The sequence below is a fragment of the Carassius gibelio genome, chromosome B17 (assembly GCF_023724105.1).
Source record: "Carassius gibelio isolate Cgi1373 ecotype wild population from Czech Republic chromosome B17, carGib1.2-hapl.c, whole genome shotgun sequence".
Classification (NCBI taxonomy): domain Eukaryota; kingdom Metazoa; phylum Chordata; class Actinopteri; order Cypriniformes; family Cyprinidae; genus Carassius; species Carassius gibelio.
This window is the reverse complement of record NC_068412.1, coordinates 14,545,608-14,833,965: the sequence shown is the minus strand read 5'-3', so window position 1 is coordinate 14,833,965 and position 288,358 is coordinate 14,545,608. Positions and strand designations below refer to the sequence as shown.

The window sequence follows — 288,358 nt, the reverse complement described above, 5'->3', positions numbered from 1 at the left end:
TCCTTTTTAAGCACAATTACCCTTTTTAGACTGAGAAGACGCTGGACACCCTGTTTTACTCGCTCTCTCTCTCTCTCTCTCTCTCTGTGTGTGTGTGAACCTCAGTGCCCTGCTGACACAGGGAAGCCTAGGCTTTGGCTGTCTGGGTCTTAATCCAGAAATGGGGATTGATTGCTCTGCCAGCCCAGACACTGATTCAACACACAGGAAGCTGGATCCACAGAAAAAAAAGAGTGGCAAAAATAGAATAATGTTTTACAATTTTATAAATAATGGCATAAACAAAATAGTGAGTGAGCATATTGTCAATCTGGTAAGATGCAACTATAAGGTAGTCAAATATTAGTTTATTCACCCCAAAACAAGCATTTCAGTCATCCTGACAACAGCAACGCTGGCTCAACCAATGGCATGACCTTGGAAATGGGGCTATCTGCTTGTTTGGCCCATGGCAGATGGGTGGTTGGGAGAACTGTTTTAAAACAGTCATAATTTTAGTTTTTTTCCTGTCATTTTTATTTTTATGAATGTTTCTTTCGTGCATAACATTTCACTTGGATGTGTGGCAGGGATATGAAGAAGAAAAGATATGCTACTTCTTCCATTACTTCGCGACTCTAGTTCAGTACATGCAAAGATAAGGCACCATAATTTTAACCTTACAGCACATTACAGAAACTCAAACACATCTGTCAACACTCCCACTCATTGACTGTAATGCTTTCAGTCAGACCCATGCATGTGTGCACATTAACCAAGAGGTCAAGAGCCAAGCCTCCAAGTCCCCAGCCACCACCACTTACTGTAATGCAATCGACCGCAGGATATACGGCCCTGCTTGCAAATTAAAAGGGAATTAATTCCCCAAGTTCTCACCTCTCCTCTGGACCAGATAGACTTCTGCCTTCACAGGAAGAGGAAGAAGGGAGACGTGTCCATAACCTCCACCCTATCCCAATCTAAAGGGCTTGAAGTGCAGCATCATAAAGAAATCAATAGGCATGAATTGCCCCAATGACTGGAAGCCTACAAATGTACCTCTCCTCCATTGCTTAAATCTTCAGCTGACGTTTTACATTACTGTGCAAGTGGAAGAAAAACACACTCAGAACTTGTAAAAATGACCTGTTTAAGCAAAAATAAACACGCTTAATGAATTTATTTGAGCTCCAAGCACTAAAAGAATCATTCTCTGTCATCTACAACTAGCTCAGCCTTTTTTTTTTTTTTTGTCAAATCTTATAATTGCTTCCAATTGACCTATTCTGCTTTCGGCGGATTTTGAAATGAATTGCCGCAACAGCATCCATCTAATTTTTTAAGAGCAGGAGTTTTTTTCCCCCTTTTTCAGCGGGGAGTGAGAAATATGTAGCCAAAACTCTTTATTTCCACAAAGAGATAAATGGAAGGGTTTAGAGACTAAAGCATATATAACGGTTAAAAAGTCACTTTTTCCCTGAAGCTCTACATAAATCACAAGAGTAGTCAATATTTAATAATGCTAGCCTCGGTCCACAGTCCCTTGATCACCCCTGTCATGTGTAATAGCCCCCACTCTGATTTTTTTTGACATAAAAGCTTGGCTTTACTGCAATACTAACATGTAGAGGGGTCATTACTGATCGACATTTCCCTTAATCTGTGATAGCCAGCCACCCGCCAATAAATTCTTCAGCAATCCACTGGGAGAAATCGCTTAAACTTCTTCTCTCCTGGCACAAAAGACAGAGAGCGAGAGAGTGAGACGCCTGTGGATCTGACCCTGCTAGCCTGGCGCGAACAAACCCTCCCTTCTCGAACAACACACTCCACGATAATACAAAAATAAACAGTGCTGAACCCTCTGGAGCCAATGATATAATCAAAGAAGCCAAGAAAAAGCATAAAAATACTGCTTTACACTCAGCGTAAGCTATCATCTCCATCAGAGGTAGCGTTGTGAAAATAGTAACAACAAATGCGCGCGTGGCAAGGCAAAGAGAAAACAGGAGTTTGGTTGGAAGAGTCCACTGGCAGTGATCTTGCTCTCTCAAATCAATCCCCCTGCACATCATAATCTTGCTCTTTCTGCTCAGAAGAATACTTCAAAGCTCTTGCTCTATGAGAGGGGAGACGTGGCTGCCTTTGTGAGAGGTCACTTCCATCTGCTTGTACTAGGAGATTACAATCTTGAGTCCGTAAGCTGCTCTTCCTGCTTGTCAGATAGCTACTTTTAAGTCTGGATGGGCTGCACACTACCTCAGATTGGCCTGCAAGCTGAGAGGATCCACAGCAAACCGCTGGTATATTAAGTTACAGATTCAGCAGTATACAACTCAAGGATACAATGAAAGAAAACTACGGGTGAATGGCAATGGTTAATTATTCATATGAGACGCAGAAGTTGACAAAGTAAGGCCATCAAAGTTAGCATCTATTTAAGTATAATATACAATTTAAAAGTAGCTTGTTTGAAAATGTCTTCATACTTTATGTGTCATTGACCAATAATTTCTTTACAATATTTTGTTCTCAGAGTTTAATTAATTGTGCCCGATCATAAAACTCTGCATTAAAGTAATAGTTTAAACCAAAATGAAAATGCTGCCATCATTTACTCACCCTCATGTTGTTTCAAACCTATATACGTTTCTTTCTTATGCTGAACACAAAAGAAGACATTTTGAAGAATTTTGAAGAACCAAACAGTTATTGGTCCCCAGTGACTTCCATTGTAGGGAAAGAAATACTGTGGAAGTCAATGGGGACCATCAGCTGTTTGTTTACCAGCATTCTTCAAAATATCTTCTTTTCTGTTCAACCTAAGAAAGAAATGCATAAAGGATTGAAATGACATGAATTTTCATTTTCATCATCATCATCATCATCAATAATAAAAAAATAGTAATTATAATACAAAAAAAGAAAAAAAGAAAAAACAATCATATCGGCAAACACATTGTCTTGGTCAGTTCTAAACCACTGTGACCTCAAAATGAGTTTAAATAAAAAATCTATGTAATTCAATAGAAATATTGGTAGCACTTTATTTTACAGTATTGTTCCTCATGTACAGACTATGTAGTTATTATAGTAATTACAATAACTATGTAATAACTAGGTACTAACCCTGAACCTACCCCTAAACCTAACCCTACCCCATGTAGTTACCTTGTGTTACCAGAACTTTCTTAGATTAATACACTGTAAGTACACTATAAGTACATGTTAGTACATGTACTGTAAAATAAAGTGCAACCGAAATATTCATAATAATAATACATTTACCTTCAACCTGAGAGTAGCAAACGTCTGGTATATAAAGTTACTTTTTCAGCAATATATAAGTCAATGACACAAAGAAAAAAAAAACAACAGCTGACAAATTTGATTCTTATTTATCCATACTAACAGCAGAAGTGTATACACAGTAAGGCCTGCGTCCATCAAAGTGGCCGGCTGATTGCTTTGTAAGTGATCTCTCGCAAATATTAACGATCAGGTGAGCTCAGCTTAATTAGACGCTGACAGAGTAATGTGGCGGGCTGAGAATCAACCCCTGTTTTGTTTAGTTTTTTCACAAACAAGCACATTATGGCATATAATCTGCTGATGGTGGATGATTATGCGGTATAAAAATGTCAATGTATTAATTTAGGTAGGCGATAGTGAAACACACATACTGTAACATGCACACACAGGTCTGTTGGCAGGATTAAATGTGTAGAATCTGTAAGCTGTACAGATGAACTCTTGATTAATGGAGAGAGACAATCTATTCTATTGGCCTGGCAGACAAAAAGAAGTGCTGACACATAGAGGTGCAGGTCAGTCTTTTCATCTGAGACTGGCTGGACTTTGACCATGAATACACAGAGATTTGGATGCCTACCAGCAGGATATGTGAAAGAAAGAACAGGGGACGCAGGGTTCAGCATTACACTCAATTCATTCACATTCTGAGAGTATGTGAATGCAAATTGAATCTTAAAAATAGGTAAAATCAGCCCTATGGAGCAATAAAGGAAAAAGGTTTAGTCTTGTGCTCTTATTTATATATATATATACTGCCATTCAAAAGTATGTGGTTAGTATGATTTAAATAAAATGCATTACTTGCATGAGCACCAGGGCACAATAATACTAACCATTAGATAATGGTCCCATTAAACTATATATCCAATAACACAGACATTAAGGATTCATGTTCAGTTGTACTGTACAATGTTACTGCACACTTGTAATGTGTTTGATAAGCATCGTATCTGCATTTCCGTACCTCCATAGAACCTAAGTGATTCATGAGCTTGACAGATTCACAAAGAGTGTGTTTGCACCCTCACCCTCTCATTACGGCCAATGTTTAACCAGCATAAGGGAAGCTCCAGCAGAGATCAGGGCGGCAAGCAGTAGGAGATTCCTTTTGAGTGTGCCATTACGCTTTTTAACAAACCTGTCCGCTCTCATCCCGTGAAGAACGAGAGGAGAAGATCGCGGGTGTCCTCCCACAGCCCTTCTGGCCCGTGATAGCACCCAGCAGCCAGCCTGAGCAAAATGGAGGCCGACAACAATTCATTTAAGCCTATTACCGCGCAAGCAGGGTGTGCTAAGGTTCGCTGACCTTTCAGCGTTTTTGTTTGTAAACAAACAAAGGGAAAACAGTAGAAGTCAATACACACAGCAGAGGCAGCATACAGGGAGCATGCAGGGAGGCAGTGTTGCGTTTACTCGAAGGAACTGAGGTGGGGGTGTGGAGGGGTGAAGGGAGCAGTTAAGTTTGATTTACCTGGCCCGGTGAAGAGGACTGTGTAGGTCAGGTTGCCGCTGGGTTTAGCTGGGGCCTCCCACTTGGCTCGCACTGAATGTGGAGTCTCGCTGAGGACATACAGGGTCACGTGACCATTGGGGAGCATCTCTGAAGTCCTGCCTTCAACCTGAGAACAGAAAAGAAAGGTCATGTCTGCTTAAAAGTAGAATTAAGCATTTAGGTTTAATCAAAGTCAGCATTAAATCTAAACGATCCAAGGATGTTTTAAGTATTTCAAGGATTTTTATTGTCATCACAAAACATGACACACAAGCTTTTTTGACACATGAGAAATTAAGCACTGATATCCAGTTAAAACCACTCACACACGAATACACTTGCGATACCCAGTCATATATTCACACACAGACACACACACACACAGACACACAAACACACACACAGACACACAGACACACAGACACACACACACACACACACACACATATATATATAAAACACTAGAACTTGAAGATTAGCAGCATAGCAATATAAAGCAACATAGCTTAAGAACATTTAAGTCAATTTAGTAAAAATATTATATCTATGAAATGCATTATTATGAAGTGACCCAATTACTTTCTGTTCACCATTGGATTTTAGTCAAAAATAGTTTGTATTTGTTGTAATTAGATCTCTGTATGAAATAATTTTGTTTTTCTACTGACATTACAATAGTATATGTGAAACAAAAAACAAAACAAAATGGGTTTTTAAAATATTGTAATTGTAAAAAACAAACAAACAAAAAAATTCACAATACTTTAGTAAAATAAATTGTTCAAAGGTTTGGGATCAGAAACAGAAACATTTTTAGTTGTTTATTAATTTTAAAAAAAGTATTCAGCAAAGACACATTAAATTAATCAAAAATAACAACAGAGACCTTTACATTGTACATTTTAAATTTACTTTATATTTCCCAACATAATCCCAAAAAAATTGAAAAAGTTTATTTTAAATGTTAATAATATTTTACTTTTGTGATCATAAAATAATATATATATAAATAACTGTACATCTGATCAAGTGCAGCCTTAATAAGCAAAAGACGCATTTAAAAATCATTTTAAAAAGTCTTGACCCATAACTTAAATAGTAGTGCAGGTTGAAGCCACAATTCACACCGTCTTAACTGAGATTTTATATCAAACTCACTTAAAACCCATACTTTGAGGCAGCATTACGAGATATTATTTAAAAAAAAAACTAAAAAAAAAAACTGAACAAATAAAAAAATTCACAGCCGACTCTTTTTTTTTCTCCACCATCTGTCCACTAAATGATCGTGTACTTCTTACCCTGACACCACAGCTATCAACCTCTCGCTGCTTGCTCCAACTTTTGCTGTGTCTGCAGAACTGGCCATTTGACTAAATATTGCACACATATTGGAAAAATGCCCAAATATGGCCCATCAAAGCAGTAACCAGCCCAGAGTGGCATTTATACCAAATGTCAAGCGTGAGCAGAAGGTGCTTTATTGAACAGAGTGAATCGATCACCTTTATGATGTTGAGCTGCCATCTGACATGCAGAGGAGGCATTAACATAATGTAAATGTGGTGGACTCTCACCAGGAGCCGCGCAGGCCTGCACACGGAAGCTGTGGAAGCTCCACGGGGACAGATCACCGACCTCCAAGCCCATAAGGGACAAATTCTGCACCAGAATGCCATCCATCCAAAGACCAAAGCTGCTAATCACACCTGTGAGGAGGAAATTAATACACTTTTGGCATATGGATGTTAGCTGTGCGATTGCGTACATGGGAATACAGGTTGTGCTATATGTAAACCTCGCGTATAATCGAGAATGCAACAGATGTCCCTAAAGTACCAAAATATTTTATTATGGTATTATTTGACTATAGTAAAACATACATAACCTTTAAGGACATAACCTAAACATCAACCAAAATAAAATAAAAAGAAAGTCATTAATAGCTAAGAATCAAAAAAGAACACGCAGCATTCACTGTTCTTCTGTTTTGAAGGCTAAAATTCACCCTCCATCACGAACCCTTATTTCAAGACACGTTTTTATACCCAAATACTGTTTGCTCCACTGATTTCCTCACATGCCCTGATGTAAACTGGCCATTTTGTTTAAAGCCCTCTGTTAAAGCCGACCATTAGGGAAAGAGTGCTGTAAAACATGTAAACACAGCCGTATACTGCTTCTGCTCTCTTTATAGCTGTTCACGGGACACACCCCTCAAGATGGACCAGTCCGTTAAAAGGTTCAAGAAGGACAACTCAGTCTGGCCCAGTGCACAGTGAAATAATATGAACAATTACACTGAGCTTTAAATAAGCCTAAAAATGCACAAATATATTTATTTAATGTATTATCTGAAAAAAAAAAAAAACTTAATATTTGTGCATTTATTAACATTTTAATTTGTAACCATTTTATAATAATACACTGAGTAGGCCTTAAGATGGAAAAAACATTAAATAATAAAAGCTGTGTGTTTTCTATAATCATTGATAAAAGGATAAAAATATAGATATTTTTAAACAGCATGCCATTAAAATATATATTTTAACATTTAGCATTTAACATTCAGAAAAGATAAAAGTTTTTGCTTAAAAAAAATATATTTTTAAATTATAATATAATATAATTATTACAGGAATATTTATTATAACATTTATCATTTATTGTACTATTTATTAATTATGTATAGCAATTTAATAATAATCGGCAATATTTTTTTATAATTAAATAATCAATATTTTGGATTAATAAACAAAAATAGTAAATAATTTATTTAAAACTGTTTTTCTTTACACAAAACAACCTAATTTATATAAATTATTATAAATACACACTTATTTAATACTTCTAAATAGAGTAGGTGTTAACTGCATGGCTATTCATGTTCACCAAAATGCAAAAAGTGAAGGACTGAAATACAGAAGCACTTCTCCTAATCTGCATCTGCTCTTAAACGCAGGGGCCATCCGGTGCTCAGACTGAGTGAATGAACCTGCTGCTGCGCCCCTGCCATCCCCTGCTAAAGCTGCAGTTCACAGCATCAGTCAAAAGGGAGCACTTTTCATCCACTTAAAACACAGCACCCTCCTTTCCTCTGTTTCACTCTCTCTCGCTCTCTCACACGCTCCTAGTCACACCGGCACACAAAGTGCTCTTCTTTTCCTGTCCCCTTCTCTATGTGCTAACCCATCATTAAACATGAAGCACCCTTAACTAAACGGCCATTTGGAATATGAATTCACCTTTGCCGGGCACTAGTTTTAACCCCACTCACCGTTGGGCTTGCGAGGGGGGGTCCAGGACACATTGAGGGAATGTGGGGAGAGTGACAGGATGTTGGGGGAAGGCACTTCCTCCAGTGAACTCTCCTCAGTGTGGGTGACGCTGGGGTCACTGAGGATGCAAACTTTAAGTGGCATCATCAGTCAAACATAAAACAGAAGCTTTAAAATGATTTCAAAAGAAAAGAGCTCTGAATATTTCTCTATTCCTTGCAAGTGTAGTTTTTTTTTTTTAATTTGGTTAATCAGATGATGAATTAGAAGACTGTAGTAATCTCAGCTCCATTTAGCACATTTATAAAGGTGAATTCTGAGATATTCCCTTAAAATCAGCCCTAAAAAATGTGAAAAGAATTCAGCGGATCCAGTGTAGTCTTGCTAACTATGAATTAATACTAAATGCTACATAAATAAACAAGCAAAATGTATTTTAATATTCTTTATTTTAATATTTATATTTAATATTTAATATATTAATACTTTTTTGAATAAATACCCAGCATTTTCTTTTCTTTTCTTTCTTTCTTTCTTTTTTTTAAAGCACAGGAAATATGAAAAAGGTAGCCTACTTCAAAATGACTTATATACTGTGAAATAATTTTAGATAATTTATTAATTAAACAGACAAACTGAAAAATTTAGCAGAACCACATTGAGGTAGAGTATAAAAATAATAATTAAAACAAAATAAAAAACTACGGAGCCCCACACGTCATGCAAGGAAAAATGAATACTTCATATTTACTATTTCATTCCCTCAATTAGCTAAATTGTTCTCAAAATTTTACAAATTCGTTTTCTCAATTTAAATCGATGGAATGAATTAGTAAATTGTATGGACAATTTATAAATCGAGGGAACGAAATAGTAAATCGTGTGCATGATTTATCCTACCTTTTCCCCTATATAATAATAAAAATAATATAATAATAAAAAACTGGTGGTATTCTGTAATAATTTAATGATTATTATTTTCTGTGGCATATAAATAGTACATTAATCACTTTTTCAAAATATTTTTATATGATTTTAAAAATTATATTTATATAAAATTTAAATAATATGAGTTTTCAAAACAAATAATAACTTTAATAAAATAATAATACATTTTCTTTAAAGGTCTGAATCAGTTAGTAATGGAAGTTTAAAGTTTGTGTGCTGAAATGACAAACACTGGTTTAAAGCCTCATTCTAATAAATTTACTAAAGGACAAAATTAACTGAAAGCCACAATGACATGATATTCTTCTTCTCTCCTTTAGATGAATTTGTGGTAAAAGAGTGAGCAGGAACGCACTGCTATCTGAAACAGGTAGGTTGATCCAGGGACGAGGTTCCGCACTGTACACTCTAAAAACTGCTGGGTTAAAAAATAACCCAACCTTAACCACGCTGCTGGGTCACTATTGGACAGAACACACGCTGGGTTGGTTTGACCCAAGTGCTGGGTTTTACCGTTTAACCCATATTACTGGGTCATTCATTTGACCCAACCAGTGGGTAAAATTAACCCTCTTGCTGGGTTAAGTCAAACAAATAGTTTAGTCAAATAAATAGTTATTATTTAATAATAAATAGATTATTTCCTGTCTCACTGCCTTTATACATTAGTTACAAATATATTTTATTTTACTAATGTAAAATAATTATTGTCTCTGTAATACAATAAACCAGAGAGGCCATGTATATGTGATTTCAATCTCATTTAATTTAAAACATATTATTTCTTTAAAAGCAATACATTTCTTTAATACTTTGTTTGTATACAATATTGAATACATTCTTTACCCCCCCCCCCCATCCCAACCCCCACCCACACACCCTCTGACATTCACCCTTCCCCACAGACTTTATAACAAATGTAAATCTGTCCAAATATTCAGGCATTAAAAGTCATTAAACAACTAATTTGAACTCTCATACGATTACAATTTAATTTATTAAGATGTGTTGATTTAAGAACAGCAACAAAATACATTTTAAAATCATCTACATATCATGTGGGCCTGAAACCACTGCTGTCCTCAAAAACTTTACAGAGGACGACTCTTTTCCTTCAATTTGATATACAGCATGCTGGAGAAACTCCCAGGTGGGGAGACACTGCTTGGTGTACTGAACATCAAAAACAAAAAAAGCTTTAAAGCAAAGATCAACCACCTCCAACAAAGACTCAGTTTCAATGGCGTGGCCTGGAATAATGGCAAAGGTCTGTGATGTCCCCCTTGTCTCATCACTGAGGCACAGAATGTGCAGCAATGCTCCGGTCATCTCATGGTTTAAATATTCAACCATGTTGGTCCCAACCTGTTGATTACACACAATAACTTAGAGTGCTGCAATATAACTGACATGCTAGTCAAGCTTTTTTGGTGGAAATATAAAAAAAATGTATTGCAAACATTCCCAAATATGACAAAATGTGTATTTACATATTCTTCTAACAAGTCCATTGTTAGAAGAAAAATCCAGAAATGTTTTCTTCAAAAAACATAATTTCTCTCGCACTGAGGAAAGAAAGACATGGATATCTTGAATGGCATTGGGGTGAGTAAATTATTAGGACATTTTCATTTTGGGGAGAACTAATCCTTTAAGGTGACTGGGACACTGGGAAAAGACACTGATCTTTCATGTACTTGCTCAATAACAGATTTTTGTAAAAATTTGTATCCAAAAAAAGTTACGAATTGCAGCTTTCCTTAACTTTTGTTGGGTAAAGCTGCAGTCCATAACTTTTGGTGCTCTAGCGGTTAATAAACAGAACTGCATGTGTTTTGCGGAAGAACCGGAGTTACTCTTTTTATGTCTATGATGAGTCACACAGGTACTGTGCTCCTCCGCCAGTCTAAAATAGTCTGAATATAAAGACTTATTACATAGGTGTACCGTTAGTGATTCAGGATAAGACAAAAACACGATTTGGAAAATGGATTCATGATGTACTCACTCATTATATACTATTTGTAAATTTTGAACACACACAAAAAAAAAGGTTATGGACTGCAGCTTTCAAAATTATAAATATTGTAAACTATCAATATTGTAACCCTGAATTACTTTCATAGTTATCAAGGATATCAAACAGTGCAAACGTCCACCCTTATTGAAGTAGAAACACTAAAGCAAAACTTACAGGTTGCATGTCAATAAATGACTTCTGGGCCTCCTCTGTGGTGGGTCTGAAGACCTTTCCTCCTCTCCTTTAGATGGATGGGGGAAGCAGAGTTGGCAGGACCTTCAAAGCTGTCTCCTCTTTAGCAGCTAAACAATTTGACCAAAATACATAAAAGTTGCATTAATATTTATATAGTATGCTGTATATAACAATTCATATTTCTAAAGTAGCATTTCTGACTTTTCTTAACACTGATTATCTCTTCATCACAGAACCTGTTAGTGGGTGGGATATATTAGGCAGCAAGTGAACATTCTGTCCTCAAAGTTGATGTGTTGGAAAGAGGAAAAATGGGTAAGTGTAAGGATTTGAGCGAGTTTGACAAGGGCCAAATCGTGATGGCTAGAACGAATGGGTCAGAGCATCTCCAAAACTCCAGCACTTGAGGGGTGTTCCTGGTCAGCAGTGGTCAGTATCTATCAAAAGTGGTCCAAGGAATGTATGTGTAACATAATATATGTTTGTGTATATTATGGGTGCTAAATATAACATACACACACATATATTATTTTAACACAGACTTTTATGTTAGATGCAATTAATAGATTTTACAGCCCTATAACCAAGAGTGTTGATTCGATAGCCTTTTATATATAAAAAAGTCTTATATATGGTGTTCATTGGAAAGCTTGCTTTTAAAAAGAATTCGAAACAAGCAAGCGATATTTAAGCTTTTTTAATTTAATTTTATCATTGTAAAATGACTGACTGACTAAGAATACCCACATCAAGTTTCTAAATTTATGGGGACTATTTAGAATTTTTGTGCTAAATATAGGCTATGAATGATATAAGTTTGAAACTGCAACAGTGGTGGTAGACAGAGAAGTAGAGGAGACGTAACAGCAAGGATCCTATTGAAGACTACATGGTGAATAAAAAAAAGACATTGTTTTTAGAGCTACTTCATGGAAGGCTGAAATGCTTTAGGTAGGTGAACAAAAACAAAATTATGACAAAATTATAACATTATAAGAAATAGCTTACCTGGTGTCATGTCACCCAGTACTGAGGGCAGTTTACCCTCTCGCTGGGCATATGGAAGAATTCTTTCACTTATCGTGGTCCAGTTTTCAAACAGTTTCCTCGCTGCATTAGGATACAGGATACAGAAATCTTGTAAATCTGATACATTTTGAAAACATAGAAAACACATGTAACTAGAACAATACGGTTAAAAAAATTTGCTTGCAAAAAGTACCTGTTAGGAAAGAACAAAGTACTAAAAGATGTTAATTTGACAGATTATCAGTTAGAAATTAAAGGAAAAACCAACATAAAATGTCTTAAGTAAAGTAAAGTAAAGTAAAGTAGTCACTATCATTGTATCCCTGATTGAATGGGATTTGAAAAACATATTTCAAAACATTTTCAGGGTGATACAAGACCACTCCACGGGTTTATTTTGTGATATCAACCAGCTGGATATATATTATTAAATTACTCTAAATTGCAACAACTAGGGCTGCACAATATTGAAGAAAAATATGATATGCAATAACTTACAGCTAAATGTGGTAAGATTTAAATTATATTAGCCTAAACACTTAAAATTATATTACCAACATACATGTTTCACATTATTTCTGGGAAGAGAAAGCAGCACAGCCATTTTTTACTGTTGCAGTACATAAAAGCAAACCTGACAAAGCTAACGTTACCTGTAAAGTATTTAAATCATGCAGTTATTGCAAACCATTGCAATATGCATATTGTGATATGCTCATTTGCAATGCTCCAATAATTTTTATATATTTTGCAGCCCTAGACTCAACATTGTCCAATAAAAACCAACTTACCTTTAAATGTGTCTATAAGATTTTCAAGCTGCCATTCAGACAATTTTCCTCTCACAAACGTGTCCATGAGTGGCAGCAGTCACTAAAATGAAATTTGAAAGTAAGTTAAATTAGAATTTCACATAGCCTAACTGCTGAATTTAGGCAGTTTCCATTCATTATTTTGACATTAACTTTCAAATTCTCTAAGTAACTTGCATGACACTGTTTTCAACTGAAAATGGAAAACTTTTTATGCGTTTTGGCTGTTCATTTACACGACAACAGTGTGTTTTGGTCCTGGAATTTTGAGTTTAAACTTAAACTTTTGAAACCGGATTTCAAAGTGCAAAGTTTTGAAAACGATGCCTTTACTCAGTAACGTTACTGTCTCTCTCCATGTCAACAAAAACTGTCAGCGCATAATTATCTGATAATTATGTGTTCACATGGGCAGTTTCTTGACTAGGTGACATCGCCAACTACTGACCTGGCATGCATACAGCCTTTTAAATCATTTTCGCAGATCCGTGTAAAAGGGGATCGTTTTTAAAACGTTGACGTCTGCTTTTAATACATCGTTGCCCTCTAAACATTTCTGACATTTCGGCCCACGGTCATATCCGTTTTTAAATCGGTGTCATCTATTAGTTTATAATACTTTATTCAGAGCAGTGCCATGACAAGTATAAAAGCAAAGCTGTAAAGGATAAACTCACCGTGTTTTAATGGCATCCGCAGTAAAAAAAAAAAAAAAAAAAAAAAAAAAAAAAAAAAAACCTGTATATAAGTTAACTCCTAGATCTATTTTTCCACAGCTCATATGGACTGGGGAGTTTTATTGAATTTTCTCAGACAGATATTTTTGAGTGTTTCAGCAGAAAACAGTAAATAGCAGTACAACTTGCTTTTAGAGATGCATGTCTATTCGTCACAGCCTCCCGTGTGATGGCAAAGATGGCGCTGTTATGAATATCGTAAAAAAACATTATTTGGCCTCAGAAATTCTTCGCGCACACTCGGCCGATGACCACTGTCTTAATAACGTTACTAAATGATAGTCTTAGCACCTAAAATCTTAACAACTTGCAATTTGTTTTCAGGGCGAGAAAACGCTTAACATGAAATCGATTTATTTCTCCTTTCCTCTGACGCTGTTTGTAAAGATTGCACGTCATTCATATAAACCTTTTTTTTGTTTTTTGCCAAAAACGATTCTGGTTCAGAGTCCGAAAGAGACTTTACAGAAGACACACGCAGACTGTGCTGGAACTTACCTCAGTTGCTTTTTCTGACGAGTATTTCTAAAATACAGCAGACTTTCCACACACAACTCACTCGCTTATGTCGCTGTTTCCCGCCGATTTACGTGCGAGCCCTGTGAGGGACTAACTTACTGCGCTTGTAGGCCTATGGATTTCATACAACAGGCTTTCCTCACTTTTAAATACGCAACGTCCACAATGAATACGATAATAATTACGTGATTAATTTACAATTTAAACAGCATATTTCAAAAAGGCTGCATATATAGGCTAGCTGGTTTACAACTAAGGATTTAAGGATGCTGCATTTTGTCAAAAAAATCTAACCGGCTATCAGTGTCTATTTAATGTTTCACAGAATAAATACGTTACCCCTCACACTTCCATATCAAAGACTGTATGTTGAACAGTGAAATTAGCTTGCTGTTACCACAACTTATTAAAAATATAGGTAAACAATCATATTAACTTACCATAAAACACTGCCCGCTCCGAGTGCGTGCCTCCTCCTGTCAGAAGTGAAGAATCCAGAAAGTTCCGCAAAGAATGAAAAAGTAATAAACCAGTTGCTGGGTCAAAATAACCCAACCAACTGTTTATTTGTGAATGACCCCGTTACAAATCATTTTACCCAGCATGAGCAACCCAATAATGTGTTTACAGTACCCCAAACAACCCAACTTTTTGACCCAGCACAATCAACCCAACAATTTGTTTACAGAAACAACCCAGCATTTTTTTGAGTGTATAATCCTCAAAAAGTTCAGAGCTGTTATAGATGACGGCCGGCTCTTCTCCTAAGGCAGACTGGTGCAGCGTGTAGAACTCCAGCAGTTCGTTCACCTCCACTGGAGCAGCCCACCTGAAGAACACCAGAGACAAAACACTGAGTCTGATATCCTGTCACATGACCCCTTGTACTTCCCCTATGAGAGCTGCATGTAGGCCCAGCAGCAACAGCAGTGGCAGGTAAACCAGTGGACCACCCAGAACCTGGACAGAGTCTAATAAGCCTGATCATGATAACTCTGTCCGAGGATGTGCGGACAGAAATAGGAAAGCCTGGTGGGTGAGCGTTTCACTTTCTAGCTTGACTTTCTAATGGCTAAATTTAGAAAAGAGGACAATGCTATCTACTGAGGGATCTATCTGAAAGAATCACACAGGACGACTGAGAGGAGAAAAGAAACTGAAACTTAAAGAGAAAGAGTTCTTCATCCTTGTGTGTATTTTGCTGTTTCAGATGCATTTTCTGATTTGGAGATTATTAAAGTACAATTTTGTAAATATTCTTCTTTTAGGTGACAGGGCGGACACGTATACATTTATTTGACATTACTAGCCCTTGACATTACTAGTAACTATAGATATTTCTAAAAACATCTTTTCAATTAGTGGTTTACTTCATGAAATCAAGATGACATTGTTGACATTTTATGACACTCTTAACAAAACAGTGGTTAAAAAAAGAGACAATTAATAATTTAATTCATTTTGAAGAGTTCACTTCTAGACAAAGATGATTACATCTTATTATTATTATTTTTTTCTAGTTTTTTTTTTTTTACTTTATATTAATTTAAAATAGAAAAATATGGAAAGGTTAGTAGGACGGCAACAACCTATTGTCAGCTTTAAACTTTTATATGACACATTGCCAACTAGAATCTAAACAAACATAAAAAATAAAGACAATATACTAGCATTTTATTTCTATGCATTTCACATTAATTCATATATAAATAGAAATTAGAAACACAAGACAAGGACAGATCCAACAAAAAGAAAAACAACAAGGGCAAAACACGTTCCTTGATTTGCATTGGTGTTTTGAGTAAAATGCCTATATTAACACAGTAAAAGTGTTTATTGTTATGACAATTTTTTTGTCGCACATATATGAGGAACACAAATAGCACCCATTTTGTAAAATGACCCGTATATCTCTGTCAGAATTGAGTGGCACTTCTGTCTGAATCCTCAAACTAAGAGGTGAGTGTCTAGAGGAGACAATGTCCCTGTTGAAGGTAATGGTGTCAAGACTGAGACATGGGTTTAAATCATCTTTGTTGTTTTAAGAGGGAAATAGGACAGAAACCTCCTGTGTGATGAGAGGAATCATCAAGCGTCTAAGTGCAATGAGTTTGACCTGATGATACTCCAACCCTCTTTGTTTCCTTAATTTAGTACAAAGCTCACAAGGGCCTCCTGGTCCACATGGAGCAAACACACCTGCAGGTGACCGTATTCATTATTGTGATTCATTTAGTTTAGGCATAAATTCAACTGCATTTTAAATGGCAAACGACAACGGCCATTAAGACATTTCATTGCATAATTGATAAGCAGTTGGATATAGTATTAAAAACATGGCATTTTAAGCAATTATAATACATGATAAAGCAAAACATTATTTTTGAGCAAACTATAATACAAAAAATACACATCATCACATGGTGTATGTGTATTTCTTTAAATTCTGAATAATAATAATCAAAAAAATTTTTTTTAATTTTTTGTTGACACATTATTGTGCATTATTTATTTTATATTGTATACATGCACTATATAAAATATATAATTATTCCTGTTCTATATATATATATATATATAGCTATGAATCTAAAATGTCTTTGCCATTCAGTTACTACGCCAACACAAAGAAGTTTGGTTAATTTTGGTTTTAAAATAAACTCTTCTTCTGTAAAGGTAGTGAGAAGTTAACGTCTTCCTGAGAGCATTATTCACATTTATACAAGGTGCTGTATATTTCACGCAGCGTTTCTGCTGATATTCTATTTGTGTATATCCTGCAGTCCAGGGCCTCGCAACCTTTCTCACAGGCAAATCGCCACACAACAAAAGAGTATTGAACACATATGATCCTTCACCCTCTCCTATTACGATTCTGCTAACAAGGCAATACCTTTCAAAGGCACTGTATCCACAATTAGACCCTGAGAGAAAAAAGGAGAGAGATATCATCTGTAATGTCAAATTACAATGCTGCCTTTCTCCCTCCTCCCCAACCTCTCTCTCTCTCTCTCTCTTGCTCTCATTCTCCCTCTATCATCATTGCAGCTTCTCGTCCTATTCAAATTGAAATATCCAATGGAAATAAAGCAATAACCATTTCCCCCTCTCGGCGGATGAAGACAATAAATAAGGTGAGTTTCCCTCTGAGGCGCTGCCGTCAGGATAGAGCAGACACATAATGAAGTTATGAAAATCGGTGATGAGACAAATTGGGTCATATACATCTTTTTAGTAAATGGCTTACAGAGATCACAAGCTCTCCACTGCCATTAATACAGAGGTAGCAGGAGAATAAAAAGAAAGGGCTTGTATTTTTTTTTCCTTCTTCAGTGCCTGAAACGAGCATAATTGAATGAAGGCTGTTGAGGTGGGCTGCTACACTGCTGAAGACGAGAGAGAGAGAGAGAGAGAGAGAGAGAGAGAGAGAGAGAGAGAGAGAGAGAGAGGTGGGGGGATGTTGTGGATCCAAGGGGTCAAGGTTTTGGTGGTTAGCTCGGCCCCCATCAACCCCTGCTGGAAGATACTTTTACTACACCATGACAAAAAACCCATCTTTCTCCACTGAAAACCATTCAAAAGTATTCTGATGAGATATATTAAAATAAATAAATAAAATATAGCGATTGAAATGATCTTAAATGATTTTGAAAGAACAAAGGCTGCATTCATTTACTAAAAATACAGTAAAACCAGTAATATTTTGAAATATTACAATTTTAAATAAATGTTTTCTATTTTAATATATTCTAAATTGTAAGTTATTCCTGTGATGGCTAAGCTATATGTCATTCTAATTAATTTAACAATTAATGAACCTAATTAATCAACTAAGTATTCAAATATTTATTATTATCAATGTAGAAAACAGCTGAGCTGTCTAAACAAACAAAAAAACTAACAAAAACACATTTCTTTGATACTAATTTGTTACTTTTTTAACATTACAAATGCATTTACAACCCCTTTTATAAATTTTTAATGCATGGTTGCTGAATAAAAGCAATTTTTAAAAAAAAAATCTTAACCCTAAACTTTCAAACAGTATTGTACATAAATAATATTTTTTTTATGTATTTATTTAAAGATATGTATTTCAGTATATTATTTGTAAACAGCAATTATTTAATTAAATTATATAATGAATTATATACATTATATATTTACATTATATACACATACATTTTATATCATAATATATTCTAGTAGAAGTTTTACCAGTTCCCAGTTCATTTTGAAGCCCCAGATTCTTTATAAAAGCATGACTTCACAGCTCAGGATAGTTGCTAGTAAAGGGTTTGGGACGGCCAATCACAACTGTCATGACATCATTTGCCATATTTACTGCTCAGTTTATTAGTCAAAACATCCTGAGCACCGTTAAACAAAGATGGCAGATTTTAAATTGCATGCTTTCGGGCAGACAACCGAGCGAATGCCATTGAGATGAATGGGAATGCTAAGGGATAGCTCTCTCTCTCCAGATATTACAGGCCTCCTCGATCGGCCCGGTAAAGGTGGAGCGGTGTGAGTAATTTAATCGCTGCTTTCTGATGGCAGTGAACTGGAGGTGGATTTTGCCACGGTGTAGGTGACAGCTCAAATATATATTCTCCTCGTGGCCCTTTCCTTCTCGCTCTCTCCCCACCTGTGATCATTCAGTAAAGTGATGACATTTTCTTTCTGATGGGAAATGCGCCGGAGCGCTTCTGTCATCTCTCTTGGCCTAAAACAAAGTGTACATAAGTTCAGTTTCCCCATTGCCCCTTACTCCCTTTCAGTTCTCTCTTGCTCTTCTTCTATTCTCTCCTCGTCCCCTCGTGTTGTTGTGTGGCATGGTGCCCTCTCCAGATAGTTCTTAAGTGATGGCGATGGGGCAGCTGAAGATGAACCTCTAAAGGCTTTCACATAGATTGCTATAGGCCCAGGGTGCACATTGCTGGGAAGAATCTTGTGCGGACTCTTTTTTTCCCCCTCTTCTCTCACTAAGTCAAGCAACGGGGGTCAAATGCTGGAGGAAATTCTGCATGTTAAACAAGCCGAAAGAAGGTCGGACTCTGTGTTTTCATATAGTTCAATGAGACAGTCCAGCGTGGGTGCAGGAGTTGAGCATTAGCCCCTAAATCAAGGCCTGCTCCATTGCTCCATTCCCCTGGTTGCTCAACTGCAGCCAGAGGACACGCAAAGACAATAAGGACAAACAGCCAATGGCATGACTGGCGGAAGGGGCGTACTTTATGATTATATGGAAAACACTCAGTTGATTAATGCACCCACACTGTGAAGGGACAGCTTCTCAAATTTGACATACGGGTTGGTCAGATAAATCGCTTAAGTGTGAGATTTTTGTGGTGTGGACTTTTTTTTTTAAACAGGGGTTACATTGTATGCTCAGAGGGTTAGGATTTGACACGCGGGGCTTAGTTTTAGTATAACGGTAAAGAATAACAAGACCTTAGATGTGTTTCGTCCTCTCACAGGGAGCAAATGGCTGTCACCTCATTAGCATATCTCTCTGATAAAACATTGTCATATTAAAGGTGAGAACGACTACCTTCACTCCCGTTCATGCCTCGTTAGTGTGCATGTGTGCGGGACATCCAAGGACGGACCTTGTGAGGGTGGAAAACAGCCTAAAAACTACTAAAACACATGCCCTAAAAATGCTTAAAAAATATGATAGATACAAAATAGTCCTTTCTCAGAGAAATATTATTCTGTCTTAAGTTTAGTAAAATGGGTTTAATGTGGTGGTAGAGTTAATCTGTTTGTTACTTTTAACTTTTTTTTAAATGTGTATTAATTAATTTAAGGGTTGATAAGATGTTTTAGACTAGTACTGTAGTTTTCACAAGATGACCCAAATGAATTTAAATAAATAAAATGCAGAAATAAACTTGACAGCCAGTGAATGCCATGCTTTTTTATACAGAAGGATATCGGGTTTGATATTTTGCTAACTTTTTATATGTTCCACGGAGAAACAAATTCATACAAAACAATCAAACAAAAGTATTTAGGAACAAGAATATGGACAACGTGTTTAATGCAAATTATCTGCAGAATGTGCTACAGATTTTCAAATTTTAAAACATAAATTAAAAACTATTTTAAATACCTTATTTTAAATAATTTTGAAACTTAATTATCAATGGTAAATTAACTTAACGGTATGATTTTAAAATCAAATTTAGGACTTTATAAGCTGCACAAGTAAAAATAATACCATAACAGCGAGATAAGGCAATGGCTATGGTAACATATTGGAATGACTGAAAAAAAGAGTATGATTTACATTTCAGATACGGGTTTTCACACACAAAAAAAAGTTTTATAAAATGATAAAAAACTTTACATTTCAGCCTTTAAACCATTTTTAAGAAAAATGATGAGTCAAAACGACCAATTATTATATTAATTTAAACACTTATTATCAATCAGTTAGATTAGTTAGTAACATTAAAATATTTCTTAGTATTTAAGTTGTTTAGATTTTTTATTAATGCATTAGCATTAGCTTCTTGTTGATCCACCAGTTCACATTTACAACTGTTTGTTTGCTGGGTGAAAATATGGGCCGATTTTCACTCTGGTCTGAACAAAAACAGCCTGCAGATGGCACTTACAGAATGGCAGAAATATAGAGTTTCCCATTCAAACTCCCTATAATCAATAACGCTCTGCAATGCAGCAGATGTGATATTTACCAAACTATTAGAACCTAACAGTCCTTTTAAAATAACCTTCAATTGTAATCAAAGTATGATTTCATTATCTTTAGTTGGCATGTGTATTCTAGTCAGATTTTTTGTCACTTTGTATTGGTCACAAACCTAAAGAGATCAACCACTTCATGTAATTTCAATATGACCTGCAAGATGTGATCTAATCTTTCATACTGAAGTATTTTTACATGTTTGGGTTCTTTATGTTGTTGTGATGATCAGCAAGCTCCTGGCACTCACTTCCTCACACATAGCAGCCCCTGCTTCCACATGGCTGGAATCATTTGATTTGTACTGGGAAACCAGAGTCGCAAACACTGCCTGAGAGTGGTGCGTTTCAAAGGTTTCTCTTGACGGGAAGGAGGATCTCTCCTTGAAGCGCCTGAAAGGAGTTTACTGTCAAGGAAGGAGGAATAAAAAAGGTGTGATATTCCAAAATCACAGCAGGGGCAGCTTGGAAGCTGAGCTAAGATATCCTGAAAGAAATTGGAATCCCCGGGTTTGAGCGTGGCGGGGTGAAGGGGAGGGGACGGCAGCCGCAGCAATGCAGCGCTCCATAGCTTCTTATCACATCAGACCTCTGCCTTTACAACGACCCACAATAAATACGGGATACCCCACCGAGCCGACTGAAAATAACATCCTGCTGCAATGTGTCTTACTAGAAATGCCCTTAAAGCCTTCAGTAAATTTTTTGCTTTGGCTTGGGGTTGTAATACATATGTAGTCAGGCATATCTTTAGCCATTCAGGAGAGAAGCTCAGGCCGATCAAAAGGAAGGAGATGTAAACGGAGACCCCTGTGCGGTGCCTCTGAAGGCTTTATGGCTCTTTACACAGACTCAATGTGATATGCGCTCAGGTATTTCTCTCTGAGCGTGGACTGAGGACATTGACTTCAGCGTGACCTTTGTTTATGTGGGTTTGCACTGGACCAGCAGAAACAAGACAAGGTTGAGTGAAAAAAGAGCTCACATCGTGACAATATCAGCATCGGTTAGGTGCTGCTATAAAAGGATATTCGGATACATGGACGCCCCAATGATTACACTCAGGCAAGCTGTAATTTTCAATCTGGATGTGGAATAAGACCCTGCTCTCACTGATTTGTTGGTACCATTATAAAACATTTTTTTTTATTTTACTTGAAAAACAAGCTGATTATAATTTTGAAGCCATGAGATGTTTGGTTTTGATCACTCTTTTTAAATAAGAAAATCTTGAATCTATACCAGATCTTTAGAAATATGCTCTGGTTAAGCTCAGATAATTGTGCTTTTTAAAAAAAAAAATATATTATTTGCACCTACGTCTTTATAATATTTACATAATATATTTTAATAATTTTATCACATTTTAATTAGATTTTTCTGTAATTTTAACAAGATGGAATTTTTTTTATTGGAATTTACCAATAAGTAAAATACATTATTAAATAAAATAAAAAAATATATAGTTGTAAATAAAACAGTAAGTATGTTTTATAAGACAATAGTGTATATTTTTTCTACTTCAAAATTTATTTCTTTGCATTTATTCTTAAAACTGACTAACTAGCAATATCTGTGTGAAAATTGTTTATACACCATTTGTCTTTATTATTATTATTATCATTATTTAATTTTATTTTTATTTTTTTACCAAAAATATGTCACTTCCTAAATGATAATGCCATTAAGGCAACATTACAAAACAATAAAAAAATACTTTTATTCTATTGCAAAATATTTATATTTCAGAGAAAAACTGTGCTTTTGAACTTTCTATTCATCAAATCATCATGAAAAAAGAAATGTATCTTGGTGTATCTATATGTATCAATAATATCACAACTGTTTCCATTATTGATAAGAAATGTTATATTTTATTTTAAGGTCTCGTTGTTACAGTTCTAACTACTGTATACAATTAAGTACTGAGTAATATCATTTAACAACATGTACATACTATAAGGTCTTGAGTGTACTTTGTTGAGCACCAAATCATGACATAAAAATTTTAGTTTTGACCTCAAAAGAATAAATTACCTTCAAGATATATTAAAATAGAAAACAGCTTTTTATAATTAATAAATACCTGTATATAAGGAAAAATAAAGGAAACTATGTATTTGTAAAAGTCATGAGATTTTATACATGCTTAAGGATTCCTTTCAATCCTGTATGTGTGTGTGTGTGTGTGTGTGTGTGTGTGTGTGTGTGTGTGTGTGTGAGGGGAGGAGGGGGCTGACATTCTGAATGATTCATCTCAGTGAGAATATACCTGTCTTGAGTATAAATTGGCCTTTTGGGGGCTCCATATCATTTAGGCATGCTTTTCACCCCGGGTCAAACGGCGGCTGGAGCATTGGAGCCTTTTAATAAAACATCTCACAATGTTCGTGCATTACCGCCAAGAGCAGGGGCTGCTGCTACTCGCAAAAACAGCACACAGGGAATAGAATAAAGAAAACAAACAACAAACAATGGCTGGTTGTTGGCCCTGTCTCCACTGGCAAGATGAAATACAGTAATACAAGTGACACTCTTAAGAGCCGAGCATCTGCTCCACCTATTCACTGCAGGATTTGATTAAATCAAGAGGAACATGGACAGCCATTCCCCTTGTTCATATCTGGCCCATGCATCCACCATGTGCTCTGAATGCTTTTTTCTTCTTACTTTCATAAAAAGGTAGCTTGTGACTTCTGCATTGCATTTTTTTTTACATTTCTGTTCTATTTTCTTTTATTTCTAATCACAACTGGTAAACTAAAAAGAAAATCTTTCGAGCTGCTTAAAGGGGACATATTACAGGGATAAAGGATACACTTTTTTTCTGTCCTTACGAGACATTTTTATAAGCAAACTAACCCCCCCCCCCCAAAAAAAAAAAAAAAAATTCTAAAGTCACCTAGTGAACAAGAGTGAACTAAGCCAGTACACAGAGGTTATCCCGTCATAAGAGAGGTCACTGATATATACTGTAGATGTCCTAATGATACAGCACTAAACAACCTGTTCAGTTCTAGGGGTGAAAAAAAAAAAACAATGGACTGGTTGTGTAAAATGTTTTTGGCTAAATATACCTTTAACATGGACTACAGGGGGTATAAATAACACAAAAGAGTCTTCTTTGAAAAGGCTAATGCTAATCAACCTCTTGTTTTAGTTTTCATTTTAAATTATTCCATTTGATCTGTAAACATGGATAATATAAACCAGTAAGAGCATTTCCTGGAAAAAGGGTTCTGCTGTGGAATTTAATGTTATGGCACAAATGCTGTTTCTATAGTTTAGCTTGTACTGAACCCAGAACATTTCTTTAATGAACGAGTAAAGGTCACAGATCAAGTCAATGAATATGTGACCCTGACTGGACACTTTCCATTCAAGCAATAGATACCAGGTATTGCTTACCTGTGATATTGAAGCTGGTCATGTTGCCTTGGTACACAACAGTATTGTCTTTGTAGAGTGTGTATCTGGTGATGATGCCATTGGGTTTGAGTGGAGGGTCCCAGTGGACAAACTTCATCATGCATCAATTTAATCATTTATCAATCATACATCATACATACAAGCTCTGAAATTACACTAAAACTTGAAAATCTTTTATTATAATGATAATGATAATTATTATTAATTAAACAGGTCAAATTACAAATAATTATAATGTAAAAAAATTCATATGATTTAATGCTTATATGTTCAGTTTTTTAGAAATTTTTAAAGAAAACAATAAAATAAAAATATATTTAAGGTTCTACACCATTTCAGGTCACTAATCAAATGAAACATTTGTGAGTGGCTAAGACTGCCTGAATGAGCAATTTAGGTCAAATGTGTCCTGATCAAGAGTACCTCAAGAATGAAGTTGCTTCTGTAAGTGATATTAAAACAATGTTAAAATTGTCCCTCATGGAGAATCAATACTGTAATTTGGGTTAGTAATCAAGTCCACATCAGATCGATTTTTTCACTCCGCGATGACCCATAATGTCACACTATCCTTTAAACAAGGCTATTTAGTCCAACTTAGATTAAAACGCTGTCTACATTTTTCAACCTCTGTACTCACTGCAAAAAGAGAGAAATCTGAAAATATCGGCCGAAAAACGAGCTCATTTCATTTTGGGACCAGCTCTATTTCTACAATCAGACAGAGAAAATAATTGCTGCTGACAATTAATCTGTCTTTATTCTTGGCGTTTCATGTAGGAAAAAGGCTCTCAGGCAATAGACATGACACTTTTTTCCTCACTGACTGAGAAAGAAGGTTCTTTGTCTTGCCTGTGCGGTCAGACAGATGTGAAGGCAGTAAAGAATGAGCCTGAAAGAGTTGAAAGAAAGCGAGAGGAATGATGTTTGCTGCGGTGCGCTCACGCCACAGGAGCGAGCCTCGTCGGATTGAATGAGAACGGTGGAAATTGGCTCCACAATCAATTCTTTTTAGCCCAAACTGTCTTTAGATTTACTTCTCTGCTTGAGTGAAATGAAGAAGCTTTCATTAATCTTTCAGATGCCTTATATTAAGACAAGGCTCTCGCATGAACAATGTAACAGCAATTAAAAAGCCCATAAATCTGCATTACAGCTATTAAAGATGCATGTCATTAAAGGGGAAAGAGTTCAATCCCGCACTTACCCCTGTTCCTAAAACCACTCTCTCCAAAATCAGGAATAAGAACGAGACGGGGAAATAAAAAAATAAATAAGACGGAGCAATTATAGCCTGGCATTGCACTTTGTCATCAAATTAGTTTGAAGTTTTCAAGCAAATGGCTCGGCACTATTTGAGCCCCTCTCGTCACTTTTATTATTCATCAAAGAAATGTGGGAGTCAGGACCTTCTAAATGACTTTACCCTCTTGTGGAGTGCTGAAGCCGGCGACGAGCGGGCTCTCTCTGCACCCGGCCTGAGTGCACACCGTTAGGGCAATACTGTAGCTGCTAAAAGGAGCCAAGCCACTTAAAGTGACTGCGAAAGAAGAGAGGAAGTGAGCGTTTCAGAGAGCAAGAGGCAAATGTCATTCTTTTCTCTTCCATATTTCAAAAAGTGGGCCTCCCCAACTCCGCTTCCTAAAAGACTTAATGCAATGGCTTTTCAAACGCAGCATAATATAACCATCACTTCTGATAATAGGTCTGGATTTAAAAAGGTCTTTATTATCAAACAGTAATATCTCCTATTAATCAGATGGATGGAAAGTGATACGGCCTTGCTATTCAGGATATAGGACACTAATGATGTTATTTAATGGATAAAGTGGTTGATGCTATTTAAAGGGGGTTTCTTTCACGCTATGAAAGTTACTATCCTGCCCTGCTGTGATCAATACGCCTCTGACTTTAATTCCTTGCTCGGGACTTTTACCCATTAGTGATTGTTTTTGAAGACGTTAACGACGTGGCCTCAGTTCAGTAATGTTTGTTCTCAGCTGGTCTGTTTTGATAAGGTCACATACATCCAATCAAATTATATTCTTAGATATATTCACCTACCATTTGGAAGTTAGTCAAATAAGTCTAAATTAGTCATTTTCAACAAACACCCTACCAAAAGTAAACAGCATATTAACAATGAGAAAAACATGTTTTATGTCAAACACAATTAGCTTTGCACTTTGAAATGCTAGTTACAGAGCTCTGAAATGTTAGTTTTTATTTAGGAACCAAACATTCAGACTATAAATATTGAAAAAAATAACCGTTCTGTGATCATTTATAAATCAGAAGAGACGACCTCAGCAAGTGGTGCTTTTAATTCATCTGTAGACTTTAAAATGGGATTTATTTTTTTTAATTTGTCATCCAAAATAAAGGCAGGATCCTTTAATGGAGTGTATGAGTGAATCTTTGGCTAGCTTCCACTGTATCCATGTAGCAGACAGATCTTGGAAGAGTTGGAAGGTAAACATCCCAGCCGAGCTATAATTGGTCAGGTAGTGTAACTTTTTTTTTTTGTCAGACGTCTTTTAATTCAATTAAGAGCCTGACCCGCTCTCCTCTCGTTACCCACTCATTTGCTTTCGGAGTTTTTATCTGCCCGTGTAATTCTGCTTTTGGTGTCATGGCTATCATAAATTAGTGCGGCTTAGGCTTGCGCAGGTTGAAGCGTGCCAAGAACAAGGCAAAAAAAAGGTCTTCTTGTTACGCTTTGCCCGGAGACAGAGTATAGCCACAGTGATTGGTCATCTGAGAACGTAATCGTTGTTTCAAGATCCTCATTTGTTCTTTGAAGTAATTTCAAGTAACCGAGCAGATTTTCAGTCTATAAACTTGCAATGTCACATAGGGAACACTGCCATGACTACAGACCGTCTGGAGCATTAATGCATTTCGCTTTTAAAGGGACAGTTCATCAAAACAACAAGAAATGTGGTATTTATACACCCTCATCATTACAAACTTTTATGACTTTATACCATCCAAAAAAACACAAACAAATCACGTTTAGCAAACTTCTCTCTTCTATACTGTTCCTATACAGGGACTGTCATGGTCCAATAAGAACAAAAAAGTGGTCCATAAAACTTGCACACTCTATTCTGAGTCTTCTGAAGCCTTTATTGATGACTTTATTAAGAATTAACCTGATAACTTAATGTTAAGTATGTTTTTCAAGCTACTAAAATGGCCCTGGGGTCTCTGAGACCCCAAACGGAACATGGGGGTTAAAAGGTGTCATAGTCAAGCTCCAGGCAGACGGCGGGGCCCTTACCTGTCAGGTGCTGAGAGTGGGGGAAGGTAGCGCTGATAGGGGGTGAGGAGGGACGGTCCCGGCTGTACGCTTTCAGTACGTACTTCTCAATTACACCTCTGACCTCCGCCAGCTCCTCCCAGCTCACCTCCACACTGGAACCATTTACACTCCCAATTCTGGAGGGAGGCAGCACACTTTGTGGAACTGTACAGGAAATAATAGGTGAGAGAGACACGTGGAGAAGCAAAGCAGGAGAAAGAGAGGAAGAGAGAGAGAGAGAGAGAGAGAGAGAGAGAGAGAGAGAGAGAGAGCAAAGTAAGGGGGAGGAGAGGAACGAGAGTGTGAGAATCCAATTGGGAAGGCGAGAAAGTGTGTGTCAGGCTAAAGAAAAGCAGCACACACATTCCTCACTTTTAATAGACACAGTAAATCATATCTAACCATTAGCATAAATACAATTTATTAGAGTTGTAACTTTTTCAGCACTGATTTAATATGACTGTACATCCAGCGTTCATTCTGGGCTATATTTCACGCCCATCAAGCGACGGCTTGCTTTCTCTCCAGGATTCGCATTTTAGGGGGCATAAATAAAACAGTCAAACATATGCAGAAATGCAACAAGCATCATTTATGATGTGTCACAGACTACAGAATCTCTTTAACATTCGTTTATACAGTCAAAACAAGCCAGTCAGCAGACGTATGTGATGTATCCACCACTGGATCACTGGTCTGACCTATAATGCAGTGTATACACATATAAGTAGGAAGTCTATATTAATCAACTACGAATGACCTATAGCTATTTTTGATCACTGGTTTAGCAAACTTATTCCTGATGGATCAAATGAAGTCCCGTTTTCTATTTTTCATTCAGCATCTTTAATATGAACCAGAAAATGCATCAGTTTACATTAATAAAATGGGTCGGAACAGGCAATTTACATCGTAGTAACTTTCAAATATGTCATTTAAAAATACACATTTATAACCATTAAAATGAAGCCGTATTTCATAGCCCAATGTAGCTTGCAAAGTCTACTTGTGTGTGTGCTTAATTGATAGGCACAGTTAAATTCAATTAAATATTTAACCATTATTTGACATATCTAAACCTCTTTGTCTCAATAAGGACACCACCACCACCACCATCTCCTTCTCTCTCTCTCTCTCTCTCTGTCTCTCCCAGACAGCATCTTCATCTGTAATAAGGCAGTGTGTGTGATGCACGCTCTCACAGAGAGCTTCAAGATAAGCTATCTTCAAGCACATCTCATCTCCTTGACTGCTACATATATTGTGGAGATAAGAATAAAATGGGTTGGCCTGAAAACTATGACACAAACAAATATCAGTATGGAGCCTGTAGTGCTGGCTAAGTGCAGGCCTTTTTTGTCTCAAGAGTGTGTGCTCAGTATAAATGACTGTAAATTACAAATAGTAGCCAGAGTACACTGTATTTTTTGGCAACATAAACTGTACTTCATGTATTTAGCTAATAAGATTACTGTAAATCACCACTCAAAAGTCTGTGGTCACGCGATTTCTTTATGTTTCTGTAAGAAACCAAGGCTGCAAATACTGTATTTGATTAAAATTACAGTAAAAAAACAGTAATATTGTCAAACATTATTTTTGCTCTTTTCAAATGTAATTTATTCCTGTGATTGCTCAAATTTCAGTATCATTAATCTAGTCTTCAGTGTCACATGACCCTTTAGAAAGCATTATAATATGCTGATTTGGATTTATTATTAATGTTGATTATATGTATATACATTTTATCCTTATTAAGGCAAGTGCATGCATCAGCCTATAGGATTTTTCCAGTAAGATCCCAAGCCTAACTGCTGATATTTGATGGCCAGTTGCCACCTGTCCTACCAGTCTCTCTGCTGCGCATCCACTGCCACAGCCCTCTTTCTCCTGATGCCATCACTTGAACAAATACTCTGTACACAAAGTGAAAAAACAATTTAAAAATAAATTTGCTTTCTCCATACTATTCAGTATACCATTCATGTTCATGTATTGACAATTTGAGTTACTTCCCTGAAAGTATCCCTCAGTGATGCATAACCCTGCTCACAGTAACCCACAAACTGTTTCTCTCTCCATCTCCATCACTCACAAGAGAGGTACCTCAGCTATATTTGTCCGTGCACATTAGCTAAGGTGCAGTTCTCAACAGTTTTGCAGTATTGCTGATGAAGGGGACAGCAGTAGCTGTTTTAGATATGACCTCTCCGCGCCCCTTGTGTCGTGTCTTCGCCCATTGCTGGGCTGGACATATTATGTTGTTCTTCTGTTTGGTCTTTACAATAATAAACCCCAAGCAGAAAGGACAAATCAGGCCAAACAATCGCCTGACACAGGGACAAGGCAGACACACAAGGCCAAAATAGCTGCAGGTCACTGAAGCTTGGCTACCGTGCTGGTGGGGATGTGCTTGAGAAAAGGGGTTGGATGCTGCTTTTACCCGTGAAGGGCTGCAGTGTCAGGTCCTCTGCGCTCCTGTCTTTGTCCATGTACACCAGAATGGAGTCGTTTCCCCTGCAGTTAACGCTGGTGTCAGCTGACAGGCATCCATCCAGATTGACTCTGACAGCACTGCTGGACACGGCCGCCAAGCTTACGACAGGCCCGCGTGCGAATCTAACATCCCTGATGCAGCCGCCAAAACCTGCAGCGCAGCACAGATGAGGATGAAAGAGAGACAAAGACAGAAGGAGAGACAAAGGGGAGAAACAGAAAGATGTTCAAGTCACATTCTGAACTTTCTGGATTCATCTGAAACAACAAAAACTGTTCGTAAACACCAGACAGATCGCGTACATGAGAATTTGTATCAGTTATATCATTTTAAAACACCATTCTAGAGACATGGATATTGTCAATCAAAACTTTTAGAGATAACCTTAGACAACGCAGAGATTACCAGCATCTTGTCTAAAAATGGTGAAGCTCTCTGGAATCCCTCCTATGAAAACAGTTCCCCTGAAAATGTGCCAATGCTAAATCAATACAATAATGTTCTTCTGAGACTGTTCCTGGCTGGTCTAATAATCACAGCAGGGCCCAGCAATATTTTAACAACTTTATTGCTGTACTCCAATGGTTTCAGTTGGTGCTCGAGTCCAGATAAAGTCATTTTACTCTAAAAGAGTGAATGAGATAAAGCATTCCTCCCTCTGGTGGGAAAAATCCCCTGAGACCGCTTTGAGACAGGAAGCAGGAGACTCCGTTTCACACCTCCAGCCTTAATTGAAATGTAAGTTCAGGAAAGGAGAGGCTTCTTTGGCCTAATTACTCTAATCACACAATGAATGGCAATGATTAACCTTGATAATTCCTTTGCTAGAAATCTGTTCAAGTGGGGGGCTTTACAGGCACTGAATAACCGAACAGGACAGAACTGAGGGTACGGGGCTCGCCTATGAATATCATATGTGTGTGCATCGTTACCGCTGTATTGACTGTCAACAATGATTGTTCCCACGGCCTGTTTCCTGGTAGCGATCAGATGGTGCCACTGGTTGTCATTATAGCATCTACCTCCATCGTTGGGAGGGCTGAGGGCCACGGATGAGGCCTAGCATCAAACACTGAGGGTTAATCACTCGCTCATCATGAACACAACGCACACACTGCACAAATGATTGCTCATCAGCAGTTTTCCCCTCCCTTAGAGCTTAGGAGGTACATAAACTAATGTAGAGTAAACACTTTCAATATAAACAGGGTGCAGAAATGCAATTTGATCTTGAATGTAAAGAATGAAAAATTATTCAAAATATAAAGAAATTCAAATAACTAAGTTTTTTAGCTAGAAAATAAGTTTGCAGGAAAAACTTTGAATGGTTGGCACACCCTTGTTAGAAGGTTATAAAACGTTCACAAATCATTGAAACAAATAACAGACAGACAGACAGACAGACAGACAGAATGATAGTTATATCATGACAGCTCTTGGAAGATTTTAGCATGGTAATGGATAAACCAATATTAATATATTTGGTATTGGCAGAATAGATCTCCTATGCTGTTGAATTTGTGCTGCTGTTGGTTATTGCTGTTGTTGTAGATTATGCAAAGCAAGTACAGGAACTTGCTACTGCCAATATGCCAATATGGTGCCAGGAGTATTTAAGACATACTGCTGCTGCACAATAAATAAATAAATAAATAAATAAATAAATAAATAAATAAATACATTAAAAAATAAATAAAAATAAATAAATAAAATAAAATAAAAAAAAAATAAAAAAAAAATAAAAAAAAATAAAAATAACCTTTAGCATATCTATACAGGTGGAGCTGGGGAAGGTGGAGGGTATCAGATGAACTTTTGCCAAGCAGTTTAACGCTGTGAATATTACCAGTTTGTGAACAACAGATAGACAGAATGATAGATAGATAGAAATATGGAACTATATCTAGACAGAAAGGCAGACAGACAGACAGAATAACAGATAGAATGAACGACAGACAGAAAAATAAATAGAACCACAGACAGAAATATAAATAGAACTACAGACAGAGACTGACTTTTTGGATTAAGGTTTGAAAACATTTATTAGAATGAGTAATGAAGAATCTGTAAATTACACTTCCTGTCATACCAATTCAAATCCAAATTCAACTCCCTGTGTGCTGTGGTCACTTCCGTTCAAATTCTTAACGGTGAGCCAATTGTTGAATTCTGAATTTTGCACAACCAACATAGTATTGAATTCATAGAAATCCTTCCTTTGACCATTTACACTGCAATATCTGAGTTCATAGAGGAGAAGTTGGAGAGTTGGAAAAACTAGCAGCAGAATCCCTCTTGGCACAGAACTCAAGCCACTGAGGAATTCTGCCCGGAGATAGGACATTCCCCAAAAGCAGTAAATTTCATGGGCTGGCACCATCAACATAAGATGGGGTTATTGTCCTGCTAAAATATGACATCATTCAGGTTCATACACTTAACAGCCTGACTGAGTGCTCTGCAGTGAAAGCACCGAGACACAAAGTATCGCATCTCCTCTTTGTGATGAAGATTTAATGATCAAATCAATATGTGTGTGGATGCTGAGGGAAGTCAGCCCTGTGATAGCTATGCTTACTGCAGAGAGAGAGAGAGAGGGAGAAGAAGAAACAGCTTTAGGGAGAAGTCAGGACAGACACAACACTGCATTCCTATCCCTCCTCCCTTTGAAAGTATTCAGTGGGGCTTCTTTACGATGGAAGATCAATTCTGTCACAACAACTAAAAGCCTTCCTGAATAAAATCATCTGCCAGCAGTTTAACAGCTAACTTTAATTATGCAAGCCCAAAATGTGTTTACTGAAATAATTTGTTTATTTTAGATGTCTGGAAACAAACAAACAAACAAAAAAATCAGTCTTGTTCAGTGAGAGGCAGACCTGTCAACGACATCACGATCTGAACATCTGATGCAATGTATTCGAGTTTCAGTCACGTGCCGTAACCATCAGCTAGGGAGTCCTATAATGACTGAACCCTAAACGATCAGTCACAGCATTCATCAATTTCAAGAAAACATTGGAGCAATGCTAGAGGATATTTACACCACAATTCATCTACTTGCATAAATTAATTGCTAATTGCACTCATGAATTATCAATTAGGTCTTGTTTCAAGGGATTTTTTTTTTTTATAAACATAAAAAATACTGATATATGCTCAAAGAAACCGCTCAGCTAAAACTGAAATACAGTTTTCAATTATTAACCCTCCTGTATTTTGTCCTTCACTTCTCTCTTCTATGCAGTACAAAAAGAGACAAATGGATGTGCTCGTCATTTTCTTCCATGTAAGTGAATAGAATTTGGCCTCAAACTTGCCTTAAAAGTAGCATTGAAGTCCATACTACCCATAGAAAGTGTAAAATTTTATATGAAAAAAAGGCATATAATAGTTTTGTTTTAGAAAAACACCAAACCATAAGCCATTATTCACTGAAAATCTTCTTTAGCAGTCTGGAAACCATTAGGATTGATTAATTGAAACCACAAGTTGAACTAAAAGAATCTGTTGAGCAAATAAGTCAGACCATTTTTTTTGGAACCAAAACAGTGATTCAACAGAATTATCCAACTAATTTATATTATTCTATCAAATAAGTGTTTTTCAACCTTTTTAACTCAAGGGCCAACACATACAGGCTAAGATACTTTCTTTAGTTTTTCTGCTGTAATTTTCCAAAATTCTTATTCTGTTTGGTTTTCATTCAAACATGCATTGGAGAGGAAAAATAATTATTTCAATTTCTTTCTTTTTTTTTTTCTTTTTTTTAATCCTATGGCCCCCTTGGAAAATTTGAAACCTCTGAAACCTCTCAGTGGGCCCTAAAACCAAATTCACAACTTCAAAGAATATAAACAATTAAACACAAAAATGATTCTGGTGATCATTTTAAAGATACTGAAAATACTATCTTTAACTATAAAAACTAATGGTCAATGGAATACAGTTGAGAATTGTGAAAAGAATTTACGCACTGACTCTCCAAAGGGTTCATTAAAGATCTGTTCAACAAAAGTCCTATGGAAGCTGCTATAGGTTTTGGTGATGTAGTGTGTGCCATTAACATAGTGAGCAGCGTACTCTTGCTTAATAGCCCTTGAGTTTGTTTAAGATGAAATGGGCGCTGTCCATGCTACTAATGCAACTAATCATGCCCATGGGCCTTGGATAGACCTTCTCTCCTCACTGTATGACTGGAAACCACTCATCACTCGCTTATCTCTGAGACTCCGATGAGGAGACATTTGGAAAAAAACAGCATCATTTGTGACAGCCTTTACAGGAACTAAATACACTTTCATGAGACAGTGTTTCATAAAATGCTCATTAATTTCATCATTAGAAAGAGTGTGTGGGGAAGCATACCAGTTCCCTGTGTCACGCTCAATTAGCATCCCATGGTGCTAATCCCATTAGAATTGTTGAATTCGTTAATGGGGGAACTAATGGGCATGCTATCAGGGGACATTAATTGGGCATGACACCACTTTTAGTTATAATTATCAAACTACCCCGACAAAATGTGTTTACGAATGCAAAACCAGCAATATTCGGCAATGGCACTTATTGGTGGGGAGAGTTTCTCGGTGGTCTCCTGGACACTAATGTGAAATCATCTTTCATGATTGCTTTCATCATCAGAGGAATAGACTCAACCCCACATGCTAGTGCTGCAGAGTGCATAATTAGCATGCTATTGCTATTACCACCCAATGTCTGCGGGTAACGAGTTAATTGGTCTCAAACACTCTTTTAGCTGAAGTTTTTAGCACAGAAGAACTTGATAGTTCATCCGTCAAAATGCAACAAAAAACTAATTTCTGTCTAAACCAGGAATTAAAGTAGAAATTCTGGTTGTTCATCTTTTTTTTTTTTTTTTTTACATTATCTCTAGGGATGGGTAAATCAATACTGCAGTTTGATATATTGATACTCACAAGCTACTTATAGCAGTATAAAAGTATAACAGTTTTCACAAAAAACTACTTATTTGGTATCAATGCCTTGCCATATTTAGTGGACTTGTGTCAAGTGACCGTTAGAAGCTTGACACGAGAGATGACGATAAATGATAAATTATTATTTAATCAAAATAGGGGATTTTTTTTTACACCTATTGGTACAAAGATTTTTTTGATGCTTTGTGATATAAATTATTTAATACTGGCAAGTATTTATCAGGTAGATGTAATAATCTTTTTTTTTTTTATTATTGCCTATTACCTATTTATTACTATTTATTTTTTATTACCTATTACCATCTAAGAAATTATCAGAATCTGTTTCAGTATTGTTAAAACTGTAACAAATTGTATCAGAATTATATTGATGTTTGGTAAAGTCAATAAATAAATGTCAGTATTCAATTTAAATTAAACATTAAAAACTAAAAACAGTAATTGTACTGTAAATGATACAATATATCAACATTTCAGTGTACTGTACAGTACAAGAAATATTTGCTAAAAATTGCCAAAGACTACTTTTAAATTATTAGTGTCTATAAACATTGAGTGAAAATGTAAACTAAATGTAAAAAATGAACATGAGCATGCACTATTCAATATCGTTAAATGTCAGCCGACAAACAATATGGTACTGATATATAATACATGCCTGATGTAGAGGTTGGGATCTATTACATTTGAAGGTTTAAAGCCTTTTTTAGTATAAACACACAGCGGTCCATGACCATGATGTAACTGAGGGTCAGCGAGGAAGTATGGACGGCCGTTGCGTATTTGCAGAGCAACATACTCCTCCTGTTCTCCAGGGGAAACCACAAACAGCAATAGTCCCTCCTCGACGCATGTCCGAAAACACAGCTGCAGGCCTGGAGAGACAGTCAATGCATAATGCATATTAATCAACAGTTTGATCAAAATATTGTACAGAAAACATCGTAAAGCTTCATGAAAGCATGTCAAAATGCATGAACACACACACACAAAACAAACATTTAGAAGGAAGTAAAAGCAAATGACAAAATAAAAATACCGAGACGTGTGAGAAACTGAGCTGTAAGGAGCCAGCGTGAATGTGTATGAGTGTGTAATGCCTGTGAGAACAAAACATTGAACAGTGCCTGAATGGTCCCACAGTGCCTGAGCAGATCTGCCCTCCAAAGACTTTATCCTAACCAAAAAAAAAAAAAAAAATCCCACAGAACTGTTCTTAGTAAAACCTTCCACCATCTGACCTAAAATCAGACGTGAAAAACACCTTTGAAGTGATATCCCTCTTCAATATAAGTTCATTAATATGTTGAAGACTGCGAGTACAAACCTACTCGAATACAGACTGCTTAGATAAAAAGATTCCACTTAATCTATCTTTGAATCTCTTGTGGATTGAAGGGGTTGTAAGTCTGGTTGACCTCATGTAGAGCAGCAAGATGTTTCTTCAGGCTTCAGATCTATACAACTGATACAGGGATTATATCATCTGAATACCAACCCTACACGACTCGCTCTATATGTGGATTTAACTGATAAAACTATTATACATTGCATTTCACAGGACAGATGAAATGATTAAATTGACAATATAAAGAAAATGTTGCAAAATATTTCAACTTCAAATAAATGCTGGTATTTGTATGTTCTATTCGAAAAGGAATTCTGAAAAAAAAAAACATTTATAATAATATTCACACAAGTCACAAAAAGTCACATAAAATGCGAACATATATGGTTGCATATATGTGATGGGTGCATGCATATACATAAAATAAAAATAAATATATTTAAAAACTCTGATTAAAAATGTATTTGAAATTTGAATGTGTGAAGTATTATGCATATTTAACATGACATATGGTTGACTTTATTGTGAGGTTAGAACACCTTAATCCAGCGCTTAAGAAGGTGTTCTGTATAGAACACAGAGAGATCTTTTCTCATGTTGACCAGACAGTCTCAGGCCTGTGGAGGGTGGTGGGGGAGAACCTGAATCAGAAGTTGTAGGTTCAGCAGAGCAGATCTCTCTGGGGTGATCAGCTATTTTTTGACAAGTGCTTCACATCCATCAGAACGGCTGGTCCATTACAGAATAGGGAACGTGGAGGCTAAAGGGACATCTTCGGGATTTGAGATCCCAGTGGAGCAGCGTGGTGCTGTACACACTGACAGGCCTGTCCAGAAAAGCTGTGGTCAGAGGTCTCTCAGGTGCAGGGTCGGTCTGAGCAGGCTGATGAGGAATGAGATTCACCTCTGTGGGTCTCAAGACTAGCACTAAGACATGGGAAAGATGTGAAGCACTTTTACACAGGGACTGCATCAGCACTTTAGGACATGGTTCTCAGAGTAATGCACCCGCCAAATATGGAGAGAGACTAAAAGAAATAGGTATATACGTGTGTATATACCTATTTCACACACGCACACATGCACACACGCACACGCACACACGCACACACACACACACACACACACACACACACACACACACACACATATATACATATACAGTCAAATTATTCCAGATTTTTTCCAAATTCTACAAGTTTAATTAAAACATGAATATGAAAGTATGAAGCAAGCATATACAGTTTGTGATCCTGTACCACAAATTTATATTTACACATCATCTGAAAGCTGAATAAATAAGATTTCCATTAATTTATGGTTTGTTAGGATAGGAACATATTTGGGCGAGATACAACTATTTGAAAATCTGGAATATGAGAGTGCAAAAAAATAAATAAAAAATCTTCTAAATAGTGAGAAAATCAAATAAAGTTGTCCAAATTAGTTCTTAGCAATGCATATTACTTATAAAAGAATAGGTTTTGGTATATTTACGGTATGAAGTTTACAAAATGTCTTCACGGAACACAATCTTTACTCAATATCCTAATGATTTTTGACATAAAAGAAAAATGTATCATTTTGACCCATACAATGCTTTTATTGGCTATTGCTATAAATATACCCCAGCGACTTAAGACTGGTTTTGTGGTCCAGAGTCACATATCTGCCAGTTGGTGGATAATGGAAATTGATGGCAAACATGTTCATCCCAAAATATTTTTCTCTGCCAAAAAACATCATATCAGCTTTAAGTAAAACAAACAGGGCTATTTGGATTTAATCTGCTTAGTACATAACCTGAATAACTTCAGTCATGTTAGTATTATTGCGGCATTAATCAAGTTGTTGCGTATTAATGAGTTTTCAGGAAATGCTAATTACTGTCATAGATTCTGCAGCACCCCATTAAATATACAAATTACAGAATTAAAGAGCCAGAGCTTTTCATGATTAATCTTTAAATGGGGAAAAACTAATGATGTCTGTACAAAGTTTCCCTCTACTTTCCACTGACTGAGGCCGTTTGACAATAAATCAAATTAATTAAGGAAAATAATTTGTATCATTTAACATTTTGTGCTACAATAGCATGTAGTCTTTGAAAATTGCTTCATTCTCATGTATTACTGCCTCCCATTTTGGGAAACAGTGCATTTATTCAATTCCACTCATTGCTTATACGAAAATATATAATAGACTTGAAGGGAAATAAATAAAAAAGCCTGAAATACTATATATTACAAATAATAACAAATAAAATGAGACATTAGATCAACTATTCTGATAGGTTTTCACTGTTACTTTAAAGCGCACACATTTTATATGAACAGAAAAAAGAACACGACTGCTGTTATTTCAATGACAATCAAAACTCAAGTCAATTCACCTCAACTATATTGCAGTATTAATCAAATTTTTACTTAGATTTGTTGGGACTTGCATCCTTTAACAAAGTCATTTCAAGAACAAGATTAGATGACCATTGATTTTGCTTAATTTATTGCTTTGGCTACATTTCAATAATATACAAAGTATTTGTCCCTGAGCAGGCTATTTGTTCATCGCTTTTTGCTGTTGTCATTACACCTCATTTCAGCCATTGAGCTTTTCATTCCGATTTATCCAGCTCTCGAAGTTCAATAAAACAAGCAGCTTGTTTTCAGCAGGGAAATCCTTGTGTGCATCACAGAAATCAACAACACAAACATTCAGCCCATTTAGTATCTGCATTTGCAATAACATTGGAAATAAAATCAAATGAACCAAAGGTGTGAAAAGCATAAAAAGAAAAGGCGGCTAAAAGGGGTGTTGTCGTTCTGGTTTGTTCTTTGGGTTCTCTCATTAGTTGGTGGCCATTTATAATCCCAGCAGGCCCAAGGACGAGCTCACCACTTTGACTGCAGCCATTGATCAATTAGGGAGTGAGCCGAACTCAACTCAGGGCTTGATTTATAAAGATTTATCCGTTTGTCATTATTTAAGGAAAAAAACTGGAAATTGCAGTGCTAAATGTTAATAGAGTTAGAGGGGGAAATGGCCATTCATTTCCTGAAATTGCAAGGTCACAAAGGGTCACCCATTTATATGCACGCTCCTTAAGGAGGCAATTTAATGTCCCCGACTTCTTAGGGAGGATCTACTAATTGCCTCGTTTTAATATAAATAAAGTCAGATTTCCCAGATATCTTAGAGCATGTGTCCAACAAAAAAGGGCTCGCGACATGACATGGTTTCATGTTCGTTTGTGGATTATGCAGCACAGAGAAGCTGGAAAATGAAGAAGAGAAAATGGCATGAACCTCTCTGAAGGCAAGAGGGCCTCACTGTGCCGTAAAGCACTTCTCCACCATGCATTCTCACCTGTGAATCACTTTTCATCCTAAAAATGTATCACATTGCACACAAAAAGACCCCTAAACTTTATCCTCTCATCACTCAGAGGAGGTCATCTGATGTTTGCCTCCTCTGTCACATCACACTGACCAATCTGATAACTTAAAGTGACGCCTTCCAAGCTTTTAACGCAATTAAAGCGCAAGTAATCTAAACAAATAGCAAGCTGAAGGATTTTTGCATTAGTAGATGAACCGGAACCTGTATTCATTTGGAACTCAATTCCCCAATTATGCTTGTAAACAAAAGTATAATTGCCCTTTGTCTAATCATGGAAGTCATTAATATATCAGTATGGAGAAGAGTGAGGAATGGAGTGAGAGATGAATAAAGAGTGTTTAGGGCAGAGCGATGGGGTTGGAGCAGCCCACATCAACATTTGAAAATGCTTTAGGAGTGGAGTGAAAAGTTAGTTGGGAACCAACTCAAATCAATAGAAATGTCTAGAGAGTTTACATTTACTCTTGATGCTAATAATTGTTCTTGAACTTTTAAACTACTTAACTGCTCATTAGCACCAGTCTGAAACACAGTTGTTAGAATGCAAATTAAGGCACTTGTACATGTCCACATTACAATAGACACACATACATGTGATTGTACTCTATTTGTCCCAGGAAACCTCATGTTGCATTAACAGTGACGACAATTACAAAGACACCAGTAATCTAATTCTTTATCTTATTCTGAATAAAACAATATTATGATTAAGGTGTTTACATGAGTTGCTTTTAGAACATTCCTTTCAAGTTTCCGTTTTACATGTTATAGTACACAAATCGGTTAAATGTTTTTTTTTTTTTTTTTTTTTTTTTTTTTTGGCGATTTTGCCTTTTATTTAATAGGACAGTAGTTAGACAGGAAGTGAAGTGGGAGAGAGAGATGGGGGTTGATTGGGAAAAGTCCACAAGCCAGGACTCGAAATTGGGAAGCCTGCAGCGCTACAGTGATACATCTTAATGCTATGCTCACGAGCTGTTTAATTTTATGAAAGCTTCATTTGCAGTTAATTATTTGTCATGCTATACCTGCAAAGATGATGCCATTGTTGAAGCCATGCAAACTTTGTTTGCAGTCAAACGGTTGACCACTGCGTGTTTGTATCCTGTTGCAAAATGCTGTGAAAAGTCCTACATGGCGGTAATAGTGTGATTAAAGTAATATGTCTATATTGATAAAGATAACTGTCTATACTGCATTTCAATAACGCGACTGAAAAAGGAATACACCACATGTCTTAATTCTATTTAAGTTTACTTTGAGTATGACTTTAGCCAGATTAAGGTAATAAAAAAATCTCTGTTTACATGGTAAATTCTTAATCAGAGTATAGTCTTAATCATGTTAAAATCTGAATATTGTTGTAAACATACTCAGTTTAGCAATCAATATTCATTGAATGTGTTTCTGTCAGCTGATCATATTCAATAATAATTTTTAAATTCAACAAGAATTTACATGATATTTGACAATTTGTATAATTTCCAAATCACATCAACAAAATCACATTTACCTTTTTTTGGTGTAATTTTGACTTTGAAACACAGTAATTTCAACAGGAATCGATGTGGACCAAAACTTTCCCACGTAGATTTCACATCAGGATAGTTTACCGTGTTGTGATTCAGCTGTGTGAGATTTGCATTGCTACTCTATTTACAATCAACATTTTTTGCTCTCTAAATTTTGCTAATGCAACCTTAAGAAGATTGCTTTTATTCTGCATTTAGTTTTGTACCAATCAGAATACATGTTTGATGGTTGTGTCCTCAGCATCAATATTTGCTCTCTAAAATCAATATGAAATAAAAAATTTCCCTATTTACATGAATTAAAAATTACTGGTCTCATACTGAATCAGTGCATGCGTGATTACGTTTTCTTGTAATCTTTGATCGATCAGTGAAACAACTCTCCTTTTATGTAAATAAAATGGGTACTGATCTGCATTTCATAATCAATTGTGCATTTCTAGGCACATAAAGCATCGATGAGACCCCATATCTGTGAAGTCAGTGTTGACAGGTGAAGTAGAGCAGGGAAATCTGAAGTAGCCACTCCCTGTGATGCGTCTCCCCCTTATAACCTGAACGTGAGCATCAGACAAAGACACATCTGTCCGTTCCACATGGTACAGAGGTGGAGGCCCATTGAGCTCGGCCTGGGGCATCCCAGGAAATCTTCATCTCAGTCATATTCAGCGACTTTAATGCACGGGCCCTCAGACCTTCTGGAGCTATCATAACAGAAAAGAGGAAAGGATGGAGAGATATGAGAATGAAAAAAGAGATGTGCATTTATAGCCATCGCTCAGATTCATGCATGCTGCTGTAATGATCTAATGGGGCTCTCATGTAGGCTGAGAGGAGGTAAATTACCTCGGCCTGACACATCCTCTGTGCATTTAGCCCACTCTGCCTGTCAGGCCGTCCACACCAGCAGCGCTAATAAAAACCCTCCATAGGGAATGGACGTGTTGTCTTCCAAGGCCCATCACGGCACACAAGTCATAAATTACACTCAATCAATAGCACTTGAGTCTATATAATTGAAACTCTGATATCATTTCAAATCCCTCCCGCTGATTTAATAGGATTTGTGTGAAGTCTCGCTGGACATTTATCGTTTTTGCCTTAAAACATAAGGCAGTAAAAATGAAGTGTGACTGACGTGGCTTCACGTGCCCTTAAGTACTACAAAGGAAGTGATTATTCATGAAGAGTCTGCAGGTGGTGGAAACTCATTAAAGGGCCAGTTCACCCAAAAATGACGATTCTGATATAATTTACAGCAGCAGCAATTTGTGAATGAATTCTTCTTTTTAGTAGCATATTTTTAATGAATCAGTTGATCCCGTCAGAAAACTGGTCATAATATTTAAAAAAGCCCAGGCTATTCTTCAAAACATTTACATTAAAAATAGTCATAAAGATTTGGAATGATATGAGGGTGAATAAATTATAAGATAATTGATTTTTTTCCCCAGTAAAACTCTTGACAAAAACATTTTTTTCCCCCTAATGTACATGTATTACAGACAAAACGTAAACAACACAGTAGTGCAGCTTGTTTAAGCAATTCATTTTTTCTTTTACAAACCAGCACATTTCATGTTTTGACATGGCTCACGAGCTCAGCATAAAGGTTAATATTGTCTTCATCATATTAATGACCAAGTCAGACAGACATGTCTAGCACCAATTATAGCCCGGCCTGAGTGTTTGCCGTATTTATATAGCCTGATATTTTCCGTGGAACTATAATACTTATTTCTGTAACAGGAAAAGTATTGATTTATGCATAATTGTCTAACCCTCTCGAGTGGGGGAAATATATGCACGCCGTATTTCGAGTCAATGCGATGTGTACAGGCGGGGTACACTTGTTCTGCTTGTCTTTATGGATGTAATATACATAAAACATTGCCATCAACTCTTGATTAGCTGTTCACATTTCAACAAGATCAATAACGGCAGTGTGCTTCCTTTTTAAAATGCTACAGGCTTATGTCCTCATCATAAAGGGTATGTGCGCTCAAAAGAGAATTATGGTACCTTTTACATAAAAAAAGGAAAAGCCTTTTGGAGGGATTAATGGATACTTGTTAAACATTTTTGAGCAGTACAGTATAATCCAAAATAATAAACACAAACACACAGTATATTCAATAAGAAAATGTATTTTAAATTGTAATAATATTTCACAATATTAATGTTGTTACTGTATTACTGATCAAATAAATGCAGACTTTGGAAGCATAAGAGTTTTTTTTAAACAAACAAACAAAAAACACCTTACAGTTCCCTCTCTTTTTAATGGTAGTGTACATAAGAAAATTGTCTTAAAATGAATCTTGCATCTGACAGGGCTATAAATTGTGGGTTTAATGCATTTGAACCAATCACGGGGGCTTGCCAACCAACAATTAAATGGATTGTGCACAATGATTTTGAATAGTTACTCTCTTGCTATGCATGCAGAAATTTATTTGATCTGTGTCACATTCTGCCATGATGATTAATGTAATTTTCATTGATTTATATGGAACCAAAACCTTGACCGCAACCAGGAACAAAATCTCAAATATTGTGTTTGCTAAAATCTTTCCGGTCTGTTCAATGAAACCTGACATTGCAGTGCATATTAGTAAAGATAAATAAAAAAAATAAATGCCTTAGGGAATGTAAATTAAAAGACAAATCTGACTCATGTAGTTCAAATTATTGGAAACAAACTGTTTATCTCCACCACTGTGTTCTATAGCTATGAGAACCATTAATCTACAGCTTAACCGTTCTGCTATGGAGATATGAATAACGTAAGTGTCTCTGCTCATTTCAGTGGTGTGCTATTTAAAGCAATTTGATGTCATTCCACTCGGAGAAAGCAGATGCTGACTTCTTGGTTTGAACAGATGGTAATTCTGTCTAATAGTGCATTGATGTAATAGTGATGTGCATTGTGTATACAGACAGTCATAAAACGGAGGTAAGGCTCAAATAAATTGCAATCATCAACATTAAATCCTGGCAGAGAAGTGGGTGAAAACAAGGCTTGAGGGAGACATAGTCTTGAGTGGTCCAGACAACAGGTTGTGTTGGGTTAGTCAGCGTGCTGTTTGCTCAGACATATGGGAGGTTTGTGAGGATGTTAAGAGCAGCTTGTGTGGGAGCAGAATATTAATCAATTAGAGACATGACAAACTAATCTTCAGTTGTTGTAAAATGACTCAAAAAGACTCAAAAAGAAACAAGAATCAAGAAGCAAATACTCATGTATGTCCTCAACTACCGACACCCTATGTGCTGATGAAAAAAAAAAATACCTTCAGTAATAACCCTATAAACAGAAGCAAAGCGTTAAAAGTCTCCAGCCATATGGAAGAGCCGATGACATCGGCAGCTCCATCGGCAGCAGCATATTGGGCTGACCATATGTTACAGCGGTGCTGCGAGCCTGACTGATTCATGCCCATCACATTCCACTGTATCAATTAAAGGCCCTTGAAGGCTGCATGATTTGTGCCTCTGTTATTAAACCCTGCTAATTCATCCTACTTACATATTCCTTATAAATCTCCGGGAGTGTGTGGTGATTCATGGCAATCGGGAAGAGCGCTACGGCACATTTTTCTCCTTGTAATTAACAGTGAATTGTTTTTACTGCCGCACAATGAATTTCTCGGCTTGGGCCGCAAATGAAGTAGTAAGAAGCGGAGTGTAGAATCTTGACTGAGGGGTTGGTTTAACTCATTAAGCAGTCACGTGAGCCGATGTGTAAATGGCAAAATAAAGGCAAAGGGAAAAAACGGAAGGGGGAAATGAGGCTGGTCATTGTCAAGAAGTACATTGCCTTCCTTTACAATTAATAAAAGGACAAATCTGGAAAGGTTAAGATGCGAACACATATATGGGGTAAGATGGACCGGTTTCATGTGCGTTGCGTAACACAGGGTTTTAACTACCAATTGCAAGACTTTGCCTAATCTTTTATCCATGTGTTATGCTGGGGGATCACACATCTACTATTTATGAATTTACAAAATTATCAATGTTCAGTTTATACCACATAAATAATTTCAGAACATACAGTATGCAGTTAATTGTAATACTGATAAGTGTTTGAGCTTAAGAACGGATTTAAAACATGAATCAAATAATGTCACAATCAAAAAAAGAATTCTATTTTATATGTATATGCGTAAGAAATAAAATACAGTAGGGGTTGTACCGACTAATCGATTAGTCAACTTAAATGCCCTGCCATGATGCTATAACAGGGGTAGGCAATGTCGGTCCTGGAATGCCGATATCCTGTAGAATTTAGCTTTTTTATGATTTTATGATGTTGTCATACAATAATAAATAGATTATACATCATAAGTCTTGACAGGCAACGCTGCACTATATGAATCGGCTCACTTCTGTTCTGCACTTTCGTCAAAAGGTTACGAACTCAGTGTGCTGGACTCGAGGAAAGAGAGGACAAATGCCTGTTCAGGGCTTCAGGTGCAGGTCAGTTTCATCTGTAAATATGCTAAGGAGTTTTGTCTTTATTAAACTAGTTGACTATTAAACTGCTAGCACCTTTCAGGCTAATTATCATCATGCAGAATACTGTACTAAAGGACATCATTATCAACTGGAAAGTTACATTAATACATTTAGCAGACAGATATTCAAATAGATTTGTTTTATAGGAAGGAATGGAGCTTTAGCAGACAGCAACACAAAAATATCACAGCCTAATAATGCAATGGTGTGTTCAATATTAGGATTTAAAAAAAAAAGAACAGATATTGTACTGATTTTGACATTAGGCACTTTAGAAAATGTGTTTTGATATATTTGTATGAAATATAGGTTTGTTAAATCTTGGGTATTTAAGTAATTTTAAGATAACATTCTGTGATAACAAATTGCAGTGAGGTTGTCGTTTTGCAACAAGGTGGACACAGTTCTAATCCTAACAGTAGACCTGCTGGTGAAGAAGTGACAGGTACAAGAACAAAAGGAGAGACAAAGATATTGGGGAAAATGAAGAAAAGGAAAAGCAGTCTTCTGTCTGGCCAATGTCTCTAGAGTGTTTGGCATACCTCGTTCCACTCTCACCACATTGCCCTCCGAGTCGCTGAGGAGGTGGTGGCCATTCGCCAACCAGAGATTCTTTTCCTGAAGACCCCAGAACACTAGGAAGCAAGGCTGGGCTCAAAATGTATGTTTGTTTTTTTAAGCTATGTTGAAAATAGTTGTAAAAAGTTCTTTCAGTAATGTATAGAACAATTAGTTTTAATGTGTAAAAATAAATAAATAAATTATTACAGGACAGAAAAATAAATAAATGTATAGAAGAATGTTTTGTAAAAAAAATATGAGATGTATTAAAAAAAATTACATTGTACATAATTATGTGAATATGCAAAAATAAAATGCAAAATGTAAATAAAGCACTCAGGGTCATTTACATATAAATTACACTAAAAGGTTGTTTCATTTAATTTTTTTCCACTGTTTTCTCTTGCCTATCAGAGAATGGCTAGTAATTTCTTTGTTAAGCATTCTCTCCCTGCTCTTCTGGGCTCTTCTCTCCTCTATCTCTCTCTGGAGTTTGATGTTGCTCCCTGAGCAGCTCCACCAGCTCACCACTCACTCCCTCACCTGTTCCAGGACACTTACAATCAACAACAACAGCACATTGAATTTCAGCAAAAAATATGTCTGTTAACTTGATTACTTACTATTTTTAAAATTTTCCCTAGCAGGCTAATTTTCTCCAGATTAGTCCTAAAACAAGAGAAAATGGAAACACTTCCAAAGACAGATTTACAATCTTAACGTTAGAAAATACGACACAGCTGTCACACACCTGGACTCATTTAGTGTGTTTTGCCCGTGACCCAGTTTGTGTCTTCGGTGTTTAGTTTGATTAGTTCCCAGGTGTGTCTATTATCTTCCTCATGTGTTCCATGTCCCTGTTAATTTAGTTATTCCATCCACCTGTGTTTCCCCATTATCCTTTGTACTTAAGCCTTGTCCTTTCAGTTCTGTTTTGTCGGGTCTTCACTTGCTACTTACGTGTGTCTACCTCTGTGCTCCATGTTGGATATCCCCTGTGTTGGATATATTAAAAACCTTATTCCGTTTATCCTCGACTCCGTATTCCTTCAGGCAGCGTAAAAACCGTGACAGAAGACCCGACCAGAAAGAGAAAGTAGAAAACTGCGTCTTTCCCTCCGTTTTGCTTCCGTTTTTTCTCAGTCTTTTTGTTTTGTAGTGTTTCTATGGATCCCCTCTATCGTCCCGAATTCCTCATCCTCCTGCTGAAGCAGGAAGGACGTTCTCTCGAGGACCATACCAGACAGTTTCTCCTATTAGCTAATGCCACCAGCTACCCGGACGACGCGCTCTGCACCTTCTACAACACCAGCCTGAATTCCAAATGCAGAGCGTTGTCGTCCGAAGATGGTCCTCGAGAGGATTTCGCCGCATTCGTGGAGTGGACTCTGGCGAGAAATGGCTCATCTTTCACCATCTGCCCCATAGAGGATCTCGCCAGTCCCACTCCCGACCCAGAGACCAGCCAGCCACCATCACGCCGCACGGAGCCAGAGCCCACCGCAGCCGCAGAGCCCGAGCCATCCACTGACAGGGAGCCGGATCTCGAGAGCGCGACTGACCAGGTGTGTGAGCCGGCAACACCGTGCATCGTGGGAGTCCTCGTGGAGATCGAGGGCGTGGAGGAAAGCCCTGCCCACACTCCTGCGACTGAGGGTGAGCTGTATGCAGTCTCTGAAGATCATATGGAGCAAGTTCTGGATCTGATGGACTGGTCTATGGAGGTAATCCCTAATTTTCCTGTTTCCCTGCTGGTTCCGTCCAGCCCTGATTCCCCTGTATACCCTCTCAGTCTCCCACTCCTACCTCCTCCAGTCATTTCCTCTGCTCCATTTCCGCTGGTTCCGCCCAGCCCTGAGTTTTCTGTTTCTCCGCTGGTTCCGCCCAGCCCTGAGTTTTCTGTTTCTCCGCTGGTTCCGCCCAGCCCTGAGTTTCCTGTGTCTCCGCTGGTTCCGCCCAGCCCTGAGTTTCCTGTGTCTCCGCTGGTTCCGCCCAGCCCTGAGTTTCCTGTGTCTCCGCTGGTTCCGCCCAGCCCTGAATCTTCTGTTTCTCCGCTGGTTCCGCCCAGCCCTGAATTTTCTGTTTCTCCGCTGGTTCCGCCCAGCTCTGAATTTTTTGTTTCTCCGCTGGTTCCGCCCAGCTCTGAATCTTCTGTTTCTCCGCTGGTTCCGCCCAGCTCTGAATCTTCTGTTTCTCCGCTGGTTCCGCCCAGCTCTGAATCTTCTGTGTCTCCGCTGGTTCCGCCCAGCTCTGAATCTTCTGTGTCTCCGCTGGTTCTGCCCAGCCATGAATCTTCTGTGTCTCCGCTGGTTCCGCCCAGCCCTGAACCTTCTGTGTCTCCTGTATTCCCTCCCAGCCTCCCTCTCCCGCCTCCTCCCAAACCTGCTGGTCCCTCTACTCCTTCGCTGGTTCCATCCAGTCCTGATCCTCCTGTCCTTCCTCCCATCCTTCTCCTCTCTCCTCCTCCTAGACCAGCCAGTTCCTCGTCATCCCTGCTGGTGCCAGTCAGTCCCGCAGCTCACCCTCAGTCCGCGCCATCGGGGCGCGGTGGTTCGCCGCTGGACTGCCAGTCTCCAGCTCCGCCGTGGCGTGTTAAGGCCCTGTCTCCGCCTCCAGCCTCCGAGCCCTGGACTCCTCCTCGGTCCTTCGACCCAGCGGCTCCGCCTTGGCTCTTAGCTCCCTCGTCTCCACCGTGGCCTGTCATCCCACCTGCTCCACCGGGCTCCCTCGTCCCTCCGGCTCCACCTTGGTCAGTCGTCGACCATCCGCCGCCTCGGGACTCCACTCCTCTGGTTCCACCTCGTCACTCCATCCCTCCGGCTCTGTCAGGCTCCTCCTTCCCTCCGGTTCCACCTCCATCCTCGGTCACTCCGGCTCCACAGCGGTCTGCCGGGACCCCGCCTCCACCTTGGTCGCCTGAGCCTTCAGCTCCACCTAGGCCCTCCGGATCCTCGTCGTCACCCTGGCTCTGCGGCTGTGCTGCTCCATCTTGGGCTCCTCACCCACCGGTGCAGTCTCCGCCTGTCGGCCCCCTGGTGTCGTCGACCCTTCCTTCACCATGGCTCCTCCCGCCGTCGACTCCACCTTGGATCTCAGTCCTGGCTGGTCTCTGGTGGACCATCTGGCTCCTCCTGCTCCTGTCTCCTCCCTGGCTCCTTCCTCCGTCTCCTCCCTGGCTCCTCCTTCTGTGGTCCCTGTCTGCTGGCCCCCTCCTGGGAGTCCGTCCTCCACCGGAACCTCCTCCCAAGTTCCCACCCACGCCTCCCCCTGTTGTTTCTACGGTGCGAGGACGCACCTACCGGGAGGGGGGAGTACTGTCACACACCTGGACTCATTTAGTGTGTTTTGCCCGTGACCCAGTTTGTGTCTTCGGTGTTTAGTTTGATTAGTTCCCAGGTGTGTCTATCTTCCTCATGTGTTCCATGTCCCTGTTAATTTAGTTATTCCATCCACCTGTGTTTCCCCATTATCCTTTGTACTTAAGCCTTGTCCTTTCAGTTCTGTTTTGTCGGGTCTTCACTTGCTACTTACGTGTGTCTACCTCTGTGCTCCATGTTGGATATCCCCTGTGTTGGATATATTAAAAACCTTATTCCGTTTATCCTCGACTCCGTATTCCTTCAGGCAGCGTAAAATCCGTGACAACAGCAGATCATGCATACAAAATACTGAAGTGCTAAAGTTTGGTTAAAAAATTTGTAGAAATATCTTGCATAACAGCACTACAAAACCACAACAAAGGGAAACACTATTGCCTTATATAGTGGTTGTCTTATGGGCTTTGTTTAAAAAACAATAACCGGCTTTTAACACTTGTTTCACTAGGTATTTGAGTAAATGAAAACAATACTTCCATTTCAATGTGAAGTCTCCTACAGAACTGTAATCCTTCATGTTCTTTTCAATATAAATTTCATCTATATTAGGGTAGTGTAGGTTGCGAAGTGTCCATCAGATGTACACTTCATTTTCCCGGGAAACGGAGGGTGCATTTGAAGTCTCTTTCGAATTATGGAAGCCTTCCTTGTGCCGCAGTGATGCAATCAGCCTTGGAATGCGGTCTTCGGAGGGTGCATTCTGAATTGGGAGAGCTTACGTTTTGATGCCGTGATGCAATCGCACTTCAAATACACACTTCTGAGTCCATACACTTCAGTTTGGGACACAGATTTAGGCTTCATACAGTAGTGCGTACATCACATGTAGATGGCGAGCACACAGAATCATTCAGCGTGGAAATGCATTGTCAACACTTCTGTGATTTCTCAGAAAAGTAGCTTAGAAAGTGAAAAGTTCTAGCATATATTTCTTAATTAAATCCCATAGCTTCACTACTAGTAGAGTAGAGTTCGCTGCAAGGTAGAATTTATTCACACACACAATAGCTCTCTCACTAATGCATTCATATAAATGTAATCTTTACTGTACTACTTTATCTGTATCTGATTTTGAACAAGCAGAAATCTGTGAGAAATATAATGACCCAAAGACAAAAGAACTGATAAAAATGAGCTGTTATAGGAGCACTAGCCATGTGGGCAGTGCTGTGTCCTATGCCATCTACCATCAGGTGTTTGAGTCTCAGCTCCAGGTTGAGGCTTATTTGTTTATTAATGATGTTATCAGCGACTAGTCGACTATCATCACATAAAAGTCTACTTTAAACATTAAAAGTTGTTCAACCCCTAATATATAGTTACCATATAAAAGGTGGCAGCAAAAGTGAGAGAGTAAAAAAGAGAGTGAGAGAGAGAGAGAGACAGCAGAAAAGCCTGATAAAAATGAAATGGTGTTCTTGATGACACACTTTCTGAAATTGCGCAAGGAATGAACCTCTCTTCCTCTGACTGCTTTGACTATTCAAAATTCATCAATTTTAGAGTATGAAAATAATATAGATAACCTGAGAGTGAATCTAAAATAGCTTTAGTTTGTATTCCTTTGAGATAAAAGACTTCCTCTCTCGATTGAGGGCAGGGCAGACCATATGTGCTCCAGTTCACCGATGGGTTTACGTACACAATTAAAGGTGGTCTTGCCCAGCCTTCACCGAGGGAGACCTATTCAACAAACTGACTATGAGCAATGACAGACACTTTCCATTAAAGGGACTTCATTAATATTAACATAAGAATTAACACCTATTCTGGTTTTGCTCCTTTCAACGTCAACATATATCAGTGCTCACACGTAATTGGATGTTGAGTGCCCACAAACGCATACTGGATGTGTACTCCATTATAAACCGTGAATTTTTCAAAGTAGAACAGTTGGGATTGGTTCTTATATCAGGGATGATGCAGCATTGCTAAAAGATAATTTTAAACCAGTCGCTAAAGAACTTAAATGAGAATGAATTGAATCTGCAGCAAATATTCAGAAAATTAAAAAAATAACATCAAAGGCTGCTAGTAAGGTACACTGGATGTACAAACCAGATTCCAAAAAAGTTGGGACAATGTACAAATTTTGAGTAAAAAAGTAATGGAATCATTTACAAACCTCATAAACTTATAGTTTATTCACAATAAAATATAGATAACATATCAAATGTTGAAAGTGAGACATTTTGAAATGTCATGCCAAATATTGGCTCATTTTGGATTTCATGAGAGCTACACATTCCAAAAAAGTTGGGACAGGTAGCAATAAGAAGCCAAAAAAGTTAAATGTACATGTAAGGAACAGCTGGAGGACCAATTTGCAACTTATTAGGTCAAATGGCAACATGATTGGGAATAAAAACAGCATATGCTCCCATCCAGACGTCGTCTCTTTCAGGGAAGACCTTGCATTTTCCAACATGACAATGGCAGACCACATACTGCATCAATTACAACATCATGGCTGGGTAGAAGGAGGATCTGGGTACTGAAATGGCCAGCCTGCAGTCCAGATCTTTCAGCCATAGAAAACATTTGGCGCATCATAAAGAGGAAAATGTGACAAAGACCTAAAACAGTTGAGCAACTAGAAGCCTGTATTAGACAAGAATGGGACAACATTCCTATTCCTAAACTTGAGCAAATTGTCTCCTCAGTCCCCAGATGTTTGCAGACTGTTATAAAAGAAGAGGGGATGCCACACAGTGGTAAACTTGACCTTGTCCCAACTTTTTTGATATGTGTTGATGCCATGAAATTTAAAATCAACTTATTTTTCCCTTAAAATTATACATTTTCTCAGTTTAAACATTTGATATGTCATGTTGTATTCTAAATAAAATATTGAAATTTAAACCTCCACATCATTGCATTGTGTTTTTATACACAATTTGTACGGTGTCCCAATTTTGTTGGAATCGGGTTTGTAGATTCTAGGAATGGTACTAACTGGGGGGAGGGGGGCAAGTCCGGCCTGACGCAGATGGACCGCTCACACATCCCTGTCTGTTGCACACAGGAACTGTAAAATTGTGCCTACATGCAATATTTCAGCAACTGATCACATCAACGGGAGTTAACATGGTGCACATGTAGACACACAGCACAAAGATCACACCTTCAGAGCTTTCAATACCTGCCTGACCTGACATAGTTATAAAAAAAACATCATATCTGCAGGTTACTGATTGAAAACACCATCAATGCTAACATACACTTATCAAACTAATTAAGATCTAAGATAATGAAATCCAATTAAAAAGAGGATTGTTCAGGAAAGTAATCTCAAAAAACATCCTTGAAACATTTTCCACGAAGACAGGAAAGGTGATCCTTATGGAAAACAGTTCTTTAAATACAGACTAACATGCGGAAGACGGCACTCCTTTAACCTTTAAAGGTTTGCTACCCGAACGAAGACAAAAAAAAAAAAAAAGATTCACATGAGTAATAGAGGAGACCTTTTTGGACAGTTCAGCCCACGCCACATGCATACTGGGACACAAGGTACAGGCTATGGATATATAAAAATAGACAGAAATGAAGGTTGCTGGGGATAAATGGAAACTTGCAGCTTTCTTTATCAATACAGCAATACATATCAATGGATATCAACACATAAAACTGGAGCAATATGAAGTGTTCTGTGTGGTAAAGTATAGCTTCAAAGCAGTGTGCCAACACATCAGTATATTCTGGCAATGACCCTTTTATATATATAAAAAGTTGAATGTGCTGAAATGGATACCTGTGTTACTATAGGTGGAGCATATGGGTTGGACATTTGTTCTTGGTGAAGGTTGACTCTGTACTCAGTCACTTCGCCCCTGACGTCTTTGTCCTGTGGCGTCTCCCAGCTCACTCTGAGTGAGGACGAGGACACAGGGGACACACGAGGAGAGGGCAGGTACTCTGGCACTGTGGAGCAGCACAAAAAATTCAAAACAATAAAACCTTTTCTTACCAGCATTTTTGTCTTGCTATCCAGCAAATGAATTAGCTTGAGATGAAAATTTAGCGTTTTTATTTGTCAGTTTACATGTTTGCTTTGTTTGTAGAGAATACTGCAATCACGTTTCTTAATTTAGTTATTTTTATCATTTTAAGCATAAACCTAACAAAATGTAACAAACACAAATAAATAAGACTTGCTGGATAGGGTAAAAAAGTATATATATTGATTGAAAATAATGGGAAAATAATAAACAAACAAACAAATTAATACTGGGAAAACACTGACAACGTTTTATCCCATTCCTCCATTTGGGAAGCGTTTTTATTTGTTAAAACTGGCAAACTGATTCCGCTCTACACTGTTTAAACCTGACGTATTTCTAACAGCTGTTGGGTTATCCTTTTAACACAACCTTTGACAAGGAAATCCGCATCTCGTCAAAAACAAAAACATAGTGAGAAATAAAAATAGTAAAGTACACCTCCTTCCAAGTGTCAAAATCTAGAGAGGAAGTTGACAGAAACACTGCATGGAACTTCAGCTGTCTTCTTTTGAAATAAAATAGAAATAATGGAAGGGCTCCTTCCTGTGATGCACTTGTGGTGAAAATGTATCCCACATAAACAATCCCTCACATGTTTATGCTAATTCCCAGCTTCCGTTTTTCAGGAACTGTCATTCTATGCCGTAACACTAGCCACCGATTCTTTCTCTGCTTAATAAGCATCTCCTCAAAATCAATTCTCCAGGGCTTCCATCTAAATAAAGACAGAAGATGCAGGATTTTCTCTGCGGAATGGAGCCGTGTTTGTGGCCTATGAAATGCAATACTTGTTTATTTCAAACGGTTTTGAGTGTTGTTCAAGATAATTTGTTTCATAATCTCTTCGGATATTAAACAAAATGAAAGGAGCCATCCAAAACCAAAACGTAATACACAGTTTCATACAATTGTATAGTTATAATCACCACAGTTAAGTAAAAAACAACTTTAAATGGCTTTGTTTGATAGCACAAAGTGCGTTCGACTGACCTCCAACTGCAGTTCGCCCCATGGCCCACTCTGACAGGGTACTGCCGGCAATGTTTACTGTGAGAACTCTGAAGTGGTAGGTGGAAAAGGGTTCTAGATTGGACACAACTGCACTGCTCTCAGGCGGGTTTAGAGCATTCTCACTGGCCGAACTCATCGACAGCCGTGGGTTCAGCCAGCCACTACTGAGGAAAACCCTTTGCTCTAGACCATAACTGGTGGCGTTTCTCTGCGACTTATTCACCAGATGCATAAAAAGCTCATACCTGATAATAACACCTGGAGAGAGAAAGAAAGAGATGCATGAAACATACATAGGCCAGTACCTTCTTCCACAATCTCTTATTAAGCCTCAGACAGAAGCAGATGATATTGAGATGTAAAACTGGCCATTGACAATACACAATTACAGCTGCTGCATGAAATTATGTAGAAAAGAGAGGCAGACAGAGAGAATCAGATAGGCACAATTAAACGGAGAGGAAATTCATTGAGAGAATCCTCTAAGGGCACTTTATAATGGTCCGTGTTAATGAGCTAATTTGGCAAAAAGCATGATAACTGGCATTAAAAGTCATTGATATACAGAGGGCTATTTTGCGACGCTTTCAATGGCGCGAGGCACAATACATAATTGTATGCAGCAATCAACTGTTTTAAATGTGAAATGTTTCTTTGCGGCGCGCAGTCCCATCAGTTTATATTGCGAAATGAAGCATGGGCTGAGCCTTAATCAAGCCTCTTGGTTGTAGATTAAAGTTCGTAAGGAATTAATTTTCATCCCGGCTGAGATCAAATGGCATCTCTATAATAGTATTTCTCATTATTGTAATGATGTAGCTGGAGACGGCTAAAAAGGAAGCTACGGCAGAGTGGAAGAGCAATTCAGCTCTGCCGTATGCATTTAAGAATTACTGTTAAATGAAATCATGTCTAACAATATTACTACTCGCTATAAATAAAACAGGAGAGAGACATTTGGGGTCTGATCTGAATGTTTAAATGAAAAAGACATTACGTTCAACAAGTTTAACATCTAGTACTGTTTCAGTCTGGGGTTAGGAAGTCAAAAGCTGATTATTTTAATTTATTTAATTTCTTTCAGCATATTAGATCTGGTGGAAGACAAAAACAGATACAGAATGGGGGTAAAAAAAATACCATAAAAACATATGTAACAATCTGGGCTAGTGATCGTTTTAACAACAAGAACATAACATGTTCTCTATGAATATTTAAAATGGTTTGTATATGACATTCTCAACCAGGAGGCTGGGGCCCACTGGGGGGCCTCATCAAACAAGGGAGCCGCAGGATGAATTAAAACGATTTAATTAAAATATATAGGACCCCAAAATATTTGTGCTTCATTTATTAATATAGTGATTCATTCCGGTTTCAAAAAAGTTTGAAAACAAGCAGCTTTGTCATAATTACAGCAGCACATACTGAAATATTACAAATATTATTATAGCTTACATGAGGGGCCCACAGATGTTGTTTTGGACATTGGGGGCCTTCAAGACAAAAAGGTTTAGAACCGCTGTACATATGCTTGTTTTAACGTGGGCCGCATATTTTTCAAAGTGCCCCAGTAAAAAATGATCTAAAACAGTAAGAAATGCTCTAAGTGTGTCAATACCATTAGGTAACACTGGAGGTTCCCAGTCCACTTTGAGTTGAGAGGACCCTAAGGTAGTGATTGTTGGGTGCTGCTGAGGAGGTCTCTGAGGGGTAAGTATGATCAGACTCTCGCTGCGAGTGCAGCCTCCGTTAGTGCAAGCCTGCAGACTGAAGATGTATCGAGTAAAGGGTTGCAGATCCTCAGCGGTAGCCTCTGTTTGAAGTCCTGTGTAGTGGATCCTCTCTTCTCCGGTCAGATCATGTATCGAACTCAGGTTAAAGCTGTCCACTGGATCAGTGGTGTTCAAAGGCTTCGTACAGTTAAAGGAGGCACTGGTGGGCCCACAAGGGTTGATTGGAGTTCTTCTTGCTCAGGTTCAGCAGACAGAGTGCGTAAGCTGAGCGTGGCACTGCTGGTGTTAGCACGGATATTACTGGTGATGAGCTGGTAAGAGTATGCCGTGTAAGGAGACAAATAAGCACCCGTGTAATGCATAGTTACTGCGTGAAAAAGAGAACAAGGAAGCTGTCAAACTAATTGTAGTACTGAAAACAATGTGTTAATTGTCAATTAATTAATAAATAACATTTAAAAGTTGGGGGTCAAAAAGATAAAAAAAAAAAGAAAAAAGAAAAAAAAGCCTCTAATGCTCACCAAAGCTGCATTTATTTGATTAAAAAATACAGTAAAAATAGTAATATTGAGAAATATTACAATTAAAAATATCTGTTTTCTATCTGTTTTTTTAAATTGATCTGCTTTTGAACGCTATTGTACGTGAGTGTTGAAAAAAAAACAATTTTAAACCTTTTTAATGCACATGTGCCATGTTCTTAGAATTGTCCTCTTTGTTTTCATGTTTATTATTATATCATTTAATTGTTATTATTTTATTCAAGTTTCAATTGAATTACATTTTTAAAATGTCATGAGGTGTCATCAAGTATTAAATAATAATATATATATATATTTTTTTTTAACAAATATAATTTATAATTCATAAAAATCATTATGTTTTTGGGGAGTCGTACCAACATTTTGCAGCTTGAACTAATCTTAGATTGTCATAAAAAGGTAAAATCGACACGGCCATGAGTGTCTGCAAGCGGTCTTTTCTATGATATAATTGAAATCTTTCAATACTATTGTGTCACAATTGTTTAGGACATATAGCAGGGTTCAAATATCATTTCATTCCAGAACACAATCATATTTTATATATTCAGACAAATACATTTGACACTAACATAATGTGTGCTGGCTGCGGCTGATGTGGATGATCTCTAAATCTGGAAGCACTGTGTACATCAGTTCATTGCTGCTGGGGGAGCCAGGGGCTCTCCAGCTCAGCTCTATAGCCTTGGAGTTCAGAGCCTGGCCGAGGGGAGAAGACTGCTGCTGGAGATCTGAACAGGACTGGGAAAGTGTATGCCGATACATATTGGTGATAAATCTGCATTGTGAAATAGAACTAAAGAAGTGGAAGACACAAGGTTAAAGCACCAAAGCCGCTAGCTAACAGGCAAAATGGACTATCAATATAGTAGAGCAACAATCATTTGTTACATGTAAAAATGCTAACTTAATAAAAACACTGTATGGAGAGGCACATTAGGGCTTTAAGAGTCTCCGTAAGGTTAAGTGCTGTATGCTCCAAACACATACAGACCCATAAACAGGTCACCTTACAGTATACACCCTTAATGTTTTCTAATGTAGATATGCACTGAACCTAGGAATGGCATACGATCATGAGAGATATATATATATCTATATTAAATAGAAATGTTCAGCTAAAACATAAGGATGCAACATGATTAAATCTGAGTGTCAGCTCCTGGGCAAGTATTTTGAATAAAGTATGTAATAAATTCCACAGTCCAACGTTAATACCACAGCAATTGAGTGACGGCAGTGAGTTCTGACCTTAGGTATGCCCCTCTTGCATTAAACTTACAAAGCAATTTGATTATATTGGGGAAATCTGCATTTAAATTACAGTCACTACAATAAAGAAACTCTGTGATGTGATCTATAAGAGGCATTTTCCTGTTTTTGAGCCAAATGGAGTGTTGAGCCAAAGGATTTTAAAATGTAACTACTAAAGCAGGGACTTTAGTTCAAATAAAGCTCCTTAAAAATAATATGGTTTTATATTTCTTTTATATGTTAAAATATTTCCTACTGAAACCATAGGCTGGAGTATATCAAAGGGCTTGTCCTTTTATTAGCTGATAGCCTTCCATGAATGCCAAATTTCGATATCATAGGATAATGCTGATTAGAAATAAATGTTATATGTAAATGTTAAATGTTATCTGTATATGTTATTTAATGTTAAAAACATTATCAATGATGAAAAGTCAGGGTCATTTAAATGTATTTGTAATGCTCTATGTATCATTATGCTTATATTCACATAGATAAATATTTTATTTTTTATTCATCATTGTTATTGTTAACTAAAACTATAAAAAAGTAATACATTTTTTTACGAGAATAACAAACGTTGCCTTGGCAAATAAGTTAAATAAAATAAACTTAGGTTTCAGTGATAAAATTACTAATATTGAAGTACTAAGAAAGAAAAATATTTTAAAGAATAAAAATTTAATAAAAAAAAAAAAATATATAAAAAAATACTTAAAAAATAAAATTGAAAACTTAAATGCTGTAATAAAAAAAAAAGCTAAATCAAAATATATGAAATAACGCAGCTATTAATTCATATTTAAAGTATTGATTCAGATCTTTAATGCAGCCCACCATGTGTCCACATAGATGTCACATTTATCTCCAGTAACATAAGGCCTGCGCATACACTGCCCTGTCTGGGGGTGGCACGTGCCATTGAATCCCCCGACAGGATAACATCCACACGGCTCACACCTAGACACACGGAGATCACAAGAGACACAAAAACCATTTTCATAAGATAAAAAACAGTATCACTTCTTGTGACATTGTCCATGTCTATAGAGGACATGAAATCAGGTAATTAACCAAGAGTAACAAGTCCAGCTCTATTTACAAAAAAACTGTGATACTCTCTCCGGCTAGCTGAGATGAAGAGTTGCAAAAAGTGAATGTGTGCGTGTTAGTGCGTGTGTTACTGTGAGGGGGTGGGGGGGGTGCACTTTGACTAAATGGAGGCATTCACAGATGCACCTGTCAGTGACACTTCTGAGAGGGGTGTAGGGGATGGAGGAGGAAATGCCCTGAGGGGCTAGCAGCGGGTGATGTGGGGGCCAAGCGCCTGACACCCTCGAAAGCAGCTGATAAAAGCCACAGACTCTTAATGAGCTGAAAATTTGTTCTGTCAACTACAGGGGCATTTTGGGCTAAACCACCCGTTTCCCAATGTGGTTCGACCTTGACTCCTCGGAAAGAGACGGTGAACTTTTTTTCTCTTCGTCATGCAAAAACGAAGCTAATTGAGGTATCAAATTCTGTGATCAGAACCAATATTGCGAAGTTCCACATGCTTACATTCTCCATATTTGAAATACACTTATAGCTTGCAGCTATCAAAGTAAATGACTCCAGATTGCGCCTCAACGTTTGTCTGGAACAGGTGTTGCAAGTGGAGCTGGAAAGTTTGCAGTCAAGGAATTAAGCAAGTTTGACTAGCAACAGGAGAAAACAGTGAGCAGATATGACCTACACTTCTGTAAAATAAAACTTGCTTTTCCCCGCCAAGGTTAAATGATTAGCCAAGCACCACTTTCCATGTAGCCTATGCCTGTCATTTGCTGTGATGGCTAATCTTCCCTAACCATATTGTGGGTTTTTAACTACCTCTATTAGGTGGTCTGCAGCGAACAACCCAATATAAGAAAACAAAATAAGATGCATCGTCTTATTGATTCCAGGGCGGACAAATGAGTTTATAATATTTAGATAAAGAAATCTTTATTGTGTAGGATCTCCTGATGCAGTTCAAGCTTCCCCTCTAATCAGTTTAAATAGTTCATTTTTCATCCTTACCAGGCGAACGAGTGCAGCTGGATGGATTGCGTATGCAGTGATCTGTCACGACTCGTATGGATTAACAATTTGTGATGTCCGGTAGCCCTGTTGTTGATGCATCGAAAACACGCGCCCATGCTATTTGCATCTCACCAGCCAACAATTAATGTTCTCCCTGCCTACTGCGCATCCCAAAATCATATTTTTTATTTTGAGGGGAAAAGCGCTTAAAAGATAAACGATGGTTGATATGGGAAGCGTTGACGATGTCTCCCGCTGTTCCTTTTATTCACCCAGCGTGGCTGGAGTAGTTAAATATCTCCTGCAAGCCTTCAGGAAGGTCATTCAATGAGACTTCAACCAAACCAAGACTTAAATATAACAATCATCAAAAGAAAGTCTGCCGTGTGTAGGAAATGGAGAAAGAAAAAAAAAAAAGAAGAAGAAAAATAATTTTCCAATTCACTGACTCTCGAGAATGCCAAGTTTTCCATCCCCAACTTAGGCCATATGTTCAAGCTGGGGAGCTGCTTTGGAGTATATCATTAAGACAGCTAACATATGATGTATTTACAACCTAATTGATGTATCCAACAAATCAACTATGCAGAGAGTGTTAAAATGCAGCCTCGTTTAGAGGCGGGAGACTTTAATGGTTAATTTGACCTTTGCTGGCTCTGTCTGAACCCGTGGGCCAGTAAGCAGCTAACTGGCTCAGATCGCTATGAAAAGTGATGTGCATGATTTCTAAATGGGCTTTATTCACTAGCGTTCAGTCTCAGTGATGAGAGGGAGGTCTGGAGTCATTTTCGACAATGATTTACACTGTTCTTTTTTACTTGAAGATATATCTTGCTGCATGGTAATAAATGAAAACGTCTTTCTAGAACATGACCGAAATAAAGGTGTTGGACCATGGCACTGACCTGCCATCACTTGGATTAAAGCCAAAGAAGAGATCCTGGCACTGGTCGCATCTGCAACCGGTCAGTGATGGGTGAGCACACACACATTGCCCAGAGTGGGAAGCACACACCTGCCCCACAGCTCCGACCGAGTGACATTCACACACTTCACACTCGCTGAGCCCCTCCTCAGACAGGAAGAAACCTGCATGATGCGGAAAAACACAAACAGACTCTTACGCATATTTTATTGTGAGATCACAGTTACTTCCTCTTTTTCTATCATCATGAAATAAATAAAAAAAATTGAAGAAAAAAATTCCATGTTAAATGTTGTTGTAGGAGGCCTCTAATACAGAAAGAAATGTGTTTTTATATTTTTGACTTTTAAGTCAGTTTTTAGGGAAATGTAATATTGCAACGTTGGGCTCTTTGGGCAGCATTTCAGTGATTTTACTCACTGTCTGAACAAATGTGAGAACATCTAAAGGTTCATTTTGCAAGGTGAAATGCTTCTGTAACCCCATTGCAATAGTCTATATATGTATACACACTAATAATTACACGATACTGATAAATTACATCATAGTTTTATGAAAAATAAACATTTATTGCAAACAAACATATTCTGATTATATTTACAAACCTGATGAACTGAATGAAAGCTTTAAAATATTCTTCCTGACTTGACTTTAAAACTTTCTTCTCTTGTATCACAGTCCATCTCAAAGTCACTCTTTCTATTATGGACAGCATCAGTGATATCATAGACATATGATGAGATGGTCTTTCTTGGCTGGTGACATTCTGAAAATGAAAAAAAAAAATACATGATTATTTTCCAGGCTAAAACTATCAGTGCAAATTGATCACAAACATACTTACACATTTTAAAGAATTCCCCCATTTACAGAATTAACCTATTCCACAGACTTCACACAATACTGTTTGATAGCTTAATGCCCCCTTTACTTATCATGCTAAAAGCCCCCCATTCCAAAACATTATCACTCTCATTTTCTCTCATGCAGCAAGCAGATATTTGGGTAAACAAGCAAAGGACCATTTAAATACATTGTATAACAGATAGTTTCAAATATTGCTACACAAATACTTAAAAAAATCTAAACTAAATATAATAAAATCTTGACTGCATATCAAAATGGTAACAAAAAAGATATCTAAGCTTGTGAATTATCAAAAACAGTATGTTTATGAGTATTTTTTTTCACATGGAACAGATGCGAAGTACAATTCATCCGTGTAATGTGTAAGGTGCACAGGCAAATGTTGCTACCCCTTTAACACACTTGGCAAAATTACAACACTGACATAAGCTCAAAATCTAAAATGATCAATGCATTGAACAAAACCTTAATATCAACATGATCAACACATATTAATGATAATATTTTAAAAATAAATAGATAATATAACTTTTTACTTACTTGAATGTAGATTTATCCAGTCCAGTAAAACAAGATTATGTGCTTTATGGGAAGTTTGCAGGTTGTGAAAGTTTATGACCAGGTAAATAGGCCTATTGTTAAAAAAAAAAAAAAAAAAAAAAAAAAAAAATCAAATATCCAATAGCATTGCATGGTTGAAGAATAGGACCCATATGAGCTTTACAGGGAAAATAATAACTTTAGCATAGCTTTCAAAATAATTATTACATAAATAAAAAAATACACTTAAATGTGAACTGAATGTAATTTTTATGAACACTTAATTTCATGTTATTTACATATGAAATAAAATGTTTTTTAGTTAAAATATTTGCAGTTTGTTGAACTTATACGTTTTTTTGACCAACCTAAATATGACTTACAGTAAATACATCTTAGTATGTAACTTCAAAATGACCTTTATTGTCTTGAAATATATACATTTGTGTATACAATGTATTTGTAATTTCAAATTTTTAATGATGAAATTGTAATTTCATACTTTTAAGATATATTAACTATAATTTTAACATCATAGTTATTCAAAACAATTAAGTGCTATCAATTACATTCCTCGATGAAAACACAAAGATATATAGATCTATAGATATAGATATATAAATGAAAGTCAGTGGAGTCCAATGTTATTTTGAACCCTACTGACTTTCATCACATGGACAAATTCTTTCAGCAGTTCCATAGTTCTAAGGAAGTCTTTCCATTTTGGAATGATATGAGGGTGAAGAAATGATAACAGAAACTTCATGTTTGGGTGAACTGTCCTCATTACGAAAAAACACCTGCTCAGATATTCTGCATATAATCTCCTTTTGGCCTTCACAGAAAAGTCAAGTAGGTATTAATTTTTGAGTGAAATGTTCCTTTAAGATTGTCGTAGTCTACTTTCTGTCTATATCTTCTTAAGAATAAAGTATGAGTTGAATCTCAAGGGCTCCGTCAAGCACCTGCACGCATCAATCAGACAGGGGGCGCTGAGTTTGAGATGTTTCAATCACAGGCTGCTTCCCCTCCGGTGAAATACGACAGAGTGGCTCCGTGAGGGGAGCCGGGGGAGGGCCTGCAGAAACACAGTCATCAGTCCCCCACCCTCCTCCAAATGGATCTCCCCCCGATCCCTGTGCTTTCAATTTACTCCTGCCAGTCCTACTCTCCGTACACATGCTTTATGTGCCGGCATGGGCGGCCGAGGCTCTGGTGAGCAGCAGGTACGCCTGCATTAATTCATCATGTGTGGAGGGGCACAAGCTAGGGGAGGGCTGGCCGTACATCCTTGTCTGGTTATCGTGCGAGCTCAGCGCCCTCATATCATATGCATAGGCTCATTGGAGAATGTTGGGAAGCATGGTTCCCTTGCTGGAAAAAATAGCCTAGATCAGATGCAAGTTTAAAAAAAGGTTGTGGGGCATTTTCATAATGGTTTGACTGGTTACCTAACATGGCTAACTTTGAAAAAGAAATGTGCTTAGCTGTTCTGAATACACACTTGTAGTGTACTTCAGATCTTAAAAATATATTTACCAAAACATTTACTATTAATAATGAAATAAAAGGCCACTTAAGTGTACCTAAAGACAGTAAACTTTCATACTTTCACACACTTAAAAAATGCTTTGTAATATATAAAATTAAAAAGCATTGTTTTATTAAGATTTTGTTTTGCTTTAAAGTAAACGTATTTTGATGCTGACTAACATTAAACATCAAATATTTTATTACAATTGTAAAAGTTATATAGTTGTAAAAGTTATATAATTGTAAAAGTTATATAGTTATAGTTAATATAGTATAGTGGTAGCACTTTATTTTACAGTCCTGTTCCTCATGTACATACTATGTACTTATTATAGTAATTACAATAACTATGTAATAACTAGGTACTAACCCTGAACCTACCCCTAAACCTAACCCTACCCCATGTAGTTACCTTGTGTTACCAGAACTTTCTTAGATAAATACACTGTAAGTACACTATAAGTACATGTAAGTACACATACTGTAAAATAAAGTGCAACCAGTATTGTTATATAGTTAATATGTTCTACCTTTACTACACTGCAACTTAATTACAAATGCATGTGTCTATTTCTGTTGACATATTCTGTGTTGAAATAGGAAGTGTATGCGGGACATATAGAGTCCTAAAACCCATTAATAAGTTTTAATTTTTGCTTTCATTTTCCTGAAGTCAACAGGTTTTTGGTTATAATGCCTGAAATAAGGTCTTGGTTTAACAGAAGCTTAAGATATTTTCACATTTTATTCTACAAAATAAAATACATTAGTAATACCCACAGGGGCTACAGAGGCTGCTGGGGCTTTAACTTATACTTTCTAACTTGTAGATTTTAAATACAAGTTAGATGTTGAAGTCATGCAACCGAGGTGTAATTCATTTATAGACTAAATTTAGCTTTCTACTTCTGGTAATTGAACTTAGACATCAAAAATACATTTGTCATCGCTGCAGCACTTCATTGAAGGGTTTGTCCTGTATTATGTCTTTATGAATGCAATGGCAAAAATGGAATAAATAACAAAAGTCATATGATCATAGAAAGAAGCTATACAAGCCATTTAAGGTTAATACTAGACAAAAAATGTAAAACACATATTCAAGTGATACTTTATAAATACATCAATTAAACACATCTATGAATAAAATAGTTGTCTATTTATGTTAAAAACAGTACAGTTGAAAAATAATAATAATAAAAAAAAATGTTTAAGAGTGATTGCATGAAATGGAAGGCATAATTGTTGTGGTTCACCTATTAATAATTAAATATGATTTAATAAATAAATATGAGTCTTGTATACCCTAAACATCACTTAATGTAGTAAACAACTTGATCATAATTAGATTTTAAATTATTATTAATAATAATAAAAACACACATTCTTCTTATACTAGGTTTTATTTAATGTAGATTATATCTATGACATTCATTCAATCATTTCTAAATTACCCTACCCTATACAGTAGAAGACTACACAGACTAATATGCACAACATTTCAAATTTAAATAATGTGGTCTTTAAACTGGTCTAAACTATTCTAAGTTATTTTGGTAGCACTTTATTTTACAGTCCTGTTCCTCATGTACATACTATGTACTTATTATAGTAATTACAATAACTATGCAGTAACTCGGTACTAACCCTGAACCTACCCCTAAACCTACCCCTACCCCATGTAGTTACCTTGTGTTACCAGAACTTTCTTAGATAAATACACTGTAAGTACACTATAAGTACATGTTAGTACACGTACTGTAAAATAAAGTGCAACCGTTATTTTTGAGACTTTTCTAACTAATCTAAGTACTCCAAAGGAGAAGTAGCTTTTTGGAAATGAAAGACTGCTTGGTGTGCAAATGTGCTAGTTGGTTTTACAGTAAACACTGAGGGTTAATCTCCATTACGAAGACAAAGGGACCAACTGTTACAGCTGGTCTAGCCATATTGACCCTTGAGCCCCTGGCATTGCACTTCTAGCACTTACTATCCTGCAAAGAATAAGGGAAGTGCAAACATTTCCACCCCCTGAAGAGCACTTGAGTCATGAGGCCAGCGCTGACCAAACAGCCAATGAGGGGTTGTTTGAGGGTACATGAGGAATGGCCTGTAGCTATGCTAGCTAAACGCCATCGGCCAAAGTGACTGCCAAACACACTCAATTCCCAGGCACAATCTAGGGAAAAAGGAATAGCAAAACAATGCAGCAGCTTGCAGAGCCAAGAACAAAATGCGAGGGAGTCATTAGTTAAGAAAAAAAGAGAGTGCTTTGTAATTCAAAAGATGTTTACGCAGATACTTCAAATGCGATGCGCAATGGCTAGAAATCACGGTAAACAACAAAAGCGATGACCTCACTAGCATTGCCAGCACAGTATAATGAGCACCTAAAATGGTAAATACACACATAGTAAGATATTCAAATCAGACTGAAAGCACCAACCTGGTTTACAGGTTCCACAGTCTCTGCTATAGCGTGTGGGTAGGCAGACGCATTGACCACTAACAGGGTTGTACACGGTTGCAGGCACGGTGCCAATGTGGTCACAGTGACATGGTTGATGTCCATGCGTGGTGTTGGCAAAACTCAAGTTGTAGGTGTGAGAGGTGCATCGATTAAACTGCAGTCCCTCAAAGTTGTCTTTACATATGCATTGGCCCATGGTCTTGTCGCAAATGCCAGAGCCGTTCACCGTGCTCCTGAGCTCACACCGGCAAGGTAGCCGGTGTGGTATTGTGGTATCCATCCCAGCACACGTCACACCGCCGGCCCTCTGTGTGAGGTTTGCACTTACACTGTCCAGTAACAGATCGCAGGGCAGGCAGAGTCCAATGCCGTACAGACTGTAGAAGTGAGGGATGCAGGTGTCACAGAGGAAGCCTTTGCTTTTACACTGGCTGGGTAAAGGATTACAGAACTGGTGTAGAGAACCTCATGGGTCGCAGCAACAGGGGAAGCAGCCTTCAGGATCTGTGCAATTGAGGAATTTGAAGCCGTAGTTACAACGGTCACAGGTTGGACCTAAGTATAAAAAGAGGAGACTACTCTCAGTGCTATTCTCAACCAGAACCCCAGGAGGTACGTAAAGGGATGGGTTAACCCAAAAATGAAAATTAACTCATCCCCATCCGTTTTTATTTCTAAGATATTTATGTTGAACATAAAAGATGATATTTTGAAGAATGCTGGTAAACAAACAGTTGTTGGACCCCATTGACTTCCACAGTATTTATTTTTCTCCTCTATGGAAGTCAATAGGGACCAACAACTGTTTGGTTCTTCAAAATTCTTCAAAATATCTTGTGTTTCCAACACAAGATACTTAAACAGGCTTGGAACGACATGAAGGTGAGTAAATGATTCTTTTTGGGTGAACTATTCCTTTAAATATAATTCCAAACAAACTTCGGTATATAGCACTTTATTTTACAGTCCTGTTCCTCATGTACATACTATGTACTTATTATAGTAATTACAATAACTATGTAATAACTAGGTAATAACCCTGAACCTGCCCCTAAACCCTAACCCTACTCCATGTAGTTACCTTGTATTACCAGAACTTTCTTAGATAAATACACTGTAAGTACACTACAAGTACATGTTAGTACACGTACTGTAAAATAAAGTGCAACCCAAACTTCCATAACATTCCATATCCGAAAAAGAAAACATGATGTGAAAATGTGTAAGTCAATTTATGTGGACATAACAAGAAAGTATGGGCATACGTGTTTTCTTTCTTTTTGCAGACTGCAGCATTTCATTTATCTTCGTTCCTCTATAGTTTTTCAAATTCACCTTTATCCACAAACCACCAACCTCAACATCTGAAATTATTTGGTCTTGGCCTTTACATAATAACCTACATTTCACTGTAGTACATAGTAAACAAATAAATAAATCAGTGAAATATTACAAAAGGAATAAAACACGAAATTGGTAATGCCATCATTAAGTGAGCCCCTTTCCCAATGATGAATGACTCACCTCGGGCATAACATTTAATTTCACTAAAAGGAAAATAAATAAATTAAGAGACCCAAGAAAGGCAATGGAAGGGAAAAAAGTAAAAATAACTATGAGCCTAAAAAAGAATTACAGCTCGTTTGGAGACCCTAAAAGTGGTCTACATGGAATCAAATCATATCAAGTTTTTTAAAATGTGTGTGGTGCTTATTTGAATACGCCATACATATTCCTGACAGGTAATCTATTCCTAATGTTGCTGAGCAGAGCCTACAGGGCAAACCGTTTACAGCCATAAGTACTGAGAACTCCACTCTCCTCCACTGCTGTGTATTCTACTACACAGCTCCACTTTAATGAATTTAGATATTAATATATTGCTCCCTACCCACAGTTAAACCTCATTACAACATTATGTTAAATGCACAATGTGACACAGATGAATACCCCAATAATATCACGCCAAAGGTGCCGTAATTTGTCATTGTGTGCATGGCTTGTGGATGTTGGAAAATTTGTGTAACTCTCAAAACGTTATGGTAACTGCGCACCATTCAACTGTGAATATAATAATAAATTAATTACTAAATCTAACAACAAAGTGCAGGTGAAAATAAGCAAGTAAATCATTAAGCTTAAGATATTATTATTGCTAGACTGAAGCGTATTTGGTTTTAACCAGTATGATTTTATATATGTGCATTTGACTGCCCACTGGTGCACCCATTGAGTGGGACGTGTACCAGCGTAGCCCACATTTTATCAGTAATGCTTTTCTGCATAATATTCTCATACATCAACATTTTAAAGCACATTGTGTATGCAGAATACTTTGGACGCTTGATAAATTTTGTCCTTATGAAGCTGCGGCTGGCCTCAAACGTGCTGGAGGTAATAAATTGCCTTAATCAAATCTAATTTCTGAAAAATACCTGTGGGAACTACAAACAAAGAAGCAGGTCTTGTAAGAAGCGTGAAAAATAGGGAAGACAGGGGCAGTTTATTATAATCAACTTGGCATTGAATTACAAAATTAAAATGAGGTGGCCCTTGATATCCTGGCTTAGCAATACACATGATCTTCTAAGTAACTCTCCTTTGCATTTCATAAGAAAACAGTTCAAAGGTACAAAGAAGAAGAAAAAAATGGAAAAGATTTATCGCAAAGGACCTGGAATGCCTGGAAAGCTGGAAGAAAAATCATTTTGGCTGCTGCTCACAATAAATGTGTAAAAAAAAAAAAAAATACAGTGCTTTACCAAAAAAAAAAAAAAAAAAAAAAGATGCCTGATGGTAAACAATTTAATCATGCCCTTTACATATGCAGCAGAGCAGAGTGATCTCTGTGATATGTATATATATATATATATTTTTTTTTTTTTTTTACAAAAGTGTCCTACCTCAGGACCATTTACAATTAATTTGATTAAGAAACAATAGTTATAAACTTTAAGGAATAGTTTCAGTCATTTACTCACCCTCATGTTGTTTGAAACCTGTATGCATTTCTTTCTTATGTTTAACAGAAAAGAAGATATTTTGAAGAATTCTGGTAATCAAACAGCTCATGGTCACCACAGACTTCCATAGTATTTTTTTCCCCTTTACTATGAAAGTCAATGGGGACCAACAACTGTTTGGTTCTTCAAAATTGTTCAAAATATCAAACAACTCACTCATTCAGGTTTGGAACGACATGAGGGTGAGTAAATGATGAAAACATTTTGAATTCAGGGTGAACAATTCCGTTAAAAAAGTTAAAAGCAAGGTTCATTTACTTTTTTATAGATTTTAAGATAAAATCCTAATGATGGTTAAAATGAAGATCATGGCAGTTACGTCAAATATTTATTGATTACAGCCATACTCATTTGTCTGTTTATGTATTTAGTTTTTGCCCTGTACAGCTTATCAGTGTTGTGGGAATTAACAGAGAGAAACAGAGTGAAAGGTTGAGAGACAGAAACAAGACGTTGGAGAGAGAGGAAGAGAAGGATGGGAGAAGAGAGCAAAAGAACGATGGAGGGCGCAACGCTGCTTGATACGTACCGATTACGTTTGCCTTGCACTGGCATTGACCTGAGTCCTGGTGACAGGTAATATCTGGCTGCACGGTCCCGACGGTATTGCAGTTACAGGCACGGCAGCCGTCAGCCAGCGCCGACTGCAGCTTGTAGAATCCGTGTTGGCACTGATTGCACTGTCTGCCAGACACATGTCGCTTGCACTTACACTGCCCCCCGATCTGTGGAGGAAGGAAAGCGTCACGTGACCGTGCTCCAATTAGTCAAGTTGAGCAGGCCAGTGTGAGCGTGTGTGAGTCATGGATGGGCAGCTCTGCTCTGTCTCTACCCCCACCCTGATGATCCCCACTGGGCTGCTGGGATGCGTTTTATCTCCATTACAGAGAACGGAGTGGTTTGGGATGGGGGGAAGAGGTCACAACACCTGAGCTCAAAAGATACCATTGTGCAGAGGGCCACATGGCTTAACAAAACAGGTCTCTTCTTTGGGATGGATTGAAGTACCCACTGTTTTTTCAGATGAAAAGAGGGTGTATTTGATACCACTGACATGAATTGCTTCAGTGGTCCTTGTGGTTAAGTTATACATGTTAGAGACTAGATGATTCAAAACCCTTGAAGCTTAAAGGGAGAGTCCATCCAAAAATGGTTCTTCCAAATCAAAAATGGTTTCTTCCAAATCTGCACAAGTTTTATTTCTTTTTTCCCCTTTCTGCTGAACACTTTCTGTTCCCCACGACATTAGTATTTTCCTTAATGTGGGAGTCAATGGCTACCAGCAGCTGTTTGGTTATCAACATTCTTAAAAATATATTTGGTATTCAGCAGATAAAAAAATAAAAAAATAAATCATACAAGTTTAGAACATCTTAAAGGAGCTGTATGTAAGAAATCTATTTCAATTAATCATTAAATGGCCCTGATGTGTCACAAGACATTAAGAAATCATGTTCATTTCAAATACTTATATCACTGACATACAGTAGTCCGGCCAGGATATTGTCATTTAAAAAGTGGACTTGCAGCCCTCAACTGATGTTGAAGTTGTCATTTTGTGTTTTGGCCTGACGCGCCTCCCTCCACCTATCTACCAATCACGAAGTCAGTAGTGTTTCGGGATCTGTGTTGCCAGCTTTGCTGTAACCTACCCTAACTCCAGTTGGATAAAAATGTCTAATGTTACTAAATCAAAAAGACCTCGTTATAATTCAGAAATTTGTCATGACAAAGTCCCAAATAAAACCAGAATTTGTATTGGAGATGCTTTTGAAAGATGGAGACGGCTGAAAACGGAGAAGAATTTGAACACAGACGCCAACGTTGCTAATATTCTCCTGGACAGGTAAGATTCACCCATGCTTGGCTAACTTGTACTTGATGTCAATGGACATTTCATATATTCATGACAGCCAAACAAAGTTATGCATGTATGTGCAAAGTAACATAACGTTAGCTCACATGGACGTATGCTAACATTAGCAATGCATTACAGGAGCCCGTTTCTCTGTCATTATGCTGAGACACTGAGGAAAACAACATTAGCACGCCCATTATGGGAATTTGAAATTGAGACAGTAGCCTAAAGTTACCTCAGTAAAAATGATTCATCATTTGTTCTTCACGTATATCGTGGACTAAGTTACACATGCTGCAAGTTGACCTATATGACCAGGCTAAGTAAAAAAATACAGCTGGCCACCATCAGCTAAATGAATAGCTGTATCTTTGATACTGGTTACACATAGAGACATAGGGTTGTGCTTGTATCCTGCAGTGTGTAATATACTACTAATAAATTCTATTATTTTAATATAATATAATATAATATAATATAATATAATATAATATAATATAATATAATATAATATAATATAATATAATAGCTGAAGTAGTAGTACATTAGTAGTAGTACATTAAAAAAAGGAAAAATATTCCATTTAGTCTAACTAAATGTTATCACTATTATTGATATTTAAATTTTTTCCTTAAGTTTAAAGCCTGCTGGAATATTTAGAGTTTTCTTTATCTATTATATAATAGAGTTAATATAACATTTACTGCAAAAAAAGAAAAAAAAAAAAAAGAAAAGAAAAATGCATTGCTTATTGGAAGAGGAAAAATATACATGCATCATAAAAATACTCTTAAATCTTGAATCATCAATAATGGTAATAAAATAAAACAAGACATATGCTACATAAATTCCTACCATGAGTTTAGAATACTCAATCCCTAACCAGCACCAAACAGAAATGGCCCAACTAACAGTGTAAAGTCATTACCATATGTGAGGAAATAATCATTCTGATCATTTAAATAAGGTAACAATCTAACATGGGGCTGACCCCGCCATTGATTCTGAATTTGTCATGCAGTATATCTATCGACATGGATCCGTTCCTCCAAAATGGCTTTCATGATGCTAAGATAAAGGAAAAGGTGGGGGAGAATTCTCCCGAGAGAGGCTCTCATGACGACACTTTTACATACTCCCTACTGATCAAACCACTGATAAATGCTGTTGTGAATATTAAAGTCCTCAGCCAATACATCAATGCACCCCCCTCGAGAGGGACTGGCCAATATTGTTATCTGAATCTACAATTCTCAGGTCCGTCACAAAGCCGGGGACCAAAGCCTCAGATGTCTTCCTTTGCATATGCAGAGCTACTGTTGCACCTCGAAATTTGGAAATGTGTCTTAACTCTCAAATATCAGACAGAGACAAGACGCAAAAAACTGTTGTAGAAATCATTGTTAAATGAATCAAAATATGTAATATGCAAAAATGCAAAGAGCAGGAGACATTGTGTTTGGTAGGGGTTCATTATCTGCTGTGCTATCTATGGGTTTTTATTTATGGGAAATGCATACCCATGTATTCGTGTGCATGTTTACACTTACTGGCTCACACTCTGAACTGCCATTGACGGTCCAAGCACTGTGGCACTCACATGCTTTGCACATGTCCTTGGCACACAGGAGTGCACCCACCTCCCTGTAGAACAGACTCCGACACCGTTCACAGTTCCTGCCTTTAAAACCCAAAGAGAGTGAGTCTGCTAGTGCTTGTAGAAGAAAACGGGTAGGGGGAGGGGGGAAATTGATGTCAACCTATTAAAATTCAATCATATCATAGGACTATGATTTCAAATTAAAAAACTGCAGTCTTGGGAGAGGTCCGGCGAGAGATGTGTAATTTTCTAAGGTGTCCATTTTAATGTCCTCTTTCATCCCTACCTGCCACTGTGCCTGATGCCCAGCATATGAAACAATGAACCTGTTAGCATGGCCTGATTTACTTCATTAAATGTCCATCTGTTTTCACTCTGATGCATTATTTCGATTTTTTCTTCTCTGCTTTTTGATGCTTTCATTATAGCACTACTATTTTTCCAGCTGTTGTAATGAAAAAGATCTGGGTTTCTGTTATGTACAGCATATTGGAACAATACAAAATTATTTTATAAAACATATGACAGAAATAGCTTGACAAATATGGGTTTTTCAATTGACTGGCGTATCTAGAGAGCAGTATGACACTATATTTGAGATAATATAGACATTTATTTATATATTTTTTCACAATATTTACTAATTTAATTTATATATATTACACACACAAACACACACACACACACACACATATATATTAGAGGTGTCCCTGACTAATGATTATCATAGTTGAATTGTAATTTTTGAATCTTGCTGATAGTCGACTGATAGTCGAATCATTTTTTGGGGCGGAGGGACAATACATCGTCTATTCCTCTAATGAAGACCCTCTTCGGTGGTGGTACGGGATGTCCAGGCGCTTTCCAAAATTCTATAGGCTTGTTTTTCATTATCTCTGCGTGCCTGAGACTTCGACATTGTAGAAGCAGGAAGAGGCGTTGCGGTAACACTGGCATTGGCACCATTTGTAACTGTACCTGATCTCCAGGTTTTTCAGTGAAAAGAGGAAAGCAGCGTTCACACTGTTGGAAATAGTGAGAGATCAGAGCACATCTACATACATCATCTACATATCAACAATATTCAGATTGCACCTCAAGGTTCAATGATAAAGTCACACAAATAAAACAATATTTCCATATGTACAAGACAGAGCAAACATTTTATTTTATTATTATTTAGTATTAGATAACAGCCATTACAAATTACTGAGAACATGGGAGGCATCAAATGAAATTATTAAACATGTATTTTAAAAAGCAAAGGATTCCCCAGCGACTGCTCAGGCTTGCTGTGTCAGGCTGCTGTTTGGGCAGCTGTAGTGGGCTGAGAGCCTGGAGGGAATTGCAAATTCAGCAGGCTGGATGCTGGAAGAGCCAGACACAGGCAACCCGCCACTACGGCCTCTATGCCAATAAGGGGTCTGACAACATGCTACAGGGATTTACATTTTTTTGCAGAATGTAGTTTCAGAGAGTGCAATTATAAGTGCAACAACTTTGCAATACTAACCCATTAATTACCCTAAAAAAACAAAAAACAAAGGTAGATGTAAAAAAAAAAAACAGTTCCAAACAATGTATTTGTTCATCCAAAGTTGATCAATATGGAAAATGCAAGTAAGTAGACTAATTTCAAACTATAAAACTAAAAGTCCAGGACAGAGATCAGCACATGCAAGTATTGTGTGTTTTGCATTCGTCTCCAGTGCAAGAGGTGGAGAGGAGCCGGGTTCCAGTGGGGAAAGAGCCTTCATCCCGTGTGAAAGGCCTCTGTGAATGGCATGGCTAATTTCACGCTCCCTCGGAAAGGTCTGCGAGTGGCTGCACCAGTAGCGAGCCTACAGTTAACCTTCAGCCTGTTTGAAAACACAAAGTTTGTAGCAATGAATTGCCATCATTTATAGTCACTATAGAAAAGACCAAAGGGATCACACTGAGGCTGGTTACAAAATTTTACATCAGTAAATATAGCGAAAGGGGCACTAATAATTCATAATGCTGAAATGATTATAAATATGTCTAATATTTAGAGTGACTAAGTTTAATTTTGCAGAGAATATTCAGCCCCACAATTGGTGATACACCAGTTAACTAAATTAGAAGCTATAAAACAAAACCACAAAAATATTATCGATAAATGCATTTGTTTTATTGTAAAACATATTACTTGTGTCTTCACGAGAGTACCATGACACATGGACTATTTTAATTTTGTCCTTACTACCTTTCTGTGCCTTGAACCGTGGTACTGTAGTTGCGAATTACCGATTTCATCAAAAATACTGCATCTTAATTTGTGTTCTGAAGAGTGGTCTCATGGGTTTGGAACCACATGAGGATTAGGAATTAATGACAAAAATATTATTTTTGGGTTATATCCTTTTAACCATCCAAGTTATTCGCTAAAATTAATTCTACATATAAACAGTGAACTTTTTAGAAGATAATCGTAGCAATTAATCTGTTAATATCGTCACAACTTTTACCTAGCTAGTACACTCCTCAGTTGTCTAGAAGACACACCCTTACACAGAGACAGAAGATGAAGATTGGTTAATAGACATTGTCTGAATGGCTTCTTTGGGCTGAAAGCTGTGGGATGTGGCTGAGGCATCGACAAAGACACATCAAAATGTTCTCTGTGGAACGTGAATAACACAAATGTCCCATGTCACACACATGTGACCTCCAACACTGCTGTTCACACTCAGTGACAATCAGTTCCCTCCATGTGCACTGAAGACGAGAAATGACACACCTTCACTGGCTCAGACTGGAATATTACGAGGAAGCAAACATTAGTAAGGCCAGCCTAGATCTGTGTCTCAGAGCTAGTCAGCAAACACTGAAGACAGCTCCGGGGCAGGCGCCAGTCCCTCCTCAAAGCAAGGTGTTTGGGTCTAGGGGTGTTTAGGTCAGTGAGACAACTTATATTTATCATATTTACACACACACACTTTTCAGCATCTACGTGTTAGATGTGGCCCTTGTTTGTTTCAGTGAAAACAACAACAGTAGCAGCAGTAGAGAGAGTGTGTCGTGTCTGGTCCTGAATAATGCATGACGCATCTGGTGAATAATTTAAATCACCAAACATCAGGTTTAAAAGTTTAATCCTGGGACTTGCTCCCAATGTTCAGAATTATATGCAGCGATCTGGACAGTGCAGATTCTCAAAAGGATGAACAGCGAAGAGAGGTTTAGATCAGAAAGGATCGAAGAAGATGGAGAATACTGAAAAGACTACTGGAGTTTATTTTGCCAAAAGTATATCTTCAAATACAGGAAGTTTAAAACCAACTTCATTTTACAGTAGCGTGACAGTTTCTGTTGTCAAACAATGTGGCTTGTTTTGCCAATAACAGACTGTCTAACGCAATCAAATGTAATATATTTGCTTTTAATGTCACACTGTATTGCGCACACAGCTTCACTGAAGCTATAAATCAAACACTCTTTCCTAAATGGTCTTTCTTCTCAAATGTAGTGTCAAATGGTTACATTTTTTCAAGTAATTCAGTTCATCCTAAATTGTCCCATTTACTGAATAAGTTTGTCCTAAATGTTCGTCTTCATCATATGTAGGATTGTCTCATTTTAGTGAATCGGTTTGCCAAAAAAGGCCCTTTCTCTAGAAATCTGATTCATTCTAGTGAACTGATTCATTCGATTGAATTGGTTCACCTAAATATGGTGTGAAGGTTTGATACATTATAGTGAATCATTTTGGACTCTTTCTCACAAAGCTCTCTCATATGTAGCTTTGAACAGTTTATTCGAATGGTTCATTTAAATTTTTATAAAGTATATACATTTTAAAAAGCCCTTTTGTGGCTTTTAATTTTTCTCTCTGAAATTCTGAGTGGCTTGGCAAACTACAGTTTTAAAGTAGCTTCCCAACATTGGCATTCTTGAAAAGTGTGAGTATTGGAGCCTTATGTCATCAGAGCTTTCCCTGAGATATAATTACCTTTGCTGGACTCATCATCAAGACACCCAGGGGCTGATGGGACAGGACGATTAGAGCCCTGCTGCCCACAAAACCACTTCCTTCTCTTCTTCCCTTTTCTTTTTTCTACTACTTCTAGCTCTTTTCATCAGGAAACTGGAGATGTGCATGAATGATCTTTCCGTCTCTTGTTTTCCTCTTCCTTTTCCTCCTCTCTCATTGCTTTTTTTCCCCTCTGTCATTCCATTAAGGCCTATTTTTGAGTGTGCTGTTCATTAAAGAGGACTCTTGCACGTCATTAAAGGGAAGTGGTTAATTAAAAGGGGGCCTCCCCTGCGGCACTCACATTAGCTCCATGTGTGTGGCTCTCTGGGAAGCAGGCGGAGCAGTAGGGACTCACACTAGTGTCACAGCTGTATGCATGGCCATGGCACTTACACCTAAGGGGACAAAGACACACAATTAGAAGCCACATCCTTCTGGAGAACCTTCATCGTTGTTCTTCTCATACATCTAATAGAACTGGTTCCCAATATAAAGCTGGAATCTGGATTTACATTAATACAGATCGAAGAATCTCGAAGGACAGGATGTGATGATAATGCAGATGTTGATATGATTTGATAACTTTTCACTGGGATGTATGAAATAATTGTACTTCCATAATGTGACACATTTCTACATGAAATGGGATATTTTCATTTTTACAAGTTACATTTAACGGATTAAATGCAATACGAAAAAAATAAATAAAAACTGTATACCGGAAAATGTTTTTAGGAACTGATTGGCTGAAAAATAAAAAGGCTTAGTTATGTCAGCAGTAAGATTTTTTTTTTTTTTTTATCACATTATATTATATTGGAATATATTACTAAATTGGAATAACATGCAATAGCTATTTTAGGCCACATAAAAAAAAACTGTGCTGTAACTTTATGTTTACGTAATTTGTCTGATGTCAAATCAGTTTCAGGAAGTGTCACTTTTAAATAATTTTTATATATGTATATATTATTATTATAATGGTACTACTTTATTTTACAGTCCTGTTTTTCATGTACGTACTATTTACTTATTATAGTAATTTCAATAACTATGTAACAACTTGGTACTAACCCTGAACCTACCCTAAACTTAACCCTACCCCATGTAGTTACCTTCTATTACCAGAACTTTCTTAGATTAATACACTGTAAGTACACTATAAGTACATGTAAGTACACGTACTGTAAAACAAAGTGCATCCATATATATATATATATATATATATATATATATATATATATATATATATATATATATATATATATATATATATATATATATATAATTTCTATAGTTAATTTAAAATGTATTGTTTTCTTTTCCATTTTAAGGCCACTTGGAAATACGTAGCAGGTTTTAAAAAATCAACAGGGTCAGCTACATCAATGGCACCTGACAAAATCTTCTACTTCCCTTTCTACATTCTCTAGATCTCTCTATCGGTCTTTCATTCCTCCATTCTCTCTGTGCATGGCTAATAGGACGTTCGCATTCAACATTTATAAATGCCAGTGGAAATATCAACGGCATGTCGTAATGTACAACAGCAGACCTGACAGGTCTCCATCAGACGGAACACGCACCTGGAGGTCACCGCTTTAATTATTCATTCTCAAGGGCCCTTATTCGGCATTATCATCCACCCATCTTTACACGGCTCCTTCTAAAAGCAGCACCCTTCACCTCCGTTACTCAAACAAACAACTTAACAAGCAAACAAGAGAGGAGGAGAGTAGAAAAGAAAGAGGGCTGTCGTTATTGCTGGAGGTTATTACCGTATGAGCGTAAAGCAGACGCTAATGCTCCCAGACACAGCTTGACACCCTGTCAGAGTAGCTCAAAGGCTGAATTTACGCACATTTTAGTCCCCAAACACACATACATCGTCTCCTCAGCCTCTTGCGGGTTTGAACTGTCAGTCTCCCTAAGGGGGTGAATCCACTTCTGTTTACTCTCTGCCTTTGTTTCCCCAGCAAAGCTGTTGCGATGTCTCAGAGAGCGAAAGAGAGCCGTACAGGAAAAAAAAAGAGAGAGAGAAAAGGCGGGGAGGACGGGGGACACCTCTGAATGTCAGAGGATGATGAGATTTCACAGTCTCTAAATCTCGATTTCGTCTGTGCCAGTTTAACTAGCTCTTAATTAAAGCTGCCTTCTCTCGCTCACTCAGAAACACTCGCACTGCGAGCCAAGTTACAGCTGCATGCATAATGACATAATTACCATAGTCGTAAGAACAGTGGCTGTTTAATGTCTGAAGGTATACATGGGTATAACACCATGTCTCGACTTCTGAAGAGACAAAAGAACATTTTCGACATTCTTGGGAGATGTGGAAGAACATTTCAGACAGAGAGAGAAAAGAGAGAAAGAACACAAGTTCTGAAGTTTTCCTGCCAGTGATTTCCAAATGTGGCATCCACACTGTAATTACAAGACCATTAACGGGAAGACAAATCTGTGTTAAACATGTCATTAACCTCTGTGGCTAATAACAGACATGTCATCGATCCCCCAGTTGTGTCAAACTAGAAAACAACATTTGCCGCCCATCTCCACTTGGTCTTGAACCGAAAAAGTCGGTTTCATCAAAGTCTGAATTATCCTGCCTTATCTGCCCACTGATTTTCTCATCAAACACAGAAATCCAATCAAATTTAAAAAGTCCATACATTTCTGTCAAATTTTATTACTGGGAACAGTAATCATGGGGCAAAAATGGGAGATTGTGTCTCGTGAAAGTTGATTGGGGTTGACTGGTGTCAGGGTGCTGTTGATTTCGAATCTGCCACCAATGGTGATCTCGTCCACAGCGTAGTAGTGATGATGGAAAGGAACCATGGGATCTTACAGTATACTGGCCATGGAGCTTGATTCTTACATGTGTGGTTCTGGCAAATTCCTGCAGGGCGGCGCTGTTGTAAAAGTCCTTGTAGTCCGGTCGCAGGTTTGACTCAGCTGTCAGCACGCTGAAGGGGATATTTCCACGAGAGAGAGAGGTATGTTGCTGATCCAAAAGATAGACAATAAATAAATAAATAAATAAAAACACAAAGAGTATTCAGGTTGCCTTGGAAGAAGTGGTTCTCAACCAGAGGGCAGAGATCAACAAGGTGGACTCAGCACACTTCCAAAGAAACCACATTTTTTAAAAATGGCTAATAGAATTATTCTAATTTGTTCCTTCAATATTGGAAAACTTGGATACTGTACATGAGGGAATTTTTAAAGTGCATTTTCCAATGTCCGTTGCTGATAGCCTTGTGGGCAGCATGCCAACATACATTGCCATTGCACTATGGATGTCCAGAGTTCGAATCCCGACTTGAAATTGGTATTTGTGATTGAAAATAATAATAATAATAATAATAATAATAAACCTTATCCTGTAACATCATTGGTCACAAAAAGTATAAAACCTGAAATACATTTAGTTCTTATAAATGTCTTAAATCATGTCATTATTTCATATATTTCGCATTGGAAGAAAATTAGTCATCTGACATATTTTGAAAATCCAAAAGAATGAGTAAATGATGACAGTATCTTAATTTTTGGGTGAACTACCCTTTTAAAGTGTTGCAAGCATACAATGTACCCTATATTATATTACTGACAAAAAAAATGAAAGAGAAAAAGGAATACTATTCCTGCATCTTAAGCTTTGAGCGTGTGAGTGATTGAAAGAGACCGAGATTTTCAAGTTTTGACATAGCAGGGTAACACGCTGTCAGGTTGAAAATGAAACATGTCACTAGCTACTGAAATGAACAAACATCAAAGAAATTGGAAAAGCAAAGGCCTTTTCTTTGCATTTTAGAACTACTGAGAAGAAATTTCACTAATACAGGTTTAAAATACAGTTTAGTGATATGGGGTTTGAAAGGGAGATTTCTCAGAGGGCAAGAATAAATGGGGTGAATGAGAGAGTTCTCGAGGTCTTTCCAGGGGGCAGGACAGGTATAGCCCCTATTGCATTATTCACTCTCAAGAAAGATCCACAGCGCACTTATGCACGTTTCAGCCCTAATGCCGGTAGACTTATCCAGGACAAACCTGTGTGAAGACGTCTTTTGTCCCCATCTCTACCTGTGCTCTCTTTCTATCTCTTTCCCCACTTGCTATGATGTGACTTGTCTGAAGAGTCTAAGTTCAGACCCTTATCCCACTAGGTCGAAGCTTTTGTTTGTAAACTAAAATACTCAGACAGGTAAAGTGTTGAAACATCTGGCCAGTATTGCACTCATCCAAGCAGGACCAAACTTAGCAGGATGTATAACTAGTATTTAAAACATATTCATCATGACCCAACTTAAATGTAGTATGATGTTATGTAGATCATTGATTCTCATCCTTTATGATTGTTATGAACAGAAACTGTGATTATTCAGATTAAATTAACTATGATTCATTTTGTGTTTCAAAAACATTAAAGAACTGTTTTAGAAATAAATAAATAAATAAATAAATAAATAAATAAATAAATAAATAAATTATATATTTATATTAGGGATGTAACGGTACATGTATTCGTACCGGACCATTTCAGTACAGGGCTTTCGGTACGGTGCACGTGTGTACCGAATGACCGAATGCAATATTTTGTGTGGGGAACATAGGTACATTTTCGTGTGTTTCTACACGAACATTCTTCAGCGCAAATCCCGCCCTGCAGCTGATTCTGAAGTTTTCAAAAGGCATCACGCAAGTGTTAACAATGAACATCACTACAACTAGGAACAAAAACACAGCTCCCGTCAGCATTTAAACAGACCTTTAGACCCCTAGTGGGCCCTGGCCCCTGGTTGAGAACCACTAGTGTAGATATGTATTTACACATTTAAACAATGTACTTCAATGTGGGTCCTTGAAATAACTGTAGGTAGAATTATGACTCAAAGAAAAATGTAGCATTTAAACATAACTGCCTTTCACTAATTCTTTTGTGAGGGATAATTATACATGTTTAATGTGTCCCGTCAAATAAAAAAAAAGACACATGAACTGTAGTTTATCATCATAAACAGTTACGATAACCCTCTCAGCCTAAACCCATTAAAATAACTGTCCTCATTTTCTCTTTCGTATGCATGTGAAACCAGGTGCTTGTGTGGTCCATAACAGCTAAGTATCTCTGCTGTCTTGATTGTGGCCAAGGACAGCAGAGATCAGATCTGAGCAGACTGGACTGCAGCCAAGAGCAGCATTTTCCTCCCCATTCTCCTCCTAGATCCTCCAAAACCTCACTAAACGACAATCCGCTGCTTTTATCAAAGTAAGAACTTGTCTCAGCCCACTTTGATACAGCTTACCTGGCAGGAATCATTAGTTCAAGGACTGTTATCAGAGTCAGAAGAGCCTGTGGATGGACTAACAGACATATAAAGCACGCGCGTGTGTATACACTACCTGGGCAACTGTAGACAGTTTACAGAATGAGGATGATACAAAGGCCCGTTATCCTCCATCCCAAAGTAGCTGCAGTTCTTGGCCAAAAACTGCCAGTCCTTCCATTCTGAGCTCCTGATTGTCTTTGAATGCGGACCGCTTCAGGCTGAGCATTGAAGAACTGGAGTATCACGTAGAAAACCTGTAAAGGAAGCATGCAAAATTGACAGAAGGTGAAATATGCATGAAATACTAAACAGCAATGGATTATCTATTATCTGCACAGCAACAGTCAATGCTCCGCTGCCTCCTAAAGCACGCCGGCGCTTTGAAGAACAGCTTGAAGCGCTGCTTTACTCTTCACTCTCTCCCTCTGTGGCTTCATTTTGAGGAGTTTGTCGAGAAACTGGTTGCAGCTTTGACTAAGTGGACACTTCAAAGTCTGTGTGGTGGTGTGTTTTATCTGGTATTGAGAGGAGAGACTGAGGCAGAGCTGCATAAATCCTCTACTTCTCTACGGCTGGACTCTCTGCTCGGCTTGGATTAGCCACATGGATGACTGGGCTACTCACTCAGACATACACAAAAGAGTTTAGGTTGGCTTTAGTGTAGTCAAATGGAAAAGACACAACCCAGTTTCTAGATTTTAGAAATAGCCACACAAATAGAGAATATCAGGTTGGAGCTTAATTTAAACCAGTGGCTCTCAACCAAGAGGCTAGGACCCAAATGGAGCCTTTGCAACCTTTCTAAGGGCCCCCAATAAATCTTAAAATGTTTTTGTAGTAACATAATCATAATTAAAATGCCATGAGGATATTAAGTTCTAAATGAGGTACTACTGTCTCAGACAAAGTGGGGCCTTGCAGTAAAAATAGTTAAAGGGGTCATGAACTGAGAAACTAAAATTCCCTTGATCTTTTGACATATACAGTGAGAGATCATTGTACTATAAAAACATACTATTAGCTTTAGAACTCAAAGGTTTCTTGTTAGTCTGAAAAAAAATAAAATAAAAATAAAATATATATATATATATATATATATATATATATTGAAGCCAGTCTGTGAAAATGACAGCTTGTGGAATGTACCACTCTATAATGTAATAGTGTGGCTAAACACAGCGGGATTTATTTTTATAAAATGTTTTAACTAAATGTCGCAACACACAAGTGTGAGTAACTGTTTTTATTACATGCTCACTATTGCTTTGTCTGTTATTACAAATCATTTTATGGGTACTGAGTATTCGTATGGGTTTTTAACCCAGATCACAGCAGCATCCATCTATGAGAAACGCCTATTCAAACAGATCATTCAGATAAGGGGGTTAAAAACAGGACTAAAAAATTATAATAAAAATAGCCTATTACTTTTATATCATGATGTTTTGTTATATAATAATCTTAATAACATAAGGGAACAATCCAAAATTATAAAAAGGCAGTTCTTGACCCCTTTAATAATCACTGCTTTAAACAATATAATGTCTTGATTCTCCTTAAACTAAACTTTTGTGAAGCTAAATTAAAAACCCTTACTGGTGGGTATGTACCCGGTACTGTCCATTCTCCAGATCTATAGTGATAGTTATTCCTTTGTCCAGCAGTTCTAAAGTGGGAAAGATGGAGGAGATCCAGGTGGTTCTGTTGTCATTGTGACTGATGTAATGCAGTGGGTGGGAGTCCTGGTTGAGACTTTGTTATGGGTGGTATCATTAGCTGCATTGGGAATGCAGTACCTCTCCACTAGGGGGTGCACTCTGGGGTGACTAGCAGGGCAGCGACATGTTGAATGTAGGTGAAGGAAATGTCTGGTGTACACCTCTTCAATCTCTCTGAAATATAAATATGCATGATTTAAAAAAGTTTGCATCTGTGTTTTTACACTGGTTTTGCTTCAGGCCCCAGATTATACAATATATAGCACATCTTTATAAAAACTACTTCTTCAGCTACATCGAATGTTAATGCCCTGTGACCTTATACTTACCTGTTGGTTAATGTCTTTGGATAAAATCTAAAATCCTGCATCCTTCCAATGAATTGATTTGACCCTGGGGAGAAAAAGAAAGGAAAGTCAATGGGCTCTATTGAAGACGGTCTACAGGATCCATAGCATCTAGTGGATTACCTTATCTATGTCTTTATTTGAGTTAAAGAGACACTTGCTGCATGGTAGGATCTATTATGCTTATTTACAGTTCTCTGTGAGCATTAATCCCACCGGCTGGATGGGCGGCATAGATCCAAGCCTAAACGTGCAGATCCATCCACATCAACAGATAAGATATAATCACTTCTGTTCTAATAACCGGCTCTGATTGAGATGTCATATATGGATGTTTGCCCTGAAATCTTTTCATCTTTGTGTGCTGAGTATGTTTTATACGAGATATTGTTGTATTTATATAGAGTATTTCATTCATAAAAGAGGGGTTTGTATGCATATACAAGATATAACAGGCCAAAGAAAAAATTAACATGCATACATAATGATAATCGCATTTCTTACAGACAAAGAGATTCAAAAGAATAAATGAAAAAAAAAAAAAAAAAAAAATTAGAAATGCTGAAAATAAATTATTTGAAATTAGTATTTTTATGCTCTAGTCAAACATTTCAAATGGTTTGTCTGAACCTGCCTTTGACTTCAAATCTTAGGAATTCCCTCTATGCTTTGTCCACATGAGTTTTATATGAATCAAGCAAGCATTTCAGACCCCTGGGCTCTGGATGTAGAGTTAGAAATGTGTGCAAAATGGATTACACAGACTGCTACTTTCATGTGAAGCTGTTGTGGGTGTACATGTTTGACAGTAAATGAGGCATGTTCTATTTGAAAAGTGTGTAGAGTACAGTGGATTGCTTCCTTGTAATTCTGTGCCATTTAGGAAATGAGAGAAACAAGCAGCACTGGTAACCAATCTACTGTGTCCTCTGTGAGATCTCGGCAGAATTATTGTCATTTTTGCAAAAAAAAAAAAACAAAACAGTAATGTTGAGCTAAGATTAAAATTAAAAGCAGAGTGAACTTAAATAAACTTTAGCAAGTCTATGCTATTTGTGGATGTGTATTCAAAACGTGTTTGTGTGATTGTGTGTATTTCATTCCCTGGGGGTATTACAGAAATCCCATCTCATCTCATTTATGAGGAGATTATTTGTTGCCATATGGTCACCCTTGACCTATATAAACTCCAACTATGATTAGTTGCAGGCTTATGAATATTTTTATAATGGAAAAATGTAACATGTCTGCAAATTAGTGTGTCCTTTTCTACACTCAATTTGAGTGATAAGAAACTGTGTGACTGAGGAGAAACACTGTTAGATGAAGATAGCTGCAGCTTTGAAAAAAATAAATAAGCGTAGTCAAATCAAATATATACAATATAAAAAAAAAACAGCATAATAAAAACTGAAACAGCAACGCAGGAGTACAGAAATCATTACCGTTAGACCATCTACCAATCCACAGAGAACCCTCTGAGGTCATGTCATCAACTGGTCCTGCCAAGGTTTGAGTGCCCAAAGCTGTGCCATCATCCTCTTGACCACATGTTCAAGAACAAGCTCACACTTGTGTCATGTGCCTTAGGATTCATTAGAAATTAGACAAATGAGACACAAAATGCATGGTTCAATCAATTTCTACTATATATATGGGTGTGGTCCTGGTCAAGACAATCTCCTGAACTCCAAACTGGATGTCAGAATGGGAAACTGGATGTCAGAATGGGATGTCTGAGTATTTCACAATCTGCTCAGTTACTGGGATTTTCACGCACAACCATTTCTAGGGTTTACAAAGAATGGTGTGAAAAGGGAAAAACATCCAGTATGCGGCAGTCCTATGGGCGAAAATGCCTTGTTGATGCTAGAGGTCAGAGGAGAATGGGCCGACTGATTCAAGCTGATAAAAGAGCAACTTTAACTGAAATAACCACTCGTTACAACCGAGGTATGCAGCAAACCATTTGTGAAGCCACAACACGCACAACCTTGAGGTGGATGGGCTACAACAGCAGAAGACCCCACCGGCCACCACTCAACTCCACTACAAATAGGAAAAAGAGGCTATAATTTGGATGAGCTCACCAAAATTTGACAGTTGAAGACTGTAAAAATGTTGCCTGGTCTGATGAGTCTCGATTTCTGTTGAGACATTCAGATGGTAGAGTCAGAACTTGGCGTAAACAGAATGAGAACATGGATCCATCATGCCTTGTTACCACTGTGCAGGCTGCTCGTGGTGGTGGTGTAATGGTGTAATGGTGTGGGGGATGTTTTCTTGGCACACTTAGTGCCCCTTAGTGGCAATGGGCATTGTTTAAATGCGATATATAGGTGCATTTCAATAATTTCGAATGCTGTGCAAAAGTAATTAAACTCAGATTGTGAAACTGATGTAAAGTATTAAATAAATTCAATGCACAAAGACTGAAGTAGTTTAAAGGGTTAGTTCACCCAAAAATTTAAATTATGTCATTAATAACTCACCCTCATGTCGTTCCAAACCCCTGAGACCTCCGTTCATCTTCGGAACAAAGTTGAAGATATTTTAGATTTAGTCCGAGAGCTCTCATCAAAGTAGTCCATGTGACATCAGAGGGTCAGTTAGAATTTTTTTTAAGCAAAATACCAAAAACGACGACTATATTCAGCATTGTCTTCTCTTCCGGGTCTCTTGTGATATTCCAAAACACTGCAGTATAGTGATATCCGGTTCGTGAACGAATCATGTAGCTGGATCTTCTTGAACCAGTTCACCAAATCGAACTGAATCGTTTGAAATGGTTCGTGTCTCCAATAAGCATTAATCCACAAATGACTTAAGCTGTTAACTTATTTAATGTGGTTGACACTCCCTCTGAGTTTAAATAAACCAAAATCCCGGAGTTTACTCAAACAGAACACTGACTGAACTGCTGTGAAGAGAGAACTGAAGATGAACACTGAGCCGAGCCAGATAACGAATAAAAGATTGACTCGTTCTAAAGGTATATATATATATATATATATATATATATAAAAAATTGTTGGCCTTATTTAATGGAGGTGATCAGTTTGTGGCACTGCAGAGGTGGTATGGAAGCCCAGGTTTCTTTGACAATGCCCTTCAGCTTTAGCCTGACTAAGTCAGACTTCCTACTTCCGCTCAATTTCATTTCGCTTCTGTACTCAGTCTGATACAGCGTCAGAGCTTTCTGTTTGCCACCGGTCTGGAAACAGCCGGGCCAATCAACGAACAGAGGGCGGGCTGAGAGCCGTGACGTAGATGCGTAGATTAAATTCGCATAATCTGCAAAAGTCGTTTACAGCCATGTTCACTCCGGTATTTCGCTCGCATCATCATGTGTTTACAACAGGTTTACAGTGGAAGTTCAATCATAGATTTGAGTTCGATGCATGATGTCTGTGCTTCGATGCGGCTGTGCAGGCGCATAACATACGTCATAACTAAATGTATCTGATTGGCTTACGGTAACCAATGATTTTAAGATTCAGACAAGCGCCCCCTAGCGAGAGAGAAAACACTTCTCTATTATGCCATTCCAGACTCTGTCTACGAAGCAAAGTGAAGTAGCAGGGTCTGGTATTACCAGGCTACTTCAGCTCATCTGCATTTTTATTTTTTATTTTTTTAATTTTCTTGTTTCTCATTTTCCTCTTGACAATACACCATATATTATCTCTATGGGGTTCAGGTCTAGTGAGTTTGCTGGCCAATCAAGCACACCAACACCATGATCTTGTAACCAACTTTTGGTGCTTTTGGCAGTGTAGGTTGGTGCCAGATCCTGCTGGAAAATGAAATCAGCATCTTCAAAAAGCTGGTCAGCAGAAGGAAGCATGAAGTGCTCCAAAATTTCTTGGTAAACGGGTGCAGTAACTTTGTTTACAAAAAACACAATGGACCAACACTAGCAGATGACATTGCACCCCAAATCATCACAGACTGTGGTAACTCAACACTGGACTTCAATCAACTTCTCCACCCTTCCTCCAGACTCCAGAACCTTGGTTTCCAAATGAAATACAAAACTTGATCTCATCTGAAAAGAGGACTTTGGACCACTGGGCAACAGTCCATTTCTTCTCCTCCTTCTCCTTTGTTTTGAGTCGATTAGCTGATTGCCATGTCACCATATTCTAATTTGTTGAGGATTTTATTTGTGTCGTGAAGAGTATTTCCATATCAGTAAGGTTCCCGGATGTCATGTAGGCAGCAAGACAACAGACCTAATATTTCTGTTTTCTTTGGCTGATGATTGTGGGTATTTTTCTCAGATAACACCCCTTCATCACATTCATATTTGCATGCTTTTTCACAGTCTCATTTAAAAAAGGTGCATGGAAATAAATAAACAAAGAAATCCATAAGGATGAAGGCAACGCTAGACTGGAGGATCCTTAAGCTTCTCTCTTTCATGGCCGCTGATTGAAGACTGAAGAGAGGCTATTCTTGAAATCTCTAACCAGCCAATGACTTGCTGCTGAGATCTGAAGCAACGTCACAGTGATGTAAATGAATCCTGAAGTGCTTCATCCCATTTACCAGCCCAGCAGATTCTTGAAAGCGCTCTGGTGCTCCTATTGTTGCTTTCCTAGCATTTATTTCCTCTCCTCCTTCCATTCTAGTAACTGTTGCTTTGGGACAATAATATGGAGGTATTTGTTTTTCAACTGCATCATCAAGCCTTTCTGTACCATCAAATTTGTTGAAATTAATACAACAAAGTGTTTCAGACATGTGATGTCCAAGGCAGCAAATAGAAAAAAAGATTAAATTCAAGTTCAATTGATACTTTTAACTATTAATCAGGCACTAACAATACATCTCATTATGCAGTGAAATATCAACCATAAATATGTGATTGCAATTGATCTGCTTGTACAATCTTGATTTGGTTACAACTTCATTCACTCCAGCAGGAAACTGGACTATTTTATTGAGGAAGGAAGAACTGTCATTCTTCTGGTCAAATTTCTTAACGGAAGTTTTAAGTAATTACTATGCGCATTGCTTTAGCTATAGTTTAAATTATGTTTATTAAAGTATTCCGCATATGATTTTTGGATATGTTTTTGTTATTTGATTCCACCACTATATGTTATTTGATACACACCATTTATTTGATACAATATTTGACACAGTTAGCATTTTTTAACTTCTGGTTCCATTCATCCAAGTCAGTGGGCTTTTTGAACTTTTTTTTAGGCATCTGGTTAAATGCTTAAAATGCCTAAAATAAGGTCTGCGGTTAACAGAAGCTCAGTGTGTTTTTGTGTTTTTCAACAACATAAAATACACCAGTAATTCCACACTCGTTTCAAGACTTTATGCGTCTTGAAAAAGGCAGTTGCTAGAAAGTAGTTAAATGGGGCTACAGAGGTTGTCTGCATTAAGCATTATTACGCAAAACTCATCTCCAAAGTTATAGCCCCATTGTGTTTATGCTCACACTATTCCAAACTATTATTTTTCAAACATTCCAACTTTTAGATTAAAAAAAAAAAAAATTATGAGTTGTTGGAAGGTTAGTGGTGGTATTAGTTTGTCTTTTATTTGTAAAGATTATCTTCGTGAACAAAATGTAAGAATCATAAACTTTTGTTGGTCACAGAGCTTATCTCTTCAATAATCCAGGCAATGGCAAAATCTTATTGGCTTTTAATGGAGGGAACCAGGGTAATGCTAATTTATGGGCTAGCCGACAAAATTACATAATCACTGATGCTGCAAAAAATCTGATCTATCTTTGAAATTTTTTGATCAAAATGTGTACAAACTGAAATATGTGAATATGGTAATCATAAGCTACATACAGTACAATAAAGCTGTTACTGCCTAATTCCTTTTTGAGTGTATCATTTATCAACATGTGTTTTATCATGTTTTTAAGATGGGGGGAAATAAATGTTGGCTGATTTGAACTGCTTGTGTCCTAAGTGCATCACTTGGCTAGCTCATATTGTGTTAGAATGCAAGTGTGTGTTTGTAGTGTGGGACTGGTCTGACTTGGTCTGGAATGCTGCCTTATGAGATCAAACCAGTGTGGAGCAGATTAATAACTGACCGTTCTGTGGAGCTCTAAGTAACGTACTAATCAGCAGGTGCTGACATCTTGAAAGCTCCTCTCCATTTTCAAATTGCAAAAGGAACATTTCATCTGCACGGGGATTTACCAGAATGTGAAACAAATTTATGCCATTATTCATATAACAATGGCCATTAAGCAAAGGTTCAACTAACAGTAGAAACTCCTAGTAAAAACAAACAATAATTTGTTCCTGAAGTATTGCAACTTTAAAGGAACTATGTGGAGGTTTTTCAGTTGTACATGTATGAGCCAACCATGGTGTAAAAAGAAGAATGACACCTCGACTGTCCACCACGGTTGCCTCTATCAGCCTCTAGGCTCAATTGTGTGTGGAGGAGTCGGGCCCGAATTGGCGCGAAAATTCACAAAATGTGTTGTCAAGCGCTTTCTCATCTACTTGGGCTCACAACCGTACGGCACGCCAATAGTAATTGTACTGCATTTAAAAATAAGCATAACATCTTCAACTCAGTTATTTAGCGTCACTCTACAATAGTCAAAATAAGAGGTCTGTGAGTGGTGGGAGTGTGTGTGTTACAGTGTTAAAATACTTTTAGAAGTAGATTTTAGTTGATAATATAAAGTAGCACTGCAACATTCTACTAAAATATGGTCTGTCAAACAATAACCTTACTATACTATACTAAGTACTATACTATACTAAGTACTATAACTTTTCTTACCTCAAACATGCTGATGAATCTCGATGAGCCTGATGAATCTCGATGAGTGGTTGCTGCGGCAACCCTGGTTGATGTGGTCGTGCTCGTACGCACTGAGAACGAGCATGAGACTGGCTGCAGTTCCTCTAACGGCCACTGGTGTCAGTAACGGTTAGAAATTTCAGAACCTACGCAATGCTCCTTTAAATAAATTCATATTTTGGAAATGGTGGAAAGGGTACAACAAATTTTTTACCTTAAATCAGCGAGAAATATCATTGTTTTGAAAGGGTTAGCTTGTTTTGAAAGGGTTTAGCACTTAAGACAATTTTCACTGAAATCCTGAGAAGGAAACAGATTACTACACTTTACATTAGACTCAACAGCAAATTCGCAGCCTATAAAATCCCAAAATGGTCAGGGAAAAACTAAATTACGGCTATGTTTGTAAAAGAAACCTCTGGGGGAAAAAATGAATGAACTAATAAAATATGACCTCTTTAAACTGAAGCAGACCCTCTGACATGAGATTTATGAAATACTTAAAACCCTTCTCGGGTGTTAAAGGAAGACAATTTAGCCTGCGATTCTGTTCTAAGAAAACAACAGTGCACAATCTTTCTAAAATCTAACTGGGGGCTTTTTATATCAACGATTTCATAATTCACACCAAAAACAATGTTGTGATCTTTGGGCTTGGACCATAAAGCAGGGGCAGATACAAGCTTAACCTGAAGACAAGTCGTCTGCAGCAGCGTGAGTGACAAACCATTCCATGATAAAGCCCTTTCCATTTCGGCACTGGAGGAGCTGTCAGGGCCTCTAGAAATATTCCACTCTGGATGAGGGTATCAGCGGGAGCAATCCTCCTCTTTTAACGCTGATACCTGCCGGAGCCCTGCCCTTCTATCTGTGAACACACACTCTCTCCCGCCACCTCATACACACTCACACATACATAACCGCAAACACGTGAGATGTTTTATTTATGGCTTATAGCTAGGCCTCACTGCGATTCTTATCATTTAAATGAAGCAAAAAGGTTTTTCCTATTTGTAATTTGTTACATTATCATGTGTTTCATAATGCACTCAGAGGCCAGTGTGGTGTTGTGAAATATAACCATCACCGACAGGAAGTTTGCAGTGCTGCTATTGACGCCTGGGCCTCCCTTCACTGTCCACCATTACAGTGCGAAGAAAACTGATGAAAAGCCAATTTCCCCTTTATCACATTAACGCAGCCATGAGAGAGAAACATTTGTTCTACTCAAGTACACTAAAGATACAATTACCAATCTCACATATACATGTTTTATATCAGCCTTCTTCCTCCTGTTGTGAGGATGGCAACAATATATTAAGACTAGCATGACAGTTTATTTAAGAAAAGAAAATTGTCTCTGTGGAGCTGGAGAAGTCAGAAATATATAAGGCAATGTGTCAGTGCTTTTAATAAAGGTAATAACTCTTGAGAGGCTGTGCTTTACACAGAAAGCATATCTTGAGTTTTTTTTTTTTTTTTCACTGTTTACGGTGTCTGAACAGAACTGGATTTATTTTTACTAACTAGTTTCTCAATACAATGTAATATCACTATAGTTTCTACAGTTATGGTGATGTGTCAGTAAAAAATGAGCATCCTTGCATAAAGAAAAAGCTTGCTTATGATGCTGAAGACCCTGTGACATCCAAGCAGACGATAAGGGGTGTTTTTGTACCTTAAAAATCCGGCTAGACATTTCTAAATAAATATTTATGCTCAAGCAGTGTGCACTACAGAACAGCGAGCGCAATGGGTATGATTGTAACGTTGACATTTTAAACTGGGAAGTTAGCAAATGTTCATAAACCCCAGTGTCTGTAAGCATATGGAATAATTTTTTTTTTTTTTTTTTTTTTTTTACAGCATCATTAATGGTCTTTATGCTGGGGTAATTGCTGATGCAGGAATATTTAGATATATGGTGAATTACAATCTTTTTACATCAAGATAATGATTTCAAGTGGACTGTTTCTTGAAAACATGACATTTACAAGCAATTTACAAGTGCAAATGTTCCTAATTGATCCGGCTGTCATTAAGGATATTAATCAAGCATGCTCTCTCACCAGTGAGCGAGGAAGGTGAATTCAGTGGCGCTTCAATGCAAGAATGGAATGATTTTCTTGTTCTTTCCCTTTTTTCTCTCTTGTTTCTGATTTTGAAAGTGCTGTAAAAACAAGGAGAGCTACATCTATGGCTCATCTATGGATGAAAATGCTTAAACCCTTTGTGGAGCCTTAAAATAAGGCGAGAGTTAAGACAACCCACCCCCATACATACACACAAAGGTAACTAAAGTATTCACTCAAAAGGTTTGCCAATACTATCTTTATAGAATAATTAATTTTTATATTATATAATTATTAAAATAATATCCATAAAAATATAATAAAATTAAAAAATAAAGGTAATATCAGCATTCACTCCAAGAGGTTAATAATTCTAGAATTTGTTAAAAGAAGAAATTAGGTCACATAAAATTTCTTATATAATGTAAAAATCATTAAGCATTGTAGTTATTCAAAATCATGAGATGTTTAAGCAGTTAAAATGTTGATATAACCTTTATGGAATTGAAAATCAGACCAAGTAAGTGAGCACATATATCATGCACTTGCAAGATTACAAGTCTCGAACAACCATCAAAGTGAAATAACCTATCCCACATTTCATGTAGGCTCTCATTATTTATTACCGCCAAAGATGAAATATATAATTGAGCCAATATAGTGCACATGCAATGTTTTCTGTTTGATGAATTGCCGTTTATTTAGAAATGCCAGAAATGTTTTACATACCGGCACGTTTTAGCACCTGACTTATTGCCGTCGGGCTTTATTTATGTAGTGCGCTGAGTGCTGGTGTGTTCATATGACTTTGCTGTACACTTTTACAGATTGTTGATGCGGGGGCAGCGTGCCATGAGCTACCCATCCATCTCCTGACAGGCCTCAGATCCAGGACTGTACACTTCATTTTTTCCTCTACCCATCCCACGCCTTTCACTAGCAATAAACACATGCTAACTAGGCAGAAGGGCAGCGGCAGCTAAACAAAGGAGACATAATCAGCTCCTCCACATCTGCAAAGAGCTGCGACCCCGCAGCTATGACAGATTACAGGACTCCGTTGCAGCCACACAATGCATTTGATCTGTCTGATCAGCGCGGACGATTTCCGGGATGGTTCTCGCCCCGTGGCCGTATGCCCGTCTGTCATTGTTACTCACGCCCGGTCTGAGAGACATAATATACAGTGAAATTGCTCATATCGACTTATGGCCATTACCAGTTTCGCAAGTAGCTCTGCCACTCAGCATTGCCCCGTTTGATTTATATCCATCTGCCGCTGATCTTCTCTGACTTTAATCTGAATAAAGACTCCAGAGAAAACTTGCCAAGGAAAGCCCATCTCTGGGCAAACGTTTAATTCCGTCTGACATTGATGTGCTGAAACACATATAAACGACTCGATGGACCAGATTAAACAATGCTCTGTACGTCATAGCTGAGGGTTCTCAAAAGGCCGGCATATTTTCATCTTGATACAACACGTAATTTAAAACCAGTATATTCACAAGTACTGCAAGACCATGTCCTGTGGAAGTCAACTCCAAGAGCTTAAAGCTGCAAAGACTCTAATTTCCTGTCAACACTTTGGGGTGATTTATTCGCCACTCATGGCCTCCGGTGCCCGTGGACAGTGAGCTGGGGAAAGGTGGAAGCTCTCCTTGCCTCCATCCACCTTGTTTCACCTTCACTTGCGCTGCCAATCAGTCTCCATCACTCTGGGTGGCATGAGAAGCTCTGAAAGGTCAGCTGACCCGCTGCCAGCTCCCCTGCCAGAGCCAGAGGGCAGCCTGATAGCAGCGCTGATGTCTCCTCTGCTAGAGATTTACTCCTGTGCTTCGGCAAAGCTGATTCACAGCACACCTTTATCTACAAAGATTAACATCTGTTTGACATTCTTGATATTTGAAATTAGAATTTGAAATGTATACTGTTTATGTAAAAAGCAGTGAACAATAGACGTGATTCTATTTGCAATTGCAGCTTAAAACAACTGGAAGTGAGGACTTGCAGTCTATTTGTGTTAAAAACTGTATTACTAAACATATACTGTGAAAGCGAGCTGCCTACAGGCTTTTATTATCCTGCATGATCTTTTTTTTTTTTCTCACACAAATAGTTTGACTCCAGGCAGCCAGCTACCCTTCGCCAACCCCAGCAACCCACCCCAGTTTTAGTGGTCCTTTGGCTCAAGGGGCCCTGGGCCATGGGCTGGCTGGCCTACTTATCTTTGGGTGGGGTGAAGATCACGCAGGGTGATGAGGCATGTGCACATTCAGGGTTAAGAGTTTGAGACTCGGCAGCTCTTGGCCAAAACAAATGTCCCTGGAGAACGAGCGTCTGCCACAGTGCAAGCCTCTGCGATCGAAATGGCACGGCCAAGGCCTAGACCCTTGTGGAAGCTCTAATTGTGCGTGAAAATTTTCATTAACTTGTGGGATTCTCACGAACTCTGAAGAGCCAAAGACAACATATAAACAGCCACAAGAGCGGAGTTTCAGATCGCTTCCCACAGGAGCTTCAGTGTTATAAACAATGATAATAAGAGGATAATGCTGAGTAAATGAAAGTAATTTAGATATGATTTTGCTACTTTCTTGCCTATTTCTGCTCTTTCAATTAATATTGTGCCAAATTATTTTAAGCAGAATTAACGAGTGCATGTCTCAGAGCAACTTTGAAATGAATAAAGATCTGTTCGGATTTTAAAAGTCATGTCCATCGATGAAATGATTCAGTGAATCACTCATAAGTCACTTGTTCGGCTTGTGAATGAATCAATGTTCATTTTCAAAATAATGAGTTAATTTAACAAGCACCCTCAGCCAAACAAATTCATGTATCAGAACTAACTATTGTATAAATACATGTTCAAGATTTTATGGTTCTACTCATTAGATTAAACTGCATGAAAACACATTGTCATTTCAGAAAATCTCAACATCACAGCAGCTTTTTAAACCCTGCTGTGTCTGTGGCATGGACTCCACAAAAGGGAAAAGCTGTAGATGTGATAATGTCCACTTCACTAGCGAAGAACTGCATCAAAAGACTCCCGACCTTTATATGCGAGAACAAGAAGTTTTAAACATTCAGAAGAGCGTGTTTTGTCACGACAGCCACCTGACACCCATTGATATGATAATTCAAATTTACGATGAGGAGCGGCTGTAATCACTGTTCCTCCTTGGCATTTCCATTTTCAACTTTTCCTCTTCGGCGACCCTTTTTATGTGTCGAGACCTGTCGAGGCTCGTCAGCTACGCTGTGTTACGTTCACGGTTTTGAACTGACATGCAAAGAGAGACAAAAAGAACACTTGTACTTTCCCTCCCTGCCGAGTTTTATGCCATTCAATAATAGCTTGATCTCAATTACAGCCCGCAACTTCAGAGAGACAAATTACCCACAATAAGCAGCGCAACAAACAACTGACAGGAGCCCACTGTCGCTCCTCATCGTCATCCGAGCGGGCAGCATAAAAGGCATTTCACTCTTCTCTAGCTTCTCCTCCTCTGTTGCTCTCAATCTCCTTTTAAAGTAATGACTACGGACAAGCACCTACAGATCAACTCCTCTTTTCTTTTTCCCTGAAGCCTTTCTAAATGCTGTAATGTTGTATTCCGTTTGAGTGTTGCTTTTTTCCTCTGCTCTCTTTATCTTAGAGTTTCTTTTGACTGTAGAGGTTTCCTCAACAGGCAGCAGGAAGACAGCTACCTGACAGGGTGCTTAATTATTTGGCGGCCTGCATTTGACAAAACTATACTGGCAATCAGAGGCGGAGTTAAAGACAACAAAAAAATCCCAAACTGACCCTAAGGAATGGAAAAGTAATGTGAAAATGATTATAGTAAAAAAAAAAAAAAAGGAGGATCCATATAATAAAATTAATTAATCCTAATTTAAATGATCACAGATATTTTATAGTGCCTTAACTTATTCAATTAATTAATAAAAATACAATTAATAAAGTTAGAATTTTTTATTTTGGGAGCACCTTCACATTTTCACTAGGCTGCAATAAGTGTTGAAAGAAATACATTTTATTTTGGTGTTGATAATTCAAGTTGGCCAAATAAGACAAAAGGTTTTGGGAAACACTAGACTATCACTGAGGTTGACAAGTTTATACTGATTTTTTGGTACTTTGTAATGAATTTACAGACTTCTCAGAAATGGATTTCTTAGCATATAACCCTTAGATAGGATGACCAGATGTCAATATAAGCATAAACAGGCTAGACAATCTTTTATTGTATAAACTATCATAATCTGTAAATCTCTATTTTTTTAAGAAGTATAATAAAAATACTAATAGAATCAGAGTTATTTATCCTCTGTGTTTAATTTCTGTCATTTAACTTATTAAAACATGTATACATCCCTAAAAAATGCATTTGGTGTGTGATCGTAATTCACCCAAAAGAACAACTACCTCATTAATGGTTCAAGTAACTAGTCTATTTAGAAAATATGTAATTTTACACGCAAAAGGTCTATCTGTCACTTTTATAAAGGGCAGATGCATAATGTATTAACATCACTGTTGCATAGTTACACACAATAAGTAGTTTATGTTTAAACTTGTAATGTTTTTCGTTATCATATTCAAGGGACAGTTCCATACCTGTGAAAAAAGCAAGAAACCAGATCCTTAGAGACTGTGTCCGTTATATTCCTCAGCAAGTAGACCACCATGAAGAGTTAAGGCTGAAAATAGGCTAATTTTGTCCCGAGAATCCAGTGGCCGGCCTGCAGTTTAAATTCCTAATGGGCACAGAAAATATATCTTATATAGTCCAAGTCAAGGCTGTCACAGGAAGGTAACATATTACCTCTGAATTTGTGGGAAGGATCTTATTATCATAATAATGTTTTCTGTCCCAGAAGTCAACCTGCTATTCATAATCTGACCGATTGCAATTTTTAAAGCCATAATAATCACTACTATTGTAAGGTAATACTCTCCACAGACAGATCACTCTGTTTCCTGATGATGGCCAAGTTTATCCTCTGCTCCTTCTCCTTTCACTTCAGACACAGAGATACAGGCAACCATTTCCAAAGCTGAACAATACCAGAGAGCCAGTCCTAATGGGACTGACTGATACTTTGTCTTTGCAAAGGGCTCTGAAAGCCGAGAATGAAACATGACCCAGCAATTCCACAGTTTTGTGCTCTTCACATTTGCATTTCTGCACTGGATGCGGATCATTCTTTAAAAAACAATGCAGAGGCACAAGCAGAATGCTTCTGACAGGAATGAAGCAGAAGCAACTGTCCTGGTGTGTTTGTGTGTGTGTTGATATGTATTCAGAGCAGGGTGTGTGAGGGGTTGACCTGCTCTCTTCCCCCTTCCTGCCCTCACAGCTGCAGGAAAGCAGATGTTTACCACTGTAATTAACGCCTTCTATTCATGCATCTTGTCCAAAGTGGAAATCTGTTGTGACATGGGTTCAGTGAGAACCTGCTGCGGGTTCTCCCGAGCCAATATTAATATCAATATTTTCCAGTGGTTAATTATCTCAAATATGAATGGATGGTGATTTAGTGTTGCCAGGGCAACACTACATGACACCTGATCAAGCTTATTATATTATATGATTTCTACCTTAGTGCTAGAAAAACTTTTCATCCCTACTGGCACCTAAGCAGCCTGTACTTTATTGTACAATATATATTCAAATAATTTGTATCATATCAAACTGATTTACATTTGAAAAATCTCAAAAGTCATTTTTTTAAGAGAAGAAATTAAATCTGACCATTTACATCATGAGGCATTTTCTATTGCAACAGGAAGTTGAGTTGTTACATATACACAATAGTTTGACCTTTTTTAAAAACGTTTTTAAAAGAACTATTTTTCTCTATTTTAATCAAATTTTCTACTTTTATTTTTTATTAATAAATAGTCTTATCGAAGATAAACAAACAAAAATGTTCCACCAACGACTTTTCTTTTCTGTTAACATAACCAAACTTTAAACAATACCTGATGGATAAAATCAAGTCACTAAATATTCAGTCTGCCCAAAGCGCTCTTTTCCATTAAAGTCCTGCATATTTATGGCACCACAAACCAATTTTAAGTTACTGGGGTATATTTTTAGGAATAGCCCAAAAAAAAACATATTGGGTCAAAATTATAGATTTTAATTTTATTTATTTAGATATTAAGTGAAGATCATGTTCCATGAATATATTTTGTAAATTTACTGTAAATATAACAAAACTTAATTTTTTATTAATAATATGCATTTCTAATAATTTGTTTGGACAACTTCAAAGGAGATTTTCTCAGTATTTATTTTTATTTTTTTGCATTTAGTTGTCTCTTAGCCAAATATTGTCCGATCCTAATAAACCATACATCAACGGAAAGCTTATTTATTCAGCTTCCAGATGATGTATAAATCTCAATTTCGATAATTTGACACTTAAGACTAGTTTTGTGGTCAAGGGTCACATTTGAAAAATAAAACATTAATGTTTTGTTGAGAGCAATTCAGGCACTCAAAACAAGCAACATAAACGAATACCCAAAACTAAATTTACAATAAATATAATTTGGAATTGCATAATGCATCTTTGTATAAAGTGCCTCATATTATTTCATATAGGAACAGTTAAAGACATTAGTAAGCAATCAATACACCTTCAAAATATCGGCTATGAAAATCCAACATCCTTCTTTTACTGGGAAATTTCTTTGTCATCTAAAATGAACATCACTCTGACATTTATGCATGTTGTATCAATATTTTCCATTTGGATTTTCTTGTTACTCGAAAAGACCCTCATACACTGTCATATGAAACACCATTACAGACGTTTTACGGGAAACGGCAACATTTACGAACACAGGCCACCGCATCCAATAAATCATAAAGCATTTGTACTCAGGTTGCGGCTGGCCCCGGAGTCAGAAACATCTCACCTACAGCCAAGCTTTTGCTGCCTGCTCCACTTGCAATTAGGCCAGGCTTCTCCGGGGAAGGCAACGTTTTAGTATTCAATAAGTCTACTAAGGCAAGTGTTCCAAAAAAGTATGTCTGAGCGGTGTATATTTTTATGTCATATTACCAAGGGGATTTTAGGCAGGTATTAAACACAGGCCAATTAATTCACTAAGAACAGAATAAACACGCAAGCCTGTTGCGTCTGCCTCGTGCCGCTTCAAGGAGAGAATGCGACGGATGAACCGCCTTGACTGCACAGACTTGCTTATTTATTTTTCAACACTACACGCTTGCGACTTTGTCTCTCTTTTCATACTCTGCACTTGATATGAAATGCTGAAACAGTTGTTCTTCTTCTACAGCCTCTCTGACTCCATCCTTTCATCCCATCACCCACTTTCAACTATATCATTTTCTGTGCTGTGGAAAAACAAAGTGGCCTTTGAGTTGATGTTTCTTTTTTTTTTGCCAGAGCTCAGGAAACACTGTGGCAATTTCATTTCATTGATCTAAAACTGGCCACAGCTGGTCTTACCGGAGCAAAGCAAACAGGGCTCAGAGCTTTTTCAACTTGGCAGGACTCCTCACAGAAAGTGTTCCATGTACCAACACACTTTCAAAGTGGAGATACAACAGAAGAAATGTCAGAAAATGAGGCGAGGTCAACCAACAACTGAGTGGGAATCAGCTACACTGGAAAAGCTAGTTTGAATAAAACCAGCTCTGGCATGGTGAGTGGCCGAGCTAATCCATATCGGGTTTAGATCATACAGCGGTGTTCTAACAAGTCATTCTTTTCCTAGAACGAAGCAGGTATTGAAACTGATCTGGCCGATTGAGCAAAATATTCACTCTCTAAGTGACAGAAACACTTACACTGCCTCTCTGATCTTCTTAAGGGAAAATTCTGGACGTGTGTCTACCTACCTTACACTGTCTTGCTCGAGTTTCAGTCACACCGTTAGAGTAAATGAGCTCACTGGGCAAAAATTTTGAGTCGACGGGGAAGCCGGACAACCTCTTGAGGTCGGAAAGATGAAGCTGGTGGAATCCGCTTCTGTGCCTGGATGGTGGTCCCGTGCATCACCCTTCCAACACATGCCCACTCTTGTGGCGAGGACGTCTGTGTAGTCTGGCATAGAGGAGCTATACGAACACTCCTCAATGCAGAACTTCTGGATCCTCCTGAACCTGGTTGGCTTGACAGAAAGTACTTCTCTTTTAGGAATTCCACTTGTGGCCCTCATTGGCATGGTACTGACATATTTATATGCCCCAATGTTCTCAAGCCTGGGGATGTTCCCTGAGGGGCAACCAGGCCGAGGGAGGCATAAAAGCCCAGGGTGTACAGTAATAACATCGCATCTTTGTGCCCAAGGAGCAAATTCGTTGTTGGTGGCGAGGTTGCCTCCTGATGTAGTGATCTTAAATAAGTAATGATGGTCATGCCGGTGGTGACATTTTTACAGTCCAGTGCCTTGGGTAAGGCTGCGCTGCTTAATGGCACAATGTCAAAGAGGAGGCCAAAGCCTTCACATGATAGCCAGGATTTGGGCCCGTCGGAGTCCTGTAGAAAACGAAAGGGAGAAAGGAAGAGCAAAATCATATGTGAAAACATATTTATGAAAAATATTATACCCTGACACCCTTCCTAAGGGCTCTTAGGATTCCACTTGATGCAAGAAAAGCTTGACAATTACGTTTGCCAGTGCATCTGAATTGCACTGAGCATGGTTTTATGTCAGTAACATCCACCCTGAATTCAAGTGGCATTGCAAAAAGGAGAATTATAATAACCTCTCTAAAACGGTGAGCAGTGAAGACATAAAATGTATGCACTAGAGAGGTTAAAAACAAACAGATCAGGTTTTTAAATCTAGAGTAACAGAGCTCAATTTAAAAAAAAATTTAAATAGCAGCGGCCAGTTTCCAACGTACATTCAACAGGTCACTGGAGCCAAACTTATTGACTTATTGAAAAAGAGCAAGAACAAGAAAACGTGGGAAATTTTGTCCTCTTCAACCATCTGCCAATTATACAAAGACTTCCCCTTATGAAAATTAACCATGGTTTTACTACAAATAAAACAAAACAAAACAAAACATGTTTACTATACAGTATAAACTATGGCAACCACAAATTAACCATGGATTTGCTATGCTACCAATAGTTTTACCATGGTATTTGTGGTTATACAAATGTTAAGTTACTACAGTTACTACACTTTTACTATAGTAACGTTTAAAACCATGGTTAATTTTCAAAAGGGTGAAGAAGTCAACGTTTTAAAGAAATTTCTGTGATAACTTTTTCCTTGAGTGAGAAGTGTCATCTTTTTTGTGCCACTATCCACCTACCTACCCATCAAATATATTTAAGACCCTATTGATTATAATTTATAAGTTGTAATATGTAAATATGTAATTCAGTGACAGTAGCTTTTTGTCATTTTCCCGTCAGACACTTAACGGAAAGCTCTCGAGCAGCGGATTGTAACTATGGTTACCTCCTCAGTATGCGACTCCTGTTCCGTGTTTATTAAGCGTAGCTGACAAAATTTTGTGGAAATGTTGTTTGAAAATGCTGTTGAAATAAATGCTACATACTTATATGTGGAAGAGCACATACTTTTTATTCTGACTTTTATTTAAATTAGGCTGAATAAATAAAAAATGTATTCCATGAATAAAAGCACAGAGTGTTTCATTTAATTAGTCTTCAGTAAATAAAGAAATATGCCACATTCAACTCTTTTAATACAGACAAATATATAAATGAAAGAAGCACATTAAAGATACATGCGTAATACTGAAATCAATCTATATTCTTACCTCTGCGCATGAAGCGGTCATGAGTGCCTGGCCACTCTGAGCAAAGAAGATTATGAGAGTTTGCCAACTGCTTCTCTACAGAACTTGAGAGCATCTACTATAATAGCATACATTCATATATCCTCCACCAATAAAGCCAAAACACCTGTTGGCATCATTGATCGGTCTCTGGAGGAAGATTACTTCTTTGTTACATTACGTCTCGATTTAACAAGTGGGTCTCTCGGCTCAGGAACGCCACTCGATGGCATTACTTTGGCCGAAAGTAATACTCCACCCCAAAATGAAAATGTTGTCATTAATCACTTACCCCCATGTGGTCCAAACCCGTAAAAGCTTTGTTCTCTTTGGAACACAATTTAAAATATTTTGAATGGAAGGCTTGTGACTGTCCTATAGACTGCCAAGTTACACTGTCAAAATCCAGAAAAGTATGAAAGACATCGTCAGAATAATCCATCTGCCATCATTAGTTCACGTTTCATACACGTTATGAAGCGATGAGAATACTGTTTGGAAGCGAATGTGACAAGTGGGGTGGGGTTGAGAGCAATGGGAATGGAGTGAGGCCGGTGGAGTGATTTGGAAAAGAGCGACACCTGCTCCACTCACCAGTCTAGCGTCCTACGGAGGACTGTCCACACTCTTGTGTGTCAGCTGCCACAAGGATGCACTGTTTCTTCGTGTATTTATGCTTTGATTTGAAAGAAAACTGCATATCCTTGTGGCCCAGCTAACACAGAAGAGCGTAGGCAGTTTGAGTGATGTGGAGAGACCATGGACATAGTGTCCATGACGTCACCCATAGGTTTCCGAAGAGCGTTTCTGAAGCCAAAAGTAGGCGGAGCCTGTTGTCGCCATCTTGGCAGCGGGTCACAGCACGTCACTCACGGATAATTGAAAATGGGCAAAAAGGTGCGAGGTGGGAGCTGGTTGCTGAAACCACACCCACCTAGCGCGACGGCGGTGATAGCAGCAGCAATCCACCTGTCACTCAAGTAATTATGCAGAACTTTAAGGCTTAATATAATTTAAACAGATGACTTATAAAAAAATCACCCCCCTCACAGTTGTTATGAAGGGCAAAATATTTTTTTGAACCATTGAACAAATTTTTTATTTTTTTTCTGCTGTAGAGTTTGGATCTATGGGATTGACTGCCTTTTAAAGCCGGCCTCTAGCGGCCAGTTGACGAATTACAGTTTAAGTCATTTCCGTATGCACTTCCGTATTTTTACACCTTCAGGGCCATGATGAATGCTCACATCTTAATATTCTGTCATGTTTATCAAAATAAAACTAATTAAAAAAATTTGACCTCACTTAATGATATTTACTGGTATTTAAATAGCATGTGTAGCCTAGTACATACTGAATGATAAGCGATCTTGCCACAGTTTCATCCAGATGCTGGTCGAAAAAAATCTATTGAATGCATTGGACCTACTAGTGTAAACAAATGTTGGGCTCGAGTCATTTGACATCCATTATAGCATATGGACGTTTTGATAAATTTAATAGATCACAAACCATACAAAAGAATAAAATATGATTCAAACAAAAGTCTCATGTTATTTGAAACTATTTATTATCTATACAAAAACATAAACAGTTGCAATTACATTTGTAAACATAGACAGTCCTACCACTTTTAAATGAAGTGCTTCTAATGACCTTAAGCGGCTTAGCTCACTTGCCTAATAATCAATAAACCCCATTAGCTGTGTCCAGCTGTAGAAAGACTTTCTCTTTAATGTGCTCGTCTGAGGAACAAAAGCTGATTTCTGCTGCTATTAAAACACATGCTGGACCTGTCTACTGTTTAAGAAATAATCAACACAAAAAAATACAATTCTGTCATCATCTATTCACACTCATGTCATTCCAAGTATGTATGAATTTCTTCTACTGATAGATACTTTGAAGAATGTTGATAACCAAACCGTTTTGGTATGCTTTATTGACCTCTGCTGTTATTTTTTAATGGTTTTTTATTTTATTTTTATTTTTTTATTCTAGTCTAGTCTATAGTACACCTAATGGCTATCAATGGGAAAATGTGTAGTTACCAAAATTTTTCAAAATATATCTTATGTTGTGTTCCATTTTTTTCCCCCGTTTGTGTGTGTGTGTATGTGTGTGTGTGTGTGTGTGTGTAGATGTGTGTAGATGTGTGTAGATGAACCCTTTAACACTCAATCCTAATGTTTTTACATCCACTATGAGAAGTGTGGTAAAACAAAATAAGGGTAATTTTTAAAAAGAAAACACAAAAATATGCATTGCAATATCTTAAAAGCATATTTTGCATATCTTATTTATTCTCATGAGATTAACATTTAGGATCAAAGCCAATTAAAGTATTTCCCAACACTGACTACTGTTTCATCATGTTTTCCACTTCCTCTGGACTGAAGTAGACATCAGGTTTGGATTTTAATCAAATTGATTTTTCTTAAGCCTCCTGTCTTGCAGCCTCTGCTGCACACAAATGCTGAGAATGTTGAAATGAAGAGTGGTATTAGAATTAGCCTTAGCATTATCTTAGCTTTTGTTCACAGAGATAGCATGCAAATGAGGTTAACACTGCTATCCTCTGCATTCCAGTTTCTCAGGAGACGGAACCGGGCAGTTTAACCCAGCTGTGTGCCAGGACCCTTCCACTAATTAATGAAGCTCAACAACTACAAACACAACACATTGTAGTGTTTCTATTAGATCTTTCCTGTCTTTTTTCCCCCCTCCACTTACATATATGATGCAAAATAAAAAATCCACACTGGACTGCATAATTCCACTGTTTCCCTTATTGCCAAATTAACATAAACCAACATACAAATTATTACCATCCTCCATGGCTTACTAAAAGGAATCCACTGGCATGCACCTTTTGACTGTTAAACTGGCATATGGTTTGTTTTACAATAAAATATGGGACATGTTAATGCCATAAATTGTAATAAAGGCTGAAAGTCATATCTTGAGCTTTATGCTGCTGATATGCAGTTCTGTGGTATTTTCCCCCAGGGTTCCATAGTGAAATCCCTGTCCTGCTGAGATACATATGATTATATTAGCCTCTTACTCCCAGTGCAGGAAGAAAAACCTGCCACAGTTTGGCAAAGGGGTACAGATATCATTCCGGTTGTATTTTTCAGCACACCTAAGCAATTTGCTTGCTAAATCTGTGTTAAAAGTTGTTTTTGTGTAGCATTATTCTTTTATTACAGTGTTTTTATTGTTGTGTGGCACTCCACATCTCTCTATTTTACTATATTTAAAGCCTTTGACACTGTTCTATGTTTGAAGAAATGCCACTTAAAATTATTAAATGTATTTATTTTAGCAGGCCCTCAGCAAAAAATAAAATAAAATAATAATAATAATAAAAAAATAATAAAAAAATTAAAATAAATAAACCTTTAAATATTAGAATAGCATTTTGTTTGTTCAATTCAAAGTTATTTATGGTCAACAATTATTTATGGTACAAAAGCAGTGAAAAAATGCATTTCTCCTTGCTTTGGGAGATGTTTACACTATGGTATAAAGGCACTTAAATATGCCTTCTACAGTACATCCTACTTTCTTGTGTTTTGTTGGTTTTTGTTTTGTTTTTGTCTCATTGAGATTAAAGTGCATTAATGTACAAAGGTTTTGTTTTGTTTTGTTTTCTATGACTGGAGTTTCAAATATTTTCTCAAATACTTTTTTCATACTATATTGTCGCATCTAAATCTAAATCGAAATACTATAATAATTGAGGACATGTATACCGAGATTGTAAACAAGTTGCAGAGTGAAGTAGGGGGAGCAGAAAATGTTGGCGAAGTGCATTTGAAGACCGCCGTTGTGCTTGGAATCCCTGTTGCTGTCAGTGAAAAAGATGGACATAGAGGGACTGTTCCAGTGTATCATCTCTCAGATTGCTCCTCTCCTGTGTAGCGACATGGCTGTATATTGAGTTGTCAGATGTGACACTCCAGACACCCCATGCTGGCTCGGAGTAGGAACTGGAGATCACTGAGAAGTCAAGTCACAATGGGCTCTGGAGTGTTCGGGTGCCACACACACACATACACAGTCAGTCACTCAGCTCACTGCGCCACAGGGGGGTGAGATTTCAGCAGACACAAACCGAATTACAAGGAAATAAGGTAAAGAAGAGAAAATACAGAAGAAAATAAGAAATCTGTCAGAATTTAAGTTTATTATAAAAATAAAAACAATAATAAAAAAAATAATTTTACATTTTCAGTACAATATCTATACATTTTGCTTCCTCTAGGATTCACACCTTGAAATAGCTATATAAATTCACACATTAGTTATTTATTGTGTTTTATGCTATTTTACGAAGGCCTCCCCTAAAGAGTTCTCAAGTGCTACTAATTCAAACCCAGATGACACCCCAAACTATTTATAAAAGTGCACTAACCGAATTAATGGTTCATCGAATGTAGAGTAAAACATTTAAGTGCAAATAAACGTGCAAGTGTGACCCGCTAATGCTCTCAATGAGCCCGATGCCATCTGATCCATTTTATCCCATGTATTAAGGAGATGGCGAACTTGCCTTTTACAGGGATGACAATTAATTGCTTTTGAGCGATCTACCGGTTACATTTAGTGTTGAGTAGTTCTAAAATTGAAAAAGGCTATTCTGCTGGAGATGAGTCATTATCTGCCTCAGTAGAACGGTGGAGACGTGGTGCGTGAAGAAACGAGTAAAAGAAGGGTTTAGATGGGAACTAACCCATTTTGCTAATAAGAGAAAGATGACTAATGAGATACTCATACTGAAATTTCTTATAGTTTTACATAATGTCTTATAAGAATGTTTTTTTTTTCCGTTTGTTTACATTGTTTATACACTGCTTGTTTTTATAGTTGTGCTAATATACCTACATTACTGTTGTGAAAGGCAAACATTAATAACACTGGCTGTGAAGGATGGGATCTAAAACAGTAAAGGGATAGTTCATCCAAAAATTAAAGTTGTTTCAATATTTACACTCATGACTTTCATCTGTGGAACACAAAAGAAGATATTTTGTCAAATGTTTCAGGTACATATATGAACTAATGCCCATACATTTATTTGATTTATCAGTAAAGTTATAGCTTTTTTAAATATTAAATCGTATTATAAAAAAAGAAAAGAAAAAAGCATTAAAGCAAGGACGTCAGAAATCATACTTGAAATTATCTGGAAGTTTACTTTAAAACATTTGGTTAACCATTCCTTGAACTCTTTCTAAAGACCCAGGACTTCAGAGATCATCTGGTAGCTCCTTGCATCCAGGGTAAACAGGGTCTCGAGAGGGACAAGGCCAAAGCTGTCTTCTTTGCACATTGTCAGGAATCGGATCTACACACTTCCTTCTCTCTTTCTACACACACATATCAGGCCCCGTGATGTCTCTTGCAGAGACATAACCGGTGTCGAGGGAGCAGGAGACCCGTGAAAGGCCATTACCACAGTGTGGCCCAGGCCATCAGCAGACTAAGACCCAGGAGAGTGACCCTGCTCTCACACTGAGAAATAAATTGGGTGGACTCACTGACAAAAAGCCATCAGGGCCCAACTGCACACATTAGCACTTCACAGATGACGCCAAGCACACCCATGCCACCAGTCGAACTTTGTTCCCATGGCACGTCGGGGACACCACAAAACATACAGTAGTGCTCAAGAGATGCAGTAGTTTGGTATATGAAATGACCAGGAAGTTGGTCTTTATTGCATTTAACTCTTCAGAACCTGCAGCTAAAGCCAAACAAAAATGCGTTCGGTTAGACGGAGAGACCCCGTTGACAATCAACATCCTTATCGACTCGTTAAAATGAGCTTAAGCAACCCAATTCTTAAACATTGTTACAACGTAATTTCATTTTGACCAAGGTATATGTTGCTTCACTCAACGAGCTATAAATGTGTTCATGCAAGTTCTGTGATCAGTCACGCATTATTTGTTCATCATATGTTACAAATAACAATTTTTAATTTGTAATTGTTTTTAGCATGCTAACATGTACTAGTTATTATCTAACACAGGAACAGACCTACAGACAGACCTAAACTAAAGTTTTGAAAGTTAAAAAAAAGATGTTTGTTTAAAATGACAGGACAGGAATCACATTCGAATTTGATCAGTACACTCAAGGTGTTCCGCAAATCATTTACTTTGAATGGAATTTCTGCCATCAGTCAAACAGCCTTTATTTTTATTTATTATTTAGTTTGCTTTGATCACATCTTACTGTATATCCAGCACCGATGCCCCATTAAAAATGCACGAACCCCTGACAATATACCTTGGCCACTCCTTTTTTTTAATGTCAGTTCATACGGTTACCAGCATTAAATGGATGTGAGCAGAACAGAGGTCATTTCAAACAGACTTATCAAGATCAGCAGTTTAACTAATATGTCTAGAATAGATCAATTAATCTTAAATGAGCTTAACTTTGAACTAAAGCTTTATGGGGAACATCAAAATTCCCAATTGGACTATAAGACACTTTCCCGCTCCGGTTCCAAATTGCACCGACGGGATGATCCATAAATTGACATAATGGAGAAATACAAATAGTCCGGCATATCCATGCATATACCTCGGCGACGCTTATACCGGGGCACCCTCTGAGGGTCCAACCTCAGTGAAAACCCAATTACAGCAGCTCCACATTGCAGCCGCCTAACATGGAAGAGTGGAAGGAGTTAAAAGAGCCATTACAAATGCCATGGAGCACTTTTAGCGTCTCGCAAGGTTAATGATAACGGTACTTGGCAGCTGAAATGCTCAAGTAGCTTTTATTGTATCATAATAATGAATCAATGGCGTAAAGATAAAATAAAATAAATGAACTCCGAAGTCGATGAGTAAAATGTATGTGCCACAGCTCAAAAAATAAAATAAAAAAATAGTGTGTGTGGGGAGCGGGGGGTTTTGAGGGGGACGGGGGGTTATCCTCCGCCAACGGGGCCCTCTTTAAGTAATATCTTATGATGTCATCTTGAAAAATATTTGCCTGCAGGTCACTGCTCTCTGTTTTAAAGCCTTAAAGCCTTAAATGCTTTTGCTACAGAACATTAAATGTCTCCCCATATTGTATGATACATATTAGCGGCAGATGATTTTACCCACAATGCTATCTTACTTTATAGTGCTATATTTTCTTTCTTTTCAAGCCTATATACAGGAAAAGGCACAAAATAGCCTTTGTATTTGTCTTCTTTGTCAAATGTATTATGCAGCAGGGTGTAAAAACTGCGGTTTGCTATTGCGAAATCCTAAGTACTTTCCTCTCGTTGGCGTTTGTATCTCCTGCTCCTCGTTTGGCCCGCCGAGTCTTACAGGAGAGACGGACTGGACGTGGGCAGACCATGAGGCTGTGCTGATGTTAGGAACGTTGTCTTACATCAACGTGTCTGCTGTAAAGCCTCAGGGCATAGCGGCTGATTACCCTCTGAGTGGACATGCCTCAAATGCTGCATCAAGTTGTCAAGAACTTTCTGCTCATCCACCATTTTTCTTTCCCTTTCCAACGCAATAATATTGTAACCGCGACAGAATGAAGAGTGGCTGCGCGAAGATGCCAGTGGAGGGGGCGGGGGGACAGAAAAAAAGCCAAGTAGCAGACGGCTCTATTGCCTTGATACCAGCATACTGCTCATCAGATATCATATTCCATAAGTGTTTTTTTTTCCCTATAGGAAAAGCAGGATATGTATAAACACAGACTACTTCCTCATACTGATGTGTATCCAAATGTTACTTATGTGCCTAGCAGAAACAAATAGTTTTCTAGTGATTGAGAGTTTCTGATTTGTAAAAAGAGTTCATAATTCATAATAACCAAAATGACACTAAAAGTACCCTCTCTCTCTCTCTCTCTCTCTCTCTCTCTATTTCTGTTTGATTTCTATTGATGTATTTGAATACCTCATGCTCACCGAGGTTGGAATTATAGGATCAAAAATACAGTAAAAACTGTAATATTTAACCTATTAATATTTAAAAAGTTAGTTTTTTTCCCCATGCCTACATCATTAAGATCATTTAAAATAATAATAATAATAAATAAAATAAAAATCAATAAAAATCAATCAACTCAATTTCTTTAAAAAAATAAAAAGACATGAATCAACATGCATAGGCAAAAAAAAAAAAATTAAAATCACCAATACATTTTTAGGTTCCTAGGTTTTTAGTTTTTTTTCCAAGCAAACTTTGTATAAAGATGATTCTCAACTATGTTGTGACAGAATGATTCAATATACATTTTTTCTTTCTGCAAAATGTGTGTAAAATGTCCATAAAAGGTGTTCTCATTATTTACAATGTATCTATAAACCAAATCTAATTTGCATATTAATGTGTTTTTGGGGCAACATGTAATGAAAAAAGAAGTGTAATAATGGCAGTAATTATTGACAAGATTTTCATAATAATATATAATATTTCATAGAATTTTGAAATATAATAAGAGTGTCACTAAATTAATTTCAGACATTTCTAAAGACCAAGGAGAGGGAGTGGTCGTGGTGAAACATCCAGTCATCTGGTATCTCTGAAAAGCTCCCTGGATGTGCTCTGTACAGGACATCCATCTACAGTCTTAGAAAAATTCACAAAACTATAATATCCTCATATGAGGCCGCAGTGTCTTAAAGGGTTAAGAAATTGTCCCCTTGGAATTCTAAGGCTCTATCTGACATTTATTTGTCAAAATTGAGTTATTCACATATTCTTATCCTGTGACAACTTTATGTGATAGATGTTTTAATGTTGTGTACATTTTGGGACTTTTTTAATAAAAAACAAAAAGGTTCTGTCTAGACAGTCGAATGGAATGCAACAACTTTGAAGCTTAATAGCTCAAAGCTACTCGGAATGCAGATAGAAGCTTAAAATTCCAAGGTGATGAAATATTACTTATAAGTTAAGTTATTTCTTTTGTGATACATTTTTAAATGTATTTTATTGCTGTGATGGCAAAGGTATACTTTCCGCAGTCATTACTTGAGTCTTCAGTGTGACATAATCCTTCAGAGATGTTTTGAAAACAATTCTTATTAATGTTGAAAATTGCTTAATCAGCTTAATATTTATATGAAAACTGTAAAAAAAAAAAAAGTTTCATGATTATTGGATGAACCGCATTTAATTGAAATTATAAATGTCTATACTGTACTTTTGATCAATTTAATACATCCTTACTAAATAAAAGTATACATTTTAATATTACTTTACTCTCGATTCTCATAATGTTTAACCCACAGCAAGCAGTCTACAGAGCACTAAAAATTATAATTAAACAGATTAATGAAGGAATTAATAAATAAATCCACAATGAGTTAAGACTGAAAACATGTTCTCACACAGTAAAACAGCCCGAGTCAAAACTGGAAGCATGTTTAATATTGCTCTACTATTATCCTGAAAGGCATAATTGGAGTTACACATCTGAACTGATCGTAGTTACAGAATCATAGGTCTCTCTTTTTGCATTGAACAATATATACAAGGTAAAATAAATACATTTACACAAATGGACATATTGTTTGGAGCACACTGTAATGATGCACATCACAAAAATATACAGTTAATAGTTTTACTGATGTGGAGCACATCTAAAAACTACAGACATGATTCTCACTACAGGTTGTTTCAGCAACTCCTGGGTTGAAATATATCATTATCATACTGATCATAGAAGCTTCTCAAATGCTCTTTTATTCTTTCCCCTTCCTCCTTCTGGATCTCGTCCTTTCCCACATCGGTTTCTGCACGAGACTGCCAGGAAGCCTAGATGCGTTTGGCAGACGCATCGATGCATGAATAAATACAACCAACACCTAGAACCTCTTAAACATTTAAAAATAGCAGTTGTTTTGTATATCTGATCATCCTTAATCCTATTATCCTAGAATTTGCAAAATAGTCCAATAGATACAGCATTTGAACACTAATCGAATCACATTGTACAACAACTGTACGTCGTACCGTCATATTGCTTTAAATAAGAAAATTTCAAAAAAAAAAAAAAGCTGTTGTGGGTACGGATAAATTATACACTTTGATTTCAATGCTGAATAGATGAGTGTTAAAAGACACAGTAAAATTATCTTTAAATGGTTCGAGAGATCTGGGTATCGTTTTGTACCGTTTTGTCCAAAATTACACAGTACATGTCAAAAAAGTTTTTTTTTTTTATAATAGTTTTTTTACATTATTATTTTACTTTTTTATTTTGTGCACTAAAAGCAACTTTTAAATAAAATGCATATCTGAAAGACTGAGTTTAGATCGGAACCACTCGCTCTCGTTTTTTCGTGAAATCTTACAAAACTGAACAGAATTGGAAAGCTTGTCTAGTTTCATATCGCTTCGTTTCCATCGTGATCACCTCAGAGTAAAGACAACACAAAAAAGGAAACAAAAGCACAGAGAGAAAGCAGCACCTCTTCTGCCAGGAGTTCATCACGTGAAAATTGAAAGTGCCAACATCTTCTTAACAGCAAGACCCCCAAACCCCCCCTCCCCCAAACCCATGTTTTTACCATATGATGAGTTGCCATGAGCGATAAGATCTAGAGTCACGTTACACTAACCTTTCCAAAGCACAATCTATTAAGAATTTTGAATAGCTAATGATAGATACAGTGTATTTATAGAACAAGGCTGAGAAAAAGCAACTAAAAACCCTCGTTCCCAGTTTGCCTTAAAAAATGATCTGTTCTTTCATCTTTTTTCCGTCATTTTTATTAAGCACACAAAGTCAAAGTGATAGTTTTGAAAACCGATCTTACACCAAAACAAACAAAAATGTTTCTTCCCTTTGCAACCTTAAAGAGTCAAGATATATACCAATGGAGTTCAGCATGAAGGCCTTATGTACAGCATTTTGTTAAAAGAGAAGGAAAATCAGAAAAACAGGGGAAAGAAAGAAAAAAAAGTACTATTTCAAAGCATTTGTCATCGTAACCTATGATATACAGTGTTAGTCTACAAGATAGGAGTTACACAGATGGTCTCTTGTACATATAATGCACCTCCTTTTAAATATTCACTTATATATCAGCATAGATTATATTGATCGTTGATCGGCTGATCTAGTGGTAACTAGGAAGAGTCTTTTTTCAAAAGGTTATTTGAGAACCCATCATCTTGCTCCTGAGGATTCATACATCCAGTATTGTCTCTAATTTTAGCCGTCTCTAAAAAAAAATAAAACAAATCTAAAGAAGAAAAACCAGAAGAAACAGCGAGACCTGCGATCACCACGGGTTGTACACTACATCTTTTGCGTGTAACAGAGGAAAGGGGGAAAAAAAACAGAGATGTTTCAGAAAAAAACACAGCAGACATGAAACACCAAGAAGCTGAACTACATTTTTTTTGTTCGTTTTTCTTTTTTTCTTCTTCTTCTTCTTCTTTGATCTGTTCCAATAAAATGTCTTAGGTTAGATTTATAATCTGTTCATTTACAATATACAATGCTTAAGAATATTCAGAAAATACCCCATACTAATACTGACATATTTCTGATGAAGGCTGTGGATCGCTTGCTTTGATACTTGAGCCTCTCTGCTAAAAATGACGTCATGTGTACGATATCTCTGCCGCTATTCCGCGTAAAAATCAGGACCGTCGTGAAACTAAACCTGCGATGCTTCTCCGTCTTCCCTAAGTGCTATTTTGCCTAACAAAGTTCAAATACTGCTTTAGTATGAAAGAATGTCAATAGAATTTCGAGGCTGAAGTTAATATATATATATGCATATATAATTGGCTTGAGATAATGGTTATGGTCCTTCTGGCCATATCATGTATGTAATCTATTATCTTATGACGAGCACAGACAGAAAAGCGAAAGCTTCTGGAAATTCATTTTCCCAAGTAAGTGTGGCACTAAGAAAAAACAAAAACAAATTTGCATACATTTACACCTCCACTTTTTAAACATCTATTGCTTAGAGAAGATAGCAGGTTTTCGTCTTCATTGCGCAACACGGTGGACGGTAGAAAAACATAACGTTCAATTATTAACATTATATGAAGAAACATCGTGTTTGATGACCATCCCATATATATATATACATCCTTCAGTACAGTAAAAATACACTCGAATAAAACATAATCAAATAAAAGTCAATAAATAAATGAGTCTGTTCCTTGACTTCTGCGATCCCTCTTTGTTCGGTATTGAATGAGAGACTAAAGCTTCGGCTATTCCCTGAAAAGATCGAAATGAAATCGGTAAAAGAGGCTAAACGTGTTTGGAAGACTTGAAAGAAAATGACAAGGGAGTGACACACGCATGATCAATCCGCATGGCTACGTAATGGTGAGGAGCAGCTTCTTCAAAGATGTGAAAATCTCCGTTTGGCTATCGCGTTGTTAAACTGCTCCGAGGACCTCTAATGTAATACTGCACATAGTCACTACGTCACGCTCTTATGGTAAAGAGGGTCGATCCCTAGATTCCTTCAGCGACATGAGACAGTTCGGGGAAAGTTTCGCTTGCTGGTGTCCACCGGGTGGACCTCCTTCCTTTGGCAGGGCTGGTCTTTTTCGGCTCCAGAATTTCTCTTTTGAAAATCAATCGAATGTCTCAATAGCACAAAAAAACTCAGCATCAGATTTTCGAGAAGAACAAGTCGACGGCTGGTTTCAAGTCCCACTGCTGAATAATGAAAGCAGTCGTATTTTTCTCAATAATCACATTTTAAATCATTCTTATATTTATGTATCATTGTCAGTAATTAGAAGTACCAGTACGGTTATGTTTTAGTTATTATTTGTTAAAGTTTATTGACAAAGGTTTCACAAACAGCGGCAGAGAGTTAGTCAGTGTCTGCCCGTTGAAGAGGGCGCAGTCATTGACGTACCCCCTCCAGCTCTCTGTCGGTATAACGGGGGGCCGGGGATGGAGTTACACCTTGGCCTCCAGCAGCTCCAGAAACAGTTTGTGCATGGGCACTTTGCCGTCCTGTTTGATGCTGTAGAAGTGCTGCACTGCCTTGGTGGACGTTTGCCGGAGCAGCGGTAGGGTCATGAGCAGCTTGCCGGCCCGGCGCGGGTCCTCCGCGTGCTGACCCGCCTCGTAGTCCTGCAGGGCCTCGTGCAACACGTCCTGGAGCTTCTGCACGGCTTCCACGTCCTCTATATGCATGGAATCTGGAAAAAAGTACAGAACAACGATGAGTGGCTTAAGAAATAAACACAAATTCGGTACAATGCAACATACGTATTGACATGACATTTTGCAACTACTAAAATGTTGGCAATATATAAAGATAAAAGACATGTTACTCTAGTGGTAAAATTCGATTTTTTTTGAAAGAACTGATGCATTTTATTAATTAAAAATACAGTAAACTTTTTGAAATTTTCAGCATTATTACAGTCTTCGGTGTCACACAATCCTTCAAAAATCATTCCAATTGGCTGATTTGGTGCTCAAGAAACATTTCTTATTGTCAGTGCTGAAAACAGTTGTGCTTTTTAATATACAAATAAAATAGTATAGGACTGCAACAAGACAGAATTACATTTAAATCAGAGGGAGCCCCCTTCAGTTTAAAATGGCATGACACTCCCGGATGCTAGTTCTGTACATGACTTTTTTTTTTAATCCATTTGAGCCTGACGGAAACCTGAGGATGAAGCCCTGGCAAAAGGAAAGGGATTAAAAGAATGTGACTCATCCTTTTTTTGCCAGCCCTAAGCTCATTCTCCAGTGATTAAAAGCACACTTGAGTGTTAAACGCTGAGGCTGTCCTCGCCACGTGTTTACAAGCCTCTCTATGGGACTGATGAATGGCACGGGCGACAGAAACAGTGTTTGGAGGAGAGCTGATATGGCACTCGTCTAAGCGAGAGAAACAGAGGCTCGAGTCAGGAAACAATACCTCAGCCTGACTGGCATTGTCTGCCAGAAATGTCAAACAGGCCGCATTTGCATTTGCGCTTGTTAGTACAGCATTCACGCCCGTTCACCGCGACAGACATGCCTCTGAGAGCGCAATTAGTTTCAGGCAGCTACTATCTTTGCTGTTTACTGCTCCAGTGGCTAATATAGTTGCACTTTTCTAGCTAATCCAAGCCTCTTGCAAGTGCTCTGATGGTTTTATCACATCACAGTGGTAAAGAATGTGCTTTGTCTGACTTGCTCTTTATAGACTGTCTCCACCAACAGTATCGACTCGGTTTTCTACTGTGGCGTGTCAATCCGATCCCGCTCCCTCCGGATAAAATGTCCAAATGCACGCTAGCTTTTGGCAAAGATGTCACGATCAATGCATTGTGAATAAATAATAATTGTATGGTCAAGTATTGATAAAAGCAAGTCCTTGTGAGGTTCCTCTATTAGTAGAGAGCACCGTCTGTCCTTTGGGTTGGCCAGCGGGGCAAACGTCAGGCCGCTTTAGGCGACGCTTCGATAGCCTAACCCTTCGGTGTCTGGAGCCCATCTAGAATTCAGACAGCGAGGTCTCGTCCATCAGTCACATGGGCTTTGGCCATCTGAAAAGTGACCTGTGATCCGACAGAAATCCCTGGCAGGAAAGTGCTTACATGCACCTTTCCACACAAGCTGCTCTATCAATCTCAGCATCGCTGCTGGAGGCGTTCAGGAAAACACACACTTTTTGCGCGCTATTTGTGGCTTAAAAGTGTGTCGCAACATTTAAAATCAAAAAGACTCTTCGCTAGACTTAAATCTGTTATGATTTTCTAGAACAACCCTGGAATTGTGTCAGTAAATGGCTGGATTCAAACTGTGGAGAGGATACGAGAGGTCACTTGACTGACTTTTCTCTTTCGTTTTTATGTCCTTTAAAAAGAAATGTGCACCATGATGAGGTCAACTGCAAAGTACAGCTTTCAAATAAATAGGATAAAAATGTCACTCTGACAACGATTGCTTAAGCAATACTGTGTCTATAGAAGGACTGTGAAATATATCGGCTCTGAGCAGAAATACCCAGCAGCTCGGGGCTTTAGAAAATGGTGGAGTGTATCATTTTTTCACCAGCTGTCTGAAACACTCTGCTCTCCTCCAAAAAAAGAAGTGACAAAATGGCTCACCTTTGAAATCGGACATGATGCATGTCTCTCCTGAGAGAAAAGTGCGGAGAGAAGCCAAAGTCTTGATAAATACGGAGAATGACACCCGAGAAGGTGAGAAAAAGCCAGGACTAAAGATAAGCTTATGCATCAGGCTACACTGTAATTTTATTTTTATTTTTATTTTTTTATTGAAATATGTTTGACAAGAAAATGCCTACTTCAAAAATTCACATGTAAGTCAGTGTGTTTCTCATCGATCAGAGTACAGGAAGTCTCATTGCATATACTTCAGTAAAAATTGCATAAATGTTAACCGAAAACGACATGGGTATGAATAAATCCACCACTCATTGATCACTTTTACCTACTTTTGGCATGCTGATGTGGATGTCAACAAACTGAGATGAACCACTAATCGTCGAATCAATTAAAAAAGAATTTCTCAAAAGAGTCACGCACTCATTCGCTCTCTCAGGGGTGCACTTTGGGCAGAACGGCCCCCGGTGGCTGCGGGCCGGGGCCAAACTAGCGAGCCGTCATCCGCAAGCGAGCAAGAGCAATCTGCTTTTTCATTTTTCAGCATGGCCAGGCCCAGCCGGAGATTGATCGTCACATATGGCCCCAGAAAACAAACTGTCAATACCTTGAGCGCTGGAGAATTTGAACAAATAGCCGCCCTCCCATTCAAGCTGCTCATTGCGTCCCATTTAACAGATTTTATTGACAGTTTCCTTCTTGTAATTAAAAGGAAAACTACTGGCCAGCAACCAAGATAAAGTTCAAAGATGGGGTCAACACAAAGGGAGCCAGAGGGCCATGGTGCGACTGTCGATGGCGGACAACATCAGAGCCTGTTATTGACATGTAGGTGCATAGTGATGGGCTCCTTACTTAAGAGGCATCTGAGCAGAGACTTATGCTAATTCGGACAGGGGCCGCAGGCGTGCTTTTGAAGGATTTCAAAAGGGGTGGGGAGGGGTGGGAACATTGTTTAGTGTTTTGTTGTGTGTGCGCGTGAATAGAGGAAGATAAAACATGCGTGATATTGAGATATCACTCCAACTGTAACTGAATAACTCTACCATTACATCTGTTGTTAAGATTCCCATAGGAGGAGATGACATCAAAAGCAGGAGTTTAACTCTTTCCGTGCTCATACATTATCAACAGCCCATTATATTAGGAGGGGTGATGAATAAACAAACACTGCTTTAATTTAGCTGATGACAGGCAATTCAAGTGCACTTGCTTTGAAGAAGCATTTCCCTAAAGGGACAATGAAAGTCTAAAATATAGTATTTAGTAAATCCATAAGGAAGTTTTCTTCATTTTGATATCGGTACTCCTGATAAATTTAGATTTTATAATCCATTATTTTTAATTTACAATTTAAAAGCATGCTCATCACAGAAAATCATTATGTTTATAAATTCTATTTAGAATTTATTTTTGAAGACATTATTTAATCTGGATAAAAAAATATATATATTTGTTTGTGATTTGCCTTAATCTGTGATTTTTTTTTTTTCATTTTAAATTTGTTAAAAATGTGTTTTTAATGTTTTGTTGCCTTAACAACCCATAAGTTTCATAATTTGAATACATCAAATCAAATGTGACGTCTGTTCCGACTGGAATCTATAGCGTCTGTTCATTTTACCTGAGTTAGCCAGGGCTATAGCTTTCAGAGTGACGAACTCCTCCTTCTCCAGCTTCATGCTCTTGTACTTCTTCACCAGCTGAAGAATAGCATTATTCAGGTCTAGCAGGCCAGCCAGCTTGGATTGGTCCTCATCCATGATGTAGTCTTCAGCGTAGACCAACTTGTCCTCAAAAGACAGCGAGCGGTAGACTACACGCAGGATCAGGATCTCCATCCACGCGCTCTGCAGAAGACTCATCTGGTCCGCCAGCGAGAGTGTGGAAAACCCTGAGAAAGAGTCAGAGAAAGAGCTCTATTAAACTCAACAACCAATGCTCAGCCTCAAATCAACATTCAGCGGTGGTATATGATATAAAAGCTCAGTTGATTGTCAGAAGTTTCTGGTTGTGTTAGTGGGAAGAATTGACATTCTGGAGGTGTAATGCAGAGGAAAACTCCAGTGGGAGCGAGCTGAGGCACCTAGCACGAGCCTTGGCTCTCATCTCCTGCTGCGCTGCAGGCCAGGGGGCATCCTGAGGGAGGGTACTCCTTATCTTCCCCAACATGCAGCATGGATCAATTCTTCCCATCACACCAACTGAAAGACTAATTGCTTGCCTCAAACTCCTTCTCCTTCCTCCTCCCCCCACTCTGCACACACACACACACATTCCCCTCATTTTCCTGTCTTTTTTTGCTGAAAGTTAAGGAAATTGTAAAGTTCATGTTCATGAATGCCTTTCGAAACCGACTAACATGTGACTTTTGTCTGTCTGTAACAAAAGAAAGTCAACCCTCACGCTCAGTTTGGGGTGTGGGAAATATACTTAATATTGAGGTACCAGGATACACTTGGTACTATGTTTCCTAATACTAAAAGACTATATTCGTATAAAAGATGAATAAATACAATGATTTTCCCCCCTTGATTAATGCACACAATGTTGAGGAATCTTAAATTGAGGTTTAAAGCAATCATTTCTACGTACTGGCTTTGGACTGGGACAGATGACTACAAATTAAATTAATAAAATTACTCCTAAATAAACAAATTATCAAATAAAACAAAAGGCAGTTCAAATAAAGGCAAAAATTGCAAGCAGCCAAAAGCTGATCTAACATAGCATACCCTGCAAAGAGAAAACAATAATACAAAATCTAAATAAACTGTGTGCTTGGGAGCCGTCCATCAGCTCTGAAGGTGAGGGACAGGCACAACAGCACCTGTTGGTGTTGGACCTTTTCATCTCATCTCACTCGCTCTGCTCTTCCAAGAACAGATGAAGCGTCTCTCTTTGCGACAGCAAGGGGGCTAATCTGGGTGGCGGGGGAACATGAGGAAAAAGATGCTCACCAACATCTGTTGTGGAGAGATGCCTTCAGAGGAAGCAAGCAATTTCACTCATTTTTTCTTTTCTTTTTAGAAATCTCTCTCTGTGAGTTAATCACTAATGGCAAGGAGCTCATTAGGTATAGGTTTCGGGCTATTGTTTATACCAACCGCTAATTTATTATCCCAAACTGTTAACATCTCTGATCTCATTAGAGGCAGACTAAGAGCTGGTGAGCAGTTGGTCCCTCTCCTGTCCTGCTGGTGCTAAAGTGCTCAATGCCAGTTGGCAGGGCCATCTTCTACTACTTAATAAAATCATCAAAAGGGATTAAGCCAAGAATTTCTTAAGGGGGTCCAATGTAAGTCCGCTGCATTCTTATAAAGACAGTGGCCTCAATGAAAGGTGGCATGGACTAAAAATAAGATCACACTCCGACTGGCCTCCTGAGAGGTATGTGTAATCCTTTAATATTGCTGAGAATTTGGAAAAAATCCACTGATATAATTTAAAATATATATGTGAATCAGATTTTAGATGGTAAAACTCATTATAAATAAAAATAAGAAATCATATGCATACTTTCATCTATAAATAATGTGGTACTGAGTGTCTGATTGAATATCTACAAATCTTTTTCATGTATAAATACACAGTAATGTAAGCACAAGTTAGCCATTGGTAGATTCACTTTACGAAAAACAATAAATGCTGTGACGCTTTTGCTCTGACTCATCAACACAGACTCAACCAATGGTGTAAGTTTGGAGTCTGTTTGTCCAACCAATGGAGACGCCAATATAATAATTGTTGCACTTCCGGTTGGTAACACTAGTGGCACAGAAACATTTAAAAGATTATCATCATCAGTAGAGTTTATCATGAAAAGAAACAAATCACACTGAATAATGGATGACTGAAGACATGTATCAAGACAGATCGAGAGACACAGAGAGAGCGACAGAGGGACAAAGAGAATGAGAGCACGAGGGACAAACAGAGAGACAAAATAAAGGCAGGGGGCGGATGGGGAGGGGGTTGTGGAGCGGAGCGGCAGATGGACGGAGCCCATCGCCTAGAGCTCCCCCTGTGCCACTCCCAGCCCTCCCTCTCAGCCACTGCTGTTAGTAAATAATTAGATTTACACATTCCCCAATCTCCACACATCTCTCCGCAGAATAATTAAAAGCCGGATGATTAGTTTATTGAGTGGAAGGAAGAACTTTTTTTCCCTCTTTATTGAGGTCCATCAATGATTTTATCAGGGGCTCGTGCTTTTACGGTTGTCATGCCAGTGCAGGCATCCAATTTTTCTTATCTCCCTGATTAATACAAATGCTGTTTCAGGACGCATTAATTAACAGATACAAATCTACGTTCTCATGGCCGGATCGATAGAGAGAAGAAAAGAGCCGTCAATGTGAATTTACTGCTGATGACGGAAAAGGTTCTGTATTGACATTTACGCGAGGGCAAACTTTAAAGATGCATTTTTCCCCTTCTTTTCATCTGTTATTTCATTTCACAAAAGAGCTTGGTGGAGACCGTGATTACAGTTCACCTTTGGATGCTTTGCTGCATGAGAAAGAATCCAAAGAGCTGAATTAAAGTGTGTCACTGTCATTTCAGCTGTGGCAAATGTCTACAACCCTTTTCCCAAAGGAATTCCTGTAACAAGAGGAAGCTTATTGACTAAGTACAGAAATCACACTAAACAAGGCACAACAAACTAATGTATATATGTTTGTGTGTGTATATATATTAAACACACACACACACACACACTATTCATAAATTTTACTAATTATTTGTATTTCTAAATTAGACTGCAGTTGTTTATATGTATACACACACACACAAATATTTAACAATATAATAATATATTAAATGCAAATGTAAATAACAAAAATCAATAATTATATATTTATGTGTTATTATATATAATATTTTAAATACAACTTTGAATGGGATTTTTTCAATATTTATAATAGATAATCCTCGAGCATGTATACAAAACTATATATTTCAGAGTAACTTTTTAAACAGCTTTTTATGTAAATGCATAATCTTATTTTATTTACTTGTTTGTTTATTTCTCAATCAAATGCATTTATTTATTTACAAGCCATGTAACTCTGGATAAGAGACTCTTTTATTTGACAGACACAAAGCAGACTGCCCCATCCCGATGACACACGAGCATTATCTGATCCAGCGTTCAATCTCCAGTAACGTCCTCTCAATTTAACTCTCTTAGCCCGGAGACCAGCTTCAGAGCTCAGACTCCCTCTCTCTCTCCAGCAGCACTGAAGGGGTTTTGCCACTGGCACAATCTCTCTTCTTCTCTTTATCGCTCTCTTTTCTCTCAGTAAACTGATGTACTTTGTGCTAGACGGGGGAGGAAAGGCTAAGTATGTGGATCTGTGAAGGTTACACCAGAAGAAGGTATCTGATGGCTGAGGCCTTGTGAAACCTGCAGTGGCTTTTCAGAAGAAATAAGCATTGGAGCAGCGCATAGCACAGGCTGACAGAAAGAGGCTGCGGTGCAGCCATGCGAAGTTAACCCCTGCCGGGCAGGACTGCTCACCACCAGGCCTCACAGCAACCACCGGCCGTCCGTCTGCCAAATCTATTCTGACTGCACGTTTACATACTGAGAGAGCCCACCGAGACAAACACACACACACATATGCGGTCGTTCCTCCTCCTCGTCTTCCTCAAGGCAGACTTCACCTCAGCATCGCTGCATAGCCGTCATATAAACACAGGAGCGCTCAGCTCCTGTCTCACTCTAAGCAACACCCCTGCTTATTTTCTCATGGTTGCAGGGTAAATGAACACGCTTGAGCAATGAGAATCAGCGCTATTCTGCGTGCCGACCATGCTGGATGTTTATTTGATGCATCCTTGCTCCCTCCTGAGCTCCTGTGTGAGTATACACTCTATTCGCTTTCACACTTTGTCAAGACGATGATGACACAGTGACTAATCTACTTGCAAAAATAGTGCTGTGGAGAGCGAAGGTGAGACTTAGTAATATTAGAAGTCCAAGTTGTCATATCGCCTCAATGGAACTACATTTGATAATAAAACAACAACAAACTACAACAGATTTCAACGTATTAACATCTCACAGAATCAAGAAAAACAGCACGGTTGTGAGAGCGATATTTCTTTTATACTGTTCAGTTCATTAAACTAAGATGAATATTGATTAACTTCTATTTTAAACTTAGAATATTAACATGTCGGTCTGGTCGGAAATGGAATCAAATTGTGTCTCAGACTAAAACATAGTAGTGACCGGCATTTCTATCAGTGTTTTTGAATCATATTAATTTTGTTGATAAAGACTTATTTCATTCCTGATATATTAACTGTGAAACTGCTTAATTTATTTTTTATGATTTGCCTTTTATTATATTTTGGCCTGTTTTGAACAATGTTTTGATGTAAATGTATATACCATATTTAATTTAGTAATAATGTATAGTTTTCATCCCTAGTTGTTTCATCTCTGTACAACGATATGTTGTACCATTAAACAGAGAAAAATAAATATTACATACATGCATAAATACATAAAGCAAACATATTTAGTATATTTGATTCACTAAAACAGACCCTTTGTAGCATTAATATCTAAATTAGCCATAAAAATATGTTTTTGGAATAAGTTCAGCTGATTGGTGATTACTGTAAGCTTACAGGTAAGCCTGTGGTGAGGCTAATGATGCCAAAGGCCATGGTGAGACAGGAACAACCATCATGCCAGTCTCTGTCTGTCCATTTACTGCCCCAGTGAGGCGCTGAGACGCTTCCCCCTTACCAGCTAAACCGGCCTTCTGCAAAACTCCTCCACCCAAACAAATATTAGCCTACAGAAGTCTTGCACAAATCAAAAACAACATGAAAAGGCAAACAAGAGTGTTTTGTGTGTGTGTAAACAGTCGGGTCTTTAGTCTCCCTTCCCCCCTCAGAGAGGGGGGACACAGGGGAAGTGATGACAGGAGCCGCATACACACAAACTGCCGCAGCGCTCCTCTTTGCTTTTATCACCGGCCGCCTTTCATCTCCACAAAACAACACCATTCAGAGAGAGAAAGAGAGAGAAATCACACTTTTTAGGAGGGAAAACACATTAACACCGCCATAGCTGTCCACATCCATTTAGCGGCTAAGCAAATATTCACCTGTCAGTGTGAGGCACGCTGCCGTACAGCGTTTACCGTGATCACATATGCACCGCTACGGTGTTAAACAGCTGCTGGCTTCTGCTCTACCATTCAATAGAGTTAAACAGAATTGAGTGATCTTCCCTCAGGCTTTTCTTTGTGGGAAAAAAATGAATGGTATTTTTTTTTCTTTTTTTTTGCCATTTATTATTTTGTTTCCGTTCTGTGAGGAATTTTAGAAACTGAAAGCTATCAGCTGAAGGATAATGGTGAAGAAAAGTGAAGCAAAGGTTATCAACTGTGTCGTTAGACTATTAAAACCAACAAATCCTAACGAAATATAACCATGGTTAATGTTCGTAAAGGAAGGCACAAAATGACACTTTTTTCATAAAAAAAATGTCTTAATACAAATCAACGGTTTTATTGTACATGATATATTGCTACATATTACTCCCAAAACTATATTTAAAAAAATCTTTCACTAAAATACTTGCTTCCACTGTCTTCATCTGTAAGTCGCTGTAAAATGTTTCAACTAGCCTGGCTTTCCTTTTCAACTGAAGTCAATCACTCTTATTTTTAAGCCCTTTTTGTTATGTAATGTCACTTTTTACGTTCCAATCAATTACCAAAACAACTCCTTCTTATATTTTTTTCTTGCTAAATCTTCTGTTTCACTGTTGAACTCATGTTAATTAAATTTCATTTTAAAAAAGTGCAATACCACACAACTAAACAAAAATAGATTTTTATTTAAGTTGTCACACTTCCTGCATACAATTTGGACATATCTGAATTGTTTGCTGTTGTTTTGCAGGATTTGCTTCACCCAACGCAGAGGAGAGGCTGCATCGTCACGTTAGCACGGCTTCTTGATTCTAATGCACTTAATTAGCAATCGGCAGACTCTTAATTGCATACATTAAGGCCGATTGGTGGTGGAGATTAATTCTAAATATACCCAGACAGCTGGTTAAGATAGCATGGATTACTGTTCAGACTGTACTTTTCCACTTAATTGCGTATGGAAACGAGGCAGCAACAGGCACATGTGCCCTGGTGGCGGCCGCGCAGAAGGGCGGCAGTTCCCCGGACTGTAATAAAGCGTCCATGGCTCCACAGATGGAGTGACATTAACCACAGCGCCGAAAAGCCATTTCCAACAATGAAATATCAATATTTACATTTTAATTACACCTTTTTCTTATTTCTCCCCAGAGTCTCTTAAGGTTGGCGAATGTGGAGGTGCCTCTTAAGGGTTTCGGATCGAGATTGATATTAATCTCGGGACTGATGTGGATTAGGAGTTTTTATTGTTTTGAGAAAAGTTACGTTGAACTATGAGATTATTAATGTGGTTAAAAGACCAAATAAATGTGTCTCCTCTTTCCTCTTTCTCATACACTGTAAAAAAACAATTGTGATTTTAATAGTAAAATACTGTAAAAATGCAACTATAAAAACCTGTTAATTGTTTAAAAGTAAATTTCCACACTATACACGATTAATAAATTTTATTAAATTTAATGTAATTGTATAGTAAAATACTGTTATTTGGTTTTTTGGAAGTGAAAAAGAAAAAGTCATTGTATAATTCACCATGATGGGGTTTAGTGTTTGTGTGAATGACACTGTGCACTTTCTATTGGCTATATATAAATTAGTATATCTCTTCTCAGCTTACAGAAGAGCTGTTTGTGATGAGCTTTGATCCATCATGTGACTTTCTCATCCTGTTTTTGGTGGTTATCAGTATTACAATGGTTCAAAACAGATATTAGAACTTCAGTATGCTGGTTTATTAATATTACATCAGTTAATAAAATATGGTATTTTATTGTGAATTTAAGTTAGGTCTGTAAAACCTAAAATGTTGCTACCATGTTCCAGATTTTTTTTACTCATCCTGTAGTTCTTGTTTTTTTATGCTGATGTTTGCAGAAACCACAGCAGGTTTGTCTTATTGCTATTAGAAGGTATTAGTGTAGTTTGCACAGAGCTCTCCCCCTCACTCCTATGCCAGTCGGACGCCTTTGATGTGCACCTCCCCCCACGGGGGTCAGAGCATCTCCCGCTGGCAGGGACCAACAAACGCAACTGTCATCGTTCCATTAGGCCCAAAAGGATGTGTTAGGAAAGGCCATGAGATGCACGAGGCGAGGGCTTAAGTCTGAGCCTCAGACGCCCCCTTAGTTTGCCACAGCAAATAGTCAGGAGCGTGAGAGAGTGTGTGTGTCTATGTGTGTGTGTCTATGTGCACACATTGGAGGGGTGCAGGGCAAATACTTATACGGATTCATTTGTTTTCCCATGCTGATCGATAAAACCCCTTACGAGGCTGTATTGACAAACCCTATCTCATCTGGATGTCGTGGAAAAAAATAACACAAGAAAAAAATCTTTGATGATGCATTCTTCTCTAAAACATGGAATAACTGTGTTTGCCGCAGCATATTATTTATATGCTTATCATTGGAGATTAAATTTTGGGTAAAAAACATCCAGATCTCTCCGATAGAGGCCTGACTGCATGGATTAATTTCATATTGGAGGATTAGCGTCTCTCTCAAACATGATCCGGCCAGACAAACAGAAGCAGAGGAATGCCCTGCATTTCCACAAACAGTCAATGATACACACAGACAGACAGGGAGTCTCGCGCTTAAAGCGCACCTTAATGCTTCCGAGACAAGACATTACCCCATTCCACGGCAATGAGCACCTTTTAATTTCTGCAAAAGCCACGGCTGAAAATCTTAATTAATTGTTCCATACTGCTTCAGGGTCATTATGCAATGTAATAAAGGCCGTGTAATTATGAAATTTTACAGCCATTACTGAGGCTGATAGCTCGTATTTCATCATCAGGCGGGCCGATGGCTTTCCAGGCACACGGCTCCAAGTGATGGACTGCACACAGATCTATCAGGCCCAAACAATAAGCTGGCCAGGCTGGCGTAATAGCTACCCACAGATGAAGCAACAGATAAAGATAAACTATAAATCCGTAGCACAAACCCAAATGCTGTTTAGCGGCCGGCGTGAGCGAGCATTGAAGCCACGGTTTGATTACGCAATTGGAAATAAGGCAGTGATGCGTGTGAAGGAAGTAGCCGGGTGTTGGGAATCTGTAAATGTGCGTTTGATTGGTGAGGGAGTGAGGTAGGATGCCGGTGTATGCATTTTTTTTTTTTACCCCATTGATTCTCATTGTGAATAAATTAATTCATATGGGTTTCAAACTATAAGATGATGAATAAATGTCAGAATTTTTGTGTGAAATTGTCCCTTTAACACACATGCACACACACACACAAATTAAAATAGAGCGAAGGACGTGAGAGAACCTGCACTTTAAAGGATAGCTATTTTAGAACAGAGAGAATAATATATAGAGTAATGCATGAAAGCATCGATCATGATAAACACAAGGGCTTATTTGAGAAGGGCCACATTTTATGTGCAAAATATGCAGGGAGGAAAGAATGAGGCGAAAAGGAATATGCTGATGCCAGTTTGCAAGACACAATGGCTCTTCGGCTTTGGAAGTACAGAAGAGGTTCTGTGGAGGGAAACTCTCTATACCTGAGGGACTGCAACAAAAGCGGCAGAGAAGGAAATTCAGAGAAGGGGAAAAAAAGGAAGGGAGAACATTTTGGACACACTGAAGGTAGCAGCAGACATTTAAATGTGAATTTTCATTCAAATATGAAATATGGTGATGAGGAGGAGGACACTCAGATGTTGAGACATCCAAGAGAGTACTGTATTTGAAGCAGAACTGCTTTTTAATCACTTTGAATATGGACTAGCTAAAAACTTATTCAGGATCAACACATGAGTCAATGACAAATAAGTGACCACAATAAAAAAATAGGAAAAATCTTATATAAATGATTAAAAACACATTAAAATGTTGTATCATATATATTATCTTTGTATTATAAATTTTCTTATAATTTTGTATCCTTTTTAATAATGTTGAATGTCATACTAAAAATGATTGTGTTTATGTTCATACATTTGGACAAATAACTACAAAAGTAATTAAATTAGTGTCATGTAATTGACCCACATGTACTCTGAGTATCCTTTCTAATGCCGGTTCAGGTTTTCAGTAAATCTGCATTATGTGAAGCTCTGCTGAGCTGTTCTGCTTTGCACTGTGTGAAGAAGACACTTTCTCTGTTTCAAACATACCCAATCACTTTATTCATAGGCAACACACTGGGCACGACCATATACTAGCCACGTTGCCTTGCCTCCACATTAATAATAATTTACATCATGATTAGGCTGGTGTACAGGACCCAGGCAATATGTTGCACATCTTCAAAAGCCTCAGTTTAACTCCCAGCCTCGTTCCGATGTGTAGATTTGAGGGTATAATTCCTCGGAGCCCACCGACAGCTCAAATCCAATCCCATTTTCCTGCCTGCTTACTCTCTGATAGAGATGAGGCCCCCCTGAACTGATCGTTTGGGGTGGGTTTTCAGAGGAGTGCTGTTTCGAGCCTGTCTGTGAACTTTGCATGAACCTCTAGACTAAAAAACTAAATACAAAGAAAAAAAATCATAATATGATGACAGGCCTGTTCTTCCTCCCAGCATATTTGCTACTGGAGATGGGAGGATTGAAATAGAGTTTGGTTTGTATAATTACGTCCATCTATCTTTATATTCCACTAGCATATCACAAATTGAAAATACTAAAAATTGACTGTTCATTCTGATGGTTAATGATTGGCGTAGACACGGCGATGATTTATTGGTTACTTACTGATGTGACACATTTGCATCTTATTAGATGGAGATTACTAGGAGGCCCTTTCAGATTGCAGGACGCGGCCCTTCACAAACCGCCTGATGGATTGATTTGATTTGCAAATGTAATCAAACTAATAAGAGGGAAAAATGAGCAATAATGCCTTGTTTTTTCAACGGGCAATCACACAGGGCCGCCCCCCGCTGGCTGAGGGGCAGACACAGGGCCTGATGGGTTGGTAAGAATGCAGCGCTGGTGAGAGGCCAGAAGGTTACTGTCACACCTATTCAGCTCTCTTACAGCCTTTATAAAGCAAATGTGTCCTTTATAAAGACTGACACACAAGAGCACAGATAAACAAGGGCATAATGCAGAGCTTTGCATTTGTTTTCACATGACAAAGCGTGATGCAAATCTGGCTTCTGTCAGGTGCATTTCCAACAGGCTGAGACAGGCGTGTTTACATGCGAGGTGTGGTGGAGGCTGCACGATCGCTCTATGATTCTATGAGGCACAGTCAATTCGCAAAAAGAAGGGAAAAAAAAGAGACAACATCTATATTAATTTCAAGGAGGAAATCGATGCTTAAATATGGTGAGCAATAATCACATGAATACATCCATCATGTGTTCCTAACATAATCAATTCCTGAATTTAAAATATATTAAAATTATATATATATATATATATATATATATATATATATATATATATATATATATATATATATATATATATATATATAAAAAACGAACTGTTTTAACCTGAAACAGTGACAGAAATATTACTTTATGTAATGATACTACTACTAAAATTATTTTTATAACATTATTTTTAAAGGAATATTTACTTGAATAATTATTTACCGGATTTATTTTGCAGAAAAATGTAAATACACAACACAGTATTCATGGAAAAAAAGAAAGAAAAAATATATAATAAATGTGTTTTTTTTTCTAAAATCAGTTAACTATAGATGCTTTTGTTTATAAATATTTATTGAAACCATAAAATTAGAACCCAGAAAAATAGCACTGTTTTTAAGTTTAGCAAAAATTACATTTTGTTTATGGCCATGTGAAATATATATGGATCTAATATATATGTATATATATATATATATATATATATATATATATATATATATACTTAAAAAAATTGCTATTTAATAGTGTATAAATAATTTGGGAAATAATTAAAGAAATAAAATCAAATTTAAGAAAAAAAAAACTGATTTCATAAGGCCCTATGTTGTATTTACCAGGATCTTTTCACAATCAAACACTGTACTCAGACTAATGAGACTTTGGTTAATAAAACTCCTCAGACAAAGGTTAAGATGACAAAAACACACACCAAAAACCTGGAGTGAGAGACCAGTGTACAGAAAAAGAGACACAATCCACATACTGACATGCACAAAAAGAACAAATCCGAGTGTAATGGGGTAAAAGTAGAGTCAGGCACCATTCTTACACCCGAGTCCATAATGTCAGAACGTAACACAGACTGTAGGCAGCACATCAGTATGAAGTTATTACTGTTCTGTGGTTAATTTCAAAGTAGACTGTGAGCTGACACGGCCTTCCCCTTAACGGTACACCACAAACAAAACCTTGAGAAGAAAACGGCTCATTTCCACCAACTACCATCCTGTTTTATCTATAATACCCAACTTACAGATTTATATCACTTGAAAATAATAATAAGAGACGGAGTTGAAGAGAGGTTATGTGATCATGACCTTTGAACTACGCTAAAACAGCAATATAAAACGCACAATCTCTCTGACACACATTTCTCCAATCTTTGCTCTGTCTGTACAGCCCTTTTCTCTGAGTGTCAGACTTAATTTAGTGTGTCTCACTTTGCTGAATGTATCAGGAGTGAAACCCCTGCTAAAAGTGAAAATTTGATTTGCTAAAAGGAGCTTAGGGCATCTATTAATCAATATTTGCAGTGTGTCAGTCTGAGGGCGGTGACAGACAAGGCCTCATTTAGAGATTGGATGTAGTGGGGATATCGGGTGGGGGTTGGGGTGTCACGAATGGGTTTTCTCCTCTCATCCAGGGCAGGGAAGAGGAGGAGGGTCCCAAAAATCACATCTGGGAAAGCACTGGCAGGCACGCACATCAGCGAGGAGGAATAAGCGGGCTTACTCCAGTTTGCAGATAATTATGTTTACATATGATTAGCTCTTCCTCCAGTGGGTTCACGAGCTTAATGAGACTAAACTAGCAAGCATGTTCAGTCAAAATGAGACTGGAGTGAGAAAGAGGGAGGAACTAAACAGATAAAAAAAAGGCACAAATTGACACAACATGCATTTTCATGAAACATCTAGTGACTTTTGAATCTATAGTGCCACAGCATAAGTTGTGAGTTGTGAGCTAGCAGTATCAATTGAATGTGAAGATATAGATCATGACCACATACTGTGGAATGATGTCAAATCAGAGTGTCTTTCTATTATTTTGCTGGTTGCACTCAAAAAAAAAAGAAAAAAAGAAAGAAAGGAAGAGAGAGCATGACTAGTGTAGTGTGATACATTAACAAATGACTCAGTTCTTTTAATGATTCAAACACACATACACACACACAAACTTGGTTTTAAGCTATTAGACAGAATCAGATTTATGTTTGTTTTAAATAATAAAAAATGAAACGTTATCTTTGACTTTGTGGTATCTGACTGGCTCTCATAAAGTAGCATTTTTGTGCCACAAAAACAAACAAAAACAAGTTGATGTAATATAATTTTTAAAATGCACCTTTAAACATTTGTGAAACTTAAATCACTATAATTCTATTTTAAAGCATTAAACCCTGAATTGAAAGATTTATAATATTAATATACAAATATAAATTATATTTGAAAAATGTTTAAAAATCATTAAACCACGAAATTAAATATTTAAAATATTAACAATACACAATAAATGTATACAATATACTATATATAGTATACAATATATATATATTTCTCTATTTGGTACCATTTATTGTTTTATCATTCATATTTATTTTAAAATAATTTCATAATTTATTGCTTTATTATTATTATTATTATACAAATTATAATATATATATAAATATATATATATATATATATATATATATATATATATATATATATATATATATATATATATATATATATATATATATATATATATATATATATATATTATATTATACACATGGTCATATATACATACAGGCCTAAGGAAACAAAACATAATAGGCCTAAATAAAACAGGAAACACTGGTGTGAAATGTGCATTATTCCAGCACTGTATTACAATGCCAAGAGTGACCGTAAGACCTTTATCTCCATTGTGTTTTCCCATCCTGAAGATTAGGGTCTGGGAAAGGGCTCATGGAGAAAGCAAACCTATGCTTTAGATAAATCCCTTGCTCAGCTCCTGATTAAGACATCTCACCAGCTGCCCGACAGCCTGAGACAGGGCGCGAGTTAAATAAAAAAGCATAAAAACTAAAAAACACACATGTTGCATTGACGATGCAGCCTGCAGGCCGTTGTGCACGCTTTGCCAGGGTAACTTTAATTGCTATTGTTCGTTTCCAGAACAGGCCACTAAGCCTGTACACACAGGTCAGCCAATAATGATGACACCTCAATCACGTCTGCAGATTGCACTGAGTAAGCGCATCCTGCTTTTTTTTTTTCTCCTAACAAGGTTTCTGGGCGAATATGCTAATCCCACGGCGCGTCTGTCCGACGAGCACGTAATCGTCTTATTATGCCCCGAGAAACCTCGCTGCGATATTTGAGTAGGAGTCGGGCTTCCACGACTCTCTCCTTCTCTTGAACCTATTACGAATGCACTGGCCCTGACAATTGAAGGAGCGAGAGAGAGGCCTGGTCGAGGGAGAGAGGGACAGGAAGGTGTGAGAGCGAGAGCGGGAAAAAAAGATGGAGCTGGGGGGAGGCAGAGGAATGAAGTGGAGTGTGGCAGTACCTCAGTATCTACATAAAAGAGATTAGAGTCGACAAGGTTCCATTTTACTGCTCAATCATATTGTGTTAGCACGCGCTTATCCGCGTGCCAGTGAAAATTGAAAGGGAAATAAAGAAAGAGAGAAAGTCCCCGAGATAGGACCAAGAATGGGAGAAGCCCGAGCAATTTCAGCCTGCATAAAGGGCCTGTAATAGTGATGGTCCTGTCATGTTAAAAAGCCAGTGCCGGTCCATGTGCTGGCCATTCTTGAAGCCGCTCGTCAAGTCAAGTGCGACCGGCCACCATTGTGCACCACTGTGTTACGATAAGGCATGTCACAACCATATGACAGCACGTTTTCATTTATTTTTATAGCTTCTAGCTGGCATGAGGTGACTAATTCTATTTACAGATTTTTTTTTTTTTTTTTGCTCCCACCCTTTTCCACTACAAACAGTTCTCTTTCAAATGCTAGAATAAAACTATTTCCCTAACCCAGCAAGTTTTGTTTAATTGCTCCTCTAATTCTATTCACAAGTTTTTTTACTTTTATTTAATTTTTTCTTTCCATCTTTTTTCTTTTCCACTCTTACTGCACAGCTTAAATCCTAAAACGAATAATTGTGTCAATACAGCACAATTTTTATTTTATTTTTTTACTAATTCTATTCCCTTTTTTTTTCTCTGATGACTCTTCAGATTTTTTCTTTGGTGCTTCAAAAATTCTCTTTCCTCACACCCACACAGCTTAAATGTTAAAATAATTACAGCCTTAATACAGGGCATTTTGTGGTTTTTCATTCTCTCTCTAATTCTATTTCCAGGTTGTTGTTTTTTTTTTTTTTTTTTTTTTTTTTTTTGCTTTTCGTGCCTTTCTCTCTAACAAAAATTGTCTTTCCTCTCCCCTGCACAGCTTTTAATAAGCTTTTTTGCTTTTCGTGCCTTTCTCTCTAACAAAAATTGTCTTTCCTCTCCCCTGCACAGCTTTTAATAAGCTTTCCTCAATACAGGACATTTTGTGTGTTTTTATGCTTTCTCTAATTCTCTTAACACAGCTTTTTTTTGCCTTTATTTAAAAAAGTCTTTCATTTCTGTCTTTTTCCACTACAAACTTCAATATAATGTCATATTTCCAATATAAATGCTAAAAAAAAATTACAGCCTCAATACACCTTTAATTCTAATTTACAGATTTTTTTTTTTCTTCAGATCTTTTTTCAGCTATTGCGTTTATTTACAGAGGTATTTTGTTCCTGCCTAAAAACAGTAAATGTAATTTAATATTTCAAAATTACACGCTAAATACATCACATTTTCACTTGTTTTTAGTCCTCCTGGCTGGCATGAGGGGACTCCAATTCTATTTACAGATAAAAGTACTGTTTTCTTTTTATTCCACTACAGACGTGTGCTCTTTCCTCTCCTCCCCTGCAGCTTAAATGCTCAAATAAAATTACAGCCGGAATACTTTAATCCCACAAATGAGATTCCTCGCCCTAATCCACATTATGTCATTTTCTGCTTTTTTTTTTTTTTTTTCTCTACCCTCGTATTGAGTTAATATCACTTTCCAAATCCTTGCATCTCCCATAATGCCAGGCTTACAGGAATGGGCGACGCCAGGGTTTTGTTCAGGCACCCTTTCTCACAGTGTGTTTGTAAACCATATCAAATGTTTTCACGGCCTATACGAGCATGTAAATGATCAGAGGAGGGAGAAGGTGCGAAGCCTCTGCGCATTAAAAAAGCAATCAGAAAGGAGCAGCCGTGTCTGCGCCGCCGGCGGAGGGAGCTACCGCCGAGGCGTCTTTAACTCCATTCCGCAAAACACAGACTGCTTCATTATCCGCCAGCTCTCTGCAGCGGCAGCTCCAGTAATACTGAGTGATGTTTAAATTAGTTTACAATTTGCCTGCTCCTCGCCTAGGACAGATCGTAAGCGAAGGCGCTCAGAAATGTCAGCGGCGCTCCTAACCACCGTAACAAATTGTTGCCCATACGCTGCACACCTAATGACTTCAAATTAGCTTCTGTGCGAGAGGCTGACAGTTTGTTACGTCTGTTAGCAACATAGCCGCCGTATCATGAGCCATAAATTGGTTTGGACTCTCGGGGAGAATGGAGGCCTTCATCAATTTGATTAAAAAAAATTACTGTACCATAGAAACCGCAGAGACAAACCGGTTGGGAAAGAGAGAAATGCGCACATGGAGCTGTGGCGGAGCGGTTAGGGGAGGTTAACAGCAGGCCGTTTACAGAGCCCTTTGTCATTGTGTGTCTTTCTGATTGTGTGAGGTTAAGGGGAAAAAATATCACTTTCAGGGGCAAAAAATGTCTTGAGTTAGAGGAGAACTTTATACTGAATCTCACACTTTTCTTTGGAAATGTTCATCGGGATACAGTGGCAATTGGAGCACGAGGTGCAGGAGGAGATGAGAGCTGCAGGAATACCTGCTCCGGAGATGAGGGGGCTCCTTCCTCTTCAAACAAGACACAGAATTGCCTGCCGAGGTCTAATCATACAATCATCTCTCTTCTGCTGAGCAATCATTCATAGAATGTGAACTCTGACGCCAATCGAGAGACTCCTCAGTTTGCTTTCCGAGCAGACATGAACTAACATATGAACACTGTACAGAAAAAAAAAAGCTATGGATGTGCAAATGTATACAAGGAGAGAAGCAGAAGTTTGTATACAGCCTGAAACATAAAAGATACTTCTTAGCTTTGAAAAATAAATGACTGGAAAGTAATTATGTTACTGTGCTATGAAACACTGAAGGGCTAAAATGATTACTATTTTTTTTCTAGTAATGCTGGCCAATAATAAGTGAATTGTGTAACTGAACGAATATTTTCCACCACAACTTGGATATTACTATTTTTTTTGTTTATTATAAATGTGTCAAGACCAATGGATTATTTCAACACTGGTAACTTAGCATAAACTTTTTTATTAATAAAACTTTCTAGTTCTGAATAATGGCCAGTACATTCCACCATACTATACTAACTATAGTATATTATAAAATACCATTAATATAGTACATAAAATATATACTTCCCTTCAAGAGTTTGAGATTGAACTTTTTTATGTTTTTAAAAATAAGTAGTTTATAATTACCAATGGTGCATTTATTTGAGAAAAAACAGTAATATTTTAAAATATATTTAGTTTTTACAGTAACTCATCTTTTTTTTTTTTTATTATTGTAATATGGTTTACAATGTAATTCATACTTGTGATGTAAATGATCAAAAGCCAGTTTCCCAGTTTTTAGTGTTACAAGATTGTTCATAAATCTTTTCAAATACGCTGATTTATTATTATCAGAGCTGAAAACAGCCTCCTAATATTATCCTGGAAATCTTTATGGAACAAATTGTTCAGGAATTCTTAATAAATAGAATGTTGAGAATAACAGTATTTGTTTGAAATAGCTTTTTTTTTGTAACATTATAAATGGTTTACCATCACATTTGATCAATTCAATGCATCTTTACTGTAGTATCGTTTTCTTAAAAAAATATATATTCTACATTTAAAAAAAAAAACGTATTGATCCAAACTATTAAACTATAATATAATATAAGCATCATACAATGCTACACTACAGTATGCAGTCTGCTATACTATACTATGTACACAAATGTGCCACATTCCAGAAGCTCCAGCGGTGTGGCTTCCTGCACACAGGGAAAATCCCATTAAATCCACAGGGCAAGTCTGGGTCAATCTGGCATGGAGCAGCAGAAATAACCTCTTAATCCTGCATCTCGTGCCTGGCAGGAAATTGGCACTCTGATGAGCTTTAAGCCCATTTTATGGCTTGTGTGGCACTATTGCCCGGGGCCAGTATTAGCACAGTCATATCTACAGCACAAGGCCAACTACTACACAACTTCCTGTGCAGCAAATAAAGGTGTTAACATGTTTTGGTTAAAAGAGTGGTTTCTTCTCCTTAGTGAAAGTAGATGAATGAATCTCATAAAAGAACCTGCGCATGTTCACATGCTGTGAAACTACTACTATGTCTCCTCCGTTAAGTAACCACTCTTACTATTGTCTGATTTGAGAGCTTTCTTTCTCTTTACCTCATTTTTGCTCTCATAGTCAGTCACCTATGGGAAGCTCTTTTCAAACACTGAGGGCTGAATCGGGCAGCCACTGTCTGTGACCAGGGCCATCTCAGATTAAATGCAAAAGAAGGGCTTTGTTAAGAAGATTACTGGAAACTCCTCATTCTGTCTTGTGGAGATGGGCAATAAGCAGCATTAGAGAGAGAGGAGGGGGGACACTTGTCTCAATCATGGTCAGTCATGCCATTATCGTTCATGGCTAATGTCAGGAATCCTTTCAACAAGGCTGCTGGTTGGCCGAAACAGCAGGAGAAAATGCCCCCCCCCCCCCCCACACTCCTGCAGTCATTGCGCTAAACTAAAGAAGGATCTGAGCTAAAACTAAACAAATTGATCCTTGTCTGCTGTCACAGAGGGAGGAAAAATGCTGACCTAAGGAACGTGTCAGTGGTGGCCTGGGTGATGGCAAATACCCTTGATTGACAAGGCACAGCTTTGTTTAGAGTTCAGGAGAGTGTTTTGCACTTGCTGAGAACAGCAATTACTCAGACACACTTTACAGTTTTTGTTCAGAATTTGCACATACAGTGAAGCACAGACGTCTGAGACTCTGCTGAAATTATAGAATTAAAAATGTCATTTAAACCTAAAAATAAATCAAACGCTTTAGGATACTTTAACATGTAAAACAATCAAACGTTATGATAAAATATTATATATAAAATAGAAAAATATTGTATAATAAATACTTTATGTATTTTATATTTCTACAAATGCAGACAGAAAAATAAATAAGAGCAATAAAATAAAATAAAAACATTTGTGATACCGATCATTAAAAAATTAATAAATAAATAAATAAAAATAAAAGCACAAAATCATGCTGGATAAAATGAATGGCAAACAACTTATTAAAAATTTACAAATTTTTAATTAATTTTCATATTTTATTTAAACTGTAACATGCTATAATTATAATTTGTAATAAAAATATATTTTTATTATTACTTTTTTTTTATTTATTATAAGTTAATAGTAGGATTCTCAGACTTGCGGGCACCACTTTCTATGAGGTTGCTTTTTTATTTTTTATAAATGTTCCATCATTTAAAAATATCCATCAGATATTTAATATCCAATTTGACTCTTTAAACCTGTATAAAACATCTGTTTTGTGATTTTTCATCTAGACTGAATGTGTTACCCCCAGACCATTCAATCCATGCTTCCCACTGTGAGTTTCCCTGTAGTTGTGTGTAATTTCTATCTCTGGTCATGTCCTACCTGGGATATGCTTGGCCCAGCCAATGTTGACCACCAGTTCCCTGTCTGCCAGGTCGCAGAGCGTGGTCAGGGCTTTGATGTCGCTGTCGGGCACGGTGGGGTCAGGCATGGCGTAGATCTTCTCAGGCTCCGCCACCAGCAAGTGAGACACAATCTTGTTATCTGCAAGGCAGCCAAAGGGGACTGTATTTGAACACCGAGGGGAGAACAAAGAAACAGATTGGGATTATACCAGCAAGGTCATATAGTGTTTGGTTCAGTAGCAAAGAAAGCAATCAGATAACATGAAATATTGGCAGAGTTGTTTTCTCTGGGCGGAAAGATGGTGTTTGTAGTGCTGAAAATGCTGTTTTTGGTGTAAGAATGAAAGCCCGGTGCTTTTTATAATCTAAAATTCAGAGCTTTTTTGGTTATTGTTTATTGGTTAAGAGACAGTTTGATGGTGCAGAGCAGTGGTTCTTCACAAGTTTTGCTTTAAGAGAAAATAAAATAAATAAATAAAAATGACATATTATTTGTAATAATGGAATTTTATGTTGGCCAGATAAAATTAATCCAAAATAATGGAGTTTGAATGATTGGTGAAAATAAAATAAAATAAAATAAAATAAAATAAAATAAAATAAAATAAAATAAAATAAAATAAAATAGTTGAGAACCACTGCTGCTTTTTTTAATTTACATCCTTCTGATGGTTTTCTCATTGTGGATTATGCTGTGAATTGCGCATATAAAGATTTTTGTTTGCTGTATTCTGTCAATCTAATGAGAGAAAGGACACACATTTCAGATTGGATTGCGTTGGTGAGGGAGATTGGAATAGGTAATTAGCGACACCCTTACAGTTAAATGAATTCATTTGCGGTTTAATCATCTATGTCAATGCAATATGATAGACAGACAGAAGCCAAATACAGCACTGCAATTTCTGTGTGCTTGTCTGTGTGTTTGCAAGGCCCAGACTAATCACTTTGAGCCCAGTGCATCTGTGTTTGAGGTCTGGGGACAAAACGGATCACTAAATTAAAAAGCATTAACTTCTGGTGTGTGTGTGTGTGTGTTGGAGGATGGTAAGAAATGGATCAATCAGCCCAGCCCTGCTACTCCAGGGAGTGGGGGAGCCTGTAAGTGCTATCTCTAGGTAAATCTTATTTAATGTTTCCCTAATTAGAATCAATGCAACCCAATTTCCAAACCCCATGCCTTTGTTATGTGCAAATAATCAATCAGGTAGGCTGGGACCATGTTTACTTCTCACTGTTTGTGAAAATAGAGAAAGAGATAGAAAGGAATGAGAGAAAAGATACAGAGAGCTCAGATAAAAGGCTCTATTAATGGGACACTGGACTAATACGAAAAGCCTTTACAAAACGTAAACATTTGTCTGTACAGTACACCCATGCAAGGGTGGACATATTCTAGATTACTGACTGATAAAAAGACATCAGTGGGGATTCATGTTGGATAAAAGATATTTAAATCCAAAACTGAATTCCGACCAAATATTCCCTATAAGAAAAGTCTCAATCAGCTATTTCATATGTCAATATATATCAAATCAGCATAACAATGGTGGTAAAAATGCAGATTCTTTAGCTCACAAAATATGCACATTAAAAAAATGCAATGCAAATTCTAGAGTTAACAAACTCAAATTAAAAATCTGACTGGTTCTTTTAACTTAAAAGTGGGAAGGGTGCCATATTGAGTGCTTTGTCCGGTTCATTTTCCAATGAGTGGTCCACTGCTTCCCTCTTATACTGTCTCCCAAAGTCCCCATCTTGCTAGCATACAATAGCAGAGAAAAAAACGAAGTAATGAGAGTGGATGGGAGCTGGACATAGAGAATAAGCTTTAAAATAAGTTGCTTTGGGTGGCTGGAAATAAGCCTGAACCTGGAAGGAGGGATCAGCAGGATTAGGCAGAAGGTTATTCAGAGCACTGTATTCCTAAAATGATTTCTGCCACTGTAATAATTAAGATTATTTCCACTGCTATAATGCATAAAAGCATATTGTATTCCAGGAGAATATGCTACCATTAAGTAAAAAGGCTTTAGGGACAAATCTGTTAAGCGCTGCCGTGCTGTCTCTTTGCAGAGCAGTCTGACAGCGCGGAAGCTCCGGTATTGTGGGTTTGATGTCTTTGCCAGATTGGATTTAATCCGGATTAGACCCCTCTCTCCCTCTCGCGCTCGTCGCTCTCCCCTAACACACACACATGCACAAACATCTTTGTCGATTGGCTCTGTCATATACTACATCTCTGTCTTTCTTGTTTTGTGTCCAATTTCCTGGTGCATTGGAAAGAAGGTTGGTCACTGTAAGGTGACATTGAGAAATCAGTGAAAGATTCTGTGTTTTATCTTTTTGGGGTTTGACAGATGCAAAAACCGCAAACTTGAAGGGATATTTCAACCAAAACAGAAAACTGTAATCATTTACTCAACCTTGTGTCGTTGTGTCTGTATGACTTTTTGTCAAACACAAAATAGAACATTTGAACAAATGGTTTAACTGTTTTTCAAACAACTCTCGTTCTTCTGCAGAGCACAAAATTTAAGAATTCCTTTCAGTATTTTTTTTTTAACCAATTTGGACCCTGTTAACTTTCATTGTATGGCCCAAAAATACTACATTTACAAAATCCTTTGAATTATGAAGAGGAAGGTAAGTCATGTTTGGAATGACATAAGGATGAGGAAAATATAACAGATTTTTTTTTTGTTTGTTTTTTTGTATGAAACCTAAAATAGATTTTTTTTTTTTAAAGCAACCTTTGTACCTGTTTTATTTCTACATTTACGTGTTGTTTAAAAAAAGTGCATGTATTTGTATGAGAAAAGGTTCTTGAGGATGAGAAAATCTAAGAAAAAAGACATTAAATGAATGCAATGTTCTTACATGGCTTTTTGGGTGGCAGAGCCAGTTGAGGGTTCAAATATGGGCTGTTTTCTGCATCTATCCGACGTTTGTACTTCTGTCTTCCACCACGCACGCGATCCAGTCGAACGCCTGATAAAAAAGCAGAGACAAGAAAAAACAAAAACAGCATTTACTTTCCGCACATCATTCTAGCCTCTTCAATAAAGCAGTCAGATAACCTGCGCTGTCACTTTAAAAGCACTGCGAGGGGAGTGGGCCGCTGTGAGCTGCACGGCAGCTGTCAGTGGCCATTTCAGGAGATGTGGACAGGAGATGACCAGCTGCTGACAGACAGGGGCACACTCGCTCTCTCCATGTGACATCCGGACACGCACCTGCCCATCTCCCGCTTGTGGCGCGTGTGCATCTTTGAGCACTCAGTTCACAGAAAAATAACAGGTAAACAGCAGACAGCCATTTGTGTTTGCGTTAACACACATCCTCATAAGTGTTGGTGAGAACAATTACAGGAAATAGCGAAGAAGTGTTCAAGTACTAAAGTACTCGCGTGAAGCACCTCACGGTGTCTTTAAAAGGCATCCCATTCTCCTTCATCATTCAAAGCTCCCATCAATACCCCCACCCCCCAAAGAGTGCAAATAAAGTGTGATGGTTAGCTAATATATTGAGGCGCGAGGGTTGTGAAAACATTCTGAATCCATCCATCGCGACCTGCGATTCTGATGAGTGCAAAGCCTTAAAGACCTGTCCCTGCTTTTAATTAATTGACATACAAAAGAGCCTTAATTTAATTATGCAAACCTCTCCAGGGGATGGGCGGTTTCCGTGGAAACCACTTAAAGGTGGCCCAGGAGCCGTTTCATGTTGCATGCTGGAGAGGAACGGAATGGACATGAAGGCCCAGTGGACCGGCCCTCGTTTCACAATTAAAACACTGGAATTCTCGTTTATTTGAATGGCGCTCAATCGCCACCTCCGCTGGGCTTTCAGGGCCTGACACTATCTGAATAATTTAACAATGAGATGCACCTTTCTCATATTGAACAGAGCTGACTGAAATTTTGAAGTGCTGCTTATGGGTTTTACCTGATTACATTTTAACTCAATGTCAATGGAGATGCTGACATGCAAAAACACAAGGGATTTCTCCCTAATATTTTGATCACTAGTTAAAATGGGGTTTTTTAATGGGCAAATAAAATGTAACTTTGGTCCACCAAACTCAATTATGGTCTACATTACATTACATTACAGTACATCTACTATTCATAATATAATATAATATGATATATGATATGATATGATATTATATGATATGATATAATAATACAGCCTTTATGTAAAATAATAAAAACATTTATTAATTAATTAATTAAAATGAATGGAATAATCCAATATAACATATAATATTTTTAAATAAAATAAAATACAAAATAGAAGAAATTTATGTATAATCATTTGTATCTTGCCTATATCTTTATTTATTTATTTATTTATTTATTTATTTATTTATTTATTTATTTATTTATTTTTACTATCACCCTTAACTTGTATAGATCTGGGATGTGTACAATAAATGGAGATGCAACATAACCATGACATGAACTTGAAATCACACTGTGCAGATTCATAATATTCACACTACAAGTTCATAACATTCAGTCATGCTCATTATATAAATGCTTTATCCCTTTATTATTGATTTCTTTCTAAATAAGCAATTAATTCTTATTAAATAGCAACCACAGCCGTAATATTTCCTCTTATAGATCAGTGTTTCACTATGACTGCACTACACACAGGCGTATTTTGGGACGGAGTGATAATGAGTGTTAATTAACTTTGACCCTGGCTGGTTGTTGATTATGTGACATTGTACTCCAGGACAAAAGCAGATCTGTGACCCTATTTGCTCACATTTCCACGAAGGAACACACGTCCCACAGGCTTCGTTTTACATGAGAACAGCGGTCTTAAAAAGATGTCACATTGCTAGCATAGCCTCCTTGATGACAGCGCCCGAAATATGCAACAACACACGACGCTCACATGTTGACAGCCTCTCATCTTAACAAGATCAAGCCCCCCCTCCAGAAACTGGATCCTGCTCCAGCCCGGCTGCCTGGATTGCAGGGTTTATTCTGCTAACTCACTGCTACAGACACGCTTGTAATAGCATCACCTGCAGTCCGTGTGGCATCTTACATCTTTGTACTGCTTCACAAAACCTGCATCTGACATCCAAGTTAATGCAGGTCAGATACATAGCTCTTTTATTCGCCTGATTGGTTGACTTCTTCTGCTGCAACTGATGCGCACACGTGTATTAAGTTTTGAGTCAGAGCTGCATCTTCATAGGCCGGCATTGTGCTGGAAATAGATGAGGAATTAATGCAGCACAACCCTGAAAGACGCCCTCTACGGTGGGATATTATTAGGAAAGCTTCCCTCGCTGCTGAAGGAGGATCGTTCAAGGATTTACACGCTCCGAAACAAACAACATTGGAATAAGTTACCCTTTGTTACTGATCTGCAGCCAGCTTTGTGGCTTCTCTTATATGGTTAAGATTAAGACGCGGCTACGGGATGCCGACCCAGGGGCGATCGTTACCCTCCACAAACGGCAAATGTGGCTTCACACCATCGGGATACATCTGTCTGCTGATAGACCTTCTATCGCCACATGACTGTAAAGCAAGCAGGCGCCTGGCTGCACATGGTGTGCCGCTGGGTCGGGTTTCACACAGATACAGATACAAAGAGCTGCCGATTGTTTGTTTGACGGTGTATCTATGGGCCCATGCAGAATGATCTTGATGTATAACATTGCTTCATGAGATGCACACCGCAAAAACCACTCTGAAGTTACAGTCTCAGAAAAGAGCAAATACACCTTACCACACAGTTTATGTGAATGTTATGGGTTTCCTTTAAAAAAAAAAGACAAGACGAGTTCATTTAAAGAGACAGTTCACGCAAAATTTTTAATTTCCATAACTACACCCTCATGCCTTTCAGAATCAGTATCTGACTTTTTTTTGTTCTTCAGTGGAAGACAAATGGAGATATTTATAGCAGACTGTCCAAGCTGCTCTTTTCCATACAATGAAAGTGATTGGTGATTTCATTTTCAGTCATTTCCAAACATAAAGCTGTAATATATCAAAAGAATATTACATTTATGAAGCTTTACTTTTTTATTACATTTTCTCGTCCTCAGCACCCACTTTCATTGTAATAAGATTAGTGTGGACTTTCTTAAAATGTTTTATTTTGTGTTACACTATACAAAATAAAGTAATATAGATACGGATGGCATGAGAGAAAATTATGACGAAGCATTAACTCAAATTTTTAGGTAATCTGTCCCTTTAAATAATAGGTTCCTTTAAATGATGGAAAATAATGCATTTGGCTAAATATTTTCACTACACTTTTCTCTTTCTCTCTCTGTTATTAAATGTTCTTTGCTATTGATAGCTCAAAGCTTACAAATATTATTATTTATATGTTCTGAAACCTGATTAGCCTCATACATTAGCACTAAGCAGGACATGAAATGCTGAAATTTCACAGATTTCATGCAGGCAGACAAAACAAGAGGAAATGGGGGGAAAAGAAGAATTAATTTCACACTGTTGTAAATCCCCAGTAGATTACAAGATTTTACTGTTTTAATTAAGATGACAAATAGACTAGTTGCTTCACGGTAGAATCCCTTTTTCCTCGTTTTAAATGATCCTACTATCCTCTCCGCACCTCCCCCCACGTTTTTATTAGGACCCACAGATGACCATAAACTTCTTACAAGGCTTGTTTTGAATTTCATAGGTGTCGTGGAATCCTGCAAGGCGTCTGCAGAAATTTACGGGAAAGTGTCAGAGAAACAATCAACCTGGCAGCAACGTGTGCCACTTTAAAAAAAAAGACTAATTAATCAGACGTGGCCAGAGAATTCTGATGTCTCGTACTTACATCATTATATTACACCTATTCTTGTTTAGCAGTCAACAGCATGCGTGCAGACACACTAAAGAGGCGAGGAGACTGTTGTTTTGGCCAAGGCTGATGGGCCAATGGAGAGTTAATAAGCGGCCAAATTTCACGCAGCTGACATGCATAAACACTACACCATTTCCACTTAACAAAGGCTCAAGTGTTCACAGGAACGTCAAACGTGTGCTGATAGTTCAGTTCTTTTTTCAGGTGCTATGCATCACAAGAGTATAGCTTTCTCTCTGATGAATATATATATAGGATCAAGCACTTAACTAGCTAACTCTGGCTACCAGAATAGATCTTCAATCAACAGTATGTCTAGAACGAAAAGGAGACACTAACCAAAACCAAACCATTTGATTGATTTACTACTGCATTACTGTGTAGTACAACGTCTCAGTTAGAAAACCCTGAATAGCTCACTTCCTGTTGGGCGGAGCCTATTCAAAAGTTGTTGAGCTCAGTGCACCCAGTTTCAGGCATGTTTCAGTCAATCATTCTTACAACTTAATTTACACCATTTACTAAGTTTGAGGTACTGTCCATTGGTAACTTCATACTATTTACTTGCCAAAGACAATTTGTACTCACATTTGGCTCTTGATGGGTGTTAATTTTGGACCCTAGCGCTCTTCCTCTTTAAGAAAGCACATTTAATAGTCATTAGGCATTGATAGAAATGAACACCGGGTAAGAGTACCCGTCTACTAAGCTGCCAAACTCCATTAAATGTTCACCTTAACTCTTTCTCTCTCATATGCTTGAAGCATGGGCCTAAGAATATCCCAACCCTCCTTCATTCCAGATTCTTGCTGGTTCACTTTAGTTAAATCCAGGGGGGACCAAGTTGTTTTTGTCAACGTGAGCCTTCAGTCAGCTTTCCTATTTTACCGAAGCCCACATCCTCCAGTCTTTTCCATTAATGCTATGAGCTTTTATGTGGAAATAACTGTGACCTATTGCAAAGGGCAAAACCAAGTGTGTCCTATGTGCTAAGGCCACCCCAGTAAGCGGGACACCCCATTCTGAGAAAAAGAGCGAATCCCAATTGCAATCAGCCGAGTTTACACACAAAATGCAAATGGGCCTCGGACAAATAAACATGGGCGAGCAACAGGACCGCTGGTTGGCAGATCCCCTGAGATCTACAGGAATGAATTATTAAATCTTCACCGGGACGATGCCAGAAAGAGCACTAGAAGAGGAGAGAGGGGGTAGACACACACTGTCAACTGAATCTTCCTCTTAATCCAATGAGAATTTATTTTCTTTGCCGCTGTAAATGTTGGTTGCTAAGCTGTGGGACAAGTGCACTCTGTGGTGCCATTCATGCATAAAATGTGGATTTCTATTTGATTTTCTGATGTTTAAGCCGGTTAAATTCCCCCCCGCTCCTCTGGCACAATCGCCTCCCCTTGAGTTCCTCAATAACGTAATTACACTGAGGAGCAAATATTGACAGCATTTGTCTTGAGCTTTGAAATGTTCAAATTCCCAAACAGAAAAAACAAAAAACAAACAAACTCAGAATAACGTCTAGGTTCTGCATTTCGATTGGCCGGCTACTGAAATTAAACATTGAAGGTGGTACTTTGAATTCTGGAATATCAGAAGCGATGCTTTGAATTTTTGATGGAGAAAGATTTCCGCTCATGCTCGGCTTAGCCCTTGACAAGGATTTGCATCCTTTGAAAATGTGCTGACCACCAGCAAGTAAACAGACGTGACCACCTTGACAAACAAGTCAGGTTTGGTGTGAGTGAGAGCGTGTGTCGTTGTGTTTTCTGAAAAAGGGTTATTAGCAGTTTGTTTCGATTAGACAGAGGGCACAAATAAACACATTTTAAAAGAAAAAAGTCAACGATCCTTCCAAAACCTATACTTACAACAACTCAAACCAACAGAAATGTTATGAAAGAACTGTAAATGCATTTCCACTATTCTTTATTTGTTAAAACAATTCTTGTTTCTCCATTTTTGTTTGCCTTTGAACAGCTAAATTATAATCTTTTTAACAGATGCCAAAATGTATATAAATGCATAAATAATAATAATTATAACAATTTATAAAATCGTATTATATAATAGTTAATTGTGTTTATAAATATAATATATATGTGTACATAATAATATATTGCACCAACTAGGTTAAAATCAACTTAAAATTTTAACCTAAGTTTACTAATAAATTTGCTCCTGAAAAAGTTTAATAACTCTAATAAATATATATATTTTTCGGAATTATATATATATATATATATATATATATATATATATATATATATATATATATATATATATATATATATATATATATATATATATATATATATATATATATATATATATATATATAAAACATATTATATACATATTACTATAGTATAACTTATTATGGTTAGTATTTATTTTCATGTAATTTCATTTCAGCTGCCTTTTTTGTGTATGATCCTGAAATCAAATATTTTATACAATATTATTTATTTATTTTTTTACAGTTTTAATATGAATATCCCTAAGACCTTTACATAACATAACCAAAAGACACAAGTGTACACATGTAATTGTTAATGCACAATTAAAACAATTAAAAATATTCTATTTCAGACAGTTTAATACAATTTTATGGAAATGTAGATATCTAGATGCACAAAATCAAGGGATAAGGCCACCAATGCGCCGCATCTCTCTCACTCGTTCATTTTGGGCCAATATTCGATCCTATAGTACCTGAAAGAGACCCTCCTCCATCACCGCCCACCCCTCTGCACACACCTCTCACTTAATAAAGAGCTATCCGAACAAGCTCATTTATTTTCCAGAAAATTAACTCACTTTCAGTCCTGATTAATGATTTTAATCTAAATGAATCAAATTAAAAATTGAAAATTATATTTCCAAAGCCCACAAAAAGCGGGGAAAAAAAGACAAGGAGAAAAGACCATTCCCACTTAACAAATGAGCCTTCAAATATTAAAAGAGGAGCAGGAGTGGGTGATCCTAATGAAATGTGTCCGGTGCTTGGCTGCCTCTCCCTACACACAGGCACATCCAGAGCCAGAGAAAAAGAAGATGCACAGAGAAAATAAAGAGATAGGAGAGAGGGAGCCCCACTCATTATCCGCACAAAATCCGGAGAGAATTACTGAGCTATCTACTTACTTTAATTATTGTGTCATGCCCTGTACATTCTCAACACTGCTTAAAACGAGAATGAGAGAGAAGCAAACTGCAGGTGCCCTGGTCATGCGACTGCAGGGGGCCGAAGCTAGTGAGTGGGCATTGACTGATGCAGACAAATTTAGTGTGATATTTCGGCACAGAAACTCCAGTCGTGGCTGGCTGCGTCTCTTTCTGGCCTTTGTTGCTAACCTGCCAAATGCATGGCTGACTTAATAGACAAAGTGATGAAGGGCGATCATTTTGGGGCGGAGGAATATTGCTGACTGCCAATATTGGAATCGCTTCTGATTGGATCACCATTGGATTTCCCACTTCAAAACAGCCACGTACATTGGAGAGAGAGAAGGGGGATTGGCGTCTAGGTCAAATTGACATGTTTGTGCTTGCTTTGCGAGAAAAAAAAACACACACACACGACCAGAGCGATGGAAAAGGTGTCTGTGAGTGGAACGGTGTCACTTGTGTAAAGCGGTTATTGGTTATCGAGTCATGGCTGTTCAGAGGCGAGCACAATTTTTTTATGACCCATCTTTCATCCAGGATCCACAGTATAAAGGACACTGAAATTTTAGGGGGGTGCTGAGCGCTGATGGAATGTCATCCAAATGATTGAAATGTTGAAATTCATAATTGGAAACACAGTGCTATCTTATGGCCCTCTACCTCCACACACACACACACACTCGTATGGCAGGCTCCTTCACAACAGCAGAGGCATGTGTGAGGTTGGGCACGGCAGTGGTTTTTATGGTAATTGAGGCAGTTATATGAGGTGGATGTGGACAGAGCCTTTCTTCTGCCGAGACTTAAAGAGAAATAAGCGTGTGTTATCTTCCTGCCGGCAGAGCCGCCCTATTGTTGATTCAATAATACAAGACGGCTCTTATCAGGGCTCGGGGTGACTGATTGGCAGGCCGATATGTTTAGACAATGTGCCGTGTTCAAACTGAATTTACCCAGGCCTCTGGTCTGCCCAGGAGCAAGCAGAGCAGAGCGAATTAACACCACACAATGGACTGAGACTCTTTCAACATCTCTACATGCCCCCCTTGGCCTAGGTCTTTTTCTGGACTAAAACCCATGACGTCTACAGCCATGTATGATGATTTATATAACATTAATGGTAATAATAAGAACAAATTACTATAATGATAACAATATAATAGTAATAATAATAATAATAATAATTCATATAAATTGTATAAAAGCAATAAAAAACTGTGAATGAATACACAGAACTAAATATTAATAATCAGTGAAATTAAATAAATAATCTTAAACAATAAAAGGTTATGCAAGTTAATCGTAGATATGTTTAATTCAAATAGGATTTAAATGATAAAGTATGCCTGTGAAACACAATTTTGCCTGAGATAACTACTTCTGTCTCAACAGGGCTTTGGAGGAAAATGCATCATTTTAAAACCAAGGAGCATAATTGTGTTTACATCTGAGGTCTTCATTAAATCCAAAGAGACACCCAATGGTGGGCAGAAGCCAAGGCAGAATGAGGTGTTAACAGCACACGGGTGTGTAGGGGTGAGATATCGGCCAGGGAGGTGGTGGCAAGCATTGCGGGATCAAAAGGAGCGATTTTTGCCTTCATCTGGCCTGATGGTGGAGTAAATGAGAACAGATCAGCGCTGCGGTCTGTGGGCAGGTGGCTGTCGGCCGTCGTTCGTCTCCCAACCATTAAATTGCTGGCAAGATGGAGGGCCTTCCTTTCCTGTAGCCACACTTACAGATCAAACAGTGACAAATGAGATGTAACTGCACTTGTAAAGCAAGGCTACAATCTGTCAAAGTACAATATCATTTGTGATCTGACGTGGCAACCACGTTGTCTGTTCCTGACGTTGCAGCTTGCTTGGATTCACCTACAAAATATCACATTTTCTTTCTTTCCTTCTCTTTTATTTCACAATCTATTATAGATAATCAGTGATGCTGCTAGTTGCTAACATACTACTTAGCTTTTTGTGTTAATAAAAACATTTAAACATAAAATCTTAAAACTATTTAAATTGGGGAAAAAATAAACCTTGACATTATGTACTTTCTATATCTATCTATAATACTATCTACTATCTACAAAAAAAATAATAATGATGATATACTTAATATAAATAGTACTATAAATATTGTACAGAAAGTCCTGGAATGATCTGCTTCTACTATCAGACTTATAATAATAGAATACAATTTTTAATAATAATAATAAAATATTATATTAATTATTATATTATTTATTATAAAATACATTTTTGATTAAAATATTATAATGTTTAAGATATTTAAATAGGGCAAAAATCTTAAATTATCTGCTTTTACTATCAGACTAATAATAAAATAATATAACTGTATTTATTAATAATAATAATAATAATAATAATAATAATAATAATAATAATAATGAGATAGAAATGTATATCTACATATTTTTTCATAAATAAAATAAAATAAAATAAATTTTAATCTCTCAGCCAAGTATGACAGACTGATACACAAATGGAAAGATGGATGGATGGATAGACTCTGTTCTAAAGCTCCATTGTCTGTTTTTGTGTGTGGTGGGCTTGGTTATTACCTGAGGAAAATCATTGCTGAGGAAAAAACTACTTAGTGGGCTGTATGACTGCATTAACAAGGCCTCTCTCTGCCTGAACAATTCCTCGCCTCTAAATGATCTAATTAAAGTCTCATCAGTCGTGTGTCTCGGGCCGAGCCCTCCGCTGCTGCATTCAGACACTTTCACGAGGAACGGCGTTCCCTGCTGTGCTAGCGCTCCCCTCGGCCTTACTGATCACATGGAGGGCTTCTGATACATCATGATAACAGACAGTGGGTGGAAGACTTGTAGAGGTTTGGATGTTCAGCAGGGGTATATGATGGGGGAAGAGGGTAACAAAATTAACCCTTAGGGGTTGAACAGTAATAGATATGAAAATGAGTTAACTGTTGGGACCACAAACCACGCAGGTACACTTTCAACACATTCCTTATACACATATGCAATGAATCATCCAAAAAAGGAGGCTGTCTCTTTCAAAAATGTGTAAACATTTATAAGCTTTCAACATGACTGGAACAGACAGATTTTCATGGCGGGTCATCGTCTATCAGGAGCTGTGAGATAGATACGGTATGTGTCACTATGGAAGGGCGTGAGTGCTGTAAGGCAGTGGGTGATGGTGGCCGTCTGATGGGAGAGATTGCATTAGAGCAGAGCACAGGATGGTGCTGGGGGCTGGGCCATGCTGGTTAATATGGGGCAGTGGGGAAACTGATGGTGTTGTAGGAAGGCCTGCAGGTTGCTTCAGGTCGGTCGGTGGGAGATGAGTGGGTAATTGCCACTTCACCATGCCCAGTGTGTTCATTCAACCCTTCAAACGACAGTAAAAGCATCTCAGCCTATTCCGCTTTCTTTTTTCCCACAGTACATAATTGGGACTCAAAATGATAATGTAGTATATGCCATATTATCAAAACCTAAATATGACATAATACATAAACAAACAAGAAACACACACACACACACACACACACACACACACACACACACACACACACACACATATATATATATATATATATATATATATATATATATATATATATATATATATATATATATATATATATATATATAAATTATATATTTTTTTAAATGTACAGTTAAGATGAACTCTCTTATTATTTGACCATGCAAATAATAATAATAATAACTATTATTATAATAATAAATCATAACAATACAAATAATAAAAAAACATGCAATGGTCTCAGACATTGGGTCCCCACTATATGCACTGCATATTTAGGTTTTGAAAAACATGATAAAATAAAAAATGTATAAATAGTGTGTTATCCCTCTACTTCCACCTCACCACTCTGAAGATATTGTTCTGCATGCGTCAAATTCACCTCATCAGCACTTATTAAAAAATCCGTACAATTAGGCCTTGTGCCATCTAATTAGCCCAAAGCAATTTAAAGACAATGAGTAAATGAAATGCTTTGCAATCAGCTCACATTAATTTTCCATCGCACATAGCGAGGGGCTGCATTAACTCATCACACATGATCATGGCAGTGTCTTTTAAATGAAGACATGAATACTCACAATAAATACACAAAGAAAAAAATCCTTTGTGGACTGTCTGTGTGCTATTTGTGTGTGTGTGTGTGTTTTAGGTGAGGTAAACACAGGGACTGTAAGTGTGGTGTGGGTTTACGGCTGAGTGATGGGGGTATGACCCACTGAAATACACTCTTCTAAAGAAACTTCATCTGTCAGTCATATCATTGCTTTAACAGCTCAGTGCCGGACAGCCTGGTGTACCAGGAGAGGATAATACTCCGTTTGTAAGCGTGTTTGTGTGTGTTTGTAAGTGTGTTTGTGTGCACAGCAGAGAGTCGTGAGACCAGTGCTTTTCCTGATTCAAGACATGTATGTTGTGTAGAGACCTTTACCACTAGGAGCTTAAAAACACAATCTTTCTTGCGTGTTGGTAGCATAATAGCTAAATATGTGGTCTGCTATCACATAATCTGCAGGCTCAGTTCTTCACTTTGAAGAAAACGACCTGCTAAATGGAAACCACACAGACAACAGAAAATAAAAGCATCATAAAAAACATGCCTAACAACAACAACAACAACGGCCAGATCTGTGGGGATATCGCTGATAGATTAACACCTCTGCATCAAACTAAGCAGGTCATTTCTGGACTATTTTTGGATGAGAAATTAACAGATGTGTACTGATGTGCCTGGTGGTAACAAACTTCTGGACGGAAATACATTTATAATACTTTGTTTCAATGCCTGTGACCCATTTTACAGCAAATTACACAATTGCTTTTGTACATACTGACACTCATGCTAATTAGACTTGCGCTGTTGTTGTCGTGCGCTTATAAAGAAACAGATGTGGCGGCAAAAGTGTCATCCTGAATTTGTTACGGATTCACATTAGAAGATCTGTACCAGTGGACTTGAAGCTTGAAATTAAAGTGTGATTTGAGTTCCCAGAATGCATCTGCTGCATGAGGAAGTCTGGGAAAAGTCCAAAGACAACTAAAGTGTATATTTACCCTCGGAAGTAATAATATTGCATCCAGAGTGATGAAGTTCATTTGATCCTGAATAATAAATGTCCGCCTTGCAGACTCTACAGTAGGAATTCAAGTCTTCCCCGTGTTCATGCTCCTACCATTCATATATTCCTATTATCAAGCCTCTAAAAGCCCCTCAGGTCTCATACCATACCAGGTCTGTCGCTAAAACCAACTTCCCTGCCTTCCACCTCTATGTTCTCCTGCTCAACCGCTCCAGTCCACAAGGATATGCCAAGAGTATGTATGTGTGTGAGGTGTCAGTTCCCAATAAGTGAAGATAATCAGGACAGAGAAGATGATGCTCTCCGCCTTGCGAGGGTAAACGGGTGAGATTGGGCCATAGCGATGCTACTGGCCTGCTTCCTGACATAAAGAAATAAGGACGTTCTCGCCACGCCAGCTGTGCGGGCATCAGGACCCTGCCAAATTCCAGACCCTGCCCTGCAACCAAATCAGCCTGGCCGGCTGGAAAAGCACAGTCTGTGGGCTCAGCATGGTCTGTCTATGCAAAAAAAAAAAAAAAAAAAAACTGCCGTCTGCAAGCAGTGGCGCAGGACCAGAGAAGCCAAGAGCCCAGTCCGACTTGTGCCTTCATGCACAAGTGAAGCACAGTAAGGAAATTGGTCACAAATTTTGCAGCCCAGTAAGGAAATTGGTCACAAATTACCAAAACAAAGCAGTCGGAGAGAGCCAGCGCAGGCAAATTGCGGCCTGCGGCCATGGCCTACTGCACTGTACAGAGCGCTGATTGAGCCACATCATTCAAAACAACATGTTACTGTTGCATTGTTATGACAGTCAGGCAGCTGCATGATTGGTGCGGTTGCAAGAGCCCATATAGAGCCATTAAAAGGTCAGCAGGTGCTGGACAAGGCGTCTGCATGAGCGGCCCAACAATGGCGTTCTCTTGGATTTTGGGCGGTGGGCTGCAATCGCTTGTGATGAGGCACACGCTGAATTCTGGAAGTGCTCCAGAGTATTGCCGAGCCACTCAATCACAGGCTCTTGCTTTGGCAGTGTTTGCCAGGCCTGAGGAAGTATACATTCACAGCACTTGCATTTAAGGCAATTCAGTCATAAGTATCTTAGGTTGCTGTGAGTGAAGCAAGAAAATTTGCATTTGTTTACATTTGAATGTACAGTGGACCCAAAAAGTACATGGACACTTAAGTAACACCTTATGTATGAAATTCATTGCACTAGAAAGAAAATAGAGAGGCATCTGAAAGCACATTACACCAGAGATTTTAGTAGAAATAACTATTTATTTTAGTGATGTCAAACGATTAATCGCTATTTGATCACATCCAAAGTAAAACTTTTTGTTTACATAATATATGTATGTGTAGTGTTTTTATTTATTATGTGTACATAAATACATACACATACAGAATATATATATACCTTTCAAAAATCCTGGTAAATGTGTTCTGGCAATCATATACAGTAGTTTTATGGAGATGACATAATTACTCAGCTCTTTACCAGCTCTGCTGCTTTTTAGGTAGTTTTTCTATGTAAATATGTGCTGGATGGACATCTTTGACCATTTTTGTCGCACTTCTACATTCATCAGGGCTGAGACTCCTCAACTGGATACTATTATGCACGTCTCATGTTTATAAGAGCAAACCATTCTGATTGGCTAGTAATGTTAGTTTGGTTGAGAGTGAAAGGTGTGCTCCTCTCATACCACTGGTAGGTGAACTCATGGACACGAAAGTGATAACAATCAATAAGATTTTTTTATTAATGTAGGACTAGTTTTTTCTTTTTCGGATCACACGAGATCCGACACAGTGCCGGAGAACTTTAAGGCCTGATATTATATTATATTATATTATATTATATTATATTATATTATATTATATTATATTATATTATATTATATTATATTATATTATATTATATTATATTAACATATTTATCATGCCTGTGTTTGTATTGATATATGGATATTAAATATACAGTGTACACACTCATATATTATGTAAACAAAAACGTATATTTTGTATGCGATTAATTGCGATTAATCGTTTGACATCACTAATTTATTTATTGTAGGGATGCACTGAAATTCAAATTCTAACGATTATTATAATAATTTCAATATTATGGATCATAACTGATAAATGGACAATACAGTTTTTTCCCTTAACCAAATTAAAATGAAAAAATCTAAATACATTAATAAAAAATTATAAAAAATAAAACACAAATTAAACATTTTCTTAATTTTAAATAAATATTGCATGATCTGATAACACCTGACGTGTTTTTGAAAATTTCGTTTTGAAAATTTCTTTAAAAAAATATACTATATTTATTTTTTCAATAAATGACACTAAGTTTGATATTTCATCTAATGCTAAAGTATTCACACCTTAAGTTTGGCTAGATTGTCCAAGTCCTTTTTGTGGCCAGTGTATGTATACATTACCTAATTATAATGAATATGTGCCGTGGATGTGCCAAGCAGCTGCCTTCTGGGAAAAATCATTATTTATTAAAGTGTCAGCAAAGTCTCCCTGGTGCTCTGTATGGAAAACAAAAGAGCACAGACCTCCAGCTGTTCCTCTGCCCACAAGTGGTTGTGGCAGACTGGGTAATGCACGAGTGGAGGAGGATGGGAAGAGTCCTCCAAAGTCAGAAGCATGTAAAATCTTCCCCCTCCTGGCTGGGGTCCAAACACACAACATTCATTCTGCCTCCGATTCAGCGCAGGGACTTCAACCAATCCTCTGTGGGTTACTCGTATGCCTAAAGATGTCATTTAGTTGAGGATGGCGGGCAACCAGGGAGTGCGAGAACAGAGGGATTGGAGGGGAGGGAAGAGCAGTGGCAGGGGACAACCGAGGAAGGAGCCGAGGAGGGATTTGCGCTACTGTGCCTTCTGTTGCTGCTGGAGAGGAGGTGGAAAAGGCACAACGATGACCTTTCTGTCTCTGCACGAAAAAAAAGAGAAACCTCTCAGCAATTAAGAGGAGTTAATGCCCTAATTATGTGTGTCGTTTTAGGCAGCGCCAGAGGGGATCTCCTAAATAGTAAGAGAGGGTCGGGGGAAGGAGAGGAGGGCGAGATGAGGGGGATGGAGGGTAACTAACCCAGCTGTTTCATTCCCAGACCCAACCTGGAGGGGTGTGCTATGGCCAGTAGTTCGGGTTTTTAAGCAGGTGCGGCAGATAGGACAGTCACTCGACTCCTGGATGACCCACGCAGGGTTGTTTCAGGTGAAGCAACATGCTTTCAACCCCTGAAGGAAGGTGTGTGCTGTGATACACATCACTAGCGCTATCAAGCAAGGCCTGCCAGTCGGTTATGACACTATAATGAGGCTGTCGTGATATTCAAATGGCTCCGTTCTGAAGAGCGTGACTGTCTGCGGTGCACACTTTCTACTTCACAATAAAGAGCCAAAAGTCTTCTTTTGAGTGACATTTCATACTTACAGGTTAGACCAAAACCGGATGTGTTTTAGTATAACAGTATAAGTTATATAAATATTTCATATAATTAATTTATATAGACATTTGGGAAACCCAAAATGGCATTGTTGAGAAAACCTAATTTTGCAAGTTTTATTATTTAAGAGTTCAATGGTATATCTTCAATGCTGTTCACAATGTTATTTTCTGTCTGGTTGGTTTGCCACATATCTAGCTGTATATTGGTGGCTTGCGATAAGATGGACAACAGTTCTTTAATGAGGAGAAGGGTCGGACCTCGAACTGAAGGTGTAGCACAATCGCACACTGGAAGAAAAACAAACCAGCTGTGAGAAAGAGTTGCCATGCTGACATTTAAAAGCACGCACAGAGGCACTATCTAGGAATAAAGTAGGGCAAACTACAGTGAGAGAGAGAGACTGCATAATGATATCACCCCCCTGAGAGCTCTCTTTAAGATGCTGGCTCTCTATTTTGGGGAGGCAAGAGTGGGGGAACGTGGTGGGTGGAGGGTGGTCTCAGACGGGTCCTCTCCTCAGGCTCTAAATGAATGGCGGCGTTGCATAATCCAACGAGCTTCGCCCGCTGACAGCACGATGATTTATGCCCCCCGTCAGAGGAAGAGAGGGGCGAGAGAGCGAAAGGCAGCCGAGGAAGGGACAGAGTTTGAGAGAATGAATGAGAGAGAGGGAGAAAGAGAGAAAAAAGGAACCAAGGAAATAAAAAAGAGAAAACTGAAATGAATGGATAAAACTGAAATGCGATGGAAGGAAGAAAAATAGAAATGAGGAAGAAGGAGGTGAGACAGATGCACCCGACAAGACTCATGTCAAGCCAATTGTCCTTTCTCTGTCTCATTCACTCTCTCCATCTTTTTCCAGAGACACTTTGGGTGACTTAAATCAGACCGCATTTCTTAACATTTTTTAAGTTAACATTTCTACCAATAAACGTATTGTTAAAGATTTTATTATTTAGTTATAGTTTTCCATTTAACTTGGAGTGGATGCACTGGTTTTGCATCAAGACCTAGATTTTAAATCAAAGAGATGACCAAATTGTGTACCTCACAAAAACATCACTATAAATCAATAAAAAATAAAAAAAACATAAATAAAGACATTTTAAAATATCACTATAATCAATAATTTAAAAGCATATTTAATAATAATCACAATAATTATTATATAATAAAAAAAATTAATCTATAATTCTTCTTCTTCTTATTATTATTATTATTGTAGAATTTTAGACTAAAGCAATTACAGAATTAATAATAACAGCAGAAAATAACTGGCCACTCAATACAGGATGAATGAATGACATGCAAACTATCCGATTTGGCCAACAACCAAATCTGCATCAAAATACTCCTTTGACATCAACAAGAAAGAAAAACCAATATTTGGGTCATAGTTTACCAGTTAAAAACTTATAGACTAAATAATGTGCGAAAATACGTTTGTTTTTTTTTGTTTTGTTTTTTTTGCAGAGGTGTTATCTAACCACTGTGATCATCGGCTTTGACATGTTCTGTGTCAGTCATAATAATGGTGACAGTGGCCAGCAAGCTATTGTATATATTTCACTGAAGGGTTTGCAGCACAGAAGCAGAGGAATTTTAAGCGGGATTTGATGCGATGAGGCAGGCTTTTGAGTTTTAAATTGCTCTCTTGCACTGACTAAAAGCAGCACACACTCTATATGTATGAGTATGTATGTCAGTGTGTATGTGTGTGAGACAGAAAGAAAGAGAGAGAGACGTTTAGCCTACTCATATCTACAGGCAGGTCTGGCTATTTTGCTTCCATGGCTGCTCATGTCCCCAGAGAGATGCGGTGGGGAGAGCCACTGCTGTCAGAATCCAAACTCCAGCATTCGTTAGGACAGCCGCTATCTATAACACAGCACAATAATTGGGCGAGCTCTAATTGCCTTCTGCAGGAATTAGATGTTACATATTCGGAAGGTGCATCCCATCACTGCTAACCTGTGTCTGCAGTCTTCTTATTTTCTCTCTCTCTTATTCGCTTTCTGGGTTTAGATGAAAGCTAATAAAATGTACCACATTTAAAACAGATTCTATGACAGAAGACAGAAGTATCACTCCAAAAATCCAGAGAAAGAGAGGTACGAGGTACATTAAGTAGCTCTCCATGTGGAGAAGGTCATCAATCTGTGTGTTCAGACATGAGAAACAAGTGGCTGAGATTTTAGCCTCATCATAATTATCACACATATGCACATTTTCCCTTAGCTTGAGAACGCAAGGTTTCGCTGAGTGAAGAGCATGGAGGTATTTATGGGTGTGTGGACATACATTAGCGTCCTAGTGTATATGTTCTTGCGAATAAGTGCTTTCTCTGAGTGTAAGTGTGTGTGATCAGCGCTGCATGCATCAGTGAGTGTTTCTGTGAGTGTGTGAACTGCATCTCTCTAAGTGTTGTGTAATAAGCACTCTCCAGTCCTGATGTACGGCTCTCGTTCCCCTCACGCTGCGTACCGCTGGGTGCTTTAGCTCGAGCATGTTAGGGCTGATTCCCGGCTGCGGTCTCAGGCCAGTGCTTCATAAGGCCCCGTCGCTGTCTCTCTGACTGTCTGTGGATATAATTTTACAGTTGGGTGGCTGGAGGTAGCGACGCGGCAGGCGGTTGGCCCCCAGGGTCAAACAGAGACGTAGCTGGAGGCAGCAATTTCCTTGCAGCTACAACACGCATGTGCCTGCAAGGTGAGCACCTGAGTGTGAGTGTGTGCTCTTATTGAGAGGCTTTGCTTGTGCTTGTGCATATACATGAGTGGAGTGTGTGTGTACAATGTGGGAATGTTAAGCTGCATGTGAGAGTTGCGGTGTGATAGGTGGACAGATATCTAGGTGGTTGGTTCGACTAGCCCTGCAGGGGTTTGGCTCTGTATGCCGAAGGATTTTATAACTTTGGATGCCTGGTGTACAGAACTCTAAGTGTATGTTGTGGATGTGTGTGTGTGTGTGTGTGGATCCTTTCTTTATCAGGATTACTTATCCCATCCCCACCTCCATGTCTCCCAGGGGTGACAGGGCTAATTTCAGACAGATCTTCCCCTTAAGCAAGCTGTTGGCTATGGGTAACATCCCATACCCCTCCCCCAAAACCCTCCAACACCAAACAGTGCCTCTGCACGGACACTGACACATCGGCTTAACCCGTACCTCACCAAAGCTAGCCAGCCACGGTTAACGCCGGCTGACAGCTAACTCACACACACACACACACACACACACACACACACACACACACACACACGCATAGATGACTGATCTATATGTATGTATATATGTATGTATATATATATATATATATATATATATATATATATATATATATATATATATATATATATAAATATTCCGTTTTTTTTAATTCAGTAAAAAAAAGAGCATTCATGAGGTTAAACTATGTTTGCATGTGTTTGTTGTCTAAAAAGCTACACAATCTTAAAAAAACAAGCTAGTGCAGCGGTCAGAAGTACTGTTGTAAACCTGAAACAAATATAATGTTAGCACAATATTTTTTACACAGATTATATATGCATGGTCATAAGGTTGAAGTGTCATTGTATGCATGTCTAAAGGAAAAAAAAAAAGCTGAGAAAATGACAAACTGGAAATAATTCAAAAGTAGGGACTGTCATCTAACCGACAAAAAAAAAAAAAAAAAAGAAAAAAAAAAATACAATGAATATACATTGCTGAACTGATTTGTTTGCATGCATGTTTTTTTCCATTCTTTGTGTGTAAAGTGAACATGTTGTTGAAAAATAAGAAAATTGATGCATCAATTTTTCAAATGACCCTTATTCATATGTAGAGGGGGACCTCTGTATTAAATTCAAGCACTTTACAACAAATGGCTGTGCCATTGGGTGCCATTTTGATATATGTGTGTTTGGGTGGCTAGCAGCAAGAACAAAAGGCTGCTATTTGTCTGGGTGCTCATGGGAGAAGATGCCATATCAAACATGCAACTGCATCCCTCAGACCTTTCTGAAAACAGGCCTCTACTTATCAATTACCTACCTGTCAGCGACACAGGCCGTGTAGGCAAATGTCCCTGCACAGGGCAACAATAGCGTTGAATGAGATTGCCATTTATGTGTGTGCGTGTGCACGTGTGTGCGAGAAAAAGATGGATAACATGAAAAAGAAACATTTCACACAGGCAAAATACGCACACTCTTACACTCAACACAAACAAATGTGGACCTGTGGGGCATTTGCGCCTGCTGTTGCTCTCCAGCTGCGTTGTTTTGGTATAATGTGAGCTGACCACTCAGGTCCACAGAAGGAAGGCTGGCCGCAGGGTTTGTGTGTGTGTGTCTGGTCTCGTGTCTCAGTGAATAAGGTGCAGTCTACCTGATCTTGACTTAAAGGGGCATAGCGTTGTGTACACACACATCTGTGAGCCTATAAATGCCGTCACCTGCGCCTCTAAGAGGTCCAGTTCTGTGAGTGACAGAAGCATAGCCTACCTCTCATCCTCCCTCAAGTCTTCCCTCTCCCACCTATGATGGCTATTCTTTCAGAGGCAGACAAAACACTTCCTGTCCACCTGAATGAAAAGTGAGGAAATAAGCTGCCGTGCCGCATTTCTGCTGCTGGAGATATCACAAAGGACTTTTTTCCTATGTGAAGGTTAAAGGCTAGTTCAGGCAGCTCCTCTGTAAACTTTTAACATCAAAGGCGGGAAAGCCTGGAGAGCCAAGAGCCTGTGTTTCCACAGGAGAGCGGTGGTTTGAAAATAAATGCTTGTCCGTTTGGCAGACCTCTGAGAAAATGCCTCACAGGCCAGCTCTCTAAATAATAACCAGTCTTGTTAGTTAGAACTGGGCCTGGAGGCCAAGGCAAAAGATGGCATTTGGCTGACCGTGAGTGGCCTTCGGGGCACGAGGCCAACCGGCCCTTCAGTTTCAACCTTGACTTTATTCTAGACCTGATCTACTTTATTTCCCCCCTTATGGAAACCTCTGCATTTCCTCAGAACGGTAGACAGAGTAAGAAATACAGTTGGACAATGGATAAAATGTTCATTATCTCCCCTCGCCAAGCATTTTTTTTTATTACTCTCACCTTCTCGCATCATGCCGACGGTCAGACACTTCATGAAGCGGCAGGCTTGGCAGGACTTCCTTCTACGTTTGGTGATCTCACATTCATTGGTGGCGGGACAGCTGTACTCAATGTTTCCTGTGGCGAGGCATGTAGAGAGAAGGAACAGAGAGTGTTTAATGATTGCCAACAAAACCTTATTCCTACAGCAATTCAGCAAAAAAAATTTAAATGTTAAAATATTCTATTAATGTTAAAATGTTAAATATTCTATCATATAGTTTGAATGTAAAATGTAACTTCTTGTGATGGCAAAGCTGAATTTTCAGTGTCACGCAATCCTTCAGAAATATTTCTAATATGATGATTTGGTGCATTTTTTATTGTTACTCTTTATTATTATTAAACATTATCATCAATCACTGTGCAATATTTTTGTGGAAACTGCGATATATTTTTGCACGATTTAATTCATGAATAAAAAGTTCAAAAACAACATTCATTTTAAATTGAAATCTTTTTTACCATTATAAATCGCTTTACCATCACTGTTAATCAATGTAATGCATTGTTGCTGAATAATAATAATAATAATAATAATAATCATCTCAAAGAAATGTATTGATGTACTTTCAACAAATACAATATTGTAAGTGCAAGCCCAACCTCAATTTGTCAGTTCAAAATAGAGACTGAAATACAGCAATCACTTCCCATCAAGTCTACATATGTGTTGTATGAATGAGAGTGCAAAAGGTCATGCGGGAGAGCACCACTGGCTCTCCTCAGAGGTCATGTGTCACAGAGCTGTGTGAAGCTGCATAGGCAAGCAGACAGGCAGGGCAGACTTTACTAAACCTAAACAAAGACCTGCAGGTCACAATTCACCTCTGTGTGAACTTCCAATCACCTGGTGACCACTAACATGGCTCCTCATCCTATCAATCCCCCACATCAACATACATATAGAGCCACAAGTTTGCTACTACGATTCCTGAAGACTATTACAATGTGTTATTTGAGCATTATGATGCTATGAGAGTGGAAAACGCAATGATATATGCTTGTTATTGCAACATCATGCAAATAGAAGCCTGATGAGTTATCTGGCACACAATAAAAGCATTTAAATAGGGTTGTTTTGGCTGTATTATAAGAATTACTTGCCAGATATAGCCATTTAATTTGTTGTAACTATCAATGTATGGAGAGAATTTGTGCAATAGAATAACCGTGAGAACACAAATACGTGCACTCATAGTTCTTGGGCTGAAACAGACTCTCTCACATGCACTCATGCAATTAACATAGGGCCCGTCTGGGACCTCCACACTGATGAAATATTTCAGAGTTAATCAGACTTTGTAAACACTGATTTGTATTGACTTCTCTTCTGTGAACTGATGTTTCCTCATTAAAAAGCAGATTAGCAGCCCGAGCAGGGGGGCTAAATGCTCAAGACTGCTAATTCAACAGGAAACAGTATTTAAAGTATGCATGTCCATTAAACTGAGCTCCAATATTCATTAGTCAGGTAATCTCCACAATCCATTAGGGTCTTCGGATTGGGAGGAATGCAATTGGGATGTGTGTGAAGATGCAAGTTGATTCTCATGAGGGCTGAGGCCGGTTGAGTGGTCTTAACCAGCTGGGAGTGTTTCGAGGGGGGAAAAATCCTTGCCAATCTAATATAGGGGCTTTCCTACCAGTAGTTGAATGCCAATGGCTTGAGCGCTGTGTCCAGGTTATCAACACAGTGGAAAGGAAGCTGTATGTGTGTGTGTGTGTTCGCTGACAGGATAGAGTGATGTGATTTGAGTTAGGTGGCAGTCGATTAGTGCAGTGTCCATTGTCTATCACTCAAGCGGCTGCCGAGAGGTTTCAAACAAGATATAAAATGTGCCTAGCGCTTCTTTCCACTGCCTGTCTTCATACTGAACGCTACACTTCCATCATTCATCAGTTGCAGTCAAATGCCAATGAAGCTCATTACCAGAACATGGCAACAACGTGACCTTGGGCTGACCTTATGCTACGGCTATGAAGTAGGAAATGGATTTGGGAATGTTCTGGGTTTCCTGAGGTTGCATTCTTGGTGTTCCCCTCCCATACTTTGCACACCGCCTGGCTACGAGTGGCTCAATTGGGAGGTGATAGATGCAGGTTGTCAGGTGGCATTGGAGGAGTGCCACCGGAATGCCAGCTGCCAGTGATTTGAGTGGCCATGGCGCCCGTGCTGCCGCCTGTCCCTATGCCCCCAGCCGAACCATGGTCCTGACACCTCTGCATCCCTTAACTCCCCAACCCCGCTCCTTCCCTCAAAAATCAGCCAGTATGGAAGTCAATAAATGTCCAGCTGGATGGGATGTTTTTGGAAATCACCAAGAGTTTTATTGGCTAATGGGATGAAACATACCGATATGTCAAATTCCCATCTTCTGGAATGTGTTCAGGCCGAGCATAATATTTGACCCATTTATTCAGCACCTACTTTGTTCCTCAGAGCTGCACTGCCAAGACTAAAAAACTAGCAGATGGGTAACCTCCCAGTGTATTCAATTACCTTTAAGCACTTCTTTGAAATAACTGTTCAAGCTTGTTAATCTAAAGAAATAAGACAGAAAATGTTTATTTCTTTGCAGCAAATACCATAATAAGCCAGAGCATTACCACCCTCTGGCTTTACATGTCTACCGGAAGGAAAGCTGCTTAGGTGGAGTAAAGCCAGCAGATGTTGGATATATGGGATTGCTTTGTGCTGATTCTAGGTATTTCACTCTCTAACCCCTTGGCCTGCCACCTGAACCTAGCTGAAGTTCTAGCTGAGAGAGGGTAAAAGCCAACCTTGGATGGTCCTCTTGAAAAAGGCCTTGCAGGCCTCGCAGGAGGCGACACCGTAATGGTAGCCGGAGGCGATGTCCCCACACACCAGACACAGGCGCTTGGGCATGGAGTTCAGCATGTACTCGCATTTAATCTGTGAGTCCTCCGTGATGGTGCTGGAGCAGTCCTCGTAACGCTTTGCTCCGGCTCCGCTGGGACCCAGAGCACCGGTTGGGCCATAAAGAGTGGGTGAGTCCAGACCGTTCTGATGGCCGTTCATGGTGGAGCTGTAGCTACCGCTGGCGTCTGAGGAACCGCCGGGGCTGTGGTGATTTACGCTGTCCGTCAGTGAGGCAGGGCTGGAAGGTTCCGTCTTTATGTAGGAGGGGCAACTCGACTCAATGTGGCGGTCCTTGCTGGACATTCTGCAGAGCAGCCTACATGGACCAAACATAACGAGACAAACACCAAAGTGTTAGTGAACATGACGACAGTAGTGTGGAAAACAAGAAAATGACTGTGTGAGAACTTATATGCTCCTATTCTGGTAAATTCAGGCTAGTCTAAAATTTTCTTTTTTTTTTTAGCAGGGGAGACTTGTGTCACCAATGCCAAGCCATTGAGAAAAACAAAAGAAAAAGAAACATACAACCCCCAACAACTCTCCATTTTGCACATGGGTCCACCTGCGCCTTACCCCGAGAGAACAGAAGATTCAGCAGCTAAAAAAAAACCCTGATTGTGAATTCAGAATTCTAGTTTCTTAGCATGTTAATGACTTCTCTGAGAGGAAACATAAGAGGAGAGGCATATGAGAGCCAGTGTGCCACGGTCCCTTGGGTCTCACTAAAGTGTCTGAGTGGTTGTATATCTACAAGGCTGTAAAGAGGAGAGCTAACATCGCTACTCTAGCATAGCGTGCAGCCAATTGAGTTCTAAAGAAATGTGCCACAACCAACTCAGACATGTCCTAATAGTTTTAAATATATAAATAATTTCTGACAGTTTATATGCACATTTATATGCACGCATTTTTATGCATTTGCCATTATAACATTTTTTTATGAATCTTATTGGAGTCAGATTTTATTTAATTATAATGTACATAATTATAAATGCATACATTTTTTTGCATTTCACACACACACACACACACACACACACATATATATATATATTCTTCAATATACATTTTAACTCAGACCATTCAGATTCATTTGATTCCATTGACAGAGCAAATAATTTATTTACTGTCAAGTTACAAAGCATGAGTCAAATCCTGTCTTTTCTCCTGGACCAAAATTGTCTATCGCCACTGAAAAGTGCTAAAGGCCTTTTTTTGTGAATGTGGATCAAGAGGTGGGATCGGGTGATCAAATGCACCATGACAGATGAACGTCTGCAGGGCGGAAGAGAGAGGGACAGTAGGGAAAGCTCAGCGCCATCACTCACTTTCCAGTCAATATCAACTTGTTCTACATGACTCTAATCAGTGCGGAGGCACAAAGCAGTTCCATCATCCTCGCCCATGGCCAGTCACCATCTCACACACACACACACACACACACACACACACTCACATGCATCGACTGACAGAAAACAAAAAAATCAGCTAGACAGACACAAACATTCAGTATCAATCCAGTAACACAAGCAGACACCCACATAGTCAAAAGCAGAGACCCTTCAAAGCCAAACAAAAGAGCAGGCTGACCAATCCAACCCACCCACCCAGCTCATATCGCTCGATACCGCCAACACATTTAGTTGAGCCACCCCTCCACCCACATAGCCCTGGGAGAGAGGCCTATTAATGAGCGCTGTAATTAATAGATATCTCTGCTCTGTCTTACAGGAGGCTTCAAGGCCTGCAAGAGTGGATTAACCGTTTCCCCTGTCAACACTCCAGAAGACCCCGAGCTGGGTCCTGCAGGGTGTAGTGGGGGTGGAGAGCGCCACTTCACCAAACTGTGTCAATTAGCTGCACATCAGTATCTACATTCAGCAAAATGTGATTGTTCAGGGACTGTTTGTTTCTCTGAAATTCTCAAAGGTTTTGGGGGTTGTGATTTCACATTGACTGAGTGTGAGGTCACGCTCAAACAAGCTCTCTATTTTCCCTTAACTGCATTAGCGGTAAGGTGTGTGAAAAGTGAGATGATGGCAGAGGAACAAAGTCTTAATAAAGACAGAAAGAAAATCACAGAGGATTTATACAGACAGCACATCAGGACCATTTTAACATGGAGATGGAGGGGGACAAATAAAAGAGGCAGTCTGGAAGACCACACAAAGGTCTTTTTAATTAAGGAAGCCCACTTCTAAATGAGGGCTCTAAAATCTGGTCAGCTTGTAAAAGATGACTTCTTCTTAGGCCCATAAAGCAAGAGAGCAAGAGAGAGTGTGAGAGTGAATGAGGGAAATCTTTAAAGAAACCAGACCTCTTTAATATTCAAAGGAATTTTATGGAAACAGATCAAACACATATATTGAAAAAATATGAGAAAACATTTTAAGCACAGCCAATATTTAGCTGGCTAACACATGAGGATTTTGCAAGGATGATTAATAATTAAGTATATAAAATTAAAATAAATAAAATAAAACACAAATGTTTTTATTATATTTAAATAAAATTTATATATTTTTACAAAAAATAAAATAAAATAAATAAATAAATAAATAAACTTTTACTAAAGACCAGTGAAAATATTGGCAGGCCAATAACAAATGAGAACAGTTATTTATTTATTTATTTATTTATTTTTTGTAATATGAACCAATTGTAAATACAGTGAATGAATGGATCATTAAATAATAATAATAAATGTTTTATAGTACTAAAATTACTAACTGAGGTAACTCAATGAAAAAAATCAAATAAAGACAAAAAGTTACACTTCTGAAATCTTAGGAATAGGTGAACATATAGCTATTAATACATTTTGGTGTAAAAGCTCAAAATGTGCTGAGTCACGGCACCTGTTTCCTTGTATTGCAGTGAGAGGCAATCGATTATGAAAAAGCTCCTGTTACACTTCTACTGATCCACCACCGACACACACGCACACACTCATACTCGCAGACAGGTGTCCTGGGGTGTGCGGAGGGCCACAAAGGTATTCTAGAACATTCCAGTAATGTCAAGGATGCATGTTGTGTATTTATACACAGTGTAAAGCCGGTTAAAATCAGTGAAAACACAAGCACTGACTGTTTACACTCGCAACATATCCTCTCATTCTATTTTGGGTAACGGAGACAAACTGGTTTTTGTGGGGCAGCTGAGAAACCCGCCTCCTGTCCTGAGAGACACAGAGAGTGTGAAGTCAAAACGACGGGTAACAAAAGAGGAAAGGGCCAGCATTGTAAGAGCCCCTCGTGCTTTACAGCGCCGCTCTTAAGGCTCTCAACAGGAGACACCATGCTCTATAACTTTGACTGAAAGTTATTAGCGTTCTCTTTCTCTTGCTCTCTTTCTCCTGCTCTTTGAAATTCTATGACTCTATTAATCCAAACCTGCAATATTCACAACTCTCTATAAATTCAATTGTCAGATGGGGTATTTTTATTCTAGGCTGCACTTGAATCCAAAATTAGAGGCAGTAAAATTCACATTAACTCTAAGAGAAATGGAATTCTAAAGCCTATATTTTAGAAGAAAAGAAAGCCCTTTCCGACGGAGAAGAGACTATTTGAGAGGTAATGATTTTATCTGTTTTCACCATTGCCTGGCGCCGAGCTTCAATCCCACAGTGTGCCATTAACAAAAGGAGTTCTTATGCTGAAAAGCAGTGGAATTTAGTCTAAGCTTATGAATGGAAATAATAATGGTCAAGTGGAAGGGTAGAAAAAAGGCAGACGATAGTCAGACGAGAGACAAGATGAAGAAAAGAAAAAAAAAGCACAATACATAATCGGTTGTTCTTTATTGTTAGGGACATTATTGTGACTCAATATTATAAATAGTGCCTGGAATTGCTAAAATTTCGTAAATTATACCAAAGGCTGTCATTATGATAAGGTTCTAGTTAAAAGCGTATTGGGATCTTTTAAACAAACAAACCTTTTTTTTTTTTTTTTACTGAATTGGTTTGCTGTGAATCCTAATGGTTCATATAAGCTGGCTAAATGGAAACTGGATTGGAATCATTAAGAAAAATATTCCATATATTTTTCAGAAATGTATACCTCTTATGCAGTTGCATTATAGCTACTATCTATTATTGCAAATTAGAAACTAATCAATATGTAAATAATGAAAAAAAAAACATAATAAAAATTACATTAAAAGAATGTTTCTGATGTGGAAAATTAAATACATTTTAAATAGCTGGTCAAATCAGGCTAGCAGAATAGTTGTTCAGGCCTGGTTTCTATCGTGATTACCAACGACTTAACTTTCTCTAATCACGAGCAATAATCATTCAGTTTTAGTAATGAGAAAAACTTGAAAGAAAAGTCACATCCAGTCATTTCTGTGAAAGTAGCAGTCAATGTACAAAGTACAGAAGTGTATTCCTGATCTTATCCAGACTTCAAATATTTAAGCCCTTTATTTGTTGAAAGTTAAAATTCAGAGTGGATCTGCAACCAAAGAGATTATTGTTTTCTTTTTGTTTTCCTCTAGCTGTCGACTCTCTATTATTTTATGTGCTCAGGCAAGGTGTCACAAATCAGTAGGAAAACAATTTTGGAAAACACAGCCACTTGGCAATGACAAGGTGTCATTAGGCTGTTTGATCCAGTGCTCTGACAACTATAGAGGCAAACATATAATCATTGCATTAAGGTGCAGCCACTCAGAGTCTCTCCCTCTCTCCCTCTCTCCCTCTCTCTCTCTCTCTCTCTCTCTCTCTTTGCCGGAAGCAGTGAGTCTGTGTGATCATGGATAGCTGGAGGCAGCACAGTCTGCTAAATGCTGAAACAAAACTGCCCATGAGAGTTATTGACTGTTTAGATGCATATAGCACTGGATGTGTGATAATAATCTGGGACTGCATTTGTAAATCTTTATTATTATATTTTTTTTTTTTTCATTTAAACCTATATGTTTTAGGATTTTCTATAAAGAAAAAAATTAAGACAAAATGCAAAATGCAAAAAAAATAAATAAATAAATAAATAAAACCCACATACTATAATAAAGTAAAAACTTAAAAATGTGACATACCAAATAAAAATTCTGAAATGTATTAAAAATATTTAAATTCTACATTCTATGCTGATTATATTATATATATATATATATATATATATATATATATATATATATATATATATATATATATATATATATATATACATACATACACTAAAAATAATAATTAGAAAAAAAAATTATTCTGTTTTTGTACCCCAAAGTATTCCATTCTTAAATAACTACTCATACAAATATTTAAAAATGCATTCCTAAACATTTGTTTCATTCTTAGAGTTAAAGATGCATTTGCCATAGAAAGCTGTAAGATATTCAATTAAACCTTATTAAACAGGAACTGAACTGCCTTTGTACTGATGGGATACTGATTACACTTGTTCCCGCATGAGAAATACAGACATGCCAAACAGGTTGCCTTTTCCGGCTGTATGGGCAGATCAATTGTTATAACATTACTGGGTTGGAAAGTAGTAATTCACTTCATTGTCGATGGACGCCTGCAAAATAACACCTCTGATTACATACAATCAATGTGATAATGGCAAAAACACATTTATACAATGGAGCGAGCTGCCGTAAAAATGCCAGCGGCAGACCAGTGGAGATGAGGAGCTAACGCTCGGCTGTGTAATAAATACTACAGGGCAACTAATAGCCTTTAGCAAAGCTCCTAATACAATATACTAAATGCAAAGAGATAAGAATGTATATTTAGATCTGGTTTATAAAAAAATTATTATAAAAAAATGTCTCTGCAAAAATATTTTTTTTTGGGGGGGGCAAATAAAAAAACTGTAAATAATTTGTTGGCTATATATATATATATATATATATATATATATATATATATATATATATATATATATATATATATATACATATATATACATATATATACATATATGCGGTTCTTTCTTGTTCACTGACAACAGTACAGGGGTTAAGATGTCCAAACTTGATAAGTTGTGCGTGTGTGTGTGTGTGCGTGTGCACGCATGTGTGTGTGTGTGTGACAGACTCTTGCAAACTCGTAGATGAAAATCTTGATGATTTAGGTCATTTTCTTGTGCGGGCAGATAAGTGTTCTGCTTTATCAGGTAAGATGTCCCTCTCAACAGCACAAACAACACACACGCACACACACGTTTGTTTTTGTGTATTGTGGGGACTTTCCATAGATTTCGTTTACTTTTATACTGACCAAACAATATTTTTTACCCCCTTACCCTAAATCTACCTCTTACAGAAAACCTGTTTGCATTGTTACACTTTCAGATAAACATAATTGAATATTTTTCATTATTTTTATATGTACCGCAGGGCGGTCCCAGCAATGTAAAAAAAAAATCAGGTTTTACTATCCTTGTGGGGACATTTACATGCATACACTTGCATGCATATAAATGTAAAATATAAATAAGATATAAATGTACAAAGTTTAGCAAAAACTGTCAGTCTAGCTGAATCGCTGTCAATGTACGAGGTCAAACTAGTGTTTAAAAACCAAAACAGGGATTTGTGAAGTTTGACGTGATCATTATTTTATTATCTGACGTTATTGTGGGTAGGAGTGAACGTCTGCTTCTTTGGCAGTGACAGGCCCTAAAGAACAGGGCAGAGCAAACAAGCTTTGGCATTTTTCAATAAGCAATATGCCTAAAATCACTGCTTTACCGCAGTTGGTGCGCAACACCCATCTATTCAACCCCAACAGGACATGAGAGCAGATAAGCGAGGATGAGCCGCAGTCTCAAAGAAATGAAATTGCACGTAAATATAATAAAAAATAACTGGAGTTAAAAAATGGAGATTAAAAACACATTCTATTAAACAGATGGTTAAAGAGGATTTTATTCCAGGAAATATGACAAGCGTGTAAGAGATGTGCTGAGAGCGAGAAAAAGAGGGAGGGAGGGAGAGAGAGAAATGGTGGTTGTTTTTTGGTGAGTGAACCGGTGAAAGCCATGTCTTTAACCAGATCAGATTCTTGAAATTGGCTGTCAAGGCAGGATTGTCCTGAGTTATAGCTGTCTATCACCCCCGCTCGCATGGAGACGCGGCGAGCTGCTGTTACCTTCCCCTGCTGCAAAGCATCTTAAATTTTCAACACCACCATCTGTTACAAAATCTAATTCACATTCCGCCCATAATCGGGTTTACCTCTGTAATACCCGTTCTGCCACTCTCTCTCTCTCTCTCTCTCTCTCTGCACGGAGCCCGTCCCCAACCCCGAACGAAACACCATCCACACTTTCATTAAGGTGAAAGAAGAGGCACAAATAGTCAAATCATTTTTTAGCATTTTTGATGCTCTGATGGCAAAGATGGTAACATCATTCTACCTTCAATTACAGAACTACAACAGCCATGCTGTTTCTTTCATTATAGTTGACTAAGTCAATAGTAATTTACTATATATTTACTATTTTACTATATATAAACACACACACCAAATTAGTAATATACATAATAAACCCCAACATAATATATTTTAAAATGTATGTAATATACGTCATATATTAATACATATATAAATATATATATGAATTAATAAACTTTTAAAATAAAATAGGAGCAATGATAAATGCGCTATATTTATATAAAGAACTGCTAACATGAACATTTAAATTCAAGAATAGTGTAATGTATCATCAGGAATATAATAAATAACTAAAACTAAATCTGAATTTAAAAAAATGAAACCTTAAAAAATGGTTTTACTTGAAATAAAATAACATGTTAAAATAAAATGTTAACTAATATATATATATATATATATATATCTATCACCCCCGCTATATATATATATATATATATATATATATATATATATATATAGTTGCCAAAGCAACATTTCTCATTATTTTAACTAATTTAATTTAACTTTATGCAATAAAATAACTAGAACTAAAACTGAAATATAAAAAAAGATTAAAAATAAATAAAACTGTAACAATATCTTAATTCTACTATAATAACACTGATATGAATATTTTGCCGTCATTAATCAAATTCAAAGATAATAATATTAGAAAATGTGATAAAATTTGATTAAAAAAAAGATGTTTAAGATACTTTTTTTTCAGTTCATATGACTTTTATTCACTTGTGAAACATTATTTCAGTAAACTCAACATTTATCTACTTCTAACAAGTAGTCCCAGTCCATCACATTCGGCCCTGAGACTCCTGAAAGAATTTAAGGCTAATAATCCTCCAGTTATAAACCTGCGATTCAATCCAATCTCCACCCCGCACAGCACCCAAAGCCCTTCATTTCCCATCTGCGTTTAAAGCAATCTAGTTTATTACACAGCCGTCTAAATTAACAGTAAGAAGCCGCTCCCTCGACAAATTTTCCGAATATTTGATTATATAAATAAAACAGTGGCTCTAGAGGCCAGGAGCTAAATCAGTTGATTCCGTTTATCAGGGAAATGGCTTGCATCTGGGTAACAGCTCACCAGCAGATGGAGAGGTTTTTCCCCTGACCCCAGGACCAGGCTTCTGTCTCTCTCACTCCGCTCTGAAATGAGACTTATCAGACGAAGGTGTGTGCATGTGTGCGAGGAAGTGTTGAAGGTGGGTGTTCGTCTGTTTCAGTAAAGGGATTTATTTATCCGAGCAGACTTCCACGAGCGTTCAAAGTTCTCCTGGTTCCCAAAGATCCCCTGCACTAGTCTATTAATACATGATTTCCCACAAATCTGTGTGAATCTTATGTTGGCTTAAACAGTGCGTGTAAGATGTGCGCTCGCAAGCATACATGTGTGTGTATATCTATGTGTGACTAACCTCAAATCTTTTGGTGTGTGTTTGACATGTTAGCATTAGCTTCAACCCTGAATTTACACCACTGGTGCACATCTAGCCCTTCAAAACGAATAAACACAAGAATTCAAACTGTTCTGTGACCAATGTGGATGTTCAGGGTGAGAGCCATGACCTCCAGCTCCCAGCATGCTTTGTATCAGGCCCATGGCGTGACACTGTATTGCCTGGCAGGGCCTGTCTATCGAGAGCCACAAGCTCTGACTACGCCAGTAACGTGATCCTGATTGGCTTAGAGTAGAGAAGACTTCCTGCATGCGAATGGAGCCTAATTGGTTTGACCCAGACTAACCTGTCCCAAATCCAATCCATGTAATACATTTGAAGGCCCCCATCAAAGCACATTCACCTTCTTTTAAAACGTTTGGCAACATCTCCAAAAAATCCTGCCCTAGGACACACACCTAACTTAACTCCAAAAACAAGAAAGTGGAATTTTTCGAAGCAACATAAAACCATTTGTACAATGCTTTTAGTACTATTTCTAATTAAGTACCTTTAAACAAATCAGAAATAATTCATTTTTTACAGTGTTAACTTACATTTCATATTTGATTTTCTTGCAAAAAAACAAACAAAACAAAAATAACAATAATAAATACATAAATAAATAAAAAATACAAATGTTACTGAAAATTAATATATCCAAGAAAATAAAATGTACCATTTGAAAATAAATCAAAGAGGTGAAGGCACTTTTCTCTCTGACCCTTCCGTAACCTCTAAAGTAATAACCATAAATGACCTGAAATTACAACAGTCAAACAAAGACATTTTACAGAAGATGGTCTGAGAGAGAGAGAGAGAGAGAGAGAGAGAGAGAGAGAGAGAAGGGCCTGGTGAGGACTCTTAACTGGTCACATCTGGCTGTATTTTATACGCAAATCAGCCCCCACTAAATCTAGATAAAACTCACTGACTCGTGATCGGAGCAATGATCTTCATACATCTAAATTTATATGCTAATCGGAATCCTTGAAGCATTTAACACATTCCTCTGCATCTGGAGGGGGCGACAACCGGCAACCTCTCTAACCTATACCCATAAACTCAACATAAACTTTCCCCATCCACATCTACACTCATATCTATCTATCTATCTATCTATCTATCTATCTATCTATCTATCTATCTATCTATCTATCTATCTATCTATCTATCTATCGCTTGAGGCAGAAACCGACGTACAAATTTCCCTCCACCAACACACAAACAGAACAAATGTAAATGATCTAGTTACTTTTTTGCACATTTATAAGCCCAGGGAACAGCCTAGGACCAGGTTTACAGCACACAATGGGTACAGCATGCAAAAATTACGTCCTGCAAGTTGACGACACGCACAAACACAGGATGAACTAGACTAAGACCAGACTTGAATGAAGCAAGCATGGATTAAATAAGAGCTGGGCAGGCAAAACACAAGCAAACATTCAAACGAATAATAACATAATAATCACCAGAACTGATTTTGGCTTTTGATGACACTATTTTTGGTCCTTTCCTTACCTTTGGTTATATAGAGCATGTGCATCACGCATGTGACTGGCCTCGATGTCGTATTGCTGTTGTGTTCTCCAAGCGCCGCATTTGGCGTACTTATCTTCGCTATTAACTTGGGCCTTTGATAAATTCATTCTACAACAAAAGGGAGAGCAAGAAAAGGAATAAAAACGAGGGTCAGTGAGATGGACTGAGGAATTCTGATAAAGAACCATTGAGCCATTAACTGCTGACAGACAGTGACGCAGCTCGGCACTCTTTGAGAGAAAATATTCCTTCTTTCCTGTAACTGTGCGTCTCCGCTGAGGATCGGAAGAGGGTAAAGACGGGCTCTTTTGTTCATGCCAGGCATTAACTGAAACAGGCCTTGGCGTTTTTAATGCACAGACTCATCATTCCACCGGCCGCAGATTTAACAAGTCTGAGGTGTCGGCAGATAAAAGAAAGAATCAGGGACATCAACACACGCCCGTGGCCCCTGTACACATAAGGGCGGGAGAGCCCATGGCTTTACGGGACCCGCTGATTCAGAGGGGGCAGAACTGGTTGAGAAATGATCATATAAATGAACAAGGAATGTTTTGCCGTATGCCAGTTTATTTGCTAGTCATCGGGCATTTCAAGGACGAAGATAGACGTCGTTATTAATCAAATATTGCTTATAACAAACTCTCAGCTGAAGGTAATCACGTAAAAAAAAAAAAAATCACATAGAAAACATTCAAAGACACCTCAGACGAAAACAAAATACTGATTCAGGAGTGTCTGTTTGCGGACTTACTGGATGTAAATGACCCTCGGCTGTGTGTTAGTACAGCAAAATCTTTATACAAACTTATGGAAATTAATTGAGGCCACAAAAAGCATCTAAGAAAAACACCTGCACACTTTAACACACACTTAAAGTTCTCGGCTTAAACAACGAGCCCTCCGTCAGAGATGAAATGATCGTTTTATGATGATTCCAAACTGTGGATTTTGTACAATTAAAGTAAAGCACTGGAGAGCGAAGGAAGTGAAGTGGTACGAGCCACAGGCAGTGTGTGAGAGCGGCTGAGTGTGTGAGTCTGCCACACTCTCTAATTAACAGAGGAGGCCCCTAATTCTCCTTCTCCGTTCCAACTCAGCAAACACGTTCAATGTCATTAGAGCCGCACAACCCCCAACTGTCCCCACACTCGGACTGATGAAACTAATCACTCAACTAATGCTGTGCTTCAGCGGCTGTCTGAGAGAACGCAGCCATGAAGATCTGTCTTCCCGTCTTTCTCTTTCTCGGGCTCTTGTTTTCGTTTCTGTCGATCCGCCTCTTCTATCTGTCTGCAATCAAGTTTAGGCATTTCTCTCTGAACGTCCATTTCTAAATTATCTTGTGCTTTCAGCTTCAAGTGTAAGGTTTCAAAATGTTACTTTGCATTGTAGTTTTATCGTTTTTTTATTTTTTTTTATTTAGGGGCCTAATCAATTTCTCAAATTCGAGGACATGAAATCCATATAAAAATTCAGAAAGCATGTTTTGAATAACATTAGATATTGTCAGATCATTTTGTTGCAATCATTGCTAATTTGAGAGTTAATTCTGGAGTGTGTGTTTACCTCACAAACAGTGGGCAGAACAGCATGTGCTGTGCGAGTGTGTGTGAGGCTGGTGAGCCAGTCAGAGCTTAGTGGAAAAAAGCAACACACACACACACACGTAATGTGTTGGCTTTAGTTCTGGGCGAGTGAGCAGTGGAATCGATAAGCTCCAGCATCACACACGCCACACGGCCTGATACACTCCTGTTTCTCTCAGCTCTCTTTAACCTGACTTTACACACAAACACACTACTGCACTCCCAGTGCTAGCGGCATTAAATATCTGTCATTAACCACTGGGATGCTTTCTAAAGCAGTGTGCAATATATATATTTTTTTTTTCTTGTCTGATATGTAGACAGGCCATGCTGTATATAACAGGATGCATCATTAATAGGAAACGAGGATGAAAATTACATCAAAAGCCAATAAACTCTTTGACTTTAGTGGCACAATATTAAACATCTGGAAAAGAAATCAGAAAGGAAGGTAAACAAGTACATTAACACAGCAGTAAATACATTTTCTAAGCATGTTTATATGCATTTCAAGCATATAAAATCTCTTTATTTAAGATCATCTTAAATGTTTGAATCAAAATAAACAACACAACACATAAAAAACAAACAAACATGCACAGTAAGACATGCACGTGCACACGGACATATACAAACACACGTTTATCTCAGTCATTCACTAAACACCTCCAGAAAACAGAAGATCTATTTCATCTTGAATGCTAAAGTACGGCTGATATTTCAGAGCAGCATTTGTGACAGAGCTATGCAAATAACATGGTAATTGTGGCCTGAGTATGTACAGTAAAATAGTTTATGCAAATATAGGGAAATTAATTAGGGCAGGATTGCTGGAATTGTTCAGCACATTCAAAACGTTTCCTTTAATTTGTACATTTTTACAGCACATCACGTTAATCATTTACTCACTTTCTTTATTTAATTTAGGGCTACATAATTTTATGAAATAACGAAAGAAATAAAAGAAAAGAAATTTGAAAAAAAACTATATAATTTTATAAGAAAGACTGAAAAGAAATAAGGAAAAAACATACAAATAAATAATAATAAGAATATTAATAATATAAAAACACACTCAAATAAATAAATAAATACACAACAAAATCATGTGGTGGTGCTTATATGACAAAGTCTGATCATCCCCATAAAACCACAATGAAAATAAATAAATATTACACTAACACTGAATTACTATGATGTTATTTAATTTAATTGATATATTACAACTGCCTTTAAATTTTTACTACTCTAATAATAATAATAATAATAATAATAACCATTATTCTCATTAATTAAATGTATTACTATTATTCGTTTTATTATCACTATTATAAAAACAATAAAAACAAAAAAGGTCTTAATAAAAAAATAAAATGTAAAAAAATAAAAAATAAAACAAGAGTAACAGTTAAAACGATGTGTCACTTCAGATCAGTGGGAGAAACAGGCGCTTCTAGAGGAGAGAATGAATCTATAGGGATCTACCTGAGCCCATTTCACGCTACTGTCAAAACGCCTAAGTACTGCATCCATGCGGACAAGGATTAACACGCAGGACAATGAGCTGAATTAAGCCAAGTGTGTGTGTGTGTGTGTGTGTGTGTTGCGGCCATGCTCTGCGACTCACTCATGTGTTTCTATTCCATCTGTGAATAGTGGGGGTCTGATTGATTAGACAGGTGCCATTCTTCCTTATGCAGGAACGGCCGCCCCATGCACGGTAAATGCCATGCCTATATCTCTCTGTCTCTCTTTCTCTCCCTCCTTCCTGACAGCTCACACGACTGGTTACTCATACCCTGTTAGTTACCCAGTCCTCCAACCAGCTAAAACATTCATACACGATAAACATACACACCTTAAACATTTACACATGCAGAGACGCTTATAAACACAAAACACAAAAATAGACTTGCATCTAACTCCTTAATAATAGGTTTAGCTAGTGCTATCATGTCACAGACACCACCGGTGGCGGCTTTAAACCGTGTCAGCAGGGTTTCTTGTTATTGTACGCTGACGAGCACGTGATTTAACCTTTGGGGGTTGAAGGCTGAAGAACAGGACAGGTGGAATTAAACGCAGGCCTCGCACGCAGGGGCAGCACAGGCAGCGTGGCCGGCCACGCGGCAGATGGACTGTCAGCTTTAATATGACGGAGCGCGTGCGGCCGCTCCAGCCTGGAAGCACGCGGATCTCTACGGGAATGCAGCCGTTCGCCCACACAACAGGGGCTGGGAGCAGACGAGAGCGGAGCTATGAAGTGCAAATACACCCGTCTGACACATCACACAGATATGCACAGGTCTACTCTTACATGCCGCAAAGCACGCCAAAAAAATAGTTTCGCTATCTGCAGATACATGTGATGCAGCCCCGAGTTCAAACAGTGCTATAGGCTGCAGTCAGGTACATCTGTACCCTGTCTGGAAAAATTACCGCGCATAAGCAGATTTGTTCAAAGCCTCCCATCAGGATCGCTTTGATAATCTACAGCAGGGCAGAAATAACACTCGTTTGAATTAACTCAAAGTCAAGAAATTTTGCATTCTACATGAAAAAGAAACAATAGCTTCTGTTTGCCTAAGCGTTTCCACGGGGAAGTGTTTAAACAGGTTTTAAAACGTCATGTTAAGCAAACACAGCGAGATAATGTACGTAAAAGTGCTGAAGAGAGTGACATACACAGGCTTGATTTAGCGGCATTTGAATTTTAAAAGGTTTATTTGATGGAAAAAACTGGCCTGAAGGTGTGCGGACAGATATTAATACATATGTCTGCGACCCTATAGAAGCTCAAAGGTGTTTCACAAAAGAATCGGGTGAATAAAATAGATTTTCATCTAAATATTTTAAATAACCAACTTTGTTGAAATATTCTGACTGACTTAATTTAATTTGATGTAAAACAATAGAAATATTAAATTATTCAAGTATCCGAACAAAGTCTAAACAGCCTCCAGAAACGTTCCACAGCTGACTGCAAGGAGTCGGGCCTTACATGGTAAGTATCATACTGATCTCATCACACACACACACACACACACACACACGTGATGTATGACAGGAGAAATATTTCACTGTCATCCGTCACCCAGCTGGGCGATTCATTTCCCTTTCTCTGTTACGAGACCACCACAATTTCACAATTTCATTGAGGACCAATGAAGCTAAAAGAGATTCAAAAATCAGTACGGATTCACAGCAGTAGAACTGGAATAACTTTACCACCTCAAAGCTCTAACATCCTGTACTCTCGCACTTGTTCAAATGTTCTTGTGAATACACACATAACCACAAACAAATGTAAATGCCAGTTATTTAATTTTTATTTAAAAAAAAAGATAATCCCGATTTTCATTTTACATTCTAATTATTTACTTCACAGTGCTAATCTGCTTCTAAAACGATTTAACATTAATATATTTTTTAAGTACAAAACCAGCACACAAAAGACACGTTCATTTGTTGTAATGCATCTTCTGTTGAGAAGTAACTAAACAGGAAGGGAAAACAGATTCAGAAAAGCTATATCCGCATGCCGAGAGACAAACGGTGAGTCTGCTGGGAGCCGTGGCTAAAAGCACTATTTTTACACCCTTATCTAGCCCTCGTGGACCCTCCTGCTTCTGGAGTGACCACACTCCCTATTGACCTGCTGTAACTGTATCCTACAGGCTCTCAGCCGGCCCGCGCCTGCTCTGCCTCTCTCTAGCTGGCCGAATCACCCGCAAAATAAGGACAGAAGCAAACGGGAAACCATGGTCTAAAAATTGCTGAGAATAAAGCACATTCTGGTGTAATGGCTAATGCTGGTGGGTCTTTTTTATTTTTTTTATTTTTACGCAATTGAGTGAGTCTCAGCTGGCGTGGGCCCTGTTAAAACCCTTATTCAACTTCTCGTAAAAATCGCCGCAGTGCGTTCAGAAAATCCTGATGGATTGATGCATAAATCACACAAATTGACAACTGCATCATCAGGCTCTCGCGCTCACGGCCGGCCGTGTGTTTTCATGTGCGCGGCACCTGCGTGCGACCATTTCACACAAGCGTGTGCGTCCGTCCAACGGGCCACTTATTGCGCTTTTTAACAAAAGAGCAAAAATATAGCTTCCCTTTTTTTTCTTACGGCCCCCCCTCCGGCCTCTCTTTTCTCCTGAATGACAGGCCGCTGGAGGGGCCGGGAGGGAGGGGGCTCTCTTTTAACTGGAGTTAATTACCCTTGGAATGCCTCAGACCCCTTCAAATAAGGGGAAGTGGCAATGCTCTGTCTCCAATAAGCAGGACAGCGTAAAGACAAAGAGTGTCCAGACAGTAATCGACAAGGGGCCACGGAAAGAGAAAGACATGCAGGACGAACCAAGACACCTCTCACACAGGGGAATGGGATGGAGCCAAATCAAGACTGAACGGCAACAAAGGCCTCCTAGCACACACACACACACTGCACACATGGCAGAATAAATAAATCTGCACTGTGCATATTGACATCATTTGACAGATGAATTAAGTAAATGATTTTATAAGGAGATTAAATGGAATTTAATTTACACAATCTCTCTTTATTCCTGCTGATCCCAGCCTCTGGGGTTTCATTCGCCTCTCGCAAAAGAGAGAGAGAGAGAGAAGGGAGTACGAACGAGTGTAGAGAAAACGCAAAATCAAGTTTTCTTCAAGGGCTACAGGGGGGTTTGGGTGTTTTAAAATCATCTGCAAAAGCGACAAAAGGTTGACCATGCATGAGTGAACGCTCAGGCACCTTCTGCACGATTCTGCGCTGAACTATTCAGCCCACTGCAGAGTCCAGCAGTGATTTTACACACATGACACCCGCGCTTCCAGTGGACATTCACACTCCATTGCCTTTAAAAAGCTGACTGCTTGCTTCTGGTCAAATTAAAAAATGTCAAGCATTAAGCTTTGATGTCATTTTCTTCCTCTCCCTTTTGCTTAAAAACAGTAAATTTTTTATTTTTTATTATACACAGACATTCTAGAAATTTTGAGGAAAAATGTAAATCAGTTAAAATCATGTAATTTTAAGACAATCTTTTGGGAAGCTGCATTAATTTTGTCACGTAAATATGGAAGTATTTTAAAATGTCCTCATTCATTCGTTCAACAAAACTGAAAACACGCTGAACAATCAAAGTTGTACACCACATATGTAAAAAAAAAAAAAAAATTTTTTTTTTATAAATATGTATAATTATAAAACAAATTTTACATTCATTTAAACATCTGTTTTTGTTTGTTTTTTAAATGAACTGCTTTAAAAAAAAATTATATAGAACAAACATTTAGATATCCTAAATAACTTGACAACTAAAATCTAGATAATAAGGATAATATTAATAATAATAATAATAATAATAATAATAATAATAATAATAATAATAATAATAATAATAATAATAAAAACATTCCCATCATAATTAAAATAATCCAAAAAGACATACAGACAGCGTGTCCTCCAACCGTGAATGTAAATATTAAAATGAGCGTGCAGATGTAAATGTACATGCAGACGGTGAAAGTCCCTAATTATGATAATAGCTAAACCAGCACTTGTTGTTATTATCATCATTAATATACTAATTAGAATCTCAGTAGTCAATTTGTGTTAAAATAAAGATCAAACAGCGAGCGAGCTCCAAATGGCTAAAAGGCTGTGAGGAACCGACACTCTTATCTCCAAATTTCCTTTCATGAGTCTGAATAATCCAGTCAGTCTAATGATCCTGTGCAGGGTGTGTGCCAACACATCCACGCCACTGCCGTCATTCCATCAGAATACAATATTTTAAAGCTCCATCACTAAATGATTTCACTTTCTCAACAATGTTAGCATGTATTCTTCAGGTGTGTTTATAAATGGCTTTCAGGCTGAAGTTGAGCTGCTCGTGTGTTGTATTTTGCAGGACGGTGACTGAAGGTTTAGGAGACCAGGATGGTTACCTGTTTGTGATCTTTCTGACCCTTCTCTGTCTCTGTTTTTTTTTTCTTTTCTCCGTACTGTAGGTGTTGTCAGTTCACAACCTGTTTTTCTTTTGAGTATTCATATGCAGCAGAAAGCAGAGATTAATAGTTGGGTTGTTTCTTTAATCAAACTTGAACGTGCACTTGTTCTGCTACATCACTATTTTGACAGATTCAAAAAGCAACTTGCTACATAATGCATCATGTTTTACAAATAGACATAATGGTTTTTTAATTTGTTTAATTAAATTATTTTTTTCAAGAACCACTATGTTATTTTAATTATATTTCTCACCATTATCTCAATATTAAAATTTTAGCTGTTTTCTCACATGATTTTATAATGAAACAAAATAGCAGGTATTTCGAACAGAATGAAAGTCTGCCAGTGCAGAATCTGACATCTAAATCAGTGTATTCATGTTTCCTCGCTCTGCGCAGACAGAAGTGAACGGGACAGAGATAAATATGAAGCTAAAGAGCTGTTCTCTCTGCCGGCTCCTGGACGGTCCGCTCGTGCCCTGCACACTCAATCCCTCTCTCTCTCTCTCTCTCTCTCTCTCTCTCTCTCTGAGCCAGCACACCGTCTTTAATACATTTAGCGGGCCACATGCTGTGCGACCGGTCTGCGATTCAAGCCACCTAAGACCGTTTTCTCCTGTCTATCCCATGGCTTTCGTATTTCTCTCCTCCGTCAGCACTCTCTCTCTCTCATGTTGTTTTCCGCCATGCACTCCTAATGATTTACACAAAACACACTCTGTCCTGTCAAAGCGGACTCAGATTGTTATAATAGTGGATAAGCCTTCAGCTACCGGCACAAGGTACGTCCGCACACACACTCGGCTCCAGACGCTACCTGACAGCTAAAAACAACCTTGACAAGGAGCACCACGGTGACCACATGCACACATAAACACACGAACAAACCAGGACAGGAACTACATGGACAAAACAAACAGTCTAGCCGGACACACAATTAGAAGTAGAAGAAATGAAATTGTACCTACTGTTGTTCGGAGTGCAGGGAAAAACACTCAGGGAGCGAAAGTTCTACCGAATCCATGTGAGCTCTGCGATCATCATTTGAGCAAACCTCTTCTATAAATTAAAGTTTTTTCTCTCTCTCTCTCTCTCTCTCTCTTTCTCTCTGGCTTCTCTGTTTCCGCTCCTCTCTCCCTCTCTCTCTGTGTACCTCCTCCTCCTCTCTCTCCCTTCCGTGACTGAGCAGTGCAATTAACAGGACCGTTCTCCCGGTGACAGCCTATAGGCACAGCCAGTTGGGACCAAAAGCTCTTGCACTCTTCTAATCAAGGACTTAAAGCCACGATTGCTGCTCATTAATATGAAGCAGGGCTTTGCATATGAAGTCCCCCCGGCCCTCCCGGACGCCAGATTGGTGGCTTCCCAGCCAATTGGAGTGAGACTGGGCAGTGTCTGCGCCCACAGAGAGACGGAGCGGGGAGAGATGGGAGGGGAAAGACAAAGAGTGAGCGAGCAAGTGAGAGAGGGAGAGAAGGAGGGAGGGGGAGTGGTGTAATGAGAGGGAAAGTGGGGGTGAGAGAGGGTTTAAAGAAGCAGCCCGCGTCTCTCCCTCAGCAATGCTTATCGGCTCTCGCTGTCAAGTGCGCAGATAAAACCGTTCACTTTGTTGATACAAAACATTATGAATGAAGGCGCTTGCTGTTCGCTTTGCATCCGCCTCTGTTTGCACGCTCATTCGTTTCCTGTGTCCACCTGCACGGGGAACATTCAAAAATATATATGTTTTAAACAAATATTGTTTGTTTCGCAATGCTTGCGAATGTTGTCGTGCACTTTAGGCGAGTGGAAATAGTGGTGAAACAGAGCTGAAAAACTGTTGCAATCCACAACATCATAACAGCAGCCCATCACAGCAAATGTGGAAGTGAGGGAGTGGACACATGCTACCGTGACCACATCACTGACAGATACAGCGAGAAAAGGCTGAGGAAAGATCAAAGGCACCCCTTTGTTCTAGAATGATTGAGCCACATTTGCGGGGCATCCAGGCTGGCGGCGTGCACCGTTCGCAAGTACGTGTGTATGTTTACGCGCATGTCACAGGCTCGCTGCATTTCCAGCAGCAGCAGGGAAGATATTGCTGGCATCTCAGCACACCGCAATTCCCCACTGATAAGAAAATTCAGGAGCCGCACCGGCCTACAAACCATTGTGCTTGCCACACCACGCCGCCACGGAAATTGCATCTGACCGTCTTTCATATTCCAAACTTGCAGGAATTTTGGAGGCAGACGTCTCTTTAAAATGCCGGTCTTGGGTCTCTGAAACTGAACTAAACCTGTTCACCGGATCTCACATATGAACCCAGGTTTCTTTGATTGATTTTTACTTAATTGCTTTAATAGTGTTAATAAACATGAAGTCATATAACCATTTAGTTTTAACAGTCCTTAAAAAAATTACAATGCAGTCAAGCTTTTTTTTTTTTTTTTTTACTTTACATAACAATAGCACTACTCCTACTACTAAATTAATGAATTAAAAAATATATTAGTTCGGTCTTTGTCGTATCTTAAAACCACCTTTAGGAAAACATTTAAAAAAGAAAACCCTCCATATCTGTATGAAGATGTTTATATTAAATCTAGAAAAAAATTATGTTGTATAAATCTAAAATAAATAAATAAATGAATTAATGAATTGATAAACAAATAATGATAATAATAATAATATAATCGACGAAGTGATCAAACTGAGCTTAATTGATACATAAATAATACTAATAATATAGTATGATTATACAAAATTTCAGACCTGTCATCGTATTTTAATAACTTATTTCAAAATTTCACAAAATATCAGTTTTTTTTTTAAATAACAAGTTTGTACGAACAGCTATTAATGATCAGGTAGGCAGCAGGTGCGTTGTGTAGAGTAAGATATATTGAATGAGAGATGCACATCAACAATAAAGAGGCGCAGATCAATGCAACGCACACATCACTGAAAACTAATATCTTTCGGGGAAATTAGATCTACTTCTAAACTGCACAAAGAAAGAAAAAGCTTGATATGGCACATATAGAAACGACTGAGTGAAATCCAGGCTTTTCCTTTTGAATAACAGATGGGCAGAAAAAAGAAAAGCAAATGCCTTTGAACGATCAGAATCATGCAACTTTGTTTCCAGATAAGTGTAAAGACTGCTAGAAGATTATCTTTATTACATGGGAGTGTGTTGCCATTGCTGAAGGACACTCTGGGTCTAACAAAGGAGTTTTGAAATAACACTCTACTGTTTCCGACCAGCCAACACACACACACACACACATGCTCACACTTGGAAAGTTACATTTGCTTAATTTATTCATCTGTCTGCTTTTAAACAATGTACAGTCTCTGCAATCTTTGCAACACAAAAAACAAGGCACATGATTAAAAAATACTAAAGCAGGGGTTTCAAAGCACCGCCTGGAAACGACAGGCAGCCGACTGCCATTTGAAACTGTTTTAATTGCATTATGACAAACGGAAATGAAGAGGATGAGGGGAACGGGAACCGCCATAATGTTTGAACGCAGATAGGAGGGATACCTGTGTTCACTCAGGTCCCATGAGACCAACAAACATCCCTCATATTAAGATCCACGCAGATCAAATGCAGAGCGTGGAGCTAACAGACTGCACTAATACTTGAGGAACTGAGATGCACACTGAGACTGTTCAAATGAAAAAGAGAAAATGAGTTAGATGGACACATTGACATGTATGGTCTTGCATGAAAAATTCTGCAGAAAGAGGTTAAAGTGAATCAAACCTGAAAGCTCAAACTAAAGTTTTTTTTTATTTTTTTCACTGTCGACATGCTTTTTTTTTTCTCATTTAGGTTTCACAGCAGGGGTGCAGTGTTGTGTCCGGATGTATTGATTCAATTACAGTGGCCTGCCCGCCTTTGACAGACCCCCCCTTTAGGTCACATTTACATATCTGTGCTGAATGGGTGGCTGTGACCCCCAAACACTGGCCACGTGGGGCTGGAAAGACCCAAAACATCACTCCAAACTTCTGTCAGTCAGTAAATCTGACTGCGATAGCAACATGCTAACAATATTAAGTTTAAGCATAACAACAATGCATTCCTAGCAGCTCAAAGTTATTCAGAATCGAGCCTGGCTTCGCTACTACAAGCTGTCATTAACAACCTTTAATCCCTGCTGCCCCGCTGAATACATTTGAACTTAAGTATGCACGACTAGTCTGCGCTGATTGCAGCGGCTGTCGATACATGTCAATAGCTGCCCATCTTTTTCATTAGCAGTTTTAGCACAGCGCTTCTGCTTCTATTGTTCAGACGGTTTGTGTTTTACAACGAGCTGCGTCTCGCTTTCAAACCGAATCCCGTTCTGCCACAAGAGACGGACGAGCATTCAATTCACAAGCCGGCAGATTGAAAGACGAGCTCTGAGATGTAAAAACAAAACGCATTAGGCGCTAGCAAGGACGGCTATGCAAAGTCTTAAAATGGATTTGAAAAGCCTCCAGTCAGGCTTTTGTGAGCGTTTGTGTGCGAGTACGTGGGCGTGAGAGCGTGCATGTGTTTTTTATTTGTGTGTGTGAAATGTTAAAGACAGGGATGACCCTTTTGGTCACTGGCTGTTGACATGTGGCTAAGAATTATCAGGGCTAGCTTGGCGGAGCATCAATCACGCCAGTCAATAGGGGAGGGCAAGTTCACTTAGGTCACATGTCAGCCGACCAGCCGCCAAGCATACAGTCAATGCGGCTGCCGCTGGAGTTGTTTAAAATCAACTTGTCAAAAATTGGGCTGTAATAAATTCAAGAGGCAGGATGCTTATTTGTAGCCACTCGGGTCCGCACGGGGCATCTCAGAGTGAAAGCTCTCAGGCTGAGCAGAGAAGCGTATTACAAACAATAACGCTGCATAATATGGTGCTGTTGTTTCTATATTCATAATGTCATTTAAAAATAGAGCGATTTAATAGGTAATTGAATAAAATAATTAAAGAGTTCTACTAAAAATGCTGTGTGTATGTGTGTACACACACACACACACACACACACACACACACACACACACACATATATATATATATATATATATATATATATATATATATATATATATATATATTTGTGTGTGTGTGTGTGTGTGTAAATTTACATATTAAAATAAGTAATTATTTTTAATACTATATTACAATGTATGTGTGTAAATAAGTTAGTATAAGTAAATTATAAAATGAAAGAAATTTTTTTTTTTTTTTTTGTGATTTATTCTGTCTGACTGATGTATTTTGTGCATTCGACAATCTAAAATGCTAAGCAACTTAACTTGCATTCATTCCTAAATATATACTGTTATCAAAAAAAGCTTCAAAGTGAACAAATACATTTTCTTACATCTGCTTCTCCTTCCTCAAATTCCTAAACTCAAAGGCCCTCGCAAGAGAAAGTAGACTGAAGTGTGTGTGCGTGTGTGTGTGTGTGTTGGTGCCTGTCATATGAGAGTGCTGCAGTGCTCTTGTATTGCGTCTTGATGGGGACACAAAGGCAGGTTGGCAGCTGTGTGCCGGGACAACCCTTCAGTCTGCAGTTCAGCAGTGGTCAACAGAGGGAGCTACTGGCTGTGCGGTGGTCAGTGTGAGTGTGTGAGAGTGTGTGTGCGGTCTGTCTGATGAGCAGAGAGCTCATCTTTGTGTACGTGTGTTTGTCCTCTGTTGTTTTACCCCATCGCTGTCACAGAATGGATATATTTATGCCTGCCACTGTGGCCTGAGTTGCCTTGTCATACATGAAGGAATATTTAAGAACTCTTATGATGGGAAAATGGGAATTTGAATACATAGTGACACTATGGAATATTACTTTCTTAGGATACTGTTAATTGTACAAATATTAAATTCAAACAATAAATAAAAATGTTACATTTATTATAGATTTCGTTAGTAAAACACAAAATAATCTCCCATTAAATTTGTAATAATCTGTATTAAATTTAAAAAAGTTTACAGATAAACCAGTTTAATTCCTGTTGAGACCATAAATAAACATATAAATAAATAGAGTATAAGAATTTATTTTAGCTATTTGCTATCAAATATTTCTTCATATATTTTAAGAAATGAAATACCAAGAAATCTAATTAATGCATATTTATGCAACTGAAATGACAGATTTCACTAACCTGTAAGTCTTTTATTTCTTATTATTTACATACCATCCACTGTTTTTTGTTTATTTTTTTCAGTATGAATTTAATTTCAACAAATTAACTAAAAAAGTGATTGTATATGCCGTTTAATGTGAGAGTAGATAGTCAAAACCTTTTCACTCCATCCATATTTAAACACACATACAAATATATATATGCAATTGAAAATTCCAGGGTGCCAAAAGGACGTTTTAAACAACTGCTATGGTACCACTTTCAAAAGACTTGGGTGGGTGAGTAAAACGGCTCTATGAAACCACTGTTATGAAGGGGAAAACGACACAAGGTTACTATGGTAGCGAATGAATGAATAGCTAAGTAATCTAATGGTCTATCAGCAGGTACAATTGTCACATGAAGGAAAGTGCCAATTTCAAAGCCCCCCTGCTTGGCAGGGTGATAACAGGCTAGCGGGGGCTCCAGGGACAGCGGCGAGCCCGGTGTGCAGCATTTGCTAACCTCTCTTTGATACGGCCACGGTTTCCACCCTCTTCTCCCTCGTCTTGAATCTCTTTAGCAGTCCGACTACACGCAGGACGCCCTGAATAAACCGCCAAGGGTCTCCTTTCTTCAAGAAAACCAGAGCTGTAGTGAAGAATAGAAAATTATTGGTGTTAGAATGAGAGCTTATCTATCTTTAAACACAGTTTATTCTTTTTTTTATCGAAATATCCACTTATTTTGATTATTTATAAACCATATACACTAAAAATAAGTCCACAAATTACATTAAATAAATCAATCCCATATCCAGAACACAGATACCCAGACCTCTGATATGCGATACACATTAGCACATTAAAGTACCTTTTAAGTGCAGGTATTTGCAGTTCAGCGTGTCTGAAAAGGATCAAGACCCGTCTTATCCTTATCTGTGGTTACAATTAATACACCTTCAGTCATTTCCCTGGACTACTGGGAACAAGTTTACTTTCAAACACATGACCGGCCTTTAACTGATATACTCTGAGCAGATGTAGAGACAAAACTGCACATGAAACGCTTGTCATTCCTGCACGCATTTTTTTTTCAGTGTAAGATAAGCTTGAGTAAACATGAGCACAAAATACTGCTGTCTCAGAGGTTTACGTGTGCATCGTGCACCTGCATGAACCTCGCTGTTTTCCTGCCTGTCTATATAAAGCTGTTTTAAATATCTTTAATTAAAAGTAAAAAATAAATAAATAAAAAATAGAAATACATATTTATAGATATACACATATATAAAGTTATGGCTAAATAAAAAATAAATAAATAAATGATTGAAATGATGGTTAGACTCATTAAATATTGAAAGTGTCCCTGCTCTGCCAGGATGTGGCCTTGGCCTCTCAGGCCCTGTTCTGAATGGAGAGCTGCCATCACTTCAGCATGGCCTGTTTAACCACATCACTCTCATCTTGTACAACTCATGCTCTTCATGCCACACTGCAGCCCGGTTTTATTGTCCAAAACAGTTCAAATGTCTCGACAGGTAATGCGTTGATTGAGTTTGTCATTGCTATGCGGCGTTATTCTGAAGCGACAATATGAATAGAATATAAAGGTCCAATGTTACACATCATCTGGGTTTAAAAAAAAAAAAAAAGAAATTACATATTTTCTTTCATATCTACTAATGGTGGGTGATATAAAACAAATTTGGCTCACAGGTCAAAACTCTATATTTCAGTCTGTTCATCACACTTTGAATGAAGTGCACAAGCCATATGGACAAAGGTAATGTTTTGTTTTGTAAAATGTTTGGCACAAAATTTGAAAAGGGTTAAATTAATAGACTGTTTTTTATGAAACAGTCTTTATTTATTTATCACATTTTATTTTGATTAAGGTGTCTATGCACTAAAACATGGTGCCTCAAGACGTGTCTTGCCAGGTGATAAAGAAGTTTTCTATAGAAATCTTGAAATAAAAATAAATAAACACATAAAATAAATATTGACCAGTGAATCACACCATTGCATACAAAAGGAACAATTGCACTAAACAGAAGAGACCAAAAACTTTAATGCCAGCCATTTTTAGTGTGGCAAAGTGTTAAAGTATTTTATGAGAATTAATGTAATTTATGAGAATAACATATTTTTATTCCAAACTTTGCAAACATTGCATTTAACACTTATTTTACAGTGTTAAAGGCTATACTGATTAGCATTGTAATATACATACACATTATTTATATGAAAATACCTGAGCTAGCAGGAAGAACACAGATAAACTATATATTGTTGTAATTGTGTTCTGAATCTGACTGAACTGCTGTGAAGAACGAACTTAAGATGAACACCGAGCCAAGCCAGACGAACGTTCTTGAATCAAGAACCGGTTGCTTCGGTTTTCGGATCACCAGTACACTGAACCAAAAACCGTTTCTTTCGGACGCATCCGAATTGAGAACCAATGAACTGATGATACTGCGCATGCATGTAATTTTTTAAGTATTTAGTTAAACATCGGAAAGTGTGATAGAATAACTATATTTTATTTTATTTTATTATTCTTTTTATTTTTTTTAAGATGAATGTTTCTAATCTGTATATTGTAGATAATGTATAGGCCAAAGGGATTTTCAGGGAAGTTTGATAATAATTAAGACTATGTTTAATAGATATATGGGATAATTTATGAAATATCTGTACTGGTTGTGCGATTCTCTTTCTCGAGTCAAGAACTGGTTGCATCGGTTTTTGGATCATCAGTACACTGAACCGAAAACCATTTCTTTTAGACACGTCCGATTCGAGAACCGAGGAGCTGATTATCCTGCGCATGCGTGATTCAGCATGAAGCCAACAGATTCACAGAGCGTCTGAACCGAACTGATTTTTTTGGTGATTGATTCTGAACTGATTCTGTGCTAATGTTATGAGCGCGGGTAAACCGAGGGCTTGAATGAAGGGCAATCTGGCGAAACATAAGTTCATTTAATAACAAATGCATCGCAATGGATTATGTATAGTAAGTGGAATATGGTTTCTGCACTGATGACACCTAAGTTATTTACTTTAAATCTTCAAGACTTAAATCCTCATATGCACATTATTGCTGTTACGTTGTTGCAAAACTTAATTGCAAACTTTTCATGATCATGAGGTTTTTAACTGACTTAAGTTATGAATACTGACTTTATATATTTTAATGTTTAATAGACGTAACGCCATAACGTCATTGCAAATGACGTCATTACGTCGAGCATTAAAGAACCGCTGAACCGTTTTTTTCAACCGGTTTATTGAATCATACCGTCCGAAAGAACCGGTTCGCGGAAAAGAATCCAACTTTCCATCACTACTCTACAATGATAACTGGAGGCTTCTGTCCATACAATGAAAAAGAGATTTCCTGGAAAGTTTTCCTGGAGTGTTTTATTACTCTTATACATGTGTCTCCCTAGTTGACTTTCTGCACAAGGGCGCCCTCCAGTGTCTAGTATGAATGAAACAAATCACATGTGAGAGTTTAACGCATAGATATGTATAATTTAAAGGGGTCATCGGACAACCACAACTGGAGCAGATGTAGACAAGAATGGCTCCTAAGCGATTGAGGTGTTTTGTAAAAATCTGTAATCTGAGGGCACAATCAATCAAAAAAATCTAAATATTGAGAAAATCACCTTTAAAGTCATCCAAATGAAGTCCTTAGCAATGCATATTACTAAACAAAAATGTTGTTTCAATATATTTTTTACGGTAGGAAATGTAAAAAAATATCTTCATGAAACATGATCTTTACTTTATATCCTAATGATTTTTGGCATTAAAAAAATAAAATAAAAATAAAAATTCTGACCCATACAATGTATTGTTGGATACTGCTGGTACTTATGACTTTGGTTTTGTGGTTTTGTGGTCCAGGGTCACATATTTCATTATTTAAACATCACGATTACTGTCAATACCTGTATATCGCGATACCCCTAAACATAGCTGGTTCTCGCTCATCTCCTGACCATACACACATTTGACTGTTTTGAAATGGACACATGCATTTTACTAACATTTTGTCTGTTTATCACACACAAAACATTCATAATATGACTACTGTACTTTTTTCTTTCTGGAGCTTGACAATAAAAATCACTGCTCATGTTCTCACAAGAAAGAGCAGTGCTGGCATTGTGCTAAACTTGTCCTTGTATGTTACACAAAAGGGAAAATGCCATACAGGTTTGGAACGACATGAGGATGACAGAATGTTTATGTTTAGATAAACAAACCCTCTAATTCAAACTTGTCAACTTCTCCATCCTAATTCATGTTTGCGTAATCTTAATGTCCAAGATAGCATTCAATCACACAAGAAACACCCGTGACTCTTCCTGTCATTACAAAGCATGTGACTGCCCAATTTTCCAGCCCTATCTGCTCCTCTCAGTCCTTTCTCAGCTCAAGACAGCAGTCCCCCTCAGTCTATACAGAGCCTGTGCTTCTGCCTGCAGCTGTTCCTCAAAGCTACAGGGCTTTAGAGAAGATCTCACTCTCCGTTAACACAAGGATCTGCCCTTTGGAGGAAACGCAGCCACACTTGCTGGCCTTTGCACATTGGCCCGCAGGGTGTCCTTCTCCATTAGGGGTAGGTCACAGGGATTCACACAGAGAGAGGGAAAGTAGAGACAGGTGTGGATACACTGACCAGGGATTAATAGCTAATTAACACCACTAAATATGGTTTACATTTACAGCATACTACAGTTGATGATGCAGTAGATCGCTTCCATCAGCACCCCAAATCTTGCACAGTTCTTTGTTCAGTATGGAAACAAACATATTTATTAGTTTAATTAGTTTGCATAACAACTGTTGATTTTACCTGAGAAAAAAAAAAAGTTCTTGAAACTTCTATAATCATAAAATTAATCACAGCTCATTTTTTATTTTTATTTTAACATTATTATCATAGTACATCTCATTAAGAGTCATGAGCAAATGGCAATATCGGTTTCACCACAAATAACCCCATAAATTATGACGGAATTGAAATTTTCCTTTACCAAACCTCATGCCCACTCAAAATTGAGTCTTTTTCACATACAAATATAGAACCCTTTGTGTTATTTTGGAGATTGCTAGCCATTCCTTATTCATTTTCATTATTTTAGAAAGATTGGCTGGGATATTTGTCCTTTCAGGTCATACAGGTTTGGTATGACAGGGTGAGTAAATTATGACAATTTGAATGTTTATGTGAACTCATCTCCTAATCAAACAGAAGTCAACTTGATAGCAATCAAGTCTGGAAGATCATTACTTTATATTATATTATAATCCACAACAAACAATATTAAACATCACTATTAATGCTAAATTCAAACAAAATAACTAGGGGGAAAGTGCAAGAAGAATCACACACACACACACACACCCCCATAAAAGTCCCTCCTGTATGGAAGAAGTAATTGACTTCTCAGAGAGAGCTAGTGGGCGGATTCAATCCAGACTATAGCCACATCTTCATACTGCTTCACCAGGACCAGACTGCATGGGAGAGAATTCTTAATGAGGGCCCCCAACGCCCTGCGGGAACCCCATCTCTGTCTCTCTCGCTCACACACACACAGTCTCACTCCATAACAGGGTCCTGTTTCTACACCGACCTGCACTAAACACTCTGACAAAAGGGCTTGGATGTGCTATTGCTCTGGAGTACTGGGACCCCCCACGTACTGAACCGCCAGCTCTTTTGGTGGGATTCTACAGCATGCGCACACTTTGTCAAAAACACAGAAATATATATAAATAAATCAAACACCTGGAGAGCAGGGAAGCACAAAGCTTGAAAACAGAGAGACGACTGAGGCTAGACAAAGGGGAAGAGAGAGAAACGCATGAGGGAGTGCGTGGGACTGTATTTGTTAAGTTTTTTTTTTTTCTTCTTCAAAGCATTGCTCATTTTAATAAAGGAGACACCCCAGTCTCTCTAAGTGCCGCAGATAAAAGAAATCATTTAGTGGCTTAAAAGACTATTAATGTGAAGAGCCACACTTGTCTCTTTCTCTCTCTCCTCTCCTCGGAGGAAATGTCATTGAGCCTGTTGCATCACAATAGCATGGAGTGAAAAATCTTGCATGATGGAATCTGAGACGTGTTGTTTCTTTGCTTACATATTTACACTGACAGATGTCACAAAGTATAAATATTACCTTACATGTATGCAGTTACAGAGTACTGTTCATTCACCCCAACCCCAACTCCTGCCAGCACCGAGACTTGAACCTGCAACCTTCTGGTAACTAGTCCAGTGCTCTAACTATTAGGCCACAGCTGCCCCCCCCCCCCAAAATTGTAAGAAGTAGAATTTTTTTTTATGTTTGTTAAAGTAAAATGCAACAAGTAATGAAGGGATTTATGACACTAAAATAAGAATTCTGGCATCGTTTGTTCCAAATCCATCCAAAATTATTTCCTCTGTGGAACACAGAAAGAGTGTTTCAACATTTGAAGCACCGAGACATTCTTCAAAATATCTTCTTTTGTGTCTCACAGAAAAAATACAGTCATGCAGGATTAGAATGAGGATGAGCAAATGATAACGTAACATTTATTTGTATTTTTTGAGAGAGAGCTGTCCCTTTAAATATGTACAAAGGTACTGTGCACTGTGTTTGCATGCTTGATTTTGGGCTTACAGTTGAAAACTGCAGCAGAAGACTCATCTTCATTGCAGTACACACACACTCCTGGCCTCTCTGGGTTGTGTTTCTGTGTATGTGTCTCAGAGAGTCCACCCATCACCCCTTTGGTGCGGGCGATGGAGTGTGACGGCTCGTTAAAGAAAAACAAAGCCCCTCACCTTCCTTTATCACTAATATGCACCTGGAGAGCTGCCGTGCTTTATGATAAACTCGCACGGCCAAACACACACTCACACAAACACAACTGTGTTTACACACCTACCCAGAATGCACTGGGCGCGCAGCCTTGTTCCAGGGGCCACTGTAAACAACTAAAGTCAATCTGTTTGTGCTAGTTTACTGCCACAGCTCAACTCCTCTGCTCACAAACAGTTTTCCGCCAGCGATGCCGGTGACTTATGGGTGCGATGAGTTTTCTTCCATTTCTCTCTTTAGAGGAGTAAATCAAGACCGCAAAGTATTGTGGAAAACCTGTTATGTCGCATTGAAACTGAACGGAAATTAGAATGTTTTAAAAGATAAATTCATGATTTATTTGTGACTACTTAGAGTCACCTGGGTACACATATCGACATAAACCCTGACCTCACAGGAAAGCATCCTCCTGCCACACCTCCATAAAGTGCTCCACAGATCCAGTTATGTCCTCTCAATCGAAACTAATACTGTTTCCTCCCCCCTCATCCACTCCTTTACCACAACCCCCCCTTCACCAGGTTTGATAACAAATATTCCCTCACCTAAATTAGAAATGTGAAGTAATTATACCGGCGGCCCTCCTACGGGTTATTCATAAGAGTCGACGGTCGTAAGAGAGCTTTCTTTATATAAATAGGTTACTTCAGAGGGTGACTTTAATTATGTTGGTTTCAAACAGAACATGAGTGCGGTATTCCGGCGGGATTAAGCGTCTCTGGCTCTTTGTTAACCGAGCACAAATGTATGCCAGCAAGGAGCATCTGCACAAGATCTCCGCTAAATTTATTCAGCGCACCTACGCTGGTGAATAATTCCACTAATAATAAAGATTGTGAGAAACAAGAGGGGGAAAAGGAAATCTACATTCAAGAGGAAAAAAAAAGAAGAAGAAAGTGTGTGTAGTTTTCAAGGACAACTTTAAAAAAAAACAAGTTTAATCTGTTTTGCATGGGAAATAGGTATTCTTGTGTTTTGTTCTGTGTGTGTAAGTGTGTGTGTGCTGCACAGTGTTTGTTCCGCTGGTGTTCAAAGAACCAATGGTCTATTACTAGGCTGTAGTGGTCCTTTTTCACCAGTCTAAATGCTTATAAGGGAGAACTAGGAAATCTGCAAAACATATGAGGAAAAGCGTATTTGTTAAATGTAACATTTTTAGGCTAGTCAAAGTTAACACACTGAGCTGACCGCATTTTTATTTTCTAAATGGAAGTTGGAACACATTGAATAATTGACAAAAATAAAATAGAAATCAAGAGAACATGAGATTGATTATTAAATCAGTTAAGAGACTTAATTTTTTAAAGTAAGAAAAAAGACAAACACACCTATATGCGTTTGAATGATGAATTTGAATCAAAAAGTTCTACTACACAAAATGTATATATATGTATATGTATATATATATATATATATATATATATATATATATATATATATATATATATATATATATATATAAAAGTTAACCTTCAAAAGTGTGGTGAAAACCTATAAACAATAACTTGTGGCAGCAGAACCAATGCATTTTTAGTGTTTTAATATCCAGCAATATATAAATAATAAGAAACAGCATTATGAGACTTTGCATTTATCATATCACACTTCAATTTAAAATATTTGTTCAAATAAATGACAAAATTACAAAAATCTATCTATCCATCTATCTATGAAAATACACACACACACACACACACACACACACACACACACACACATATATATATATATATATATATATATATATATACACACAGTATATATAGAAATAGAGAGACAGAGAGAGAGAGAGAGAGAGAGTAAGAGTGATCTGAAAATCTGATTAGTAGTAACCGTTTTCTAAGAGGCTAAGAGCAACAAAACCATCTACATTTCTCAAGCAGTAATATCACAATATCAGTGAGGCAGCGCTTCAGCATGGCTCTAATGTTTCACAATCATACACAAACAATATCCGTCTGTTTGACTGCGGCAGAATTTATAGCCACCCCATTGATTGCTTTTGCCGGACATGATGGCTGTAAATTTCAGACCGTTTGGTAAATGCGGGCAGTTAGAAGTCTACAAGTAATTATTTCATGGTTGCTGATTGAAACATAATTTCAATATGGCCTTCTGAAAATGACAGCATTCCCAAAGTCCTCCGTTTTAATTTGGAGGTGATACTAATTAGGGGGAGCATTATAGGACTTTTTATGTGATCTCTCCAACGGAGCCCCAAATAATTAAAATGTCAGCGGAAATAAATATGCATAAACAGCTCGTAATTTCAGAAATATTGTCCCACGTCGTTCATGGCTTGTGGGAAAAGAAGCACTCTCACATTATTTATGCTTTTTCAGGGAAGTTTATATAACAGTTCACAGAAGTTAACTATCTAAAACGGTTAAAATAAACTGAACCGCTAAGCATGAATAGTGATCCTCATTATTGAAATCTGGAAGTTGGAGGTTACTGAAACTTATTATTCAATAATAATAATAATAATAATAATAATAATAATAATATTTTTTATTGATAGATTGTAAAAAATAAAATAAAATTGAAGTTTTTTTTTTTCAATTTTACAATAAAATAGTCAAAATCTGTATTTATACTGTCACCATTCAAATTTGACGTTTAATTCAACATATCACTGACAATTTCTTTCAAATTGTTTATGAAATTTACTAGCAATTGTGAAGTGTATATTGTTTCTACACCAATTGTTTTTTTTTTCTATGCACTATTCTAATTATATTATTCTTATGAAAAACTGTATATATCACTCAGATATAGCTAGTAAATAAAAAAAATTATGACAAAGAAATGACAAGTAACATTAAATTAAATCTGAATTTTTTTAAGTAGAACAACTAAAATAATGTTTTCTCATAAAACACACAGTCATCTCTGCCTTATTTAAAACTTTGAAAAAACATTAATTTTTTTACAGTAACATAATAATAGAAAAATAGAATTAAAATTAAGTGTGTGTGTGTGTGTGTGTGTATTTGTGTTATCTGTATTAATTTTAAAATAGGTTCAGTCTAAAAAAGTATAAATAAAAGGCACAACGTAAAGCTACACTAAAGGGACACATGGGACAGCTTAATCAAGGCAAGTCATAGAAGCTATTGATGAATGATTTCAATTAAAAGGCTGTGTGCTCATATGCCATAAATACACTATTGTAATCAGAGCCTGTACAAAAGATAGACACATCTTTAATCTCAGACAATTCCACCAAGGGAGCACAGGCATCACACACAATGCTTGTGAAGCCTAAGTTGTGTACCACTGAGAAAAATGCAAAACAACAACAAAAGTGCAGCTCTGGTACAAGATTTTATATTGTCACGATTGCACTACCTTTTTGTTAAGAGAGGTATTTGGGGGCAGCTTGGGCTTCGTACGCTAGACATGTAAAAGGCCTTTGGGGTTCTGTGTTAATTGTTTCATGTAAACCACATTTTGTACTACAAGCAGCACAGGCTGACATGCTGGTGCTCAGGTCAACCCTGCACACAGATATGAACGATTGCAATAAAATATTAATGGAATATGCAAAGCAGCCAGGGAAATCACCACCAGTTTGGCTGAGGGAGCAAGACAGGTCTGTGAAATAAAAGGCATAGAAGATAAGAGTGATGTTACTTACATGAAACACTAAATAATGACTCAACAACTGGCTCCTATATCAGTCCAGTGCTCACAAATGAGACAAAATGTACACATCCTGTGAAAAAAAACAGAGGTCCAGTGCAACCTGGCCCATATAAAGAAAGAGCGAGAGATCAGTTCTGACCTTGTCAACTAATGTCTAGCATAGATCCGGTTACCAGCCATGCAACTCTCAGCTCTTTCCCAGTACAGGAGTAGAAAGGTATAGAGAAAGGTACAGAGATGAAAAATAAGCGTGTTATTGGCAGCAGTATTTTCTAAATCACAGTGAAATGGGTCAATCACGAAAAAAGAAAAAAAAAATTGTTTATGCGAGATGGGATGAAAATTATTCAAACTGAAGTTTGATTTAGCTTAATCTTTGTTCTCAGGCTTATTTCATAAAGTTTTGGAAGGTAATTTTCACGAAAAAAGTCAAATTTCAAGTCAAAAATAAATAAATAAAATAAAATGTTGTCATGTAACATCAAGTTAAAATTATTGACATATTTATTTTACAACTTAAATGCATCTAAGTGTACACATTCATTATTTTTCAGAAAGTTTAAATATATTTTTTCAAGCTTTTTTTTTTTTTAAATATCACGAATAATTAATTCATAAATATCGTTACATTTTGGGGAGTCACATCAAATGGCATTTTACAACCTTTGCTAACCTTGTCTTGTTATAAAAATATCAAACTATGTGATATTTTAAGGACTTAAACTACATTTTTATGAACTTTATATTCACCCTTTTAATGAGCATTTTTCATTGCGATACTACAACAGTTATATGTACACATGAGCATCTTTTGTAACATCATAACACCAATAAAAGGTACTAGAAGCTTTAAACTGTCACAAATTGTGATTCTAAGATCATTAAGAACATTCACTTAAATGTGCAAATTCAGCATTATATCCATGCCATGTAGATCAAATAGATGAAAAGTGTCTCTATTCTTAGCAGTTATCTTCCTCCATCCTCTTAGTTCCGAGGGAAAGTCTATGCATATATAGGCACGGGGCCCAACTCCACTTTCATCTCCAGGCACAGGACTGGAGACGGGCATATCTGCTGTTGCCAGGAGCAACATTTGGTTCACTTAGAGAGCCCGGTGCCTCCTGCTTTCTCTCCATTTCAGATAAAGCCACTCAGCTAGATTTCCCCTCAGAGATATGGGCAGCCACAACTTGGCCTTCAGAGAAGCAATGCATCAGCCAACAATGAGCAGCTACAGATATGACCGAACAACAGACGTCACGATTTAGACACAATGGAAAATTGGCTGAGACACATTAGAATTCAGGTTAAAGCACAGTGTGCAAAATGTGCATGTATGCAGAAATGGTCCTCCATGCCAAGATGGCGATCGTGTTTAGGTTTGGATTCATTTTCTTTAAATACTCAAATCAAATGATTATTTTATTACATTCAGTGTGTTCAGCATTTGTTAAACATCAGCGTACTGCTTAACTGATATCGAATGGCAATGAATCTACAGCATCATAATAAAAAATAAACTATATTTTATTAAGTTATCATTTAGTGTGATGAAAAAGACAGACATCTATTTATAAAAACAAATGGCATTTTAAATGAATCTGTGGATGAAAATAATTAAACAAATAAGTCAAACGTGTGGTTCTTGACATGAATTAATCTCTATAACAAATGACTGAATCAGTGAAAGCTCCTCTTGACTTGCTCATTGAATCTTAATGATTCACTGAATCAGTCAGAAAAGTTCTGGTCATACCTACTGAACCAGTCTAATATTTCAATGAACAAATCAACTCACTGAATCTTTCATAGCAGTCTTGACTTATTCATTTAATCATTTGTGTCACCATTTAAATATTATGCAATTTTAAGATAATATTTACTAAGCATGCAGTTTGAATTTGTATGGGGCCATCTCAAACACAACCCAATTATAAATCAGACAGAGAATAAAAATGAGCATAACAGTCCCTCTTCAACAGTTGACTTAAATCTTTCTGTCTCTATTCGAGCCTGATTCTATGTAGGGCAGCTAAGAAATGCTCCCTGTGATACTGAGTGTAAAATTATACCTAAGTGTTCAGAGTGAGGGCTTTTTTCTCTCTTTCTGCTAACATGATGTGTTAAGCATGGTAGTGTGAGGAGAGATAAAGCACTTCCTTGTTCGTTTTCATGCGCTGCCTTAAGTAGATCTCTGGGGAAGCTTCAGGCCTCAGAGGAGGCAGCAGGTATGAGACTCCTCTGCTTCACACACATCCAAACGTGCCTCAGTTCTTTACATCTCACATAACATGCTTATCCCCTCTCAAGAATAGACAAATATATAGCACTGGGAACACAGAGTGAAGGTTTTTTTTTTTTCTTTTTTCTTTTTCTTCAAGAATATTCCCTGTCATTACCATCAACTGTTGTGGACAAAAGGTAAGAAAAAAATATTTAAATATATAAAAATATGATTTTTATATATTTGTGATTTTAGTCAGCTTCAAGTTAATTAATTAGTTACTTAACAAAGTATGTAGACGATAATATTACATGTATTTTTACTACATTTACTGGAAAGATTTTTAGTAATGGTTTACATGCAACTTTACATGCAACTTTAAAAAAATAATAATAATTTGATAGCTTTGTGTGAAGTAGGGGTGTTGCGATATACCGGTACTGACGATAACTGTCTTGATATTCAATTCATGAAATATTGACATTGCGTTAATTTAGGGTGTGACGATATACAGGTATTGGTAATAACCACAATATTTAAAATAAACAGGACTCTTATGCTAACATGACATGCAAATAGCCTACTCCATCGCCAGTACCTGGTTGACCTCCCAGATGGCAGTATTGTGCCTTAACGCTGACGCCTGTCACACAAGAAGAAGACACTGCGCGGCTCACTACTGCGAGATGGCGAGAAGAACCAATAGTATTCATGCTGCGGGTCTGCAGATGAATATATCTCAGAAGAACCATGTTCAATAATATCCATACAGTAAGATTCCATTATTTTACTAGTCATTGAATTAGGGGTGCACAATATATATCGGCCGATGATTAATGCGCATCTAGTCAGTAAAGCCGGTTCTCTAATCAGCTGTAAATACCATCAGGTGCGTGATTTCACATAGAGATGCTGTAACTACACGGAGCCGTTGTTAACTGACAAGCTGCGCAAATCTAAGCTGATAATGAACATGGATTTGCGCAGCTTGTCAGCTTGTACAGGAGATGCGCATTAATCATCGGCCAATATATATCGTGCACCCCTGCATTGAACGGGAGATTTTACATTAACCTGTTAACAGCAGTTTCCTGTTCATATATTTAAATAAAAGGGTGATTCTTTTAATAAGTACTGCATTTTCCTTACTCATCTAATTTTTGAATATGTATTTGCAATCAAGTCATGCCCAATACTGCCTTTGAGTAGTAATTTATTTCTTTGTTCAAAGCAACTATAGGTTAAAGAGATTAAAATTACGGGTATGTAAATTAGCTAGGTTAAAGTATCAGTTTTGTTGCTAATATTTATTCATTATACTGTTGAACTTAACTGTATTTGTTGAACTTAGCTGTATATTCTCTCTTGTTATTTCATAGGGAGCTTCAAAGAAAAAATAGAAAGCCAGAGTCTCAGGTCAACTGTGACCTGAAGAAGAAGTAGAAATGCATGTGCCCTGTGTTTATCAGTATCCTTATGTTGACTGGGTTAAAATAAAAACTAAATAAAAGCAAAAATTATTTTGGCTAATTATCTAAGGTTTCTATAGCTATTGCAATAAATCCATATTGTGAATTCTTTTGGACACAATAACCATGGGGTGAAAAATCTAATATTGCTCTAGTGTGAAGAATAAAATGAAATTTAAGCTGTTATTCACTGAACACCTTGACTGACAGCCATAGTCACCATTTCCATTCACTGTATGGAACAGACCAGCTGTGGCATTCTGTTATAAACAATTATTTTTGCATTCTAAAAAAGAAATGAAAGATATGTAAATAAATATAGGTATAAGTGCATTGTAAAAAAAAAAAAAAAAAAAAAAAAAATCCCACACTTTCAGGAATTTAAGAGCATTACACAGGCTAAACCTTAGCAAATTTATATATGTAATTTATATAGAAGGCTTACAATCGGTAAACCTTCTGACACGCATGTTATCATGAGGCAAAATCAATGATGTGTCCAAAACTATAACTGTAACTCTCAAACTGCTTCAGTAGCAATACGCTGTTGACGAAACCTGCAGAACAGCAAAAACCTCCTCTGCTGTCCACAGCCTTTTTGCATCTTTTATATGAGGAAACTACAGTATGTGTAATTCCAATGCAGGGAGAGATTTGTGAATATGCAGCGGTTCCTAGATAAGATGGACCGTCCTTTGGAAGAGTCGTGATGTTCGGCGCCTCCTCACATCTTTAGTCTTATATCAGGTGCATCCCCACATCCCAGGCTAAATACGCCATTAGCGCTGATCAGTGGGTAAGATAATCCAGGTTATAAATATGAGGCTAGGTGAGAGTGCCTTTGGGCTAATGCTATATGAATAAGACATGGCCTATATTTTTGTCCTAGGCATAGACATGGTTTATGGGACATAGCCCACATTGTGAAATCCAATCAAAGGCACAGTCACAGAACCCTGCGTTCATTGGAGCTCCAACCCGCGCTGACTTACAGCCACGGCGCTATGCCGAGTCTCCAGTAGTGCACGGGGGAAAGAAAGAAAGAAAAATGACACCATATGTACGAAGAAACAGCATTTTAAAAGACCACCCTCACGCTGCACAACAAAGACTAACACTCTGCAATTAGTCTAATTAATGTAAAACAATGGACCGCATGGCCACTTATCAAATTGATTGTTCTCCCTATCGAAGGGGGAGTGCAGTAGGCCTGGCCTTGTAAAGGGCGACTAATTTCGGGAGATGATTGGAGTTGTCACGTTGCTGCGGGCCAATTACCTCCTGACTCCGGTCACGGACGGCAGACGAGGTAATTAGCATGCGTTTAAGAGGCGCACTTACCGCCCATATTCTAATTAGCTGCGTGTTGCCATTATATGGAAAGTGAGGGTGGACATCTCCAGAACTTTAGAGATTCGGAGTGGGGTTTGAGGGACAACAGTCCGTCCCCTCTGATCATAATGAGGTTTTTTTTTTTTCTCAGCCCATCTCAAGCAGCTTAAAGGAGCCACTTTTCTCAGAGTCCTATAAACTGTCTTCCTCTCATCTGTAGCCGCCGCAAATCCATCATTAATCCTTTCAATTAATTTATTCTGGCGGGCTTCTCTCAAGCTTTAGCCCTCGTGATTTCACATTATTACAGAAACCACAAGCCGCTGTAGAGAACGGTGAAGCACTTCTCAGTGATGCTCATATAGTCACCAAATATGTACAGTAATGGGATGCAATCTTAAAATATAAATAAATAAAGCGAGAGTGGCATTTGCTGGAATGATAGTGCGTGTCCTGCGGGATGTGGGGAAGTCACATTGTTTCTTGTGCGGCTGACCCTTGAGAGAGGATTCGCCTGCTGCCTTTATCCTCCACATTCTCTTAATGGCCGTTTTACACTTTTAATTAATTCCATTTGACACCATTGAGACTCCTCATATACATGTTAATTGCAATAGGGGGGGATGGCGGGAGGAGGAGGGGTAGAGTAGTTTTTGGTAGAGTACTGCTCTCTTCCTCTCATCTAAGCCTAAAATACGTTTTGAGTAGGAATTAACTGATTGACTAAAGGATTTTAGCTCAAAACTAGAAGAGAATACACATCTAAAGGTTATTCGCTGTTGCTACAGTGCTACTGTGTCATCTTATTCTCACTTTAAGATATGTTCTTCATCAGGGTAACATATGTTCCGTCCATCAAACTGACAAGAGTGAGAGCGCCGGGCTGAATTAAACACCTTTTACATTGTCGGTAAACACTGTTTAGAGAGCGAATGACTAATGAAGAATGTATTTTATCGTCTTTTGAAAGCAAGTTCAACTAACTAACTAACCCCAACTAACACCAACTTTTCAGTTGGCTGATGGATTTAAAATGCTACAAAATACAAACAGTACTTTCATAATGCCAAAAAAATTATCTACAGGGTGAAATCATTGATCCAACAAAACCTAATAACTAACTGCTGGAAGTTGGTGTTGTTGGACATGCGTGAACTAACCTTTCAGGGGATTTGCTCTACAATTGTAAATAAACATAAATTATTTTATTTCAATTTTGATTTAAATGTATTATTTATTTTATGCAAAGTATGCCATTATTCTGAACACTGTCCTCTTTTTATGTCTGTGGTGGCTATGGTCCTGCAGAAAATGTTATATATTTATTTATCATTATTATTTTTTTCTTCAAAAGGTTTTAAAACTTTTACATTTGTTCACTCCTAATCTTGAATATTTGGTTACTTATGTATTATTATTATTATTATTATTATTATATTAGGATGCAACAATTATTTTCATAAAAATTATTTCATTTTCAGCCTTTATCCACCCTGAAAATGGAAATTAAAGGGTTAGTTCGCCCAAAACTGAAAATTATGTCATTAATAACTCACCCATATGCTGTTCCAAACATGTAAGACCTCCTTTTATCTTAGGAACACAGTTTAAGATATTTTAGATTTAGTCCGAGAGCTCTCAGTGCCTCCATTGAAGCTGTATGTACGGTACACTGTCCATGTCCAGAAAGGTAAGAAAAACATCATCAAAGTAGTCCATGTGACATCAGAGGGTCCGTTGGAATTTTTTGAAGCATCGAAAATACATTTTGGTCCAAAAATAGCAAAAACTACGACTTTATTCAGCATTGTATTCTCTTCCGTGTCTGTTGTGAGAGAGAGTTCAAATCAAAACAGTCTGGATATCCGGTTCGCGAACAAATTATTCAGTTCACCAAATCGAACTGAATCGTTTTAAACGATTCGCATCTCTAATATGCATTAATCCACAAATGACTTAAGCTGTTAACTTTTTTAATGTGGCTGACACTCCCTCTAAATTCAAACAAACCAATATCCCGGAGTTCATGTACTCAAACAGTACATTGACTGAACTGCTGTGAAGAGAGAACTGAAGATGAACACCGAGCCGAGCCAGATAACGAACAAAACATTGACTCATTCACGATTCAAGAACCGTTTCTGTCAGATGCGTCCGATTCGTGAACCGAGGAGCTGATGATACTGCGCATGTGTGATTCAGCGTGAAGCAGACCGACACACAGAGGGTCTGAACTGAACTGATTCTGTGCTAGTGTTATGAGCGAGGGTAAACCGAAGGCTTGAATCAAGGGCAATCATCGCAAATGACGCCATTATGTCGAGTGCAAAAGACCGGTTTATTGAATCGAACTGTCCGAAAGAACTACTGGTGATCCGGACACCGATGCAACCGGTTCTTCACTCGTGAACGAGTCAGTCTATTGTTCGTTATCTGGCTCGGCTCTGTGTTCATCTTCACAGCAGTTCAGTCAGTGTACTGTTTGAGGGCATGCATTACTCCGGGATATTGGTTTGTTTGAACTCAGAGGGAGTGTCAGCCACATAAAAAAAGTCATTTGTGGATTAATGCGTATTAGAGATGCGAACCGTTTAAAACGATTCAGTTCGATTTGGTGAACTGAATGATTTGTGGAGGGACTGAGAGCTCTCGGACTAAATCTAAAATATCTTAAACTGTGTTCCGAAGATAAAAGGAGGTCTTACATGTTTGGAACAGCATATGGGTGAGTTATTAATGAAATAATTTTCATTTTTGGGCGAACTAACCCTTTAAGTTTATTAAATAATATGCAGCTCTAATTAATTGCCTCTACATGTAATTCAGTATAATGGTTTTTATGTGGATTGTAGTATGTGTCTGTATGTGTATTTGGTTTTCGCTGGTGTGGTCAAAGACAAATTTCAACCATGGTTGACAATAAAGATGTATTGTATTGTATATGATGGCAGCCTCATTATCAGTTTTATTATCAGTTATTGCACTGACTACACTGATGAAAGGGTCTTAGATGAAGAATAATGTTAAATGGTATCACACACAGTGCACACCTACATCCTGATCTCTCCGTAAACACTGTATTATTTCCCACCCTACACTTCTTTTTAACGTGAACACGCTGTGCTCTTCTACGGCATGCTTTCGCTGACAGCTCCTCATTCAGTGCTGCTGTACTACAGCGGTTCCAAGCGACAGGCCGACGTGTCTCGGCAGAAGTGAGATTTAAAAAGGGAACGACTGAGAGACACCGAGATGGAGGAGATGGCGAGTGGAGGCTGACAGGAGAGGCAGGAGCCAGTGCACTTGGAGGAGCTGTCTAACAAGGTGCTGAGCACAGAAACCCAAGGGAGTCTCTGCTCTCTTACCCCTCAAGATTAGACACCGGCAGTCAAGCAGGACATGGGAACAATGCAAAGGGTCGCTGGGGAGAGGGAGGTCCCCGAAAACAAGTCAGTCCGCATGTCATTCTCTCTCTCGTTCTCTCAGTAGTAGCACATCTCTAAACATCTCCTTATGTCAGGACAAATTGCTCAAGCTTCAAATCGTATTCTTTGGATCCTGAAAAGGCAATAGAGAATTAATATATGGCAGGGGGGTGGATGGAGGGAGGGAGAGAGAGGGAAATAAAGACACTCAATAACAGAACCAGAGCAGGATGGCAAAAAAGATATAAATGAAGACCAAATACAATGTTGAGAAAAGGGTGACTACTAATAAGCAAAAAAACTGCACCAAGTTAACAATACATTTTATATTATGTATACAGCAATTATACTTTTTCAAAATCACATTCAAACCTTTTTTCACCAAATGCACTAATTTAGATTTATTTTATTTTAATAATAAATTACGCATATTTACGTTTTACTTTTTATATGCAAAAATGTGCTTGTGTTTATCGTATTTTGCATCTTAGTTAAATTTTTTATATATATATGATTGGCTTTATAATCGGGCATCTGCCACTTTGCTCTCATATTGGTCAACCACTACTAAACTCCTCTGAACACCCTAGCAACCACATAGCAACATGTTAAAAACCATTCGGAGCACTTCAAACACCCTGGCAGCTCACTCACAACAGTGCAACATTGCTGCCATTGTGTTTTAGATGGGCAAGCACCACTCACATTCTCAGAATCACATCTCCATTACACACCTCCATGTTACCCCAAAATAGAAAAAGAAAATGGTTCATTCCTAATGCATGACTCAACCAAAGGCTTTCTAATGTGACTCAACCAAAGACATTACAATCCTTTCCCACTGACAGCAGTTGAGGAAATTCAGATGGCTACTTTTGCCTGACCACTGGTATTTGCACCACTGGCCACACAGCACACGCTCCAGCTGCCATAGTTCATCTTCTATGGGTGGAAAAAAATGTCTTGTGGTGACCTATATGCTACTGTTGACCACTGTAAGACATTGTACTTTTGGAGTTTTGCAAGTGAATCATTGCCCTTTAGTTACAGGAGCTTGTGTAAACTGACTGTTCAGTTTGAGAGTGCTGTTTTTTACAGAGGTGGGACTTTATCTTACTCTTACTCTTTCTGTCTGACCTTACTTTCCCCATGATCACTCTTTCCTTCAAAGCCATTAGGGTCCGATTTCGCTCACCTTATATAGGAAGAAGCTGCCCTTGAAGAATACATGGAGTCCTTAAGCCAATGTAGACTCACCACCTAGAGTGCTTTAAAAGGATGTACACACACACACACACACACACACACACACACACACACACACAATTTAATGTATTTGCAGTTATTCAGGACTAAGGCTACATCTTTGAAGAAGTAAATGATGTGGCTTTATTATATACCAACTTTTATACAAATTTAAATTCCAGTTGTTTATCACATAAATATATCTTATGCAGTCTTATACAGGGGCTTACATATTCTTATATTCAGGAGTATGGTACAAAAGTCATTTGTACCATATGTGTCATTTTTAAAGATATTTTAATTAAATTTAAAATGTAAAAAAAAATAATAATAATAAAACAAAGTAGAAATCTAAAGTAAAAAATACAATAATGAACAGACAGTATAAGTTAACAATTGTTTATACTTATTTTAAAAATAAAAAAGACAAATTCATGTTTTAATACTTTTAAAGGAAAAAAATATATATTTCTGGTTAAACTATTCCTTTAAAAATATCATGAAGTATTTCCGACCCTTACTGACTGTTCTAACCACAATATTTGCTAAAAGAAAAAGTATTGTTATTATATAAAATTTACATATTTAAAAAAAAAAAAAGTAAATTTAATATTGTAAGAAAATCTATATTTCTCTGTAAACTATTTATTTCAAAATTTACCATAGGTCTTGTGATTACTTGAAAAGCAACTAAATAAGATATTTCAAATGATATAACCATTTTTATTGACAAACAAAATACAAGCAAAAAACTACATCTTTTACCAGTAATAATTAGCTTAGAGCCGATAATGTGGTTAGTTATTTAAGGAAGTGCTGGTTTATGGCTAATGCAGTTGCATATCCTGTAATGAAACTTGTAGAGCCTTGAATTAGATAAGCTTTCACCTCACAGACCTTTACCCTATCTGACTTTTGAGCAGCCAAATCTTCCTTTGTAAGTTGGCTGCACACAACACGTAGTGTACTGTACATCCACTTTTAAAAAAGATTATCACAAACACACTTGCACAGTGCACAGTTCCTGTAGGGTTAACTTGTATATTTCTACACAACACTACCCTGACCCATATCTGAACTCACTCCTCGTCCCCGTTTTTGAGACATTCAGTATGCTTCAGCAGTATGTGCGGATGCATCCCGGACCCCAGGGATCATTCTAGGCTCTTCTGCAGGGGGTAAGAGACTTCCCTAATCATCTCAGAGATTACAAACATAGACAAAGGCCGAGGCAGATCTCCTGTCTCGCAGCACGGATGTACCGGCAACATGGATTTAAGGTGCTGCACACACGCAAGGCTATAGGAAAACTAGCTCATCGGCATTCATTACTCTAAACTAGATCTGTGCACCCGGAAAACTGGCTGTAAATTGGCTTCAGGTCTGAGGGAGGCAGACGAATACCGTGCCGTACCCATAATCCACGGCTCAAGTGGCACACCCACACATCTCCCCCAGACTACATGGGCCACAGAAACCGATCTCTCTGCCACATCAATATATTTCAACTCGAGCACCGAGGAGCAACAGGGAGATCAGCAGAATGGGGCGAAATAATAGAATATTCATCCCTCTAATCCATATTCAATTCTTCTGTCTCTCCTCTTTCCGTCTCTCATTTTCCCCCCTCTCTCCTCGGCCATGCATATGAGGTTTGGGTGTATATCTCATTTATATGAGTCTTCTGTCGCTCCTTTCCTCCCTCTTCCTACGTTAAACATGCACATTCTCTTTCTGCCCCGCTACACCACCCTGACAGGGCGAGGGCTTTCTCCTACTTAAGTAAAAGAGAGACGGGGGACCGTGTGGGTCAAAATCAGGCAATAAATAGACAGAAATGCAAAATGTTCCCCCGAAACAAGACTGCAGATGAGGCAGGGATGGTGAAGCGAACACCGGGCATCTTCATATGAAAAGATCCCATGGATGAATGAGGTCTGCTCAGCTGTACATTTGATAAAACTTGGAGGAAAGGAGACATCTCAGAGCTCACCTCTAAAATTAGGAATATCAGGTTCTGAGCTTCTTAATGCTCTATTGTGGTCTAAAGGAAGATAGTGTGGATATGTGATATTACCTACTATTCAAACAGTGCAGAAGGAGAGAAAAGAACTTCAGTCAGTGTGGGAAATTGGCAAGTACAGTCATCATCACAAAATGACAAGGTGATCAGGGCCCCAACACAGAGCTGGGGAGTTATTTTGTGATGATGACCTGTTGACTGTGCACTCTTATAAAAGTGACCGAAAATAAAAGTGCATGAGCTTATAACATGTACAAAACATTCGGGTCAGCAATAAGACAAACACTGCAAAAATATTACCGTAATATACTGAAGGCCAGCTGAGGTCAGCTGAGCGGTCTGAGAGTTACCAATGGACAATGGTGAACATTAATATTGAAACGCTGAATTTGCTTTGATTGACCAATCAAAATTAAGTATCCCAGAGAGTTGTGTATTAGATTTTGGTAACACTTAACAATTAAAGGTCAATTTGTTCATGTTAATGTTGGTAATATTTGTTAATAAAAAATACAGTAAAAACTGTAATATTATGAAATATTATTACAAATTAAAATAACTTTTTTGATTTTAATAAGTATTAAAATTTAATTTATTTTGTGTTGGCAAAACTGAATTTTCAGCAGCCAGTATTTCAGTCTTCAGTGTCACATGAACCTTCAAAAATCACTCTAATATGCATAATTACATTAGATTTTTTATTAATATCAATGCTGAAAATAGTTGTGCTGCTGACTTTCAATAGAACTGCATTTATTTGAAATAAAATGTTGTGTTATTTTATTAAATCACTTTAGGTGCTTTTGATCAATTTAATGTATCCCTTTCTTAATGAAAGTATACATTTCTTAAAAAAAAAAAAAGTAACTAAGTCAGACCATAATTTACCGCACTGTAAATTAGTACATTTGGTTAAAAATGTTGTTCACTGTGAGTTTGTCATACCTGATGTATTGATAAAACTTATTGTAAAGTGTTACTTTACTTCTACAGAGTGACTTTTGAGTAATCAGTTTAATCACACAAAGAATTTTATTGGCGAAATGCTTCATTGTGTCCTGTGAGTGGACTTGTACTCTGGCCCTTCTCCATGTCCATGCTGTCCTGTAAACACCAAGAATGAGAAAGCAACTAATCAACATGCCCCCCCCCCCCCCCCCTCTACTTTCTCATTCTCAGTAGGTAACATCCCCCCACCACTCCTGGTCTCCATCTATCTATCCGACTAACTATTCCTCTATCATCCTCAGATTACAGGATAAATGAACGGAGCCATTACTGCTGTGCGCTAACAGGCCCTTCAAGTGCACGGTGACAAATATGGATACATTTCAGGACCACTGAAGCCACGGAGGAATAATTTTGTAGATTTCATCAAGAGTTCTAATTATGTTCCTGTCAAGTCCAGAACGCAGCAATCCATAACTGAGGAAAGCACTCATAGACGATCCGCCACACGGGCGTAATTTATGCCCCGCAGAAAAAGATGTGGAGCCTTTTGTGTATCAGCATGCACAACACCTCCTGACTAACAAGAGAAGATGGAGGAAAAGAGGAGGAAGTTGAGTGAGTGATTGGAGGAATGGGGGGCCACTTTGTGGCCACATTAAAGGGGTCTCATCTATTACACTTTTTTTCCCCTCAAATATTTCCTGTAACAAAGGATTTGTTTTCAGTGTGGGACTTTGAGAAGTCTTCATCTCTTCAGTCGAGAAGATAACAGCAGAAGGATGGATCTGACAGGCCAGTGGAGCTAAAGCTATTACTGAAGCAGCCACCATCTGCTTTTGTCAGTGCAAGGAAACTGAAGAAACCAAAGCAAGCACAAAGGTTGACAAAAATCGACAAAGGGAAGGAAAATGTAGAGGAAAAAGGGTTGAGGGGGCACTGAGGAGAGAGGGAGGTCATGGGACTGCTCAAGGTCTCTCCAGTTGCCCAACTACACCCTAATGAGGTCTGCCTTGATTAATGGTGTCAATTCTGCAGAAAAGAATAAAGAGGGAGTAGGGAATGTTGTGTGTTTAATGCAAGCAATGATAGTTATTCTACAAAGAGCTACCATAATGACAATAACTGTTGAGAGAAATCAAGTGTGGCCAGGTAAAGCAGTCAATCTCCAGGTAAAGTTCAGTCTTAAAGTTCAAACAAAGGAAAACGGAAGCACTCTTGAATGTTACAGACAAAAACAGGGTCACAGTTAAATATATTTTTTTTTACCGATTCAACAATAATTATTTACAAAATTGTGTTGAGGTCATAAATGTATATATAAAAAAGGTAACTAGTTTGGACTTTTGACTTGGGCTAGTAGCAACCAGAATACAACCAGCTAGAACACACTAGCAATCACCCAGAAAACCTGCATAGACAAGCAAAATTCATATTTACTCAATAAAATGTAAAACTGATCCTGAAACATAAGTATTTTGCAAAGTTGCAATTTTGTACAAATAAGTATTATGTTATTTATAAGGAAAAAGCATGATTTGTTAAAAATAAAATAAAAAGGAACTTTGAACTTGCACCCCTAAAGCCAATCGTTTGTGGTGCATGAACAGGTAATATGGCCAACTGAGATTATATGAAAATATACACATTAGATTATAAAAATTCACATTAATTGATCACCAATTTGTCAAATAAAATCAAATTATCATAGTGTATGTTTGTATCTGAACGTTGTGTGTATGCTGGTCCTCTAGTCCACAGTGGTGGTTAGGGTCTATCTATTTCTAAGCTGATGACATGTCCTGTATCAGGGGACCCCATTAGATGAAAGAGGAAGAAAAGGCCCTCCACTTCACCCCGCCACTTCACCCCCAAAAGGAAGAGTGGGGTTGTTTACACCTCCAACTCAGGGTGGATGAGTCTCAATTGAGTCTATCTGCCCTAGTATAAATCTGAGAGAACCTTTATGCATACAACAAAGATGGCAGAGTTTTTGACATTTGGCTGTTTAGTTGAATGTCTAATAACTAGTTCTTTGTCCTCGTGTCTTCTTGTCCACCTACTTACACAAAATGATGACTTTCTTTTTACATTTGGCACATTTGACAAGCAAATCATCAGTAGATCAAGCCTTTCCATTTCAAGAAAACTTGTTCATAACCAGTATCTTTTTTTTTGGGGGGGGGGGGGGGGATCACAATCAAAATATTAATTATTGCATATTGACTCATGTACATGATGTGACATCTGCCTTATTTGCCTGTGGGTTCCATAGAAGTTTTTGAGCCAATCACCTGAGACTAATGCCATGTGACTAAATCTGGACTAAATCTGGACAACATGAAATTATGTCATGACAACACCAATCAGCTGATGGTGCCACAGGAACAGTCCTAAGCCCCAGGGTGCAATATGCCGGGGGGGTTGGATGCGTGGGATTTCCCCCTTTCTGCTCAATGTATCCCTGCCTCTGCTGAATTATTTTTATCCCCGGTGGGGATACAAAACTTATCACGGATCCGTGGTATGATTAAAGTAAATTTTATTTTAAAATGCACTACTTTGGCTGGCTGACTTGCTCAATGTCCCGCCCACGGCGCAATCTTTTTGGTTACACTTCACGAGTAATAGCCTATCAACACTTGCGAGATGGTTGAAGCCGGTCCGCTGGGCAGTGGAGTTGATAACTTGTCGATTTTGTCGCTCGTTTTAGCGCACAACCACTGACTTTAACATATGTGTATTTGATTTCATTAGTGCAGATTAATGTTTGAGAGCTGGTTATGTAGTCTTAATGGACCGCGTGTCAGTCATTATAATATTCTTTCCATTTTCTGACAAAAGAAACATTAAAATATAGTAATAAAAACTGTTTTAATGAGAATTAAATTAAATGGCTTAATTAAATTGCAGTATGTGAGCATGGGGAGGTAATACAATATGACGCACTTATGTCATAAATATGCTAATTAGCACATGACGTCATCTAGTTCATGTTCTCATTATTTATTTTTATGAATTAAAATGTTTCAAAGAATCCCCCCCTCTGTTTTTTTTCACAAATCACACCCTGCTAAGCCCTTAAAAATGCCAATGCCCTTCAATGTAGAAATATTATTTTGGGGGGGGAAAGAGTGCAGTTATGACAAGTTTTTTTTTTTTTTTTTTTTTTTTTTGGGCGCAAAAAACCTTAACAAATCATATAAGTGCACTTCAGGTAAAATAAAAAAAGGTAACATTTTATAAAACAGTGTAATATGCACTTTAAAGGTGCCATATGCAAAAATTGAGGTAAAAATATCCATAACATGACCTACACGCATCAAAAGAATTAGAAGAAATAAGGGCGATGATGTCATTAAGAAAATGTCAAGTTATAGAGCTGCAGAAATATCAACCTTAATTAGCATTAGTATTACTAGCCCCGGCCCGACAGGTGTCGTAATACCAGTTTCGGCCAAGGGAGGTGATATGCGGGCAACATAACCACCAGCCAACCTACAATACACGAATAACTCGCACGGCTTGTCGGCGTGCCTGAACCTGATGTCAATCATGTGGAAAGTACAGCCCACTAGTTCATTTCAGTTCAGGGAAGAGAGAGAAAGGATGACTGAAGCCCTTGGCAAGAGACCACCACCGCGCTTGGAATCACAAATCAAATCCGATAAGAAAATGAGCCGAACCAGAGTAAACATCGGCACTGCTTTTAATCGCTGGAGACAACTAATGGACCTGAAAGAAATGTGGTTCGACTCCGAACTTGCAACATTTCTTTTGCATTGGTAAGTTAGATGCTGTTAGTATTTAGCTAGAAGTTTGTTTTATATGTTTGTGTATTTGTTTTCGGGAAGTTAAAACATAGAAATGTATAGAAGACTGTTCGATAAATGTGCTAATGTTAGCGATGGCTAACCGTAGCTGCGTTTGATAATTAGCTAGCTATAACTTAACGTTACCCATTTTATTATATCATAACTAACCTGCTCTGTCTAGTCTGTTGGTCTCCGTGTCCTCTTTGCTTCGTGGTTTTCTGTGCATGAAAAAACTGATGTGTGGCGTGAAAGCGTGTGAAAAGAGTCAATTGCGTGTGTCTCACGGTGAATGCTTAAGAGTTGGCACATCAGTTCCCAAGCAGAATAAAGGACAGGTTAATTATTGCTGTTTAGCGTTTGTATTAATCTATGAAGTGTCCCTGTTTGCGTACAGGGACATAAAAAATAAATTAAAAGTGATACGTGGACCAAGGTGTCTGAGATTGTGCATTTTAAGTAAAGGATCCTAATATTTCGTCCACAACAATATTTAATGAGGTTAATTTATAACTCCTTGTGGTTAGTCTGCACGAGATCAACAAGCTTGTTTGCTTTGCGGCCGCTTTAAATACAAAATAAGCATTCGATCTACGTTAGAGCATCTGAGCGCTCACAAATCTTTCTGCAGCGTCGTGAGCAGAGCAGCAAGAGTGATTTTTGATGCTCTAGACACAGGCGGTGTGAACGCACAGTTAGGCTTCGGCTATGGCTGTAGTGTTGTTGTGAAAGTAGGGGCGGAGCATAGAGACTATGCCGTTTCTCGTTTGTTACTCTAGAGTAAACCAATTAACTTTATTGAGGCATACTGCCCCCATCTGGTAGGGAATGTGAAGTATGACTTGATTTTTTTTTGCCAAACATTACAGATGGCACCTTTAAATACAACATTGTTTATTAGGAAAGTGGGTGTTTTGCATTATGGTATACATGCTAGGAGCACTTTGAGTCTTTTAGATCTTAGTTTAACCTCCATGACATTGCTGGAGTCTTTCTCCTCCCACTAACAGCCCATTCAGATGGGTAGAGAAGAGAGGCTTGTTTTGATATTCTAAATTGAACCTCGGACTGAATTTATGGTTCCAACATTTCTTGAGACAATTGTGAGATTTAATAAAGGGAGGTAAATATGCTTTCTCTCTCTCTTTTCTCTCTCAATGTCCTCATAAACACACACACATACTCTAACAAATACCCACACAGAGCAAACTGGGTGCTCTGATTGAATTGGATCATTTATCAGAGCACAAATATTGTAGGCAGGCTGATGATGACAGAAGCAATCGCAGACTGCTCTCTGTGAGTTCAGCTGTTTTGTTGCTGGTTTCATTGGCTAGCGGGCACCCCTCTTCCAGCACAATGAACCTCTCCATGTTTGGTTAACAGGAGAGATTGGATTTGATTTTAGAAGGAGCTGTTACAATGTCAGTCAAACAGAAACAGCAAGTCCATGTTCGTAAGTAAAAGCAAGGCAGGCAAGGCAAGGCAAGTTTATTTATATAGCACATTTCGTACACAATGGTAATTCAAAGTTTTACATAAAAGAAAGTAAAATAATCATGAAGAAAAATAATAACAAAAATAAAACAAGCAATTTTAAAACTTTTAAAATGATTAAAACATTTCAAAATAGGTAGAAAATTATTTTACATTAAAAAATAAAATAAAAAAACTGTGAAAATATAGTGCAATCAGTTCGGACATTGCACAGTGCTCATTCAATAAATGCACAGCTAAACAGATGGGGTTTGAGTCTAGATTTAAATGTGAATAGTGTTTAAGCACATCTGATCTCTTCTGGAAGCTGATTCCAGCTGCGGGCAGCATAGTAACTAAAGGCGGACTCCCCTTGTTTTGTGTGAACCCTTGGTATTTCTAACTGACTTGATCCTAGTGATCTGAGTGCTCTGTTAGGTTTATATTCAGTGAACATATCTGCAATATATTTCGGTCCTAGGCCATTTAGTGACTTATATACGAGTAAAAGTACCTTAAAATCAATCCTAAATGTAACTGGAAGCCAGTGTAAGGACCTGAGGACTGGTGTGATATGCTCAGGTTTTCTGGTTCTAGTCAGAATCCTGGCAGCAGCGTTCTGGATGAGCTGCAGCTGTCTAATGGTCTTTTTGGGAAGGCCGGTGAGGAGCCCATTACAAAAGTTTCTCCAAGTCTTGACTGGAAACAAAACATCTAATTCTTGCAGTTTTTTAAAATGATAGTATGCTGATTTAGTAACCGCTTTGACATGACTACTGAAACTAAGGTCTGTCTCCAGAATCACACCAAGATTCCTGACTTGATTTTTAGTTGTTTGACAACTAAAGGCGATCAAACTAAGGGTTTGACAACTAAAGGCGATCAACATTTAGTGATTGTAATATTATCAATGTACAGTAAATACAACTTCACAACTGAGTATGTGTGCATGTATAGATATATATAAATAGTTTTGGTCCATATTGAAATTATAGCATCACGCAGTTGCTGCAGATTTGTTGGCTGCACATTCATGATGCAAAACTCCCTTTCTACCACATCCCAAAGCTGCTCTACTGGATTGAGATCTTGTGACTGTGGATGCCATTTAAGTAAAGTGAATTCATTGTCATGTTCAATTAACCAGTCTGAGATGATTTGAGCTTTGTGACATGGAGCATAATCCTGCTCGAGGTAGCCATCAAAAGATGGGTACACTGTAGTCATAAAGGGATGGACATGGTCAGCAACAATACTCAGGTAGGCGGTGGCATTTAAACTATGTTCAACTGGTACTAAGGGGCCCATATTGTGTCAAAAAAAATATCACCCACACCATTACACCACCACCACCAGCCTGAACCGTTGAGACAAGGCAGGATGGACCCATGCTTTCATGTTCTTTACATTAAATTCTGACCCTACCATCTGAATATCATAGCAGAAACTGAGACTAATCAGACCAGGCAACGTTTTCCCAATATTCTATTGTCCAATTTTGGTGAGCCTGTGCGAATTGTAGCCTCCATTTCCTGTTCTTAGCTGACATGAGCTAAGTGTGGTCACACCCTGTGTGGTCTTCTGCTGATGTGCACAACACATCAGGGTTCGGCGTGTTCTGCATTCAGAGATGGTATACTGCATATGGTTGTAACAAGTGGTTATTTGAGTTACTGTTGCCTTTCTATCATCTGTAACCAGTGTGCTCATTCTCCTCTGACCTCTGACATCAACAAGGCATTTTTGCTGGACACAACTGGGTTTTTTCTCTTTTTCAGACCATTCTCTGTAAACCCTAGAGATGGTTTGCATGAAAATTCCAGTAGCTCACCAGTTTTTGACATACTCAGACGAGCCCGTCTGGAACCAACAACTATTCCAAATTCCAAGTCACTTAAATCCCCTTTCTTCCCCTTTCTTCCCTTTCTTATATATATAAATATACACATTAAAATATATTTTTAACATTAAATTTTGATGACAAAATTGAGTTATTTATCTGAAAATTTAATTGCCATTTAGTGATGCAAAACGGCAAAATGAATATGGTTGCCTGCATTGTTTTGACAATAATTAATTAGAAAATAAGTTCAATCAGTCAAAAAGAACAATATAATATAAATAATTTTAAGAAACTGGCAATGCTAGTCAAACCATGTTGTGTGACTGTTGAATTTATTTGAATTGCAATTCATATTATTCCTCTTCCTTTTATTTTGCCTAACCTGCATGTTGTGGCCAATTCAGATTCACTCACAAAATAAATGGGAATCACTTCTTAAATTCTGAATTTTGCACAACAATGGGGTTTGTACAAACTCTTGTGTAAACCAGAGGCAGACAGTGAGGCGTTGCATTGCTGTCAACCTCTTTCTCTCATCTTCAGTGACAAGACCCCTCCATCTACTTTTCCCCCTCCTTTCTTCCGCACCAACCTCCTTCTCCGGTCTCGGCTCAGTCAAGCACAACTAAGCCAGCGTGGAGGCACAATGAGGCCATTTACAGTAATCATTTCTTTTCACACTTGCTGATGCTCTTAAAAGGTGCAAGGGATCGTGAACTACCTCTACCCAACTCCACATGACAATATCCTGTCCAATTAGAGGTGACGACCACAGAGGCAAACACAAGGCCAGAGTCTGGTTGGTTGGGATAAACTAACCAATCACTGTACATATCCTTATCTATCTGATAATTTATGGTCCATCTGTGACTTAATATTGTGAGGCAGCTTAAACTGTGTACATTTAGTTAATTCCTTCATACATTTAGTTATAATATATATTATACTATACACATATTTCTATCTTTGTGCATTTTTTTTACTTGTTTTAATAGATTATCTTTTAATTTACTGTAATACAGTATATGCAGGAGGGCTAAAGATGTAAGGTGACTTCAAAATAAATTAATTAATAAATAAAAACGTAAAATTCCTACATCTATTTATACATAAATTTCATTCTGCCATCCAGCTGTTTTTTTAACTAAACAACTTCCCTGTGCATTAATAAAACCTATGTTTTCAGCGAGGATGAGAGTTCACACTGCACAGTGCACAAACCGTTATTCCATGGCTCTTACAAACTGTGCATATTTTAATATAATAAATCTTTTAATCAGTCAGCAATGTACTTACAAAAACATCCTATTGAGCTGAAGCAAAAACAACCTCCTCATCCTCCTCCTCCCTTCCTCACAAAATATTTCACCTCTCCAATTGATCAATTTTAGCTCTCTAAGAGGGAACTATCACTCAAATAGACAACCTGGGGATACCACATATAAATATACATAAGTAATTAATAAAGCACCTGGGATTGTTTTGATACAGTGGCCAAAGACCCTGATGAGAAGAACCACTTAGGCACATTGGGGTCAGCACAGGTAGCGAGTGCAGAGCCCTGCTCAGGTTAGCGGACTCAAAGTCAGGCTTACATAATCTGAGCTCCAAAACTCCGATCACACTCTGATGATCCAATTAAAGGGAGGAGACTATGCAATCAGGCCGGCCGCAGGCTAGCTAACAGACGCAGAGGCGCTAACATCAATTTCTTAAGTGCTTCTAAAGGATTACGAATGCCAGGCTCTGCCTTAGGGTGGAAACATCTAACCCGTTCCTCCATGCCACATTACTGTAATTGGGTAGTGAAATTACTGCAGGAGGGGCCTCAAAGGGAGGTTTCCACTGAGGGGAGAATGTGTGAGGTTTTGACTTTGTCATGAGGAAAACCTGGAGGTTTTTAGCACATGCCAGAAAGTCGGAGAGTGTTCTGAAGTGAACATATTGAGCAGATACTAGAAGTCAATGATTAACTTAAGATAAATTGACAGCAGTTGTGGCATAAAGTTGATTACCACAAACATTAATTTCCACTTGTTCATCCTGGGTTACATTACAGTGAGGCACTTACACTGGAAATGAATGGGGGTGATTTGTAAACATAATTTTTAAATGTCACCTGAATGGGGCCAATTTCCAAATGTAAATTTTTTTACCACAAAAAAAAAAAAAATGTTTACCAATGTTTTCTGTGTAAATACTGGCTTATATCCAATTTTACTTTGTCGCCAGGACAAAGACATGCCATAAACCCTGAAACATCTTTAAAAATGGTCATTGAAACAATTTTACATGTCAAGTACACAATCAGTAACTTATAATCAATAATGTACGTGCTTTAAAAATAACAATAATAATTAAGTTTAAAATTTCTGCTTTTAAATCCTCCCAAAATTGCCACTAATTATATCCATTGTAAGTGCCTCAGTGTAGCCTTGATTTGTTTTCCCTCTAAATTATCTTGCAGCATAATTAGAATGCTGTAGACTGAGCTTAACTTGTACTGAATTTCACTTGTACTTGATTTACCAACAACGTGCAAATTAAAGAACACAGAAGCATTATTTACATAACGACCAACGCAATATACCAAGCACAGCACAAATTAGAGCAGTCACAAATAAAGAATAAAGAAATAGTATGTTGAAAAGAACTGGAGGTCAGAAAATACAAGAAGTTGCAAGAAGGTTTGACAGTGTCATGATCTGGTAATTGAAGCTCATCATCCACAACACAGACTCTTACACTACAAAGTACACCCTTGACTACATTTCCCATACTCCATTGCATCGATCACATTCACCTGATAACAATCACACCATGTACCTGAGACCAATAACACACACACAGCACAATCATCAGACAAGCTTTATAAGCAGTGGACTTCCCTTCACACACTGCCGAGTACTGTTCTGATAGCTGCGATTCAAATCGATTCTGTGTTAGTTTTCATAGTATTGTTTCAGTTTCTAGATTTCATTGTTTAGTCTTTCTCTTGCATTGCCCTGTTACTCGTGTTTTGACCCTTTTGCTCGGGATACTGGATTACCCCTCTTGCTTAGCCCTCTGGATATTGTTCGCTCATCGAAGACCCACACTTGCCATAGGATTATTCTTGTGTCTTGCCCTCTATATACCTGTTTGCCAATGTTTGACCCATGCCTGTTATGACCATGTCTCTGTCCAATAAAAGCTTGCATATGGATCCTTACGTCTCATCGGCTGCCCCGTTACAGATAGAGCTGGTATTGCGTGACTTCTAGTTAAGGATTCCAAGTCGTCTTTTATTTCCTGAAGAAAATTAAAAAATAACATGGCTTGGCAAACGATATTGTTGTGTTCTTCTTGCATTCCAAATAAATTATGTGTGTGAAAAAAAATCCTCTCCCTTCTACCATGCACTCTCTCATCTATACGGTGCCTCCAATAGCAACAAACTGAAGCCATTTCAAGCACAAAATAGTTTAAAGGGGGGGGGGTGAAATGCTCGTTTTCACTCTGAGTACCTATAGAGTAGTACTGCATCCTTCATATCTCCAAAAAATATTTAGTTTTATTATATTTATAAGAGAAAAATAGTCTGTGCCAATTTATTTATTTTTTTTTTCGGAAAAAGACGAGCGTCTGGTGGCGTGACCTGTGGGCAGAGCTAAAGAATCATGAGCGCGAGTAGGCTTTTGCGTTGAGAGCGTTTGGAAGTTGTGACATTACCGTGAGGAAAAAAAAAACCATCATCCAAATCAAACCATGGCTAACAGTCAGATTCAGCCATTTATTTATGATCCAGAATCAGATCCTGAGGCTGAAACTGAACGAGAGCAGCAGCAGCAATGACTACAGCAGGATGTCTCTATGTGGTATGTAATTAAACTGTATATATTTGCTTAGCGGTTTTGGAAAATGACTAAGTTCCACTTTATGTCGTCTTTATATAAACAATAAACTTTAAATAAACAATACGCAAATCCGGCGTCATCCCTTACGAAAATTAACCATGGTTTTACTACAAATAAAACCAAAAAACCATGGTTACAGTAGTTAAACTATGGTAAGCACAAATGAACCATGGTTTTGCTATTTTAACCATAGTTTAACCATGGTATTTGTAGTAAATCTGTGGTTTTACAAATGGCAGTCAATACGCCAAAAAACCATGGGTTACTACAGTTTTACTATAATAAAACCATGGTTATTTTTCGTAAGGGCAAACTGGGCCTTGTTTGTAAAACAAGCATCTTCGAAATGCAGGGAACAAACAAAAACACTTGCACAACTCCGTCGATGCTCTGTAAAAAGAAACTTTTTTTTTTTGGTAATATGTGCAGGGTTGTCTTGCCCTCACCACCAAAAACACACTTCTTTTGTAACATTTCGTGATGAAATAGCATTTCAACCTAAGAGTACTATTTTAATGCCAAAAGACAGTTTGCGTTGGTGCAAGTTATTAGTAAAACTGGCCCTGCGTAAATTATTGGCTGCTAGCATCAACAACAACAAAAAAATTAAAATAAATTTTAAACACTTAGACTGCTGAGCAGTGACAAGTTTCTCTTAACCATGTTGTGCACTTGCTCACTGTTTTATATTCACTTTTAATAATAAGATGTGCCAGTTGGTGATGCATTCACAAAGCCAAAAATGCTGCGTAATATGTGCTTCATAACGCATATTCACAAAAAAAAAAAAAAAGTATTAGCATACTCTCTGCATGATAATACAATTAAATTGAACCAACTTCTCAATAATACAATTGCTTGTTCAGGCTATTACAGTGAATACTGAACCGGTGCCGTTAGGTTTTATTCAACCACTACAATAGCTCTCAAACAGAGCATAATTATAAAATTGTCAATTTGACATATTCTTCCAAAAAGCCAATAAAGCTTATCTAAACAGTGAAATTGCCACTTCAGATGTAGTCAATTTGTGCAGCCAAAGAACAGCACTGGAGAGCTGTTCTCCATATTCAGACAAGCCAAAACTGTTCGTTATTCCTCTATTTCCCTAATCTCACTCTAATCTGCTGAACTGATAAAGGCCAGACACCTGACTCCATCAAGAGTGTGTTATCAGGGGTGTGAAAGGGCACACAAACACTCACATGCCACAAAAAAAGCTTGTTTGAATATTACAAAGGGCAGAAAACCCCTGGCTCTATCAGCATGCATCTACATTAATAATACTGATTAAGGAGTGACTGAAAGGAAAGACCCCACATTCTGGCCGCAAGCACCCTTTTTATTGAGTCTGCTAATACAGGAAGTGTTTGTTTAAAGAGCATATTATCTTCAATAAAGCATTAGGAAGGAACTAATATTTATTCCTTATCAAAGAGAATTTCCAGGGCTTTTAGCTTTAATTATCGGCAGATCTCTTACGCACAAAGGGCCGATAACAAAGGCGTTTCTTTGCCACATTGTTGTGGAGTGGCAATTAGAATGGAAAGCCTCAGGCCACTCTTACTGCGAGAGAGAGTGTGTGTGTGTGTGTGTGTGTGTGTTTGTACATGTGTGTCTAGGTGGGACGTCAGATTCGCACAGGCTAACCCATGACCAGTGGAGCTGTTTTATAATTGAGGTCCCTTTGCCTTGAGCACAGCGTTTGTTAGGACCGTATCTGATACTGGGCTTTGAATTAGGCTGACGGTGGGGATGATGAGCTGCAGAAAAGGATGGAGCGCAAGCTGAGGACATTTAAAAAAAGCATTCAGTGTTACACTGACTGAACAGAACATTATATTCCAGCTTTAGTGCTGTACCATGTTCTTTGCATTTCTATATCCAGGACAGAAAGTGGTTCACAAAATGTCACATCACTTTAAAAGCAGAGCAACTGAATGACTGGCCTCCAAGATAGATTTCAGTCAAGATGCACAATATTTTTTTCTTCATATGATATGTTCTACTTTTATATAGTTGATTTTTTTGTGTGTCTTCATTTTGTTTTTTTGTTTTTTTGTTTTTTGAACGGCAATCAGCAATGTGATATCTATGAAAATATTTATATACAAATTAAAAGCATATTTTTTGCCCTCATTTCCAGTCTTATGGTGCAACAAATTATTAAAAGCACATATATTCTATGCAGCCTCAATTATCATGAAATTGTAAAAGCTGAATGAATAAATAAGTAATAAACAAACAAATAAATGAATGTATTTTGTTAGTTTGAGCATGTCACATCACAAAACATGTAAATTTTCACTAGACCCAAAACAATGACAACTATATGTAGCCTTAATTATAAGAAATCATGAAAGCTGCAACAATAATAATAATTTAATATATATATAATAATAATAATAATAATAATAATAATAATAATAATAATAATAATAATAATAATTTAATATTAATAATATTAATTGAAATGGTCTAACAATGACACATATTGTTAAAATAATGATAGTAGTAGTAGTCGTAGTAGTAATAATAAATTATGAATCAGCCATTTTATATATAAATTAATAAATATTAAATGATCTAACAATAACAAACTGTTAACATGATAACAAAAACAACGACGACGACAATAAAAATAAAAAAATGATGAAGCAAACATGCAATACACCAATTTATAAATCTAACAATGATACAAATCGTTAAAATAATGAATTAATTATCGATATTTAATACATTAATAAATATAAAATGATATTGCAATATTATTATTATTATTATTATTATTATTATTATTATTATTAATAATAATAATAATAATAATAATAATAATAATAATAATAATAATAAATGCAGTTAACAAAAAGTTTTGGTAACAGCATGTCACATTGCAAGACAACTATACAAGGTCTGTCCAAAAATGATCTCATGCCAACTACCAATTTGTTTTCTGTAATGAAGGTACTTTTAGCATATTTAACATATATGTTGACTAGATTTTCCTGCAGGAAGGTATTAAACCCTAAACATCTTCCCTAAGTGAGAGGTGGCCATCTTTATAGCACAGAGACCCATGATGTCATACTGTATGCACCGCCAATAAAACCTAACAGAAAAGGCTGTAGAGAGTATTTCTACAATAAAGTACCTGCAAATATATGTGAACCATCCTGCGGGTCCTTTAGTAAAATCTACTAAAGCACCACTGGCTATAAATTGCTGAGGTAAGCTTTAACCTGGCCAAGCACCTAGATGAACTTTAAGTGTCCATTATTTGCGACTATGGTAACTTCAAAATGACTAAACCAAGATAAATCACTTTGGTGAAAACAAACTATTTTTCTCCACTCCAGCCCTAAGGCATAAAAGTGAAACTAAATGAACCTTTGAAACTGCATCTCAGGGGATAGTCACTATAAGAAAAAAAAAATCCCTCTATAAGATTTTTTAAGTGCTGCAATTATTGACAAGGACTATATCGCCTACACTTCTTTTTCTTTTTTCACCCCTTTCCTCCTCTGATCAGGACGGGAAAAAAAGCACGAAACCCCATGAGACATCAGCAGCTGTCAGGTCCTTTAACAGCTGCTATGAAGTAGTTTACAGCAGAGCATTTGCCACTATCCCCAGACCCAGTTAAGAGGCCTTTTTAAAATCGGCTCAACAAAAAACAGCACACACATACACACACGGACACAAACTCATACATTAATCAAGAAGGCCCGAGCTCGCACTCGCCGCAATACATCAATTACCATGCTTTTTAAACAAATTCCGCCTCTACGACAGACACCTTATTAGGACTCGGACTGGAAGTGCAGGAGTACGAGTAAAAGTCTATTAACGCGGACTATGCCGCCGCTATTGTCGGCGGGTCCACAAACAAATTCAAACCCTGCATTACAATGAACAAGAATAGAGGGAACGGATTGAGGGGGGATGGGAGAGAGATGGCGGGCGGTTGAAAATCCTTGTAACGACTTCCAGCTTGCTAATTTCACAAGCTAATAATAAAAAAGGACATTGCTATGCACGGGCCGCCCTCCCTCTACCCCGCTCGCCGTGTCTCACCAGAGAGCTGCTGCCATTGTTCACATGAAAGACAATTAGACCCAGGAACATCAAACCTAAAAATGACAATCTGCTAACCAGCCCTGGGTATTGAAGGCATTCTCCTCTCCATTTTCTGGACTGATAGACAACAATCCTCTGAAGGCCTCTTTTTAGAGAGGAGGAAGAAAAGCAAAAGCTGGGAGGAAAAAAAAAAACGGGCTCTTCTCACTGATTTATGCATCTCTATTCAGAATTTATTAACCTGACTGCTGCCAATTGAAGCTCTGCCACTCTTATAGCCCCGAGCCTCGAATTCCTGACACGTCTAAAGAAATACACCAATAATAGCAGGCACGTATTTCCATACAGAAAAAAAGGAAAGGAAGAAGAAAGAAAGAAGGTGGGCATGACAGAAGGAGTGTGTTCGTGTGTGTATGCGCGTGCGGTTGGGAATAGGGTTGCGCGATTGCAACAAGTCCCCTGATCATCCCTCCTCCTGTTCCGGTTGGACGGTGAGGGTCGGGTTACCAGAGCTCTCAGCAAAGAACCCAAACCACACTGTTGGCTTTTTCCTCCCCTTCCTCTAGAGCATCAGTCATAATAGCTCTTCTACTCATGTCACTAGGGATGCCAAAATATTGAACCAGCGACTTCTGCAAAACAAAGAACACTCTTAATAGACAGCCCTGAGACTGATCAGGGAGCTCATAGTTAAAATTTTGCGTCATTATAAAGGGGGAGACAACGAGAGACCCTCGTTTGCAAAGATGCCACAGGGCCATCCTGAGCCATCAGAGTTAAGGTTCGCAGAGGAAACAAACTGGGGCTGGGACGGGCTCACTGGAGGTCCAGGAATAGAGTCGATCGATAGGTTTGACTGAAAGAATGCACATTCTCCAGGGTAAAGATTGAGTGGGGTTGAGATCTGATCCCCGGCTGCCGTGAATGGGGCTGGAAACTGGATTCCAACGTGGGGAGATGCTCGAGCTATGCTAAGATGGTGAGGTAATGTGGCAAAGAATAGACACACGGTGGGAAACACAATCGTGGGACTGAAAATATAAACTCTTACCAGTTTCACCATGGCATCAGTCATTGTGCCATTCACATTGTTTTAGAGATGCCCAACTGTATACAAGTATTGACAAAGTGAAGGGACAAATACAAAGAAAAAAACGACAACAAAATGGAATTAGAGAATGACTGATACTGGTCTCTGATACTAAATCGATAAGTTAGGCAACAAATAAACATCCTCAGATCACTGATGAAATGAAACTCTGACTGTCAATAGATTCAGTAAATTTTTGTAAATAAATTACACTTAATTTTGTGATTTATTTTGCCAATGTGTTCTTGCATTCAGTTTATTTTTATGAAAAAAAATGCATTATTATTATTTAGTGCTGTGAAACTATTAATCGCATCCAAATTAAAAGTTTTTGTTTATGTAATATATGTGTGTCTACTGTGTATATTTATTATGTTTATTTAAATACGCACACATGTATATATTTTTTGAAAAAGTATATACTAATATTTGTATAATTTATATTACATATAAATATATTTAATATACCTATAAAACATTTTTTCTCAAATATATATCCATGCATGTGAGTGTATTTATACATACATTATAAATATACACAGTAATCACATATATTATGTAAACAAAACTTTTATTTTGGATGTGATTAATCGCGATTAATCGTTTGACAGCACTATTATTATTATTTGTGAAATACTTAATATCTCAATATGCATCTGAATAAAATAAAACAGTAAATGCAAACTACTCAATCTAAATCAGCAATAGTTAAAAATATATAAACCTTTCCCATACAAAAATGTTGATTCTGATGTATGTCATGTGTGCAAAATATTAAGTGTTACTTATACTGTTTTTTTAAACTGTATTTTGAATGATTAATTATATTGTATTGTGATTTAGGGATCAACTCAAAGCTGTGACATTCAGTTGCAAAGGTTATTACTTCACCTAAATTAGCCTAGAACATGGAGGAGGGATAACCCAAAATTAAAAGCTTACACCACTGTGACAATTACACTCTAACAAACACTCTGAGTGCGACCACCATTTGATAATACATTTACTTTCAGGGTTCGCTCATGCCGTTCGGCCTGCTTATTGGTTTTTGAGCATCCCGCTCAGATTCTGGATGGAAACCCATATTGATCAGGCCTACAGTCGATGCCCATCAGAAGGAAACAGACTAGGCCATTAGAGTAGCAGTCAATGGCCAGGGCCTGCGAGGGGTAACTTTAGCACAGCCTCAGAGGCACATTGACGAGAATCTAATCCCCCTCTAAGTGCCGCTATGATACTGCCATGCACTTTCTCAAACGCTTCCCATAGCATCGTGTCAGGGATTTTTTGGTTTTGGCCGGGCACTGAGAACAGGCATGAAGAGAGTCAAATAAAGACATCACGCAGCACTATAGAGCCTTTAGGTTCCTTTTACTAGCGTAGTGGCTAACTACATCATGTTGTTCCATGTAAGTGTGACACAATACTATAGCGGTGTATTACATATGTCGAGTGGCTTGAATCAATCGCAGTGAATACTAAAGGAAGTACAGGGATTGTTTCATTAGGCCAAAAAGACATGGAGAGCTACTTTCAGTTACTTTCGATTCTTCTTTCAATAACAAACTCTGACAATAATGCTATCATAAATTAATCAGATTTAGCTCAAATCATGCTTATAAAAATGCTCATTAAAAAAGAGATTAGCTGGGTTCCACAAAAGTTTTGTTTTGTTTTGTTGACCTTAACTTTTGGCACTCTGGTGGTTAATAAACAGAACTGCATGTGCCTTGTGGATGAAAATCACAAACCTGAAACAGAAACTGAAATAGTCTGAATATAAAAACGTATTATAAATGTATCATAGTGATTCAGGATAAGCCAAAAACACGGTTTGGAAAATGGATTCATGATGTACTATTAATTATGTAAAATTTTTAATACAAAAAAAAAAAAGTTACGGACTGCAGCTTTAAGACACACCTTGATTTCTGGCTTATGTTAAATAATGAGTGCTTCTTACTTTTTGGACAGACATACACTACAACAATTTACACAAGCCATATGGAAGTTATTGTTCAAAAGTTTGTATTAATAAGGCAGTATTTATAAGGTTGTATCAAAAAAATAATTTGGTGAAATATTCTGTAAATTTAACATACCTATTTTCTACTTTACTATATTTTCAAATGTAATGTATTCCTTTGATGTCAAAAGTTGGATTTTTCAGCAGGCTCCAATCTTCAGTACCATGTGATTCATGATTAATCATGATTTTCAATAAAAATGAAGGTTTATGGTAACTTCCCAAACCTGCAATAGAGCCATCAAATGTCCTTTTATTTTCCTTCTCCATGTCATTAACACTTAAATCTATGATTAGCACAAAATTAAAGCGAATTAACAGACAAAAAGAACAAAAGCATCTAGTCAAGCAAGAGCTGGGCTAAGCGAGGCTGGTGGTGCTCAGAGTCACAGTGGCGGCGGGAAGCCTGCGGAGAAGCTGCTGGTCAACTGGTCTGAAGCTGAGCTGAGCATGCTAATTAGTGCTGAGCTGAGGAATGAGCGTGCATTAGCTATGCGACTAATCAATGGGAAAAATCACTGAGCAAACTATACAGCCATTTATTTTTAGTCCCTCGTAACCTCCATTCGCTGCTCTCATTAGCGACTTGGTCTTAGAGGAGTGTGTGTCCAAAAAAAAAAAAAAAAATGCTCTCTCTCAACAACATGCTAGTCCTGAATTGCCAATTACGGAGTATATTAGATATATAATAATGATGCGGCTCAACATATGAATCAATTAGGTGATGCTTGGTGAAAGGGCATGATCTTATTCTGATTCATTGACCTTTCACAGCTTGAAAACTCTCCCAAAAGAATGTATGGGTTGAATCAACAGCTCAGGAGTCCAACCAGCTCATTTAATCTCCCAGACGTCCCAGTACTGACAAAAAAATGCAAGATTGTTCAATTTATTCCGTTTATTCAAGTCTTCAATTTAATGATGTAATTCTCAAATCCCCAATTGCTGCCTTTTAGGTTAAATAGGGTGAATGATATCAGCAGAACTGAAGTCTCGCTTGCCTGTTTTTCCTTACAAGATGTTTCTGTGGCATGTTTGCCATTACAGGACCCCATGAAATTTGAATAAAATCAATGATCAGTGAAAAACAGTAGTGGACTTTTAACAGTAAGTAAACACATTTCCTTTGTGTGATTTGTTTGTGGCCTCTCTCTCACTCTAACTCTCTTTCTCTCTCTCCTTTCCTCCCTTATCTGCTGAACTTTTGGGAATAGCAGAAATTAAGCAAAGTTAACTTGGCTTTACTTATCATATTGTGCTCAGGAATTCCTATAAGGAATAGGGGATAAAATAATTCGAATGCAAATGCTGAACTTTGAGCCACAAACATTGTTTGGCACCATCAAGCCACTGTCAGCAAAGGGGATATGATATTTGTTGGGATTTTCACAGCACAAACAGGGCAACACGTTTCTCTATCCAACTAGCACCACCGTTTAACTAGCTCAGCCCGAAAGAGAGATCACATGTCGCCCTGTGGGATTTTGTTTACAATGCAATTCTCCTATTCCTTCCTGATTTCACAGACTGCAGAAACGGAGCAGTGACTATGGCAAACAGGCGTAAGCCTATGGAGGCCACAACCACGGCTAAATGCTGTAATACGCTATTAAATGTTTAATCTCAACTGGGGCTGAGGAGACGCTCTCCGCGGAAGATACAGTGAGACATCAATGGCTTCCCACACAAACACAAACACACACATACTCAAATTCCTACTGCAAGCAGCAGTGACTGATTTCCACAAAAAGAAATGGGACTGTCGGGTCACAACAGACCCTGTGACTTCAGTAAACTGGCAGGCACGAAAATTAAGAGATTGTGTACAATATGTAAGCTGAGTACGGTACAATATTTTTAGATAAATTTAAAGAATTTTATATTCATTTTGTATAAATAAAAGTCTTTGATTCTCAAAATATATCTGTCTGTACTGTGTGTGTATATATATATATATATATATATATATATATATATATATATATATATATATATATATATATATATATAGTGTATATTTAAAAAATATATAAATGTATCATCATGTCTATATTTATATTCATATAATTTATATTATATATAAATATATTTAATATATTAATATAACAAATTTGTGTATACATGCATGGGTGTTTATTTATATATACATAATAAATATACATAGTACACACATATATATTATGTCAACAAAAACTATTATTGTGGATGTGATTATTCGCGATTAATCGTTTGACAGCACTAATTTTTATATGTATCTATATGTATACATGTATATATGTATATTTTTAAACTTTTTATATTTTATTCCTGTGATAGCAAAGCTGAATTTTCAGCAAACATTACTACAGACTTCAGTGTCACATGGTCCTTCAGAAATCAATCAAATCTTATTTAGAGCAAACTTCTGAACAGTAGATTATAAAAATTTTTAGTCAACCAAATATTTTAGAGGAAAAAGTATATTAACTGTCATGTTCAGCAGGCCACAGTGCTAGCAACATAAGCATCATGGGTTAAATCATTTGATAAGGCATAAACTGACTGTATACGTTTCTTTGGATGTAAAAGTCTGCCAAAAATAATAATAATAATAATAATAACAATAATAATAATAAATGCAGATTTTCAAAATAAATAATCTTTATTTATTCATTTATTTACTTACTTTGATAGGACATTATAATCATGTTTAATATATACTGTATATATATATATATATATATATATATATATATATATATATATATATATATATATATATATATATATATATATATATATATATATATATATTAGGGCCGGGACTCGATTAAAAAAATTAATATAATTAATTAGAGATTTTGTAATTAATTAATCGAAATTAATCGCATTTTAATCGCATATAAATATTTGACCTGAGAACAGTGAGAAGTAATTTTTTTCACATGGATTTATAGAATACCATTGAATAATGACTGAATACATAAGCTTAAGCAACAAAATATTGTTTATTTTTGTTCAACCAAGTCTAGCAGACCAGTGCAATTTTTGCCATGAAGTGTAGCAATAGCATATTTAGAAACAATTTAGAAATAGTACATTTCAGAAATTCAGGAAGCTTATAGGTGCTGGAACCTTCTGTAAAGTGTTTTTTAAGTAAAACACAATACTGTCAATTACATTCAGAACATTGGAAACACTGACTATTAGAAAACATCTCTCTGTTGCTTCAGAGGCCATAACATACTAAGTCCAACTCTCAATAACCTTGGCCAAAACAATAAAGAGTTCAACATAAACTGTTGCACCAACAAAATAATACATAGTTCAACATAAAGTGTAAAGTCCACGCTAGCTGCTATATGTTTTGCGTTTAGGTGATACTTGAGGCTCAATGCGCTGCTGCGGTCATGTGCGAACGCTAGTTGGTGCTCCAGTATAATCGGTCCGCCGAAACTCATCCAGTGAGAAACGTTCCGCGATGCAAAAACGCGGGATTTTTTTTTCTGTAATTAATTAATCTCAATTAACGCGTTAAAGTCCCGGCCCTAATATATATATATATATATATATATATATATATATATATATTAGGGCCGGGACTTTAACGCGTTAATATATATATATATTATATATTATATATATATTATATATATTATATAATATATATATATATATATATATATATATATATATATAATATATATATATATTATTGTGAGAAATCTTAACACAACACATCTTAGTGAAAACAGCAACATATTTTCAATGAACTAAGGCGCCAGAGAGACAACGAGAAAGTATCAAATCAAAGACATTGTTGATTGTCTGCCATGATATCAATACTGAAACCTTGAAAACCTCTGCACCGAAGTGGAGGAGACAAAAGCGTCTGTGTGCGAGTAGCTGGGGGAGGCAGGAAAGGAGGGAGGAAGGTGGAAGGTAAAGTAACTCAGAAAGGAAAATAAAGCCCCCCCTCCAGCACACAGCCCCCTCACTGGTGATTAATCAACCGACACACAGCCTGATGCACATTAACCAGATAATTAATAATTTCTTAGGGGATGCCAGCTTGGCAAGTGTTTTATCAACCTGCTGAAGGAGGGAGGGGGGTGGAGAAAGAGGCCTACAGAACCCTGGGATCATCATTATCATCTGGCATGAATATTCATTAGGATTTGAACCCACAACCCACTGGTAATGAGTCCAGAGCTGCACACGCTAATCCTCACTTATAGGCGCCGCAGCATCATCACCTGTGCAGAGATGTCAGAGGAAGGGGAAAGAGCAGGTGACACACATACACATACAACTTGTGCTATTGCTCCATACAGTATATACTTTTTTTCCATCTTATATGCTATACAATTAAATGTGTACTTACATAAAGAGACTTCATAAAATCCAAAATCCTCCCAAAGCAAAATTATACTTGTGCTCATCCACTTTCGTCGTTGCACATTTGCTGCTAGATGTGTGAAAATTTTATGCAAACCTCAAATGAAGCGAACGCAACACTGCAAAATTCCCCACAATGCACCCACTCAGCTCCAGCTGAAATGTAAGTGCGAGACCAAACATGTGCCCCGTTCGTCTCTATTCTGTCATGTATCAGGCTTCACACCCTCTCTAAAGCTGCATCAAGTGGTCCATGTGATGCCATTCCCCTGGTACTGCGGGCCAAAATTAACTCACCTCGCTAAACTCTCTTCCTACCATAATTTTGTTTGAAAAAGTCAGTTTTTAACTTTCTTTACAAGTTTCATTTTGCTGGAGTGTAAGCTGATTACGGTTGGAGTTTAATTCTTAAACCTAGTTTTAAAAAACAGCACACACAGAGCGAGAGCTTTAAACAAGGGAATAACCTCTGTGGAGCTGATTTTCATGTGAATATATTCCAAGCAATCCACAGGAGTGGAGCAGGCAGCCCTAGACACATTTGGGTACCTGTTTCCCCTCACATTCATCCTTAGAAGAAAACATCAAAAGGCTTTCAGGAAAATTGAGAGTGACAGCTCCTTCATTTGTATTCTCCATGACATTACAGATCTAAACTGTAGTCTTAAGGCTTTTTTAACTGTTTGTCAGGGGAGGCCCATTGTTCTCTCTCTCTTAGATCTCGGCTTCTGAGGCTCCTGACTTTCTGCATACTTGCCGTTAACTTTGATGGATCGTTTTGCTTCATGTCGCAGTGCAAACACGGGCAGGGCCCACTGTCAAAATTTTCCAAATCTGGGAAAACAGAACTAGGACTTGCTTTCCCATCGAACTGATGCATATTTAGAGATAAGTGGAGAACAGGCAGCTTTAGCATGAACTGAAACTTGCAGTTGGCACGAACATTTTATTGGATAAACAAAAACACTACCCAGAAATCACAAAACATGCAGGAAATAAATACATGTGTGTGTATATGTATGATTAATGTGATTTTTCAAACAAATTGAATTTATATATCATAGCAATAATTAATTATTAATAATGTGGTCAATGGGAAACTATTGAAATTTTAAAAGATAAATTATCTTTTTTTATAACAAACATACACACACACACTAAGGCTGCACGATATTGGGAAAAATTACATTGCGATATTTTCTTTTTCTGCGATATATATATTGCGATATTAAATCAAATCTAATTTTGTCTTACAAACAAAAATGGGGTGAGCACACTTACATTCTCATTTTAAATGATTTAAACATCAGAGTATTATTTAAATTAGAGTTAATTATTTGTTTGTAACTTCAGGATATAGTTTGAATTGTTAACATATTAATTAACATGAACTTACCATGAACAATACTTTTGTTACTATATTTATTAATCTTTGTTTATCTTAGTTTATAAAAACACAGCTGTTCATTGTTTGGCAATGTTACTTCAAAGTGCATTAGCTATTTTATAAAAAACCGTACAACTTTTGATTTAAACAATGAAGGCTATAGCCTAAATGTTGAAATTAACAATGTTGTAGTAAGTTAAATAGTTTAATAAATAAAACATTATTGTACAGATTTTTTCAATACACCAATTCAGACATCTCGTGAGTTCAGTGTTGGACAGGTCAGTTGTTTAAACCATTCAAGAAAGTGAATCGGTTCAAAGGAATCATTAGTTCAGTCAGAATCAGACGGGTACAGCACACCTTGTGTACCGTATTTTCCAGACTATAAGTCGCACTTTTTTTCATAGTTTGGCTGGTCCTGCGACTTATAGTCAGGTGCGACTTATTTATCAAAATTAATTTGACATGAACCAAGAGAAATGAACTAAGAGACATGAACCAAGAGAAAACATTAGCCATCTCGCAGCTGTAGACGGTAATGTTTTCTCTTGTTTCTAAATAAATGCGACTTATAGTCCAGTGCGACTTGTACATGTTTTTTTCCTCATCATGACGTATTTTTGGACTGATGCGACTTATACTCAGGTACGACTTATAGTCCGAAAAATACGGTAATTATCTCTGCAGTTTAGGATATCGCAAAAGATTTGACAACACAGAAAACATTTCATCACTTGATAATTTTTATTTTATTTTTTTTCGACACCATCGTGTCAATTGATTTTGATGCACGAGGGAGAGAGAGCAAGACAGCGCTCGTGTTGTTTGAAGATGGTGAAGGTAAGCGTGCGCAGCCGGGGCTCTCTCACGCTCTCTCTCTCTCTCTCTCTCTCTCTCCCTCTCTTTCTCTCTGCTCTTTCTTATATGCGCCCTGTTAAACTGACGGAACTTAAAAACACATGCAAATGATAAACTTTCACTCTATGATGGTTAAGCTGTTCTATTAATCCGCGAATCACATTCGTCAAGGGCCGGGGAGCAGCTGGCCTGTACGGTTAATGAATAACGGATCAACTACGTCAGCCTACATCGCACATCCTGCGATGTGACAATTGAAGATCCGGACATTGTGATATCAATGCTTAAACGACACATCGTGCAGCCCTAACACACACACACATACTGTACACATATATATGAATATATATATATATATATATATATATATATATATATATATATATATATATATATATATATATATATATATATATATGCATATATATGTGTACAGTATCTGGCAATACGATACGCATCAGGATACAGGGGTTGCGATACGATATGTTGCAATACATTGTGATCCTAAAGAAAACAAAACAATTTTAAAACAAGTAAATGAATCCAGTTGTTGAACATTCTTAGAATTTTTCTACTTGGATTTCAGAAGTTTCCTGTTTGTATTTATGTTCCGCGTGGAATCAGCAAGACCGCCACGCGACCATCGCCACACCCGCACAGAAAAAATCCACCACGAGAGAAAGCTGCATACGTCCCCTGCGCAAAGGCTCTTCTCGGACGCGGCAAGCAGTAGAAAGCAGTAGAAATTTTATTTTCACTATTTTAATTGTCTGAATTATAATGGTTTTAAAATGTGGTTTGCACCGCGCTCTTTCGCTACTTGATCTTTTTACTTTGGTGCATAAATCTGTTAAAGGTGCTGTATGTAAGTTTTTGACTCTACTTAAGCATAAAAATACCATAATATGTTTGGAGATATTAAAGAAACATGCTAAGATAACAAACTTGTTTAGCTGAAAAACAATACTACAATCAGTTATTCTCCTTAGAAAATGTGCGTTCTGGGCTGGAATGTTGGTCTCTGTTTTGGTTTCTGAAACTGTCCCACTGCCAGTTGTGTACCCAATTGTATTCCGGCACCCCTGGTAGCCAGTTGGCGGAAAACACACCATATTTAATTAATCATCAAGTGCACTAGTTCCTGTTGGTGTCGTTAATCTGGCAACTTGCGTGTACATCAAGTCTGAGGAGGAAGGGCGGGGTGAAAAAAAACCCTCTCCAATATTTTGAATTTGGACTGCAATACCTAGTTCAACCACTCGGTGTCAATCCAACATACAGCACCTTAAAATTGATCATGATCATGATCCGCACTCACGAGAACAGTCTTACATTTGTATTTTATTTTACATACATTACTGATGGGAAAAGAAAATGATTGAAATTTTTTAAATAAAACTAAAAAAAGAAGACCATAGATCAGATCATGATCTTTTATACTGAATTATAAAGGTCACATCAATGTGAGCAGTGAATAAATGCCAATATAAGTGGTCAGCATGTTTTACAAGCTTTGACAAACACGACTCAGTAATTAAGCGCTAAAATCATTAGATCGGATTTTGTACCAAAAAACTGCTTTGAAACACCTCCCCCACACAAAAAAATGGCAAACATATCTAATTACCTCACAATAATAAGATCCTCTGGCTATCGCAATCTCTAAAACATGACAGAGGAGAGCAGGCATGCGGCTCAGCTAACAGGGTTACGGCTGCTCTGCTTATAAACCCGGCTGCTTTGAAGTCCAACCCAACATTATATAGGGTGTCACTGTTTATTATAGATAACTAATGCTCTAAGTCTTTATTTGCTGCTATTTATTGGCGTTTTATAGAGGGGGGTCACTGGAGAGATGCTGGCTGGCTTGTCTGCCCGGTTCTTTAATCACCGTCAGTAGGTAAAATCGTCTGTGACAACTAATCCAAAAAGCAGATTATATTTATTTTGGCTACAGTGGCTAGTAATTCGTTAAAATCAACAAAGCCTTTTCATTAGCCCCCCGCTGTTGTCCTCAAAACAGACATTCTGTTAGTCCCAAAAGCACAGAGCAACACACACACACACACACACACACAACTCGCATGCCTCAGATAGACAAGAGGATGAGAAAAAAAGAGAAATATTGTGGGAAAAAGGGGGGATGGGATGTGTAAGGGTAAAACTGCAGAAAGACATCTATACCAATGGAGAGAGATAGAGATAGAGAGAGGATGGGTAAAACAGGCAGAGAGAAAGAGAGTGTTGCAGCCCAGACCCTGCATTGCCCTGCATTGCCCTTTCAGTTTATTCCTCTGTGTATCACGCTAAACTCCCCAGACAGCACACATACAACTCAAACCGCCTCTGCATTTGGCTTCCCTCTTCTATTTCTCATTCCTTTATGGAAAGATAACAAGAAATACTGTAAAATAAAAATAAAAAAAAACATCTGAGATTCTAAGATTCCTGTTAAACGCATACCCTGAAACCTAGCAGACAAATCAAACAAATCCTGCTTTCCCGTTTTTTGGGGGCAGATCAGTGTTTCCCACAATCCTAAATTTTTGTGTTAGCCAGTGGGAAAAGGATTTCTTGAATATTTCTATTAATTAATTTAAGTAAATTATTACATGAAATAACTGATCAGTCGGTTTCTATTCATACTACTACTGATGTCTCTATGAAATATTTTTTTCCCTAATATTTAACAGTTATACAGCCAACAATTGCAGTATAATTGAGAGCTATCTATTAGGGCTGTAACGATACACCAAACCCATGATTCGGTTCGTATCACGATTTTTGACCCACGATACGATACAAACCTCGATATGGGGGGGTGGGGGGGGGGGGGGGTTGAAAAAAAACAATTCAAAAGATATTTTGAGGAAAAAAAGTATATTTTTATTAACCCTCTGGAGTCTAAGGGTATTTTTGGGGCCTGGAGAAGTTTTGCCATGCCCTGACATTTGTGCTTTTTTCAGTTTCTTTTAAATATCTAAATGGGTAAAGTCTAATCTTACTGTAATCAGCACAAACTGGGCTATAATAATATGTGAAATGCATGTATGTACATGATTGTTTTTGAGAAAAAAAAATGTATGCATCGTTAGTGAAAAACTAAAAATGTTAAAACACTTGAATAAGGCAAAAAAAACATAAAGAACAATGGTTCCTGGGATTTTTGAGAACTGGAGCTTGTAGCCTAGAATTTTTCTTTCTAAATTATGTGAAAATCATCTTGTTTACGCACTCACAGAAAACAATATATTGGTTTAATTAAAGACACTTTTTGTTGGTAAAAGTCATATGCGAGTAGGTGTCAACTATCATGAATATCATTGTGATTTACACCTGAGAAGACAAAGGCCCGCATAATGAGCTGCATAATGAGCCTTTCAGTCAGCTGTCACTGAGAGGGAAGGGCTACAAGAAAGAATGTAACCCTTACATTCTTATTATTATCATAATTATCATTATCATTTGTCACGGTTTTACGCTGCCGGAAGGAACACGGAGCCGAGGATAAACGAAATAAGGCTTTTAATATATCCAACACAGGGGATATCCAACATGGAGCACAGAGGTAAACACACGTAAGTAGCAAGTGAAGACCCGACAAAACAGAACTGAAAGGACAAGGCTTAAGTACAAAGGATAATGGGGAAACACAGGTGGATGGAATAACTAAATTAACAGGGACATGGAACACATGAGGAATAGAATAGACACACCTGGGAACTAATCAAACTAAACACGGAAGACAGGAACTGGGTCACTGGGGCAAAAACACTAAATGAGTCCAGGTGTGTGACAGTACTCCCCCCTCCCGGTAGGTGCGTCCTCGCACCGTAGAAACAACCGGGGGAGGCGTGGGTGGGAACTTGGGAGGAGGTTCCGGTGGAGGACGGACTCCCAGGAGGGGGCCAGCAGACAGGGACCACAGAAGGAGGAGCCAGGGAGGAGACGGAGGAAGGAGCCAGGGAGGAGACAGGAGCAGGAGGAGCCAGATGGTCCACCAGAGACCAGCCAGGACGGAGATCCAAGGTGGAGTCGACGGCGGGAGGAGCCATGGTGAAGGAAGGGTCGACGACACCAGGGGGCCGACAGGCGGAGACTGCACCGGTGGGTGAGGAGCCCAAGATGGAGCAGCACAGCCGCAGAGCCAAGGTGACGACGAGGATCCGGAGGGCCTAGGTGGAGCTGAAGGCTCAGGCGACCAAGGTGGAGGCGGGGTCCCGGCAGACCGCTGTGGAGCCGGAGTGACCGAGGATGGAGGTGGAACCGGAGGGAAGGAGGAGCCTGACAGAGCCGGAGGGATGGAAAGACGAGGTGGAACCGGAGGAGTGGAGTCCCGAGGCGGCGGATGGTCGACGACTGACCAAGGTGGAGCCGGAGGGACAAGGGAGCCCGGTGGAGCAGGTGGGATGACAGGCCACGGTGGAGACGAGGGAGCTAAGAGCCAAGGCGGAGCCGCTGGGTCGAAGGACCGAGGAGGAGTCCAGGGCTCGGAGGCTGGAGGCGGAGACAGGGCCTTAACACGCCAAGGCGGAGCTGGAGACTGGCAGTCCAGCGGCGAACCACCGCGCCCCGATGGCGCGGACTGAGGGTGAGCTGCAGGACTGACTGGCACCAGCAGGGATGACGAGGAACTGGCTGGTCTAGGAGGAGGAGAGAGGAGAAGGATGGGAGGAAGGACAGGAGGATCAGGACTGGGCGGAACCAGCGAAAGTGGAGCAGAGGGACCAGCAGGTCCTGGAGGAGGTGGGAGAGGGAGGCCGGGAGGGAACACAGGAGATACAGACGATTCAGAGCTGGGCGGAACCAGCGGAGACACAGAAGATTCAGAGCTGGGTGGAACCAGCGGAGACACAGAAGATTCAGAGCTGGGCGGAACCAGCGGAGAGACAGAAGATTCAGGGCTGGGCGGAACCAGCGGAGACACAGAAGATTCAGGGCTGGGCGGAACCAGCGGAGACACAGAAGATTCAGAGCTGGGCGGAACCAGCGGAGAGACAGAAGATTCAGGGCTGGGCGGAACCAGCGGAGACACAGAAGATTCAGAGCTGGGCGGAACCAGCGGAGACACAGAAAACCCAGGGCTGGGCGGAACCAGCGGAGAAACAGAAAATTCAGGGCTGGGCGGAACCAGCGGAGAAACAGGAAACTCAGGGCTGGGCGGAACCAGCGGAGAAACAGAAAATTCAGGGCTGGGAGGAACTAGCGGAGAAACAGAAAACTCAGGGCTGGGCGGAACCAGCGGAGAAACAGAAAACTCAGGGCTGGGCGGAACCAGCGGAGAAACAGAAGATTCAGAGCTGGGCGGAACCAGCGGAGACACAGGAAACTCAGGGCTGGGCGGAACCAGCGGAGAAACAGAAGATTCAGAGCTGGGCGGAACCAGCGGAGAAACAGAAAACTCAGGGCTGGGCGGAACCAGCGGGGAAACAGGAAAATTAGGGATTACCTCCATAGACCAGTCCATCAGATCCAGAACTTGCTCCATATGGCTTTCAGAGACTGCAAACAGCTCACCCTCAGTCGCAGGAGTGTGGGCAGGGCTTTCCTCCACGCCCTCGATCTCCACGAGGACTCCCACGATGCACGGTGTTGCCGGCTCACACACCTGGTCAGTCGCGCTCTCGAGTTCCGGCTCCCTGTCAGTGGATGGCTCGGGCTCTGCGGCTGCGGTGGGCTCTGGCTCCGTGCGGCGTGATGGTGGCTGGCTGGTCTCTGGGTCGGGAGTGGGGCTGGCGAGGTCCTCTATGGGGCAGATGGTGAAAGATGAGCCATTTCTCGCCAGAGTCCACTCTACGAATGCGGCGAAATCCTCTCGAGGACCATCTTCGGACGACAACGCTCTGCATTTGGAGTTCAGGCTGGTGTTGTAGAAGGTGCAGAGCGCGTTGTCCGGGTAGCTGGTGGCATTTGCTAATAGAATAAACTGTCTGGTATGGTCCTCGAGAGAACGTCCTTCCTGCTTCAGCAGAAGGATGAGGAATTCGGGACGATAGAGGGGATCCATAGAAACACTACAAAACAAAAAGACTGAGAAAAAACGAAAGCAAAACGGAGGGAAAGACGCAGTTTTCTACTTTCTCTTTTGAGGTCGGGTCTTCTGTCACGGTTTTACGCTGCCGGAAGGAACACGGAGCCGAGGATAAACGAAATAAGGCTTTTAATATATCCAACACAGGGGATATCCAACATGGAGCACAGAGGTAAACACACGTAAGTAGCAAGTGAAGACCCGACAAAACAGAACTGAAAGGACAAGGCTTAAGTACAAAGGATAATGGGGAAACACAGGTGGATGGAATAACTAAATTAACAGGGACATGGAACACATGAGGAATAGAATAGACACACCTGGGAACTAATCAAACTAAACACGGAAGACAGGAACTGGGTCACTGGGGCAAAAACACTAAATGAGTCCAGGTGTGTGACATCATTATTATTATTATTATTATTATTATTGTTAATGTTGAAAAGAGCTGAGAATATTTATTAGGGGGGATAAATTAAAAGAACAAAATTTTTTGTTACATTTGTTACAGTTACATTTATTTGTTATATTTATATTATTTACATCAAGCTTTTGAATGATATAGTATTGCATATTGTTATTGAAACTTCATAATATTTCACTTAATAATACATTTAGTCAGGAATTATAGTTTGGAAAGTCTAACTAGTAAAATGTTTACACGTTATGTGAAAACTAGTACAAGTATATAAATAAATATAAAGAGACATACTCATGTTTATGATCTCTGCTGAATAGAGGACTTAATTTTTTTTTTTCCTCAACCACATCACATCTTTTTGGGGTGAATTATGTCTTATTCCTCTCATCGCGAAGCAAACAGTAAAATAAAAAGAACTTGAACAGTCTCGCTGCTTTTTCTTCTGTGTGGGCGTATTCAAGCCACGCGCTTCTGTTTGAATCTGAATAGCGCGTTCAGCGAGGGGGTGTGGTCACATTAGATATAATGAAGGGAGACATGAAAAACTATCGCCTTGTTTTCATATGGATTACTTTATCACAGAATATTTGTTTTCGGCAACACTTGTTTAGCTTTAAAGTAGACATGTCAAGCTTTCTATAGATATCTCTCATGTCTCTTTGTTGAGTATTCAGGGAGTTACAGTTCATTTTAATGACGTGTTTGTACATGACGATCAGCGCAGACGAAGGCTGCAGACAGCACACCTTGTTTGTTATCTTTATTTTATAAGTGCACAAAGTTTTGCTGTTATTATGTCTGTATCCAAAAAAAGTAGACCCTTTACAGATTCGATTGATGTATTGCTCTTATCTGTACGATTAAAACTGAAAGTGTAATTTAAGTTATTTTCGGGGCTATCAGGAGAAAATGACTCATAAAGCGTATCCGCGTTAATCGACTCCTTCAAACGTATTTTATAATGTTAACTTCAAATAAGACTTATAGTAATTTAAAAATGTGGTAGCATTGGATCTGGACAGGAAGGATAACTCTAGGAGGGGTGTGTCGCGATTCTGCCTTCTCACATCGCGATACAGTTTCGTGGACCTGCGTATGGCGATTTCGATTTCATATCGGATATCGTTACAGCCCTACTATCTATTTTAACATTTATTATACTTAAAAATAAAATAACAACTTGTAATTTAAGTTTACTTAAAACAATAAAATAATAAAATAAACAGGAATTGAATTAAGTTATCAAACACTAAATTTTTTATTAAATTAATCCTTAAAGCTACAAAAGTTATTGATTTCCCCTTTTCAGCAGCTGGTTATTAGGTTATTTGGCTGCTGTGACTTTAAGAGATGCCACAGCTGAACTGATGTGGATCTAACACACATGCGCGTAGTTTCATTTGCGCTTTAATATGAAAAGTATATGGATTTTTTTTTTTTCTCCATTGTGTGAAAACACTTATAGCTGTTAAATATTCATTTTGATCTGTTAAATTATTAGGAATAAATAAGTAAACAGCTGTCATGTAAGTTAACAGACATGCATTAAACAAACATCTTTATTAGACATTTAAGGTTAAACAACACCAGTGCTTCTCAAAGACATCCAAAACATTAACCATAATTATTTTAGTCCACGCATTAACCATCTGAAGATTTCAGTGTTCTAGACACTAAAAACTAAAATAATACCCGCCTAGGCTTTTTTTCTTATTGGTGGTTTTGTTTATGTCCCCCATTTCTACCATCCCCTTGTTGTCATAAAAAACCATGAATGCTGGACATGACAGCTGAACATGTGAGTGTGTGTGGGAGCAGGAGGAGGCCCCGGGGCTTTGGGGGTAGAACAGGGCGAGTAGGGGAACTGGTGAGGCGTGATCAAACAGGGCCAGCAAGTTAATTCCCCACCATGACTGCTGTGGAGACAGAGTGTGTGTGTGTGTGTGTGTGTGTGGTGAAGCAAATCGTATACTCGTACAGTGACGCAGCACACACACGCAGAAAATCAAGTGCAAGTGCCAGACACAAACTATAGTGTTAGTGTCAAAGACTCTATCAGGCTCTCTCTGAACCAAATCCAAACGTTGGCTGAGCAGAGTGTCAATCAATATGTATATTTTCAGAGGCCCTGCAATGGATTACAGAACTGCATTTGGTACAGTGACACAGTGTGTACATAGTCAAATCAAGCATAACAAATTTTTTTGGAATCTATTAGAATTAATGTCAAAAACAGAACTTAAAATAAATGCTCAAACACAACACTCCAACTTTGAACACAGAAGAGCGTATGCAGTTTGCATTCAGCGGATATTCTCCAAAATGCTGCTACAGTGATGCGGAGAGACACAGAGGAGACAAATTGTTGGATAAAATTGTTATTTTTGTTTTCTTCTTAATACAAAAAGTATTCTCGTTGCTTCATAACGTTAGAGTTGAACCACTGATGACAGATGGACTATTCTGAAAATGTCTTTCATTCTTTACTGGACTTTGACAGTGTAATTTACTTGACAGTCAACGGGACAGTCATAAGGCTCTGGGTTTTCATCCAAAATATCTTGAATTGTGTTCCGAAGATGAACAAAGCATTTTGAGTTTAGAACGACATAGGGGTAAGTAATTAATGAAAAAACTTTAATTTTAACGTGGAATATCCCATTAAATGCCGCAAATCTCCCTTACGAAAACTGATGTGACATTTCTTCACAAAAGCATTCTTAAGTAAATTGTGGCAAATATAGGGCCTATGGATGACAGTCACAAGCATGTGGGTAACTGTAATTTCTGTTAGCATTTGAAGGGGCACGATACTCGCATTCAGCATGATTTAATGTCAAGCCATTAGTGGCTGAACGCCAGTGGGCAGTTTGTCATGTCATGACCCCTTTAATGGTTTCATTGAATATTAATAATCAAAAGCATCTCTAATTAACCGATCCTAGAAAAAAAAAAAAAGTTAATTGTAAATTGTTGTGTGTTCACATTTTTCTGCTAAATAGATTCTGGTAAACAATTTTTGTGGTAAATATTAATTTAATAATATGTAGTAGTACTATCATTTCATTAAATAATATTTATGTTATAGTTTCTTCAAGTTAAAACAAACTTTTAGTTTAATGGCCTGCTGTGAAGACCTACCTGATAATTTTGCTCAAAAGAAACTGTAAAATGCTCATGAAGTAAATCTCAGAGCAGTTCTAGAGATCATGCACACTTCAGTATGTAGTAGACAAAAATGTGCGTCTGTGCCATTCATTAACACAGAGACACACAGAATATGCAGGATTCCTATTTAAATTGTATTTTTGTAGATTAATATTTACAGACACTACTAGTCTATATTGCATTTTGATTTAAGTATACTGTGTTTCGTTGTGAAAGTGAAACTACTTTGTTTGGCCGTCCAAAAGAGGACACAGCTAGAAATCAGTGGTTAAGTTGTATTTACAACACTGTTTCAGAATAGTTTAACCCAAATATTTAGATTTGTGCAGTGCATTTTATGGAGGACTGTTTCCTGATACTGGGAGAGAGGACTACAATGCTGGCTGTTCTGAATCTCAGTCAATAAGTTTACATATGTAAAGGATTTGCCACTGATGGTTTAAACAAGAGTTTTGAGCAGTGTAGAGTAGCGCTTGTTGTTTGTCGTGTATCAGATCACAAATGCAGACATGGTTTTATGTGTATGCGGCATTATACAACGCAACACATAAAAACACATTATAAGTCATTATAATCTGTAATTATGTCCCCGCTGGATGCTACAAATGGCTCGTTTGTAAGGGGTTTTATTGTCTTGTCGCACCTGTGTTCTGACCGGGACACGCATCACAGTATTGCAAGGGGCATAACATTTCTGTCACATGCTTGAAGCATTCGGCCAATCACAAAGCATTGGATAGCTGGCCAATCAGAACACACCTCGCTATTAGCGACATCATATGACCCATTTAAATTCTGTTTTCATGACTGGATTCTGTGATTCCACATCACAAAATCATAGGGCCCTATAAATAGCTGCACTATTGGGACACTAATTTGTGCTGCAATATTTGCATAAATAGTCACTTTGTCACATCTTAGGAGTACAGCTAGTCTCAATGTTAACAAACGTTGACTAACACTACAGATCTCCCAATTTGATGTCATGGGGTCTTAAAGGAGAGCTGTAACAGTCAACCCAGTTTCTACTGGCTGAAGAGGAGCATACTTCTCTAAAGGTGGTCTAACCTTTAGGCAATCAGCAAGGGACTCACGCTGACGACATTTGCCAGCATTCAGAAGATTCCCACCTAACCGGTTAGCCAATCAGTTGAGTACTGGAGGCCAGGTTGGTGTTGGTGAGACGGGTGCAAGAGGACGCTAATTGGTAGCCAGGGTCAACGGGGTTGAGACCCAGAGAGAGAAAAAGGGACAACACTGGGGCTGACAGGTCTCTTTAACAGCTAATCTGCTGGGATTGCTTGGATGAGTGTGCGTACGCATCCGTAAGAAGGGCTTAAATGGGCTCACACCCTGAAGGAGGGTATAAAATAAATAAAAAGTATGTGAAGAGGTGCAGAACAGTCACCTAAGACAGTGCTCTTTGACACTGCCTGTCTTCCTCCTCCATTAGGCTGCAACCGAGGCCCCTGTGGTAAAAGTACTCCCACACCACAATACTTTTATCTTCCGAAACGTTATCCCTGCATGTTAATCGTTTAATATTGCATTTTCATGCAGCCATAAACTGCAGACGCTGTTCCTTTAGGAAGTTGTGCAAAGGATCTCGGTTTTCCTGTCCTGAGAATTTAGTACAAGACCCGAGGTGAGTGGGTCCTATATATTACACACAGTCCAGAGAGAGGAACCCAACAACAGTTCACATCAGGCCTCCAGTGAATGCAGTGGAATTAAAGATTAGGCTTTAGTTGAGTGAATGTCGTATCAAATTAGACAAATGAAACCTAGGCAATGAGTGACAGGAGTACAGACTGTTCAATGGGTCTCAGTCAAGAAACACAAAAAGAAATGTGATTTGCTTAAACTGTTCTCCGTCAATCTTTTGCAAATTGTTGAGAAATATATCTTATGTAAATGTCACCTTGATGCAAAAATGATTTCGTAAAACTATCCTTTCGGAAATTTTATGAAATATTTTTTAAGGCCATGTCATTTGTGTTTTAAGAGAAGGCTAATCAAATTGATTTATGGCACTTGTCATCTTCTGTAAGCTAAAGCTGTCCTGTGTGCTATTATCCCATGTCTGGACTGGCAGACTCCCCCCATTCATGATTCTATTGTTCTCACGAAACTTTTTTTTTTTCTTTTCTTTTTTTTTTTTTACATTAACTTAAAGGAAATACATCATACTTAAAAATGTCTGAAGTTATAATAACAACTCAATGAAACCTAAAAACAATTATTTAACAAAATTGGCAATTTAACAAAATTTGAAAAACTCAATTGAAAATCAAATTTTTTCAATGTGATTTGCACATAAATGTATTAGTTATATAAAAAAGGATGCATGAAGCTCCACCCCTAACTCCAAACCTAGATAGAATTAATTTACCAGTTTAGTTAAGAATTGCCATGAGACTGTGCTAGTGATTTTTCAACAATCATGACTCTTACTTCAGAATATTAATGTTCTTGGCATCATCAGATTGCTTTTTAATTCTAATTTCTGAACTTTTCCAAACAGAGAAACACAAAAATAATAGTAATAATCAAAATAGAAATAAATGATGAATAGGAGTGGAGATAAGCGATGCAGAATGTGAGCATCAACAATGGACTAGCATGAAATTACACACAATTAAAGCTAAAATACACCGAAATGAAGAGCACAGAGTAATTAAGTTTGCTTGACCACAGACACCCTCATCATTTATGCTTTTTTGCATTTGAGCCTTTTTCCCGCCATTTTCCAAGCAGCTATGTGGATGGCCATGAGCTCAAACAATAGGCGAGGTGTAACGTGTGCCTGTCTCCCGTGGTGTGTCGCATGAGTTCATGTATGTGTGAGTGGCATTAGTACCATAAAGACGCACAGCACTTAACCCCTGAACGGCCCGGGTGCACCTCTAACGTGGCGGAGAAAAGCACCATCACTTACACACGCAAATGACATCGTCAAAGCCAGAGCTCAAGCCAGCTCGCCCTTTACTCGCATACACACACACACTCTCTCTCTCAATCTTCATATTTAGTCAAGCCAGTGAATATTTTGAGATTTCGGCCATGTCTGGGAGAGAAGCAAGAAGCATCAATTATTTAGAGGAGGTAACCCGATGCTTCCTCTGTTGAGGCAAATCTGCAGGACGGTCCCCTGAGACAATAAAAAATGAATTAGGGAGAATTTATTAGTGTGTGTCTGAGTAAAACACTGGGCCTCAATGCTACAGTCTACTGCCTGCCTGCATTGGCAGATATCAGTCAACACAAGCCACGTAGCTTGAAAATGAAAGAACAGAATCAGAGTCTTTGGGGGTGCCTTAAAAAAGGCTCATCAATAAAACAGGCCTTTTTATATGTGCATTTTTGAAGGCTGTTTCATGGCATGTTTGTTCACACTCCGGCTGGGATTTGTAGGGAGCACAGCTGTGCATTCATCCTAAAAACAATATCCCTCCTCAAAAGAGTTTATGCAGCATGGAGGAGAGAATGTGGGGGGGGGGGTGAAAACCAGAAAAACAAATGAAAGCAGGCTGGCAGTCTTGCCCAGCTGTAAGATGACCCAAACGGCTGAGGGAAATAGAGTGAGGCTTCTTTGAAATCCGCGGATAGACAAACTATATAGAGAAAAGCATATTCAAAAATAAACCAAAGCCTATTAGCTCCGAAACATCTGAAATACAGTGAGCAAAGTGGATGAAATAAACTCCACTTTGTGGGAGTTTACAAAAATATAGGTAGGAATTAGAGTCGTCCATTTTGCCACATTTTTTACAAAATTTTTCATCAGGTTTGATGTGTGTGCAAAGTTTCATGACTTTTTTTGCATGTTTAAGCCCTCAAATATGCGATTCATTTTGGAGAAGCAGAAGAATAATAATAAGAAACAGAGCAGCTACAATAGGGTCCTCACACCATCGGTGCTCGGGTCCTAAAAAAGCAGATACAGGAGGGTCCTCGCACCATCGGTGCTCGGGTCCTAAAAAAGCAGATACAGGAGGGTCCTCGCACCATCGGTGCTCGGGTCCTAAAAAAGCAGATACAGGAGGGTCCTCGCACCATCGGTGCTCGGGCCCTAAATAAAGCTGCAAGCAGCGATGAACAGGCAAAGTCTGGAGTGAACCATCATATAAACAATATTCAAAAGTTGCCAGTAAATTTCACATTTAATTAATAATAATAATAATAATAATAAAAAAACATTTAACATGAAGTTTTGAAGCAGAAAGTCTTTAAAACAAAGATTTGAGTTCTGTTTTACTTTACAACTTATTTTATTATTTTATATTATATATATATATATATATATATATACACACACACACACACACACACACACACACACTAAATAATATATTATCATATAATAATAATAATGCACGGTAGTCAATAAAATTAATCAATCAGTACAAATCCAGTGTGTTTTTCTTCAAAGTGGGGTAAACTGTATTAAGGATTACAGCAATACAAACAAGCAAAGAAGAAAATAAACCTACAAATGCTTAATATTTTCAATCCCACCGCAATCTATCCTTGATGAATATTAAAGAGCACAGTGTTCAGACAAAGCCCAGAGACTTGAGAAAAGACTTTTCACTCATCTAACAAGTAAAACTCATCCCATTCTGGAGATAAATGAATAAATATATAAATAAATAAAAAAGGGATATTAAAAATGGCTGGTTGCTGACCCTCCGCCTGGCAATTGTATTCCAACTGCTGTAATCTAGAATGGGAAACTGGAGACATGTCTGGGATTGCAGCAGATATGCATATTTAACAGGGCAAGGCTTGATAAATAACCCACTTAGAAAACTCCTGACAGCCCGACTGAGACATTAGCAATGACCAGAGGAGACACGGTGCACAGGGACAGCGCTCTCGCATGTATTCGTGCATGCGTGCGTTTTTGCCGAGGGGAGGGGGGTTCCCCTTTTAGCTCTGTGACGAGGAGGGCAAAGCATTCAATGCACGTACCAATTACTCTTCCATCTCACCCTCGCTAAAGGCAAGGCAATGCAATCTTCACATTATAATCAAAACCATATGACAAAGCTGGGGCCATTAGAGAACAATTTCAAGTGTTTCGCAGCAAGACAGTGATTTTAGAATTGCACTTACATATGCTGAGTGCTTACCTCTGCGTGAATGCACCTGCTAGACGGCTCAAGCTTCCCTTCCCTACCAAGCGAAGAAGTGAGCAAGAAAAAAAAAAGATGAAGAGAGGGAGAGGGCTGCGACAAAGAAAACAACTTAACAGCCGAGGATAGAGGTGTAATTTGAGTTTATCTGTGTGGACAGATAATGACAGTTTGAACTCCATTTAGAGGTAGCGAGGCTCCAAACCTGTACTTTAGTCTGCTTCAAACACAGTTCCCTTCACACCTCTTCTGCTGACGGCGGAAAAAAGAACCAAACATGAAAGTCTAATGTTTACAGATTACAATCTGACCACTGGTGCGTGTAGTGATTCTGACCTGGTCCTTCTTAAAAAAAAGGAGGAATTTTGTGACAGATTGTTGGTAAGTGGCTGTATTTTGCCCAAGTATGTTCCAATAGCAATTTGAATACTTTTATTTCTGCCAAAACCTAAAATAAGGATTACGGTGTAAAGAAAAACTACCAGTTCAAACAAAGTCCAATCTTTCAATAATAAATAGAATACTTCAAATATAATATCCAACACTACACTCCAAAAAATAATTTAAAAAATAATTTTGTTTAAACATAAATGTGTTTTGGAAGTGTATGTAAACATCCATGCAATAATGATACATTAAATGAGAATGTTCTGAGATTCCTGTCAGAATGACGTAGTTCTGCACAAGCCCCTCCCAGGATAGTTGATTGACAAGGCTGTCTTACCTTAAGATCCACCCTGAGTAAACTGCCATCAGTCTGCCATTGTGTCGACTCCGGTGCAGTCGAAGACAAGAATGTCTCCGATTAAGGAATTGATACGGTGGCCAAGAGAGCTCAACATGTTGCAACTTCAGAAAACACATGCAAATAGAAAAAGCACCAGCAAATCAAGAAAACATCTTCATCAGTTTGAAAACAGGTGCTGCAAATACTCACAATGCAAGCAAATAAAGAAACGCCTAATTTTCTGTTTATTTGCAGCACGTTTTTTTGTTAGGTTGTGTTGTGAGTACTGTATCTGCAGTGTGTTTCTTTATTTGGTTGTGTTGTGCGTATTTACAGCATGTTTGTTGTCAAATTTATGAAGTTGTTATATTAGTTTGCAGGTGTTTTTTTCTATTTGCAGCATGTTGAGCTCTCTCGGCCACCGTAGACTGAGGTGTTTTGTTGTTGGATGTAATAATGAACATAGCAGTCGTCATTTACTCCCTACATCTGAGCCACTGAAGATGCAGAGGATTAACATTACTTTCGTTTTGAAGGGAATGTATCGATCCCTGATCTACCTAAATGCATCTATGTTCGTGTGAATAATTCGTGATCGAGCTTTATCTACAGAAGTGAGTAAAAGGATTTTTATGAATCTTTGCAAATCACCTTTCCTGATATGTGCAAGTAATAGTAAGAAAGTTTCCCGACTAAAGTAAACAGTACTGCTAGTCACCCCACGGGAGAGAGGGGTGGGGTCAACAGAGCTTATTAGCATTTAAAGCAAAAAGGACTAGAATGGCTTGTTAAAACAGAGCTCATTTTGACAGGGTAAAGAAAATGTGTTTTTTAAGCTACCATTGAGAAATTTTAACCAAAATATGTTATAGACTTTTATTTAAGACCCTAAAGAACCATATTATCTTGTATCAAATGGGCATCCAATGACCCCCTTAAAGTAGAAAGAATGGAACAGAAGGCAGAACTAGTATTTTCTTGTCAAGTTCAATCATATAATCTTTATTTTATTTACAAATTTACAGCATTTGCAGGGTGAATTATTTTATATAATAAAAATAAAGATAAATTAAATACAAAATTTAATTAAATTAAAGTAATACTTTCATTATTCTTTTTTTATTTAATACAAGATAAATAATTAATATTATTAATGAGACAAGTAGGCTTTGTGCAAAATGGAATATGGTATATAATATAATATAATATAATATAATATAATATAATATAATATAATATAATATAATATAATATAATATAATATAATAATCAAAACTTACTTTATCATACTCATTGCTTAATACATGCAAACCAAAAGAAAAGATTATCTATAGATTGCAAGTCTGGGATTAAATTTGTAGCCACACTACAAATATGTATTTAAAAAATGTATTTATTGTTTGTCAATAGTATTTTATAGTATTATTTCAGCTTTGCTTGGCAACTGTAAACTACACAATGACAGAAATGAATGTGTGTGGAACATTGAATCCATTCATTTATAACATTAATGAAGCTGTCTTTTGAAATTCCTAGTTGTGACAGAGCAGTCTATAGATTTCTGCTAAACAGAGCAGAATTTTTTCAGGGTTGACATATCTAATGACACATTACTGTACATATCTCAATGATGAAATCACTGCATGGGCAACAAAATGTTTTGAGGAGCACTGATCTGTGCCATGTGAATTTCAACACTTGTATATAGTGAATGACAGAGGTTTATTTGTTTCATTTCTGTTCTATTTTCCATCTTTCCCCCTCCTTGGCAGTTTCGGAGCTCCAAGTCATTTTTCCACTTGAATGAGCTGGCTCATGACATTGTTTTATAAAACATGTCAGATCACTCCTCCAGTGGCCTTTTCTCATCTCTGAGAGGGGCCTTCCTCTGTTAGTGATTTCAACAAGAAATACTGACCCCTGCCCATAACACTTTCCATTAAAATAAGAGCAAAGGAAACCCTGTAATATCCGTGTGCCTCTAGTGCAGCTCTCCACAAAGAAAGTGAGATAGGTGAGTTGTGTGACCTCACTATCTGATCCAGAGAGGATTCGCTCTCTTTCTCTCAATCAGTCAGGGGTTACATCACAGTAAGAGGCTCTTTAACAGTAGAAAGCAGCTGTGGCTGGTCTCTGTGCCTGTCTTTTGCAGTGAGCTCCATTTCACTTAACAGGTTACACAATATACTCATTTTACAGGCACATCATTTGCACCCTGATGAGTGCAAAACCATGACCGAGGGTGGGGTCTTTGTGGCGACCTAGTCACCTCTTTAACAGGAAGCCATGATTAACAGCTGCTAGTTTTTCTTTTGGAGAGAAAGATCTCTGCCAATAGAGAACTGCCACATCCTTTGAGTCTATCAAAATAGACATAATATTATGACAAATGTAAAAAAATCTTTATTGTAAGCTAATGTGTTGTGCTCAATGGAACTACTATACCTAGTACTAATACACTAATTTTGGCATCTGAAAACGAATTTGCAGTTTCAGATAAAAACATTTCGGAGGGCCTGAACATTGATGTTCAAGTATAATTTTTCCAATGGCGCATTTTGATGGTCAGTGCCCAATTTATGCACTGACTTCTCATTTTAATCAATCTTCATTTTGATAAACCAAGATCAAGTCAATGATATTTTCAGTTGATGCATGAACCAAACTGTCCTGCCAAAGCAATTCTGCTATTTTTCACCAGGAAACAAGAAGTTTGATGGAAATGGGATCTAAGATACTTATAAAAATGAAAGTCAAAAAATCATGTATATAAAACATAATTTATATTAAAAAAGTGAAATCCTTAGAGACAATGATGAAAGTATCTGAGGTTAGCACATAGGGACATCAACCTCCACAATATGTGCCTCATTGGATCCCTGATGTCTTTGCTTTTTGAAAACATTTAAATTATACGTTTAAACACCTCAGGCTAGGTAAAAAAAATAAAAAATCTAATTGTTTGGATGGTTATGTAAGTGTCTTGAATAACAATAGCTGTATTCCTGTAGGAGTTCTGCAGTCTCGTATTCTACTTTCCGTCCATATTATTGTGTAACTTTGCATTTTGTTAGCCTAAGTTTAGAAACGGGTCCAAAATGCTGACTCCGGCTTCTGCAAGAAAAGCACCTTATCAGGGAGTGCTCTGACGTGAAGTTGCTATCTAGAATAGGAATCTTACAGCTTCAACACTAGAGTGGAAAAACATGTTTTCATGAACAAGAATATCTCTATTGTAAAATATACTGTTTTTAGGCCTATAAGCAAAAATTCTAAGTGGGAAGACAGTATGGCAAACTCAACAAGGATAGCACTGACTTGTCAAGCTTGTTTCAAAGAATCTCAAATAATATTTGCTACTGTCTTGGGTGTTTTAGACATTCTTTAGCACTTGACCTCATTCTTTGATACAGTAGATACAGCAGCTTTGGTGTCACTGTCAAACCTGCAGCTCTAAATACCAGTGAGTCCTCCACTCCTCCATCTACTAATTTTCCTCTCTCTCTCTCTCTCTCTCTCAACAGAGCTCTACAAACGGACCCTCGTGACCCTGAATTAATCCCAAAGTAATTGAACTTACTCAAATTCCCACAGGCATGCAGCCGCCGTGTGAAAGCACTTGATGTTTCTTTGTGGAGTGGCTTAATTGGGTTTTCATGACTCCGTCAGAAACTGAAACCTTTCTCTTCTTCGTCTTTACTTTCAATCTCTACACACAGACTGGTTTCGTGTCCCCCATTTGCATTCAGGATGAAGAACAAGGGCTAAAACAGAAGACAAAGTGGCAACAAACAAAGGTAGACAGGTTTTCGGAGGGATCTCACATATGAAAAGACACATTGAGCATGTTTCTCCGTGATCATTACCCGTGAGCTTCTACAGCAGGGTTGCTGCGATTTTGCCAAGTAGGACTTTGCCAGGTAATGTAGGACAAATTCCAATTTGGATCTTTGGATGGTCCTGGAACAATATTCATGTAAAACAAACAAAACCTTAACCCTAACCATTAACTTCAGAGGGCAGGTTATAGGTTGATAAGATTTCTCCATGCCCCTAACCCCAGTCTTACACATAACTCAAACCTAACTCTAAAACTTGATTGAGTCCCTGCTGGGCATCAACATATGCTGTGCTTAGGATGATGGTTTGCAAGTGTGCCCATTGGGCTTTTTAACTAGCTTCACCGGCAAAATTCCCTCAGTCAAACAGATTCAAAAAGGCCATGCTGGTTGGCAAGATTCACCAACTAAGGTGATGCTGATTCACCAGCAAGACCACCACCAGTCCAGCATAAACCAGGAAATTCATGCTGGTCTAAACTGGGTTGTTCCGGCATTGGCATCTACAACAGATCACAGTCAGACAGACCTGCTTAACCCTTTCATGTACAAACTTGCACTGGACAACTCAGCAGGCCTAATGACAGACAGGACTCCTTGTGCACTCCGTATGTGCCGTCAAGACCAAGACACCTCCATGTGCTTTTGAATGAACCTCTACAGAAGGCGAAACAAGACTCTGCATCTGTGTCAATGATGGTCCATCTCTGACTCCGACACTGCCACCAGGTAGAAAGTGCAACAATACTGTGCTGATCCCAAGCCGAACCCTTACCTTATTCTAGAGTTCAGTGGCTCCAAGAGAAACTGTAAAACTGTTTTCGGATCAGTGGTACGAGGCAACACCCAGTCCCAATAGGGAGCTCATTTCACACACCAGACGGACTCTCAACAGGTGAAGCCTGTGCTCTCCGTGGCTAATTTACAAGTGTGCAGCAGGGCTGAAAGTGATGCGCCTTCACAGAGGAGGAAAACTTTGTTCATTAACTCAGCGTATGTAAATATTCAAAGAGTTATGTAGAGTGCGGTATGGCAAACTCTCGAGAAGGAATTTCCTCAGGCTTAATGTTCTCTCAACTGAGCACCTAACAAATTACATTGTCTTTCCTAATTTTGTAATTAGTATTCATATTTTCATGTTGCCTATGTTTAAGAAATCATTACGTTCAAGCAAAAAAAAAGCTTGTTGTTCTTTGTGCTGTGCCCTGTAGAGATAAACGGGGTACAGAATGCTGTTAAAGAAGGCATTTGTAATTACACAAGGATACCAAATTTTGCTATCCTATATTTGCATGCGGTTACTTGTATTTTAAAGTGTCCTTGTTACAGTGTAATTATACAATTAAGTACAGAGTAATATTAGTTAACTACATGAACTTACTCTATGGTAAAGGTTAGGATTATGGTTTGGCTTAGGGTTACTTGCATGTAATTTTGCATATTTAAGTGTTATTATAATAGTAAATACATGTAACATATGTAACAAGCACACTTTAAAATAAAGTGTTACCTTACATGCCGTTAGGAATTAAGATTTAACTTAAATTTAAGTGGATTTCTTTTACATTGACAATAAAGAAATAAAAAAATTGTTAAAAGTTGGTTGTATGAAAGCTTTCAGGCTCTCCAAAAACACCAGAAGCCATGGCGAATGGTTGACAGAGAGGCAGACAATGGAGTATGGCCTGGTTCCCCATGCTGATCTGAGCGTCGTGGTGAGGTGTGAATGGGGTGCTCCCCTGTCTGTGCTGCTCTGCTGCTGCAGGCGGCTCTCAGCGGCCCCATCTGTCCCCCCATTGCAGCACTAAATCAGGGACACAGTAAGACACGCTGCCATGGGCCTCCACGTGACCCACTAGACATACAGAAATATACACACCATGTGTCTGCTGAACCACAGAACTGTATTTTGTGTATAAACAGTATTTCAACAATGCTCAATAAATATTGAATCTAAAAATGAAAACACTGATAATATACATGTATATTCACTCTCATGAAATGCATTTGACTTTCTTTCTTCAACTGAACACAACACTACGAGTTCAATGAAAGTATATGGGATACTTAAAGTTGATGCTTCAAAAACCACACAAAGTGAAAACAACAACACATTTTTTACTATAAACAATCACTTTTCAGCCAACTGTGATATTGAACCAAATCAGCCCATTTAAAAAAAAAAAGTAAGTGAAGTGACATTCAGCCAAGTATGGTGACCCATACTCAGAATTCGTGCTCTGCATTTAACCCATCCGAAATGCACACACACAGAGCAGTGAACACACACACACACACACTGTGAGCACACACCCGGAGCAGTGGGCAGCCATTTATGCTGCGGTGCCCGGGGAGCAGTTGGGGGTTCGATGCCTTGCTCAAGGGCACCTAAGTCGTGGTATTGAAGGTGGAGAGAGAGCTGTTCATGACTACCCCCACCCACAATTCCATCCAGCCCGAGACTAGAACCCACAACCCTTCGATTGGGAGTCCAACCCTCTAACCATTAGGCCACGACTTCCCCAAAATTTAAAATATGAATCATTCACACATTTTATTTTTTTACAAAACAAGTTACATTCCAGTTTGTTTCTCACATACAGCTACTGGTTGACTAAAGAAAAATTGTAATATAGCACATTGATCATAAAGATCACTTTGGTTGGTGCTTTTGCATGTTTTTAATTGTAACTCAATGGGGAAAAAAACATGGAAAACAGTGCTAATCATCTTTTGCACTTTACGCAAGAAAGTAATTTGGTGGACTACTGCTTTAAAGACAACTCACAAGAATGACTTTTTCCAAGCAGCACCAAACTGCTGCTAACATCACTCAATCAACAGATGCCATGAAAATCAATAGATTTAAACTGTCTATGTGAACTTATAGGTGTTCTCTGTAGTTATGGAAAACATGTAATCAAAGTATACTAATGAAGACAGCAACTCTGCAGAAAACATACAATTATCCCCTACCCGACCAGCAGATCTGTAAACGTGATTAAAATTGTCCAAAATTAGTCAAATCAGAAATGTGGGTCGGCACTATAATTTTGGAAAATGTTATAAGGAAATGATTCAAATGGAAAAAAGAGGACCAGGGAAGTAAGCATATAAAAATCAACACATTTACAATGTGTGCCAGAATTTGTGTATGAAAGCTGTATGTCCTCATCAGCAGGAACAAAATTCACAGATTTTATGCTAAAGTAGGTTTTGCTTTTCCATATTTATGCTCTTACATTTTCTTTACTGCTAACGCTGAATGAAAGCCAACTGCTTTCTTGAAACTTCAAACATGGAAGCTACCCCAAAAGACCAATATGATGCATTAGAATAAAAAGTGTGTAGTTCTCTCTCACTCTTTCCATTCCTGTCTCTCTCTACTTTAGAGAGAACACTGAATATTCATGACTGCAACTCAAAACACAGGTGACATGCTTGACTTCTGTTATACGGCTAACCTAAACAAAAGAGAGCCTGCTGTGTTTTCTTTTGAAGGAGGTGGGTTTGAATGCGCGTGAACGCTCCCGAGAGACCGCTTTGCTTTTTGTAAGGAGCGTTAAACCAACATGCTAATGATCCGAGAGGTGGGAAAAACAAGAAAGATGGCCATTCCCTCACTTCCCCCAGCGAGAGCTTGCAGTTTTTTCTTTAATTTTGGATTTAGCCTGGATTTGTCTAGATTTTGGCATCCACACAAGCAAGCAGACGAACCATTAGAATATCAAATGAAAAAGGACTTTAAAAATAGATTACATAAACTGCAAAATATGAGAAAAGAGTGCCATACCTTTCCAGCACCCAAAGAGTGTCTGAAAATTATTATAGGCAGAATTTTGTTGCTGTGAGAAACACAGAAGTGTTTCCAAGACCAAAAAACGATGGGGTCTGGTCTCTTGGGCTGTAGGTGGATGGAAAAGTGCACCTTACTGTATTTATTTGCAGGTGAAGAGGATCCCAGCGTTTACCAAAGGGCCAGTGGGTCATGGAGCAGGTCATGAGGGTGTGCAACCCTGGGAATGCTGCTGGAGACCCGGGTCAGGCATTAAGAAGATGAGGGGTGATTAATGCAGAGAGACCAGACCTGAACGTGACCCCAAGAGTGGATCACCGACCTTAAAACTGCAGCTTTGTTCCCCATATAGAAGAATATAGAAGATTTGCAGACATACCTAAACTCAACACAAAACCATGCCTTTCATTGAAACACATGTTGACATTGTTTTCATAAAGTATTTCTGTAGCACGGATCTAAAGATAAAGAAGCTAAAGGTTGAATAGCGATTCATAATTCTTGTTAACTATATATTTATAATTTGTTGTATTTAATAGAATAGTATATCAGTATTCTTATAGATATGTTTTCAGACTACATTCAGTAAATGTACTATCTAGCTAATGCATAAAGCATAGTATAATAATAGTAATAATAAAAATAATAATAATAATAGTAAACAATAGCATGAGTTGAGTATAATTTTGGCTGCTAGTATCAGTTTTGTCCAACCAATAGTAGGCATTAGTTTTTAAAATGTTTTGGAAAATCTGTTTGAAAAATTACCTTTAAAATTGTAATTTAAACTACCTTTCTCTTTACCTTGACAAGTTTTTCTAACAAGTTTAAAATAAAAATAATACTACATTCTTTTGTACGTACATTAATTTGCAATACATTCTGATTTAGCCAGCAAGGAAGTATAAGCTTGCTCTGATGAGACTTTTGATGACACTTCCACCTTTCTGCTCAGTGAGGGGGAAAGATAGGTATGACTACACTTCTTAAGGAAAGAGAGAGAGGGCCAGGGGAAGCTTGCTGACCCAGAGGAGAGATTTACGGCAGTAATCCTGTAGATACCGACGTCCCTCGGGCTCTCGGACCTTAGCCTTGTGAATAACGCTGGCTCTGTGGACATCTTCATTACTGAGTGCAGTGCAGGTTAAAATCCTGTTACACAGCACTGCAAAACAACTTCTCACTCTCACTAAGAAAGTGACTAAACCAAAGAGCTGGCGGGAACTGTATGTCTGCAAAGAACTGGCTACAGACAAATACAGCGTAAATGAGACACACAAAGTGTACATTTACATTTATGCATTTAGCAGACACTTTTATCCAAAAGCAGTGCATTCAGGCTATACATTTTTTTCAACAATATGTGTGTTCTTTGGGAATTGAACCCATAACCTTTTGCACTGCTTACGTAATGCTCTAGCACTTAGCCACAGGAACCCTTCAGAATCTCAGATTACTTATACTAAAGAAACATTTCAGTTCAGCTATCTCATTTGTGGTTTCCTCATCCTAAAAATTCAAATTTAAGCACTTAAATTGAGTGTAGTTAAAACGGAGAGGGAAAAAAAATATTCTTATCCATTAATCTGTGTGAGATGTACGACTTGTCTCTGTGGAGATGTCAAGCATCGTCGATACAGCAGAAAAATGAAATGAGCGATCTTACACTGACGTGGTCTCATGGGTGCTGTTTACACGTTCCACTTCTCTCCAATATTCATATCTTTCCTTTTACAGTTTAACAAGGAACCATTAACTAACACTTATTAAAATAAAACAGTAGTAAATAGTGTTACATTACCAAAACACTGTTGTTTGTTGTCACTGCTGTTGGTTACTTTTTTATTCCTTTTATGTCTATTCTACCAATACACTGAAGCACTAATTAATTTCCTCTGACAGACACAGAAAAAAACCTAGCTAAATAAATAGACTGATTAAATAGAGCATAAATGACAGGTATGCACAAATACAATAGACATGGGATTCTTTCTTAGACTGCAGATGTTTACACAAGGTTATAATTTGTAATGGAATTTAGGATACTTTATTTTACTGTAATTGCTACTGATATGTCACATAACTCCAAAGTGTCTCTACATAATCTCTACACAGACCTAATGATAAAGTTCAATTGGGAAGTAAAAAAAAAAAAATTTAAAAAATTTTTGCCCATTGGTTTAACAATAAATTCAAGTACTGTATATTGGCACCAAATTGTTATCTGACCATATTGAATACATGCTAGTAAAATAGGGCAAAAGAGCATGAACATGTAGAATACCTTTGCCAACATAATCTAATGCTCATTTGCCATTACATCATTCACTCTTAAATCATTTAACTCTCAAGTAATTCCAAAACTGTATCAGTTTCTTTCTAATGTTGAACACAAAACAATATATTTTGAAGAATGTTGGTAACCACTAGTGGCAGCCATTGACTTCCATAAAATACCATGGACGTCAATGGCTACAAACAACTGTGGCACTAAATATCACTAAGAATATAGGAGAAGCCACTGAATATAATCATTTTCATATATGATGTAAATTACTTGCACCTCAGAGAGTGCAGAAGTAACACAATAAATGCTGTCAATGCTTTCGGAGGTGGATACCATCTACTTGTGGACTTTCCTCAGGCATTTCAGATTGACCAAAACAACATATAGATGCTGTGAACGAGACTGGTTAGTCAAGTTATCCTGTTGGTTAGTCAAGTTATCCTGTCACATGACTTTTTCAATGCACAGGGTGGAATTTATTCCATAAATGTGTTTCCATCATAGTTTATGTGCATTTTTTCTTATCGAATAAAAAGTTTATCCTACTCAGTTGTGAACATGTGTTGTTTATGCACATTTTAATACAATAATCCAAAATGCACATACAAATAGGTGGATGGAAACATGGCTAATGATGACAAAAAAAAATGCATTTTGGATTAACTATACCTTTAAAAACTACTACAACAAATAATAATACCAACAATAATAACACAGCTGACACCAATGAATTTAAAATAAAGCTGATATGATAATAAATATGGTACCAATATAGTGTGCATCCCAAATGTTTTGTTTATTTTTATTTACATATTTATTTTTGATGATATTATGCCATTTATGCTTGCAAAATGACACCCTCCTTACAATTCTGTGATTTACAAAATAATCAGTTCAATTTGTTTAGCAAATTGGCTTGAACGAATCAATACGAATCGGTTCAAAAGAACAATTAGTTTGCAGCACATTTAATGGCCAATCTTAACAGGGATGATTACAGCCCGCATAATTACATACCACGTCAGAGTTCCTCCTGCCTGCTTTACCATCTATCTCTCAGATCATCTCAGGTGGAGACATTTACCGGCCCTATTGTGCAGGGAAATGGCAAAAGGGAGGGAGTCAGAGAAAGCTGGACGTAAGCACTTCTGCTTTCCCCTGCACTACTGCTGATATGAGAGAGATATCAGCGGGCAAGAGACAGAGAGAAAGTGGGAGAGAGAGCTGGAGCATCTCTTTTCAGGACAGTGGTGGCAGAAAATGACAGTGCTCCTCCGGGCTCTAGGGTAATCTTTGCCTTATGTATCATCATGTTCCATCGCAAGAGACATCTGCCAAATGGCTCACCGTTTGCAAAACTTACAACGTGTGCAAAAATACCCAAATCGTCTGCATTAGAGCGGTGCAGTATAAAAAGTAACATTCCCCCAAGAGATGCAGAGAACTAAATCCTATCGATGGCAGCCGGCTATCACACAGAAAGCAAAGAAGAGGCATGAGAAAATCTCCAGCCTTCACATGAAATCAACAGAGTCATCACAACTTTGAGATAAACATCTTCACTACTGCACATTACTGACACCCTCATGCTGGCGGCTCCATCGTGGGAATTTAAAGATAATTCACACACATGTGTTACCCATCCAACAATAAAATGTGATGTTGTTATTTCATATACTGTATCAGGAGAATTACTGGTTGATTTCATTTAAAGGGACAGTTCACCCAAAAGAGAACATTATGTCATCATTTACTCACCCTCATGCCGTTCCAAACCTGTTTGACTTTGCTGGAACATTATAAGAAATCTCAAAGGGGTCTAATTTAGTGTGTATGAGTGAAAAGAGATTTAAAAATAATTTTTTTGAGTCCCATGAAAGTATAAGTCATACAGGATTGAAATGGCATGAAGATGAGTAAAAGATTTTTGCAAATATTTTTGGATGAACTTTAGTTGACTGCATACAAAACTGGCATGTCAACCGATTAGTGGGTTTTGATTTTATTCTATTTGAATTTTAATGCAATTTTATTTTTGGTTGTTTGATAATAAAGTTGCACGATCATTGGATAGCACTTATGAGGTGGAAATGGGGTTACATTCCCCACACTCTGTCCTTAACCTCAGAGAGAGAGTGTGAAAGCAAGGGACGGAGAGAGCGAAAACAAAGGAATGAAAAGTCAAAGAGCGAGGGAAAAAGGGAGACTCATACATCTCAGTAAAACAACATGATTCATGAAAATGTCATGCTGACAGGGCTCAAACTGAGAGCCAACAGTTTGCACTCCCAAAATACCTCTTCTGACTAATGCCACTGCAGGATACACACACACACACATAAATGCATATACTGTATATAATGCAGGTGTACTTCCAACACACATATTTGCTGTGAGGATTAGAAAATAGCGACCTTCAAACCTTTAAATAGAACAGACTCATTCTGAGCAACACTGGACACCTCATGCTGGAAAAGACCAGACGATAGTAGCGACAGTTATCATTAACAATAGTGTGATGCACTGCTATTCCGGTTCATATTGATCTCAAGGTGTAAAGAAAACTGGAGGATTGTAAGATGCAAATGACAGCATATTTAAAGATTAATCTTGTTCTTCTACATGTAACCCTTTCTGAGCATGTGGCTCTTGATGCTCTTTTTCCATGACCCCGATTTATTAATAACGATACATTTAACAATTTGTATTAAGGATCAGGACATTCAATTTGATCAATTATATAATCATAGTGAAATGTCAATTGCTAAATCTAGACTAGTCCATGTTTAGCTAAGTAACACAAATTAAAAAATCAAATAACAAAACAAAACAATAAAACTTTAAATTCATGGGGATGAAACTAGCACAGAAACTAGCCTCATTGTGAAGCCTCTTATTAAATGGATGACAACTACATGATTTTTGCCCCGATTTTTCACCGATTTACAGTCTGGTGAAGTTGATGCTAGTTGCCAAAGGTCAAAGGCAGTCTGTAGATTTGAGTCGACTGATTCCACAGAAAATCACGTAGAGTATGATGATCACAGAGTCCGATTTTCTTTTTCTTTTTTTTAGCTTCAGACTTTGATTCCATCCAGTCCGAGGAGATCAAACATGTTTGATATTTTCTGCCGATTTTACAGCACATATTGTTTACTTTTTTCACTATGATCATAATGAATTTTATGTCTGCTCGTGTGTGATCCTCAGTCGTTTAATGTATGATGTCCAGTTTTCCTTTGTGACTATTTACAAAGTCTTTAAGTGTATAATGCCTTGTGTTTTAAAGATCTGTTCACATTTAAAAGTCATGTAATATATTTAAGCCCTTAGTTGCTTTTTTTCTGGACAGGTATCACAGGTTCTAATGGCTCCTTCTTTGTACAAATGACATGCTTCTTTCATCTTTGGGCATAAACTATAGTTACACTTAGATTTTGTTACCTTAAATCTGTCAAAATACATTCATAATAATTTTATAAAGATTAATTTAAAGTGACAACCATCAGTTAATATTTAAAATCCGTTTATGAAGTATTTACATACGTAGACATTCAATGTGGAATAGCAAAATAATTTAAGAAATTTAATGTAATATTTATTAAAATGAGGGGCTGATGCGCTGTTTTGTAGACCGTGTAAGAGAATATTATATATGTACTAAAATCTCACAGCTGCCACTAAAGCCAGTCAGAAAGGGTCAGAGGTAAGCCAAGAACACTTAGAAAAGATGTTTACTACAAAGCTGTCATTAATAATGAAACAATTAGGCCTTTAACTTGTACTTAATTCAACAAAAATTATTATGTCTGCAGACATACAACTTAAAAATAATTGCAGTCACAGAAAACATGTGAAACTCTATTTAATTTGACTTCATAACTGAGAGAACAGGTAAAACTACATCAGAGGGTGAATAAACAAGGCTCATATGCATATCACTGCCGGAGCTCGTTGTGTATTTGTGAGGCGAGTGATTCAGTTTGCTATAAATATGTCTGCCCTTTCCACTCGGCCAGCACGACGGATTAGCAGCTTTCCGTCTCCAACACCACGTGCACACACAAAAAGTTTGGTCCCTAGCTTTCCTCTGTATCTTTCCCCCATTATATACCCTTGCTCTGAACTGCTGTATATGTGAAAGATGGATAGTGAGAGAGATGCAGTTAGGGACAGCCTGAAGCACACAGAGCTCCAGTATCACTCTGATTCACTCGTTTCCCTCACCCTCTTTCTGCCTGATGGAACGAGAGAGTGAGCGCTCCGGAGTTGGGGCGCACCAAGAGGCTTTTTAATCTGTTACCGAATGAAAGTGTGCCAGATCACAGAGCGGCTGATGTCACTCGGGAAGCTGTGGTGCTCGCGCTGCACTCTACTGTCTTATCTATGGCACTGGGGCCACAGAAGCCTGTTTGGAGACAGCTGCACATGTGCTCTACTTCTGTTTAAATGTCTTAAATCATTGCCTTTTCCCTAATGCACATTTTATTTCGGCATATTTGCTAATTAGATATAATCTGAAGTGTTGCGAGGATTAGAAAGTAGTAAACCGTCATGTATAGTAAACTGTAGACATGCAGCATACACAAATTTGGTATGGCAACCATAGTTTCGACATAATACCATAATAATTACTCTACAGTTATTGTTGATAAATGCAGTTATTTTTAAATACATATCACAAAGGTGCACTATGAACATTTTGGTGAAAAAATGAACAATTGATCAAACAAGCAAGCAAGCAAACTAATGAATATTATATTGTAAGACTTTATGTCTTTCAAACAAAAAATATCTAATGCTAATCAAGATTGTTTTTTATTTGCTCAAAAATACAATAATTTCTATACATTTTTTCAGGATTGTTTGATGAATACAAAATGAACAGTTTTTTTTCTTCTTTTTAAACAGAAAACTCTTAAAACAAAAAAATATTTTACCGTCAACTTTGATAAAATTTAATCTGTACTTCCTGAATAAAAGTAATAATTTATTATTAATTATTATATTATTATTACTATCTATCTATCTATCTATCTATCTATCTATCTATCTATCTATCTATCTATCTATCTCTCTCTATCTATCTCTCCCGAGACTTTGTGTTTATATAATAAGTGTGTGTGTGTATATTTATATGTATAAATACTTACACTTACAAGTATATATTTAAGAAATAATATATATTTAAATATTTAAATCATCTTTAAATATCAACATACATAGATATGCACAGGCCAAAGTTAAAAAGAAATAAAGAGCACCTTTGAAAAATATGCTTATTATATACACTACACACAAAATGAAGAAAACAGGTTCGTTTCACCATGATTACATCACATGGCCCTCCGAATTCCATACTACCTGACTGCATAAATCCAATTTGTCAGTGCCTTAATATGACTAAACTATGGTACAACACTTAACAACAAATGGAATTAGCAGTTAATGAAAAATTAGCCTCTAGAAGCTAAGCATCTTCTGAGTTTCTGCACACATACAATTTCATGAAACATCTTGTCACTCCACTTCATCAATCTACACACAACACACGGTGATGTCACTGCCATCCCTTGGCTTCAAATTCACCCCATGCCTATAGCCTTATTCATATTTCAGCATGAATCATGCTGGGATGTTGTGCTAGCATGAAAGGGTCATCAGACCCAGGGCTGTTATGAGCAAAAGAATTCAGGTCAGCTAGATGCTAACCGTTCTGGCAGGAGCCATCCACGGTGTACAACATCATAAAATAAAGAAGTCTTTTATTAATCTTTTATTTACATTTTTTCCAGTAGCGTTAGCAGCTACTGGCATTCATATATGAAGAGCGAATTCCCTCCTCTAGTTTGGGACAAACTAATCAAAATCTTTGGCACAAGTCATTGAAACGCTGACTTTCCATTGCAAAGCGCGAAGAGCATCGCAGGCATGTTGCAGCTCCCAAATGCGATAAGATGAGTGTATTAGCTATTACTGGACGTAAACATTAGTAACCTCAGAACGGACTGGAAAAAGGCATGACTCCCCCACACAGCAGCCTGTTTTTAGCCATCTGTCCATGCACTGCAAGTGTATATTTATATGTAAATACATGTGATGAGGATGCTCTTGTTTCAATGAAAATACTCAAGTTGTGATGTGATTCGAAGACTTGTGGCCAGGAACGAATCAACAGCATGGAGCCGAGCACTGTGCTTGGCAGCACATAGCAAGAGGGCCAAAGGAAAATATGACACAGCATGGCACAGCTGGGTCATTTAATGAATTAATGGAGGAATGTCTTTGCACTGCACCCGCGATTAAAAATAGGTCTTCGACATGAAATCAGATGCCGAAGGATCAGAGTAAGAAGGTGGCATTGGTCATATTTTTAGGAGGACAGATGATGAGGAAAGCCAGATTGAGGGACCTCTTGAGAACATTTCTTAAGCAGCTGATGGGCTCCTCAAGCCAGATTTCTTATATCTGCACTGGGTCAGAAGCAAAGTGCCGTGGTCCACTTCTCTGATGAGGAACTAGGGGGCTGCTCTAACCTCAAAGCAATCTGCTTCTCTTAAGAAGCTCGATGGTGTAGTTATAGATGTGGAAATGGTGATCTAAAGTTGCGTATGCCAAAGGTACCCAGCAGGGCTGTAGCTGGGGTTTGCAGGGCCCCAGTGCAGGTTGTACCAGTGGGCCCTGTTTGAAATTGTTTAATTTATATGTTAATTCTATTTATTTATTTGTGCTAATTGCACAATGTTTAAGTTGTTTCATGTTTGTAGGTGTCCAGGTACATAAAACAAATGATTAAATATAATAAAGCACTGCATAGTCTTCACTGTAAAAATTTAATGTATTCAGACACCTTCAACATTTCTTACATTATCACAGTTTATTTGCTCTAGTTTACAAAATTTTAACAAAATATGACAAGAACTCAGAGTTCATCTTGATAATGTTGCATTACTTTGATAGAAAAATATGTAATGGATTACAATCAACCAAAACTTCAGACAACTGTTAGTATGGCAATATTTACACAACTATCAGTACTTTGTTGAACAATTACCAAGCAATGCTTCATTTTGTTCAGTCTGTGGTGTGAAAAGGTTGCATTAGCAATTCAGGAAAAAATCACGCAAGCAAAACATGTTGAGGTCAAAATGTCTGAATAATTTTTAGAATTTCACTAGTAGTCCACTGTACGAAGAATTTTGTGGTATAATATGTCATAGGTCCCTTTATTTTGCTATACTAATTTACCTAAATTACTTATAATTTCCTGCACCTACTATGAAAACTTTTTTTCAAAAATAATATATGGTGTCTGAATAATTTTTGGCTTGACTGTGCACTCATTCTTGTTAAATCTAAGAAGTAATTCAGTCGAGCAGTGAGTGATTTATTTTATTTTTTTTCTTGTATTAACATTAAGCAGCTAGTAGCTAAATTAGGCGCGGTCACTTTAAAAGAATGCATCCAATATAATACACATCCAATTTTTTTCTCAACTGTTTACTTTCACATAACCGACAGTTTTTTCGAACATACTTTCCAAGACGGGTATTTTGACATATTTTGTATGTTTTTATCAGCAAGAGCAAAAAGATGCAAATTCTGTGTTCAAGTGTTTTGAAACGCCTTTCTCTGAGTGAGCCCTAAACACCAGAATTGGGCTTTTTCACATCCTTTTCTGTTTGTTAAAACTGTGATTCATATTTTTTCGTTCAGGTGCAGGAGGAAGTTCGAGGAGAACTTCGCAAAGTAACTGGGTTCAGTGTTGCGGTCTGTGAGATGCGGCTCTCTCTCCTTGTGCGCACTGAACACAGTGTGCGAGTTGAGCTTTTCAGGCTTAAAAACACATGAAAATGATAATCTTTCATGATGACACGCAGCAGTGGCCTGTCAACTGTCCTGATCGTCTTTCTAGGCTAGCCTCAGCCAGACGGTTGAGATCGCCGGGGCCCCCCACTCATCCGTGGGCCCCTATAATCGTCACCACCTTTCACCCCACTTGCGACGGCCCTGGTACCCAGTCCTGCTCCTGGTGGACTAACATTCTTAAGAGTTTAGCTCCAATCTGTTCCAAATGCACCTGTCTGGAATATTCAATCTGTATTTGATTAGAAATGAAAACTTTTTGGGAAAAAAAGTACATTCTGTGAACGTAGTATGAAAGTGTGTAGAGTAAAATATATCATGTGAGCTACAGAGTCAGCTTTATCTCTTTATAGCAATTCACAACTGCTCTCCAGTGGCCTAATGGGATAGTAAAGCAACCAGATGCGCACTTCATATTCAGGTATAGAGCTAGTAATCCTCAAGACCTTAATGTTATTGTACTGTATGTTTATGTGTGATTATGTTTCAGATTTGTAGGTTGCCTTTTTAAAATCTGGCAAAGGGCAGCAGATGAATATTAGCCAATGGGGCTGACTCTGGTAAATTTACATTATTCTACTGTTGATTATTTAGTACTGTTCCAAGTCAATAAGTAAATAAATAAACATTGTCTGGTAGTGCTGGGCGGTATACCGGTTCATATAAAAAAACGGTGTATATTTTTGTTACGATATACATTTTTTATATACCGCCATACCGATGTTTTTAATTACTTAACATTTGGAACGAACATTATGCTGCGCTGCTGCCGCGCGGCACTTTTTCAGACGGACGTGATATAAATTTTTGGTCAAACCACCCATCACTATTATCTGGTTCAAATTGTGCTTCTTCAAAGCCTGATAAAATAAACGTTTAATTTTAGCATTTTATTGAGACATGCAATTTTTTTGCATTTATAAGGAACATGCAATTTTAAAACAGAATATATTTTCATAATTACAATATATATATATATATGTGTGTGTGTGTAAATATATATAAATGAAATAATGAATATAACTATATAACTAATAACATGGTTTGGGGGCTTAAAGAGAACTGCCCGTTTCCAAGTAGACTGCAAGAACACCACTTGTGGCCAACACTCGACAAGGTCAACAAAACCTAAAAGAAGCATACCTCAGTCCGGAACACCTGTGAAACGGATCGGTTTTGCCTCATCCCCTATAAAGCTCAAATGAAGCCCCCAGGACTCCGACTAGCTTGGTCATACAGATGACACACTGTCACTCTGGGATTACATGGAGATAAAACACTGCTCCCTCAAATCTCTGGGGCTCTCCCACAATTTTCACAAGTACTCTTTTCAGGAAGAGCAAAATAGTGAATCACTTCAATGCAGCTACAGAAAAAAAAAAAAAATGTGAAGAAAGCGCAAAAACAACCTGGACGAAGGTGCAGAGGCAGATAGGACAGGCACTGGGTAGGAAACAGGCTTCCAAGATTTGAGCTCATGGCTTCAAAGGACACGCAGTGCAGCACAGAAAGAACACAGCAGGACCAATCTTAGGCTAGAACAAAAAGAGCCGCACTCCTACAGTGCCAATTCATTTCTCCTTATGAAACTGTTTAAGTTGGAGGGCTTTTCTTCTGGGAGGCTCTCAGCCAGAAGAGCCTGGCGCTATATTAATTTCATCCCTTTACCTTTTGCAACCCGGAGACCTCTGACCTGCCTTACCTGTATAAATAGAAAGAACTAATTTACTAGCGAGAAAGCGCTAAGGGGCAAACATGTCCTGGGTAATGAAGTGTTCAGCTTGTGCATGATTAACCAGCTGGTGGGGGTGGGGCAGAAACCACAGGCCATGAAATAAGGGGTAAAATTGATTAGCAATTTTCATTTACACAGCTAAACAAAAGCTGCTTTGCATATCAGCCTGGTTAGTTTATGCTGAAAATACTGTGAGTGAAGCTAAGCTAACAGATCTAACTTTTTAGGGTTATGCTCCTGAATGTAGCGAAAAATAACAAATACAGGAGCTATTTTAAAAGAGGTGGTCATGCAGGCACACTGTACCAGGTGCAATGCTTTCTGTTAGTGGTCCAGTTCTAAATCTAGACCGGTGAACAACATGCCCAGAATGTTAAAGACACAATATCATTTGATCCTCCTATTGTTGCACAGCAATTGTGCACCACTTTCAAAGGCTATTTCAGTAATCATTGAGATGCTTTTTGATTATGCAAATCTCTCTAGGTCAATGCATTAAATATGAAAGCAAGCTTTACATTTTTGTTAAATGGCTTGTGTTAAATTCCCTAGAATGACCATACGCTTCCATTTTAAATACATAAGTACACAGTTCGATTTTACAGATGCTGCTGTTAATAAGCATCAACAAAACATTTCACAAAACACTTCTTTAGAAACATTTTCAATGACTTTGCCATCTACAAGTACTGTATACATACAGTTACCTGACAAGTAGCCACAAAACTAATGAGTAAAATTAAAGCACTACATTAGCAGTTTAAGTTTTACTCCTTTTTTTGTGACAACTGTGTGTTTGCCTGTGGTCTGGTCATCTTCTCATAGAGAATCAACTATGATAGCTTCATTCAGACGTTCATTTTACCGCCTTCCTCTTATACTGAATCTCTCACTGAATATATTAATGTTATGAGTACTGCAACTGCATTATGATATATGATACTTTTAAGTAAGATTTTACATAACCAGTCCATCATAATATCAGAATCGTGTATCATACACACCAAAATACAATGAATATACATATTGGTTGCATAAGGTAGTATTAAACTACAGTTCAAGTATGGGTAAATCTTTTTTTTTTTTTTTAAACTTCTATCCAATACACTGTACACAATTCCAAATTTAATTTTCTGCAAGATTACACACAATAATTACTAGCTTTATAAACCCCATAACTAATGGCTTCCAATTAGAGGATCTATAGGTATCGATCTGTCAAGAATTTGAGAGTAGCTTTAACACAAAGCTCTTAGTCTTAAAGAAAACACTGGAGCCATCCACCAAGAATGAGGTGAGAGAATATGGAAAGGAATGACCGGTCTGATGGGTCTTTTTATTTTTTTCTTACAAGTAACATTAAGACTGCAGATGCCGAAAGCAACAACACAATTAATTCATCTCATTTCACCGTTGTTTAGATCGCTTGAGACTCTTTATGAATGCTAGACCAGGAGTATTTCTCCACGGCCTTCAGATTTATGGCATCTATCTACCACATTGTTTCACTTGCTTGTTAATTATTCAAAAGGTGAAGGATACTTCAGAGTGTGGCCTCCACTAATAAACCATAGAAGATTAATTTCCTGCAGGAAGCCACATTTCAAACTGGCCTCACACAAGGCTGAAAGTTACAAACACCATCACACCTTAACAGCACAACTTACCCTGGACTAAAAATGCCTTCCCTGACTATCTAGATTCAAAAATGACCTGAAAACATCAAACTAAAAGATAAAAGACATAATAATTTGGGATTAAAAGGTCAATACAAAATATATGCACATCTCACATATTAAATAAATAATACCTTAGTAACTTACTTAGACAGGATTATCTCGGCCATGGCGTTCATGGCAGTGTGTGTAATACACAATTCTTAATTCAGATTGTTAATCCTCAGGATTTACAATCTAAATACCTCTTTTCAAGATAATGAATTGACGCATATGCGAACGAGTAACCGCATGTTATGAGGATCCACAACTTCATAGGGAATCAGAAGACCTCAGTGTTCAGAAATTAATGCACAGGCTACTCTGGCAACTCCAGAGTCAAATCCTGCTGAACTAAAAGTGACATGCTGTGTACCATGCCCCAGAATACATTGGGAAGAGGGTGAGCTTGTAAACTTGACGGATACATTATGACAGTGGAATACTAATCAGAAGATCATCTTTGCTCAAAGTCTACAGGATTTCGGAGGCCTTTTGCACTGCAAAGCAAACCAAGGATTAGCAGTCAATACATCTTTTACAGGAATAGTGTGTAAACTCAAGACTTTAACCATATTAAACATTTTATATGCATCTTTTTATATATAATATACAGTATACATATAGTATGGTTCAAAAGTTTGAAAAAAGTATCTTATGCTCACTAAGGCTGCCTTTGTTTGATCAAAAATACAATAAAAACATTACTATTGTGAAACATTTTATTTCTACTTTAATATATTTCAAAATAAAATTTCTTCCTGCGATGACAAAGCTGAATTTTCAAATATTATTTCAGAAATAAAAAGTGTACAAAACTACACAATACTGCCAATTCTAACACTACTGGAAAGGCAAAAATGTTACGGCTTATACGCCATAAATATCTTATATTTAAATTCTATATATTTTGCCTAAAAGTAAAAAAATATATATTTAAAAATGTGAATTTATGCATCACAACATTATAATCAACCCAATGAAACTGTGATATTCAGTTAGCATTTGTTAAACATTTTGTAAGTCTGCCCAATTACAAAGAAATGAAGGGTCTGTCATTTTTATGATAGGTTTAATTTAATGGATAGAGACAGAATACCAAACAAAAAATCCAGAAAATCACATTATATAAAGGTTCGAGATTGATTTGCATTTCAGTGAGTGAAAAAGGTATTTGATCTCCTACCAACCAGCAAGAATTCTGGCTCCCAAAGATTGGTTATGTGCCCATGTGGAACACAGATTAGTCCTGTCTCTTTAAGAAGTTACTCCTAATATCAGTTTGTTAGGTGTTAAAAAGACACCTGTCCACACAATCTGTATCTACCAAGATTGTAGATCTGCACGAGGCTAGAATGAGCTACAACACCATCAGCAAGAAGCTTGGGGAGAAGGAAATAACTGTTGGTGCAATTATTCGGAAATGGAAGAAATAAATAGAAAACAACCATCAATCAGCCTTGGGTCTGGAGCTCCGTGCAAGATCTCGCCTCATGGGGTAAGGATGATAATGAGAAAGGTGAGGGATCAGCCCTTGAACTACACGAAAGGAACTCGTTAATGATCTTAAGGCAGTTGGGACCCCAGTCACCTAGTAAAACATTGGTAACACACTACGCCAGAATGGACTGAAATCCTGCAGTGCCCGTAAAAAGTCCCCCTGCTCAAGAAGGCACATGTACAAGCCTGTTCAAAGTTTGCCAATGAACATCTAAATGATTCAGAGAAGGCTTGGGAGAACATGCTGTGGTCAGATGAGACCAAATTTGAGCTCTTTGGCATTAACTCAACTAGCCGTGTTTGGAGGGAGAGAAATGCTGACAATGACCCCAAGAACACCATCCCTACAGTCAAGCACGGAGGAGACAACATTATGCTTTGGGGCTGTTTTTCTGCTAAAGGGACAAGAAAAAACTCACCGCATTGAGGTGAAAGTGGACGGGGCCATGTAGTGTAAAAACCTTGGATGAGAACCTCCTTTCCTTAGCCAGAACACTGAAGATGGGTCATTGCTTGGGTCAAGTCTTCAATGATTACAATGACCCAAAACATTCCACCAAAGCAACAAAGGAGTGGCTCAAGAAGTAGCCCATTAAGTTTATGGAGTGGCCTAGCCAGTCTCCAGACCTCAATCCTATAGAAAATCTGTGGAGGGAGCTGAAAGTTTGAGTTATCAAACAACAGCCAAGAAACCTTAAGGATTTAGAGAGAATATGTAAACAAGAGTGGATCAAAATTGATCCTAAGATGTGTGCAAACCTGGTGACCAACTACAAAAAACAACTTACCTCTGTGCTTGCAAACAAGGGTTTATGCACCAATGCTAAGTCAATGCTTGGGGATCAAACTGATGGTACCGATATATTGTGCATCCCAAGCAAATACCTGTACATCTGCACAACAATGACCTTTTTTCACTGCTTTCCATTTCTGACATTCACAACCATGACTGCTAGATAATACAAAAAAAAATGTCCGGTATAAAGACAGTGCATCTGTAGTTTTCATTGCAAACATTCAGCGATGCTGTGTCAGTCATCACTGGTGTGGGTATTAATAGACGATCCACATTCAGAAAGCTCCGGGTATCAATTAGGGAGTGATGCATACACAGCAAACAGGGTGCAAGTGATCAGAAAAGCCTCTTTAGCTGGTGTCAAACTTTCCATATTGGTAAGTATGTGGGAATTATTGACTGGCTGACCTGGATTGGCTTGCAAAGCAGTCACAAAAAAACAACATGATCCCTCGTGCTCTACATAAATACAGTGGGATTGAAACAAACGCTCATTTGCATTTCTGTATTGTGCCTCAAACTCACAGCCATGATTTCCAAGACACATAATTTTAAGTGATACTTCCAGTGTTTACAAATGAAATCATGGCCTACAAGCAGGTAGTCCTTGTACGAACGTAACCCAGTGTTGTTTGTCCTATTATAACACGGCATAAAACAACTGAATCATGACAGGCTACAATATTGTGATAAGTGCTTCAGTTCGCAGTGAAACAGAGATTACCCGGCTTTGTACTACAACGGAGCGTAAGCTTCACAGAACAAGTTTGGCAGGCTTTTTCAGAGACATAAGGCATTTTATGTTTCCCCTAATCCCCTGTCAAAAGCATTAAGCATTTAAAGAACCAAGCGCCACATATCCAGAACCACCGTGGCTCAGTCCAGCTTGGCGGGTCAACACAGAGCAGCAGGTCTCCCATGCACCCCGCTGTCCCTCCCCATCAGAGGTGTGCCTTACTTACGCTGGATCCTGGCTTCCCTCAAAGAGTTCTCTGGTGCAGTTTTTCAAGGACAAGGACGTCTGCCCGCCGGCTGCCTCTCGCTTTTCCTCCCCTTTCCCAGAGCAGCGACCACAAACACACACAAAAAAGCCTGCTTGCTTTCCCTCAGCTAGCCTGAATCAGGGGCTGTGTGTTTCTCTCAAAATCATTAAGCAGGACCCTAGCTTGGCAAGTGAGGGTTAGAAAGAGGAGGGAGGAAAGAGAGAGAGCAAGAGAAGGAGAGAGAGAGAAAAGAGGCTGCTGGGCAAGCTGACCGGCTCGTTCCCTCTCGCTTGTGTACTAGTACACAGCGCCGGCTGATCTCCTATTGCAAGCCGGCAGAAAAGAGCTGCTTTACTGAAAAGCAGAAGCATCACATTTCAAGGAAGTGGGAGCCTGGATCTCCGGACTAGGGAGCTAACTGTCACCAGCCAGGAGCCTCTGGGATCTGTGGTCCCTGATGTATGCCTGTCTCACGTGAAAAATGTTGATTGTTAAACCTCCCCAAAACCAGACTTCTATAAACAAACAAACAGCTATTTCAAGAGGGTTCACATTTCTGGAAATACACTCAAGCGCTTTCTGCTCACTTCTCAATACGATATGAGCCGAGACCATTGGAACTCTCGAATTAAACAGCAGCATACTGTAGGATGACACCTGGCTGTGTTTGAGTAATATCTGCATCTACTGCTACAAAATGCATTTAAGCTTGCAACGCATTTAAAACCTGGGCTGTTGGAGAAAAACTTATACTTTGACATTTAAAAGCTAATTCTGTCATCATTTATTCATCCCTGTGGTAGCAAACCTGTATGACTATCTTGCTACTGTAGAACATAAAAGGAGATGTTCTGAAGCATGTTCATGCTGTTCTTTCCATTCAGCAAAAACTTACAGTTAGCAGAGGCTGCAAAGGCTGTGCATCACAACACATAAAGTTTTAAACATTAAATTTTGTGTGCAAACATTAAATTGATTTGAGAGCTAATGCAGAATATCACAGCTGATGTTTCTCAGAAGTCTGTATGGCATCAATATATTTGGAATATAGTGCAGGAGTCAAATTGGCAACTATATATATATATATATATATATAGAGAGAGAGAGAGAGAGAGAGAGGGAGAGAGAGGGAGAGAAAGAGAGTTCAGATGCAAAAGCCTCTAAGTATGTATAGGTTTCTATGCAAGTACCAAGTACTGAATGGGTTGATGCTGGGATTTAGCGCATTTGAAGTGAAAGTAGGCCTACTTGATGAACATATTCTGAGTGGAGAGCATTCACTCATTTTCTAATTATCATTATTAAATTTTTTACCAAGATGGCTTTTAGAGGCTTTTGTGTTGGAATTTTATTTTGTATTGTATCTTTTATATATATATATATATATATATATATATATATATATATATATATATATATATATATATATAACCTTTATTAAGTATACCTGTTCAATTGCTTGGTAACACAAATTGCTAATCAGCCAATCACATGGTAGCAACTCAATGCATTTAGGCATGTAGATGTGGTGAAGACAACTTGCTTAAGTTCAAAGCGAGCATCAGAATGGGGAAGAAATGGGATTTAAATGAATTTGAACATGGAATGGTTGTTTGTGCCAGACGGACCAAAATCTCTAAAGGAATGTTTCCAGCACCTTGTTGAATCTATGCCACGAAGAATTAAAAGGTAGTTCTGAAGGCAAAAGGGGGTCCAACCCGGTACTAGCAAGGTGTACCTAATAAAGTGGCCAGTGTGTGTGTGTGTGTGTGTGTATGTGTGTGTGTGTATAGATATAGAGCTATTGAGAGTGACTCCTCACTCTCAATAGCTCTATAAATGAAGCATACAGACTTTATTAGAGCCACATCAAAGGTTTCAATGAAAATGCTCAATATACAATATATATACAGACAAACACAAAAATAAGTGTGACCCAAAACAGACGTGGTAGCTTAAGCTGGTTAAAAAAACAACCTAGTCTCAGGAGAAAACATATTTATTTTACAAATTGTCAGTTTCATATGAATTTGTAGGTCGTGGTAGAGATTTTGCACTATCGTCTCTTACACGGATTCACTCAAAACAAGTTACTGTAAACTATTTGAGCACAAAAAGCAACAAAAATTGGTATATGTATGCACAGTCTCAGAGACGGTTTGAGTACAAAGTGCAAGATTAATGAATGTCCTTTCTGGCGGTTTATATGTCTTGTACGTTCAAATACTGACACTTTTGTGTCTGAATGTCCATCTTTGTGAGTATGCTGATTATGCCTTACCCTAATAGTCGACCAGAAGAGGCTTGATTGACCAAATATTTTATTAGTCGCTTAGTCGCAGAAAAAAAAAAACTTGAACTTGAATATGAATATGAAACTCAGTGTATATCTTTGCCTTACAGAAATTAAAAATATATCTATAGAGAGTGAAACGTCTATTTCCAAATGAACCAATTCGAATGGAATACAAATTCTCAGATTATGTAATCCGTATGAAGCCTGCATACAGGCGCATCCACTGCTGCGGAGATGACAAGTCAGTGTCGCTGACTTCATCTCTAAGCCGTAAACAAAGAAAGCTATAGTTTATCAAATTATTAAAATGTTAATGGAGTCTCCTTACTGTTTTTCCTGACCCATTCATAATCATTACTTCTGCCAGTGCACTGTGGCCAGCTTTATGCGTGTGCTTGAGCACTTATTAGGCTATGTAGGCAATTAAAAGCTCATTATCATGATTTAAATGGTTTGTTAATAAACATGCGATTAGTCAACTTACACTTAAAATGAACGACTACTAGTCGACCAAAATACAATTTAAGTAGTATTTCTTATTTTCAGTGCGTAAAGTCTTTCATGTAGGTCTATTTTAGTTTTTGTTCTATTGTAGTCAGTCCCATTGCTTGAAATTAGTTTCTTTGTTCTTATTTTAACACTGACTGGCACTGACTGGCAAAACATATTTCAATAGATATTGTTACTTTGAAATAAAATCACTCAAATCAACATATAAGAATCTGGTCAAATCACCTACCCCTATGAATTTGCATAACTTGATCTGTGTAAAAATTACAAGCTCCACCCCAAACCCAACACTCAGTGAGGCGTTAGTAGATTAAACAAGGATGTTCAAGTGAGTTTGTTCAAATTCACCACCAGTTTGCCAGAGCATAAAGTAACAGTGTTGTGTCAAGCACCATCACACGATGGAATGACAGCAAAATAACAACAGAATAATTTAACTGTACATAAACAAAATAATGTCAGTTGTCTAAGTATTATCTTAATTTTAAAAGTTTATTAACAATCAGTCATCACACACCTGCAGGCTATTGGTGTGTAGGAGAAAAAGACTATAAAAGACCAAACACCAAAATACAAAAGTATCAAAACTGTTTATTATTGACAATGTTTCGGGCTCATGACCTTCATCAGTTATATTCAAACATACAGTTGCACCCTCAATCAAATTAAAACTTCAATAATAAACAGTTTTTTATACTTTTGCAAGTATTGGTAGTTCTCCTAAGCACCTATCTATTGCCTGCAGGGGTGCAATGATTGATTGTTAATGGACTTCCTTAATTTATAAAAGTTTAAAATATTTATATATATATATATATTTAATATATTAATATTAATATATATTATTATTAATATTATATATATTTAATAGTTACACTTTATGAGGCATAAGCGGTGTGCACATATTTTTTAACTATCGGTATGGTCTACAAATCTCTAGGTGCAATAGAAATTTGTGGAATACAAAGGGCAAAATTGAGGCTAGTTACAAATATGCGAGTACATTTTACAAGCTGAGTGCTGATTGCCAATTGTTGGCACAGCTTTTCATATCTCAAAAAATACACAACTATTCCTACAAGGCCCTATGGGGGCTCTGCAAAATACAGTACCTTAGAGGTACAGTGATAGCCCACATACTGAGTGTTGGTGAAGTGGGATCAGGCCCCTTTGTAAATAAACAAATATCAACAGGGACATATGAGGCATCAGATCAGCTCTAGATGTGTTACTGATTTATATTGGCTGAAACTGCAGCTCTCGGCTCATGTTATATCCTGGTGGGTGTCCCATCAAAAACAATAACACATCCAGCGTGCTTTTCGCCTGTCACACTACCATGTGCTCGCTAGAAAAAGTCGCTCTGCCACAGAATTTAGCAATTTCTCAAGCTTACGGAATGAATCGATCTCATGGCGGCCGCGTCGCTGTCTGTCTCCATCTCAATGTTAGCCGACTAAACATTTCAAGGACAAAGCGCTCCACGCGCTACAAATGCGCAGTATTCCCATCGACACGGGCTAAAGTTACGAATACAGGGAGGGTTGACAATCTTGAAATCGCGTGAATCTAATTACATGCGCACTTCGTTCGCCACATCTTTCTGACTTTCTCGAGTTGATGTTGTGGGTGAATTTATTCATCAGAATCTCGCTCGTCACTAAAATGAAACCAAAACGAGAGTGAAATTGAGCACGTGAAGGTGTTCCATGCTTTTATGGCAACCGTATGTCATTTTGATGCAGAAGGGGATGATTAAAAGATTCATATGAATATATGTAGGCGTGTTGAAGATAGAAAGCGTCCGTTACCTTGGGTGGCGGGTGTCCAGGTAAGAACTGCTTCTTAAAGAGACAGCGCCTGCTTTTTAAACTCCTGTCCAATCAGCTGCGGCGTACGCTTCACTCGTGCGTCCACCGTCTATAACGGGACGTTTTCATACTGAAGGGTCTTATGGTAATTTTCTGGTTAATATATCTGCTCAGTTTTACAAATAAACACAGATGTGGAGTCAAAGCACAACAGAAAATTTATTAAATGTTGGGTGCACAAGTCTATTGAAGGCACTTTTTTGTTCTTTTTTGTTTCCCCTCATTGTGGCAGTGTAACAGTCCTGACGAATTCAAAACTGGTTGCTTATTCCTGTAGTTACACTGTAGTATTAATGTTTGTTTGTTTGTTTGTTTGTTTTACTTTATTTTTTATGGTTTCTCAGGCAAATCTGGACTTCAGAAATTTAACAAACGTAGTACTGTAGGTTAAGGGTATTGTTCATCTCTTGTATATCATGAAAAAGCAACATATTTGGCCATAATTTGACATACAGCATTTGCCATGCTATATAGTAGTGGACATCTTTCAGATTGTTTTTAAATGGTTGTGGAACATATTTATATTGTATAAAAACAAGGGATGTTTTTTGTTGTTGTTGTTGCAATTATCAGGTATATGTAAATTAAAAAGAGATTAAGAATCGTATTGCAGTACAATTTTTTCATATTGCATTTATGAAGATATTTTCAAAGCACAATTTTGGAAAATCTTTACTTAAAGCCTGGATGTATAATGCATTATAAAGGTTAATCTTATAATGTATTATATATTTTCATAAGTAACTGTAACCAAAGTTAAAATGCTTAACAATGTTATCAGATTTCTTGTTACATCCGAAACGTCTAGTCATGTTATTTAATGAAATATACTTTCTAAAAGTGAAAGAATGCTTTACATTTAACATTTAAGAATGTTACAGTATGCAAAAAATGTGGTTACAATTGTTCATAAGATCATACAATGCATTGCTAGGGATAATTAATGCATTAAAAATAGTTTCATTGTGCATTATATATAAAGTATTAACTTTTTTTTCTTTTTAGCAACCCTGGAAATCTGAATGACACAGTACCAGTGTGAAGAGTTGAAGGAGATCGTTCCCCAATTAAAGAGAACAATCAATCAGCTCCGAGACACAAACAGAGGACTAACATGCAACCAAATCCCCAAATCCTGCTGATGCAGAGGAAAAGTTTCATATCTCAGATGCAGCTTGCCCCTGTAACTTCCACTGCACATTTCAAAAGAGAACAAGATGCCAAAGGTCACATCCCAACCTCAGTCTCCAATGCTCATAGGAACGCTAGGGTAATAATAAGCAAGAGACATTGTGTAACAATGCTTCATTGCTGCCATACTGGCCATGCAGTTATTTCAATACAGTGCAGGGACAGAGAGTGGGGAGAGGAGAGGCAGGCAACAGCAGACTGACGCCAGCATGAGATGACGGATATAGCTCAGATGTATTGTTTTGGATCGTGCGCGGGACTGGAGGTGAGAGTAGCCTGAGTGTTAGCGACCCGGTCTGTCCATCCCTCAAGTGTCCCGGCATGTATTTCTCCCCTGGGGGGAAACGCAAACCTCCCTCTGAACCCCAGGATTAACAGCCCTCGTATTTTTTGCCCCCTTAAACCGTGTCTCTTCAGTCACATGGCATCCGTGTGGTCTTTGTTTATGCAGTAATGATATCGTCTGCAATATCACTTGTGCTAGACCAGGTTATTTATGTCCCCACACTAATAATTCAGTTGGTCGGAATAAATGTATTTCAATGACCTAAACCATGAATCTTAATCCAATAATGTGCCTCTGATTGAATTTATGACGTATTTATTAAACTTAAGACTAATTAGTTCTGGGCCATAAATTCTGTATATCACTCAGGTGACTAGTCTTCAATGCTGACTGAGTCAGTGTCTCCAAAGTATCGTCCTTTAATTAATTTAGAAATAATAGCATCCTCATGCATGTACTGGAATGTAATTTTGCTGTGGTGTTTTGCAAGATAAATAATTTTACATGAAAAAAAAAATACAAAAGGTATAACCCACATTTTTGATTTCAGACATTTACAGACAATTAAAAGGTTTTTAGCTGTGACTTAGGATTTATTTAGGACTTTTATTAGTGTAACCCAAAGAATTCAAGATGATTCGGTCATATCAAATTATATTTCTGACTTAAATAAAGACAGTTAATTTACACATTATCAAATTAAACATTTTAGGTTCTTTGATCAAATATAACTATAATATAATAAATAGGAATATAACTTTTTACAGAGTATTTTGCTCTCTTTTTGCATGCATCACTTGTTTGTACCTTAACTGCATGTACTATGTTTGTAAAACTAATTAAAATATAATTTTATCTAAAAAAACAATTAATGCTATTTTGAGTTATTTTGTTCAATATCAACAGGTAAAAAAAAAAAAACTGGCTCAGTAAATTGTTAGAAATATCTAAGTTCAGCTAGTTGTTGATAGCCTGCATAGTTAGTCATATACATCAAGGTAATTTAGACTTGCTGCACAGCTTTTAAAGTGGCAGAACTGAATTTTGAGGATTCCAGTAAGACTCCAGCGCCCTGGACAGCTCCACATACAAAACAATGCAATACACTGCAAACATTAGCTTTGTCGACATGACACGACATAACACATTCTCAGATCATTGCCTAAAAGAAAACAATAGTCTCTGCAAGATACACATCACACAACAATGAATTATCAGGCAAATATGAGTAGTCAAGCAATGCTTTTCTTATCACTCTCTATTTTTACAAATGTGACCTGATCTCATTGTGTGAAAACAACAATTAATTCTCATCATTTTTTCATGTGTGATTAATTCCACCTTGCAAATTATATATAAAAAAGCATATGATATGGAGGCTAATAATACAGCCATTTGTATTATTATACAGTACATACAGCTGAATGCAGATTAATGAAACTTGCAATGCAGTTATCCTCCTGAATATTTAATCACCTAAAAAGAGAAAGTATTAAACTTGTGCCTTTCAGATTTTATAGGCATATAATTGCTCAAACTAATTATATGATATGAAACCTATAATCTAATATATGCAGATTCACGTACTGGCATTTTAAATCCCTAATTTGTGTATTAAAATAACGGCATCACTTTTTGCACTCTTTTATTCACCATATTTAATATACACCGCATGCATGGCATTGTATATGTGTTTTGCTAAAAAATAAAGTCTCTTTGCTGCCACCTAATGTATATCCATCCCAAAGCTTCTCTTGATCCAAGCTGGAAGCGCCTCATATGGGCACACGCGACAGGGCTTTAAACAAGCACAGGATTGTGGAGATCTGCTCATTTAATCTGCTGCCTATCAGTCTAATCATATCATCAGCATTCTCTCGTGCACAAATACTACAGCGGCCTTTGATCCGATGTGTCTTCTCTCACTGATGCTTCACTTTAATGTTAATTAAATCAAGATTAAAGGCACCTCGGAGATAATTCAACAACGCCAATATAAATCTATAAATCTTTAGGAGCTCTTGTCGTGCTCGCGCTCCTTCGATTAATGCCACATTACACAAAGCTATTGTTTTCTCTCTTTGAAGTGACCTATAAATGCAACATTTGTGTAAAGTATAGTATGTCTGGTTAACAGTTTTTGGTTTATATGTTTGCAGCTTCTTAAATGTTGTATAGTATGAAGGTCTTGTGTGTGTGTGTGTGTGTGTGTGTGTGTGTGTGTGTGTGAGGGGGAGAGAGTTCCTCGCTTGTGCGCGTGCGCATTTGAATAAATATTGAGGAGAGCGCGCAGTGTCATAACATTTACTTGTAACGCTTTTTCCACTGTATCTCGACTTGATATAATATCCTCATACTTTGCTGCTACAAATTTAAGTCATTTAGAAATCGTTGAATTTGTCAAGTTCAAAGAGTGCTGTTTTACACCCTACTCACCCTGTAGCCTAACGCTAGAAAATGTTAATGATTTGCATACTACGATAATCCAATTCAGTTATGGCATCTTCTACCACCACTCTACTCTTAATTCAAAATGGTTAACATACACTAAATATTTTTATTCAAAACTCAAATAGAACACATAGAACTATAAAAGTAACAAATAATTTGCATGTTAATGACTACGACTGAGTCAAATGTGGCCTAATATACTGATATTACTATGATATTTAAACATGTAGATGAAAAGCTTGTTTTATGTTATATTAAATAAGAGAACCTGCTGATTTAGAAGACACCAGCTCTGCCATTTAACATTAAGTTACACTTTATACCTCAAACTTTTTGGTCCTTTAAATAATTTATGTATTTTTGCAAAAAGTCTTGTAATGTCACCACATGATGATAGTGCTAGTGATTTCACCCCATGGCTAATTTCTAATTGGTTGAATTGATGACGTTACAACTCACTCCGTGTTACATCACAGCATCTCTGGTTTCCTCTGATGTAGCCTATAATGCTTTTACATTACATATAATGTATTCATTATTTATAAATGTTAATAAATGTGGCCTGCTAGAGTTGTATTTAATCTAAATGCATTTGATATTATTATTTTGACAAGACAAGAGTGTATCAGTAACTAAGCACTGAGAGTTCACCTATAATCACGTCCAAAACTGTCCTCATGCAGTCGGATTCGCGCGCTTTATCAGTGTGGAGAGCTATGCAGAGGCGCGCGATGAGGGGTGGCCATTGATATGCAAATATAATTAAGTGAAGTTACACATACAGATAAAAGTAACATATGACGCTCGGTATCATCGCAATATATAAACGAAATTATGTTTGGTACTCACATGGTCACTGGGTGTCACTTATGCTGGCGGATAATTGGATGGAGCGCGCGGCGTCTTTTCTTTTCTCTCCTATGTGTAGTCAGTGCAGGTGTCGATCACTATTCAGCTTCAAACGCCACGGCGCCCTTTACGATGCCTTCGGGTTGTTGTGTACACTTGGCTATAAATAGGTAAATTTTAGATGAAAACGGTTAACAAATGAGAAGGGAAGGCGTAATTTTGCGCAGGAGCTCCCTCTCTCAGCAAGATCTGCTCCCGGAATCTGCTATGTAAATTTCAACAGATT

The 288,358-nt window shown here is 37.9% G+C and overlaps 1 protein-coding gene and 1 long non-coding RNA gene across 9 annotated transcripts; both read right to left on the bottom strand.

Annotated features, from left to right (window-relative positions):
- Positions 1-9,891: 9,891 nt before the first annotated feature.
- LOC127975927 (uncharacterized) lies at positions 9,892-14,754 on the bottom strand. Of its 2 annotated transcripts, none has more exons than XR_008157658.1 (5): positions 14,304-14,754; positions 13,048-13,129; positions 12,236-12,373; positions 11,207-11,334; positions 9,892-10,377 (listed from the first exon to the last, which is right to left on the bottom strand). It is a non-coding gene; the product is annotated as an uncharacterized LOC127975927 (long non-coding RNA). The 2 variants fall into 2 exon arrangements; XR_008157659.1 differs by having other exon boundaries at positions 12,236-12,337.
- A 99,264-nt stretch (positions 14,755-114,018) lies between these two features.
- Positions 114,019-278,728, bottom strand: esrrga (estrogen-related receptor gamma a). 7 transcript variants are annotated; one of them, XM_052579741.1, is made up of 9 exons: positions 278,598-278,728; positions 191,085-191,210; positions 176,820-176,948; positions 166,340-166,755; positions 163,517-163,633; positions 142,683-142,793; positions 139,780-139,962; positions 120,199-120,468; positions 114,019-116,645 (listed from the first exon to the last, which is right to left on the bottom strand). In XM_052579741.1, exons 3-9 carry the CDS (start codon positions 176,945-176,947, stop codon positions 116,401-116,403), a joined length of 1,470 nt encoding a protein of 489 aa, XP_052435701.1. In that variant the 5' UTR covers position 176,948; positions 191,085-191,210; positions 278,598-278,728; the 3' UTR covers positions 114,019-116,400. The 7 variants fall into 7 exon arrangements, with proteins under 7 accessions (XP_052435701.1, XP_052435703.1, XP_052435698.1 ...); XM_052579743.1 differs by lacking the exon at positions 176,820-176,948; XM_052579738.1 differs by lacking the exons at positions 191,085-191,210; positions 278,598-278,728 and adding an exon at positions 185,415-185,710.
- Between the last annotated feature and the right edge of the window lie 9,630 nt (positions 278,729-288,358).

What these genes read in the sequence shown, in the direction of transcription:
- esrrga (XM_052579736.1), bottom strand. Translation starts at nt 185,474, where the DNA reads ATGGATTCGGTAGAACTTTCGCTCCCTGAGTGTTTTTCCCTGCACTCC. An exon ending in CTGGGCCAAGCATATCCCAG is followed by an intron (nt 120,469 to 139,779) that starts GTAGGACATGAC and finishes ACTCTTTCTCAG; the next exon opens with GGTTTTCCACACTCTCGCTG. An exon ending in TATAGCCCTGGCTAACTCAG is followed by an intron (nt 116,646 to 120,198) that starts GTAAAATGAACA and finishes ACTTTTTTCCAG; the next exon opens with ATTCCATGCATATAGAGGAC.